Here is a 233,499-nt window from a genome sequence, read left to right as displayed (position 1 = left end):
CATGAGCATTTCTTGTGTTAAGCCCTTCCTGTACTTCTTTCCATAATAAGGGTTTAGTCTCCATGCTTTCAAGTATTGAGAGCAGCGCAGGGAAAGGAGAAAAGTTACCTTATGTTTGCATCACCTTCAGTGTTAAAGAAATATTCCATGTATTGAAATTTCATTTTGTAAAGTCACTTTGAGTCTCCTCTGCCCCCACCTCCTTTTTTTTTTAAAAAAAAAGTCAGGGTAGTGGCATCCTTTGAATTTCCTGCTTCAGATACTGAAGTGTTGTGGTTTGTTTCTGTCTCCATCTATCCACACTGCAAAAAATTAATTTCAGTTCTACCTTTCTAGATAGTTTCCTTCAGAATCTGCCCACTGCTTTTACTAGTTTTTCAGTGAATCTGAATCTTGAAACAGCAGAGACGCATTTTCAGAACCTCCTAGAGGTTTGTTTTTAAATGAGAATCAACTGCATTTGCTTACCAGTTTAATGGGTCATGTAGGCATGTATCCATTAACATACCCATGCTGTGTACCTTGTATCTAAACCAGAGTAAGCTACTGCAGTTTTATCTGGTGCACATCTTCCCATACGGTGTAATTATTCTCAAATAGGAAAGAACAGAGCAGAAAATAGTAGCAAGGCAAGGAATGTGGATGATTATATTATAGAAATGTGAAATTCAACCAGGGCCATTTCACCTCTCTCCTTTCTACAAACTTCACTTGCTTTCTCATGTGTGAATATTTTCTTCATCCTCCCGCCTTTTTCAGCCAGTGTCTCATCTAAAACTTCCTCTGAGGTTAAGTATTTAGAGAATCGTTGGATCCACCGCTTCAAAAATGTAAGAAGGCAGATGAAGCAACTATGAAAGCTGTAAGGTTCTGCAAGAGAAGTTATAGATTCAATTTTACAACGCCACTACCAAATAATTTGTTTTCAAAACAAAAGTTGCATGGTTTACTTCTAATGATTAAAAATCTGCATCATAATGGAGATTATGTAGTCCAGGTGATAATCAGGGTTCACACATCTTGTTCTTTCAAATGCAAGTGTACAAGTAGCATGAACTACAGGAGACACTGCTGATATGTCCTTCGGGTTTATTATTTTGTGAAAAAGCAGCAGCATCCTTACATCTCACATCATCCAGAAAAGAGAGACAAGACCGTCAGATTCCTAGCTAAGTAGCATTTATGATGCTTAACTTTGTAATAGCTGTAGGGCTTGAAACAGTGCCTTGCAGAAATTTCTACAGGGAATTCTGTAACTGTGTCACCACTGAAGGTGGACTCAAAGCGAGAAGACCTTAGAACACTGTATCTTTTCCTCCAAGCCACTCCAACACACATAACTGAAGGAATTGCTGAGAACTTGGCAGAGATCAGATTCAAACACGGTTCAGAGATCTCTTGGGAAAATGGCATTCGCTGGGGGTGGGAGAGAAACCCTTGAAATCAAGAGGGGGGGAGAGATCTATGCTCATGTTCATAAATCAACTTTTCCACTGGACTGATGCTTAAATACACAGCACATTGCGACGAGAGTTTAGATTGCGCGTGTCCTTGCAAATACCATTGTAAAAAAATAGCAGAGGTGGGAGGAAACTCCTCTCTCTGATCTCTCTGAATAGGCTGGGTCAGCTCAGAATGTACGGCAAGCAGCATCTCATGAGGCTGGGAAACCAGAAAGGGCAGAGCTGCAGAGTCAGAGGTCTGGAGAAGACGGATAGGAATAATACGATCCATTTTCCTACAAAGAGAGATCGAGAGACAGAGATGACATGGCACAGTGAATACACATGTAAAACACAAATCAAATCTTCCTAAATCTTGCTGAATGAAAAATCTGTCCCAGAATTGGGCAATCTTCCCTTCCTTTCAAGGAACATTTTCTCCAAGGGAATCTGTGGAAGTGGACATGTCAGCCATGTGCAGGGCCACCACTCTGACTCTGAAGGTAGCCACCATCCCAAATGTTTCTCTCAAGGATCTTTAACCGCCCCCCCCCCACACCCCGCAAAAACTTCACTAACTCACACAGAGGGAAAGCTTTTGAAAGAGTGGATCTACAGTCGTACCTTGGTTGTCGAACGCCTTGGTACTTGGGACGTTTTGGCTCCCGAATGCCGCAAACCTGGGAGTGTTCCAGTTCGTGAATATTTTTTGGAAGCCGAATGTCTGGCGCGGCTTCCGATTGGCTGCAGGAAGCTCCTGCAGCCAATCCGAAGCCGTGCCTTGGTTTTCGAATTGTTCTGAGAGTCGAATCAAGAGAAGTCCCACTGCCCTTCTGAGAAAAAACCACCCACCCATTATATATAAGTGTCTGGTGATTTCTCTTTCAGTGTATCTGAAGAAGTGTGCATGCACACGAAAGCTGATACCCAGAACAAAACTTAGTTGGTCTCTAAGGTGCTACTGGACATTTTTTATTTTTTTTGTAATTTTTTGTATTCTCATACAGTCATTCTCATGTTTGTAACAAAGGTAGTAATCTAAACGTTGAAAAAAGTAACATAAGAATTGACCTACTGAACAATACAGTGTAATCTGCTGGGGGCTGGCTTATAAATCTTTCCCACACAAACTTTATGGTAGACTTGCAAAAAATCATGAGATTGTGAGTAAGGAAGCCCACAAACTTAGTTTAGGCAAACTTGGAAGGAAAGAACTAGGCGATGGAACAAGTTAAAGAGTGGGGGAAGATTTTCTCTTGGCATACAACTTTAAGGAGTCTATTGCACAAACCAGAAGCTAGGATTTTAGAGGACATGTGCCTTATAACAGAAGCCATGATAAGCTGCTTCATGGCTATTGGGTGCTTTTCTCCTCCTCAGCCCCCAGTGTACTGCAGATCATGCTCTCTTCAACAATCTTTTGAAAGTGAGGACTTAACTCAAGATGATTTAAGTACCACATATGTCAAACATTTCATGATAAGCATTCCTCTTTGTTCCATATACCAGCTGCTGCCTGTGGGCTTCTCAGAACTGCACAACACCTAAACCAATATTCACTTCAGTTTTACTAAGGTAGTGTAGCTAAAGCTCTTTCCGTTAGAGAAAATGCTTCAAGCCTTTCACAGATTTAGTTAGTTTCCAAGCTTTTTCTTGTTTCCAAAGCAATCCCCTCAGATTTCTTTTAAATCAGGCGGAAGGAAAGCTCCCCCCACCCCCACCCCCACCCCCCGGTTTGCTGTATGCAGCTGCTTCCATACAGACTAGAAACAGAAGCAAACACTCAGTAGTGCCTGAAGCCACCTACCCTAGTATCATATTCAAGAACAAACGGGGGAAAGTCAATTTGTTCAGGTGGAATGGCTGCGAACAACTGTTGGAGGCTTTCCACGTGGTGGATTTTGTCCTTTAGTCCTGAGACGGTAAAGGTTGTGAAAAACCACGTTGAAACCTAATAGACAAGAATGGGAAATAAATGTTACCAGAAAAACTGTCAATAACTGCCCAGAGTCTCAATCTTAACAATCTAGCAATTCCTTCACCATTTCAGCAGACAAAGGTAAAAGTGTGTGCACAATTCAGATTGCTAGTTTAGCAATGTTAATATAGCATTCTGTAAGACTACTGTTGTTGTTGTTGTTAGTAATTACTCACCCTTCACCCTAGGGGCAGGTATCTAAATGGCTTGGGTGAAAAGCTTGAAAGAGCTAACCAATCCAAATGACAGTGGTCCTGATTCCTATCTTGCTACGTAATTAGTCAGCTCATGTTATAGAAGAAGCATGCAAAGGACTTGTACAAACTGATTATGCCCCATATTTTGGGATCCCACACATTCACTACAACCGAACCCACTACAATGTACAATTTCCCCGTTGAGTAGGGCATACTTCACCTTTGAGCGAAACGTTGGATGGACAAAGTACAGGGCCTTCAGATTTTTTTTGTACCTAGGTTAACAACAAGAGCAGTAAACGTCTCAAGTTTTAAATGAACATTTGCAGAAATCAAACAAGTTCTTAGCAATCTGCTCCATGTAAAAAAGGGCACTTGTTTCAACCCGCAACTTATTAATGTATGTGCAGCACTGACCTGAATTGTTTCTGTGGGAAAGCTCTACAGAGACAATGAGTAGTCTCATGACAGCTGACATGCTTTTTTCATAAAGCCAAGGAAGCTTATTCTAGCAGCCCAAAGGTGCTGTGTCACACGAGTGACTGGGCATATTATGAAACTAAGCCTCCCGTACTCATTGAACACACTGTGTCTCCATGCCCACTCCCTTTTAAAATAGTTTCTTTGTGATGCTTTTTGATCCAAAAGGGAAGTAAGGAGAAAGGCTTTGGGGCCTTTCCGAGTTATACTTACTTGGCATCGACAATGTCAGAGAGTTTTTTTAGGAAATCGGAATCTAGGTGATTGTAGATATTAGTGAGCGTGTGGAAATACACAATGACATATTCCTTCATTACAATGTGGTCCATTACATGAATGAAGTACAAGAGTGCCTGGAGAAAGAGAAAAGTCACAAATGTCAGATTTCAGCAGAGGACTGCAGCACCTATCCTTGCATGAGTAATACGGCTAAAAGCAGAGCAAACTTTAGGGGGAGCGAGGAAAAAGTTCTTTCAAACTTTTTGAATATGCAGCACTTACATATGAGAACAGATTCTCTCAAGAAAGAAAAAAGTGAACGCTTCACAATAAATTCTTCCCCAACAAAAGATGCCATTCCTTTCTCACCCAAAACAAATCCTGAGTTATCATGAACAAAGTGGTAGGCTTGAACCAGAAGCTTCAATTTCCCCTTATTTATTTTATTTATTTATTGAGTTTATATACTGGCCTATACCTGGAGGTCTCAGAAACATCAAAATATACAAAACAAAAACAAAAACATTAACCCAATAACCCCCCTCCCCCAAAAAGAGCCACATTTTAAAAGGGTATAGGATGTTGATCAGGTCAACCAAAGGTCTGGTTAAAAATGGAACGTTTTGCCTGGCGCCTAAAGGTGTATAATGAAGGTGCCAGGCAAACTTCCCTGGGGAGAGCATTCCACAGATGGGGAGCCACTGCAGAGAAGGCCTGTTCTCGTGTTGCCACCCTCTGAACCTCTAGAGGAGGAGGCACATGAAGAAGGGCCTCAGAAGGTGATCTCAAGGTCCGGGTAGGTTCATATGGAAAGAGGCGGTCCTTGAGGTATTGCAGTCGTGAGCTGTTTAAGGCTTTATATGTCAAAACCAGCACTTTGAATTGGGTCCAGAAACTAACTGGTAGCCAGTGCAGTCGGACCAGGATCGGTGTAAGATGCTCAAACCGTCTTGCTCCAGTGAGCAAACTGGCTGCTCAACTCTCACTAGCTGAAGTTTCCGAACCGCCTTCAGAGGCAGCCCTGCATATAACGCAGCCTTAACCATGAAGTCTACTGGCCGGTCACTACCTGTGGAGAAATGCTTTGTATATGCCTGTTTACGTCTGCAAAAAGATCTGTCAACATACTAATGACAGCCAGTTCTATTACCCTTTCCCATCTAACTTAGGTGAAGTAATGGAAATGCTGGTGGAATTGTACTCCCAGTTAAAGACCAGGTCCAGAGCTGCTCTTAGCCTGGCCTTATCGGATATGTTAATGTGTTTTGAATTGAAATGAATTGTCATGTGCTCTGGAAATCCTCTTAGGGATGAAGAGCAGGATATAAATGTACAAAAGAATAAATAAATCTGTATCCAAAGAGAAATTTACTATTTAATCACCAATAATTTTTATGTTTGTTAGGATCTCACCTTCTCCATGTCTATTAGAGTTACAGGAATATTCCTTCCAACCACTGCCATTACTGTACGACCACAGTTATCAACACCTACAAATAGAATGAAAATCAGAAACTTTTAAAGGTTTCTTTAACTTTAAAGTCCCCCACTTCTGTGAGCAGAAATATAGCTCAGCCTAAAATCTGGTAGTTCAGAAACACATGGTTTTAGCAATGAGGGAGCAATACTATTAAATTAATTATTAGCTTTCACTTCATAGGGCACTGTTTCAAGGGCCACAGTTGTCTGGGACTGTATAGGTCATGGGTAGGCAAACTAAGGCCCAGGAGCTGGATCCGGCCCAATCGCCTTCTAAATCCGGCTTGCAGATGGTCCGGGAATCAACATGTTTTTACATGAGTAGAATGTGTCCTTTTATTTAAAATGCATCTCTGGGTTATTTGTGGGGCCTGCCTGGTGTTTTTACATGAATAGAATGTGTGCTTTTATTTAAAATGCATCTCTGGGCTATTTGTGGGGCATAGGAATTCATTTTTCTTTCTTTCAAAATATAGTCCAGTCCCCCACAAGGTCTGAGGGACAGTGGACTGGCCCCCTGCTGAAAAAGTTTGCTAACCCCTGGTATAGGTCATGCTCCTTGTTTTAAGCCCTTTTCAGGTCTATGGCCATCCTCTACTGAAGGACTTATGAGTTTCTTGTATGACTTTTTGCCAATCTTTGACTAAGTCAATTTATTTATGTGTACAAAATTAAAAATAATTTTCAAAGGCTGGATTCTCCTGTACAGTGTAGCATTAAGACATGGAGACTTCCTTTTATCACAGTATATCTTCATTGCAATATATTCAACAAGGAAGAGTTAAGGGGCAATTAGAATTTGCAACCTTGAACTCACCAGTTTGGTATAAAGCTTTAAGGGACGCAATATCAGACAGGTCTTCTGCTCTTGCTCGACAAAGCCAGCGATTGTAACTGGAAGGCAACCACATAAGGTTTCAGAACTTGGACTGATCTGGTTGTCATGTTTAGCTATCAAAGACCACCTCCAGAGACATATTATTAGACAAATACAGCAAACAAACCTGTCATACTTCTCACATGATAAGTAATTTCGTTGTAAGTAATTTCGTTGTCCCCGAGAGGGGGCAATGACAATAAAGATATTATTATTATTATTATTATTATTATTATTATTATTATTATTATTATTATTATTATTATGTTATACGATGTCATAATCCAAAAGGAAAACGCAAATGGAGCAGTGTGGGATTAAGTTGGAAATAATTAAACAAAAATAAGCAGCTGAGCTGCTGTCTTTCCATTAAAAAGCACAGAAGCTATGTCTAAAGCTCCCAGCACAAGAGGAAAAATTCCCCATGTGTTTCTCAATCTGCTAAAATACACCACGCATAGTGTAACAGCTCCCAGGCATATAGAACTGAAGTTCAAAACACAATGAATCACAATAGGAACAGTCATCTGCAATAACTTCTTACTTTCTCTGATGCTGCTTTTGTAGTGCTGCCTCTGAGAGCTGCCCTTGAAGGATAAGACGCCTCTGTTTATCAACATCTCCCTCCATGCGGGCAAAAGCATGGGAACCAATAAATGAAAAGTCTGCTTCCAGGCCTTCCTCATCAGAATTATCTGCCAAAGATGTGCAAGAACAATGAAGTAACTGTCCAAAGTAGAGCCACAATACAAGTCCAGTCCAGGAAAACAATGAGACTTAATGGACAGGAGATAGAGAGAGATTATATTGCATTGCATTATGAATTCATCAGTAACTCTTTCTGCAAAGCAAGCAAGTGGATGAAGTGTGGCACTCAGAGTTCACCATATGGCAAGCATCAAGTATGTCAGCTAGGCATAATTGTTCAGAGCCAAAACAGAACACTGAACATGTGAGTGCACTTTCTTGAAGATAGGAGGCATTCTGTGAAGTCTTAGCCAAGCCTTAATTACAGAACTTGCATGTATATATTAAGAAAGCCTAGGGAAGATGGAACCTGGAGGCAGCCCAGCACTACCTTATGAAAGCTGACATTTGGATAGGACTGGAACCATCATGACCATGTGCTCCTAATCCAGAGATGGTCCATTCCCTGATCCTCCACCAAAGCAATCAGGGCAGTTTCTGCTCCAAAGCCAGATTGGGATGGATATAAATAACTTCTGCCAGGAGGTTGATGAGCCACCAACTGCGTCTGGACCAGACTTAATAATGGTATAATGGAATTTCCAGTCATGGAAATCTGATGAAGCTACTGTCATGGAAGAAGCAAGACTGCTCTTCTAAGACTTCATGGATAGCCTTTCACACACAGGTTTGTGCTGGTTTTTACTCACAAGGTTTCCAAGCTGGATAAATAGATCTCTACCACGGATGTCTATTTCACATTTCTTTTTTAAAACCCACCTTCTGGTTTTTGTGTTGTTTTTAACCATTTTTAGTTGTTTCATTATTGTTTTGTACTTGATATGCGTTTGTGTGCATGCCTAAGGTGATGTAGAAGAACAACAAGTGATGTATGTTCTGAGACTGCCCTCTTCCTCCTCTTCAGTGGTAACTGACTGGTGTCAGGCATATGGATCTTGATGGCGGAGAAGAGGTAAAGATCAACAGGAGGTCAGTCAAGCCCTGCATCTAAAGCTCCAGTCTCCCACCAAAAATCTAGCTCTATTGGCAAAAAGGAGAGGAAAACTGGATGAGGACTCTGCCCACAGCAGTGAGGAGAGGACAATTCAGGCCAAGTTGTGCCTCTGAACACTGATGAAAGGAGTCACTTTTCATTAGATGCCTTCCTCTGACAAGGAATGACTGGGTCTGCTTTTATGGGGAAATAATAAAATACTGTATTTCCAGGGGGTTTCCCCTCCACAGAAGATCTGAAAGCTTTAAGTGTGCTATACACTTACACAGATCCAGAGCCACAGAAAATTTGCTCCCAGGCATCAGAAGCCGAAACAGAGTCAAAGGGCAGGAGCTAATCCTATCTTATATCAGCTTCACAGACAATTCGCTTGACCTTGTTCTCACCCATTCAGCTACAAATGGAAAAGCAGTTATAGTTTGAATACCTATCTCTCCCCATGTCTTGAGGAAAACTACATTAGCTCTGTAGATGATGTCTATCCTAACTCTGCAGAAGGCTCTCTGGACACACTCTGCAAACTCACCCTCAGAAACACCTGGCTTTTCACTAATTCTGATCTGACGCTCTGGCACGACCGGCTCCCCTTCAGCATTGCCAATATCAACAGGAAGAAAAGGCAAGGACTTTTTCTCCTCTTCTAGAGACCTTGGGAAATACAGAGGCAGCAACTTCTGATAAGTATCCTGGAAAAAAGGGAAAGTTTGAGAATGCTTTAGATCTCTAGTTTTCAAGGCAAGTTGAAAATAGGTCACAAAGATAATTAAATGCCCCCTAGTATTCTTTTACATGGTAGATCATGATAGCACCACACTGACTGGTTAGTCAAGATCTACAGTTCTCCCACATGTGGAACAAAGTTGCAACCTCCATCGTTTTTCTTTCAACATCTGACATATGCAGAAAGGTTAGGATGTAGAGAATAAGTTTTAATACAAGTTTGAAACAATAAATCTATTCACTTATCTCCATCCTATCCTTATGCCCTAATGCTAGGGATGGGGAACCTGTGGATTTGATGTGCAGTAGAGTCCAATAGATGGATCCCTACAAGCCTTTCATCCTTTTCTTATGCAGCAACATTTTGTGGAAGGCAGGTGCCAGAATTCTGCTTCCAGAGTGCAGCAGAATACTTGCTGTGGCAAGCAAAGTAAGCTTCACCCAGCTATGAACAGCTGTGCTGTGTTCTGGAAGTGCTAAGAAGGGATCAACTTCAGCCCTTAACCCTTCCCCAAATTGCTTTGGAAGCACAGGTGTACCATAAACCTCCCACCTCCCTTTCTAGCTTCAAGCTGAAGTGCAGAGCCCAGGCTTGTGTCTCTGCTTCCAAGGAACATAGAGCACCTCACAAGCACAGAATCAAAGGAAGCTCCCACTGCCATCTCCACCTCTGAGCTGGAGAGGGGTGTGTGAGTTTGTTGGCTTGGTTCCACCCTTTTGGAGCACTGGGAATGTATCTTTAAGTGCAGAGCCAAATCAAAACCCCAGCACTTTTGTCCAGCTCCAGCACTAGAGCTGTGGCAGTGAATACGGGATTGCCCCAAACTTCATGCTGCAATTTGGAAAAGTGGCCTTGGGGGAGGAAATGGGTCCTGGCAGCCACACAGGGTAACTTTCAAGATTAGTACTTTGCACACGTAAATTGCACAGATGAGATGGAGGCTATTTAGAAGAACTGTGAAACTGCAACTTGGGAGTATGTTTGTCTCAAGGAATAAGAAGGTATTGATACCAAGCTTCTCGTGTACCTTTCAACGAGAAGTTAATCGAATCACTGGAGTGGAGAGCAGTAAATAGAGATCAAGGCACGAGGGTTTTGGGACTGGGTTAGCTCAGCAGCACAGCAATGCCTACAGACATAAACAGAGTACTTTACATACCTCTTCAAGTTCAGACACTGCAAACACCACTTTTTCAAGAGTTTCCCCGTGAACCTCTAAAAATCGCCGGACGGTTCCTGCAATTGGGGGGGGGGAGGAAGAGGGAGAAATCAACAAAACGAGAAGAAACAGACACCCATGTTGATGGAAAATATAAGACTACCCTTTTCTATGCCATTATTTAATGTTATTAATTGATCTAATTTAATTAGTTATTTTGCCCATCCTTGTTGACCACATATACTGTGGTAGTGTTTGGGTTTCCTGACAATAATAGCTTTGGGTTTGGGATTTCGTTTTCTCAGTCTCAATGAATGCCTTTCCCAGAAGAATGCTGTACATAGGAAAACAAGTACCTATAGCCCTTAGTGAAACTTGTGTGAAAGTCCTTTACAACTCCTTCATTTTACTTCACCACAAGGGCTGTTGTAAAACATTAGAATTGTTTTCTCTAATTGAAAAGACAGTTGCACTTTTCAATGTATGGACAGCCGGTTGCAACTTAGTCTTAAGGGAAGTGGAGCAGGGGATTGGAGAGGGCCTTTGCAGTCAGAATATTGCAATATAGTCCCCACTTCAGTAATTATGTTTTGAATTGGGCTGTAGGGAGTTCAACCACACATTACCATCTTTCTCAACCTATTTCAACATAGCACCACATCAAGACAGCTGTGCCGCCAACTGCAAATAAAGGCAGACTGCATTCCTAGCAACCAAAAGGGGAAGTCACCTGCCTCACTGTTTTACTAGTTCCTCAAATTTCAACTTGCATATTCTTATAGTTTCTACACTATGACAACTTAAGTCATGGGTAGGCAAACTAAGGCCCGGAGGCCGTATCTGGCCAAATCGCCTTCTAAATCTGGCCCACGGATGGTCCGGGAATCAGCGTGTTTTTACATGAGTAGAATGTGTGCTTTTATTTAAAATGCATCTCTGGGTTATTTGTGGGGCATAGGAATTCATTCATTCCCCCCCCTAAAAATATAGTCCAGTCCCCCACAAGGTCTGAGGGACAGTGGACTGGCCCCCTGCTGAAAAAGTTTGCTGACCCCTGACTTAAGTGAAAGCTTTGCAACTGAAGACCTAAGGTGGCTTAGATTAACATGTATTTCCCTATGAACCCTTTGCCACAGCCCTCTAGTCCCAATATTCAACTGCAACTAAGCCTAAATATATATGACCAAAATAATCACAAATCCTGCTCTGTTGTTCTTAGCAAAGCACAATGCATGTAGATGAAGCTGCATATCCAGCAAAGATCCTTTCAAGGCGACTTACGCAGCGCTATGTGGGTAGCATCCACTAAAGGGTAACCTCGTTTCACCGTGTTTATCACACAGAATCCGACTGAGGACATCGCTTGCTCCCTGCAGCCAGAAGGATAATGAAAAGCGTAAGCATCACAAGCAAATCAATGCAACTGATGTCATAGCAGGATCATGTCAGCTTATTCTGTGTGAATAGGCTGCATTTGTTGTAGTGGTCCAACAGTGGTCATTAAAACTACCGGAGCAACACCAAATTTGGAATCAAATAGTAAAAAGGATTCACAGAGATGGCTTAATCCATAATAGGTGCCCATGACTAACATGATTGTGGATGTTTATACTTTTGCTTCATGCTGTGGATAGATTTTGCTCTCCAAAAGCTTTTAAGAGCGGGAAGAGATTCTATTGAAATTTTCACAAAACCCCCACTGCTCCTAATAGCTGTTATAACAGCTCTTGACAAAGGAGGTTTAAGTGTTTTCTGTATCATTGGATGTTTTATATTTGCTGGTTACTTCTTAAGACATGGTTTTCAGATCACAGGCAGGAGCTATAGTGTAAACTATGCCAAAAGATGTGAAGATTGGATCACATTTTACTGTTTCAAAGAGCATAAACAGTTTAGACAAAGATGATGTAGCCCTAGAGCTCGCCTAGGTTTACAACTGAGGAGGCTGTAACGCTGAAGGTCCCATACCTCCCAACATGTAATTTTGCACACAAACCCATAGTTTTAGATGTGAGACACCTAACAAACCAATATTCTGCACAGGACAAGAAAGACAGTGCTTGTGATCTTAAACAAATTTTCAGACATCGGGCAAGACAAAAAACCACATAGAGCTGCCACCATTCACCACTATTCCACCTCACAAAGATAAAATCCACATGAAGACACCGTAGAAGTCTGCAAAACATGTCTGGGGTTATATCAGATAGGAGATGTGTTAAGCAGGTTAGCAATAGAAAAGATGGTGAAAAGGAAACAGTAGAATTTTTTAGTAAATGATGTCAGTTTGCATCCTTAATCTAATAGTCATTCTCTGAACTGATCCTCAGTTGCAATTTATTATGTTATTTATTTACAGACCACTTATAAACACCATCTCCAACTCCTCAAAAGATTCCATCAACGGTGTCTGAAAAATTTCACACTTCACTTGGGAAGACAGGCGAACTAATGTCAGTGTACTGGAAGAAGCAAAGATCACCAGTGGCGAAGTGATGATTCTTCAACATCAACTTTGTCAGACTGGTCATGTTGTGTGGATGCCCGAGTATTGTCTTCCAAAGCAACTACTCTATTCCAAACTCAAAAATGGAAAGCATAATGCTGGTGGTCAGCAAAAGAGGTTTAAAGACTCTCTCAAGGAAAATCTAAAAAAAAAAAAGTAGTATAAACACCAACAACTGGGAAACACTGGCCTGCGAGAGCTCCAGTTGGAGAACAGCCTTTACCAAAGGTGTCATGGGCTTTGAAGTCACTCAAACTCAGGACGAAAGGGAGAAATGTGCTAAGAAGAAGGCATGCTCGGAAGGCACCCTCACCATGATCCCCTCCCACCCAGAAACCTATGTCCCACTGTGGAAGGATGTGTGGATCCAGAATTGGCCTCCACAGTCACGTAGACTCACTGCTATAAGGCTGTTCATGGAAGACAATCTTACTCGGCTACGAGTGATCGCCAGAGAAGAATTTATACTTAACAAGTGCTTTTGTAATAATAGTAATAGCAACAACAACAACAATAATGATACTTTTATTATTTATAACCTGCCCATCTGGCTGGGTTGCTCCAGCTACTCTGGGTGGCTTTGAACCCATATAAAAACATAAAACCAGGCCTTCCAATGCATTCTGTTCCTTGGAATGGCATGTAGTGCTTCTCATCATCTACCCCCATTACTAAGCAACTAATATTGGAATTTGGGGAACGGAAGAATCTAAAGCACGTGGAAAATATATGTTTGGATGAGGAGAGCCAGGGGATTAGATGTTGACATGTATACTTTCACAAGCTATCCAAGATGTTACGGTATGATAGCTAAGTTTATAAAACTTATTTCTTTACACTAGATATAGGTAGGTAGCTGTGTTAGTCTGCCGTAGTCAAAACAAAATAAAAAAATTCCTTCCAGTGGCACCTTAGAGACCAACTAAGTTTGTTATTGGTATGAGCTTTTGTGTGCATGCACACTTCTTCAGATACCTTTACACTAGTTACACATTCCAAAATTTTACATGCACTGTTGCTGTGTTTGTGTATGTGTTTGTGTATGTGTGTTTCACAAGGTACTTGCCTGTCACAAGCAGACACATGCTTACTTTGCAAGTTGCAGAATGTTGCGATAGCAGCTGTACAGGGAGCTTTCTGCTGCTGTCCTGTATCGACTTTTGTATTTGGGACCCACAGTGTGAATGATGAAACGGGCAGCTAGATTGAATCCTTTTGTCAGCTTTGCTTCTCCTGTCCGGCAGCCTATAGGAAAACAAAACAAAGCAGGATGAGCTAAGTAATATTGAAGCAATTGAAATATAAGGATTTTAGGCTTAGCACAGAGATCCTCTTTTACGGATGGATTTGGGAACACACAACAGCTCTCCATATTATATCCAAGCTTCCTGCCAAACCTAGGTAAGAGTAAAAAGCAGCATGCACAGCTGTGTAGCTGGGTACAGAGAAGTCTCAGTTAGACATAGAGATAAGCCATGGTTTGTTGACAGAACAAGTCGGTACAAGCCTTGGGTTCACACAACCCTACACTGGTGCAGGTAAAGGGGGAGGCGGAAGAGGAATCTGGAAGCTTTTGCTTCCATTTTTATTTTTAACTACCTGCAACTAAGTTTTGTCGAAATCTGACAGACCAACTTTATAAGCAATGGTCTGAGGCAGACCTAGTCTGGTAAATCACAACAAGTGTTGCAATATTTTATAAAGATCTGCCGTGAATGTTTTTCATGATTTATTCATATATCACCACCTATTCATTCTTGCATCGCTAATGGTCATTTTAAAGTTGCAGATGGGTAGCCGTGTTGGTCTGCTATAGTCAAAATAAAAAAATTCCTTCCAGTAGCACCTTAAAGACCAACTAAGTTAGTTCTTGGTATGAGCTTTCGTGTGCATGCACACTTCTTCAGATACACTCATGCACACGAAAGCTCATACCAAGAACTAACTTAGTTGGTCTTTAAGGTGCTACTGGAAGGAATTTTTTTATTTTGACTATGGCAGACCAACACGGCTACCTATCTGTAACTGGAACCATGGAAGGCACCACATTGAGCCGCATGAAATGGAAGTCCATGAGTGTATCTGAAGAAGTGTGCATGCACACGAAAGCTCATACCAAGAACTAACTTAGTTGGTCTTTAAGGTGCTACTGGAAGGAATTTTTTTATTTTGGTCATTTTAAAGAAATTTATTGCCTTGCTTATTTTATGAGGAAGTTCAGCTGTGCAATTTGTAATTTGAAGAGGGGGTGGGGGAAGGGGGAGGAGGAGAGAGACATACTTTGAATTCAGAAGCTATTCTCTAAATCAGATATTGTTGTAGGGGAAGAGTTTGGTTAGCCCTGTAAAATGGTACAGTAGTACACACAATGCACACAACAGTCGTTGATGTAGTTTATTTATAATTTACTCATGTTGTGGTTTTCTGTATGTAAACTCTTGGTACAGAATTGGGCTGCAAGTTTAATTCTTCCTCAGATATGTATTTTTTGTAACCTGAAACATTTATCAGTGACCAAATTCTCTGTTCAAAAAATCATCCCTCCAAATATTTGCTTCCATTACACCCAGTTGTGTTTTTATTAAATTAATTAGAAAGCTCAGTAAGAGGGCTCAGAATTAATTTCATATTTGTTGACAGTTGGAATAATTTTATACACAGCAAAGACAGCTCCATCCATCAAAGACCGGTATAATGAAGTAAGCAAATATGCATCAGTGACAAAATTAACTTAATATATCAGATTTAAAGAACAAAGTTAGAGACAAGATACCTTTTTGGTCAGCTGGAATAAATAGGGGTGATGGGCTAATTCCTGGTACAGCATACGATTGTGCAACGTTTTGAATTGCTTGTACTCTTGGTTACTTTGTAGAGTTATGTTTATCAGCTTCTAATTTTATTGTATTGTTACTTTTTATCACCTTTGTAGCTGATAAACTGAATTGTTACTATATAAGATAAATATATGAAAAATTAAAAAAAAAATTTAAAATATGCCAAACGTTTGTTTACTCTGTCTTATACATATGTAGCATGATCATTGTGTCAGACATGTTTTAACTTTACAGCATAGTTTGTTCATGGATTTTTTTTTACTGTGAAATGAACTTTTAAAACCAAAGTGCAGTCCCCTTTTTGGTTCAAGGGGAATGTTTTGAAGTCAATTGGATTAACTTTACTATACTTACCTTTGAGCTTCTGTAGCTCAGCTCTCAGGTCAGGTCCCGCATGTGTGCAGATACTATCAGAAACTGGGTTCTTGTCCGTGAGAGACTCATTGCTGGTGTTCACTATGGCTGTGCAGTTCAGCAGTGCTACATCCCCCCTCCTGAGGAAAAATCACCACCATTCAGCAGGCGGCAGAGAAGAAAACAGAAGCACAACACACACACAGGAAGCTCCTCAGAGCTGTTACATGGTTATTGCTGCATGGCTATAAAAGAGAACATACTTCATTAAGTTTTTCCCATCAGCTTTCTCCTAATATGTATTAAGAAGGCAGTAATAGAAGAATTTATATTTACGTCTCTGGTGAGTGCTCATGTTAGTCATGGAGTGCACAGTATGTCAATTTATCACTTTTCAGGAATTGAATACAATGGAAAGACATAACCTCATTTTCAATACAGTGGAACCTCGGTTTTCGAAAGTAATCCATTCTGGAAGACCGTTCGACTTTTGAAATGTTCAAAAACCAGGGATCAATGGGCAGTCGGCAGAATCCATTGAAAAATGGATAAACGCACCTCGGAAGCCAATTACTTCTGGGTTTGCGACGTTCGGCTTCTCAATTGTTCGGCTTCTGAGATGTTCAAAAACTGAGGTTCCACTGTGCTTACAAGTTAAGAGTTATGTAACCGTACAAAGGGAAATTAGAGAAGAGTTATTTGAACATCTTGCTCATGGAATTCAAAGGTTTAATACCAACTCTACACCAGGGATGGGGAATCTGTAGCCTTCCCGATGTTGTAGGGCAGAAACTCCTATCAGGCCTAGCAAGCATGGTGAGTTGTCAGGAATGAAGGAACTGTAGTCCTAAAACACCTGGAGGGCCATAGGGTCCTCTACCTCTGCTTTGTGCTCATTATTAGTACAGACTATACAGTTAAGAAGATTCAGGGCATTATACATCTATAGAACAGCAGAAATTTATATGCAAGTGATATCCACGTGACTTCATAACTGAATATTTTTAAGAAGAGGTTTCCGCTACACTTGGTTCAGAATGCAACAGCAAGGATGTTAACAGGCGCATGTCTATGGGATCATGTTACACCTATCTTGCAATATCGCCAGTGACTGACAATCTGCTTCTGGGCACAATTCAAAGTACTGGTGATGACCTTTAAAGCCCTAAATGACTTAGACCTGGGGCTGCCTCCTCCTATACCATTCATCCCACTCCCTAAAATCAAAAGCTGGTGCCTTTCTCTGCATCCCACATATTACAAGGCAAAGGTCATGGCTACAAGAGATACAGCCTTTTTCAGGGGCTGCACCAATATTGTCATCTCCAGTGCAGATGACTTCTTCTCTGGTCATTTTTAACCAGCTTGTAAATACTGTACATTTTTGTTCTGGCAGGTTTATCCATTTATTTTTATTAAACTTCTATGTGGTCTTTAGGACAAAAATCTCATGAAGGGTGTACAATGAAGAAAATACATCAAATGAAAATGGGAAAAGTCTCATTATAAACAACCAGCAATGACTACAACCAGCAATGGATAATTGGTCCCAGTATTTGTTACCACACTTTAAACACCTAAGACCTTAGAAAAATCTCTCTCTTCAAAGCACATTTAAAATATAACAGAGGCGGGGCCTGCTTAACTTTTGGGTTGTATTCGAAAGCCAGGGGGCTACTGCAGAAAAGTCCTCTCATGCCTGCTAGCCAGATAGATTTAGCTGACAGACATCTCAACAGCACCTTGGACATATTAGGATTATGGCATATGGATATAGTGTTTTGCCTAAAGTCATTTTTACCCATTATCACTGCTGTTGTTGCTTTGAAATGGACTTTTAATGTTGTGCTATTTTATTTGTTGCGCATTTTATATATTTTTATTATTATAGCTATTTTAAATAATTGTACTGTAGTCTGATTTTAAATTCTTGTAAATAAGTACATGAGTGTTAGAAGGGTGGAACAGAAACATTCATTTACTAAATGAAACAAATATGCTGAACTTCTTACCCGTTAAAGCAAATCTACCATATTTTTCGCCCCATAGGGCGCACTGGCCCATAGGGTGCACCTAGTTTTTTGGGGGGGGATAAAGAAATAAAGAGCTGCCCAAAGCCTGGGGCGCGCTGCACAGCGCGCCCCAGGCTTCGGGATGCAGGCAGCTCTCCGCAAGCCTGGGGAGACTGGCTCCCAAGGCTTGCGGATAGCTTCCTGAAGCCTGGAGAGCGAGAGGGGTCGGTGCGCATGGACCCCTCTCGCTCTCCAGGCTTCAGCGAAAGCCTGCATTCACCCCATAGGATGCACACACATTTCCCCTTCATTTTTGGAGGGGGAAAAGTGCGTCCTATAGGGCAAAAAATACGGTAATCAGTGTTCTACAAAAGTCAGTGCTCAGGATGTTTTTTTATTAAACCACCTCACCCGTGAATATCAGCCAAAGTTTAAACCAAAAAATCATTGAGTCACATAATGCCGAAGCATTTTATGTTAAAGAATGCAATTATTTCAAAATCATGATGCGCAAGCTTACCATAATATTATTTTTTCACTGATGTCTTTCCTATATGGGAAGGGTGAGCAAGCATCAACTTGAGTCTTTTCTACTGGAACTGAAGAGTTCAACTGATCAGCCACATAAAGATCAGCCCAGCCTTGCAAACCATCAATATCCACAAAGTTGGAAGGAGCCCCCAAAGGATCCATGGAAGGGATTGGCAATTGGTTCAGTTTACTTCATAAGCACTCTACACTCCTACTTGAGTCCTGCTGGTATTCTGGACACACCACAATCAGACACTCGGGCTCTTTGTTAAAAACGGAGATGAAAGTTCCTGTGAAAAAGCACATCAGTAAATCATTGTGCTGTGTGAGCTTGGAAAAAACAGATGTGTGTGTGTGTTTTGACAAAAGATTCCTTCATAATAAAATTGTAAGAACCCGAAGGGCACTTCCTTAGAGAAACGCTCATTCAGGGATGCACAGTTTTCCTCCCACATGATGCCATTTCAGGAATACTATTTACTCCTAGACTAGTCTCCAAGAAGCCCTTTAGGTGTTGCTCTCACAGAAGCAGAAAATGTAGTCCAGAAGCAGGTTTGCTGCTTCAGATTACAGGCAAGAGCCTGTATCATGGATGCTTTTGAATTCTGGTGCTGGAGGAGACTCTTGAGAGTCCCATGGACTGCAAGAAGATCAAACCTATCCATTCTGAAGGAAATCAGCCCTGAGGGCTCACTGGAAGGACAGATCCTGAAGCTGAGGCTCCAAGACTTTGGCCACCTCATGAGAAGAGAAGACTCCCTGGAAAAGACCCTGATGTTGGGAAAGATGGAGGGCATAAGGAGAAGGGGACGACAGAGGACGAGATGGCGGGACAGTGTTCTCGAAGCTACCAGCATGAGTTTGATCGAACTGCGGGAGGGAGTGGAAGACAGGAGGGCCTGGCGTGCTCTGGTCCAGGGGGTCACAAAGAGGCAGACACAACTAAACAACAACAATGGTCAAATGGGTGGAAATCTAAACGACTAAACAACAACAATCAGGCACTGAATTGCTGCCCTTCATCTATAGATCTCAGGGCAGTTCACAACACCAAAATAATAATAATAATAATAATAATAATAATAATAATAATAATAATAATAATAATATGTTTATGTTTATATTTATGCCTCTGTTTATGTTGTGAACCGCCCTGAGACCTGCGGTATGCATAGAGCGCTATGCAGATTTATTAAATAACCAGGATGGTGGCTGAGGATGATAATGATAATGTACGATTGGATTAATAATAGATAGACTAATAGGACATGAATTTGCTGAACCAATTTTTAAAAGGGATACAAAAATGGGAGACGTGAAAATAAGTTAATTAAAGAGGGGAAATTAAGAAAGAGGGAATTTTTGTTTTCTTTTATATGTGTTTTTTTCTTTTTCTGGTGTTTAATGTCTGTATTTTTGTACTTTGTATTTTTTTCTCTTTTTTGTATTTTTCTAAACCTTTCTATTGTTAAAACCTAATAAAATATTATTAAAAAACAACAAAATAATAATAATATGTTTATATTTATGCCTCTGTTTACGTTGTGAACTGCCCCGAGACAGATTTATTAAATAACAAGGATGATCAAACCTTTCGGGAAGCTTTTAATGTTTGATGTATTATAGTATTTTAATATTTTTTTGGAAGCCGCCCAGAGTGGCTGGGGAAGCCCAGCCAGATGGGCGGGGTATAAATAATAAATTATTATTATTATTATGGTGGCTGAGGATGGGAATGGAAGCGGCGCCCGGCGGGCCCGGAAGAGCCCTCGGCGGGTTCCTGAGGTAACTGAGGCGCGTGAGGGGAGAAGAGGAAGAAGAGGAGCCGTTAGGAAGCCCAGTGGGGGAGGGGAGGGGACGCGACGCGGCGGCGCTGACTGACTGACTGACTGAGGGAAGAAGGCGGCGGCGGCGGCCGCGGGGGACACTCACGGTCTCTGCTGCTGCTGCTGCTTCCGCCGCCCGTCCCGGCCCGGCGCCGCTGGGAGCAGCCCTCCTTCCTCTCCCTCACGCGACGGGGGAACGAAACACAAGGCGCCGCCGCCGCCTCCTTCCGGTCAACGCCCCGATCCGGCCCAAGCGCCACCTCGCCGCCGCTCTTTGGCCTTGGAGGGAGGAGGGAAGGGAGGGAGGGAGGTTGACAGCGAGGAACGAGCCACGCTGAGGCGACCGGAGGGGCCACCCCGGGGTCATCTAGACCGACCCCCTGCAAACGCGCGGGGGTCTCTCTCTCTCTCTGCGAAAGGAGCCCCCCCGGGACGTTTTGTTTCCGAGCCCCTCCTGAGGGGAAGGCGGAGCGCGCCATATTCGGCGTCGGCTTCGAATTCAAAATGGGGGCGGGGTGTGAGTTTGACTCGCCTGCTCCTTCAAGGAGGACTTTATGGCTGTTTTTATTATTGGTTGTTCGCCGCCCGGAGCCCGGCCTTGGCTGGGGAGGGCGGGGTATAAATAAAAATTATTATTATTATTATTATTATTATTATTATTATTATTATTATTATTATTATTATTTGTCCTGAATTCTACCCCTCCCCCCACCACCACAGGGTTCCTCTCGGACTTGCCTAATTTGTTTTTTTTTAAATAAATATTTTATTAAATTTTCTCAGTAAAGAAGTTCAGAGAAAAAATACAAAAACAGAAGGGAAAAAAGATTCAAAAACAGAAAAATACAAAGTCAAAATACAAACATGAAACACAAAAAAGTAAAAAACACATAAAAAGGGGGAAAAAGGACAAAACTCTCTCTTTTACAACTCCTCTTTAGTTGACCTATTTCCCTGACTTCCTCACGCCTCCCTTTTTTGTATCCCTTTTTTATCGGACTTGCCTGATTTGTATCCCCCCCCCCCCCAAAAAAGCCACGGCATCCCCTCGCACAGCCCATAATGGCCCGCTGGAAGTGCAGCTTGGCCCCCACAACAGCCTGGCAGGGCACAGTCCAAATCCCGTTGCAACACAGCAGGCTGGTGGAAGACATCTGGAAAGCAGCTGGAAGCCGGTTCCCCCCCCCCAAAAAAAAATTGATTTATTGACTGATTTGGGAGAAAAGACTGTTTTGAACCCGGAAGCTGCCCACGCAGGCAACGGCGTCAGGGGGTGTCTCTACACTTTTTACAAAGTCTACTTATCTCGTCGCAGTGTTGAGCGGCTTCCTTTTCCGGTAACGCTTCGCCCCTCCCCTTCCGGTTCCCTCAGATGGTCGGTCGCTCCCGGAACTTGGAGCCCCGCGATGAGCAGCACGTGCTGCGCAGAAGCTTGCGGGAAATAAAGCCGCAGCTGACGGTGGGTCCAAACAGCGGGCGGGGAAGCGGTTAGGGCTGTTGGGTCAGAGCTCCCCAAGGAAGGGAAGAAAGAAAGAGTGTCTCTGACCCAGTGCAGAGTGCATTTCTCTCGTTTCCCGCGTAGAGGGCGTATCCGTGTGGACGGCAGAGCACGGGGGGCTTTAGTTGTCACCCTCTCCTCTTTGCGTGTTTGCTGAGAAATTCCAACTCGTGAGTAGCTACTCAAGTGTAGGGAGTCCGTAAAAAGCAGAGACATCACCTTGCCAACAAAGGTCCGTATAGTTAAAGCCATGGTTTTCCCAGTAGTGATGTATGGAAGTGAGAGCTGGACCATAAAGAAGGCTGATCGCCAAAGACCTCAGGTTAAGAACAGTTTCAGGTTAAGAACGGACCTCCAGAATGAATTAAGTTCTTAAAAAGTAGAGACATCACCTTGCCAACAAAGGTCCATATAGCTAAAGCTATGTTTTTCCCAGTAGTGATGTATGGAAGTGAGAGCTGGACCACAAAGAAGGCTGATCGCCGAAGAATGGATGCTTTTGAATTCTGGTGCTGGAGGAGACTCTTGAGAGTCCCATGGACTGCAAGAAGATCCAACCTCTCCATTCTGAAGGAAATCAGCCCTGAGTGCTCACTGGAAGGACAGATCCTGAAGCTGAGGCTCCAAGACTTTGGCCACCTCAGAAGAAGAGAAGACTCCCTGGAAAAGACCCTGATGTTGGGAAAGATGGAGGGCACAAGGAGAAGGGGACGACAGAGGACGAGATGGTGGGACAGTGTTCTTGAAGCTACAAACATGAGTTAGACCAAACTGAGAGAGGCAGTGGAAGACAGGAGTGCCTGGCGTGCTCTGGCCCAGGGGGTCACGAAGAGTTGGACACGACTAAACAACAACAACAAACCATTGGCGGCAGAGCCCTGCACAGTGGTACCTCGGGTTAAGTACTTAATTCATTCCGGAGGTCCGTACTTAACCTGAAACTGTTCTTAACCTGAAGCACCACTTTAGCTAATGGGGCCTCCTGCCGCTGTTGCGCCGCCGGAACACAATTTCTGTTCTCATCCTGAAGCAAAGTTCTTAACCTGAAGCACTATTTCTGGGTTAGCAGAGTGTATGTAACCTGAAGTGTATGTAACCTGAGGTACCACTGTACCTGAATTGGGGTCCGTGCACTGGAATACGCCTGTGGACAGCCACGCTGAATATGGATGCTGCAGGAAGAAGACCTGACAGCGAGGATGGGGCTGAAAGTGTGTCCCAGCTCCACCATCAGTACACATGTGCCCTGCATGCAAGTAGCATGTGAGCAGGGCTACTGGCTCTCCAGGTCACGTACTTTGAGTAAGGTGTTGCTAATTTATATCGTTTACCTGCCTGATTAGAATTGTAGAGTTGGGAGGGACTCCGAGGGTCATCTAGTCCAACCCCCAGCAATGCAGGGATCTTTTACCCAACGTGGGGCTCAGACTCAGGACCCTGAGATTAAGAGTCTCATGCTCTACCAACTGAGCTATTCTTTGGCAATTTCCCGGGAAAATGAAATTGTTTAGTTCCAATGGACCTAAACTGTATGTGTAGATAACATCTGCACAGATGTATCCTAAAGGCAGTGCTAAAAGCATACGTCCAAGTCATCCGTTAAAAATAGCAGGAAATGCTGCAAATACCATGGAAAGTAATGTTTCTATGCTAATTCTTAAGAGATGGAAGAAAAACAGCCATTGCCTAAGAGCCAATATTTATTTTCTGCATTTCTGCTTCAGAATTAACATTTGCCTCCTCCCCTTCTTGTCCAGACTGGATTCTTCAAAGACCTGCGAACCTCTCCATGGGGCTTACCAAGCAATATCTACGTTACACAGGCGCTGCCCTTTTTGGAGTGGTTGCCAGCCAAAAAGGCAATATTGTCTATGTGACGCTGTGGGGCGAAAAAGGTCGTTATGTAGCAGTGCCGGCCTGTGAGCATGTTTTCATCTGGGATACTCGGAAGGGAGAGAAGGTGACTTTCTTAGCATTTGAGACGGATGTGCAGTAGCCCAAGATGTCACGTTTCTTGCATTTCATGTATAATAATGTATTTTTGTTTGCTGTGGTCACAGAGTTGTGATGGTGTCGGCTGATGGCACAGTATTCCCTTTTAGCATTTCTATTGCCATTCCCTACACTGGATAGAACTCTGCTTATCCATATTGCATAGAAATACTTGAATTAAGCATAAGAGTTGATATTATAGCAGTGCCTCTTAGAGCACTTTCGGTGGTAATCTCTTTCTTGCTAGCAGTTTCTGCCCCTTTATTTATTTGTTAATACAGAATGTATTCCTTAGTGTGGAGTATATAGTCAAAATAGCAGCAACATCGATTTTTAATAAGGTATTAGCAGACTTGGAGGAACCCCCACACTTTAAATTGCTCTGAGTATATGATGGTTAACAGTAGTTAACAAATCTGTGTTATGAGTCCTAAGGCTTGCAACATATATTTAATTAAAAGATGTGCCCTTCCAGCCTTTTCTAGGTGAGCGTGGCTGTGCCACACCATATGACAATGGTCTCTTGTAATTCACCTTGCAGGTTCTCATCCTTCAGGGCCAAAAGCAGGAGGTTACTGCTCTTTGCCCATCCCCAGATGGTCTTCACTTGGCTGTTGGATATGAGGATGGATCAATCCATGTATTCAGTCTCCTGAGTGGTGAAGGAAATGTTACTTTCAATGGTCATAAGGCTGCCGTTACTGCCCTGAGGTATGATGAGCTGGGAGGAAGACTGGCTTCAGGATCAAAGGTTAGAAATTCTTTGGATAACTGGTGGGTAATAGATGTAACTAAATTGTGTCAACTGATTGATGATAATGCGGTTCAAATTTAGGTATGTGGCATGTAGTGGATGAGGTCTGGTGTGTTGGTTGAACATAACATCCCTGAATCTTCAGAACATCATTGTCATAATTGATAATTTCTGTTTCATTGTAAATTGCTTTGAGGGCCATGAAAAGGTGATACAATGAAGAAAGAAGGCCATAAAAATATCAAGTATCTAGCCTGTTAATATTTTTGTGTTTTAAAATGTGAGGACAAGGGTGAGGTAATACAGTGAGGTTAATTGTAGGTTGGTATTTGCTTGTTTTTGATACCTTGAATCCCTTGCTCAATTTGGTTTATAGTGAGCATGGCTAAGGCAGTAGTTTCCTTCTCCTTCTAGGACACAGATGTCATCATTTGGGATGTGATCAATGAGAGTGGTTTGTACCGGCTGAAGGGCCACAAAGATGCCGTTACACAGGTGGTCCTTTTGAAGGAGAAGAATATCCTGGTTTCCAGGTAAAGGTGCTCAATTAAGAATACATCAGGCAAACCTGCTAAAATATGTTCTGAAGGGATAGTTAAGAGGGGTTGTTTCTCAGATGGGAATCATAGAATTCTAGGGTCATCTAGTCCAACCCCTGCAATGAAGGAATCTCAATTAAAGCATCTATGACAGATGGCCATCCAACCTCTGCTTTAAAACCTCCAAGGAAGGAATCGTGTGCTTCATCTAAGTTAAGCTGTACATGGCCCTGTTTTCTAGTTTTCCACTTTGTAATGCAAGTTTATGCTGACCTTTGAAACTCTCAGTTCACACACTGTGACTGATATTTTGTACACATATGGCAGCCACGACAGAACAGAGATGCTTGACCCAGAGTGCTTAATATTAACCTAATCCAGTGGTACCTTGGGTTACAGATGCTTCAGGTTACAGACTCCGCTAACCCAGAAATAGTACCTCGGGTTAAGAACTTTGCTTCAGGATGAGAACAGAAATTGCACAGCAGCGCAGCAGCAGGAGTGGGAGGCCCCATTAGCTAAAGTGGTACCTCAGGTTAAGAACAGTTGCATGTTAAGAGTGGACCTCCGGAACGAATTAAGTTCTTAACCCGAGGTACCACTACCACTGAAGTTAAACAGGGTGAAACTGTTGCCATTCATTGTCTATCTTTTTTTTTTTAAAGTGGAAAAGACACCCTGGTGAAATGGTGGGACCTGGATACACAACACTGCTTCAAAACATTGGTTGGGCACCGTACTGAGGTAAATAGGATGCAGAAGTTCATATAACAAGATTATGCAGAAAAAGTCATGACTGTTGTTGTTTCCCTCTTTCTCTAGCTGTGTGTTTGATCATAGACAGGTTAGAAAACAAGTCCAGTTATGCTTTAATTCAGAAGCTAGCCTCATTGAACTTACTTTCCAAGTAACTGCGGAATTTATTCCCAGCTAAATGTGTGCTTATGAGCATATCCTTAATTCATCTGAGAGATGTATCATATGTCTTTTGGATACACTGTCCATAGGAAGAATACCACCTTTGAATTGAATTTACATAGCTCGATAAACTGGCTCTCCTTGTAGTTGATAATTTGCTTCTATTGTTAATTCATCTTTAAGGAGAAGTATTGCATTTATTATATGTGTGATAAAATCAGTGACAAATAAAAAGGCAAGTATGGCAATCTCAGGATTCAGACAGTTCTATCCTTTCCCTCCCCGTTTCATTTAAAATGTGTAGTTTGACAAGATGTATCCTAGTGGTCCAGTCTACAAATTTTGTTGTGCAAATGTTTCATTTTGTTTCTCTGACATACATTGCTGCTGCAATAGTCAGTGAACCAGAAAGTGTGTAGTAGGATGTTGGAAGGGGGTATTATTATTGGGTTGTTGTTTTTATTTTGATTATTTGTTTTGTGGTTTTGTTCTGTGAGCCGCCTTAGACCTCCGGGTATATTCAATGAATGGATGAATGAATGTTCCAACCAATTTTACAGGTGTTTGTCTTGCACAGAACTTTTGGCTTCTACCTGTGATGGTGTGTGCTGTAGGATATTTTCATTTAGCAAGGGGACAGTCTCTCTTGTGTGGCTGTCTTCCCCTTTCTCCAGTAGAAAGGGCCAATTCAAATTTTGCTTCAATAGACACCCCCCCGACTGCCAAAGTGGAAGGAGTCCTCACCCAGTTAGCTCCTGTCTACTCCAAGGCATAAGGGCATTGTGCAGCTTCATAGCTGTGCTGTTTCTGTCTCTAAAAGCCCATAGTGGTTCTTTCCACATACATACACATTGCAGAATAACCAGCTAATATTGGGGGGGGGGGGGTTAGTCATTGCCAGCAGCAAGGAGGAAGGAGACATTTAGTGGTACAGTGACCCTTCTAGGCAGGGCAACCAACCCTGATCAAAAAGAAGGTGCAGCACTGGAGGCCAGGCACAAACTCCATTATGTAGGGACCAGGAAAGGCATGGTGCTGGGGGGTTCACCATCTACAAAACATTCCTTCCCTTTTGGGGTCCAGAAGATATTCTGGGATGGTTGAATTCTGTAAGAAAGGGCAGTTCCAGAGCTTTCCAGGACCCCTTTTCTACTTCTCAAAAAGTGGCCCATTTTCATTTAGTAGCTCTAGTTACATATTTATCCTACGAATACAAGGAATCCAAATTGGTTTTGAATTGCTTATTTATTGCTGTTAATGAGGGGGCCGATCCTAATTAAAGATAATGAAGCCCTTTGGCATGTTCTCATTTAGGTGTGGGGATTAGCTATAGTTTCTGACGAAAAGCTGTTTATCACCGGTTCTGCTGACAGCGAATTGCGGGCATGGGACATCTGCTATTTCCAGGAGGTAAGAGCATAACACTTGCATTGTAACATTTGTATCTGCTTGTTTTTATGGAATTTATACGATTCCTTTATTTGTATTCCATTTCGCTGGTTGCCTCCATGAACACTTTGCAGAAGAGTGGGACGTAAATGTAAACAAATAATAATAATTTTCCTGTGCCTTGTGACATTAGTCCTTTGAATATACTGCTGCCGGTCTTGTATTAAAAGTGGCCTAGGAAGTTCTAACAATGGCCTTTTGAGGAAAAAGTCACTTCCTTGCCTTTTTCTGGACAATAAAGCTTTGTAGATGCAAAGCTGCAGGAATTATATGTGGAATCTGTGACTATAATTGAAGGGATCACTTGGGTTGTGAAGCAGTCATCTATAGTTCCTCCTACACTCCCTGTTACAATATGGGAGCAATTGGAGGTGCCTCAGAGATTACTTGGCCTCCCCATGGTTCCTCTCATTTCCTTCCTGTTGCTTCATTGGGTTAGGCCGCATGCAGTATGAAGCTAGCTATTGGATTGCACTGGCTGGCCGAAAGGTGAATCTCTGAGAAGTTAAATAATAACAGTGACTCGCTGTAATGGGTATGAGTTACTCGTGCGTAAACTGGTGCCTTTCTCGGCTAATTTGCCTTGTTAAAACTTTCTGACTGCACAGCCCCTTCTCATGGTGGCTGCCTCAGTCACTGGCAGAATCCGTCAGTGGGCGTTTCTTGAACCTCTTCCAACATAAAAGTTGTTTGACACCCAGTCTCCTCCTCCTCTCACTGCACGGGAGTCTTCTGCGCAGGGAAGGCGTGGGTAGCGGAGGACCTGGGCTCTCCTCACTGATGTCCAGTGAAGAGTCCCGGAGCCCTCTCTCCAATTCCCCCCGTCTGCCTCCCTTTATCCCTGGTGTTGCGCTGATTGGCTTCCCCCTCTACTGAGCTGTTTCTCCCCCTGCTGCTGGGTCCTTCGCCAGCATCATCTGGGAGCCTCCCCTTCGCCTCTCGCTCCGATGTCAGTTCCCTGACACTCGCTTTCTGTTTTCAGTGGGCACAGCACTGTTGGAAGTCACTGTCTGCTCAGCATGCTTTATGCCTAATTGCCCCAATGCTCAGTTTTAGTTGTTTCACTAATTCAGTTGTCAAGCACTTGCCTGTCCTTTGGCTTTCAAGTGTGAGCATATCTTCCATTCTGCACCTGTTAAAATGTTAAGGGAATGAAGAATTGGCTTGCAAGAGGGAAAATGGAAGTTAGAGAGTGAGGCCCTGTCGTTATTCTAAATGTATTTTACTAATTTTGGCACCATAAACAGGAACCAGACCCAAGTGAGCCAGAGTACAAGAGAAGCAAAGGGCTTGCAGACCACACTGGAGGATCTTCTGAAGAGGATGGGACAGAAGATCAGGATGAGATGGAGGATGAGGTAGTTTTCTGCTTGTGATCTTAGGGATACAACATTCATGAGTCTTCTTCAACATATTTAAAATCTGTTAAAACGTCCCCATCTGAAATGCATACAAAGGGTGAATGTGCTCTTAGTTATCACTGGGTACGTTTTCTGTGTTATTTGTGCACATGGGTCCGTATAAAAGAAAACTAAAAACTCCGAAGGGCAGAATGCACAATTGTGATGGACAGTCAGGTTGGATTCAAACCATATTCATTTGGTGCCCTAAGGATTTCTTACAATGTGGGTGAGGGTGTTCAGTCTCCTCTCTCCTGCTCTTCCCCAAACAAGACCACCTGCTCCCCCCCTTTTTTTAGCAGTAATCTTTGTTCCATAGAAATGCTTTCCTTTAATGCATTGGCAAGTTGATGGAGGATCTGTGTCAGAACGTTGGTTCCTCCTTGCATTAAAAAGTCATTCTGTGCATCCTCAGATTCATTGCCGAAGCCGATCTGCTTTAAAGAGCCTTGACTGTTCCTGGACCCACAATTCTGAGACAGCTGCTCTGTAACTGGCCGCTGACCCTTGGCTGCTTTTGCTGTAGTTGGAGGCAAGCAAACTATACTGTGGAAGGAGAGTCTGGGAATCCATTCTTATGGTGTACTTACCTTGGCCTGCAGTGCTAGGTTGAAGATCTCTTGATACTCTTATGTATCTGGAAGAATGTTTGACTTCCAGACCATCAGTGCTTTTAGGAGTCCTCTTGAAAGAAAGCCGTTTATGGTGTATTAGTACCAATTATTTGCAATACTGTCCTGAATTACTATTCCCTTTTGATGTACGCTTTTGGTGACGTATTTTTTGAAAAAAAATTGCACTATGGTTGTTTTCAATTCTTTTTGTTTCTTTTTAGCACATCCTGAGATGCGTGAAAGCTGGTTCTGTCATGCGGGAAGGAAGGGACCGAGTTGTTAATCTTGCTACCGACCGCACAGGGCGGATTCTCGCTTGCCATGTATGTTACTAGCTTTTGGAACTAACTGGGGGGGGGGGTGTTCCTACCTTTCTTTGAGCACTTTTCTATAGAGATTTCTGGTTCAGAGACCCCCGCAACTGACTTTTTTGTCATTTTCCAAGGGAACGGACTCTGTCCTGGAAGTGTTTTATGTCCTTAGCGAACAAGAGGTTCGCAAGAAAATTGAGAGGAAGATGAAGAAAGCAAGGAAAAAAGCCAAGTAAATTCATATTGCCAATACATTTTATTTTTCTATGCTGAGAACCAATAAAGAGCTTGATTCATGTCAGGATGGAAGTGTCCTATCCTATGCAAAGGGTTTTGAATGTAGCTTCATAATCTGATGAGTAAATCGAACACTTGCAATTAGAATAATGGTGTGTATAACGTACAAATTTACAGTTTATTTATTTTGCATGTTGCTGAGAGGCTTGGTAAAATAAAGTTCTAATCTACTGCCTTTTAAAATGCATTCTTTAATCCTTCCCCTTAAGACTTGTGTGTGGAAGGAGGCCTTGTCAGTTTTGATGGTGCAACACAGCTGCATAATACTCTGCCTGGCCCAGCTGTGTTACAAGACCTTTAATCTACTTAGCCACCTTGAGATGGAGCTTTGGGGATTTCATGGGAAATCTCAGCAATGCAGCTCTCTTCTGCCCTCTTAGCGCAGCACAAAACAAAGCAGATAACTGTTTAGTAGTACAGGATTTGGCAGAGGTGGGAAGTCTCCAATTTGCTGAAATATATTGGATAGTGGGAGTGATTGAGAAGAGCAAGTAAATTCCACCTAAGCAGTTTCAGGAGAACAAAGGGAAGAAGAGGCACTTTGGAGTTAGTTGAGGCTGAGTTTGGCTCAAGAGCTTCCAGTTGCCACTAGCATGACATTATCCTGTTTATGTGCATTTTTTGCTCTTATTTTCTGACTCTAGCTGAGGTTGAGTTTAACATTTGTCTCATTTTTCTGGTTTTTCCTAGGAAGAGGTCAGGTGTGGAAGAGGAAGAATGTGATATCATTGTGGAGTGCAGCCTACAAGACAAGATTCAGCGGCTCACTAACATCAAAGCTTCTTCTAAAATCAAGTGAGTTCGAGGCATTAAGGGTGTTGCTCATAATTTTGATGCTCTTAAAGAGAGCTAGTGTGGTGTAATGGTTAGAGTGTTGAACTATGACCTGGGAAACTAGGGTTCAAATCCCCGCCACACAAATCCCAGAGCAATTAACAGTAAAAGAGACGAGAGAGGGAAAGGAGAGAGCTTAGAGAAGCCAAGGGTTATAAAGGATAAATGTGAGCAAGTATAGTTACATGTACGTGAGCTTTTTTTTAAGCTTGTGTGTCTCTTCCGGTGTAGATTTTGAGGGATTGGGAAACAGGTGGCATGATGCAAATGTCTGGGAGAATTCTAGGTAGTAAGGCACAAAAGGTGGAGGAGCTATTTAAACAAATAAGAGAATTTTGGCCGCTGAGAGTGATAGAGCTGGATGAGGAGAGTTGTGCACCTTGTCAGGTTTCACATGTGGAAAATGGGCTGGGACAGACCTGGCAGTGGAAGGTTGGAGGTCAAGACAAGGAATTTGCACAGTGTAGAAGGGATGGGGACCAAGAAAAGGGAATTGATGAGAGGGAGGGGTGCCACTTGACCAGAACTACAAGAGAAAGGGACGTTCTGAACTTGTGTTTTTAAAGCTATACCATTGTGCTTAGCCCCCTCAACTCTTTTATCTGCTACCTGAAGTTTTCTAACAAAGATGATTATTTTATTAAACAGGTCTTTTGACTTGATACTCAGCCCAAAAGGGGAGCTGAAAGCCACTGTGATGCTCCAGAACAACATAATCGAATCTTACAGCCTGAACCCAAGAGCGCAGATACCCCAAGTTCTACAAGTGTCCAAAATAACTCTTGGTGGTCACCGCAGTGATGTCAGAACCCTGGCATTTAGCTCGGACAACATTGCCATTCTCTCTGCTGCTGCTGAATCAGTTAAGATTTGGAACAGGTATGAAATGTTTCTGACCATTGGAGGAGAAACTAGTTGCAGTAAAATGTTTACAGGAAGCATTAAACATCTTAACTTTAGATATACTGTATATTCAGATGGTTACACATTGAGTTTAGGAAGAAGCCTTTCTTTTTTGCCATTGATCTTTTGGTATCTTCTTGTAGCCACAGATGAAGCTAAAAACTTGGGGTTGTGCCAGTCACTAAACTAATTTGGCACAAGGCTTCCTTGTGGTTAAGCTTTTTGAAACAGAGGGCCATAGTCCCTTGAAGGAAAGTGATGGGGGTCTGCATATTCGGTTCTGCTCTCTTGGCATTCCTTTTCCATTCATTCTCTCTCACCCACACCACCCATTCATTCATAGTATCTCCCTTCCCCCCTGCAACATCACCCATTCGTTCACACGTATGTCAGGAATGTCATGTGTTCCCGATTTTACTGAGTCTTCCCCCGATTCTGCCTTCTCTCTATGTGTATCTTTCATGTGCCATTTCTAATCCCAGGTCTACCTTACAATGTATCCGGACCATGGCATGTGAATATGCGCTTTGTTCACTCTTCGTTCCCGGAGATCGGCAGGTCATTATAGGAACCAAGGTAAATTTCTGTACCTTCTGAACCTGAACAATCCCCCGCATGTTTCAAGTATCATCTTTAGAGGAAGTTCAGTATGTGTAACTTAGAACCATGTGGAATGTTATTCCTGGAGGCATAGCTCCTCAACAAATGGAGTCCTAAAGGGAGATGCAATTTAGTGTTTGTCCTAGGTATACAATCTGAGAGAAAAATCCTTATTGTGCACCTAATACCTGATTTTCAGTATATTGCTTTGGCTAGATAAGCCTCGGAGCAGTAGGGAAGTATACTTCTATGTGTTTTCCAAATTACTCTGAAGACATGGGAGAAAATAGGCTCAGGTGATGAAATTTATGGATTTGTTTGAAGGCCTGTGGCTGGGAATGTTTTCTCTTACATGGCCAACTTTGACCACAGCCATTATAACACCATATTTTTCAAACATGGAGTTATACCTCAGATGACTTGGAAGAAAATTGCAGAGTTATAAGGAAGAATTTATATTACCATACCTACTCAGACTGTGGATGTGTTAAACTGCTCCTGGTTGTCTTTGTCTTTAATGAGTTTTGAATTCTTCATCTATACCTTTAACCATATGAGTGTGCTAAGAGCATAGCTGTGAGTGAAAAATGAAACCCAAGAGATTTCCCTGATATTGCTGCCTTTCTCCTGCACCTGGGACTCGATAAGGAACTGTCTTTTGTTTTGGCCAGAGTGTAATGCAGGGGTCAGCAAACTTTTTCAGCAGGGGGCCGGTCCACTGTCCCTCAGACCTTGTGGGGGTTGCCGGACTATATTTTGAAAAAAGAAATGAACAAATTCCTATGCCCCACAAATAACCCAGAGAAGCATTTTAAATAAAAGGACACATTCTACTCATGTAAAAGCACGCTGATTCCTGGACTGCCCGCGGGCCGGATTTAGAAGGCGATTGGGCCGGATCCGGACCCTGTGCCTTAGTTTGTCTACCCATGGTGTAACGTCTCTATTTCTTCACCGGCATCTCCCTTGGGTGTAATTATTGAAAAATCAATAGCAGTGAAAATCGTTGCTAAGAGAGAGTTACAAATCAGCAAGTGCCCTGTTTGAATCTTGCCTCAACCATAAACTCATTAGACACACCTTTCTTTCTCAGCCTCAGCCCCCTTCAACCCCAAATCTGCTTTATGGAATAAGAATGCCCACCTGCTTTACAGGACTGCAAATTAAGCTGCTAAGCTGCTGTTGGGTCACTGCTCAAAATGGGATGCTATTCTCGACAGATGCAATTGAATCTGCCTGACCATCCCACTTTCCTTCTTTCTCACACTTGGAGGCTATAATGAGTTACCTTCTGTAGAATTTGGAATCATCTCTGTAACTAATCATCTGGCTTTATTATTGCTTTAGACAGGGAAGCTGCAGCTATTTGATCTGGCTTCCGGGATTTTATTGGAGACCATTGATGCTCATGATGGGGGTTTGTGGTCCATATGTCCTTCTTCAGACCAGGTAATTAAAGCACACTTTCTAATTTCTCACCATATGAACAGACTCAGGCCATGTGATTGTCATCTGAGGCCCCTCTTCATTTGCCCCCTGCTTTGGCGGTCCAGAGGGTAGCAACAAAATAATGGACATTTTCAGTGGTCACTCCCCACTTGTGGATTGCTCTCCTCAGGGAGGCTTGCCTGGCAACATCAATACATAGCTCTAGGTGCCAGGCGGAAACATTTCTTTTCTGCCAGGACTTTGACTCTTAGTTATCTGTGGTCTTGAGTGGGTGGGATGTTTTAATCCTTTTAAAAACAGGATTGTCTTTTAACATTTTCTTCATTTTGCTTTTATGCCAGCTGTAATGTATGTGTTTGTTTCCCTTTAAGTTACCATGGTAAAAAAGTGACCAAGAAATTTAAATAATAATAATTCATATGAATTATTTTAGTGGTACCACATTTAAGGATGCTCATTATTGTCTATTATTATTATTATATTTATATTTATATACCACCCTTTATCAAAAGATCTCAACAATTAGTGCTATCATGTATTGTGATTATGTTTTAAATATGCTTTTGTATTTTTATAGTTTTTATTTTCATTGTAAATCACTTTGATACTTTTTGTAGTGGGAAGTGATCCATAACATTTGACGAAATAAATCTGAATTTTCCTTTCCCATCAGCGTGGCTTTGTTACAGGAGGTGCGGATAAATGTGTCAAGTTCTGGGAGTTTGAACTGGTGAAGGATAAGGACAGTGTCCAAAAGAGGTGAGGGTGTTTTTTCAGGAAGCAAAGCACATCTGAACTCCACATTTTGTCCTCACTCTCTTGGGAGTGTACAGTTCCCTCAAAAATACAGCACAACATTGTCTTCCCATCTGCTGACATCTGCTTCCCACCATAAGTTTCTCTTCCCTGGGAGAATGTGGGGGAAAGGGTGGGTGTATGGCAAACTTCTGAATGGGCACTAAACACCGATGTTTGGGGTCTCCTTGCCTAAGAACTTTTTCCTTGCCTAAGAACTTGCAATGCAGATCTAACAAAGCTTTCTGAATTTGCTGTGCAATACCAGTTCCATCAGTTTTCTGCTTATACGATCCTAGGCTTTCTGTGAAGCAGACACGCATCTTGCAACTGGATGAAGATGTTCTCTGTGTACGGTACAGTCCCAACCAAAAGCTTTTGGCTGTCGCCTTACTGGACTGCACTGTGAAAATATTCTACACCGATACCCTCAAGGTAAGCAGCGCTATCTTTGGAAATTGAGGTCCAAAACTCTGGGAAGCAGTTTCCGCTTGCAGTGATGGCCTTTTGGTTCCCTCATCTTACATGTTTTCATTGAGAGATCTTGGCAAGTTCATTATTTTTCAGTATTCTGCAAATAGGGATGCAGAACTCCCCATGTGAGTGTGTAATAAAGAGGAGGGTCCAAAGTAGTGGAATGTACGCTTTGAATGTACAAGGCTCCATGGTCTAAGGCTGCCAACTTCATTTAAACGGATGTGATGTGATCAACATTGAGACTTTGGCAAGTTGCCACTCAAAAGCAGAAAATATTGGGATAGATGAACAAAGCTTTCAGCTTTTGGTTGTGAGAGGATGGTGGAAAGGGCAAGGTTCTTCCACACTTCTGCACACTTTTCATACATTGCTTTGAATTTTTTGTTTCTTTGTTGTTTACAATCAAGTGGCGTATATAAAATTTATGCCATTAAATAAAGAAACCTGTAACTAGCTGATATACATGTCTTCTTGCTTTCCAGTTCTTTTTGTCTCTCTATGGACACAAGTTGCCCGTGCTGTGCATGGATATCTCCTATGTGAGTATGCCATTTGTTGGAGATTTTGGCATTGTTCAGTGATGGAACTGCATATTGCAGTTCTTCTCCATGACAAACGCCCATTTCCCCCCCAGTTGTAAATCTTCTCTGTGCTGCTTCATGCTAGTCTCATAATTCAATACAGACTATAGAAAGGCATGAGTGGAATGAAGGCAAGACGTTGTAGCCTTGTTATGTTGAGGAGCTCTTGCTCCCCCAGTGGTTAGCTTGAAGGCAGCCCAAAGCTGTGTCCATACCTACTTTGGTGTGTAGACATGTAGAATCTGGGCAATGTAACTGTAGTTTTCAAATTCTGTTTTCAGTGAGAAAGTTGAGTAATGGGGAGAGGCTGATTCACCTTCTCTGGCAGTGTGCAGCAACATGAGATTGTCGTTCTTTTAACTTTTGGAAGTTATGTGCACTGATTGAAATAACAAAGTGCTTGTCTATTGGAACATTCCATGGGGCATAAATGGCTGCTGTAATTAAAATCAGAGGATAACACAGAGCTTCTTGGCACCTGAGTGCTGCTTGCCTAACTGCTGGTAGGGATATCCATATTAGGTGCACTGAAATAAGACACCTAAAGTTGGCTGCCTGGTTATGAGAGCTAAGAAATTAATTTGCTTCACTTTCCTTGAAGCATAACACAAGATCTTGTTCTGATCCAAAAAAGTGTGTGTTACTTGACAGGACGATAAATGGAAGCTGGGGGTAATCATGCTCTCAGATCCACAACTGAGTTCCCTTTTCTTTCCTTTTTTTGTTATAGGATGGGGCATTAATTGCAACTGGCTCTGCTGACAGGAACGTGAAGATCTGGGGCTTGGACTTTGGAGATTGCCATAAGTCTCTCTTTGCCCATGATGACAGGTGGGCAGATATCAAAGGCCACCTAGATGCCCCTGGTGTAGCATTTCTCCCCGCCCCCAAAACTAGGTTTCTCTGGTGCTTAAGTTCACAATTGTCATAGCCTCTGTGGAGTCCAACATATGGGGCTGCATTCTGCAAGCTCTAGGCTAGAATGCCGGTTAGGTTGGCCTTGCTGAATCTTCTAGTCTGGAGCCTACAGAATGCTTCTTTCCATCCCCTTAACTTTGGCATCAGACACCTCAGGGGAAGGGCAGGTCACAGGGTCTCCGCTGCACAGTTCTGTCGCCATCCATTGGTTTCCCAGTTTAGGAATATTAAACATGTTTCTATGAGTTGATCATGCTGTACGGTGTGGGTTTTCTTATTGCACTTGTGGTACTTAAGGGACCAGGGGTGCAGGGCAGGCGTTCACTGCTTGTGTCCATGTGTTTTGGGATCTGAGTTTTTGTAGGAAAGAGAAGCCGCAATATTTTAGCCCTGAGCTTTTGCTTCCCTTCAAGACATCACACAACTTGCTAGCCCTTTCTGTTCACAAAACCCATGAAAACAGTTCAAGGAAAATGCTGGTGATAGCTAGTTAAGTCATGCTTGGAACAGAACCACTGATTTCAGTGAGTCTGCTCTCAGGATGACTAACATTGAATATCATCTCACTGGAGAAATCCCTGGTGCTCCTATCATTTTAAGTTGAATGCGACATAATGTTGCATCAGTGGTGCTGATGGGGCTTCTGATGACAGCAGCAGATGCTTCTTGGCTCTCCTTGAGTGCTGCTAGTGTTTCTTTTAATGACTGCTAGTGTTTCTTTTAAAAGCACCTGGGATTCTGGAATGGAAGCCACAGACTCCAGAGGGAAGGAATAAGGACAGGAGAATGGAAGGAAGTGGCAACTGAAGTCATAGCTGCATGTATCTTTCCCCCTTTCTAAATAACCTCTGAGAAATGTAGAAATGTTTAACGAATGTTGTGTTGGAAATGGTAGTGATCTGATACGCCATATCTTTCTCTTGTTCTCTTTAGTGTGATGTTTCTTCAGTTTGTACCCAAGTCCCACCTCTTCTTTACAGCAGGGAAGGATCGCAAGATTAAGCAGTGGGATGCTGATAAGTTTGAGCATATCCAAACCCTGGAGGTAAAATAGGAGACGTGTGCATTTGCCAATCTGGAAGCAGTGGTCGCTTCTGTTGATTGCTAGACATCATGCAGAATGGTCTCTCCCCTTTCGCTCCTCACTATCTGCATCTCTGATTTGCAGGGGCATCACCAGGAAGTGTGGTGTTTGGCGCTCAGTCCCAACGGAGACTTTCTCGTCTCCTCTTCTCATGACAAATCGTTGCGTCTCTGGGAAAGGACAAGGGAGCCCATTGTTCTGGAGGAGGAGAGAGAGATGGTAAGAAATGCCATCCTGCGTAAGAGGGTACCTTTGGTATCCACTCTTAATCTTAAAAGGGATCCAGATTCCAGTTCTTGTGCATCTTTTCCTTTTAAAAATAACTAAATTTGTGTGTCCATATTTTGTGGCATTCTTTCCAAGGTTTTTTTTTAAAGTTACTTTTGACGTATAAGTACCATGGGAAGGAGATATGTACTGGGAAATGTGCTGCTTCAGGTATTCTGAATTTGAAGCAGGTGTGTTTTAGTGCTTGCTAATGCTGACAAACCGAATTATTTTCCTCTGCAGCAAAGAGAAATGGAGTATGAAGACAGTGTAGCAAAGGAGGACCAGCCCGTGGTGAGTAATACATGTTTGCACATTCAAATGTTCTTGCTCCCAAGTCAAGCAGTGGAGTTTCCTGGGAGTCTCAAGGTGTGATTCTCCATCTACAATGGAAAGCACACATTTCAGTGCATTGGGGGATGTAAAATATGTCAGCTCACATTTCTTGACTGTGTTTGTGCGTGACATTTCAAATGCATGTTTTGGGTTACCGATTAGATTGAGCTTGGAGATAACTTGAACACTTGCTCTGGTAATTAAAATAACATTCAGTTCTAGTTTGTGCCAGAATTTTCACTTAATCTGCTTTCCAGAAAACCATCATATGCATTTTGGCTTACCACGTACAAAGCGCCAGAAATGTTCTGAGCATCACTGCACACATAGTAGACAGCCCTTGCTTGCAGGCTCACAATTGTAATACAGAAGGAACGCAAGCATTGAAGTAGCTGCTTCTTCATTGAATGATGGATGGGACCAAGTTGATGTTTTTCCAGGGAGGCAGGTAGTGCAGCCTTCGGTTGGCCCCTACTAGATGGTAGAGGCCAGAATGTGCCTCCCCTAGCTTTGCAGTCCCAGGGGAGGGGAAAAGCAAGCTTCCTGCACACCCTTTGCTGGACCATGTCATGTTGCTCTCCTCCTGCTTGAGTGAGGCAGGGGAGCAGTTTCCCACTGGAAACAACAACAACAACAATTTATTATTTATACCCCGCCCATCTGGCTGGGCTTCCCCAGCCACTCTGGGCGCCTTCCAACAGAATATTAAAATACTGTGATACAACAAACATTAAAAGCTTCCCTAAACAGGGCTGCCTTCAGATGTCTTCTAAAAGTCTGGTGGTAGTTGTTCTCTTTGACATCTGGTGGGAGGGCGTTCCACAGGGAGGGCGCCACCACCGAGAAGGCCCTCTGCCTGGTTCCCTGTAACTTGGCTTCTCGCAGTGAGGGAACCGCCATGATTATTTCAGATCCCAAGAAGCAGGTATGCTGGAAAGCCAACTGCTTGAAGATTTTCTGAGGAGTGTACTCAACTAACTTTTACTCAGGTCCAAAAACTTCAGTGGGTCTACTCTGAATAATAGTTAACTAAAACCCTGTAGTTGATTCTAAGTGAGATCTTAACATTTCTAAACAAATTAAATAGATATTAGTTGTTAATCCAACAGTTCAGTTGATGGAATAGGCAAGAAAATGAATATGCATTTAACAGAATTCAGCACTGCCCAGATAGGGTCAGCTATTCTTCAGTGCAACAACATTCTGGTATTTCTGTAGTGGAAGAACATAAACAAAAGAGCAAAATGTAAACTGCTTAGGTGGTCTTTGTCAACTAAGCAGTATACAAATCTTGTAAAATAAAACGAGAGAATTGCCCTTAGCAGTAATCCTCAGCACCCACTTCAGTCTGGAAGCAACAGCAGCTCATAATTTTACCACAGCAGACCTGTTGCTGTTTTATATGCCTCGTGTCACTTGGTTCATAATTTCTTCCCATCTAATGAAACAGGGAGACGTATTGGCACTGTGTTGCTGTTGGCATCTGTCTGTCTTGAGAGACACTTTGGGGGGTGAAGTCAAACCATTGAAGAATCGCAGCATCTGCTGTGGTTGCTACAACCAGTAACTTGTAAATGCTGCCTCCCGTGTTGCTTTTGCTGCATTAACAGCACTGAAGTGCCCTCCCCGGGGCACAAGCCTGGGCAGGGGTATGGAGGTCCTGGGCTGCCCAGTGACCCCTCTCGGCCTCACTGATGTGGTCCGAAGGAAAGCAAAGCAATACGTTTTGCACCAGCTTGGCTTTGCACTGAAAATTGAGACAGGTTAACTGTTCCTGTTCTGTTACCATTCAAATTCAAACACAGACCAATGCAACTGTTCTGAGGCAAACTGGAGATAAAACTGCTTTGTCCATCATGATGTTTCAGAGGCTGTGACACCATTTTTTTTGTTTCTTTTCAGGTTCCTGGGGAGACTCAGGGAGAGGCTGGGCTAGCAGGAAAGAAGACCATTGAAACTGTCAAGGCAGTAAGTTTGACCCTCCAGGTTCCTTAATGCGGGGCACTCGTTAGGGGAAAAAGATGCCTTTCTGACTCTCTAGCTTGGAGTGTTCTGTTTAAAGCTCGGGTTACATGTTAGTGCTAGGAAGTGTCTCTTAAGGAAGCACAGCTTTTAAACTGAATTAGCCTTCAGCGACCTCTTCAGTGAGAGATGGAAATTGCCCATAACATGCAAGTCATGTCCTCTGTGACAGAGATGTGTTGCTGACCTCTGCAGAACTCCCTTTGATGATCACCACACTTATTTTTCTAGCAGTTCTACAGCTGTGGGAGAAAAGGCAGCACTTTCTCAGCTGCATTTTGCATGTCCTCTTGTTTCAATGGCACTTAAAGCCACGAGAGGTGGAGTGGGCACAGGGGAGGTTACAGCAGTCTGCTACCCCCCTTCTTCTTCAGAAGAATAATTTCATTATTTATATGCCGCCCATCTGACTGGGTTGCCCCAGCTATTCTGAGCAGCTCCCAAATATTAAAAACACAATAAAATAGCAAACATTAAAAGCTTCACTATACAGGGCTGCCTTCAGATGTCTTCTAAAAGTCAAAGAGTTGATTTCCTTGACATCTGGTGGGAGGGCATTCCATAGGACGGGCACTACTAACAAGAAGGCCCTCTGCCTGGTTCCCTGTAACCTTCACTTGTTGCAGTGAGGGAACTGCCAGAAGACCCTTGGAGTGGGATCTCAGTGTCTGGGCTGAACGATGGGGGTGGAGATGCTCCTTCATGCAGGCAGCTGTTTAGGGCTTTAAGGTCAGCACCAACACTTTGAATTGTGCTTGGAAACATACTGGGAACCAATGTTATGGCCGGTGCTACACGGTCCCAGCGGCTGCTCCCACTCAACTATCTGGCAGCTGCATTCTGGATTAGCTGTAGTTTCTGAGTCACCTTCAAAGGTGAGTGCATTGCCGTAGTTCAACCACTCTGGCGTGACAGTGCACAGGCCGGGCCTCAGCTGTCTCACCAGGTGAAAATGTGTTTGATTATTCCACCCTCTTGTGCATAATCAAATGGGTGTTCAACTTTCTACTCCGCATTATCACAGCACCTTCATTTTGTTGCGCTGCTAATGTGCCATTTTTGTGTTTGCAGGCTGAACGGATCATGGAAGCCATTGAGCTGTACAGAGAAGAGACAGCCAAGCTGGAACAGCATAAAGCCATCTGTAGAGCGGCAGGAAAAGAGGTAGGAAGGGGTTGTGGTCTGTGTTCTGTTCAGCACAGTGTGGTGCCAGTTTCTTTCTCAGAACACTTTTAAAAAATCAAAGGGAAGGAGATCAAAAAGGGTAGCACAGTTGTTTGGTGATCTCACGATGTGTAGTGTGCAATTCATTTATTCATTTTATATGTATGCTGCTTTTCCACCAAAGAAATAAATTAAAATGCTCAAAGTGGCTAAAACAGAGGAAACAGGAATACTTTTTAAACAAACACTACAAAAGGAGCTTTATAATAACATAGCAAAACAATAACATAGTACCAATTTCATAACAACAAAGCAAAACAAGGGCAAACGTAATAACATACCAAAACCCCTGCATTTCAATAAAATAAATGTAGCAGTATTACTTAAACCATTATGCCTTTCTACAGAGAGACGTGTGCCTGACTTGCAACCTGCTTTCTTTCTGCAGGTTCCTCTTCCAGTAAACCCTATTCTCCAGGCATATGGCAATATTTTGGTAAGTGAAGTGTGTGGCTGCTTTCTGGGATTTTGAGACATGTGGAATGTTAAGCTGCCTTTTCCTGGCATTCTTGTGTTCCAGATGGTATGCAATGCTATTGAGGGGAGGTGGGGAGTTGTCATGGGTTGGGGTATGAGTGTTTTGGTTAGTTTGATTTAGTCTATTATTCTGCTGCTGCCTGTTTCGATAAAAAATAATTGTCTTAAGAGTTTGAGACACTGAGATTGGTTTGTAGGCCAAACCTTTCAGCACTCTGAGTGGGATGTGGGGTGGGAGTTCTTTATAGAGCCAGAGAAATTGTTGCGAGATACAGATTTTTCCATAAGAAATTTCAGCTAGCAATGAAATCCACTCTTGCCCTTTTCTTGCAGCCTTCTGCTTACGTACTGGATGTCCTCAAGAAGGTTAAGTCAAGGTGAGTACCAGGAAGCTGCTTCAAAGTATTATGAATGGCTCATAGGTTTGACTGAAGGAGGAGCTAAGGTTGGAATAAGATAGTTACACCAAAGTTGTGTGTCCTCTGGGCTTAGGATGTATGCACATTCATGAAACATGAAAGTAGTTATTTCCTGGGAGGTTTTTAAGCAGAGGTTGGTTGGATGGCCACCTGTCATGTATGATCTAGTTGAGATTCCTGCATTGCAGGGAGTTGGATCAGATGACCCACAAGGTTCCTTACAGTTTTACGGTTCTGTGATTTTATGTGTTGACACAGCTTGCTGTGAGAAGGTATTTGAAGTTGAGTATTTGAATCTGGAATATAATATCTGCAGGTTCTGGAGATGTACAGTACACAGAGTCCTTGACTATTGGGGTCGTAAGTTCTTTAGTGCTCATAGTGCATGGTAGGTAAAGGTAAAGAGACCCCTGACCATTAGGTCCAGTCGTGGCTCATCTCGCTTTACACGGAAACGCCGTTTACCTTCCCGCTGGAGTGGTACCTATTTATCTACTTGCACTTTGACGTGCTTTCAAACTGCTAGGTTGGCAGGAGCAGGGACCGAGCAACGGGAGCTCACCCCGTCATTGCGGGGATTCGAACTGCTGACCTTCTGATCGGCAAGTCCTAGGATTTGTGGTTTAACCCAGAGCGCCACACGTAGTGAGGACCAAAGTCAGTACTCTGCCACCAGAGTGCTTTGGACTGGAGATGGCAGGCATATGTGCAGGCTTTAGGAACATAGGAATCTGCCTAGCACTTAGCCCAGCCATTGACTCAGTTAGCTCAGTACTGGCTGCGCTGACTGGCAACAGCAGTTCTTCAGGATCCAGGCAGGAATCCTAGAGTTGCCAGGGACTGAACCTGTGTGCAAAGCTCTGGTCCTTTCCCATTGGGAAACAGGCACTGTGAGGTTGGCACTTGTGAGTCTATTTAACATTGCTTACAACTTCTTTGCAAAATGATTAGCGAACTTTCTGCAGCAAGTCTTGTTATGGAATGGCGGGAAGTTTGTGTCCTGGCGGAGCTGTGGCTAGAAATTGCAAGAGTTGACATTTAAGCCTCATTCCATCCAGATGATCCCTGCTTTGCTGATCGGTCACATGAAGTTCCTTCCTGGGAAAGCAGGCAGTAACAGTGCCAAGCGACTGTTGAAAAAGCCTTGCTTTGCTTTGGTGGAAGCTGTTGCCCTGCCACCTTTGTGCTAGAGAAGGGTGGTCCAACGTGCGGTTCAAGTGCTCCCTCAAGTCCTTCTTTTTTGGCAGCCCTCGAAAACATTTGACAACCCCCCAACCCTCACACTACCTCCCCAAAGGCAGGCAAGTGAGGTGCTGGACTTTGGGAAGGAGGCATGAGGGCTCTGGCAGCATCCTGAAGTTCTCCCAACTCCTTCCCAAAGCCTCGTTGCACTTCCCCAGCTTTGGGAAGGAGGTGGGAGGACTCTAGGACACTGCCAGAGCCTCATGCCTCCTTCCCAAAGCCCAGCGCTTCCCCCTTCTGCATGACAAGGCAGTGTGCAGCCCATGGGTTCAGTGTCAAAGTACTCTTGTGGCTCACTTGGTATGAAAAGTTGAGCCCTCCTGTGTTAGAGGCACCCCACTGATAAGGGCTTGCTATTATAGCTTGATGCTAGGCCTGGGCGATGTATTGAGACATCATCTAGGATCGGTTTGAGGGTCAGATTGACATAAGTGTTTTGACCAAGCGGTATATCAAGGATGGGGCTTGCCGGCCAGCCGACACCTTATCTTCCTCCTCTGGTCAAGCAGGCGGACTGTCTCCTTCCTCCTTGTGCTGGGTGCTGGTGGCAGTTTCACCCGAGTGCCTTGCAGGGCCTGGGCCAACGTTCCTTCCTTTTCAACATCGTGATGTATCATTGTATTGAGATGTTTAGCTGGTGTTACATTGAAATGTTGAAACCTGAAATTGCCCAGCCCTACTTGACGCCTGGGGTGGGAGGATGCCTTACTCTCCTCTCTTCGTCACAGTGAATTGGAGGAATCTCTGCTGGTGCTGCCCTTTTCATATGTGCCCGACCTCCTTGAGCTCTTCAATCAACACCTCCAGTTGGGTTCAGAGGTGGAACTGCTATGCCGAGCTCTCCTGTTCCTTCTCAGGTAAACCCCACGGCTGAAAAGAGTGCAGGGAAGCTTCCTGGCTTTGAAGCTGGTCATGTCTAGCCCTGCGCCTTGAATGGTTCTGACCAAAAGGTGAATGAGCTCTATGGTACCATAGAGACTTCCTTTTATTCTTAAAGCACAGGCTTTCTCAATGCTTCCAGTGACATTAACTTTATTAATAGGCAAGTGTTGACAAACCATTGCCTCTTCAATCCCTCAGGCAGAGCTGTCTTTTAAGTGGCTTTCTCTATCACTTATTTCAAATAGTAATTTCCAGCTGGACAGCAAACTGAGTTGCCAAACAGCAGCACGTTCCTTAATTCTGTTTCAGCCCTTGTATAGGGAGAAGACATCATAGTCTCTGTTTAGGTCTGGTCTTGGCAAAACCAGACTTCAGTGTGAATTGCTCTGCTACCTCTCTGTTTTCTTCCCCCTCCCCTGCAAATTGAGGCATCATGATAGCCTTAGGAGAATGCCCAGAAAGCTTAAAGGGTCTTTCATAAGCTCTGTATTTCTCCATCAGATATGTCACTTAATCATCAAACCTGGCATCTACAACATGGTGCCTCTGAGTGCAACAGCATCTGTTAATAGCTCTCCTGGCACCCCTAAGAAGCCTTTGCGCTCCTCTCCTGCCTACTTTGCCAGGAGTTTCTCCTCTCTTTGGAAGTGGGAAGGGAGCAGATTCTGCCTGGAAAACTACAGAGTTGAGAAAGGAAATGGAAGACATGTTGCTCACTCCCACTTCCTCTTTCAAATGTCTAGTTTTGTAGGTTGAGCCTGGCGCCAGAGGTAGAAAGCAGAGTGACCAGGAGGGAAAGCGGGGGGGGGGGGGGAGGGGAGTGGTCTGACCAAAAAGAAATGGAAAGAGTGTGTGTTCTTTCTCTCTGGGTGGCTCTGTGCTTGTTTTTAACCCCTTTTCCTTTCTGGTTGTATGTTCTTGCTTTGTTTCCTCCTCTCCTGTTGGTGTCTGTTTGCTTCTCCCCCCACCCTATTTCTCTCAGTGGTCTCCTTGTTGCTTCTCCTAATCTCTTCTCTTTGGGGGAATCTGTTTTTTACCATGACCAAATACACTGAGATCCAACACTGCAACAATGAACCCCCCCCCTAATTAACATGACAATTCAATAGAAATATGACTGCCCTCCACTTTCTGTTTTACTTTACCAATGTGAAACACTTCAGATTGAAGGGTGTCATCTTGTCGATCCTTTGTAAGAGTGCACGCTCTGGGCATCTCTTAATCAACCAGGAGGCCAGAATAGAGTAGATCTTATAGATTATTCTGGAAACCAAAGCTTGGCAGTCTGACAGTGAATTTTGGGTTCCCTCCCCACTCCATCCCTAGGATACACTTTGGACGGATCACAACCAATCAGCTTCTTGTTAAGGTGATGGAGGACCTGAAGAAAACCACCATCTCCAAAGTCAGCCAAGTGAGGGTAAGTAAGTGTCCACCTATGGGAGATTTACACAGTCTATGGGTAGTGTATGTAAAGGGGGCAAATTTTGGATGCCCATCTGCTTTGCCCAAGCCATACTGCCTCTTGATCCCTCTTCCGGTGTCAGTAATGGCGTGGGACCAGCAAGTAAGTTCTGGTTATCACACGTACAGTGCCATAAACCTCTAATTATGAATCTTCGTATTTGAGATTTACATTTATTATAATAATAATTGCATCATTACAGATTAATCTTGTACCATTTTCCTATTTAGTTTCTTGGGTCTGTTCAGCTATGCTAGCAGTGATGAGCTTAATCGTGGGGTCGGAGCATATGGTTGTATTGGGGACATTGCTGCAAAAGGCCTCTGTGGCAAGCGGTCTTTGCCTTGGCTGGGACGTTTGCAAGGAATTTCCCCAGGACACCATTAGCACAACTACTGCTTCCATGGTTCACTCAGATGGAGAGAAGCAGGGAGGCTTGTGATGGTGGTGGTGAGGACCACCCTGATTGAAAGTATTTGCTGTAGGCTGGGTTTCCATCACAATCCACACCTTTCCCTCTGCCAGGAACACAGAAAAACTATCAGTGTGATTGGGATGAATAATTTTAGCAAGCACTGGTTGTGAAGGCTGTTTCAGGAGTATCTGTGTTGTGACAGTAACATGTGCATCTCTTGTAACAAAGCAGGGTTAAGCATGTGAGCTGGGAAATCCCACTTCAGCCTTGCTAGCCTATTACTTTTTCCAGATTTAGGGGCCCACCTGCAGTTGGAGGATAAAGTTGGAATATTTTATTGGGTAGTTGTGAAGATTACTGAGACACTGAAGGAAATGAACACTGTGCTATGCTGATGGTTCTATCAGAGCAAGAGTTTCGACTTCCCAGACAGAATGATCCCCTCTCCTTCCATGCACTTTTCTGGAAGTGTTCTCACTCCGAGCCAATTTTGTGGGGGGAGGAGGAGAGGGGAAGCCTCATCACACAAATGGAAGTCCTTGCAGGGACTTCAGCTGACAGGGTTCATTAGCTGAATCCTGCCCACTGTTTCTGACATAGTTTGGTATTAGAACAGTAGGGAAAGAACCACTGAAGTTGGCAAGTGATGGCAAAAGCATTCCACGTCTGCCCTCTTCCTGCTTCTTACGTAGGTCTACTTATGTTCTGTCTATAGGATGTGCTGGGATTTAATATGGCCGGCCTGCAGTTCCTAAAGAAAGAAATAGAAGCCAAAGATGAAGTGACTTTTTTTGCTGATGCTACTGACCGATTTGAGGAGAAAAAAAGGAAGAGAAAGAAGAAACAGAAGATGATTCTTGCAATGGTCTAATTGGGGCATTTTGGATTTGTTGCTCCAGGAGAATGCGGGTTTGTTGTCTTCAGCACAGAGGGGTGTGAGCCTAACCCGAGCTGCGTCAGATTGTCACTCACAAATCAAAAGGGATGGGTCAGAGAAGGATCAAAACACTGCCCCACCTTCCCAGCTTATATTTCACCCGCTGTTACCAGCTGCTTCTTTCCCTGATCTGTGGCCTTGGCACCTTTTAAACAGACCTCTCTTCCTGCCCATTAGCGTAGTGACCTCACATCACACAGTCCATTGGATCTGGGAATGAATCGTCACCAAGGCTAAATCACTCAAGTGGACCAGTATTTTTGCCGGTTTTCAACAGCATTCCTCCTCCTCCACCACCGTCAAAATTTGGTGCAGATGTGTTGAGTGCAGCCTTTCCCAAAATGTACTTGTTTAGCTAATCCCTAGAATTAAAACTTCTTTGCAGTCTACCATCTTCCTTTGCAATTTAAGCTTCATAGTTGTTTCTCAAGCAATTTAAACACCAGAGAGGAGAAAATGTTTTGATACATTATATCTGTTGGGTTCAGCTTGTTTCCTTTGAAGTTTTTCTGAACTAAAGTTCACTGAAGAGTTACAGAAGTTTAAAAGCCCTCAAATGGTGCATGTACTTATTCACTGAATGTATCCATCAAGCAATGTGGTGATGCATTTTCTGAGAAGGGATGCTTAGACCTTGTTTAGATGCTCCAATACGGCCACATTCCAAATGCAAACCAGTAGCTAAATTATTGTGTTAGCTCTTAAACCAAATTGGCTACAGGATTGAAAGGTCGAAGGAAAATAAGTAATATCCCTCCCTTCATCATTATCAATGTCATAGAATCATAGAGTTGGAATAGACCACAAGGGCCATCGAGTCCAACCCCCTGCCAAGCAGGAAACACCATCAGAGCACTCCTGACATATGGTTGTCAAGCCTCTGCTTAAAGACCTCCAAAGAAGGAGACTCCACCACACTCCTTGGCAGCAAATTCCACTGTCAAACAGCTCTTACTGTCAGGAAGTTCTTCCTAATGTTTAGGTGGAATCTTCTTTCTTGTAGTTTGGATCCATTGCTCTGTGTCCGCTTCTCTGGAGCAGCAGAAAACAACCTTTCTCCCTCCTCTATGTGACATCCTTTTATATATTTGAACATGGCTATCATATCACCCCTTAACCTCCTCTTCTCTGGGCTAAACATGCCCAGCTCCCTCATGTGTCTCAGGTGTTCAAGACATTTTGCATTGTCTGCTCTTGAATAAAGTGCAGAGGTGTGTATTAATTTGTTCACAGAAGCAAACTTATCCACTACTCACATTTGGCTCACTTTGGTTTAGTTCAGGAGTTGCCAGCCTGGGAAACAGCTTTATGGAGCTGGGGATGGGTGATTGTGTTGCATATCAAGGGGGTTTTCTGAGTGTCTATTAGATTGTGATGGTGAAGGTTATTCATGCATGGTGTGTGAGTCTGAGATGAATGGCAGAATTTAGAAACTCGAAGCTCGTTTCTACAAACTTGAAATGCAGGATAATTCCTTTCGCATGCCAGTTTCTTTACCCAAGCTAGGGCACTCAAAAACCACCACCAGAGGTTAAATAAGGAGGCACACACGTACATGGGAGTTTTTATAGAATTTCATAGTTAACCCCACTGAACTCAAGATGATTTACTTCAAAGCAGATATATAGGATTGTACTGCAAGTTACATTTAAATCTTCTACCTTTAGTTAACAGATACATGTGCCCCATCAGCCACAAAAGCATTAATGAGACATCGCTCAGTATACCCCACTAATGTCAACCTGAGAGTGAAAGCTCCTCTTCCTGCTGGAAAAGAATGGGCAGGATTCCCTTCATGGAGCATTTGGTTCTTAATTGCTCCATCCTATTGCTTCATGTCTTATCTTAAAACAGAAACTGAATCTGGTAAATAGTCTGACTGGATAGCTATTTCTCTCCAGTAAAACTGCTTGGTGGTAGCACAAATGGAGTGGAAAGCTCATTTCCCAGTTCCACTGTTAAATAAAATATTGTCAAAGTCCAAATCAGAGAACCACAATGACGAGGAACTAAACTTTATTGTTAAACGTTGATGCCTAAATATATATTAATAAGTATCGATGGGAAATTTTTATACTTCAAAAACATCAAGATGATATTGCTGCTAGATAATTTTACCATTGTAGGGCTGTTGTGATGTTATAATCACCATTCCAAGCCTGCCATGGTCTGTTTTGAAAAACGGCAACAATGCGAAGTTAAAAGATAGCCGGGCTGTGTTAAAAACTTCATTGTAGTTCTTGTTGCAGCATTGAAATTCCAGCGCAGGGTAATGTGACAGTTTCATCACTAAGGAAGAATATTCGCCCACTGAGTAACGAGTCTGAAACCAAGAAAACTGAAAATTTCAAAAACTGTCTTTTTTGTAATTATTTCACTAATCTTAAGAGCACTTGTGGATAACCTCCATGTGGCCCACTGCAGGTGGCCAAGTCACCCTCCTGCCGTTGAATTCATCCCTTTGCTGAATTTTACCTAGCGCTCGCCTCCTCACTTCAGAAACAAATCACATTTCTCTCAGCTTGCCAAACAGCTTTAGGGCAGGCCGTGAGGAGCAGGCTGAGACAGAGCCATCCCTCTCTGAATGTAAACTGCATCCCTCCCAGCCTACCAAGCAACTGGCAAGCAGAGGCAAGCGTGGATGTGACAGGGAGCAAAGGCACTCCGGGAGAGCCATGGTGTGGGCCTCCCCCCATAAATCATGTTGCAGTAGGTGAGGTCCAGCGCCGAGGGCCTTCTGGCAGTTCCCTCACTGCGAGAAGCCAAGTTACAGGGAACCAGCCAGAGGGCCTTCTCGGTGGTGGCGCCCGTCCTGTGGAACGCCCTCCCACCAGATGTCAAAGAGAACAACAACTACCAGACTTTTAGAAGACATCTGAAGGCAGCCCTGTCAGGGAAGCTTTTAATGTTTGGATATTTTGTTGGAAGCCACCCAGAGTGGCTGGGGAAACCCAGCCAGATGGGTGGGGTATAAATAAAAATTTTTTATTATTCTCTCCCTGCTGGAGTGGAGAGAGTATTGGAAAGCCCTGTGTGCATATGCCCAGGTCACTGGCATATGGCCCCTGAGCACTCACCCACTGTTGCTTGGGGGCAAAATGGTTGCTCACCCCTAATTTAGAGGGGAACACTGCAACTGATCAGTAGCAGACCAGCTAAATCTGCTTCAGGTGTCAAATGCAGCAAGAAGTGTCGACAGCAGTTCCTCCTCAACCACAAGGGTTCAGTGTAGGAGCCCTGGCAGGAAGAAAAGGGGTAATCGATTTATCTTCCACTTGTTTCCAGAATGGATGCAACCTCAGCTAAAGCCGTTCCGGTCCTCTCCTACCCCAATCTCTCAAATTATCGCTATACCAGTAATCCTTGTTGTCTTAATGGTGAGGTAGGCAGTGCCATGGAACTATTTTGGACTATGATGAGGCCGGTGGCCTCCATACAATTGGCAAGGAAGCCAGTGAGTTATAAATTTCAGGGTCTTCACTTTTGGAAGATGCACTGAGATCTGCACAGTGTGGTAGGAATTAGTTATCAGAAAGTACATACTGTTCAAACGGAGTTTCCGCGCTTAAATGCAATTAAATTACTTACGTTAACCAGGTAGCTTGTGGGGTAGTATAACTCTAAAATGAGAGGTTGGGCTTTCTGAAACCAGCTGAGTGGTAGGAGCCTTCCCTCCTTGAGGATAGTTGGGGGGTCTGCTGTCATAGATGTTGCTTGTTAAGACTGGTGAAAGGCATGTTAAGGATGGATGTTGCTTTGTGAAGCACTTATGTGTGCCCTGTTAATATATATAAAGCGCATCTCTTCAAACTGGCAGAGGACTGCTTTGGCCATTAAGTTCCGGCTGGCATTTCCACTTCTGGTGACAAAAAAAGCATTGCGAAACTAGTAAAGAACAGAGATGGGAGCAAGCTTCATTAACCACGAACCCCCAAATTTGGGATCCCTTGCAAACTTGTGCCATAGTTTTGCAGCTTCCTCCAAGCTGAGTAACTGATACATTCGTTGCAAAGCTCTGTCAAAGCTTTGAAGGCGATCCCAAATTTCAGGGTTCATAGTTAATGAAGCTATGGGAGCAGGCTGATTCAGGAGACAAGAGCTGATGTAATTCAAGTAGAGTTTAGCTCACATCTGGGATATGAAGTTGGGTTCTCTCCAAACTCTTACTCTTTCGCTGGATGATGAAGAGCAGCTTCAATGATTAGCAGCTTTCCAAGTTGCCACCCTGTTCCTCATTAGTATCTAGGAGTTTACTAAGCAAGCATATGACAGTGGCCTTCAAATATCTGAAAGGCTGCCACACAGAAGATGGAGCAGATGTGTTCTCTCTTGTTCCAGAAGGCAGGACCAGAACTAATGGGAGGGAGTGGCATGGGTGGAGATTTCTACTGTTCCTGTCATTGGTTTTCTTCTTTTCTATTGTGTCTGTAAATCACTGTGAGTCATTTCCAGGAAAACCTTACAAAGAGCATCTTTACAACATCAGAAGAACATCAGAGCATATAGGATTTCAACTACGCTCAGCCAATGTTAAGGAGAAGATTTCTGGCTGAAAGGGCAGTGGGGTCCACAGGATGGCCCTGTAAAAAGCTCTAAACATTTAGCCTTTATAGAATTTCTCTTCCCAAACATTAAAACAACATTTTGAAACAACTTGGGTTGCGTAAACATCTCCAAGGGTTGGAGTTTACCCTCAAAGTCACACATTTCCCATTGTCTCCCGAGAGAGACAGATGTCAACAATAAACATCTCTCTCCAAAAGTATTTTAAGGGACTGCAAAATCTTCAAAATAAAGTAACTTGCTCAAAGTGTGTGAGGGTGGGGAGTTCTGTGGCCGTCTGTGCAGTAAAGGCCACCAGTTTGACCTGCACAGAAAAGCAATAAAGGATATTTGCTTCCACGGGTAGGAAAAGAGTTTCCGTTTCTGTGTAAATTTCGATCCGATGGGAAACTTCACCTGCTCCCTCACTGCCTTCTACTCCAATAGCCATAGCATAAATATCGACTTCCAGCTCTGTTTGCAACCCAGAAGCTACCTATAAAAAAGGATCATTAAAATTGGGCAACGCTAAACTTCTTCATGAATGGTTTTTCTCACATCATGCAGGAGGATACCAGAAATTGTAACAGTAAAAAAAAGGATGAAGCTGAAAGTACCCCCAGATTAGTTGGACTCACATTGAGGGCTGTTTGCTTTACCAAAAAGTGAACAAGGACCAATGGATGAGGAATGGGAGAACCTCGCCCACAACGTTCAAGATGGTGCCGCCTCATAGCAAGATGCATGGATGTTACAAAACAGGATGTTACATCTCCAATAGAATCCTCTTTACCAGCCTTACTATAGAGCAAGTAGCTCCCAATGTGAGCAACAAGCTGTGTGCAGAGAATTCAAATGCACCTTTTTTTAAAAAAAGGGATGTGTGCTCTGCACTGTTTGCTGTAGAAGAATGGGCAGTAGCACACCGGAAGCCCCTATGGATAAATTATTCTGAGGACTGTCCTTCGATCAGACAATTGGAATGTCTTTTGGCTTAGCGGCCTTTTTAAAACCAAATGATGTTTCTCATTGCCGCTGGGGTGGGTGGTGGTGGTTAAGAATCAGAAAATAAAATTCCCTTTTTCTTTCTTTTTAACAGAGAAGGAAAATAAAGAGCTGCAGATTTAGAAGAGCGGGGAAGTAAAGCAGGCAGGAGTTCAGAAAAATCTTAAGCAAGAGAGCTGTTGTTCTTAGGCAAGGCAGGAAAAGCAACTGGAGGGGATGACCATGTGCGCCTGCCTCGTGATAAATTGAGATTTGTCAGGATTATGAGAGCTGAAACTGAGATTCAGGTAGTGTTTCATAGCTTCGAATGCCTTTTTCAGAAAGCTGCTGCCACTGCGATATTGGAAACTCCTCCCTCCTAAGCAACTTCTTGAAACATTGAGGACCCCAGCACATGAAAAAAACACGACAAACACCCCCTGACTTACAGGCCCTGGGGTGTAGCACACTCGCAATCCAGTACGGGGCGGTGGTTGTTTCACCCGAAACCTGCCAAGAAACAAAGTGAGCTAGCTTGTTGGTTGGGACTGACGGGATCGGGAAGTAAGAGAATAGCAGAAACGTAGAATCTTTTGGTTTTTTCATGATTGCCAAGATTTCTCTGCACCCCTTTATCATTTTGTGGAAGTCTTGCCGAACATGTTGGAGCAAGGAAACAAATATGGTGCTTCAAATAAATAAATATGCCAACCTGCAGAAATTCATCCCGATGTTCTTCAAGACTACTACGGTTTTGTAGGTGCACCCCTCCTTGAGAACCCCAAATGACACCTTGGGTGGGATGAGAAGAAAGCCGGACATTTGCTGCGAAGCTGCTGTAGCAGAACATGTGTGAACTTTGCCAGAAACGGGATCTTCACCCTGCATGAATAAGAAGCATGGATTAGGGAGGCCAAACATACTCCTAATTTGAAGGCAAGCTGGCATGAGAAAAATGACCCATTATCAAGCAATCCTCCATTCACAGAACTCATACGCTTCGCCGTAGACTGGCGCTCTGTGCCCAGAACCCCTAACTCAGATGCCTAACAACCAGCGTCAGACACCGATGGGCACCTGGCAGCGCTGCCAGTGGTACTCTGCCCAGTGCCAACCTGGGCCCCTGCCTAGCACTGTTACCTCCCCAGAATCTCCACAGGGCACAGATGCTTTGCTTGCTGCTCCTGCAAGTTAATTACTTCTGTGGAAAGAATAGGGTGAGATGTTACCCAGTGGTGATGGGCAGCAGAACTGATTATAGAAGCTATGCTGGCAATTGGTTTGGGTCTCTGGGTGATGGCCACCATCTTGGATTTTCCCAATATATAATGCCTGATGTTGCGTATTGCCTCTTGGGGAACCCAGTATTTATTTAGTCAACAAAACATGTAAACTGCTCAACTGTAATAATCCTCTAAGAGGTTTGCAAGAAATATGGTGGCCTTCACACATGGAACAGAGCCAAGGCCATCTCTGCTCCCACCAGCTCTGCTGCCAGCAGCCCCTGGGGCCAGCCCTTGTCCCTAACATTATATTCCAAGCAATATGGCAGTTTTTGTTGGGTAGAAATAACGCAAGTTGAATGTTTAAGCGGATCTACAATGGCTGACCTAGAGCTGATGGCCTGCCGTGTGGAAATGCATGGAACCGTTCACAAGGCTGATTCGTCATCACATACAGATGCAAAGGAAAAAGTCCAATTGTATTGGCTTCAGCACGGGGGAACTCGTGCAAAATCAGCCCTTCAGTTTGGGGGTGAGTGGGGACCTAGAGGCTGCAGCAAATTCCCATCAACCACTCACACAGAGTGACCATCTATGAAGACAGGATGCACCTTACACGGAGCCAGGCAATTATCCTTCCAGCCTAGAGTTGTCAATAGCTTTCTGACATCTCTTGCAGAGAGAAGTCTTTCCCAACCCGATTACCCAAGTTCTTTTAATTGGAGATAGAGATAGCAGAGATCAAAACACGTGAGCTGCCATTGAACTGTGCGGCCTCCCTCTGCTTCTGATTGGCTCTGGTATTTCTCAATGGCCAATGCAAGGCTGGAGGCAGACCGTCATTTTTTAAGGTGCTAAGTGTAGCGCAATAAAGCCACTTTCATTTTGTCCTACTGTTGTCTTAGGCTAAATGGATTGTGCAGGTTTCTAAGCACTATTACATCAGTATAACAGCAAATGGTGCATCTTAAGAAAAAAAGTGTTTTAAGAAAGAAGTTATACTTCTACCGCTTGTATTCATGGTTAGGATAGAAATGGTGGAATAGTGGAAGATCAACTTTCTTACCTTTCGCCTGGGAACAGAGTGTGTCTTGTCTCTCTGTATGGACACAGGCAATTTCACCTTCTCTTTCCTTGGGGATCCTGCTGCATCCACCAGAAGAGACTGGAGTTTTGGCTCAAAGACAATCTCCAATCTACTCTCAGACATTTCTGTTGAAAACGAAGAGAGTTCCAAGGCTGACTGCAGACTCTGCACGAGTCCAGTTCTACAGTTCTTGCGCAATTAACTGAGAGCTATTCGTTTTTCTTTTCTGAAATGGATGCGCGGCATGCATCCAAATATCTGCTCAAATCCCAACGACCCTTTCTGGGAGGTGTCCCCCACCTTACGTGGTTTGTTTCGGGGCCAAACTAGATGTGGTATATCAGCAGACCCATTTGTTTAAACCAAGGTGTGGGCTGACCATGAATCAAGAAAGACACAATCACAAACAAAGGAAAGGATAGGTAAAAGGTAAAGGGACCCCTGACCATTAGGGCCAGTCGTGACCGACTCTGGGGTTGCGGCGCTCATCTCGCTTTATTGGCCGAGGGAGCCGGCGTACAGCTTCTGGGTCATGTGGCCAGCAGGACTAAGCCGCTTCTGGCGAACCAGAGCAGCGCACAGAAACGCCGTTTACCTTCCCGCCAGAGTGGTACCTATTTATCTACTTGCACTTCGTGCTTTCAAACTGCTAGGTTGGCAGGAGCAGGGACCGAGCAACAGGAGCTCACCTCGTCGCGGGGATTTGAACCACCGACCTTCTGATTGGCAAGTCCTAGGCTCTGTGGTTTAACCCACAGCGCCACCCACGTCCCTTAAAAGGATAGGTACATGGGGCCAAATTTGTAGAACAAAAGGGGAACATGGATTAGGGGAACCTATGGCTCTTGTATAGGAAACTGCTTACTTTCCTATAGCCTCTTGTTCGAGGTACATTTCTGCAAGCCAGTCTTACTTTTGGTACCTAAGGACAAAGTGTCTAAGACTCCAAGGGGATAAACTCAGGGAAGGTAAGACGTGGATGGGAGCGACAGTGTATCATCCCACCATCCCTACACTCCTTAAACCAAACTTCCATCTCTTTTCCATGTGATTGGAACAGACATAGGTTTAAGCATGCTGATCTGCTTGCAGTAATATTTACTTGGACGTTAAAAGTGGATTAGCCATCTTGGGCTGCGTGCGGCTCTTTTTATTTGTCTTAGCTCAGAGTAACTTAAATTTCACTCCCACCCTTATTATTAGCTACTTAAGGCTGTCTCACTCCCCTACATTTTCTCATATTCTTTTTCATCCCATCGTCTTTCAAAGATGAAATGTGCTTTGAAAATTCAAGAGTGTTTTATTTTTTCTGGGAACTGGAATACATTTTTTAAAAAACCACACCTAAGCAAATCAATAAAACATAAAAAGAAAACCCTTGATCCAAAAGTAGTAGCAGTCCTAATTGCAGAAGGCATGACTGTTTTTGGGTTTTTTTTGGAAGAAATATCCCTGAAACAACATGCTACAAGTAAGAATACTTGGCATTTATATAGCTCTCTTCCAGTGCAATCCTATGCTGCAGTTATGTCCTTTCTTAAGAGCAAAGCTGCTAGCCTGTAAACATTGGCTCCACAAATCGGCTTCTTCAAGTTTCTCCTTTGATACTTTTTCTGAACTATCCATTCTATGATATCAACAAGCTTTTGTAATTTAAGGACTGTGGGCAAACAGCAATACATTTAGACTTAAAGGTTATATTCATAAAAGGTAAACTAACTGTAGGTACCAAAATTGGGCATCTATCACCCTCTGAAGCGTTGTACACAGTTTTGTGCTTCAAGGCCTAGTTTCAGAAATTTGTGCAGTTTTAATCTCAGAAATATAGAACACTTCAGAAGGTCTCAGAAAACTTTCAGAGACAGATTCTTGGTAGCAGTTCCCTCTGTATGGAATGCCCTCCTTGAATGTAGGCAGCCCTGTATTGGGAAGGTTTTAATGTTTGAGGGGCAGAGTACAAATAATAAAATTACGATTATAATTATTCTGGAGGAATTTAAAGATGTCCCTACTCAACCAGGTATTTCATAGCTCAAATCCACTATTATTGGCACCCTTGAAATTAACTGTGAGATGATTGTTTGAAATGTTTGTTTGTTTGTTTTGACGGCCCTGGGTTCCTTTGGGAAGAGTGAGTTGGAAATAAATTAAGTAAATGAGATTTGTTTCTATTAGTAAATGGAGTACATATTATGAAGGCACGTCAAGTCTCCAGTGCTTTACCATCCAAAGGAAACTAGCACTAAGTGCTGTCTCTAGTTTTCTACAGCAGCTCAACTTTGGCTCCTCCCTAAGGTAAAGGTAAAGGGACCCCTGACCGTTAGGTCCAGTCACGGACGACTCTGGGGTTGCAGTGCTCATCTCGCTTTATTGGCCAAGGGAACTGGCATACAGCTTCCAGGTCATGTGGCCAGCAGGACTAAGCCACTTCTGGCGAACCAGAGCAGCGCACGAAAACACCGTTTACCTTCCCACCGGAGTGGTATCTATTTATCTACTTGCACTTTGACGTGCTTTTGAACTGCTAGGTTCAAAGCCCACAGCGCCACCCGCGTCCCTTTGGCTCCTCCCTAGGGGTAGTCAAATATCATGAAGGTCTGCTCATCTATCACTGTGTCAGCATGCAAGCCTGCCAGTTCTCAACTGCTGACAAAACCTTTATTTGTTGCCACGTCTAATTTATGACTTCCTTTTCCAAGTGACCTGCTGAAATACTTTACCTGTTGTGGAGAACTCTGGGTAAACCTCAGCACAGATTACAGAATAACCTGATGAATTAGTGAGTGTAGGGCCCGAAGTCTTGCTTCTGCCTGACAGCTCCAGCATTCCTAGAGAAATATAATAGCGACATTGACAAGCTAATAGTTACACTGACAAACTAACAATATTACAAACTTAGGACAATCCCCCCCCCCGGGGGGGTTGAGGTGTTTGGGAGCCGAAACGTCTGAGTTCCAGGGCGTTTGGGATCCAAGATATGACTGTAATTCAGTTTTACTAGCAAATCAGAGGTTAGACTAATCCCTTAGAAGAGCGTTCGCATGACACACCTACATACTGCAGCCGACACACTAACGTGTTACGGCACACGCGTGGGACAACTCTGATCTAGTACAACCGCCTGCAATGCAGGAATATGCAGCAATGCAAGAATGTGAAGCTGCCCCATATGGGAATCGAACCTGCAACCTTGGTGTTATCAGTACCACGCTGGAACCAACTGAGCTATCCAGGCCAAATGTGTGAAGCTGTCCTGGAAGGGGCGGGTGGGGGAAGGAACTGGCCTCTTTATGTGATGCTTCTTATGTGCCCTGTTGTGCTCTATAGTGGTACACAAGGAGCATGAGAAAATGCTGTGCAACTTGCAGACACTGCCACCATGTCCAGCTATGGAGGACGTAAGGGCAAATGGGGACCCAGCACTCACAAATTCAAGAGAGGGTCATTTAGTGTTGCAGCGTTACCTTGATTGCTTTCACCCGATTCTGGAATTGTATCCAGCAAGGGTCCCTTCTTTCCTTTCTTTGAGAATGGAGGGAGCTTTTTCGAAAGACTTTCAACATCAGGAAGCTTTAAAGAAAAAACAGAGGAGGAAATTAACTTTCTAACAAAAACAGTCAAAACACGAGTAACAAATTTATGTCCACCAGTGCCGTACACACAATTCCGTAAGTCTGAGCAGTGAGAAGGGCAAAGTTATTAGGAGCAGGTTATCAGTAGCCCAGCCCAGTGTAAATGAGGTGTTTGTATTAGCCCAACTCTGCTAAACTTTCACATCCCAATTACCTTCTTCAGAAATTCCATGCCAAATTCTGAACTGAAATAGGGGGGGATGACTTTGTTCCTTATCTTCATAAGACACTCCTTTCCATCCTCAATTTCCTGCCTAATTGGAAGGAAAAGAAGAAATCCACAACACTATGACGCTTTTACTGTTTTATATTTATGACTGTTTTATAACCAGGTATTATGGATTGCCCATAGTTAAGTCTAGAACGTTAAAAAGTGAAAAACTGGGCAAATTTGCCCCACTGGGACAGGAGAAAAACCACCCCTCCTTTCTTTCTTTGTCGAGGGGACTTCACCTCCAGGGTGAAGTCAAACGGCTGCATTAGCAGCACCAAAGTGACCTCCCCGGGGTGCAAACCTAGGCAGTGTGCCTGGAGGTTCTGGGCTGCCCAGACAAGAAGACCCCACTCTTGGCCTCACTCATGTGGTCCAAAGGAAAGCAGAGCAATACTGTATTGGCCCAAATATAAGCTGCACCTGAATATACTGTATTTTTTGCTCCATTACATGCAGTTTTTTCCTCCTTAAAATGTAAGGGGATATGTGAGTACATCTTATGGAGCGAATGGCACTGCGCAGAGAGGTAGAGCTGCGCAGCGCCCCTTCAGCGAAGCGAGAGGAGGAACGGAGCCCCTTCTGTTCCTCCTCCCTCTTCGCTGAAGGTGCGCTGCGCAGTTCTCCCTCTCTGCGCAGCACCTGTCCTGCGAAGCCGGAGGAGGAACAGAAGGGACTCCTTCTGTTCCTTCTCCAGCTTCAATGAAGGGGCGCTGCACAGTTCTCCCTCTCAGAGAGGGAGAACTGCGCAGCGCCCCTTCAGCGATGCGCCTGTCCTGGCTTCTGCCTTAGCCCTGCGCAGCCTCTTTGGGCAGGGGGAGCCTTCATCCCGCTGCCCTGAAGAGGCTTGGCGCCGTTATCCCAGAAGCCAGAACAGCCACACGGTATCCCAGAAGCCAGATCCCTCTTGCTGTTCTGGCTTCTGGGATTCAGAATAATTTTTTCTTGTTTTCCTCCTCCCAAAACTAGGTGTGCCTTATGGTCTGGTGCATCTTTTGGAGCGAAAAATACGGTAAGCCACAGCTTTAAAATAGAAGGAGGAAAAAGAAAAAAATACCTGAATATAAGCCACTCCCTTCCTCACTGCTCCTGGCTGCATAATGGGGGAGAGACACTGCATTGCCAGCAGCCTTTCCCCTTCCTTGCTTGCTTTCTTCCTTCCTGTCCTTCGGGGAGAACTACGCTCTTGGTGCTGTTTGCCCCGCGCTCCTGGCTGCATACCGTAAGGTCATGAATATAAGCCACACTTTTAACTTTTCATGGTCAGAATTTGGGGGGGGGGGGAGTGTGGCTTATATTCAGGCCAATACGGTACATTTGGGACCAGTGTGGCTGCAGGAGTTGCCGGAAGGAGGCATACAAGGTTCCATCCAACCACCTTAGGGACTTGTCGGATTTGCGTAGGGTTTATTCATTAGCCCTCTCTTCTCCCAAGGCAGCAGGAGTTTCCAAAATCTACAGACTCAACCACATTCTTTCTCCCCCTGCACCCCACCCCAGCTTCCACTTAGGAACTTCTGAATCCTGCCCTTAAACTAGCAGCACTGTTACCTGGTCTGCGCAAGTTTGACCTGCCAGAAAGATACATCCTGTGCCTCTTCCTGGCTGTACGAGAAGAAAGGAAGAAGTTCACCAAATATTATTCTTGAAATATAACACTGACATCTTATGCAAAGAAATAACACAATATATGAAATCTTTCAACAACTTTACCTTCACTTGTAAAGATTCCTGCAGCTGGCAACTGGCCTGTAATAATGCCTGTGAGTAAAGAATTCACTCCCAATAGCCTCAGGAGCACTTTTTTACTTTAACGTAAAACACACATCATCAGAGCCTGTGATTTAGGGCCTAGCTAGGGAAGACGACGGAATCTGCGACAACAATTATGTTAGCATAATTGTCTAGCGGTCCAGATCAGGCTAATTACAACAACACACACCTTACAGGTAATGAGTAAGTCATGGCTGTGCAATTATGACAACATCTTATTATACTGAACTCTTACCGGAACCTCTGCCAATATTCTTCTGTTTTCTTTGCAAGCGACTCCTTTGATGGATGGTGTGAGTGTGAAGCCACTGCCTGCTCATATATTTCAGCAATATGAGCTGTAAAGCCACAAGAGAAAGCGATGTAGCAACATGTCTCAATCTGTTCTGACATCCACATACCTGTGTTGTCTTCTGTTCTGCTGCTATCACCTGATTTTATACAGGTCTTTCTTCTGCTTGATTGTCCACCAATGCAGAAATATACTATATATGCATTTTTATGTATATCATAGAGCACAATTTATGTACATGCATATTTCAGCCGTCAATAGATACTTGCGAATTAATTACTTCCCCTGTGTTTTTGTTTTCAAAGTTAAGAAATTTCCACAGGGGTAACTATTAATCTTTTGCAGCAAGAACACCAAAGAGCTTTGTGGCACGAGAACTTATTTTTCTGATTGTGAGCTGCAGAACCACTTTTTTATGAGGAGAATTGTAAATGAGAGACCTTTAAAATGGTGGCACCTCTCCACGCATGGTCTATAAGAAGGAGGGAGGAAAGGGTTGGTGGAAGAGAAGCTTTACATCCACCAACCATTTTCACTGGCAATTCTCCTCCCCAGAAGTTCTTTAACAGATATTACTTAAGCACCAGCAACAGGATTTCCCTACTGGTCCCAAAATGTAATTATAAAAATAGAAAGCTAACACAGAATATTTCTGGCAGATGCAGAGAAATATTGCACACAAGACTCACTAGTGATTTTAAAAGAGCAAAGCACGTTTTCTCACTCTTACCTCTGCTGCCTAGATCTTCTGAAGGTTCTTCAAGGTTAGGGAAAGACTGCAATGAAGAAACATAGCTTGAGTTGTGTAGTTCTAAATACGTATTTCAGCCACACCAAATATTTAACAAACAGCTATTATGGGGCTTACAGCCACCAAAGGCATTGGCGATACAGTGGTGTGTGTCATTCCTGCTGTCAATATGTGTGTCTGGAAGAAGATGACTATTTTGAGAGACCGGGATAGAAATATGAGGAAGATTTCCACTGCAGCACATTGCTCCTCTGCAGTCTAAAAATTAAACAGCAGACAGACCCATTATATGGATACGTATAATTACCGCTTCTGTACTTTTTACTTTTTTCTGACCTGCAAGCAAGGTTTAGACTTATTACAAGTTATTGTAAGTTTAAATTAAGTCTGCTGCAACTGGATTTCTTATGGACTGTGCCAATCCTGAATGTACTGGATGTGTGACCATTATGCAAATTTGCCTTCAGTAGCAGTAAAGCTCTGCTGGATGGAATACAATTGCCTCTGGTCTATTTTTTTGGGAATCCTGCAACATTTATGTTGTCACTCTGCTAACCAGACATTGGAATCTGCTCTGGATCAATATTGCGTAGAATCTCAATGACAGTGGCACCAAGCCAGCTGGATCTAATAGAGACATTTAGCCTAGCTGCTGGTGTTGCAGAAAAGATGTTTGTATCATACTCTGCCCTCCTTCTACCCTGTCCATTTCTGTTCCTTAGCTATCTCTCTACAACAGTTACCGCATTTTTCCGTGTATAACACACCCCTGTGTATAACACACCCCTTATTTTGGGGGATTCAAATTTAAGAAAATGTGGGTGGGGGTTTCCAGAGTTGTTGACCTAAAAAAACCTCACCCGACAGACCAACGATGGCAATCATACATGTCACCAAAGCCACCAATTGTCTGCCCGCTCACCGCCATTCGCCAGCACAACAGCTGCAACAGCAGCCAATCGGCAGCAGCCCTTGCTTCAGCCACAAATCAACTGCCCTTCTGCAGATAACAATCTCCTGCTCATGGCAGCAACCGCTCCCCTGCCCCACCTATTAACTGCCCATGTATAAGACAACCCCACTTTTTTTACATTAAAGGTAAAGGGACCCCTGACCATTAGGTCCAGTCGTGACCGACTCTGGGGTTGCGGCACTCATCTTGCTTTATTGGCCGAGGGAGCCGGCGTATAGCTTCTGGGTCATGTGGCCAGCATGACTAAGCTGCTTCTGGTGAACCAGAGCAGCGCACGGAAATGCCGTTTACCTTCCCACCAGAGTGGTACCTATTTATCTACTTGCACTTTGACGTGCTTTTGAACTGCTAGGTTGGCAGGAGCAGGGACCGAGCAATGGGAGCTCACCCCATCGCAGGGATTCAAACCGCCGACCTTCTGATCAGCAAGTCCTAGGCTCTGTGGTTTAACCCACAGCGCCACCCATTTCCCTTTTTTACATTATTTTCTAATAAAACAATCTTGTGTTATACACTGAAAAGTGTGGATGCCTTTGCAGTGCACAGCTGCTGTTAATGTCTCCCATCATCTTCATTTCCCTTTCCTTTTGTTGGCTGCAAGAGTGAGGGCATGGAAAGGAATCTCTGGCACCTGTCATCAAACACCTACTCTTCCACTCCATCCCCACAAAGAAATACCTATGCACCTTTGCAGCTTAGTTTTTAAAGCTCTTTTCTTCAACTCCTCTGCTCTGCAACCATGCTTTTTAAATTTTTATTTCTCCAACCAGCAATCAGATGTTACCATGAATTTATGCCTTGAGTTCGGCAAGCATCACTTCCTACTTTGGAGCCATTTCCTGGTGAGGGAGCAGGGAATGAAAAGCTGTTTTTGCTAAGGCACACTTAGATAGTGTCACCTGTTACTTGCAATGGCTGTCAGGAACAGAATCTCATTTTGACCGCTCCGCCATTTACTCAACACCCACTCTTTTGTTTCTGTATTTTATTTCTGTGCCTTACTATCAAAGAAAAGAGTTCAAAGAAGTTCCATTTAAGTTTCTGATTCCAGCTGCAGCTGTGAACAGAGTGGAACTGGGCAGAGAAAAGGTTCCTGTTACGAGACAATGAAGTGAATGAAGTGCAAACCCAGAGTTTTCTGGTTCAGAAGTAATGGTTGACAATGGGTCGCTACAAAGGGGAAGAAATAGGAGAATGTAAGGGAAGGAGAAAACAGACCCCAAGGTTTGGGGAAATGCAGAACTGAGCCACTGTTGTAATGAAGGCAGTGTCACTCTCCCTTATAAAGGGAATTTAAGGGAACCTGAATTTAAGGGAACAACGAAACATGCAGTCCTTACCATAACTAGCTTGAGAAGGTCAGCAGCGTTTTCCTTCTCTTCTTCCATTCGTGGATCTTTAATAGACATCTCTTCCATTTCTTCTTCTTCCTTCATGATTTTTTCAATGTACTCCTTAAAACCAGGGCAGTGGAGAAGAAACGGGAAAAATAAACTTTCTATAAAAAATGTTCATTAGAGTAAGCTGTGGTGAAAGTGAAAACTAACAGTTGGTTCTGTGTATGCATTTTAAAGCTTTTGTCAAATTACAATCTTTTTTTCCCTTTTCTTTTTGTAGAATCAGACCTATGTGAGCCAAACGGTGGGTTTTGAGAGTCGCTTCAAGTGTGGCGGTGTTTTGAGAGAACAGGGTACCTTTAATTTCCGGTTCCTTCACACTTCTATATTGTCTGCCCCTTCTACATTGATATGGAAAGATTTTGCATCCCCCAGGGGTGGGAGACAGAAAAAATCTATTTTGTAAGTTATAGAGATACAGATAAACAGAATGAGGTGCTTCTGCTGCCTGCGTACTCCACACTATTTCTGTTCAAAGCTGTTCTGAGACAGTTACTGGTATGGAACACACATAACAATCCATTCACACAAAGTCATTTGAGTATGATTCTTTTCAGTTTGGTGTTGCCCGGCACACAAGAAACTTCAAAAATCTGAAATAAATTAAAGTGAAAAAGCACGTTTGATGTGACTAAGATGCTTCTGGAACTGGTTCAAAGCTATCTGACTGCGGAGCTCCCTACATATATCAAAATGCTTCTCTCCTTTCGTAAGAGATTTTGGCAGGTTCAGTGGTAAACCTGTAGAAGGTTCCAGGTTCAGTCCCCAGCATCACTCGTTAGATCAGAAACCTGATGGCAGCAAGTGATTGAAAAGACCCCAAAGAGCCACTGAGAATCAGTTCAAAGAGAACTGGACTAGATGGGCAACAACTCTAGCCTGGTATAATAAGGCAACTTACAATATGACAACTTTGCACTGGGCCAGAGGAGCCTTCAAACTGCAGTACATTATGATGAAATAAATTGGCGTTTGTTTGATACACTAAACATTTCATGATGGAAAATAGAAGGAAAAGCAAAATGGACAAAAAGATGGGCAAAATGGGGGTGAGGGTGGACAAAAAGAATCACATTCCCACCCACATATTTATTAGTCTATTACAGTCATCATCATCATCACAACTTGTAACACTAGTGACATATTTAAATGGCTGAATCTTCACACTGGCCCATATGCCAGGAAGTTCTTCCACACTTTGATCCTTGGAAGGTGTGAAATGACCAGTTTCACAAATGCTTCTATATATGGCTGACCTGTGCGCTGAACCAACGAACTGAAAGTGACAGCCTTCTCAGTGTTGATCCTTTGGTGTTTTTTTTTGATACACCAAACATTTCATGAAGGAAAATAGAAGGAAAAGCAAAATTCTGATTGCCTACTCAGAGTGACCACTGGGTCGTTGGGGGAAAGGAACATAAAGGGCTTTGTTTTCCATATGAACCTTGATTAAACGAGAGGTCTTCCTGAGCTCTGGTGCAGTACTGTAGCCTTAGTTCTTTTTTCTTCTTCTGGATCATTCATCAAGCCGGCCTCCTGGTTTGCCATCTGATCCTGCCTGGATTTTCAGTCCTGACTCCTGACTTGTTCTTTAATTCTGCTTTCTGATTTGCCTTCTAATCTTGACTTGCTCATTGGTTCTAACCCATTAAGTAGAACTTCTGGGAATTTCTTGGACATCATTTAAAGAAGGAAGGGTGAGTCCTTTAATTCAAGCTTCTCTGAGCATTCAGGGTTTTTTAAGATGTACTATTGAAAGCTTGACAGATCGGCTGCGGGTTTGCTTCACTAGATCTTCACAGGGTTTGCCTTACCTTCACAGAAAGCTGCAATTTCTGCCTGAACTCATCAGTGACTGGCGAATACTGGATCAACCGGCGGATTTGGAGTACGTTTGGACATTTCTGAATAGGTGGAGGAGAACCTGCTAACTGCTTGAATTCTATGCACAGGCCTTTCCAAGCATTCATTCCAAATGGAGGGCCTGGAGTCTTTCTCTGAATCCAAATGACAAAGAGAAAATCGAGATTTTACTTGTCAGGCATTTTAGTGGGACTTTCTTCTAGGCAATGTCTTCTGGATCAACCTATCAGAAAATCTGCTTTCAGCCAGTTGCATCAGAAAGCTTGCTATCATATAACACCTGTCCTGAAAGATCTACGTTGGCTCCCAGTACGTTTCCAACCACTAAGCAAAGTGTTGGTGCTGACCTTTAAAGCCCTAAATGGCCTCAGTCCAGTATTCCTGAAGGAGCATCTCCACCCCCATCGTTCTGTCCGGACACTGAGGTCCAGCTCCGAGGGCCTTCTGGAGGTTCCCTCACTGCGAGAAGCCAAGTTACAGGGAACCAGGCAGAGGGCCTTCTTGGTAGTGGCGCCCACCCTGTGGAATGCCATCCCATCAGATACTCTGTTTAATATTCTGTTGGAAGCTGCCCAGGGTGGCTGGGGAAATCCAGCCACATGGGTGGGGTATAAATTATTTTTCTTCTTCATTAATTTCATCATCATCATCATCATCATATGAACTATGTATTAGGGTAATAAACATAAAAGCCTGAATGATTATTGCTTTTGAACCTTGGATTATGTTGCTATTTATAATCATATGCCTCTCCTCATATGAAGCAGCCCAGACTCTGTGGTCATCATCTGAGGCCTCCCACAAGGAGTCTGGAGGATGGCAACACGAGAACAGGCCTTTTCTGTGGTGCATCAATGACAGGAGGAGAAACAGTACAGTGGTACCTCTGGTTACGAACTTAATTCGTTCTGGAAGTATGTTCTTAACCTGAAACTGTTCTTAATCTGAAGCACCACTTTAGCTAATGGGGCCTCCAGCTGCTGCCACGCCACCGGAGCACGATTTCTGTTCTCATCCTGAAGCAAAGTTCTTAACCCGAGGTACTATTTCTGGGTTAGCGGAGTCTGTAACCTGAAGTGTATGTAACCCAAGGTACCACTGTAACTATCTAAGCTTCTATGTTCTTTATCAACACAACAAAGCATTGCACTATTTTGGCAATATGCTACCTATCTCTTCAGTAACTAAATGTAACTAACCTGAATTTGGAATGGCTAATTTCCTCCTGGAATGTTTTATGTCAAGTTGCACATTTTTTTAAAAAAGCTCTGCGACACAGAGCCTGAACAAGGTCTTCCACCACGCGGTTTCTTTTCTCATCCCAAGATAAAGTTCTTAACCTGAGGTACTACTTCTGGGTTAGCAGAGTCTGTAACCCAAAGTGTTTGTAACCCGAGGTACCACTGTACGTGGAGCCAGTCCAGGAACTCCTGCCCTCAATAAATCACCGTGAATTCTTCAGATGAACATTTTTTTTTTAAATTGGCCTGCCAGATCAGTGCTGTCATATCACAATCAAGTACTGAAAGAAGCAATTCTGAACGCTGCATACCTCAACTGGAGGGAAATCTTCCCAGGCCCTTGACTGGAGATTATAAGGGATAGTGGACGAATCTCTCTTCATCACCCATCGAGACGCTTCACTCAAAGGGCGAAGCACGGTAATGCTTAGGATTCCTGGTTTGAAAGACAAATAGGAAAACCAGAGAAAATCACTAGTCATTCTATCTCTGAAAAGATTCAGGTAGGTAGTCACTTTATTTTGTTTTTAGATATTTGTAAGCTGTCCAGAGTAGCTGGGGAAACCCAGCCAGATTGGCGGGGTATAAATAATAAAATTATTATTATTATTACAACAATGATGTAAGTCTAGACAAAAACCCCGCAAGATAGCAAGAAATGGCTCTGATGAAAAGTTTTGCTTTGCCACATTCACAATAAGAAATAGATGATACACATGGGGAAAGTAGACTTTCCCAGGAACAGAATGCTGTTCTTTGAATGTCTGAAATTGTGTGGTAGGATGTGCCCCCCCCCTCCAAATAGCCAAGTGATTGTGGGGAAATTGTTAAGTATAGTAATTTAATTCACTGGAATTGTAAATGCTTGTATACGTTACTATGTGGTTAAATTTGATTGGTTGGTAACTGAATTCTAAAGAGTTCTGCAGTAGTTTTCATGTCATTGGCTAATACTGGTCACATGGGAGGTACTTAGCGAAAAGTGAGGTTACAGGGAACCAGGTTGAGGGACTTCTCGGTAGTGGCGCCCACCCTGTGGAATGCCCTCCCATCAGATGTCAAGGAAATAAACAACTATCTGGGCTTTTAGAAGACATCTGAAAGCAATCCTGTTAAGGGAAGTTTTTTTATGCTTGATGTTTTATCATGTTTTTAATATTCAGTTGGGACTGCCCAGAGTGGCTGGGGAAACCCAGCCAGATAGGCAGGGTATAAATATTAATTTTATCATCATCATCGTCGTCGTCATCAAAACAAGACTGATCTGAATGGAGGATTGTGCTCCTACCTGGGCATTCTTGTATTGGCTCTTGTATAACTGCTGTAACTGGATCACCATACACATCGGTCAGGTATCCCTCTGCATCCCTGGTACGGAGGAGTTCAGTCCCTGAGCCGTCAGCATACACAATGAAGAATCTAAATCATCAATCCCACACATCTGGTCAGTTCAAGTTCAAGCAAAGTACATAACGAACAAAACCAGAACAGTAGAAGAATGAATGAAAAGTCAAAACTGGGCTACTATAAATTTCCCTCCAAATCATTGACTCAGTCACTTCATATGCATTGCTTTTAAAAAAAACCTTGGATCATTGCAATGTAGAACAACGAAGGAGGGGCAGATATGGCACAACAAATGTGGTGAGAAATAAAAGAGAACCAAGGAAACATCAAGCAATAGTTAAAATCGTTGGCTCAGGTTGCATATATGTGTAAATAGGCCATTTATCCAAAAGACCCCCCAAAAAGCACTGGTTAAAATATGGCATCTGGCCCTATAAACGACATAATGGGCAACATTTACTGATTTCCTACCTGGGTGCATGTTCCCCATATACGATTGGCAATTTAATGTCTGTGATCTCTGATTCCTTTCCATCAGCATCGATATTAGCAATGAATTCAGAGGTGCTGCCATCAGCCATGACCTGCAATAAAAAGCAAAGTCACTTGGCCATAACTATAGTTCTGGGCACTCACATCTTTGGCATTATGTATACAGAGGTTATTTCCACCTGAATCTGTAGGGAGGAATTACCTATTCCATTGTATTCAAGTCTCGTCTCTTCCTTAGAAGCCTCACTTGATACAATCATCTATTTAAATTTAAAGGGATGGGATCATTTAATGAAAAGAAGACTAAGTTGAAGGGCATTGACGGCGTTTTTCAAACACTTCCGTAATGCTTTAAACCCCCCCCCCATCACCCCTTGGGTGATATTTTGGGATGGTCTTCAAATGGGAGCAAAAGTGTTCAACTGAGACCAGTTGCACAAAACCAATGTAGAGAGAGAAGGGGAGAAAGAAAGGAAGAAAGGAAGAAAGGAAGAAAGGAAGAAAGAAAGAAAGAAAGAAAGAAAGAGGCGGGGGACATCTGCTGAACATATGTTTTCATGAACATTTTGCTCAACTCTGCTTTAAAGCCTCTAATTGCTTCATCTGAAGTGGTGACATCATTCTCATCTTTCTCTTGCTTTCACCAGATAATCTGGCATGGCTTATTAAAAGGTAAAGGGACCCCTGACCACTAGGTCCAGTCGTGGCCGGCTCTGGGGTTGCGGCACTCATCTCACTATATTGGCCGAGGGAGCCGGTGTACAGCTTCCAGGTCATGTGGCCAGCATGACTTAGCTGCTTCTGGCAAACCAGAGCAGCGCACGGAAATGCCATTTACCTTCCCGCCAGAGTGGTACCTATTTATCTACTTGCACTTTGACGTGCTTTCGAACTGCTGGGTGGGCAGGAGCTGGGACCGAGCAACAGGAGCTCACCCCGTCACGGGGATTTGAACTGCCGACCTTCTGATCAGCAAGTCCTAGGCTCTGTGGTTTAACCCACAGCGCCACTGGCATGGCTTATACAGGAGCCCTAAAAAAGAAGTATAAAATGCAAACAGAGAGGGAGCAGAGCTGGCCTCGCGGTGCATTCCCAGGAGACCTTCTCCTTCCCCAAATGTCCCTAGCTAGCTGTGGTATAATGTGTGTGTCTACACACTTCTGCCTGATCAGCCTGTTTCCGGAGTTGTGTGTTCCATTACACGTGGCACCAAAACCAACATGATTCAAGCATCTCCCCACGAGGACTCCCCTCTTGTTCTAATGCCACCCTTCTCACATAACCACTTCACTGTGGCTCCTTGCCATAGGCCAAGCCAGTGTTATGGCCAACGCTGGCTTTTGATAACAGAGATGAAGGCATCAAATCTCAGCTCAACCACGAAGCCTCCTGTGTAAACCTAAGACTAGTCACAGGCAGAATAACAGGAATTATTGTGAGGATAACACTGGGAAAGGTGGGACAAGATTATCACGAATGCTTTCCTAGAACAAAGGGATAGAAGGAACACAAATGTAAGAAATTAAAAACATACAAATTATCTTTACTCGTGCATATAATCCCACATATCTAGAAGAAATACATAAATACTGTACATAAACCACGGAAAGTCGCAAAATCTAAAGTGCTTGTTTTCTCAAGATCTTGGGAGCCTCATAGGTGGGAGATCAGTGGAAACCCGTTGGAACAGGTTAAAAACTTTAAATACCTAGGTCATGGGTAGGCAAACTAATGCCCAGGGGCCGGATCTGGCCCAATCGCCTTCTCAATCCGGCCCGCGGATGATCTGAGAATCAGCATGTTTTTACATGAGTAGAATGTGTGCTTTTATTTAAAATGCATCTCTGGGTTATTTGTGGGGCACAGGAATTCGTTCATCCCCTGCAAAAAATATAGTCCAGCCCCCTACAAGGTCTAAGGGACAGTGGACCGGCTCCCTGCCGAAAAAGTTTGCTGACCCCTGACCTAGGTGTCCACTTCCAATACAACACTTCCTGGAAATACCATTGTAAGCTTGCACTTAACGGAGAGGATACTCTAGCTCTGGCTATCACCCGTTTCTTCTTTAACAGAGGGAATCTGTTCATGCCAGCTGCTCAACAATTGTAGTAATGACGTTATGGAGAATGTGGCAAGATTTTTGAGTGACGCCATAAAATGACATCACCGTAGGTCCTAAGAGCCATCTTCGTACCTCATGAAGTCTGGACAGTTTTATCCTAAAGTATCTCCAACTATGTTTCGTTAACTGTGTTGTGTTCCAATCCATGTGTACGATGCACTTTTTAAAATGCCAATAAAGCAGATTGGTTTAAAAAACAACAACACACAAACATAAACCATAGTTGGCACTGACCAGTATTTCTGGCTTTGAACAAAGTGCAAAGTGTAATTAGTTGAAAAGAGAAGAAAGCGCTTCCAATGTTCAACTTCTCAGAGTCATGTCAGAGGAGGAGCTGGAAGCACACTAGCTGAAGGCTCTTTAAATTTATCTTAATAAATTAAAAGCCAAATGATTGACTATATATATTTCAAATAATTACAACCCAATTTAAAAGCAAACCTCGTAAAACAAATCCACACAATGAACTGCAGAACAAACTGTAGTATTTTACCTTAAAAATGTTTCCTGCCTGGTCTGTCACCTCACAGGCAATACTGGAGTTGTGTTTCATAACGTATTTCCCTGCCGGCTGATCCTCAAAATTGGATACAAGATCACTTCCACTTTTTTCAAATGCCTCTGGAGAGTAAACTGCACAACAGTTTTCATTGACGAAGAGGCAGCCTTTGTTCATGGGCAGTATCTACCACGATAATAAAGGGGGAGATTCAGCCACCCATAAATTTACTAATCAATGTAAGTGCCATGGAAATGCAGGATGAATTAGTTTGAAAATGGATTGCAGTCCATCCCTTTATGCTTAACTACTTTTCATGTTGGAGAAGGAACTGGCAATCCACTCCAGTATTTTGCCAAGAAAACTCCATGGACATAAAAAAGGAGAAGAAAGTGGGAGTTTCCAAGGCATGCTCTGGTTCATGGGGTCATGGAGAGTCGAACACGATTAAGACGACTAAACAACAACAACAACTTTTCATGTACCTCTTCCTGCTTGCCATTTGTTAACATTTTCACTCTCGGGAATAACAGTTCACAAATGTGTGTTCTAATAATAGAGCTGTTTTAGAATACTCGCGTTCATCAATTTCATATAAAACTTAGCATAACTGGAAATCTGGAGCTTGGGAAATAATGGGGCACAAAATGGACATTGTAACTCAAGGAGTTAGACTGGTGGTTCTCAAAGGGTGTGCCACAATGGTGTGGCAAGAGAGGATGGCAAGTGCGGCACGAAGATTCAAGGACAAACATTGAAACATTTCAGTATAGTATAGTACAGTATAGTATAGAAATAATTTTTATTCGCAGAATATGGATAGATATCTTTTCAGAATGAGAGCAAGAGCATCAAGGGATTCTGAAGACAATCCTAGTTGTGATCCAGAATCACCGGTCGATCAAAAAGGAGAAAGGCTCAGCTGCAAGAGTTGCCAGGAAGAGGCGCACAAGGCAGCATCCAACCACCTTAGGGATGCCACTCCCGATTTGTGTAAGGTTTACACCTTAGCCCTTTCCTCTCCTGAAGAAGTTCCACAAGGCAGCAGGTAAGTGGTGATGTAGAAATTTAATAAAAATAAAAAATAATAATAATAATAGGATACATTTTTAATTGTAGACTCACTTGGTATGTTCCTTCAGGGTTTGACATAATCGAAGTTCCATCAGCAAAGATGGCACAACACGTACTGTCCTCACAATTTGTTATGATCGTTGCAAAGTCTGGATTTTCTACACGCATGCATTTTACTTTCCTTGTGGTGGTTTGGGGCTCGGTGTCTAGGAATGAAACCAGGCCAACAAACTTCAGAAGAGCATTTATACTGTGAACTGTGACAAAGCCTAAGATGAGTGGCAGAACAATGTTATTTCTCACAAGGATGGCTTCAAAACTCTTGTCATTTACGATTAAACGTGCCGTCGTATCCTTGGAGCTCAGATTTATAACACTTTCTGCCAGTTGAATACTTTCTGACAAATACACTTCAATAAATTTGGTTTCTATACACAGCAGTAGCTGTTTCAACCATCTCGTTCTGCTCATTCTGCCCTGATATGTTGGCACCTTTCAGGATTTTGGACGTAGCTCACTGCATGATGAATCTCTCCCTGCTTTAAGAGAATACCAGAATTCAATGCATTGGGCAGGACGAAAGAATAAATTAAATTCTGTTCAAGATTCAAAAGTATTATCTGATGCAATACCAGCAATCAGCAACACCTGACTGAGAGCAACTGCTTATTTAACCACCATTCTTGGTGCAAAAGGTCTGTATGTTGGTAAGAAATCATCTAAATGCCTCCATCTTGCTATATCAAGGATGAGGTTCTTCAGGCTTCCCTAGGTAAGATGGAAGATTCTGCTTGTGGCAAATATAACTTTGTTCTCTGATCATCACAATAACTGTCACAAGTGAGCAGATTGAGGACAGCCGCCACCATCAGCAGCTATACTGCAACTCTCAATCTGTTTAATCTTTGAGAACAAAAACACAGGACACCTTTCTTGTCTCTGGTCCATCACCAGGATTCAGAAGATGAATAAGTAAAATCAGCTGAATGCAATTATTCAAAATAGCTTTTACAATTGATGTAAATGAATTTCTCCTTGTGGAAATGATAAAGTACTGTCATATGTTAAAGCCAACTGAAAACACAGGAATTTAAACGGTCCCACCTTTGTTTTTTTGCAACGAGAAAGGATTATACGAGAACCATGCACATACCTGTTTCTTCACTGTCAGCGCACTCAACCATTTCAACACACTCTTGGAAGAAAGTGGTTATTTTGGTGCCATCAGCATGATCTACTATTATGGAACCATCGCTTTTCTCCACCACAGCGACCATATCTTCCCTTATGGTCATTACCTGGAGAAATAGAAGATTTGTTGTTGGCATCCATCTTTCCCAAGAGGCAACTGAGGGTGCCACTGGGGTGAAGACAAATTCTACACCAGCAGCACTGAAGTGACCTCCCTGGGACATAAGCCTGGCCAGGGTGCATGGAGGTCCTGGTCTGCCCAGGCAATAAGGACCCCCTCTTGGCCTCACTGATGTGGTCCAGAGCAATACGTTTGGCTCTAGCTTGGTTGCAGGAATTGCCGGAAGGAGGCATATCAGGCACCATCCAACCATCATAGGGTCTCCACTCTGGATATGTATAGGGTTTACTCCAGGGGTCAGCAAACTTTTTCAGCAGGGGACCAGACTATTTTTTTTGGGGGGGGGGAATGAACGAATTCCTATGTCCCACAAATAACCCAGAGAAGCATTTTAAATAAAAAGGCAACATTCTACTCATGTAAAAACACGCTGATTCCCGGACGTTCTGCAGGCTGGATTTAGAAGGAGATTGGGCTGGGTTTACTCCATGGGTAGGCAAACTAAGGCCCGGGGGCCGGATCCGGCCCAATCACTTTCTAAATCCGGCCCATGGACGGTCCGGGAATCAGCATGTTTTTACATGAGCAGAATGTGTCCTTTTATTTAAAATACATCTCTGGGTTATTTGTGGGGCATAGGAATTCGTTCATTCCCCACTCCCCCCCAAAAAATATAGTTCGGCCCCCCACAAGGTCTGAGGGACAGTAAACTGGCCCCCTGCTGAAAACGTTTGCTGACCCCTGGTTTAGCCTTAGACTTTCCTTCTCCTGAAGATATCTCGCAAGGCAGCAGAGGTTTAGAATCAGAGTTTTCCTTCTCCTAGATGGGCTCCCTTCCCAGGTTGACGAGCCCCATCTGCCCCCCACTTCCCTCTGCAGCAGGGGCAGAAACTGCCTTCTTGACCATTGGAGCCACTATTAGCCTCATCTGCTCAATCTGCAAGAGCCTGTCTTCGCATACAGGGGAAGTTCTTAAGTCACCGAGGGTTTGAGACGCATCGGTTGCCCTCGCCAGGTTTAGCGGGCCAGTCAAAATCATTTCCAGGGTGTGGCCGCTATCACATGCTGACAGCTTCTAGGAGCCACAGGTGAGAGCTGAGTGCAGAGTGGGGACCAAAGGAGGACAAACTACCCAAGAAAGAATGCAACAGGTCTCCCACCAGAGGTACTACACTTCCCCTAAACCCTATACGTGCCAATAGAAAAATACTGGAGTTTTATCGGTGGATTGATCCTGAACATGAAATCAGAACATTTTACAGTCGTACCTTGGTTTTCAAACAGCTTAGTTCTAGAACCTTTTGGCTCCCGAACGCCACAAACGTGGAAATGAGTGTTCCGCTTTGCAAACTATTCTTTGGAAGCCGAACGTCCGACGGGGCTTCCAATTGGCTGCAGGAGCTTCCCGCAGCCAGTCAGAAACCGCGCTTTGGTTTCCAAACGTTTTGGAAGTCGAACGGACTTCCGGAACGGATTCCGTTCGACTTCCGAGGAATGACTGCATTACATATTTGGGAGGTGCATGCTTGCTCCTCACACCCTTTTATTAAAAGAACGTAGTATTTTTGCATGCTTTACTATGAAAGAACTATAGAGAAACAAAGGTAGCATGTGATCACTGCGCCACTTGGAGGTATGAGAATGCCATGGGAGATTACAAACACAGTATTACCGTTCCGGTAACTGGGTCGGTGGCCTGGTAGGCCAGCAGTGGCTTCAGGTCCAGCCTCTCTGAGCCCTTGGTGCCTATTTGAACGCCTAATGGAGTAGTGGTGATCCAGGTGCCTGCCAGGGCATCTGGGGATTGTTCCATATCCAATAGGTGATCCTGAGCAGCGACTTCAGCTGCTTCAACTTTTAGTGCAGGAGCACCCTTCGTACCTTTTCCTAGAGAAGAAGAAGAAAAATGAGGATCACTTAAATGCACTAACAGCACTATATCATCATCATCACTTCTGCCACCACCACAACCTTCTATGGGGTTATTTTTCCATTCACCTCTCCCCTGACGGGAAAAAATCCTACACAGAATGACAGGCAGGAATCCCGAAGTCTGGAAGACGACTTATTTCTCCCCATTAGCAGTAGGAATTCACTATGGGTTCGATTTTCAGATACCTGCATATCTTCGAAATTTGTCTGTACCAACATATTGGTGTCTTTCCTCCGAAGCCAGATTAAATGTATTCCCCTCAGAAGTGCTGGATGGCAGACTGAGAGGCATCCCTTATCAAAATAGGATGTGTGCATGCTCTCAGGATGTCGACGGTACGAGGCATATTTCATTGCATTGTGGACAATATGATCAAGATAGGGAACTATTGATTAAACCACTATTGGCAAATTGGCCAGGTAATCTGAAGCCTACTGTACCAAATAACTTCTGAACAACAAGTCCAATAATATCACAGTGGCCGTGGCAAAGTTTCTTTCAGTAGTTATACGAATCAAATATCAGCATACCCATGACTAAACAATTAACGCTTTGGTCTTCCTTCCCTGAGGGGGTTGTCTGTACAAATCTGTATTTTATTCTGAATCCATTTTATGGGTCATTGGACCACAATAAAGATGATGATGATGATGATGATTATTATTTCTTCCTTGCTGCTCTTGGGCTGACCTTGTCTGAGGACAGAACTGGTCCTCTCTATATCACAGCTAGTCCCAAGAACAGAGAGATGAATGCTGAGGCTGCTCCTAAGGAACATGCTCACGATGATCTTTCTCAGTCAGCTGCTGACTCAACATTTTTAACTTGAGGTTTCAAGAGACCCTACTGGCAAGAGATAGGCTTGCAAGGGGTCTTAAGGCATGGGCTTTCCCTGTCCTTCCACTTGCCAAAGATTAAAGCTCAGCCTTTCAATATGATCTGTTGTTACAAGTGTATGTCTATATTAAATATATGCCCACTCTACATTAAAATCCAAACCACCCTCCTAAGAGGAACAGAAATAGTTTCCTTAGAAGAAAAAAGCATGCATTGTCTAAACACATGTACTTTCATTTTTTATTGGTTTTTCACAATTTTATATATTTTAACTTTAACCATTTCAAACATTAAAATAAAAGGTTCTTTTCAACCTTCAGACCTCCTTCCCTCCCTCCATGGGTTCCATATTTAAGATTAAATTTACTGCATCTTTTACCATTGTCCATCTGTTGTATGTCCATAGTTACCTTAGTTAATTGCATATTACAAGTGTCATTACATCCCTGCCAGTGATTTTAACTGTTTACAGTGGTCTTTTAAATAAATTAAACATTTACTCCAATCTTTTAAAAAATACTTGATCTTCCTGGTTTTGGATACATGTTTATACTTTAATTTACCACTCCGTATCCCCAATACCTAAATGAAAGAGTGGTTTATTGTACAGAAAAGTAAGACAGAGAATATAGAGCTATACTTTACCCTCATGATATATGAATGTCCTTGGATAAATGCGAGCAGCAATTAATTCATTCACACACTCTTATACAGCAAAGAGTCTCTATTTACCTAAAGGCCTACAGAATGAGTGCAACATTTGTCTCATAAAGGTAAAGGTACCCCTGACCATCAGGTCCAGTCATGACCGACTCTGGGGTTGTGGGGCTCATCTCGCTCTATGGGCCGAGGGAGCCGGCGTACAGCTTCCAGGTCATGTGGCCAGCATGACTAAGCCGCTTCTGGCGAACCAGAGCAGCGCATGGAAACGCCGTTTACCTTCCTGCCGGAGGGGCACCTATTTATCTACTTGCACTTTGACGTGTTTTCGAACTGCTAGGTTGGCAGGAGCAGGAACTGAGCAACGGGAGCTCACCCCGTCATTGCGGGGATTCGAACCGCCAACCTTCTGATCGGCAAGTCCTAGGCTCTGTTGGTTTAACCCACAGCGCCACCTGCGTCCCTTCGAGTGCAACATTTGTCTCATAAAGATAAAGGGACCCCTGACCATTTGGTCCAGTCGTGACCAACTCTGGGGTTGCGGCGCTCATCTCGCTTTACTGGCCAAGGGAGCCGGCGTCTCATAGACAATTGTGATTGCCATCTTGATATCAGACCAAATGGTAAAGTATGTGGGAACATAAAACATGAATCAGGCAATAAAAGTTTCAGATTACTCAGCCCCCTGACCACCTACTAGATTTCTTGGTGCTTGTATCAGGAGGGGGTGTGGCCTCTGTATGTGGTGTACTTGCAGGAGGTGGAGGTGGTAAGACAGGACCAGAATCAGGGCTTCTGATCACTGTGCCATCAGCAAACAGTATCTAGGGGGGAAAAAAACCAGTCTTAAAATCCTTACAGTCAATGACATTTACACTCAGCAAATAGAACTATCAGGGCAATCCGAAGTAAGCCTCAATGAACTCAGTGGGACTTAAAGGTGGGACTTAAAGGTAAAGATAAAGGGACCCCTGCCCGTTAGGTCCAGTCGTGACTGACTCTGGGGTTGCGGTGCTCATCTCAATTTACTGGCCGAGGGAGCCGGCATACAGCTTCCGGGTCATGTGGCCACCGGAGCGGTACCTGTTTATCTACTTGCACTTTGACGTGCTTTCGAACTGCTAGGTTGGCAGGAGCAGGGACCGAGCAACGGGCGCTCACCCCATCGCAGGGATTCGAACCACCAACCTTCTGATCGGCAAGTCCTAGCCTCTGTGTGTGGTTTAACCCACAGCGCCACCCGCATCCCCAATGGGACTTACTCACAGGTAATAGGATTACAGCCTAAAATGCTCAAATATGGGTGGCATAAATGAGGAACTAGCTCAGGAAGATTTTTTGGGGGGGTGGGGAAACACTGATATAGAGAAATACAATAGCAACAGACCCCTGGCTGAAATTAACTCTTAACAGGGGCTATATTTTGAATTAAGAAATGACCTAAAGGCTAGGAACATTTGCTAAGCGCCCTGACTCACTGGTACCCACACGAGCAAAGAGAGAAAGAACTCAGAATGTTGCAGCTGAGGAGGTTTTCTTATTTACCATCACCAGCCAGACTTTTGGGCACGCAAAACTGCAGGAGGTATAAGTTGCATTTGTGGAATACTGATTCATAACTAATGCTTTTTGTGGGCTGACAAAGTGAAGAGTAACTCTACTTGGCATTTTGGGAATATGTTATAGTTAAATAAAAGTCTAAGCAGGAATTGAAATATGTACAGCTGATGGGAAATGAAGAAGGGGGATTTTGTGCTGCGGTAACCATCACTTCAGGAAATAAATAATAAAACTGAATCTGAGTCAAGGCCAAATGAATTTTGTTAGCATACCTGAGTGGATCCATCCAACATGTACTTTATGACAGTTCCTTGTCTCGTAGTAACTCTAGACACTTCCTGATCTATTGGGTTCTTCACCGCTTTTTGCAGCTGTGAGTGCTTCACCCTTTGGGGATAACTCTGCCTAATAAATATCTCAAAAATAGATTCCCTGGCTTTGTTTGCAGGGTCCTCCTCTGTTTCAGCCTCAGCCTTGCCTTCATTGGCCTCATCCTTTAAGGTATCATCCCCCACAGATCCATCGAGGGGCTTGACTTCGTCTGCCTTGTCTTCGTTTCCTTTGGTCTTGCTTGCTATGGCTTCATGGGCATTCACTTGCTCTTCTTTGGCTTCTGGTGTCTTCATTTCATCCCTTTTGCCCTCGTCCAATTTAGCTTCGTCTACTTTGCTTCCTTCATCTTCACTCTTGGCCTTGTTTCCCATTTCTTCACCTTTCACGGATCAAAACATGATGCCCCTTAGCAGGTAATAATTATTAGCAACTGCAAACTATGGAGCTAACTAATATATGCCAAAATATCAGGGTGGCAAATGAATGACTTCAAGATAGATATTGTCCAGATGTTACGCCCAATTTATGTTGAGAGCCATTCTATATGGATGACAGAAGTTCTACTTATTTAAACATGGAACCACAAAAACCATGTAGAAAAGTGAGGGGAATCTAAGATTAATAGCAAAAATGGACATATGGGGGACAGTGCAAAAACCCTCTCTGTAGTTGCAGATCACATCATCCCAACCCCAGCCATAAGAAGTCTACTCACTGGTGGAAGAGAGTTCTGCGCTCCTTATCTACGCACCTCTTTCAAAAATCAGACACTTGTCACCTCTGTCTACATGATCAGGGCATTTTGTGTTTAAATGCACACAACTGCTGCACAGTCATATTTATTTTGGCACTAAAAGTATCAGTACATTAGTCAAAACTGCATTTAAAATGTGTTTATTAGGAGAATTTTGCACTAAAACGGTGATGGATTGAAAACAACAACCTGCCAATGGCTACAAAATGTGGATAATTTAATTTAAAAATGGGAAAATGAGAAACTGGGGGCAACAAAACTTGACAGATCTTTCCATTCCTACCTATCGTACAAAGGTAAGGGTCATACCCATTGCTCCACCCACTTCCCCCTGGCCCCACCCACCCCTGGCTTACAGCCCTAAAAGATTGTTCAGGCTGAAAACAGAGCACTCTCTTCATACCTATATGTCATACCATTCAGCAGTCCCACCAACCTCATGTCATTATTGTTACCACATCTGCTTCTACCCCCACCTCCACCCTTGCTTCTCATGCAGTTGCAGCAGATGTTGGAGAGCAATACACAGCAAGTATCTGCAACACTTCCCTTCCAACCAGCTCCATCATGGCATTATATGGCAGCAGACATCAGCCCTCAGTTCCCACCCATCTCCACCTGGATTCAGAATGCCTTCAAAATGAATACTTTCGCAAAAGCACGTTGTGCTCACGTAACAATGATCAGCACTAACCTGTGAATTTTTGGCCAAGAAAGGTTAGTACCAATCCATTGGGACAGGACACATTCAAACTATTGAAAACACGGATATCTGGAATAGGTGGCGTTTGGATCAACTCGTCTACATCTACCTAGAGAATGAGAGAGACACAGAAAATAGCATTTCTAAAACTATTTTTAAAAGGTAAAGGACCCCTGGACGGTTAAGCCCAGTCAAAGGCAACTATGGGGTTGCAGCACTCAACTTGCTTTCAGGCCGAGGGAGCCAGTGTTTGTCCACAGACAGCTTTCTGGGTCATGTGGCCAGCATGACTAAACCACTTCTGGCGCAACGGGACACCATGACGGAAACCAGAGAGCACGGAAACACCATTAACCTTCCTGCCACAGCAGTACCTATTTATCTACTTGCACGGGCATGCTTTCAAACTGCTAGGTTGGCAGGAGCTGGGACAGAGCAACAGGAGCTCACTCTGTTGTGGGGATTCGAACCGCCAACCTTCCAATTGGCAAGCCCAAGAGGCTCAGTGGTTTACACCACAGCACCACCCGCATCCTCCGTGTGCCAGTAGCGGTTTAGTCATGCTGGCCACATGACCCGGAAAGCTGTCTGTGGACAAACACCGGCTCCCTTGGACTGAAAATGAGATAAGCGCCACAACCCCACAGTCGCCAGTGGCGTAGCGTGGGGAGTGCGGGGGGGGGGCGGCCGCACCGGGCGCAACATCTGGGGGTTAGGATTAGGGGGCGCAAATCCACGGGTTAGGGGGCGCAAATTACTTGCCTTGCCCCGGGTGCTGACAACCCACGCTACGCCACTGATAGTCACCTTTGAATGGACTTAACCATCCAGGGGTCCTTTACCTTACCTTTACCACTCAGTGTACTAGGGCAATGATATACATTCCCTCAGGGCTCAGGAACCATACTTAGTAGGAAATACAGCAACACCTTTTTCTCATCTTGCTTTGAAGAGTCATCTGGAGAGCCAGTCACTGTGAGACGGGAGCTCATTTTGGCAGATGGTAAGTTTTTGCCTGATTTTTCTTTAGAAGGCTTAGTCTTTCCTGTAGTTGTAGTTGTAGTAGCAGGAGTAGAAACAGGCGAGGTAACCAAAGCGGAAGTGGGCACATTTACGGAAGGGATGGTCAAAATGGTCGCTAAATTGGGATCACTTTCTTCTGCAGGGGAACAAAATGGTTTATATGAACTAGAAGAATATCACAGACATGTAAATTTCTCATGTATTTAGGCAAACTTGGGGAAAATATTATTTTTCAAAATGTTTGTTTAAAGACAAAAGAAGAAAGTTGAAGTACAACTGGGTACCTAAGGCCACATGGAGATGATGTGCTCTTGTTCTGCGTCACTGGTTACAATCTGAGTTTATGGGTTAGGCCTTGGGCCAAGCTCTAAGACAGGCCACAGCTGAGGACTCAATTCTAGGTTCTAAGTGCCAGAGACACAAGGTTTTGACCCATAAAGCCTTAAATACCTCAAGGACCACCGCTCCCCATAGGAACTGACCCAGACCCTGTGATCAACGGCTGAGGCCCCTGTTTGTGTGCCTCTTCCATAAGAGGTCCAGAGGGCAGCAGCATGAGAATTAAACAGATATGACAAAGATGTTAGAAAATGATTTGATAAATCTTCATTTTGCTTGTTTTACCTTCTGCTTTTCCTGATGCTCCATAGCAGCTAAAGGAGAGATGGATTTCATTTTCTAAGGTTGCAGAAAATGATCCAAACTTGCTCACAGCTTTTGATTGATTCAATGGTTTGTCTAAAGAAGAAGTGAAAGAAGACAACACCAGTTTTTAATATTAAAATGAGTTGCTTTCTCTCTTTAGGCGTAGCTAAGCCTTTTTGACTCTACGGTCACATTAATCCTTGGCCAACTCCCTAGGAGAAGTCCTCTCCTCACGGAGGGGAGGTGTTGTGATCGGGAACTGTTCCCGCACGTAGCAGGGGGCGTTTCGGCCCCTGCTTGACATCACCGCTGCCGCACCACGCTCCCCCCCCCAGTCAGTCCACCTATCAGTGGGAAGCCCGGGGGCGTGGTTTAGTCGCTCAAATGCGGTCGCGGCAGCTCCTTCCCTCATTGCGCTGCCGGATTTTCATCGGGTCACCCACCCACCCTTCCCTCTAGTCATCCTTTTATGCTTGACCTTGCTATGGACCTATGGTTGGTCGCCCTGGTTGCCTAGGGGGCCTGGTAGGAGTTTTTCCAAATTGGCAAATTGGCACCGGCCACTTGGTTTTTCGCCTACCTCGTAACAATTTGTCACAACTTTCCCGGTATTGGCGGTTAGGCATTGGAACGTGTTGTTGGTGTATGGAAGGGCAGGGTGTGGCCATCGCATACCCCTTCACTTATGAGTATTCCATTAAAGGAATCTGGCGGTCGTGGATCCTGTCCGATGCTCTGCTGGGGCTGGTGGCCATGGCACGGCCCCCGGTGACATCAGGGGAGAGCTTACACTTGTATTTGCATCAGCAGGCTCCCCCTACTGGTGGTTAACCCCCCTTCAGACTCATCCCTCACTGAGTGGGTGGAGTCAATGTTGCTGTTATTCCAATGCCTAAGCCAATACCTCTCACATGCTGTAATCAATAAAGTTGTGGCCTTTTCTTGCCCATTAACCTAAAATACTACGTCCATGTGTCTTTCTTATTCCCAAGCTAAGGTGGAGGGTCCTCGAATCACAAGCAAACATTGGTTATTTCTTAGAGCTTTGGTCTTTCTAATTTTCTAGGGAAACTTTAGTGATATAACACTCATCATACTTTTCACATCATTTTATTTATACACCACTGATGCTAAGACACTGACCTGGCTCTGGTTCACCTGGGGAGTCACCTCTTTCTTTATTAGTTTCTTTCTCTTGTTCGCATTTCTGGGGGTCTACGATATGAATGAAGAAACAGTGGTTGTCCTTTATTACCTTCACTTTGACCAAAGTTGCCCCTAGGAGAAAAGGAAAGAAAAATAGTAAACAGAATTAAAATGGTCGGCGAAGACTTGCGTTTCTGGTACCAGAGAATGAATAAGGCCAAAATGAAATAAAACAGATTGCTAGAGTATTTGCTGAACTGGTTTGCACTGGTTCCCAAGGTTAGATAGAGCTGTTTCCACATTAACTTCTCTAATTACATTTAAAATGTTAAAATGTGACTGCAAAATATTCATTCTCCAATTTTACAAAAGTAAAATGTAAGCAGCATTTAAAACATAACTTTCAATCAAATGTTTTCCTTGAGGCATAGGAAATATATCCTTAGAACCAGGATTCTAATCAACTTAGTCCAGAGTTTTATTTTAGAATATGGTGCTCCTCATTATCAGTGAATGCTAAAGCATATCACATACATTATCCTCTAAGTTTTGTTGTTGTTGTTTAGTCGTGTCTGACTCTTCGTGACCCCCTGGACCAGAGCACACCACTGGCTCCTGTAGTTTGGTCAAACTCATGCTGGTAGCTTCGAGAACACTGTCCCACCATCTCATCCTCTGTCGTCCCCTTCTCCTTGTGTCCTCCATCTTTCCCAACATCAGGGTCTTTTCCAGGGAGACTTCTCTTCTCATGAGGTGGCCAAAGTATTGGAGCCTCAGCTTCAGGATCTGTCCTTCCAGTGAGCACTCAGGGCTGATTTCCTTCAGAATGGAGAGGTTTGATCATCTTGCAGTCCATGGGACCCTCAAGAGTCTCCTCCAGCACCAGAATTCAAAAGCATCAATTCTTCAGTGATCAGCCTTCTTTATGGTCCAGCTCTCACTTCCATACATCACTACTGGGAAAACCATAGCTTTAACTATATGGACCTTTGTTGGCAAGGTGATGTCTCTATTTTTAAAGATGCTGTCTAAGTTTGTCATTGCTTTTCTCCCAAGAAGCAGGCGTCTTTTAATTCCGTGGCTGCTGTCACCATCTGCAGTGATCATGGGGCCCAAGAAAGTAAAATCTTTCACTGCCTCCATTTCTTCCCCTTCTGTTTGCCAGGAGGTGATGGGACCAGTGGCCATGATCTTCATTTTTTTGATGTTGAGCTTATTATGTTTATATTCCTCCTTTCTTCCAACAAACTCCAGGAGGCATACATTGCTTTCCTTCTCCCCATGTTATCCTCACAACCACCCTGTAAGGTAAAGTTAGACTAGGAGACAGCAGCTGTCTGGTGCTCACCCAGTGAGTTGCATGGCTGAGTGAGATTTGAACCCTGGTCTCCCATCTCTAACACTCTAACAAATGCTGGGGTGGTGGGGGTGGCAGGGGCGGAGGAAGGGGGTGTGGTGGGAGCAGGCCGCCCTGGGTGTCACCACTGTGGGGGATGATAAAATGCTGGGCGCCCAAGTGAGCCCAAGACATATGTCTCTCCTATGCCGCAACAGCTGCGAGAATATTGCTAGCAAAGAATTGGAAGAAACAAGATTTACCAACTATCGAAGAATGGCAGATGAAGATGATGGACTATATGGAACTTGCCGAACTGACCGGGAGACTCCGAGACCAGAGAGAAGAGATGGTGGAAGAAGATTGGAAGAAGTTTAAGGAATATTTGAAAAAAATATGTTAATATTTAAATCTTAGAATAGCTTTGGAAGTGGATATAGGTGGTAGGGTTAGAAGTAGAAGAGAGTGTATTTTATAAGTGATAAAATGTAAAGTTTTTATGGTTAAAGTAAGTGGGGGGGGGGAGATGGCTAGAAATTATGATATATGTAAACTGCTAAAGATGAAGTAAAATGAAAATCAGATAGGTGGGACTTGGGGAAGCCCACAATGTTTAGGAAAATAAGGATATGACAAGAATTTCTTTGTATTGTTTGTCTTTTCTGTTTGTGTTTTTTATTTGTGTTATAAAATGAATTAAAAAAAGGGGGGAGGACATACGTCTCTCCTGGGAGTGACGCGGTGGCTTGGGTGTGGCAGGCTCCACACTGCCCCAAACCGTCTGCCCACCGCCTCGCCCTCAGCTATAGGGCGGCTGAGTGGGAGAAGGCAGACAGACTCCTCAGAGGCCCTGTGGAGCGTCCTGCCCCGGCTGGCCCCGCCCCTGGGCGCAGGGCACATGCGCCGCCCCAGGCGCCCGATCAGCTTGCTCCGCCACTGGTTGGTAGCTGAGGGAAGATGGCTCACCAATGGCTACTCAGTGAGTTCTTGACAGAGGCAAAATTCAAATCAGGAGCTCCTGATTCATAGCTTAGTCTGTTAACCGCAAAACTACACTATTATTACTTCAACAGTGAAACATCTATCAATACTGATTCTAAATGCATGTTTAGAAACCCATAGAAATGCCAAGTGCAAAAGAATCACCTTTTTCAAACGTTATCCTTTCTGCCTGGATTTGTCCTCCGTCAGTAGGGAACAGATATCGGGTAGTCCCTGCAACTTGAATGGGATTCTCAGCCATATTGTATCCAAGAAACTAGGACAGAACAGTTGCAGGAAAAGGTATAATTAGACAGAAGTTTTCAGCCAAGGAAAACTGGAATACTCTATCAGCAAGACGACTCCACCACTGTTTTGTGACTCATGAAGTGTGTGGTTTTTTCCTGCATCAATTTATTTCTTTATAATTGAAATTGGTTTGGGAAAGAAGGCGTTATTGGGTCATTAAAAAGATGCAAAGTATGTCAGAACTGGGGTTGATGCGTATATCACTAAAAGAAGCACCCCATGCACACTGAGGAATGGTAAAATTTGCTTCAGGCACAATTTGCCTCTGCAGAAAAGCTCAAGCTTGAGACAAGATATACAGGCACCCTATGAAAAAAGGCAATATCTTCCTAATAGGAGTAACACACCTCATATTCTTTCACGGGTGGCTGCGGAGGGGTAATTTGTTTACTTTGCCCGGCCAGCTTTGCCTGATCTTCAGTGTCTGGTGATTTAGCCGACTCTGGTGATCTGGACGGCGATTTTTTTTCTTTGTTCGTTTTCTTTTTGGATGCCTTTCCTTCATCGGAGGCTGCTTGCTCCTTGCTCTGGCCTTTTTTCTTGCCAGGTTTCTCCTTCTTCTCGGCTTTTTTTAATTCTTTCAACCGCTCTTCCTCTAACAGCCGCTCCTGCTCTTCCTTCCAAGCCTGTCCAAACAATTAAGACTTCAGGGCCTAAATTAACATGATGGTCTTCACTTTGCAGTGCATGGAAAACTTTTCGTTTCAACCTTTTTTTGAGTCAGTATTGGATTACTTTTAGTTTAACCCACCTTCCCTCCTCTTTAAAAACGTCAACATTTTAAGTGATTTTAATATATTATTTAAAGCCCTGTAATTATCTGTTTCCAAAACTTTTCAATACAAACTGAAAGTGTGTGTGTGTACAGCTTATATAAAAAATAAATAAAAAATCATTACTATTATCACTCTGCAGCTTCTGTTGTTGCCATAAGTATGCCATAAGTATGTGCCATAAGTAGCTGTTTTACTACAAAGGAATTTCAGAAATAGACTGGAAAGAGAAGCTGCTGAATTGCAACTCATTACCAAACTTAAAACCATGGAAAGACCTGGGCTGAACAAAGACATTGGATTCTTATCTCATTATACATGACGTAAGCCATTTCTCACCTTCTCACCCCTTGCCTTTTCCTGTAAGACCTATTACAGTCGTTAAGAGTCGTCAACAGGCTCATCTCAGCTATCTGCCAATCTCCCATTCCCACCACCCTTCTGAGTAATACCCCTCCCCACCTTCTCACTATATAGAAGGATCTGGCAACTTCTGTTTCAGTGTATCTGAAGAAGTGTGCATGCACACGAAAGCTCATACCAAGAACTAACTTAGTTGGTCTTTAAGGTGCTACTGGAAGGAATTTTTTTTAATGTTTTATTTATTTAAGCATTTATTTAATTTGTATACTGCCCTTCATCCGAAGATCTCGGGGCATTTCACAGCAAAAATATACAAGATAAAAACACAACATGCATAATAAAAACAGGAACAAAAACAAAACACCCTCAGGTGTATAAAAACACTTGGAACATATGAAATTATTTTGGGATTAGACTTTTCCTTTTCCTTTCTTATTGTTACCTTGAGAGAGTCATCTCTGACAAAAATGTTTTTTTCTTTCTCAACTGCAGGTTCTGGAGAAACGTCGACTTTACTTTTGGTAGGAGCTTTGAGAATTGAGATAAAGATAAAGCATCTTCAAAAGTATTGCAACAGCAACCACCAACTACCAAGAAAGATTCGTTAAAAGAGCGATAGAACGAATGCAACGCCAAAGCTTAAAAAGTAGAGCTCAAATTCCCATATTTGGCACAAGCAATCTGGCTATTACTCTATCTCTTTCCATCATCTCATATGCTCCCTTATACTCTGAAAAAAATCATTTAAAGGAACGTCAATTTTAACTTGGCAACATTTATTTGTAAGCTACATTAAAGCATGGGGATCACGGGCCAAATTTTCTTGAGCTCTAAAAGAAAAATGTCTTCTTCTTAATAATGAGCTCGTGTGTAAACCCTGGTAGGAGTCAATAAAGGGAGACCCCCAAGATGCAGAAATAACAGCAAGAAACGTATCGGTCACATGCTATGGGCAAAAGACACGTCATATTACCATCCACCGCATACTGCAATTACACATTCACAAATCACACAGCAACCCCTCTCTCATACTCCAATCTCACTAGCTATGAGGTTTGAAAAAAGGACTTTAGCCATTTTAGAACCAAATTTGGAGGGGATGGGTGAGTTTCTTGGAGAGTGGAGCTGGGGAAGGAATGGTTAACCCTCCCCCACCAGTTACAATATCCAAGTCAACCATTGTCTCCAAACAATTAGGCTTGGAGAAAACCCTTCTATTGCAAGCAAACAAAGGTTTATTCCCAAGCCTAATTGCAGCAAGAGGGGTTATCCTTTCCCATCCCTGAGCTGTGGCCCTTCTGAAAATGATCCTCCCTTGCTGCAGGTAGGCTTGAACAAAGCCTTCTATGGCACCCAAAACAAGGCGTTTGGGTGGGCAATTCCCTAACACAGGTAAATGGAGCTGGCTTATATAATTTGCTGCAAGGGATTGCAAGTTGTTTTCTGAATACGAACATGGCTAAGGCTGCAGTCTTATTACACATGCTTACCTGGCCCACTGAACTTACCTCTGAGTAGGCATATGTAGTCAACTTACTTTTGGACTTCTTCAGCGCAGCACCCTTTTTGCCAGTAGGTGGGGACTTGACTTCGACAGGTGCTTTTTCTGCTAACTCTTTAGCTAACCTAAGTGCTTCCAGTTCTTTTGCCATTTTTTCTTCCTGATATTTTACTTCTTCTCTTACTATCCATTCATCTATGGAAGCAGCCACCAATTCCAGGTAATTCCTGGGAAAAAGAATTTCTACTATTATCGATAAGAAAACACAGTGATCAAGAATCTTTGCCTTCTCATATGAAAGAATTAAAACCCTTAAATAGTTTATATTGCATTTTATGTTTAAAAATATTTCTGCATTATTAAAAAATGCGGATTATTAAAAAAAACAAGTACGCAAATCAGATCTGCACAACAGCTGATGAAATGGTTCACCTCTGGAAACTGCTGGCTGCTATGGGGTGACAGAAAGGGAACTTGCATGCTTGACTTTTTGGCGTTTCAGTCAGCACTGTGCAAGTGTGCAACTGCTTACTAGCTAGATGTGTGCTGTATGTAAACATGAGATGCTAGCCTAGGCAATGGCAGCTGGTCAGCCATGCATCTGCACAGGGCAGACTGAGCTATCCTCTTCCTTCCTCACTTGTCCACCATTGCTTTCGGTTAAGGACATTAATTCTCACTCTTAAGAGCACAAAGCCCCAAATGTTGCAACCTTTCCACATCAGGGAGTTGCATCTGTTCCTTGATCATTTGGGTTGCCCCATACTGAATGTTTTCCAACTCTGCAATATCCCTTTTTGAGGTGCGGGGACACGGGTGGCGCTGTGGGTTAAACCACTGAGCCTAGGACTTGCTGATCAGAAGGTCGGCGGTTTGAATCCCCGTGATGGGGTGAGCTCCCGTTACTCGGTCCCAGCTCCTGCCTACCTAGCAGTTCAAAAGCACGTCAAAGTGCAAGTAGATAAATAGGTACTGCTCCAGCGGGAAGGTAAACGGCGTTTCCGTGCGCTGCTCTGGTTCGCCAGAAGCAGCTTAGTCCTGCTGGCCACATGACCCAGAAGCTGTACGTTGGCTCCCTCGGCCAATAAAGCAAGATGAGCGCCGCAACCCCAGAGTCGGTCACGACTGGACCTAATGGTCAGGGGTCCCTTTACCTTTTAAGCAGAACAATACTGTGATCCAAGAGTAGTCACACCATATAATGACTTTATGTCATTGGCAACTTTATTTTCAATCCCTTTCCTCATGTTCCTTAATGTAGAATTTGCCCTTTTCACAGCTGCCACCCACTGGGTCAACATATTCATCAAACTCTGCACTATGCTTCATTCCAGGTCCCTCACCACCTATTCCATATATTTAAAATGAAGTGTTTGGGTTGGGGTTTTTTGCAGCAATGTGCACCCATTTACACTTGCTTGCACTTGCCATTCTCATCACGAATCACCATCATCTCCTTTTCATGCTGTATTCCATACCTATGGCTTCTGGGCTATTTGGAGGCATTGCCTGAAGAACCTCTCACCTGAATCCAACGTCAGAATGCAACGCAACATTCCAGGACTCTTCAAACTGGCAGCGTTGGTTCATAGGATTATGAAGGACTATCAGCAAGGAGTTATCTTGAGTGTGATAATAGGAATCAATGCATTTGTAATTCTGGATGGCATTGTGAAGAACCTGAGAACGAAGGGAAAGCATAACTCAACTGTAATGGGTATGAGTTACTCGTGCGTAAACTGGTGCCTTTCTCGGCTAATTTGCCTTGTTAAAACTTTCTGACTGCACAGCCCCTTCTCATGGTGGCTGCCTCAGTCACTGGCAGAATCCGTCAGTGGGCGTTTCTTGAACCTCTTCCAACATAAAAGTTGTTTGACATCCAGTCTCCACCTCCTCTCGCTGCGCGGGAGTCTTCTGCGCAGGGAAGGCGTGGGTAGCGGAGGACCTGGGCTCTCCTCACTGATGTCCAGTGAAGAGTCCTGGAGCCCTCTCTCCACTTCCCCCATCTGCCTCCCTTTATCCCTGGTGTTGCGCTGATTGGCTTCCCCCTCGACTGAGCTGTTTCTCCCCCTGCTGCTGGGTCCTTCGCCAGCATCATCTGGGAGCCTCCCCTTCACCTCTCGCTCCGATGTCAGTTCCCTGACATCAACTTTTGTAAATGACTGGCAATGGGGAAAGGGGCATTCGGGGGAACAGTTTTAACATAAAAAACATATTTATAGCATATTTAACATACTTTTTTTGTAACTAATACTAGACATTGATTGCCCAGATGGTGACCACCATCAGGAGAGGGACAGGGAAAGTGCAATCTTGTTGCTTTTGCTTGTAGCAGCTTTCAATGCCATTGAGCAATTTATCCTCCTGCACATTTTCCATGGCTTGGTGGCACGGTGTTGCTGTGGCTATTATTGATTTCATTTATTGAATTTGTTAGTTGTTTTATCTTGCCCAGGGCGACCTGGAGGTTCCATTCCTACCTACAGGGTTCAGTTCAGAAAATACTGTTGGAAGATTACATGTCTACCCACTAGCAGTTGTGCCACAGAGCACTATTCTTATTTCCAATGTTGTTTAATATCTCTATAAAGGCATTGGAACTGGCATTAGGAGATTTAGGGTCCAGTGTCATTAACATGCTGATGACACCAGCTCTATCTTAGTTAATATACAGGCTCCGTGACAGGTTGATTGTACCATGTGTACGCAAATACATTTTATTTCAGAAGAGCTATGATGGAAGAGTAACTCCCCCTCTGCCCATAAAAAGGTGCCCAGCAAGTTCTTCATATGTAAATAAGAGAAGGAACATCTCTTTTACTAAGTCCTGTGTGACCTATTTTTTGTATCAAGGGAAAGGACACTCATAGAAGTGAAGGTGGGCACAGTAAATGACACCTCCACTCTTCCCAACAAGCAATACCTGTGATGATATCCAAGATAAAACAGAATACAAAGACAGTTTGCCCTGCTTTGGTGACAGGCGTGCAATTAAGATTTAAAAGGGTGGCTAAATGCAAATGGTTAAGAAACGTCACTCTTCAGCTTTGCATCTGAAGCAGGGATATAGAAATGAAATGCTCACTACCCTTTTCTGTCCCCCCCCCCTCTACATCATGAAGAAATAAAAAAATTCCTTCCAGTAGCACCTTAAAGACCAACTAAGTTAGTTCTTGGTATGAGCTTTCGTGTGCATGCACACTTCTTCAGATACACACATGCACACGAAAGCTCATACCAAGAACTAACTTAGTTGGTCTTTAAGGTGCTACTGGAAGGAATTTTTTTTATTTTGACTATGGCAGACCAACACGGCTACCTATCTGTATCATGAAGAAAAAGCAACTAAAAATACCTGGAAGAGAAGGTGCGGTTGAAAATGTTCTGCAAAACTCCAGTCTTTCAAACACCGCTGCTGGGTCTCCTGTATGGCAACTAATTCTATTTCTGCATCTGTATTTGAATGTATCTGAAGAAACACCAAGAGGTATAAAACAATCACATATAACGAAGGCCACAGAGCAGGGGTTTAAGCAGTGGTTGGATGGCCATCTGTCATGCATGATCCAGTTGAGGTTCCTGCATTGCTAGGAGTTGGACTAGATAATCCTCAGGGCTCCTGTCCAACTCTACAGTTCTATGATTTTAACCTTTTTTTTGGGGGGGGGCTTGGGAGTCACAAAACTAATTTTTAATTTGGTAAATGGGAAGACTTGGACAGATACTTCTAGATAAGCATCAACACCCATCCTGACACAAACTATCACATAGATTCACTCTCAAATACTGTATTTTTAGCTCTATAAGACTCACTTTTTGCCTCCTAAAAAGTAAGGGGAAATGTGTGTGCGTCTTATGGAGTGAATGCAGGCTGCGCAGCTATCCCAGAAGCCAGAACAGCAAGAGGGATCGCTGCTTTCACTGTGCAGCGATTCCTCTTGCTGTTCTGGCTTCTGAGATTCAAAATATTTTTTTTCTTGTTTTCCTCCTCCAAAACTAGGTGCGTCTTGTGGTCTGGTGCGTCTTATAGAGCGAAAAATACAGTAATCTATCTGAGTAAGTTTGGCATGGATCTGTTCAGATAAAGGAGAAATCTGCCACTAAGAATGGAAGCGGGAATGGAATGTGTCACCTGCCTCTCCTTTCAATAAAAAACTCAATACAGAAGTAAAAAAGTGGGAGGGATGGGGGACGGACACCAATATGTGAGACCAGAAAGAACTAACAGAATTAATTTGTTCCCCAAAATGCGTACTAATAGGATTTATTACAGCTCAATCTATTTTGGAACACAGGTTTTTTCTTCAAGAGCAATCTTGAACTTTCAAATTATATAAAGCAATGGAAACAGCTTCAACAAATACTAGCTGACCGCAACCCCAGAGTTGTTCACGACTAGACTTAGTTAAGGGGTCAGGGGTCCTTTACCTGTAAGTCTAGAGAACTGCCCATACTGAAAGGAGACAGAATCGCAGGCAACACAGAATGATAATGGGTAAGAATTTTTAACTGGTTATGATTTTAGAGTACAACAACGTGGCATTAGAAGTTCCTATTCTACTTTTATTAGTGTACATATAATCTTTAAGAGGAAAGATTTTGAATCACCAAAGAGCATCCATCTGTTATATATACATTTGAAGTTAAAAACGCACCGAAAATTCTCAGCTACCATAATTCACATGTACAGGCTCCACTTTCATATCATACTGTAAAGCACATTTCAACCACAGTATTTCTTACCTTATTTTCAAGAGAAGCGTTGAGATCACTCCTACATTCAGCAACCCGATCTGAAAAATAAAGCTAAATAGATGGATGGATGGATGGATAAGAGATGCATACACTAACACACCCACAGACATATTTTATCTTTTCATCTGGTTGTTTGGCTGTTCCTGTTCTTAAATGCTGGTGGCACAATCTCCATCCTGCTCTACCCTGATAAACGGTCTCTACGTTTTTCAGAGCACCGGCTTGCCTCTTTCTCACAACATTCCTCTCTCTTAATAAGAATGTCTGTTTATTATAAGGATTTTCCATGAAAATCCTTGCGTCAGCAAGTCCATGAACCAGGAGCGAGGATGTGCTTCTTTATGGTGCAATCCCATTCAAAAGAAATCAATGGACTTTACTCCCAGTATATAGAATTGTAGCCTTAATTCTTTTTCTCCTTAATCTGAAATGGACAATCTTTGTGTCTTCGTGTTTCACATACACACATACTCTTTAACAACGAATGAGACTGGGAGCGGCTGCCAAGACCACATAACACCGGTCTTGAAAGACCTACATTGGCTCCCAGTACGTTTCCGAGCACAATTCAAAGTGTTGGTGCTGACCTTTAAAGCCCTAAACGGCCTCGGTCCAGTATATCTGAAGGAGCGTCTCCACCCCCATCGTTCTACCCGGACACTGAGGTCCAGCTCCGAGGGCCTTCTGGTGGTTCCCTCCCTGCGAGAAGCCAAGTTACAGGGAACCAGGCAGAGGGCCTTCTCGGTGGTGGCACCCGCCCTGTGGAACGCCCTCCCACCAGATGTCAAAGAGAACAACAACTATCAGACTTTTAGAAGACATCTGAAGGCAGCCCTGTTTAGGGAAGCTTTTAATGTTTGATGTATCACAGTATTTTAATATTCTTTTGGAAGCCGCCCAGAGTGGCTGGGGAAACCCAGCCAGATGGGCGGGGTATAAATAATAAATTATTATTATTATTATTATTATTATTATTATTATTATTATTATTAGAAGCGATGGTGCACCTCTGGCCAATGTGATTGGCAGAGCCTGTGTGATGCCACAGCCAATTGGCTCATGTAGCATTCCCCCTGTTTAGCTCTGACACCTAAGCTGTGCTGTGTGCAAGGATTGCACCTAGCTTTTTCCGGTAGGAAGACTGGACCCGGGACCACCTGTTTATGAGCTCTGCTGCACTACACGGCTTGCATTCTTATTGCAGCTTTTTTGCATAGCTAAGTTTGTGGACTGGCAGCTACACTCTACTGATGGGAGCGCATAGGAGCCCGGCTATGCAATAGTCTAGCATAAACTAGCTGCTGGTTCTGCCTGTTGGGATATGAGTGCTCAGCAGCTGCAAACTAGCAGCTCATTGTTTACATCATGTGATTCATCTGATGTTTCTGAGCGTGAGACAGGATGTTCAACGCTCTTCTCAGGGTTGTGTTCTCAGTGTAACTTGAGACCTTCCTGTTGTTGCTGTAAAGGGGGAGTCAGTGAGTTGTACGGAGGTTTCTGAGAGAGCAGACATGTTTTGTACAGTGTACAGTCCGGGAATAAAGTAGAATGAGTCAGACTACTTCCAGACTGTTTTCTTTCTCCTGCTGACATGCAAGGGGGAAGGGAGTGTGCATCTCTCAGGAGGGAGGTGTCGCTTATTTCAGATCTTCCTGGACCGACCGAAGACCAGCCAGGGCAGATCACTGGCAACAGGCCCCAGTGCCTGGGAAGAGGAGTCAGCCTTTCCCGAGGGGGCCGTTTCCCAACACTGCCAGCCCGCTGGATTGCCTTGTGATTCTTTAAGGAACCTAACTGACTTTCAGGGATAAGCTTTGCTTAGCTGTTGGTATTCTCTGTAGATAGTTTGCTAATATGGGTGTATTTTGGCAGACTGATCACCGATGAGAAAAATAAGTGCTTTGTTTTAACACCAAAGTGAAGACAGAGGGAAAGGGAAAGAGGCTCTTTCCAAATAAAGCATACCTGAATTGTAAAGTCCTGATGGTCTCTTAATACCGTTGTCAAATGAAAAAGAGAAAAATTGTCGACTACAAAAAGCACTGTCAGTGCAAAGCCCTATGAACAGGAGGTGCAAATCAGAAAAATTCCGAAGTCAGAATGGGAGTTCCCTAATCTCCAGTTTAAGTTTCAACATTCAAAGTGGCAGCACAGAAACAATGTGGGAAAAGCAGACTGGGCTCCTGTGGACTCTGGCAGTGGCACGTGGTCTGTGAATAGTGCAGTTGCTCATCTGCAGCATGGCCTGAGGGCAAGTGGACTGTGGAGAGGGACTGACCTCTGAAAAATGTTGAGTATGGACCATGACTTCACTGTGAAGGAGAATGAGGGCATGTCGAATAACTTTGAATCTTTTCGGCTCTGAAGGAATATCGTAAATAGACTAAAAATGGTAAGAGCAAAAGAGAATACTGTGACCTATACAGTACTAGAAGACTCGGGATTCTGACAGCATCAGGACAATTCCCTAGGTATGTTTACTTGGAAGAACCTTCAACAGTGCTTATTCCTTAGTACTTGTGTTTAGGATTGTAGCCATCTCCAAACATATACAACATTAACAAGCTCAGTATAAATTCCTTTAACAGCTGTTGTTGGCATCTGTCTATTTTGGGAGACAAGGGAGGAGTACACCTTTGGGAGTAAAGTCAAACCACTGGAGAGTAACGGTGCCTGCTGTGCCTATAGAGACCAATATGGGAGAGACATGTTTCATTGCAGGTGGGTCAGATGAAGGCACTAGTAGAGGTGCTCCATGGTGTTTTCTCTCTGTGTGTTCTTAAGTACTATACCTGCATTCTTTAGTACTGTACAGTGGTACCTCGGGTTAAGTACTTAATTCGTTCTGGAGGTCCATTCTTAACCTGAAACTGTTCTTAACCTGAAGCTCCACTTTAGCTAATGGGGCCTCCTGCTGCTGCTGCGCCGCCAGAGCACGATTTCTGTTCTCATCCTGAAGCAAAGTTCTTAACCCGAGGTATTATTTCTGGGTTAGCGGAGTCTGTAACCTGAAGCGTCTGTAAGCTGAAGCATATGTAATCTGAGGTACCACTGTAATCTGCTTTATGACCTCAGCATTCTCCCATCCTACTCTGTGGCAAATATAGATCAGGCCCTAGCAGTCAAACTTTTTCTTCCTGATTCTAACTGCCTTGCCTTTAAATCCTCTTCTGACTCTGCCTCTTAGCCCTCATCATCCCTGCTTAGCTAGGATACTTCCATCTCTTTCATCCTTTGGCTAACAACACTTGGCTTTCTCCTATCTCTAGCTCTTCTTTTAGGTTTTTCAAAAGAACCACTTTCTCTGTGATCTGTGCAAAATGTGTCTGCAGAGCCGTCTTGGAGATGCCACACGTCACCATTGCAGAGCAGAAGTCTGAGAACAGGGGCTTCAGCAATTTTGCTTTGGGTGTGGACCAAGGCAAACAATGGCCATACTGGAAAATGTATCTCTTTGCCGAGATGACTTACAAAGCATTCTCTAAAATCCCATTTTGAACTTGTGCCTTTACTGCCCTTTGTTTCAGCAGCAAATGTACCGTATTATTCGCCCTCTAGGACGCACTTTTTCCCCTCAAAAAATGAAGGGAAAATGTGTGTGCATCCTATGGGGCGAATGCAGGCTTTCGCTGAAGCCTGGAGAGCGAGGGGGGTCGGTGCGCACCGACCCCTCTCACTCTCCAGGCTTCAGGAGAGCCCCACCGCCAGCCCCACAAGCTCGGGGGACAGTGGGGAGGTGCAGCACGTCTCCCGACGTGGTTTGGAGGCTGACGGCGGAGAGACGCGTGTTTCTCCCCGCCGCCAGCCCCACAAGCTGGGGGACAGCGGGGAAGCACAAGGCCCCATCCCACTGTCTCCCGATGTGGTTTCGAGGCTGGCGGGGGGGGGGGGAGCGTGCTTCTCCCTGCTGCCAGCCCCGCAAGCTCAGGGGATAGCGGGGAGGCGCAGCGCGCCATCCCGCTGTCTCCCGATGTGGTTTGGAGGCTGACGGCGGGGAGAAGCGTGCTTCTCCCCACCGCCAGCCCCGCAAGCTTGGGGGACAGTGCACAGGCGCAGCACGCCCAGGCTTAGATTCGCGCAGCTCTCTGCAAGCCATGGGAGCCCGGCACTGGGCTCCCACGCTTGCGGAGAGCTGCATGTTCTGGGGGCTGGGGTCAGGGGAAGTTTGGGCTTCCCCAGCCCTGAGCCTGGGGGGGAAATATTTTTTTCCTTTATTTCCCCCCCCCCACCAAAAAAATTAGGTGCGTCCTATGGGCCAGTGCGTCCTATAGGGCGAAAAATACGGTATATACATCTTTCAGTAAGAGGTCTAGCAATAACACGCACCGTTTTGACACATGGTTGTGAATTTTTCTTGATTTTACTGTTTTATCTTTCATAAACAGCTTTGAGGTGTGTTTTTTAAACAATCAAGTGATATATAAATTTCATTTACCGTATTTTTCGCCCTATAGGATGCACTTTCCCCCCTCCAAAAATGAAGGGGAAATGTGTGTGCGTCCTATGGGGCGAATGCAGGCTTTTGCTGAAGCCTGGAGAGAGGAGTCGGTGCGCACCGACCCCTCTCACTCTCCAGGCTTCAGGAAGCTCTGCACAACCCTCGGGAGACCGGTGCCACTTTGCGCCTGCCTCCTGATGGCTGCGCAGAGCTGCCTGCATTCCGAAGCCTGGGGAGACCGGCGTGACTTACCGCTGGCCTCCCTAGGCTTGCGGATAGCAGGCTGTTCTCGGGGCTGGGATTGGGGGAAGCTCGGGCTTCCCCCGCGCCTGGGGGGGAAATAATTTTTTTTCTTTATTCCCCCCCCCCTAAAAAAACTAGGTGCGTCCTATGGGGCGGTGCGCCCTATGGGGCGAAAAATACGGTAATAAATAAAAAAAATTATGATAACCTCTGTACCTGATTTGTTCAGATAGTCTTCCTGTGATATTTTTAGGTCCATCAATTCTTGTCTCAGTTCTCTGGCAAACTCAGCAGGATTATCCCATGGGATGTAAGAAATCTCATCACCACCACCAAGCATTCTGCCACAGCCTTCTAGCTGTCCAGAGTCATCTACCTTTGTCAGCCTCAGACTTTCAAATGTAAACACTTTAAAAGCTCGCTCTATTTCAGCCCAGTTCATGTGTTCTGCAGAAAGATCAAGGCACAGAAAGTAAACTCAGCGATGTCAGCAAAGTGTGTCCCATGATGAGATATTTTTCCTACGGGCACTGGTCACTTTTCATTGATATACAGGAATCCCTCCCACTTGCGCATGATCAACTCATGCGCATCCATGTATATGTGCGGTGCCAGGAAATAGTAACTTAATTCATACCAGGAAATGGAGGGAGAGAGCTGGTGTCAGAAATGGAGGGAGAGAGCTGGTGTCAGAGGCTGGATTGAGGAGGAATTGTGGGAGCTCCCCCTCCCTTTCTGAACCTTCCCAAGGGCAGGAGGACAGTATTGATTTAGAACAGTGGTTTGCAGAGGGGCATAGACCAGAGGGGGAAAGCTGGGAAATACTGGGTGAGGAACAGCTAGAAGAGGAAATGCCAGGAGAGGGACAGCTGGCAGATTCAGTGTCCTTGCAAAGAATCCCTAACCCCTCTTCGCCTAAGACTAGATGGGCTTTGAGAGTGCTAGAACAGAAAGTGTAGCGGCAACAAACTCAGATTACCAGATGTAGGAGTGACATAGATTAATGGGGATGGAGGGGGTTAACCTTAACTGGGAGCAACGCTATTTCTAGAGAGATATGCATTCCTTTCTCTGTCGCTGTGATTATTAAAGAAACTAACTGGTAAGAATGTTCCTTTTGTTTGATCTGCTTCTTTACTGCCACCAGGGGAGGGATGCGGTCCCCCAAAGCCTGACAGCTGGAGAGTCCTCGTGGCTCGTGAGGAGACCCATTCCGGAGCTCGAAGAGGACTTCAGTAAGGGCAAGGAAGGGACTGGAGGCACAGCAGGGCTTTGTTGAGGCTGCTCAGCCTCCCTGCTTAACACCTGAAATGTGGGGTAGCACAGCAGCAGCAGAGAGCTGGGCGATACCTGGTTTTCAACATTGTGATAGATCAGCAGCTGAATATCGTGATGTACTGATATATCACGATGTCTGGAATTGCCCAACCCTATCACTCCTGCTCACCTCTCAGCTGATCAAGGCAATTTGAACTGGCAATACATCATGGCTTCCTGGCTGCCGCCAGCACAGCTCAGGCAGGCAGGCAGGAATGAGGTGTCGGCAGTGGCTGGGGAGCCGCAATGTACTGCCAGCTCAAAAAGTCTGAAACTGGTATCGCGGTTTGAAGGCCATACCAGTTTCAGACAATTAATCGCAATATCGCCCAGCTCTACAGCTGCAGCCACTTTTCCACACATTGTCCAGGCAGCCCCAGAGCTTCAGTTCCAGTTGTGGATCTCTTTTAGTACAGTATTTTTGATCTGGGTTGCAGAGAGAGTGGCAGAGCGGGCATTTAAAGGGTGTTTAGAGGGTGCTCCCCACTTATGTGATTTCCACTTATGCACGTGGGGCACTGGAATGTAACCCCTGAATAAGTGGGGAGTCGCTTGTACTGTACTATACTACCTATACTACCTATTTTTTAAAATACAATGTATGGCTTATAGCGCAGACTTACGAATTGGGGAAAGGGTTCAGGAACAGGATGAGCAGTGACTTGCACTGCAACAGGTGAAGCATAATCCCTTCGTGCCTTGCAACCGGAGCAGAATTAAAGACGATTCTACCCTACTTACCAGGAAACCTCTCTTATTACCATTTACAGTTCACACTTGTACCAAGCCTCTTCAGGCCAAGGGAGGCCTATAATACATTAAACAAGGTGTGAAGGGACTCAAACCTTTACCTGGTCCTATAAAAATACCTTATAACAACCTTTTTGGATTTGGGGGTAAACTGTTTACAGTAAAGGAAGCATGTTACCGCTAGTGCAATAGTGCATGAGCTCATGGATTCTGGCAAGGCGTCTGGTATTGGTTCCAGGTGGTGGAAGAGGGAATTTAAGAAGATCCATCAAAGGCAGTTTGCACATCATTTCATCTTCAACCTTGGCTGGGTCTAAACCACCCTGCATCTGAAGAGAAAAAAGAAACAAATATTAACCGATGTTAATGCCCTATATATCCTACATAAAAATATTCTTGAACTTGAAAATTTAACTGAAAACTGGCACTTAGATTCAGCTTGGAGACCGAGATCCACCTCTGAGGGCTTTCTGGCAGTCCCCTCACTATGATAAGTGAAATTACAGAGAACCAGTCAAAGGGTCTTCTCAGTAGTTGCACCCACCCTGTGAAACAGCCTCCCATCAGATGTCAAGGAAATAAACTATCTGACTTTTGGAAGACATCTGAAGACATCCCTGTATAGGGAAGTTTTTAATATTTGATGTCCTACTGTGTGGAATCCACCCAGAGTGGCTGGGGGAACCCAGTCAGATGGGCAGGGTATAAATATATTATTGGTGGTGCTGTGGTCTAAACCACTGAGCCTCTTGGGTTTGGCAATTGGGAGGTCAGTGGTTCAAATCCGCACAACACTCCTGTTGCTCTGTCCCAGCTCCTGCCAACCTAGCAGTTCTAAAGCACACCAGTGCAAACAGATAAATAGGTACTGCTGTGAAGGGAAGGTAAATGGAATTCCGTGAGCTCTGGTTTCTGTCACGGTGTTCCATTGTGCCAGAAGCGGTTTAGTCATGCTGGCCATATGGCCTGCGGACAAACGTCAGCTCCCTCAGCCTGAAGCGAGATGAGTGCCGCAACCCCATAGTTGCCTTTGACTGGACTTAACCGTCTGGGGTCCTTTACCTTTTTTTACCTATTATTATTATTATTATTATTATTATTATTATTATTATTATTATTATTATTATTCAATGAGTGTGAAGTTAGTTCCAGCCTCTGAAGTCCTTTGGGTCTTAGCAAATTTATAGGAAAATGTTCCTGCTTGCTATTTCCCCCTCATTGTTCAAAGTGTTATTATTTACGCATTTAATGCTACTGATGTAAGAAAGAAAGAAAGAAAGAAAGAAAGAAAGAAAGAAAGAAAGAAAGAAAGAAAAGAAAGACTAAACTGCACCACATTCTACCTTTAGGAAGTACAATCTCTGGGACAGGGTATCATGGTAGTTCAGTATAAGAGGCCATTTCTGATCCGTGGTCTTTTCTTTATTTTCAGGATAAAAGGAGTTGTAAAGATTCTGTTAATGAAAGTAAAAAACACAAATTTAAAATATCTATATTTCTAAACAACAAAATAGTAATACTTGGCGATACAAACCTTTTTCTCACTCTCAGGAAGGGCAAGAGAAGGCAGGATCGAAACCATGTGACTTGCAATGGTATGATCCAGCCCATCTTCACGAGGCTCTGGAACCACCAAGCTTGGTGGGGTAAGATTCTGTTCTGATGCAACAACCTAGCAAAAGAAAACATAAATAGGATAACTCCATGGCTGTCATGGATAGCCTGAGCATCAGGATACTCAGAATACCAGCAGAATCCCAAATCTGTCCATTAGCAGAAACAAGGAATATTGGGACCCACCCAGTTTAGGATGGAGTCACTATAAATAATAATAACAACAATAATAACAACAATTTATTATTTCTACCCCACCCATCTGGCTGGGTTTCCTCAGTCACTCTGGGTGGCTTTCAACAGAACATTAAAAACAGAATAAAACTTCAAACATTAAAAGCTTCACTTTTAAACAGGGCTGCCTTCAGATGTCTTCAACAACTATGAAAACTGTTCACTGAGAACTGGGACGGTTATAACTGAGAAAGATCCAGTCCTGTTACTAGTAAAGCAGTTCTCTCCCCATAAGGTCACTTTCCCATGCATAACGTGTGAAGGACTTTTAGCTGCACACAAAACCTTTTTTTAAAAAATGACAACTATTCTTGAATATACAGTGGTACCTCTACATGCGAACGGGATCCGTTCCGGAGTCTCGTTCGCATCTAGAGGTAAACGTAACTAGTGACAGCATGTCTGCGCCCGCGCGTGTCGCTTTTCGCCGCTTCTGCGCATGATGTCATTTTTAGCATCTGCGCATGCGCAAGCGGCGAAACCCGGAAGTAACGCATTCCGTTACTTCCGGGTTGCCGTGGAGTGCAACTTGAACGTGCTCAACTCGAAGCATATTCAACCCGAGGTATGACTGTACTGAAGACTGTGCTTACCTGTTGCAACATGCAATCCAGTATCAAGGCAACAGAAACAATCTCATCAGGGACTGGGTTCAGGAGGTCATTATAATACCTCATGTCTACATCTGTAATCAAAAAGTAATGTTGTCCTTCCTTCGTATATAATATTTGTACCAGTCTGTCATCACACTGAAATTTGTGTGGTCACCAGCAGATGGTGCTAGCATCGCAAAGTGTCATATGAACTACAGTGTATTGACAATCTAGTGTGGGGTTTTCCCGAGAACCAAAGAAGCTTGAGACCAGCAGACCCAGCTCTGAGCAGTATGCAGGCAAGTCCCTGGCCTAGTTTGACCCCAATGACCCTCCGTCCTCATCTCTGCTCAAAGATGGGCCGGCTGGGCTTGGGTTTTCACAGCCTACCAGAACACCTTAAACTCTTGTATTTGGGCATGGGCTTCCTGGGCTGTGGCAGAAGGAGGAAGCATCAGCGACAGTGTTGCTTCATCCTTAGTAGTCGCTGCCATGTCCTCACAGTGGCTGTGGCCTGGAAAAGTCCCCAGAGGAGGCTGGCAGCTCCAGAGTCCATTGCTTGTGGTGTAGTGGTTAAGAGCGGTAGTCTCGTAATCTGGGGAACTGGGTTCGCGTCTCCGCTCCTCCACTTGCAGCTGCTGGGTGACCTTGGGCTAGTCACACTTCTCTGAAGCCTCTCAGCCCCACTCACCTCACAGAGTGTTTGTTGTGGGGGAGGGAGGGAAAGGAGAATGTCAGCCGCTTTGAGACTCCTTAAAGGGAGTGAAATCCAAACTCTTCTTCTTCAGCAGGAGGAAAATTCAGGAATTCCCCCCAAGCTATAGCAGAGATTGGCATAACTGCTTATGGCATCAGCAACAGCACATATGCAGGTGAGGAAGGAGGAGACTGCTTGGGGTTGGAGAGCAGAGATGAGAAGGGGGCAACGCAGAGCTACAAAATCACCATGTGGATGTTCCATGTGCAAGGGGAAACTTGGAAGGGAGGTGGTTTGAAAAAGGAGGGTGACGGCGAAAAGGGGAGGTGCAAATGGGGTTGGAAAATAGTGGTGGCTTTAGAAATGGGGAGGTTAAAAGGAAGATTAGTAATTGCATTGGGTAGGGAGATCTAACCGGTTAAATGGGAGTCTATGCGCAAGGAGGAGCTGCAAAAAAGGGAAGGAGTGGTAGCTTCAGAATTGATGGGGAAGGTAAAAAGTAGCTGCAATGTATGGGAGCAGGAAGATTCAGGTTAGGTGCAAGATGGGTATAAGAAATGGACCTGTAGTTGATGGGAAGAAGGGATATACAACGGCTGATCCTCCATATTTGAGAATATAAAATCTACCCTGAAATAAACAGCAAGTTTTTGACATTCAGTATGCCTTGATGCAGTGAAAAGGGTTAAGAATTGCTTCAAAAGGCATCTCATGACAGAAGTTGGAATTTTCAGGTTCTGGGTGGCAGCCTGAATCAAAACTCATCACCCCACTGCTACCTGCAGAAGGTTTACACATATTTTGCCCTATATCTCCAGCATGTTGAAAAGGAATCACTCTTTTCAATGACAAAGTTTAGGAATAACTTGAAGACACTTCACACATACCTGTTGTTAAAACTGGTGCCGCGGGCTCTTCCGCTGCCTGCTTTCTCCTTGAAGGTGTAGGTGGAGCAGCGGGTGGGACCTTGTGAAACAAAAACATTTATGACAATACAGCCGTCTTATATTCAAATCTTCAACCCAGTTATTGCAGTACTTGAATGAAGTACTTAAACAGGCTGTCAATTTTGCTGCTGGACACTCTTTGTGAATAATGTGATGCAAGGAACTACTGCAGGTTTGAGTCACATAGAGTGCTGGAGGAATCTTGTGATCACCTGGAGGAGAATTTCTGAATTAATGTAGAATTTAGGCTGTCCTTTCCATGACTTAGATGAACCCCCCCCCCTTTCCGATACAATTCACACAACCAGTTTAACCATTTACAAGGCAACCTATAGGCCAAAAGGCATGTCAAAATTAAAATGTCCTTGCCAGCCGACGCGAGGCCATCTGAAATGGGACTAGCTGGCATGCCCTTGGCAAGGAATTCCAGCACCTGACAGCAGCCAAGAAAGCCCTCTCTCGAGTCTCCACCAAATGTACTTCAGGACAGAAAGATGGATATCTCCTGCGGATCTTAAAATCCAGATTTGTATGGGTGAATAACTGCCCACACAGTCACATTGGGATTTGTAGATCATAACCAGTATATTTATTTATGCTTTTGGGAAAAGGACAGGTAGCCAGCTCTGGTCTGGCTTTTGCTTTTTCAACCGGCTAAACCTTATGAGTAGTCAAAGTCATATGGAGAGCCTGTTGTAGTAGACCTGGGCTTTAAACTGTAAAAAGAAGGGTTATTTTCTATGTCCTCAGACTATGTCATAAAGGTAAAGGGACCCCTGACCATTAGGTCCAGTTGTGACCGACTCTGGGGTTGCGGCGCTCATCTCGCTTTATTGGCCGAGGGAGCCGGCGTACAGCTTCCGGGTCATGTGGCCAGCATGACTAAGCCGCTTCTGGCGAACCAGAGCAGCGCACGGAAATGCCATTTACTTGCCCACTGGAGCGGTACCTATTTATCTACTGCACTTTGACGTGCTTTCAAACTGCTAGGTAGTCATACATTACTACAAAATACCTGCCCCACCCAAAAGTCCACCATCTCACCTGATCTTTGGGAGGTTCACTACCTCGAAATGCAGTGAAATATTGCTGAACTGAAGTCTCCTGCTTCCTAAGCCTGTGCAATGTCATAAATGTAGGTTGCTCCGAAGACAAATGGCTATGGCTTCCTGTGTTGTCTATTTCGGTCCCTCCTTATCCATGCCCGACAAAGGGATCCTTTCACCCCCTCCCCCATGCATCTTGAACCCTTGTTCCAGGGAGTCCTTGGGTGGGAGAGGGTGTCTGGCCTCTTCTCACTTCTTCTGTGTTTTGAAGTCAAAAAGCGCTTACATGTGCAGTAGATACATGAGTCTGTGTGTACAGGTATGTGGTGGGTGAGTAAAAAAGGGGGGATTCATGCCCCTGTGGAGCAAGATTTGCTCTACAGTATCAAATGCAGCAGGCTGCTGTGGCATTATTGTGTCTGGCCGAGGTTAGATCGTACGTGGAGCTGAGAATTGTTATAGGGGAATCTCCCCATAGCTCAGACCAAATTGGCTCCTTCTGTAATGTCTCCACTGGTACATTTTGGCACGCAACCCCACAACTGGCAGGGCTCCTATGGATCCTGGCTGTGTGGCTGGTAGTAAGAACGTAAGAACCTGCTAGATAAGGCCAATGGCCCACCTTGCCCAACTTCGGGTTCTCACAGTGGCCTGTGCAAAGCTCAAAAGCAGCACCAGAAGGCAACTCTTCCCACTTGTGATGCCTAGCAACTGGCATTCGTGTACTTTGTGTACTCCTCCCTTCTTTGCCATTTGGGGGGTTTTCTTCTTCTTTACTTGTGCTTGGGTCAGATATAAGTGCCCCAAAGTAGTAGCAGGATCATGGAATTGCCCAGTGACCTGAGAAGTAATGGCTTTCCCAAGACTAATCCATCCAACCATTTTGGCTCTGGACCACACAATTCAAGAAGGACACTGACAAACTGGAGCGTGTCCAGAGGAGGGCAACCAAAATGGTCAAAGGCCTGGAAACGATGCCTTATGAGGAACGGCTAAGGGAGCTGGGCATGTTTAGCCTGGAGAAGAGGAGGTTAAGGGGTGATATGATAGCCATGTTCAAATATATAAAAGGATGTCAGATAGAGGAGGGAGAAAGGTTGTTTTCTGCTGCTCCAGAGAAGCGGACACGGAGCAATGGATCCAAACTACCAGAAAGAAGATTCCACCTAAACATTAGGAAGAACTTCCTGACAGTAAGAGCTGTTTGACAGTGGAATTTGCTGCCAAGGAGTGTGGTGGAGTCTCCTACTTTGGAGGTCTTTAAGCAGAGGCTTGACAACCATATGTCAGGAGTGCTCTGATGGTGTTTTCTGCTTGGCAGGGGGTTGGTCTCGATGGCCCTTGTGGTCTCTTCCAACTCTATAATTCTATGATTCTATGATTCTATGATTCACACTACTGACACTGAACTATCTACCAGATGATGCATATTTATGCAGAAATGTACTCCTATGCACAATTTTACATGGAAATATATCTGCTACCAAGCATGGACGTGGTCTCTGACCTCAGCCTTGCTCTTCTTTTCTACTACGGGGACATTAATAAATTTGGTGGATTTCAAGTAGTGCTGATGCTGTCTTCTCCAGTCCAGGCAGTCATACATCAAACATGCCACAACTTCAAAGAGCTCCGTTCCAAATTCAAGCTACACAAAAGAAAAGAAGGAAATATAAAGACTGGCTTTATAACATGCAGAACAAATAGGAACTCAGCCAACTTCTAAGCAATGAATTATACATGTTATTGAATAACACAACAAGCGTGATTCAGTTTGAATGCATTTTAATATTAATATTATCCCACCTCAAAAAAAAGCCCAGCTTTCCATTATGGGAGGGTTCCTATTTGTTCTTCCACTTACCAGCACATGGCAGTAAATCCATACCGCCAAAGACCAGAATTCCAAGCCAAATGACAACTACAGTAAATGCTTTATCTTTCCATCATCCATTTAAGAGAATGTGGTATACAAGACATATTGTTTTGCAAATGAAGCTTCTGTTTAACCATGCCCAATGATCAGAGATGAACAATGTGGGAGTTACTTCCCTGTGATGCAATTTTGAGTTTGGATTTGATATCCCGCTTTATCACTACCCTGAGGAGTCTCAAAGCGGCTAACATTCTCCTTTCCCTTCCTCCCCCACAACAAACACTCTGTGAGGTGAGTGGGGCTGAGAGACTTCAGAGAAGTGTGACTGGCCAAAGGTCACCCAGCAGCTGCAGGTGGAGGAGCAGGGAATCAAACCCGGTTCACCAGATTACGAGTCCACCGCTCTTAACCACTACACCACACTGGCAATCACACACCCCTATGGAATATGTTGGAATTAACCAACCACATGGCATGCCTAACTGCACTGACGGTTGACAAGGCACATCGGAGATTGGAATGCAAGCCAGGAGTAGCAGACCTCAGAAAAACTATTTCTCTTAGTCAACCAACTGCCACCCAACTGGACACATCTCCAGTTACAATGCTGCATCACCCAAGGGGATATAGACCATCACAAAGAAACAAAGGTTTACCAAATTTCTATCTCCCCCCCCCCTTACTGTATTTTGATTACTACACTAGTCTCCAGGACAGGTATGGGAAACCATTTTGGTGTCAAGTGCCACAGACGGGCCAAATTTGACAAGTGGGTGTAGTCACCCACCTGTCATGATGACACCATACAAACTGACAGCTGGGTTGTCCCAACTATCTGTCAAAATCCCTTGTATAGTTTTGCAAATCTCGCCATGCTTCCCCTTTAAACATTCCATCTTGGAGGCTTATAAGTGGAGTGTGGGAAGACTTGTAAGGCTCTTTAAGCAACTGAATGAGTGAGCTTCTTTCTCCTCTTCCCCACCCTCTGCTGCCTGTTTGGGATGGGTAGGAGGACACAGGAGCCTTTAAACATCTGAGCAGGCAGCAGGACTGAAGGATTAGAGAAAGGAGTCTGTGCAATGCAGACGTCTTTCTACTCGTTGCCACCCGCTCAGATTTTAAACAGAGGAGCACTCTCCCTTCCAGACGGCTCTTGCTTGAACCTCTGCTTTTCAGAGGCTCCAGCACGAGTGCTGGGCTGCTTGAACCAATGAATGATGCATTAAACCCTGTCCTCCCACCAATCAGCTGACAGCACCAGATATATCATTTGATGGGTGTGTGGGTTGGCACTTTTGGGAAAAATGGCTTTGTGGGCCAAAGTGGACTCTCTGGAAGGCCAAGATTCACTATGGGCTGGAGATTCCCCATCTCTGCTCTAGAAAGCCTCAAACTGAACCTTAAGGGTATACTGATCTATAACAATACCTTGGTGAGGGACTATGCTAAACCTCAGGGTTCAGACTAACAGCTATTCCCGCTCCAGAATGAGAAACAAATGTCACACCATGCACTATTGCCCACTTACCCAACACAAATGCTTCTTGTAAGACAACGGGCACAAGAGAATTCCTCCCATATGGCCCGTACTATCCCCAAATCTGATCCAAAGTGTTGGAGAAGGCCTTAGATCCTATTTAGGGGGTGCATGGGCAAGGAGAGCGGGGAAATGATCAATGGCGCAAGGAGAAATCCATGCACTAATGGAATGTTAACCTTAGTGCGACATCAAATATAACCCAATACGCCTAGCCTTTAGTTCAGGGCGAACTCATAGGAACTCAGTTCTGGCACCTCTCAGGTGGACACCATTGCCATTCTAAGAAAATGAGGGTGAATTCTGGCACCACATTTCTAGAAAAATAGCACTGCTACTAACCAACATGTCAGTGTTACTCCAGTCAGCAGGAAAGGAAGACTCATTGACTAGGTGATGGAGTCGAGCTATCTGAAAAAGATTTGATCCTGGTTTCCCACTATTCAGAATTGGTTCCAAATATTTCCAGAAGGTTTTCAGGTCCTTGGCAGCTTTCTGCTTCTTCTTCTTTTCAGCTTCGACAACTAGGGTTGCATGAGCATGGAATTATTTTAGCAGGCAAGTACGCCCATAGCAAATCTTAAACATACTTTGGGCAAAAAGGATTAAGCAACCGTCAGCTCTTTTGCAAAGCCTATTTAATAATCTAAGCTTTGGTCAGATAACATGATACATAGGAATGGATGAATCTGTCAACTTTGGTTTCTTTCGGCTTTGTCGTATTTCCAAGTTCAGTTCTCTACCTTTCCATGACAGCTTTTTTTTGTTAAGTCCTCATGAAAACTGATCAGAATTTTAGTGAGAATTTCTCCTAATTGTGATGGCCTGCTTGGAAGCAGAGGAATGGCAGGAGGAACCAGTTGGGGAAAAGCTCAGAGCCCAGGGAGCGGTGGTGGGACAACAATGAGTGGTCAGAGGGAGATGAGGAAGAGGAGGTGTTGAAAGCTGAAGAGGTAACAGGGCTTAGTGAGCTGGGAGTCTGTGGGAAAGACAAGTCCAGAGGCAGAGGAAGAAGTTGAACCAGGCAAGTGGGAGGAAAGAGGTCAAGAAGCAGAGATGAATCAAGCTGGTGAAGTGTCATGGGTATCTCCCCCTCCTGCTGTGACAAGCTCCCTTCTCCCCAACTCCCAGAAACAGAAGAAGCATGAAACAGGAGGAGCAAAGACAGGCACAGTCTCCGATTGCTGAGGGGGGGGGGAGCCCTGGAGAGGAGGAGACATAGATGGTTGTGGGGAGACAGGGAGTTTTAGTCTTGGCAACTGATTTCATGGAGTAAGACTTACAGGGAATAAGCTGCTGTGCTCATTAGGCCTGACACCCAGTCAGGACTATGCTAATAAAGAGTTAACACCAACTGGGAGCCGTTGGAAATGGCCAGCTCATGTACACATTTTGTAAAGCAATTTCCCCTAATGTAATGTACTTCTTCCTCCTTTCCTGTTTGGTCTATTCTTTTGAATAGGATTTACTCAATTTCTACATTCCTGTCATGAGCTTCATATTAAGAGCTCAAATTTATCTTGCTTGTTTCCCATACCCTGGGCTTTAGTACAGAAGCTGAAACCACAAGTCATTCCCTCCAGCTATTTCCGTAAATGAAGCTATTATTCCCAGTACTAGGTATTCCTGTCATCTGTAATATTGTTTCCCTCCCCCATAGGATTTAGTTTAAAGCTTTCCTGGGCAGGTTTACAAAACTCTTAGCAAATGTGTATTGTTCTATTGTGTCTTTGTATATTTGTTGGAAGCTTCTCAGAATGTCTGAGGCAACCCAGGCAAAAAGACAGGGTACACAAAATTATTATTATTATTATTATTATTATTATTATTATTATTATTATTATGCTAGTATGCACTTGCTAGCTATAAGTGAGTTTGGGGTGGGAGGAAGACGTATCAGTTTGACTCCCCAATGTTTTTCTGCAAGGACTGTGCCCTGTGCCATGATCACCATTACTTATTACTCTTCTGATTCATCCAGAAATGGACTTAACTCAGGAATAAGATACAGATTTTAAAGTCTATTGAAATATCAACAGTATATCTTGGGTTTGGGGTTTTTTCTTCTAACAGCTAATTAAAGCGCTCAAAGTATGCGACAACAAAAATGCCCATCTAAAACAAGAATAAGAATGGTGGATCTTCAGTTTCATATCACATACAACTGCTCATCATCAGCTCACCTTCTGCTTCAAGAAATGGTTCTTCCTGCAGAGCAACTCCTTCCAGGTAGCTCTGGAGTGGCTCATAATTGTCAGAAGAAATCTTAATGACGCTTGCAACATTGATCCCAAGATCGGATAGCACAGGCAGAAGTTGAGGGTAGGGAAAACCACTAATTATGAAATAATACTGAGCACCGTCATCTGGTTCATCATCTGTTCAAAACATCATACAAAGCTCATTGGTTTTATTAAAGCATAATATTGAGAAAGCATCCAAATTGGCAGTTTACATATATATGGTAGATGGCTTGCATATAAGCTATTTTCCATAAATACATCTATTACAAATCCTGCTTTTCAAATGCATGTAACCTTTGAAGACTTACAGTTTGGACTGTATCATATGCAATTTATAAGGGGAATGGGTGTAACTCAGGAGGGGGAAGGGAGGCAGGGAGAAACCCTTTTGAAATAAGGTTATTAGTGTGCAACTATTTAACTAACATTTAGTGTTTGGAGAGAGTTGATAACTGTATGTCCTGCCCAAGTAGTATCATTCCCTTTGTTGTCTTCAGAAAGGCATTTCCAAGGAATTTTTTTCCTGCCAATGCTGGAATGTGCTGCCATGGAATGGATGAAAGAGGCAGTAAAGGGATCCCTTATTTTATTTCTGAGGTGTTTCCCAGCAAGCATTGCCAAAGCTATAACCGACAGGTGACATTTAAAGGGTTATACCATATTGAGATTCACTGAGCAAGCAATGGAAGGCAACATGGGGGTGGGGGAGCATCCCATCTCCTTTCATGTGAGCAGGAAATGGGAACAATTATCCAAGGAAAACCCTGCTCTTCCTATGCCTGCTTACTCAGAACCTGAAATGCTTCTGGATACACATCATCTTCTATTACTAAGTACAAGAATTGTTTCTGAATGAGAAGAAGGTTCTTTGCCTGTGTGCACAAGGCAGTCACAAAGAGAAATGAAAGACCTTTTCTACTATTTACAGGCAAATTTTGCAAGCTGTGAGCCTAAACATGCTTTGCTGAATGCTAAGTTCCTCTTGAAACTAGCAGGGCAAATTTCTAAAAATATGTGAAATCTAAAAGCAAAGATCAAAAGGATTTGCTTAATCGTCATTTACTGTCTTCATATATTCTATGTTTGCTGGCTTCCTGTAATTTAATTTATTACATTCTACTATCATGTCTCATATGCTTGGGCTCCTGAGAATGCCAGGATTAGCCACAGCTTCCTCTTAGTGTGAATCAGTCTGAAGTCCTGAATCTGTAGTTCTTTTGACATGAAGCATATTTGTATTTTACACACCGATGTATTTGTCAAGATCATCTTCTTCTCCACGTCGTTTAAGTTTGGTGTCTTTCTTAATGGTAGCTGCTGACGCACTCGGTGACTCGGGTCCCTTCTTCTTCCCTTTGCCTTTGGCACTGGGAGGTTTCTCCTTTTTGCCGCCTTTCCCTTTCCCTTTCCCCTTCTCATCTTTCTCCTTGTCCTTGTCCTCGGTTGTCTACCAAATTAGATAAACTACATGCACATCTTATGAAAAACAACAGGGGGAAATATTACATTGGCGTAATACAATCATTTGTACTCCTATCTGAGGCAGCTGGCTCCAAATCTAGTAAGTGTCCTGAAAACGAAAAATGAGTCCCTTTCCACCCCCTTGCTCCTTCCTACTGAAGCATCCCTGCATGGTGCAGGAACATAGCTGTCAACTTACAGATTTGAAAATAAGGGACCAGCAGCCTCGAAAATAAGGGACCAGCAGCCAAAATAAGGGATTTTCCAAGCACAGGTATGTTCAACTTCTGAGCCCCTCCGAGCCAAAGGCAGAAAGCCCAGCCAGCAGCCAAACGAAGCCTCAAGCGGTGGTTCCCACAGCGCAGCAACCCGGCAAAGGGGATGCAGCAAGGAAAACCACCGTCACCTCTCCGCTGGGAAGCGCTGAGCAAAGGCGAGTCCCCAGGCAACGCAGCCGATTTGATTGGCACAAGGCATGCAAGCTCCACCCCCCAGTCGTTCTTAGACTCCTTATTGGGTGAGCAACGCAGCCAAGCAACACAGTTGGAGCCTCCCTCCTCCCTGGCCGGCATGGAGGGAGGGAGAGGAGCTGCTTCCTTTGAAACCCGGGAAATTTAAGGGACATCATCAATAAGGGACAGCAGTGGGACACGGCGCTGGGATAAGAGACTTTCCTGCCAAATAAGGGACAGTTGACAGCTATGTGCAGGAAGGAGAGTTTACTGCACAACACACTTCTCCCTCACCCTAATGCCCTCCAGGATACTCGCTATAACCTGCTGGAGCCCAAGCAGGCAACTTCCTTCTTTTCCCTATGATATTTTAGTTTCCTTCTCACAACTCAACGAATACTTTGACGTTCCACACACCCTGACAACTCAGATTCTTCTCAGACCATTTAAAATACCCCCCATTTTAACTGGCAATGCTTCCAAACGAATAGTCATCCAAACACTCAAGTTTGCTACTAGTCAGAGTGGCTACATTTTTATTCTGCCCTTCCTCAAGGGAAGTATCTCTGCTTCCACTTTATGGCTTATATCTAATCAGGGAAGGCAGGCACTCTGGCACTGGAAGAGGCAAATAGTTATAAGATAGCAATGTTATTATATTACTCAAGTCAGCCCATCAGTCCATCCAGCCCACTACTGCCTACCCAGGCTGGAAGCTGCTCTTCCATTCTCAAAGGTCTTTCTAAACCATGGGTGAAAACTCATGTGAAAACACCAGGCAGGCCCCACAAATAACCCAGAGATGCATTTTAAATAAAAGGACACATTCTACTCATGTAAAAACACGCTGATTCCCAGACTGTCTGCGGGCCGGATTGAGAAGGCGATTGGGCCAGATCCGGCCCCCGGGCCTTAGTTTGCCTACCCATGGCCTAAGCCAAGGTCTCCCTACATCTGAATCTTTAATAAATTTCTGGCCAATTTTAATCCCATAACATGTTGTCATGAGTCATTATTCCACCAGGGAGTCGCCGGGGGTTGGGGGCAGGGGTCTCTGCCTGTCCACGCAACGCTAAACTGCATTTAAGCTAGCAGGAAAATCCACTGGCAAAGTAACCTCCTCGCCCCTTGCTTCAGGGTTTGTTGTGACCAGGGCAGGATTGTACCCTGGGCTGGCATGATGTTGGGCCATTTCTCTGGGCTTGCTTGAGGAATGTGTGTGTGTGTGTGCATGCGCACTTTAGATCTGGCAGATGCATGCCTGAACATAATACACCTAGTTTCATTCCGCTGTACTGGGCAATTTCTGGCATCTTAAGTGTTGCCTTGCCAATGGCACTCCTTTTCTGTCAAAATCACTTAATACCACCTCCCAAGGCCCTTCAGCCTCCCAGGAAAGTTAGGACCGCTGCCTAAACAGTAACAACAGCAAGAACAACTAAAATTAAACTCAGTTTAAATAAATGCAGAGTACTAATGAATACCACAGATAAGCAAAGTTAGAAAAATATAACCCATCTCTGAATGCAACAAAAAATAATACAGATTGCTATTTCAACAAATTGCTTATGTTTCAAGTGGTATTTTGTTTCGCATTTGACTAAAAGTACAATTTGTTATGTTTCAGCTCTGAAGTCCATTGAATTCAATAGGACTTACTCCCAGGTGATCCTAAAATACCTTCTTTTCAGCAGCCCTTCTCTGCAGGTCCTTCTGTTTAATGCAGAGCATCTGATATTTAATTAACTTTCCAATCAGAGTTACGGGAAGTGCTTCTCCATTACTGAGAATGATTTTTGCCACCTCTAACACCTGCAAAGAGAAAGCGAATGATTACTGCTTCAGTACGAAATTCAGTATATGTGGTGTCCTGGAACAGGAGACATAAGCATACTGGTTAAAGATAGGGAATGAGGAATAGGGATGTACCAGTCTGGTTTGCAAGTCTGGCCTGTCTTCAAAGGTAAGGAAAATCAGCTATAGAGCCTGTTCCAATCCCTCTGGAAAGGCTGTAATTCACCAATAGCAACCTGGGCAAAACAGGTTGGCAAATTTTGGTGAGTGTAGCAAACAGAAGTGTGAACCTGCCATATTTGACCTGGTGCAAAATTACACCATGGATGTGGATGTAATGGAAGCACAGATGCTTAGAACATGGGACAACGATATGCCCATGATGCAGTCCCATTCCAGTACAACAAGCACTATTGGTTTAGCATTCAAGCGGTGTTCATAGATTCCACCATACCTTCAGGTTCAGATTTCAGGTATGATATGGTGCTGCTATAACATAGCTATTTTTAAGTACAATTTGTTCAGATGGTAAACCAACAATGGGAACCTTGCTATTATTTGTACCTGCAAACACAAATGGAAACTAACCAATGGCAGTTTCAGAAATACTTTCGGGTACTAGAGTTTCCATCCGGGTACAATTTCCCCCTTTCTTGTTCATACTGATTCTGCTGGTGTGTAGCCTAATTGGGGTGGAATAAGGTTATTGAATTTTCTTTGGGTGATGACAGCAGTAAGAACATATGGCTACGTTGTCCAGATGTGTGGCATTGACAAGCTGTTTTATGACTATGTTTTTTACAGCTTGTTTCCACCAAATTTCATATAACTTACTAACATCTGGGATCTTTTCCTTACATTCACATAACCACTTAAAAACAACAACATGACACAAAAACTCATCAATAGTTTTTAGAAGAAAGAGAGGTGTTGCATGATAGTGACTCTTCAAACGTTCTTCCAAGGTTGAAAGTGTTTCTAAGGAAGACTTTATATAAAACATTTCTCTAATTTTCTTTTTAAGCATACTGGATCTATTTATAGCTTTTGAATGAATGAGGTGTTACTCCACAGTTCTGACATCCTCTCATACCCTCACACCTCTGGAGAAATTGCACTCTACTGCATATGGTGTCGATTTTGCTTTCACAGGTATGGACGACTGTTTTTTCTGCATGTCGATATGTTGTCTGAAGTTGGCAGGCTTCATGTTGAGAATGCAGTCAAAGGGCTTCACTCTCGACAAATGCAAGGGCAGAGAAAGATGCTATGTAGTTCCCAGCCTGCAGCTGCTAGGGTTCATATGGTGAATGAGGGAGAGTCACTTTCGCTTTGTACCATCAACTGCAGGCTGCACTGGAACTGTGTAAAGGATTAATAGTTTTGGAGGACTTAAACAAGTCAGAAAAGTTGGAAACCTTCTAAATGATATCCTAAATGCAGCAAGTTTTCACCAAAGGGTATCAACCCTTTGGTGGGCATTACTTTGGGTATAAGAAAGCAAGGGGAAAGAGCCAGGTCTCACTCTCCTGAGCATGGAGAGTGTAATTAAAGTGATAATTACAGGTGCATCTTTCCATGGTTAACTGAAACATGAGCACAACTCCTAACATATTTATATCTACTCTACAGTGGTGCCTCGCAAGTCGAAATTAATCCGTTCCGCGAGTCTCTTCGTCTAGCGGTTTTTTCGCCTTGCGAAGCAACGCTACTAGCGGCTTAGCGCTATTAGCGGTTTAGCGGCTATTAAAGGCTTAGCGGCTTAGCGGCTAAAAGGCTATTAGCGGCTTAGCGGCTTAGAAAAAGGGGGGAAGCGAAAAAAATGCAAGACTCGCAAGACGTTTTCGTCTTGCGAAGCAAGCCCATAGGGAAATTCGTCTTGCGAAGCGCATCAAAAAACGGAAAACCCTTTCGTCTAGCGGGTTTTTCGTCTTGCGAGGCATTCGTCTTGCGGGGCACCACTGTAATTGACTTCTGGAGGGCTGGGTGCGAGCGTGGTTCCTGTTAACTAAATTTATTTTTATTATTATAAAGTAACACTGTTTATTATTCTTAGGACAATGCTGGATTAGCCTGCACTAGGACCAGAGGGCCAATGATTCAGGAAGGAGATGCAGATACCACTATGCGCTATAGCAGTGTAGAGAAGGAACATCAGGTATTAATAATACTAGTGGCTTGTCTGTAGTCTTAAACCTGAAGATGCTTTGAAGGAACACCAGGTTGGTTAATGGGATCCAGGAAAAGCATGCCAACCTTGCTCATGTGACTGAGACCTGGTGGCCTTCTACAGTCCACTGCACCTAGAGGAGTGCCAAACAAAGAGAAAGAAAAAAATGTACCAGAAATTCTAAACAATTATTTGTTTATGCCCTGGAAGCTCAAATCTTGCATGATGACTTTATAGAGTCCAAATCTATACAAGTCCAGTTGTGCGTTGTGTGCCTTGAAGCTGTCTGTCTTGCTTTGGACTCCAAAATAAGTGCAGATGTGTGAAATGACGTATGAAGTAGCACTTAGCTGCTCACCATATAACATCCTGACACATCATTGCTTACCCTTAGTATGTTGACTAGAAATGGTATAGTGTACACTATTCTACATCCAGCGTCTCATAAAAAAATGTTTCAAGGTTTTCTTCGGTACCAGCTGCAAAGCAAACAGCCCCAACCATGAAAGCATTCTCTTCCAAAGAGACAAGAGATAGAAAAGTAACCAAAGCAATGGTAATTAAAAATGCTTTCACTCACCTCAGTATACAAAGGCGGTTCTTTTTCTTTTTCCTTTTCCTTTTCTTTTTCTTTGCCCTTTGGTTTGCTTACTTCTCCACTTGCCATGATCTGTAAAACATATATAATGTAATGAACAAAGACAAGAGAATTAATTTTCTGAATTTATTTTATGCTCCCCTAGGTTTGTAATAGGGACACGGGTGGCGCTGTGGTCTAAACCACTGAGCCTCTGGGCTTGCCGATCAGAAGGTCGGCAGTTCAAATCCCTGCGACGGCGTGAGCTCCTGTTGCTCGGTCCCAGCTCCTGCCAACCTAGCAGTTCAAAAGCACGACAAAGTGCAAGTAGATAAATAGGTACCTCTCTGGTGGGAAGGTAAACGGCATTTCTGTGCACTGCTCTGGTTTCTCCAGAAGCGGCTTAGTCATGCTGGTCACATGACCCGGAAAAACTGTCTGCGGACAAACGTCGGCTCCCTCGGCCAGTAAAACAAGATGAACGCTGCAACCCCAGAGTTGTTCGTGACTGGACTTAACTGTCAGGGGTCCTTTACCTTTAGGTTTAGGTTTATAATACTCACGACATCCTCAGAGTGAGATGTGTTGCTTAATGTAGACTACTTTAGCTGAGTCTGAAGACTTGGGGAAAGGTAAAATTTACCTTTTTTAAAATTCTGACTAGCAAGCTCCTATGCCATATCACAATCTGGTTTTGAAACTCAAAAATGGCTTATCATGTGCATGCCCAATGATCCTTTGCGCAAACAGAACTGGTTTTGCTACTCCTTAAATCCCTAGCCTAATCTTCTAAGGAGAGTACATGTATTGAACTCTAAGTTAAGTATATTGAACTCTACATGGCTTATAAACATGCTGCATGTTGGACATTTAAAACTATCCTGACCAAAGTCTTACACTACTGCTAATAAAGCTCTTGTAAGGTATAGTGTCAAGACTCAACAGGCTTCTTGCTCCCAGGTTTCCACTCAGATATCTGACAAAGCAAAGGGGGTAAAACAGCTTTCAATTTCCTTCCTCCAATCCAGTTTCAAGGGATGCAAATGAGCCCCAGGGTGATTCCTCTCAATCCAGCTACATCTAGTCTTTATATTCTGCCTCCCTGTCAATGCCCACGTCCTTCTCCTCCAGCTTATTCTGAGACTCATATCCCAGGAGACCAGGAAGCACATTTCCATCCCGTGGCAATGGGATGACCATTATTTGACATCACTATTGGTCATAGGTAGAGATGCATTCTCGTTTCAGTTTTAACCCCAGCATCCACACCCCACCTCTCACCATTATAAATACCAAATACCTGCGCTAATGTTCCTTCCCAAGTCACCACGCTAAAGAGCCTCCGCATTGGCACCTGCACAGCAAGAGACAGGGCCTTTGTGTGGAGTTCATCCTCGGTTTGTTCCCCAACAACCATTGCGATACTGGGAATCCAATTTTCCTATCCCAAAAACAAACAAACAAATTTTACATTCAAGAAGTATAGACAACTACTCTCTTACCACCAGATGGCAATATTATACTGCAAAATAATTTTCTTAATGTATTTGACACTAGCAAAATTCAGTGACAATTCTCTGTATGATTTAGACATACATGCTTGCATTGGTTGTGAAAATAATATGAAGCAAAGTTTCAAATTTATAATTTCTTACACACTTAGAAATGTATGGCAGATCAAAACACACTTCAGAACAAATGGAATTTTATATTAATAGCTGCAAAGGCAATGACAAGCTACGCTTTTGAAATGATTGCTCAAATATGACCTTATATTTTCCATCAGGATATATACGGTAAGCTGTTAAATGCTAATGGTTTCCAAACAGAGCTGTCATATTTGCCAATTCTTACTATCCTTTGTCTGCACTTCAAATACACCTAATTATTTAACTCCTATTTTTGAGGTCCACCCAAAATACTGAAACCGGCCACAGCAAAATTCAAACCTAAAGCCATTATGCTAGATTTCCAAATAAAAAAGAGGGCCTCAGTGATGTAAGACAAGAGCTTGACAGTGTGGAAAGTAATCAGGATTGTCCTTGAGTTGCTATCTGTAAATGGCCCTTCTTTCAATTAATACCCATCTCCAGTGTTAGCCAATAAATACACTTTGTTAGTCTTGCTTATTAAAGGGCTGCTTGAAAGGTTGGCAGGACCATTATGAAATTAATGGGTAATGACCTTAATAATAATGTATCAATAATGTATCAAGCCATCGTACATTTCACAGTTGTCAATAATAAAGTCCAGCAGCATTTGGGGTGCCAAATGTGACCTTCAGCAACTCTGCCACATTCCACACAAATTACTGAACTGTCTTCAAGGCTAAGATACTAATGATCCTTTTAATAAGAAATTGACTGAGCAGTGGCTGATACGGTATCACTACATCAGCCTCTGTCAGCATCTCCTTTAAATTAGCTGCACAGCTGTCCTCTGGATTTACAGGGGCTTGAGGGAAGAGCAGAACGTGGCATTTATTTTATTTAGGATTTTTCATTTATATATATATATAAAAGCACAATAAAGCAATTAAGCAGAAATCAATGTAATATTAGTTGCAACTGAATTATGTCCCAATAATTTCCGTTGGATATGAAACTATCAGGCACTGTAGATAACCCTAAGAAGGGCAGTAAAGCTGTGAAACTAGTGACTTGCTTAACTATGCTGACTAGTCACTTTAAAGCATTAGGCTCATCTAAGCTCTGGTTATCCCAGTAGTGATGTATGGAAGTGAGAGCTGGACCATAAAGAAGGCTGATCGTCGAAGAATGGATGCTTTTGAATTCTGGTGCTGGAGGAGACTCTGGAGAGTCCCATGGACTGCAAGAAGATCCAACCTCTCCATTCTGAAGGAAATCAGCCCTGAGTGCTCACTGGAAGGACAGATCCTGAAGCTGAGGCTCCAAGACTTTGGCCACCTCATGAGAAGAGAAGACTCCCTGGAAAAGACCCTGATGTTGGGAAAGATGGAGGGCGCAAGGAGAAGGGGACGGCAGAGGACGAGATGGTGGGACAGTGTTCTCAAAGCTACTAACTTGACCAAACTGGGGGAGGCAGTGGAAGACAGGAGTGCCTGGCGTGCTCTGGTCCAGGGGGTCACAAAGAGGTGGACACAACTAAACAACAACAAAAGTCTACTGTTTGCAGGTGGGCTTAGAAATGCCTATTGCCACAAAGGACCAGTCTGCTCATGAATTTGTGGCTGAAACAAAATCTGATCTGAGGATCTCACGGCTTATTTTTTTATTCAGTGTATTTAAAATACATGAACCCACCCCCGCCAAATGAAGAATCCAGGGAACTATAGTTTGCTAAGGGTGCTGAGAATTGTAGCTCTGTAAGGGAAAATACAATTCCCAGGGTTATTTAGGTGAAGTGATGTGCTTTAAATGTTTGGTGTGCTCTTGTTAGTCTCAGACCAAAATGATGCATTAGCTCCTTGCTCAAGGCTGAGTATTGAAACCTGTCCAAGGATCAAAGAAACTTCAAGGGCTAAGCAGCCAGTGTGGTATAGTGGTTAGTGTGTTGGACTAGGACCTGGGAGACCCGGATTTGACTCTCCACTTGGCCAGGAAGCTCACTGGGCAACCTGGGGGTCAGTCAAGGCCTCTCAGACTAACCTACACCTCACCGGGTTGTTGTGCAGGTGGAATTAGGAAGCAAGAGAACCAGGTAGGCCACCTGGGGGAGGGGGGAAGGTGAAATATAAATGCAAATAATAACATAAATGAAATAATCCTTTATTGTACACCACCTTGAGCTCCTTGGAGAAAATGAGGGGTGTAAATGTGCTAAATTCCACTTTAAATTCCACCAAGGATAAGCGTAGGGCTCGCCTGGGCTACAACACATCACATGCCCTTCCTTCAGTGTAAAACGCACTAAACAAAGAGGGAGACTCTGAAGCAAAACTAGGATCTCTAGCACAGGTGAGCTCAAGTGAAGCTTGTGCATGTGTGTGTATGTGTGTACATATATATTTGTGTACATGTGTGTGTATCTGTGTATATATGTGTGCATATATGTTTGTGTGTGTGTATGTGTGTGTGCACATATATGTCTATGTGTGTACAGGTGTGTGTATGTGTATATATGCAATGCTTTTTTCTGGGGGCGACGCAGGGGTACGCCTACCCCTAAGCATTTTGTGAATCTTTGTACTTTTGTCCATTTAATGTTATTTATTTTCCCCAATTTGAACTATAAAACGGTGGTTTTCTTGAGTCAAAATGAGAGTACTCCTAAACAATTTTTAAAGAAAAAAAGCACTATATGTGTGTGCAAATATGTGTGTATATGTTTGTGTCTGTGTACATATGTGTGTACGTTTGTTTATGTGTGCATATATGTGTGTGTACGCGTATATGTCTGTATATATGTTTATGTATACATATGTGTGTGCACATATATATGAATGTGTGTGTGTGTATGTGTGTCTCCCTGCCCCACCCCAACCAACACACCTCCTCTGTGTATCTGTGTGTACATTTGTGTGTGTGTATGTGTGCATATATTTGTGTGTACATGTATATGTATGTTTGTGTTTACATATGTGTGTGCATGAATATATTATGAATGTGTGGGTGGGTGTACCCACCACACCCCAACCAACACACCTCATCTGTGTATCTGTGTGTACCTTTGTATGTATATATGTGTGTGTGCATATATGTGTGTGTACACATATATGTGTGTATATATGTGTTTACATATGTGTGTGCACATATATATGAATGTGTGTGTGTGTACACGTGTGTCTCCCCGCCCCACCCCAACCAACGCACCTCCTCTGTGTATCTGTGTGTACGTTTGTGTATGTTTGTGTGTATGTGTGTGTGTGCATATATATGGGTGTGTGTACACGTATATGTGTGTCTATACGTTTGTGTGTACATATATGCGTGTACACATATATATGAACGTGTGTGTGTGTGTACACGTGTGTCTCCCCGGCCTCCCCCCCCCCCCAAACGCACCTCCTCTAACCGGGCGGACACCAGCCCAGCCTCCCAGTTCTTGGAGCCGGTCCCGGTGGGCGCCGAGGCCGCGCTGCCGCTCTTGGGCCGCTTGGGCGCCATGGCCACTTTCCCCGGAGGGAGAGGAAGAGGCCGAGCGGTCGCCTTGGCAACCAGAAGCGGGCCGGCCCTGCGCGCATGCGCCCAAAGAGCCGCCGCCGCCGCCGCCGTCGCCATGGCAACCCCAGCGCCTCCTGGCCTGCGGGCGAGGCCTGGCAGTTACAATTATAATTATTAATCCAATGGGCGTTAATTCACGGCCCCACGTATTTATTTGGCGCCACTGACGAAAATCCGGATTAATCCGTGTTTCTCAGCATCCTTTTCCCCTACCTCGGCTCGCAGTTTTTCTTTGAAATGGGCATAACCTTTTGCTCACGTTTGGATCTTGGGAAACCTGCCTTGGGGGGGAAATCCATCCTGTGCTTCCGTGGTCGTGCGCTTTTACTAAATGATAATAAAAATACCCGTCAAAATGTTGCGCTTCAGTGTTTGCGTGTGTCCTCACAGTCTTAACAGTGCATAGGACTGCAATCCTGATGATTCTTCAAAAATGTGTGTTACACTATGTATTGCAACTCTCTCTGTGCGTGTAAAATAATGGATCAATAATAATGATAATAATAATAATAATAATAATAATAATAATAATAATAATAATAATAATAATAATAATAATAATTTATTATTTATACCCCATCCATCTGGCTGGGTTTCCCCAGCAACTCTGGGCGGCTTCCAACAAAACACTAAAATACAATAACCTATTAAACATTAAAAGCTTCCCTAAACAGGGCTGCCTTTAGATGTCTTCTAGAAGTTTGGTAGTTATTTTTCTCTGCCTGCATTTTTGCGCTCTTCTTGGGCATGGCTCTGGACTCTCCTTAGGGACATGGCTTTGGGGCTGTCACATTGAACTCCTGCACATAAAATGCACCACTAAGCTTAACGCATGATCCTATTACACTGAGACAACTCAAGATATGATATTGAAAAAATATAGAGGGGGAAAGTGTATCATCAGGCACTTCGAAGGTTGGGCAGGCATATTAAAGGCAGCCTCAAAAGGGAAAATGTATATAAATCACATAACCTGACATTACAATACATAATATTATTTGAAAGCATAGCGCATCCACTCCATGTCCACCTCTGAGGATAATGGCAAAGATGTACCTGGTCTTTGTCCTTCACCTGGAGTTTGTACCAAAGGTGCAATCTCTTCAGCCACTGCAGGCTAATAAGTGCAAGATCAGAGGCTTCTCACTAGATGCCCAGCATTTCAAGGGTGCTCTCACCTTTCCCACCAGTGTAGAGCAAAGTTTCTTTAGGGTATTTATTTTATTTTATTTTATTTTATTTTATTTTATTTTATTTTATTTTGTACAGTCCTTTCAACAGAAGACTTTACATCCAAAATAAACCAGAATACAAGCAAAAACATGACTCCTATATTTTCATTTGTACCAAATTCTTCCCAAATTCCCTTGTTTTTCTATTCTTTAATGTTAGTCTTCTTCTTTTAACTCCTTGTTCTTAGCCTCTTAAATCACCTATGTATCCTTAACAATTTTCCAAGTATTGACCCGTGCCTCCCTCCCCCCGACCCATTGCTTCCCTTCACCCATGTGCGATCTTCTCTACATAATATTGTTTCTTGTTGTGTTAATTAAAGTTCTATTTATTGTTTTGTGTGTGATATCATCTTGTATCCTTGCGCACTTTAGCTATTGCATATTAAATTTGAGCTCCAATCCCAGTTCTTTCCCTATATTCCTTTACACACTCCCACTCTTGGTAAATTTCTTGATTAGAACAGCCTCTAATTGTTGCCGTTAATTTTGCCATCTCAGAAAATTCACAAATTTTAGCTCTCCATTCTGATAGTTCTGGTATTTTTTTCTGTTTTCCGTTTTTTTGCCACTAGTAATCTAGCCGCTGCTGCTGTGTATAGGAATACATTCCTTTTGTCCTTGGGAATGTCACTGGATTTTAAGCCCAGCAAATATGCTTCTGGCTTTTGAAGATTGAACTCTTAAATATATTTTTAAGCACTTCATGTACCACTATCCAAAATTGCTTAACCACCTTGCACCCCCACCACATATGATACATTGTTCCTACCTCTGATTAGCATTTCCAACAGAGATTTGAGAATTTTTCATAAATCTTTGCTAATTTTACTGGGGTAAGATACCAACGGTACCACATCTTCATTAAATTTTCTTTTATCAGATAGCAAGCTGTAAAATTTATATCAATTTTCCATAGCCTGTGGAGAGCAAAGTTTCATAGCTTCTTCAGTATTTTACAGATTAGGCTCTGGAGAAGTATGTGACTCCTTGCACAACCCAGGTATTTAATGTTGTTCTTAATCATCATTATAATTATATGCTATCTGCAGGTTTAGACACTGCAATGTTAAATTATCTGTCTGCCCCATTCGTGTAGAATGTGGTGGGGGTGGTTGATTTTTATATCAAAAAGGGACACTTGGGTGAAGGGAGCTGAACTCTTGATCCTCCCCATAGTCAATCACTCAGACATACACACACCTGCCCAGCCTGCCTTGTATTGGACGCAGGCTGGGGGAAAATGCTGGCTGGTCATGGAGAGCAAAGGTGAATATGTTACACACACACCCCCCAATCCCTTTTATACATGAACAGAGCAGAAACTTGATTAAATAGATGTGACTGTCACCACTCCATCAAGTTCAGCCTATATACTTCGCACTAGTTCAACGTACAGGAAACTTTGGCTTGACCTCAGTGTAGTACTTTCATTAACGGACCAGAAAAAAAAGGAAGTAGAAAGAAAAAGAAGGCTTTCCTTCTATATTATGGACCAAAGTCTACCATCGTTGGTTTTTTCTTTCTTTTTGGGGGGTTATGCTTGAAGTGTTTCTCCAAGACACTAGTCCAAAATCAATAGCAGGTTGGTTAGGTCTGAATTTGAAAGCTGCAGTTCCACACAGAAGGAAGCTGGGAAGATTTGCCTTATAATGTCTCTAACAAATTACAAATCCAAATGGGATTTACGTGAAACCAGTATTCTGGAGCTCTTGGCATGTCTTGGAAGAAGAGTGAGCAAACTGAACTCGCACAATAGTGTTGGAGCATGACCTCAGCCTGGACGCATACTGTGCAGTGACTTGGAGGTCTGCACAGGTGTGGGCAAGCTACGCTCACTCTCTGGCCGAAATCACATTCCAAATATTACCATATGTTCCCACACGGAGACGAAAGAAGAGAGAGGATTGCTGCTTGGGAGAGAGCAGGAGAGCTGCCAAGATAAAGAATTCATTACAGGGGAGTCATGTTGTGATCTTACACTGGAGACAAGTGAAATATTTTGTGTGATTTAACATTCTGTGAAAATATCCCAAAACACATGCTTCCCCCCACCTCTACCCCTAGCTCTATTATACCCATCTGGCTGCTCAGAGCCAGGAATCTTTATTTAAATTTCAAGCAAGCCTTGAAATGTTGCTCTTTGCTGAATTATTGATTCAGTCCAAAATTTCGGCTGGGAGGATACTGCCCTTCCCTGTTCATTCAAGTGCCTGAGCTAGTAGCAACCAAACGCTTTTAGTCAAGTACAAATGGGGAGGAGAGATAAACTGTGTGCAAAAAGAAAGACGAAAAGAAAGGAAGAAGGGAAAGGAAAGGAAAGGAAGAAGGGAAGGTCACCTAAATAGTTGGATGAACCAGTCCTTTAAAAAAGCTGGAGGATGGAAAATTTGACCAGAAAAGGTAGTAGATTTAAAAGATGGTTGGGAAATTTCAATTGCTACAAAATACAGCCACCTGGCTACTGGTTGGATTTGGGCAACTGGAGCATATGGCACCTATATTGCTCTAGCAATATAATTGCCACCCCCAGGCCCCAATTTAAAGTCCAGGTGATGTCCTTTAAAGTCTTGAGCAGGTTGGCACCAGACTACCTAAAGAGCTGCCTGCACCTGTATCAACTGGCCTGTACCTTAAGATCTGCTCTGAAGGCTTTACAGCAACAGTTAGGTTGGCTGGCATGTAGAGCAGGGCCTTCTTGTCAGTGGCCCCACAGTTATGGAAATCAAACTAACATCCGATCAGGAAGGCCCCTCCCTCAGTACATTTATACAGGCCTTGAATATAAACTTTCATGTCATGGTCTCTAGTGGCTAACCATAAACTGCGCTATAGAAATGATTTTGTGTGCCTGGTTTTTGTATGTAACATATGCTAGGCTATTTTTTATTTGTATGCTGGTTTTTGTGAAGTAGATGTTCAAAATTACATTTTATTGATGATGGGTAATATCCAATTAAGGCATATTCGGAGTAGAGCCAGCCACTGAAATCAATGGACTTTGAGTGAAGGCATAGTCTGAAATACATCAGTGTACTGGGATCTTAAGTCTTCTCAGCCAGTGTCTCTGGAAAATAGGATTGTGCATGTCATTTTTAACTTTTTGAAATAGGCTTACAGATTTAGTGTCTACATTGATGTACCAACACACTGAACACCCTTTATTCAGTGTCTATTGGTATATCTTATTATTCAGTGTCTATTTAATAAGTGTTATCAATAGCTGCCAGGGAATTATATTTGAGTTGCATATTTTATGTATGTATAGTATGCATATTACTCAAAAGAGGTTTACACTCTCTATGAAATTTAATGTCAAGGCACAACTAAGAATATTTGACTTGACATTAATTGACAGTTGTTATTTGACAGTGTTTGCCATACGACACGCAGGAGCAAATTGGCATTTGACTGCTTTTGACAGATGATGTGTAGTAGCAATTGGCAATATTTGATAGCTGACATGTGAGAGCAGTCAGCAAGTTTCTGGCAGCTGCCATGCAATAGCAGCACTCAGTAAACAAATATCAGCTTTTGAACCAGGCTTCCTTTCAGCCAAGCAAACCTCTGCTTTAAAAGAAGGCTAAAACTGAGCAAGCTACATTTGGAAATTGCATTTTGATAACTTGTGGAATTTCAGCATTTTCTAAATCCCATAGCTGATGCAGACCTCCATTTGAACCCTGTTCTTTGTAAGCAGCTTTCCCCACGTTAACCGGATTTGTTTCATGTTAAGATGGCAATTTCAGCAGCAGCAGCAAAGCTTATTTCCTTTTCCTTAAAAGCCAGGCAGTGATGCTAGAGTTGATGCGCCAGAAGAGTGTGCTGCAAGCCTCTGCTTGGGAGTTGCTTTCATGCACGTCATTCTGGAGCCCCAGGAAAGCCTTTTTTCTGTCCTGTTGTTGTTGTTGTTGTTTAGTCATTTAGCTGTGTCCGCCTCTTCGTGACCCCCTGGACCAGAGCACGCCAGGCCCTCCTCTCTTCCACTGCCTCCCGCAGTTTGGTCAAACTCATGCTTCGAGAACACTGTCCAACCATCTCGTCCTCTGTCGTCCCCTTCTCCTTGTGCCCTCCATCTTTCCCAACATCAGGGTCTTTTCCAGGGAGTCTTCTCTTCTCACGAGGTGGTCAAAGTCTTGGAGCCTCAGCTTCAGGATCTGTCCTTCCAGTGAGCACTCAGGGCTGATTTCCTTCGGGATGGAGAGGTTTGATCTTCTTGCAGTCCATGGGACTCTCAAGAGTCTCCTCCAGCACCAGAATTCAAAAGCATCCATTCTTTGGCGATCAGCCTTCTTTATGGTCCAGCTCTCACTTAGTTTTGTTAAAATAAAGACATAATCCCAAGTTTGTTATAATGGCAGGAAAAGCTTGCTAGCTTTAAGTTTAACGTAACACTGTATCTATTGTCTGTGAACTGGTTATGTTTTTCCGTTTGATTGAAATGTTACAACCCAGTCCTTGGGAAGAATTTAGCATGCCTGAGCCCATTGGGTCAGTGCTATGGATAGCTCAGCTGGTTAGAGTGTGGTGCTGATAATTGCTGAGGTTAGAGGTTTGATTCCTGTATGGGACAGCTGCATATTTCTGTGTTGCAGGGGATTGGACCCTCAAGGTCCCTTCCAACTCTACAATTCTATGAGTCTATGAAAATACATGCTATTAAATTCTAAACTTTGATGACTCTTGGAGAACACAGCTGTGCCAGTCTACTCATAAGTAAGTGAGCTCAGTGGGGCTTACTTCCAAGTGTGTATAGGCTTGTGCTTGTTTGGCCAAAACTACAACTACAAACATTCAGATGTCAAGGAGATAAGTAACTGCAATCTTTAGAAAATATCTGAAGGCAATCCTGTATAGGGAAGTTTTAAAATATTTTATTATGTTTTTATATATGCTGGAAGCCACACAGCGTGGCTGGGGCAACCCAGTCAGATAAGCAGGGTATAAATAATAAAATTATTATTAAGGAAGGAAACATCCCTATTTTCATCAGAGAAATGTTGGAGGGTATGGATTTCCTTGTATGTATAATCTGAGCAATGGCACACTGCGACTCTCAGCCAAAACTTCAAATGTAGTTTCCCCCTGTACACGTGTAATAATTGACACATTTGGGTGAGGACACGCAATAACAGCTGGCTATCTGGAGCAGACAGAATAGAGATTTGCCATTGTGCTCCACCTCTATCCTTACTCGGGCCACATTCAAGCATGCTAAAAACATTTAAATCTGCTGTGCTGCAGCTGTCCCAGGGTTCCTGGCAGCACTCTTGAACTTCTGTGCATTGGAGAAGGTGGCATATGATTGCCTAAGGAGATGGTGGGAGGTTGAACTATCAAATTCCAGATTTCAACAATAAAAGCCCTACATTTCCTGAGAACTATTTTTTATAGTTCCTTCAGATGCCCCAAACCTGTTATATTTTCTTAGCTTGCTAGCATGGACCCCATCTGAGAGCTGTTTCCACAACTAGGCAACCCAGTTAGAGCAGGAATTCCTCACGTAGTGGGGAGCAGATACAGGAAGAACACCTGCCTGTGAATTGTTTATGACTATGAATCAGAAAGAAGGCGACAAGGCAGATGGCCTGGCATTGCTGGTGTTTCTAATTGTCATTTGAGAAGGAGGACTTAGTCCGCGGTGCCAAAAGCTCAGTGGTGGAGGAGGAGGATAAACAGCGTGATGAAAGTGGAAGGGCTATTAACGATCACACCACAACATGTTTTCAGCTAAGCTGAGCTGTTGGGTCATACCGTTGAAATGATCACACAATAAGTTGAAGATATTTATTTATTTATTTATTTATTTATTTTAAAAACACTCTATTTTTTTTAAAGTAATATTTATTAAAGTTTCAAAAGGTATAAAAAACAAAACAAAAAGACAAAGAAAAACACAAAAAATTTCCACCTTTAAAATCTCATTTTCAATAACTTCTTTTCGCGACTTCCCCTCACCTCCCCTTCTTGTATTCCAAATCCAATTATTTGTTCAACAAGTTTTTATCCCTAATGTCTTAACCTTAATTTGTTAATGTCTTTATTTGTATTAGATTTTAACCCTTGATTCATTATTATATTTAGTTCAATTTATAAATCAACTTTTAGTTTATATACCTTAATCATATGTAAAAACACTCTAAATTAGTATGTTGTTTTGATTTTCTAGTAGTATTATAACAAAACTGGATTCATTCATTTATTCATTCATTTAGCATGCTGCCCATCATCCACAGATCTCAGGGCTGGTCACAACATAAAAATACAAGATAAAAGCACAAAATACACAATAAAAACAACAACAAAAGAGATCACAGATCAATAAACCTCCTCTCACAAACACATTTAAAAGGCTATAGGATGATAATCAGCCGAAGGCCTGGTTGAAGAGAAAGGTTTTTGCCTGGTACCTAAAGGCACCTGGGGGAACAGCATCCCAGATATCAGCCACCTGGAGACTCTTCTGCCCGTAGTCGCAGCCACAGTTCTCCCCACTCCAGCCCAGGAGTAAAGGGACATCATGGTGGGAGGGGAGATAGCTATTCCAGACAGCTGGCACTATCTGTGAAAAGAGAAGAGAAGCAACCTCAGACCATCTCAGCATGGAATTTAGCAGGTCTGAAGATTCTGATCCACATATTGTTCTGGTTGTTGAAGATCAGATGAGTTCACTTCAGAAGCTGAGCCCCCTGAATTCTTCTCTCACCCCTAAGGCTTGGGGTTGGATGTGCTTGATGAAGACTGAAGTAAGAAGAGAACTGTCACACATTTGTGGGCGACCACAATTTCTTGCTTCTCCTTTTCAAGAGCCATTTGTACAAAACACATTTGTAGAGCAGACGTACCGTATTTTTCGCTCTATAAGACGCACCAGACCACAAGACGCACCTAGATTTTGGAGGAGGAAAACAAGAAAAAAAATATTCTGAATCTCAGAAGCCAGAACAGCAAGAGGGATCGCTGCGCAGTGAAAGCAGCAATCCCTCTTGCTGTTCTGGCTTCTGGGATAGCTGCGCAGGCTGCATTCGCTCCATAAGACGCACACACATTTCCCCTTACTTTTTAGGAGGGAAAAAGTGAGTCTTATAGAGCAAAAAATATGGTACATTATTCATCTTGTTGACAATCCCTCCTATTTGAACCCGACAATAGTTGACACCAGTGGTTTACCTACAAACTGCTAGCAAATGCAGTCACAAATCCTGAATAGGGATGGAAGAATCTGTCGATTTCAGTTTCTCTCAAGTTCTCTTTCCCCCCAAATCTTAAATTCAGTTCTCCATATTTCCACACTAGTGTGCAATTTTTTTTAATTATAAAAAGTCCTCATGAAAATTAACCAGCATTTAAATCAAATTTCTGCTAATATACACACGTGAATGCAATGGTGTCCAACTTACACATTTTTACAAAGCAGTTTTGCCTAATATACACATTATTCGCTAGGATACTCATTTTCATGCACACTTTACCATAGCGTACTCATGTTTGTACACGTTCATTGGCTGGGAAATTGTGAATTTCGAAGGATGGCTATGTTTCAGTTCTTATATTGTTTGGGGAAGGGCAAATTAGGGAGGTTATGTCTAAATGGAAACAGAATCAAATTTCTCGCTGCAAATAACAAGGAACATTCCTATATGCAATATCTTCTGGAGGGAGAGAGGAAAACAAAACTGTTAAAATGGCTGCATCTCCTCTATGTTACTCCTCCCGCAATTTCTCTTGCAGACAGTTGCCTCTCCTCCTCTCTCTCTCTCTCTCTCTCTCTCTCTCTCTCTCTCTCTCTCTGAAGCTCTGAGCAGCTGTTGTCCATCTGGCTGCCCTTGGTTCCTTGTCAGCTGTTTGATGTCACCTATCAATCTTCCATTTTTGCTGCAAATCTCTGATGATCAAGTTTCACATTTCTAGGCCCCTGGTTATAAAGCTGCCTTCATTGGCATTATCAGTAATTATAACCAAAAAATCTTAGGAAACTCCTCGTTGCATAAACAGACACTCAATTCCCATCTGTTGCTTTAGGACATTCATATTTGGACAAACCACCCCAGATTTTTTGATGAGCTGTTCCACCACATATACCCTAAACTTAAGTCAGCTGCCTTTCTGAAAAGAAAACTTTAAATAGCTTAAATAGCTCTCTTGTTGTTAACCCTTATGTTGCATTGACTTCTTTGCGATTTCAGTGCTCCTCAACATCTCCTTAACCTTCTATGAACTGAACTGAAGTCAAGATGACAGGCACCTTCTGTTCTTTTATCATGTGCTGTAGCCAGAGCCCCCAATGCTCCCATACTCCAGCACAGGGAATCACCAATTGCAACCCGGATATGAAATGTCTGATAGCTCAGTTGGCTGCAGCATGATGCTGATAATGCCAAGGTTGCAGGTTCGATCCCTGTTAGGGACAGCTGCATAGCCCTGCACTGCAATCGATTGGATTAAATGATCCTCAGGGTCCCTTCCAACTCTATGATTCCATGAGTGTAGCAGAGCCACTCTGATCCTGTAAAATCCACAAAAGATATATGAGTGATACTTAAGAATTTAACATGGGTGCCAACCCCCAAACCCGGGGCAGACCTATAGGATGACTTAAAGGTAAATATAAAGGCTGGCAGCCAGGTAGTCCAGTTCCTGTCAACTGTCCAGTTTTAAGCTACAGTGGTACCTCGGGTTACATACGCTTCAGGTTACATATGCTTCAGGTTACACACTCCGCTAACCCAGAAATAGTGCTTCAGATTAAGAACTTTGCTTCAGGATAAGAACAGAAATCGGGTTCCAGCGGTGCGGCAGCAGCAGGAGGCCCCATTAGCTAAAGCGGTGCTTCAGGTTAACAACAGTTTCAGGTTAAGAATGGACCTCCGGAACGAATTAAGTACTTAACCCGAGGTACCACTGTACTCCAAATATTTAACCCTTATCACTCACCTTAAGATTCCGGTTTTCTAAACAATCACCTTAAGACATCAATACACTATCGAGACTTGCACAACAGCCTGGATTGGAGTGGAGTCAGGGAAGGCTGCACTGGCAAATAGGCAGTTGAAAATATGTTGTTTATTCATTTAGTCATGTCCGCCTCTTCATGACCCCCTGGACCAGAGCACGCCAGGCCCTCCTGTCTTCCACTGCCTCCCGCAGTTTGGTCAAACTCATGCTGGTAGCTTCAAGAACACTGTCCCACCATCTCGTCCTCTGTCGTCCCCTTCTCCTTGTGCCCTCCATCTTTCCCAACATCAGGGTCTTTTCCAGGGAGTCTTCTCTTCTCATGAGGTGGCCAAAGTCTTGGAGCCTCAGCATCAGGATCTGTCCTTCCAGTGAGCACTCAGGGCTGATTTCCTTCAGAATGGATAGGTTTGATCTTCTTGCAGTCCATGGGACTCTCAAGAGTCTCCTCCAGACCAGAATTCAAAAGTATCAGTTGAATACACACACACACACACACACACACACACACACACACACACACACACAAATAAAGCTGTATTCAATGGACGAAAGGATATATGATTTTTTACATGACTGAGAATCGCAGAGCCACGGACGGAGAACTTTAAAGCATTAAGATCGGGATGTGGAAAATATGAAAACAAGGAGAGGAGGCAGGACTGAAGATTTGGAGATATGCTTCAGAGGTCCAGACTATGGGGAGCCTGGAAAAATTAATAATTACAATTTGGTCTTTTTTATTTTAGTTTTTTGTTTTTAAGTGGATTAGGATGTGGACATGTTGATTGGCTGTTTTTATTGGAAAATCAGATAAAATTATTAAAATAAGAGACATCAATACACTATCGCTTTCAGATATTTTTATTTAGCTGTTGGAAGTAGATGGATTCAGGTGGAAAGGAGGCATCACCGCATGGCTATTGTGTCAGAGAAACAGGGGCAGTTCCTCAACTGGCTGCACTTCTACTGGGGACCATTTTCCAAGGTGAAACTACCTGTGCCATCAACCAACAAAGCTGAGTTATTGCTAGGCCGACAGAACCCAACTTAAGCAGAGACTCTCCTCCACAAATGGGAAGGGTTTAAACTTCAGAAAGAAATAGAAAATGGGGTGGGCCCTGTGAAGAATACCTTGTCCTCTGGTTTCTGGCCTCTCACCTTGAGATTTCACTCTTTCCATTGAAGACACTGAGAAGGAAGTTCAGGTCAAATCAAGATCTGGCAATCCAATCTCTGCATAGCTGTCAACTTTTCCCTTTTCTTGCAAGGAATCCTATTCGGTATAAGGGAATTTCCCTTAAAAAAAGGGAAACGTTGACAGCTATAAATCTCTGGGAGGCAGCACCCTCACCCAAGTACAGTGGTACCTCGGGTTAAGTACTTAATTCATTCTGGAGGTCCGTTCTTAACCCAAAACTGTTCTTAACCTGAAGCACCACTTTAGCTAATGGGGCCTCCTGCTGCCGCCGCACCGCCGGAGCACGATTTCTGTTCTTATCCTGAAACAAAGTTCTTAACCTGAAGCACTATTTCTGGGTTAGCGGAGTCTGTAACCAGAAGCGTATGTAACCTGAAGCGTATGTAACCCGAGGTACCACTGTACAATTCTTTGAGAAAAGTCACTGAAGTTTAATTGGGCTGGATACACACACATATCTATACAGTGTAGATATACGTTCATAGCTCACAGTCTTTCCTGTCCATCTTCAAGTGTGCATTTTTGACGGTCAGTAGTGCTGTTAAATATATACAGTGTAACTCGGGTTACAGATGCTTCAGGTTACAGATGCTTCAGGTTACAGACTCCACTAACCCAGAAATAGTAGCTCAGGTTAAGTACTTTGCTTCAGGATGAGAACAGAAATTGCGCCACAGCGGTGCAGCGGCAGGCCTCATTAGCTAAAGTGGTGCTTCAGGTTAAGAACAGTTTCAGGTTAAGAACAGACTTCCAGAACGAATTAAGTTCTTAACCCGAGGTATCACTGTATAGGCCATTTCCCCCACTCTGTCCAAGAAGCCCCAGGGTGTTTAGCACAGACATTTGCCCTGGTCTTGACAATGAGGCAGAGGAATAGCAGCCGACTACCTCCTATGGGAAGCGAGAGAGTTTTCTTCGTTCACTGTGACACTATGGGCTAATAGAAGGAAAATATTGATGTTTTATTAAATTACTCCTCTATTTCAGATCACATAACATGTCTAAGATCTAAACAATGATCCTGCTCTGGAGGAATGCCTGTCTGAGACTGATGAGATAAACGTTGTGTGGGAAGATCTCTCAAGGTTTGCTAAATTACTTCCCTTATTTAATTAGAAATTAATTGAAAACACTCCTCGTTCAACAGCTCTATACTTAAAACTTGATTTGTTGATAATAGCCTCGTTCCCCTTGCGATATTCCCTACAGATTTGACCGTAATTATGTCCCTGATTTTACATTTTCAGGTCCTCTTGAAAGAAAACTTAGAATTGGAGATAATTGATTAATAGGCATATAAGGCAATGTGTGAAGCCACATCCCAGGCAAATCTCTGACGGAGACACATCGCTTGTAAATTGCACAGTGATAATTTATGAGCTGAATGGGGTAGGAAATGGATATCTTTTTGTCAATAGAATGATGGTTGGCCAGAAACCCAATTAATGCAGAAAGAGATAATTTAAGTGGCTGGTAATTTAGAAATAAGGAAAAATTAGCATTGTGTTCCTGTACTGAACATAATTAGATGCTCACAGCTACCTTTCAACCAAATGGCTCCCACATGCACTGTATCAATATTACTACCTTGATATAAAAGTAGACTTGGCACATGTCTTTAAATGCTTGGATTTCATTCATTTTATACATAGATGAACCACAACCAGGCTTCCTTTCATTGCTAGCATGTGGAATGTTGAAGTATGTTTTAATCGGTTTTTAGTTTGTTGCTGTTTTTTTGCTTTTGAAGGTTAAAGAGTTGTTTCTGCTGATATTTCATTGTTTTATTCTCTTGTAAACTTTGAGGGATTTTAAAAAATACAACCCAATGTTGTATGAATTTTATGAAATAAAATAAGTATGGTCTATGAATAGGCCGCCATGCAGAACTCTTCCTTGGATGAAGTTTATTCATGAGAAAATGGTGAACATGATGCTTTTCATATTTCGTGAGCAGGGATGTCAAGTGATGTGCTAGACTGGTGACTGGGAGCGGCTGCCGAGACCATATAACCCCAGTCCTGAAAGATCTACATTGGCTCCCAGTACGTTTCTGAGCACAATTCAAAGTGTTGGCGCTGACCTTTAAAGCCCTAAACGGCCTCGGTCCAGTATAGAAGGAGCGTCTCCACCCCCATCGTTCAGCCTGGACACTGAGGTCCAGCTCCGAGGGTCTTCTGGCGGTTCCCTCTCTGCGAGAAGTGAGGTTACAGGGAACCAGGCAGAGATGCGGGCATTGTGGTGAAACACCGCCCCCCCCCCAATAATTGGATGCATAATTTCTTCTCCTCTTGGAGGTGTTTGGTGAAGGGACCCCCCAATTTCTCTGTCCACAAATAGGCTGGGGACCTTTGCACAACAACACCATATGGAGGTGACCTGGAAACTACAACTAATCCAGAATGTGGCAGCTAGTCTGGTGACTGGGAGCGGCTGTTGAGACCACATAACACCGGTCTTGAAAGACCTACATTGGCTCCCAGTACGTTTCCGAGCACAATTCAAAGTGTTGGTGACCCTAAACGGCTTCAGTCCAGTATATCTGAAGGAGCGTCTCCACCCCCATTGTTCTACCTGGACACTGAGGTCCAGTGCTGAGGGCCTTCTGGCGGTTCTGTCACTGCGAGAAGCCAAGTTACAGGGAAAAGGCAGAGGGCCTTTTCGGTAGTGGCGCCCTCCCTGTGGAATGCCCTCCCACCAGATGTCAGAGAACAACAACTACCAGACTTTTAGAAGACAACTGAAGGCAGCCCTGTTTAGGGAAGCTTTTAATGTTTGATGTATGACAGTATTTTAATATTTTGTTGGAAGCCGCCCAGAGTGGCTGGGGAAGCCCAGCCAGATGGGATGAGTATAAATATATTATTATTATTATTATTATTATTATTATTATTATTATTATTATTATTATTATTAACCTTGTTTCCGAAGGACCTGGACAGTACAGGTTTTGTATTCACATTTCCAAGGAATCTTTTTAAGACAGCAGAAGGTTTTATTTTTCTGGCCTCCCGCCTTCCCTCCCTCCAATCACAAAGGGAGATGGCAACAGATGAAAGTGAAAAGAGACAAAAGCCATAAATTCACCAGGGAAGAGAGAGAGGGAAACTTCCACAAACGACTGACAAGATTAATATGCAGTTGATGGGAAGCACTTTCACACCAGGGTGCCAACAAATAAACACAATTCAAAAATATCATCCCTGCTCTGGTGCGGGATTTCCCGAGACAGAGAGCGACTTGCCCATTTGCACTATGAGGTTCGCATGTCCCGAATTCCTAAAATGGAACCTGATAGGGGGAGATGTGCATGTGTGTGCATGTGGAAGACAGAGAGAGGGAGTGAAAAGTAGGTCACGGTGCAAGGTTAGAGTTTTCAGCATTAAAACAGGGAATGGGGAGCAAAGCTGGCGAACTTCGTGGATTATGCATGGAAACCTGAAGATGGGGGGTGTTCAGGATTGCCTTGAAGCTTGCCAGCTGCTGCGAGTGCTAAGCTAGCTGCTCTTTCATTGGAAAGTCAAGAGCCTGCCACTTCCTGCCTGCCTGCTGTGTGGCTGTGATTGTTCAAGGGAGCCTTTCAGCAACGCTGGTTCTCAGGCCCCATTGTTCTTCACAAGATAATTGAAATATACTCGGAGTCGAGTGTGGATTTCATGCTCTTTATTCAGCCCATAGTAGTGAGGAATGAAAGTTCCCCCCATATATCTGCTTTATATACATTATTCACACCATGGGCCGCACGTGATTGGCTAATTCCGGGATTCTCCCGTGGGCCAATCAGGTTGCGGATTCACTTCCACCTGGAGCTGGATTGGGTGGCTCCTGCGGACCAATCATACTGCTGCATTGTTCTAGGACCAATCAGACTGCTGCATTCTGAATCCTATTGTTCTAGGACCAATCAGACTGCTGGATTTTGGATCCTATTTTTCTAGGACCAATCAGACTGCTGCCTTCTGGATCCTATTGTTCTAGGACCAATCAGACTGCTGCATTTTGGATCCTATTGTTCTAGGACCAATCAGACTGCTGCCTTCTGGATCCTATTGTTCTAGGACCAATCAGACTGCTGCATTCTGGATCCTATTGTTCTAGGACCAATCAGACTGCTGCCTTTTGGATCCTATTCAACTCAGTACATAACAATAATGTAGCTCTCCTGGCTATCTCTCTCTCTACAACAGGCACCCCCAAACTCGGCCCTCCAGCTGTTCTGGGACTACAACTCCTGTCATCCCTAGCTAACAGGACCAGTGGTCAGGGATGATGGGAATTGTAGTCCGAAAACAGCTGGAGGGCCGAGTTTGGGGATGCCTGCTCTATAAGCTTCGGCTACTCTTTTGTGCTCCTCTGGGAGTAAACCCAGTTTCTTTGGATGCCTCCCATTTTCTTTCCCGTTGGATGGTTTATGGTCTTTTTTATATATATAATTCTTATTTATTTTCCATTTAATATTATACATTCACATCATCATTATTCACTTTACCACCCTGGCTCTTTACAGCCTTCCGACTTCCTTCCCTCCCACCACATGTCTTTCAAAATTAACATTTATATCATTGCAATTTATACATTTTCCAATTCTAATTACACTCATTACAGACCGACTCAGAATTTAAATAAATATAGAAAGATATAAAATTTCTCATTACAAGTTTTCAGACAACCCAGCTAATGATGTTAATTGCTTACAATAATCTTTCAGATATCGTATAAATTTACTCCAATTTTTTCGGAATACTTTATCGTGCTGGTTTCGGATTTCTCTTGTCAGCTTCCTCAGTTCTGCAAAGTCCATCATCTTCATCTGCCACTCTTCTTTCATCGGTACTTCTTGTAGTTTACATTTTGGGGGCTAAAAGAATTATTGCCACAGTTGTTGCATACATGAATAGTCTTTTATCTTCCCTTTTATTTGCGCCTTCAGTTTCTTACTTTTAAGGAACTCTCGCACATACTGAGTTCCTTTTTCCTCACCAAAGGCCCATCTAGTACAGTGGTACTTCAGGTTAAGTACTTAATTCGTTCCAGAGGTCCGTACTTAACCTGAAACTGTTCTTAACCTGAAGCACCACTTTAGCTAATGGGGCCTCCTGCTGCTACCGTGCCGCCGGAGCACGATTTCTGTTCTCATCCTGAAGCAAAGTTCTTAACCTGAAGCACTATTTCTGGGTTAGTGGAGTCTGTAACCTGAAGCGTATGTAACTTGAAGCGTATGTAACCTGAGGTACCACTGTACAGCATCGTGTTCACTTTCTCACTCCCCACCACCTTCTCCCCCTGCCATGCATGTGAGAACCCCCAGAACATCATGTGGGGCGGAAAGGGGAGTTTGTTCTGTTGGCCAAGCAGATATGTTTGCACTGATGGAATGATTGCTCAGTGCGATGGGACATTATTGCAGTCAAACCAACAGTCCATGTTTTGCCAGATAGGCACATGAAGGGGTTGAAGCTCACGGAGCTTTCCTGTAAAATTTGATGGAGAGAACTCTGTGAGATCACTTCCTTTGTCTGTCTTGGCAGGAAATTGTAACACTTCCTTCCTGCCTGGGCAACCTCCGTTTTCTTCATCATGCCACCGAACTGGACCACATGTGCATGTCTGAGGTCTGCAGCTCAGACCCCATTTTTAAGCTCTGTACCTTTAGACAGCATCTTAAAAAAACAGAGACATCACCTTGCCAACAAATAGTTAAAGCTATTGTTTTCCAAGCAGTGATGTATGGAAGTGAGAGCTGGACCATAAAGAAGGCTGATCGCCAAAGAATGGATGCTTTTGAATTATGGTGTTGGAGGAGACTCTTGAGAGTCCCACGGACTGCAAGAAGATCAAACCTCTCCATTCTGAAAGAAATCAGCCCTGAGTGCTCACTGGAAGGACAGATTGTGAAGCTGAGGCTCCAAGACTTTGGCCACCTCATGAGAAGAGACGACTCTCTGGGAAAGACCCTGATGTTGGGAAAGATGGAGGGCACAAGGAGAAGGGGACAACAGAGGATGAGATGGTTGGACAGTGTTCTCGAAGCTACCAGCATGAGTTTGAACAAATTGCGGGAGGCAATGGAAGACAGGAGGGCCTGGCTGCTCTGGTCCAGGGGGTCACGAAGAGGCGGACACAACTAAACGACTAAACAACAACAACAACAACAACAACACCTTTGTAACTAAGATAGTAGTTTTCAAGCTGCCTACATTTTGCTACTGTAAACTTCAAGACATTGATTACATAAGTAAATATTTTTATTTCTTCATAAAACAATGTGCGTGAGAGTATTGTTTTTAAGGGAAAGAAAAGGGGTAATACCAGAAAAATTCAGTCTGCCTAAAAACACCCTTGGTAATTATTGTAGAAGGTTAAACAAACCTTGTCTTAGCTTCCAAATTTATTTATTTTTTTATAAAAATTTTTATTGCGTTTCTTTCCATAGGTTAACAGATTTGTTTACATAGCAACATGCAAGAAACATTTTTTTATATATAAAGAAAAGTAAAGAAAAAGAAGAAAAAGTTAAGAAACTTTCATAACGTCCTTCAACAGTTCACTTTTGGACCTCCTCACATCCTCTCGTCATTGCATTCCTTATTCTAACCAGTTCAGCAATTTGTTATCTTGTTTCCCATCTTATTATACCTTTAAATTTATTATGTTACCGATTTCAGGAGTTTGTAATTTAGTTTTAACACTCTTAATAAACATAATATTTTGTTTCTGATTTGTCTCGTTTTTTTCCATCAATACTTACTTTATCATTTACTTAAAAAAATTGCAGAAGCATAACGTTTCTTAATCGTGCGCAATCTTAACATTCAAACAACTTATAATATTTTTGCAAATAGTCCTTAAATTTTTTCCAGTCCTCCTCCATTGTTTCTTCGCTCAGATCTCGAATTCTGCCAGTCATTTCTGCCAACTCCATGTAGTCCATCAACTGCGTCTGCCAGTCCTCCAATGTGGGTAAATCTGGTGTCTTCCAGAACTTTGCGATAAGAATCCTAGCTGCTGTGGTTGCATACATAAACAAGGTTCTGTCCTTCTTTGGCACCTTCCGGTCCACCATGCCCAGAAGAAAGGCCTCTGGTTTCTTAGCAAAGGTATATCTGAATACCTTTTTCAGCTCATTATGTATCATTTCCCAAAAGGCCTTTACTTTCGGGCAGGTCCACCAGAGGTGAAAGAATGTCCCTTCTGCCTCCTTGCATTTCCAACACTTATTATCAGAAAGATGATATATTTTAGCCAGTTTGACTGGGGTCATGTACCACCGGTATACCATTTTCATAATGTTCTCTTTCAAGGCACTACATGCCGTGAATTTCATACCGGTGTTCCATAACCTTTCCCAGTCCTCAGACATAATGTTGTGTCCTACATCCTGTGCCCATTTTATCATAGCAGATTTAACTGTCTCATCCTGTGTGTTCCATTTAAGCAGCAAGTCATACATCCTCGAAAGTACCTTAGTCTTTGGTTCTAGTAACTCCGTCTCCAGTTTCGATTTCTCCAACTGGAAACCCACTTTTTTATCCATATCAATTACGCTTACAAAGTTTTTGCAACTGTTTCCGCAGTTTGACACAGTCTCCCTCTCCGGCAGCCCGACGATCTGGCTCTTTAAAATTATAACCAAAGAAAAAAGGAGGTAGGAGAGAATCCCCGTCACTCCTTCTTTAAATCAGTGTCCCTTTCCACCTTCAATTCAGCAGGAAAAAGAGCAGGTTTAATAGCACGAAAAAGTTAAAACTTCCCACAGTCCCGTTTCAAGCGCTTTCCGCTTTTTAAAGCTTTGCTTTGATCTTTCAGCAATGTCGGAAGACGGACTTCCCTTTTCTCGTCTCCCGTTTTCAGCCAAATTTAACAGATTCTTTGCCAATTTTGAACCCTTTACTCACGGGTATGTTACTTGCAGTTTGATGTTGGTTTTAGGAAGAAGGATCAGCGCTCATCTGCAACGGCCGCGCGGCTTCACTTCCGCGGAAAGAGCGATGAACTCACAGCACCGCTACCCCTCCTTCACTCCGGGTCTCCTTACGGGGTCCCTTCTGTGTTTTCGGAGCAGCTTCTGGTGCCCGCCGAGTCCCACGGCCACGGGCTCACTCTACCCGTGGTTTATCTTGATGGGTCGTCGCTATGCCGCAGCGAGCGACCCTTTTCCGCGGAGCCCCTCTTCAGAGCTCGAAGAGGACCGCCATTACAGTTTCGCGCCGCCCCCGGAAGTCCTTAGCTTCCAAATTTAAACTGCAAAGTATGGATAATACCTAAACAATATATCATCTCCTAGTGTCTAAATCCATTGCTATAAATGCTATGGTGAATTCCACCCAAAGTGGAATATATAAAGGCATACAATAATGAGTATTTTGTGTGGAGAGGAGATAAGTTCACAAATAATCCAAGATTTCATGCAGTACAGTGGTACCTCGGGTTAAGTACTTAATTCGTTCTGGAGGTCCGTACTTAACCTGAAACTGTTCTTAACCTGAAGCACCACTTTAGCTAATGGGGGCTCCCGCTGCCGCCGTACCACCGGAGCACAATTTCTGTTCTCATCCTGCAGCAAAGTTCTTAACCTGAAACACTATTTCTGGGTTAGTGGAGTCTGTAACCTGAAGTATATGTAACCCGAGGTACCGCTGTATTTAAGAAAATCGCAGATGCAGAAACTGACTGGAACAGACCAACGAATGACCCCATGCAAACACTGACATGAACTGACCCATCCGCCTCCAGCTGTGAGGTGCCTTGAGAAAGTTTGCCCTGATAAATGGCACATGAGTGCTGAAATAAATAAACGATGGATATGAGTCACCCAGCATAAACCTCAATGAAATGAGCAGGAACTTCGCAAGGTTGCTCTTCATTTCAATGGGGTTTAGATGGGAGCATATCCTGGTGAATTCTGCTCTGTGGCTGCCACCCATCATAACTCCACAAATCCACTACTGGAGAGGGCCAACCTAGTAAAATAAATACAGCTATAGTAAAGAGTGGGTTCCACTCCAGAGTTTTGTGGGAAATAGGCAAGAGTGTTCGCCAAAAGTTCTTTTTACACTGTAGTGGCTGCCAGCATCAAAAAGTAATAAAGAAAAGCGAAAGCACCAAGTTAAATTCTACCTTGAATATCTATATCAAGGAGTAAGATCAGTCATAGAAAAGGGAGCGAGGTCAGATTGCTCAGTGCATCTGACAAGTTTATTGCAAGCTGATCTGTAACATTGCTAACGTGGGTTTTCAGTGTGCAGAACTTAATACTTGCTGCTCAGCTTCCACTTTCCTGACCTGGTGGTCTGATTACAGTGGTACCTCGGGTTACATACGCTTCAGGTTACAGACTCCACTAACCCAGAAATAGTGCTTCAGGTTAAGAACTTTGCTTCAGGATGAGAACAGAAATCGTGCTCCGGCGGCGCAGCGGCGGCAGGAGGCCCCATTAGCTAAAGTGGTGCTTCAGGTTAAGAACAGTTTCAGATTAAGTACGGACCTCTGGAACGAATTAAGTACTTAACCCGAGGTACCAATGTACTTGCTCTCATCTTCTTTCCCCTTGTATTATTTGCAATTGCATTTATGTCGCTTGCAATATACTGAGGTGAGCGCAAAGAAGAGAAATGCAAACACTTTTGCTCAGGTACTCTTGATTCTTCTGCATCATAGGTGGCAATCTAGTATATTTGCATCAACATATTATATGGTTGTAACATCTTACTCCATGTCCCCCTTCCCTCGTTTAACTTCCCTTTTTTATATTTGTTTGTATTACATTTTTTGGTTGCTTTTAAACGTCAGTTAATAAAAATCAATTACAGTGATACCTTGGTTCTCAAACGCCTTGGTACTCAAACAACTTGGAACTCAAACACTGCAAACCCGGAAGTTTGCGAACTTTTTTCGGAAGCTGAAGATGCTCCGTTTTGAGTGTTACACTTCCGATTTGAGTTCCACACTTCCATTTTGAGTGTAACGCTGAGGTCAGTCTGTTTTTGCTATTTTGCATTTTTGTTTTTGTGGCTCTTTTTTGTGACTGTGTGGAACCCAGTCCAGGTACTGATTGATTGATTGATTGATTGATTGTGTGACAGCAGTACATTGTTTGTTGTTTTCATTTTATGGATCAATGAGTAAAATTCATGTTAAATTGCTGTTTTAGGGGTTGTTTTTTAAAAGTCTGGAATGGATTAATCCATTTTGCATTACTTTCTATGGGAAAGCGTGCCTTGGTTTTGGAACGCTTTGGTTTTTGGAACGGACTTCCAGAACGGATTAAGTTTGAGAACCAAGGCCCCACTGTATTCATCTAAATCGCATCAATATTTTCTAAAACCGTGATTTAACAATCACATATATATTTCAGTAAAATGCTCAACATCTGCAGTCCTTAACACACTTACTATGGAATAAGGCCCGCTGAATAAAGTGAGCTCTGATAAAAACTAATAATAATAATAATAATAATAATAATAATAATAATAATAATAATATTTCACTGTACATAGTTGTGATGGCCTGGGATTCGGACTCGGAGGCTGAACCTGAGGGATCCCAGCCTGCACAGGATTCCCTGCCTCCAGAACCAGCTGACCCGGGGCTGGGGCCTGAGCCTGAAGGGTCCTCACCTGTGCCGGATCCTCAGGTGCAGGCACCAGCTGAGCCTGCTCTGACTCCTGAGGTGATGGAGGACCCATTGCCTGCAGGTGCTCCACTCTCAGCTCCGTCAGGGGAAGGTGAGGTTGCCTCTGGGTCCGGCAACCCTCCAGCCTCTTCTGAGCTGCAGAGGCTCAGGGCAGAGAGGCGGAGGGAACTAAGTTCTCGCAGGAGGAGTGCTCGCCTCCAGGCCAGGAGAGGCGAGTCACCAGAGGATCGGGGCCGCCCTATGCCTCGGGGCAGATAAAAGCCAGCCAGCCCCAGTCCCAAGTTGCAGGAGCAATGTTGTTGGTAGCCTGTTCCTGCCTGAACCCTGTCCTGCTCTTCTGCCAGAGTTCCTGTCCTCACCCGACTCCCTGCCTTGGACCCAGCTACAGCTTTGACGGACAGCCTCCATACTGCACCTTCGACCTTGGACTGGACTCGGACCTCTCCTCTTGGTTAGTCCACGGGACCATGCTAACGAACCATGCCAGCTCGTCAGAGCTAACTTGATAGGTCATGAGTGGGGACAAAAGCCAGTAATTGCCCACCAAGGAAACCATCAGAGGGGCATGGGGCCCTTTCTTTGCTGGGTGCCAGTGGGCAGAGACAAAGGCCAAGTTTAGGGTTCCAACTTTGAATGGCACAGGCTGTGGGGAGGTCCTTGGAGTCATTCAGGAGCAAGAAGGAGACGGAGGGGCAGACCTCCATGTGAGCTGGGGGTGAGAGGCTGGAACTAAGAGACACAGAGGATGGGTTTCTGCTGCCTTAAGGGGGAAACCTGTGATGGCCTGGGAATCTGATTCAGAGGATGAACCGGAGGAATCCCAGTCTGCACAGGAGTCTCCGCCTCCAGGGCCGGCTGAGCCGGGGCAGGGCCTTGATTCTGAGGCGCCTGCACCTGTGCCGGATCCTCAGGAGCAGGCACCAGGTGAATCCACTCAGGCTCCGGAGGTGGTTGAGGACTCAGTGCCTATAGGTGAGTCTCCCCCTGGGCCCAGTAACCCTCCAGCCTCTCCTGAACTGCAGAGGCTCAGGGCAGAGAGGCGAAGGGAACTGGTTTCTCCCAGGAGGAGTGCTCGCCTTAAGGCCAGGAGAGGCAGGTCTCCTGGGGGCCGGGGCTGCCCCTGGCCTCAGAGAAGATAAAGGCCAGTCAGCCCGGTCCCAGGATTTCTAGAGTTTTCTGGTTGGTTTTCCCTTATCAGATAATCTAAGCTCTAATTTTGTGCGTTTTCTTTCCTTCCTTGCAAAACAAGTTGACGGGATGGAACAGCCCATGTCTCCCAATTGACCTTCAGGGTCAAGGGCATTGCACTCATCTTGGGCTGGCAGTAATAGTCGTGTTGACAGATCTGTTTCACCAGCTGTACAGCAAGCTATGTGGGACTAGGCTGGGAGTTAACTCTTCTTTAGCTAGCTGATTACGTTGCCAAATGTTTTATTTGTCCATGAAGCAGATGATGGCCTTTTCAGTTTGCAAAATAGCAGATACCTCCAGAGTGACTTATCATGTATCAAATAAAGAGATGCATAGATCGTTAATATTCACATTCTTTTCTCCACATAGTTTCTACTCTGCAGATTTGTTCCTTCTGTCCATGCGATTTTTAAAAATATAATTCTTTAAATAACACCCCATATCCTTCTGATTCTCAGGCAATGTAACCTCCAGCTTAAGAGATATTCCTTTCCCCCCTACATTTCTGATTTGCCTCCACCCCCAGGAAACGGAGAACTTCTCCTTTAAAGCAAGGTTGTCAATCCCGTTCCAAAGCCCAATACTGATATGCCAGTAGGAATGAGTGAACACGTCAATTTTTGTTTCTCTAAGTTTCCCATTGGTCCAATCTTAAGTTTGGTTTTCTACGTTTCCACATCACTATGCATATTTTTATATGCAAATTTCCTTAATATACACATTTTCCCAGACTAATTCCCCCTAATATAATGCATTTTTTAAAGTAATTTTTGCTAATATATGCATTTATACACACACCTTATCCTAGTACATGCATTTTTGCATATATTGCTTGACTGAATAACTGCATCACAAAATTCGGATAAGTGTAAGTTTCAAAGTTAAGTTTCAGTTAGTATATTGTTCCAAATGAGATAAGTTCCTAAATGTCAGACTTTCTTTAGCTATAAAAATGTGTACTACTTCTATCTCATTTTTCCAAAAGAGAATTTCCTGCTAGCTCTGCCATTACTTACATTAACAGTGAGAGGGGCAGTGCTATACTTAGCCAGCTTCGGAGGCTATAATTGGGGTGCGCATATGCACAACTCAAAGTGGAGAGCAGTAGCAGAAGCCTTTCCCCTCCATGAATGTGTTGCAAGAGCTGAAACACTTACTAAGGCACCTTAAAGATCCAGGAGATGTGGCTGCAGTGGCAAGAAGCATCTTAAGGGCTACAGAGAAACAATCCAATGCCTACTGAAGGGATATAAAACTCTGATGGCAATCATGTGGTGGGCATGGGAAAAGATGAAAAAGTTTTGGGATCTAATATATAATGAACTGAAGAAACTTTTTAAGTACTGTATACATTCCCTAAAAAAACAGAGGCTTTTTCATTAGGGATAATAGGGCAGGAGGTGAAAAAGGAGGATCGTTAACTATTTCAATATGCCACGGCTGCAGCTAGGATTCTTGTGGCTCAAAAGTGGAAATCACAGGAGATCCCAACGGTAATGGAGTGGCAGACCAAAGTTTTTGAGTATACAGAATTGGCTAAAATGACTTATAAAATTCAAGAGCAAAAAGGGACAAAGTTTGAAGAAGAGTGGAGTAAATTTGTTGCATACATAAGAATTAACTGTAGAAGTTTAAAAACTGTAGCAGGGTTAACATAAATCCTGTGATGTGTATAGAGGGTAAATAAGAATCTGCAAGAGAAGATATAAATTAAGAAAACCAAAGCAGGGAAGGAAGGAAGTCTGGGCGTGAACTTACGCAGTGTAAATAAGATGACACAAAATGTTGATTGTAAAAGATTAAGTTTTATTTATGTTTGTGAAAAATCAATAAAAAGCATTTGAAAAAAACAACAACAAGCTGATGGCAATCCACTAGCTCAGAGGTTTTCAGCCTTTTTGAGCCCATGGTTCCCTTGACTGACTACCTTCTTTCTGTGGCACCCCTGTGGGACTCAGGAGCCCAGTTATGTCACCCCTTGCCTGCAGAGCTGGCAGCCTCTCACCCTTTTACAAACAGGTGTTCCCACAGCCTCCTCGCCCCTCTCCTTGGGAGTCCTCTGGGCAGCTACTGCTGCCGCCCCTCGTCTGTGAGCTGCCCCCTCTTCCCCAAAGAAAGGCACCTCCTCACGCTGCCCCACAGGGGCCTGGAACTTGTGTGTCTGTTCCCAAGAGCAAGGGCTGGCGGACTGGCTGGCTGGGCTCCCTCACCCGCTTGCTTGCTTACTCCAAGGCTACCTCAGCTCCTGGCAATCCAGCACCCCCTGGCCAGCCCCAGAGGCACCATTCACCTGCAGAGCTGGAAGCCAGGGCTGCTGCAACAAACATCTGTGCAAGCCTTTGGGAGGCAGAGACACAAGAGGGCATCAGAGGAGGGAGGGAAGGAAAGGGGGACAGAGGCCAGTGCTGCCCGCAGCACCCCTGAACATCATTTAAGGCACCCCAGGGTGCCACGGCACACTGGTTGAAAACCACCGCACTAGCTTCAGGATGCTCACTGGAAGGACGGATCCTGAAGCTGAGGCTCCAATACTTTGGCCACCTCACGAGAAGAGAAGACTCCCTGGAAAAGACCCTGGTGTTGGGAAAGATGGAGGGCACAAGGAGAAGGGGACGACAGAGGATGAGATGGTTGGACAATGTTCTTGAAGCTACCAGCATGAGTTTGACCAAACTGCGGGAGGCAGTGGAAGACAGGAGTGCCTGGCATGCTCTGGTCCAGGGGGCCACGAAGAGGCGGACACGACTAAACAACTAAACAACAGCAGCTTCAGGATCTGACAAGCCCTCCAACTAGTGGGAAATATGATCTTCTGTTCTGAACATCTAAAAAACCCAAATGAAAGCATTGACTGATCAACTGAGTGCTTATTAAGAAAACGAGCAACACTAGATCCCAGGTCTTCTTTCTGTTTAACTGGAATGTGAGGCACCTTACGATGATGCCTCCTGAAGGTTTAGTCCTAGGTTGGCTGATTGTACAGTTATTGAAGTTAACTTGAGCTACACATTACTCGCCTACTGTTCTCCACATGCATCAGAGAAACAACAACACATTTTGTGGCACCTTAAAGATTAACAAATTCACGGTAGTGTCAATTTTCACGGCTCCAGATCCCACCTGGTCAGAAGCATGAAGTGAGGAACTTAGTAGCTGCATCAGTTGCAAGAATTCAGGCCCATGAAAGAATATGCTACAATGGATTTGCTATTATTGAAGGATTCCTAAAAACTCCTGGTTGTTTCTGCCAATGCGGCTACCAAACTGGAATGTAATTAGATATTTAAAAAGGTAAAGGGGCCCCTGACCATTAGGTCCAGTCGTGACCGACTCTGGGGTTGCTGTGCTCATCTCGCTTTATTGGCCAAGGGAGCTGGCATACAGCTTCCGGGTCATGTGGCCAGCATGACTAAGCCGCTTCTGGTGAACCAGAGCAGCGCACGGAAACACCATTTACCTTCCCGCCGGAGTGGTACCTATTTATCTACTTGCACTTTGACGTGCTTTCAAACTGCTAGGTTGACAGGAGCAGGGACCGAGCAATGGGAGCTCATGCTGTCACGGGGATTTGAACCGCCGACCTTCTGATCGTCAAGTCCTAGGCTCTGTGGTTTAACCCACAGCGCCAACCGTGTCCCTAATTAGATATTTACATAAATAATAATAATTATTTGATCAAGTTGTCTGATGTATAACATAATTTTGTGTTTTTACCGTATTTTAAAATGCATGCTCTGCTCACAGCATTCTAGATGGGGTAATGGAAGGAAAAAAGAGAAGGTAGCAATCACACAGATTTATTTTAAATCAAAAGATCAGTCTAACTTAGCTAGTTACACATTACCTGCTGGAGCAAAGGTTTGGGTTTCAGAATATGCACAGAGTTCCTTGCAGAAAATAGGTTTTGAGGAGAGGATATTTGGGCCCTTGATATAGAGGTTTCCAAGGAGACCAGGAATGAGAGTGAAACCTTTCTTAAAGCTGTCCTTTTATTGGAGATGGACTGTTGTCTTGACCCAGTCATGAAATCTGCTCCATTTCTGATAGGTCTGTGGTCTCTGTGGCCAGTGAGAAAATTGGTTAGCTCAACCACCATCTAATGACTCTCAACTCATATTACAACAAAGCTCACCAGTTTTGACCAGTTAGGCTGTGTAAATATTAAAAAAGGATTAACTGGGGGTATACAGGAAAAAAATCACTGCTTCAGAATTCACTATTCAGGATTCTGTTCAGATTTACTATTCAGGACTCACTGCAAGGGTGAGAAGTCTCCAGTGCTCTAGAGGACGCTATTCAACTACAAGAGAATGTAGGGATGTATCATAATCACCAAAAAAAATTTGTTAACCTATTATCTGCCCTTTAACCATTAAACAATTCACTAAATAAAGTTAAATATATTTGCCTACTACTAATATCTCAGTGTAGATGCCACATTGAGATAAACAGAAAAGAATAATATTTTATTTTTCCCTTCCCTGATAGAACCAAAAGGTAAGCTAGCATCCCCCTAACTCTGAGCCCTACCAATTAAAATTTGTCCTACCCATTCAAATCCCCCCACAATAATTTGATTAATTAACCATAATTAAATTTCCAAAGCATGGCATTCTAATTAATTGTGGAGACAAAGCAAGTACACAAATTTTAAATTATATCTTCATATTTATCCAAGTTATGTGTTTGTTGCATTGCATTTAATCCATATGTACAGTTCTTCATTTCTGAAATGATATTCTGGGGCTATTCTACATGTCTAGCATGGATGCATTTATGGTTAAGTACCAGGTAGTGTGAAACTGCCTACGAGAGACACTGATTCATCCAAGAAATTCACAGGAATCACCTTTATGGTGTCAGCCTGAAATCCTGCTTCTATCCTGGCCTTTCCACTTCTGCTTTCCAATGAAACTGAGCCTTGATTATCACCTCAGGATGTCATATGAGCTTCAGATGGCTATAAAAGGTTGTGAGCAAGTAAACTGCGTCTCACTCTAGTCTCGCATACCTTACCTCACTCAACATTTGGCATCAGACGTTGCCTTCCAGTGCCACAATGTCTTGCCTAGCGCAGCAGTTCTATTAAACTGATTTAAAAGCTGTCAAATACAGGGCCTGTGCTTTTTAAATAAAGGTACTCTGTGGGTGGTGCTGTGGGTTAACCCCCAGAGCCTAGGACTTGCCGATCAGAAGGTGAGCTCCCGTTGCTCGGTCCCAGCTCCTGCCAACCTAGCAGTTCAAAAGCATGCCAAAAAGTGCAAGTAGATAAATAGGTACCGCTCCAGCAGGAAGGTAAAGGGTGTTTCCATGCACTGCTCTGGTTTTGGTGTTCCATTGCACCAGAAGCGGCTTAGTCATGCTGGCCACATGACCTGGAAAAACTGCCTGCGGACAAACATTGGCTCCCTCGGCCAGTAAAGCGAGATGAGCGCTGCAACCCCAGACTGGACTTAACTGTCAGGGGTCCTTTACCTTTACCTTTTTTACTATTTCCTAGAGTGAGGCTGAAGCTGAGTAGTGCAGCAGCCTTCAGCGGTGATGCTCAGCAAATATTTCTCCTGTTCGAATGGGATGGTTTAATAGCAGTGTTCTTTTCACCTTTGGTCTGGATATTGATGCTGTAATAACTGTGCACATTTTATATTTTGCTTTATGGTGGGATGTTACCGGATGCTTAGCCATAAATATGATTGTATTTGCATGGTAAGGATGGAAGCCTGCTTGAGTGATCACACATCCCGTTTTAGCCATTAGCAGTACAATGAGACTCCGACACAGAAACCGCGACTCTGACTGGCAACACTACATCTTCATTCCTCTCTCTTGCAAAAAATGTAGTCATCGCTGCATAATTCACCAGAAGCTGACATAGCTGTTTTGTTGGGGGTCTGTCTTGGGAGACAATGGAGAAGTGCACCTTTGGGGGTGAAGTCAAAACATTGGTCAAACAGAATATTTTAGGATGTGCTGAAACAGGGACCCTCTTTTTCAAGAAACCTTGTGTGGCCTTAGGGACGCGGGTGGCGCTGTGGTCTAAACCATTGAGCCTCTTGGGCTTGCCAATCAGAAGGTCAGCAGTTTGAAACCCCATGACGGGGTGAGCCCCCGTTACTTGGTCCCAGCTCCTGCCCACCTAGCAGTTCGAAGCACATCAAAGTGCAAGTAGATAAATAGGTACTGCTCTGGTGGGAAGGTAAACAGTGTTTCTGTGCGCTGCTCTGGTTTGCCAGAAGCGGCTTAGTCCTGCTGGCCACATGACCCGGAAGCTGTACGCCAGCTCCCTCGGCCAGTAAAGTGAGATGAGTGCCGCAACCCCAGAGTTGGCCACAACTGGACCTAATGGTCAGGGGTCCCTTTACCTTTAAGCAGCTTTTAATCAATGTTTTCCACAATGTCACACAAATCCTCTTCTGCTTGGGGCATCGTGGGTGAAGGGCATTCTGTTTGCTCTTATTCCCCCTCAGTGACTTCATCACATTGCAAATCTGAATGGCTACATCGTGCTATGTTGTCATCAAGTTCTCTGCCTCATCCCTGGCCGCTGTGTACATGATCCCATGCGACTAATTCGGGAAGGAAGGAAAAGCAGTAGTCAGGAAAGAGAAGGCACTGAAGCTGCCCAAGTCTGGGAAAGCAATGATGCCAAGCAGGATCAAAACAAATTATTATTCATACAATTTAAAGTGTTCTGGGGGAAAATGTTACTCCATCAAAACTTAAAATTACTATGCAATAATCAAAAGTGGAAAATATTTCATGTAGCTCCAGAAAAAAAAGAGTTTATGAGTTTGTGTGCCTAAACCTCTGCAAACTAGAGCGACACAGCATAATTGCTGGCCTTTTGCTAAAATCACCCTACTCTAAACTCACAGTTGAATTTCGCTAGTGACCCTCTGAAGGGTCTTCAGTATCCATCTCCTGTGTGTGTTTTCCACCTCCAGTTCTGTGATTCTTCTGCTATTCTCACTATGAACAGAAAATCTGCTTGGTGCTGTAAGTCTTACTAAAACTGTCTCCACCTCAGTTTACTTGAGGCATCATTTTACCAGTTTGGATATCTGAAGAAGGAGGCTACTTTTAAACCACCAATGCCATCTGGAAATAGCTTTTCTGTTCCAAATAGCCGTGTCATTTGATTTATTACCCTGCCCAGCGCCCAATATAGAGCGGCACAGGTCATGACGGCTTAACTGTGGCAAACGCTCTCCAGCATTCAGGCCACCACCTAGCAGAGGGTGACAAGTTTAGCTCTGAGTGAGGATCATCTCCTCTTGCTTTGACATGTCCCTCACACTTCTGAGGTGCATCGTGGAGATCTAATTACAGGCCAACCGAAAGCAGGGACACGCAGCAACTTAATTGAGGGCGAAATGAATTAATTAGCGAAGCATCCGAGGATTCTCTCAGTGAGCGCACACAGGCCTCCGCAAGGTATCAGTTTCTTCTCCTTCCCCAAGTGCCACTCCATACATGCTTAAGTTGTGCAGGCAAGAGCCATCTGAAGGGAGTGATGAATCAGGGGGCCAGGACTTGTCTTCCTAATGCTGGGGGTTTCGGATCATTCCGAAGCCGTCTAATTTCCTTGCAATGTCTGCGAACTGCAGCATGGGTATTTTCAGCCTTCAAGAATACCAGTATCAGAAACAGAAATGGAGAAACAGCAGAGAGAGGTTCAAAATCAGGAGGGTTATTTCCTTTGCAGCTGTTTCTCTAGAATTAAATCTGTGGCCATGCTGTCAAATGTTAATCAGTGGTTTGTTCTTCCAAAATGTCACAGTCCCACACAACACAATGGACAGCTTATATTATTCACCTCCACTGCAACTTCAAATGACAGTTTGCAGCAAGTCTTATGTATAAACTCTTATAAACAGCACAAATACTCTTCTTATATCAACTTTTACCTCCAGTTACACACAAATGCCTGTCTTGCACTTTTCATTTCTCCTTTAGAATTATTCTCTTCTGCAAAATGAGCACCTCGACAAACAAGCAGTTATTCACCCACACCTAAAATCTTGTTCTTGCCAAAATAGCATTCTTCTGGAAGTTGCAATACAGTTGTGTAGACATGTAACAGGTCAGGGTCTGACAGAATTTGAAGTTGCTGGAACATGTAGGTTGAAATATTTGAATGTGTATTCAAATGTGTGCAACCTGGGCAAGTTGCAGGGTTTTATTCAATAGTTTATCATTTTGGCCATTCAAGGTCTGCAGAGGAAAAATAAAATCTCAGGAAGAGGAGCCAGAATAAAAGGCCAGAGGAATCCCCAGTCTCTGTCCGCCATTTTATTTTTTTACATTACCCTCTGTTCTTCCAGTCTCCCTCTCCCTGCCCCTCTCTCTGAGTGTGTAATGAGTAATCATATCAAATGCATTTTGAAAACACCTGGGTAAAACATCAAAAGATTTGCAGTAGAGATAGAAAGAGAAACTTGGGGTCTCTTCTTTCAGAAATACAAACCAATTAGCAATTCTCCAATGATTCAAGGTCCCTGTTAAATTTCAATACAGTTTTATTTCAAGGTCATTGCACTATGTTATAGTGTTTCTATTTTCCAATGAATTTTTATTTTATACATTGTACACAGTGCTGGATTTACGTATAAGCTAAACAAGCTACAGCTTAGGGCCCCACTCTCTTGGGGCCCCCAAAAAAATTTAAAGGAAAGAACCAACTGGATGTACATTTCCAAAATAAAAGATAAAAAACAAATAAAACGAAACCTACATATAGCAACAATGTTTTGTGTTGTGTAGGCTCCTATTTGTTATGTGCAAATGGCTTTAGATACCTATTAGGTCCATAAATTACCATATAGCATATATTCAACACAAAAAACAGTGACAATTTGTTGTTGACAAAGGACAGCTGGACATACAAAGGGCCCCATTACCTCCAGTAGTTTAGGACCTCATCAAACCTAAATCCAGCCCTGATTGTACAGGTATTTTTTATGTAAGGTAAGCCATTTGGAGACATATAGTGAAAAGTGGGGTATAGAACCACAGATAAACAAACAAATAAATATTTCTTCCTCGCCTCTGGTTGATACCTTTCCTAATCTGCGGTAGGCATTCTTGCTCAGCTTCTATTATTGTGGTTTTTAGTGATTTCAAACCTACCTCAAAGTTTCTTGACTCCTCTCCTTCAACTTCCTTTTAACTAATCCAGTTAATTCCCCCCTCCACCCCGAAATTTCCTCCTTTGATATCAAATGTCCCTCTGTTGGACCTTCTTGGCAATTTGCCCATGTCTATGCTGAGGCCGATAATGCTGTGTGTTTGCAATATGGGACTTTCCGCATTTAGATGTAGATAGAAGCATGCTTAATATATACCGTATTTTTCGCTCTATAAGACGCACCAGACCATAAGACGCACCTAGTTTTTGGAGGAGGAAAACAAGAAAAAAAATATTCTGAATCGCAGAAGCCAGAACAGCAAGAGGGATCGCTGCGCAGTGAAAGCAGCAATCCCTCTTGCTGTTCTGGCTTCTGGGATAGCTGCGCAGCCTGCATTCGCTCCATAAGACGCACACGCATTTCCCCTTACTTTTTAGGAGTGAAAAGGTGAGTCTTAGAGAGCAAAAAATACGGTACTTTTGGGGCCTGCTTTTACCATCCACGTTGATTCTGTTGAGAAAGAATGTTGGCACCTGTCTCTCTCAGAAGACCATGGAAGTACGTCAAACCGTTGGAGAGTTACAGCGCCTGCTGTGGCTGTAGAGATTGATATGGGAGAGACATGTTTGTAAAAATAGTAATTAATGCAAAATAATTGTTGTTGTTGTTGTTGCTGCTGTTGCTGTTCTCCTCCTCCTGTTTTTCCGCTCATGGAGTGGCTCAAATCAGAAAGAAGATACAAGATAGTTTAAAACAAAAATTGATATCAGCCAAAATATCCTTTTATTTTCATTTCATTTCACTTTTAATTTGCATGCTACCTTTGCATGCTTAATTTGTATGCTTTCTATATTACTATACACAAGGCAGTGTACAAGCTGAAGAAACAACAAAATAGACAGCAAAGATCACACACCTAACAGCAATCTGATCTAATACAAAAAGTCACAATAAAAGGATAACTTTAAAATAAACAACTTATAGCAAATAAAGCAATTTTCAACAATCCATTAGAATGTAACAGTAAACAGTAAAAATAAGTATCAGCAAATAATAATTAAACAGTTTACACTTAACAATTACAATGAAGAATTACTGGATTATCATCAATAAAAATAACGGCAAGTCACAGTTCCTTCTGGAACGGGAAACTCTGCTGTATTAGGAGGCAAGGAGGTAGGTAGACCGCCTAGGATGGGTACTTGAGGTTCACTGGAGAATGGTGCTATTTAATTTGTGTCCTTTTCATTGCTCTCTCACAGTTCCTCCACGCTCTTTGAGACCTGCTGGCTCTTGTGTATGCCTGTTCAGTTGTACGGTTAGGGCTTTGTAATGAAATACAAAGAGGTTCCTTCAGGAACGTCCACAACAGTTGCCTGCCACAGAACCATCATTCTTGCTGCAATCCAGGATAGCTGAATACACAAGAAGGGAACTTTCCCTCCCTCGTTTAAAACCTCTAATTTGCCCCTCTCGTTTCCCCACCTGCAGTCACTCTCTTCTGATAGCAAACAGCCTGCCAGAAGAGGCTTGTCTTATCAGATCAGATTTTGCTGGATGCCCCAAGAGACCAAAGTAACCTCTGCCCCATGTTGATGGATTGAATAAAGCCACTAATCGTTAAGTGAAAGTTATACTAGACATTGCTCAGTGGTTTGTGTGTGCAAAGGGGAGGGTGACAAGTAAAAGTAGTTTTCCAATGGCAAGGCTCGGAAGATTTTGCAACAAACAGCTGGCTATGAGACCCAACTGCTGATAGAATACATTAATTACTGTCGTCAAGGTTTTAGACACACTTGTGAATTGCTGGTAATACCAGCACGCTGGATTATCAGGGAAAAAAACCACCTTTCAAAACAGTGAGAAATGAAAATGAGTAATAATGATCTTAAATGAGATACGAGCTTGGAATTTCCTGCTGAAGGAGTTCTGTGAAGTTTTGCATTCCCAGTTGCCTTTTTGGCTACATTTCTGTCCACTTATCCTGATCATGCTGAACCAAAGGCTGTGATGAGCGCACAGAAAAGGCATGAAAAATGGACTTGGGCTCCTTTCCTACTGAAACCAAAGTTATCCCTGAACCATATAGTTACTATTGATTAAGACTTGGCTTTAAACAGAGCCTCCTGAGTTAAAATTGGTATGGTGGCCATAGCTGTCAACTTTCCCCTTTTCTTGCAAGGAATCCTATTCGGAATAAGGGAATTTCCCTTAAAAAAAGGGAAACGTTGACAGCTATGATGTTGGCTAGAGACATCGTTGCCTATGGTGGACACTTTTGTGGTTCCCCAAACCCAGTAAAACCTCCTTGATCAATAGTAGGATAAAATAAATATGTACATTGCCTCCGAATAATTTCCCCTTCTTGCCATTTTCAGCTCTTGCAAAAATAATTGTCCGCCCAGCCCTGGAATACTTGAGGGAGTAAGACAGCTGTCTTGCATCTAGCTGACTCCAGTGGATGAAACTAATTCATGGTTTAATGTACCAGGTACTCACTTTCATATGAGGTGGTCTTTTTGGGTCCAAACCCCACGCTTTCGGGATCGTCTGTTTTCTCAATTCCCACATTCTAATTACTGAGCTGCTGTCCCTAGTTACTGTCAGGGAAAGAGAAAAATGCAATTGAGTGTATCTGAGCGGCTGGGAAAGGGTGGGGGGCAGGACGGTATGTCAAACTTTCACATGAGATAAATGGGAGCTAATTTGTACAACTGGAAAGGCAAAGGTAGCATCAGAAAACAGAGGCCAACAGGTGACCAGATGTGTTGAAATGTATGGAAAGACATTTCTTCTAGGGGTTGTCGCTGCTTAGTGCTGCCCTACTGCCAAACACAGAGTCCTTGGAGAATGAACCAGACAGTTGACAGGTCAAGAACCCTGAGGAGCAAGCAGGTTCTCCTGGAAGCATCCCCTGGAGGGGCCTTCTGGTGGAGCGGTCAGAGGAGGAGGTGAAGCCATGTCCTTAGTCCTCAAAATTACCAGTACCAAAAGGCTGAGACAAAACACGTGCCTGTTGTTGCGCAGCTCAATGAGTAAGGGATCTGCTTGTGAGTAAGCAATCTTTGGAACCCCTTCACTACCAGCAGCTGTGATTAGCATTTGGTCTAAGAGGCCATAGGTTTCCCCTTTAAGCTTTCCAGTTGCTGGAAACAAGAGAGGTCTCTGGCTCCTTGTTCTTTGGAGTTTGGTTCCTTGCTCTTGAGTCTACCCCACCCCCTTGCTTGAACTCCCTGTGATATTGACCTTGGACTGTTACCTGACTTCATTTCTGGATTTGTTTTGGATTCAGACTGATGGACCTGTGCTTGACCTTGGCTTGTTGACTATGCTGCACCTTGATACCTGCCCACACGGGTAAGTGTTTTGGTAAAAGGCTTTTACCTCTTGGGATGAGCCCCCAGTCCCTGGGGGCACCCCCTAGAGCACAATGGGTGAGAAAAGCTGCCTCTGCCAAAATCCTCTCTTCTGCACAACTGTTTAAGCTGCAGGATCCTTGTCCTACTTGGGGTGGATCTTCACACTGGAAAACCCCGCTATAAATAAGTCAGAAATTTAATCGTTATAACAAGGGATGGGGGGAAGACTATGGAAAATCACATAAAATTTGTTTTGCTCTCCAACACCATTTGGTGTTGCATGTTTATAACGCATTCAAAACGTTTTTGACTAATGTAGCTGAGTCCCTGGGGTCTGTTGGACAAGTGGCTTACTAAGTCATAATTGTGGATATCCAGGCATTGCGCACTGGTTGCCTTCTTGAACATTGGTAATGTGAGACTATCTGCTAAATAGACAATAGGTATCTTCCCCCTCATTTCAGCATACCTTGATTTAGTAAACATTTTTGCTAGCAGAGCTGTTTAACGTGTCATCCTTTGCCCAGAAATTACCGAAAGGATTCATTAATGCCTTCTAAGGCTTCTCCTTCTACCTCCCAACCAGACAACAAGACACAGGGCAAAGGGAGGAAACCGAAAGGAGAGAGAAATGCGAGGATTCATGTGATTTAAAACAAGATTGTCTCAGTGTGGTTGCATTGATGGACTTGAAAGAGGAAGTTACCCAGGTTGATTGAACTGAGGACAGATACGGACTTCGAAATGGGACAGTAAAATTCAGGAAACTATGCAGGTAGAAAAGGAACTACAAGATCAGTTGCACAATTTGAAGAACCACCAGTGCAGGGGTGATGAACTTGTATGGATTTAGTGCAAAAGCGGAAGGGTTAAATATATTGATATCCTATATTTGCTTATTCCCATTGGGGAGTAAGTGGCACTGAACTCAAGGCAATTGACTTCTGAATAGACATGCAGATTGTTAATCGATTTCCTGTATTCCTGCCTGAGGAAAATAAATTTCTTGACCCTTAATGGAACACCTGCAGCAATGGAAAGAGGCCACAGGGTGGCACCGCCTCCCAGTCTCAGACGGAAGACACCTAATGCCACTATAGGTGGCACTATAGGACTGATGACATGTACGGTATATGGAGCAGGGAAATTCTAAAGCAGGAAGACAACCATATGATTGCAAATTGGGATCAGATAAAGCCCTCCACAAATGTCACACTCAGAGGTCTTGTTACTAGAAGGGGGAAACTCTATTACAAGCAACCATTCCCCTTCATGTTGATTGGTTTTAGATTATTGAAATCCTGGCTATGGGTAGATGAATATACCTGCCTTTGATCCATTTTATTTTTCCATTTGTTTGGCCAGGATTCTGTTCCATTCAATTCTTTAAAAAATTTTTTTAAAAAAATCTGCCAAAATATCTATCTTTCTTGGGAATTGTTCCCTGAATGCTACCATATACTGTCAAAGCAGTCATTATTTCCAGATGCTTTTTAATATTTATTGTAAGCCACCCAGACAATGCACTTGAAGGATAGGATAGATGAACGGATTGATTCACTTTGCAGGCAATCATATGTATGATTGACACTATTCCATTTCCCTCTTTTTAAGTACAGTGGTACCTCTGGTTAAGAACTTAATTCGTTCCGGAGGTCCATTCTTAACCTGAAACTCTTCTTAACCTGAAGCACCACTTTAGCTAATGGGGCCTCCCGCTGCTGCTGTGCGATTTGTGTTCTCATCCTGAAGTAAAGTTCTTAACCTGAGGAACTACTTCCAGGTTTGCTGAGTCTGTAACCCGAGGTACCACTGTATCACACAGGACGTCCTTCTTTGTGTGAAAAGTGCAATTACTTGCTGCACACTGAAATAAGTAATTAATTGCCTCCCCAAGGGCCCCCCTCCTCAGGGGAAGGACCAGGGCCCCGGAAGGAGCGCAAGTGAAGGCTCTGTACCGGTCGGGAAAAGACAGAGACCACACCAGGATTGGAAAAAAGCAAAGCCTGATCTTTATTGAAAGAACAGAAAAAATAACACAAAAAAACTGTTGCAACAGGGTCCCCGCTCACGCAATGACACGGAGTCAGAGACCCTGAACAAAGGGACTGCCTTGATTCTTATACCTTTTGATTTTCATTCAGATCAATAGCAAGGAGGTGGGGGGAAGCGATATGAGGGGTGTGAAGAGTGGATTAACATAAGGTAAACAGGATGTTGAAAGAGTTTCTGGAGGTGTCAATTTGCTGAAGGGCTCAGGTGGTAGGTGTCGATCTTCAGGTGGTATGTGACAATCTTCGTGTTATTTAATTTTGGATCTGCTTAAAATGGCTTTTCCTTTATCTACAGGAAAACCTCCGCAACTGTTGATAATCAGCATGCAGGTGTGAGGCTGGATGTTTGAGAAGATGTTCAGGAAATGACTTAAATGTTAATGTGAAATCCTATTCTGCATTGCTATCAATTCGGGTGATAGCCTGATGTTTGCATACTTTTTGGAAAATAGGATTGCTTTATTTCGAGCTCATATCTGTGTGTATTCATGGTATGGTTTGCAGACCCAGTAAGAGGCAGTGTGGTGGATTGAGTTTTGGCAGCCTTTTGGATACAATATTGAGTCAAGTATATACATTTTGAAATATTTAGATTGTTACATTATTTTAAAACTACATTTTGGATACATTCAGAAAAGTACAGCAAACTACATTTTGGATACATTCAATACTTTTTAAAAGGATAGCTTCATGGAGAAAGAGGTACACAGGAATGGCAACAGGCACGTTACGTTAAGATGATGCATTAAAAAGGCACACATTATATTACATTCAATGATACGTGAAGAGACACAGTAAGATGGCATCTTCCCAACAATGCGTTCTTTAAGGCACAGTTTATTATTATTGTGGGACTTTGGGTAGGATGATATCGTTAGGATCATTTTACCTTTATTCCCCTCTCTGACCCTGACTCTCTTATGACAACACAAAGCACGTTTACCCCACTTTTCAGACCCAAAGACTCCCAGAGCAACTTGCAGATCAAGAAGAACAAGATAGTCCTTGCCTTCAGGCTTGCAAAAATAAGGGGGGGGGCGGACATATTCAGGACTTGCTTCTTAGCATTACAGTTCCTATAATATCCAGCTGAAATAGAAGCTGTTGGAAAAGGAGTAACCAACTGCAGCTGGTCTCTCAGCAGAGTTGATGAAGTGGCCCTGATTCCTTTCTCTGGAGTCAAAATGAGCAGTTATCTCAGCCAAGCTGATGGGACGGCCATGCCTCTGCTCTGCAGCCTGATGGTGTCCTTTTCATCTCCCAGTGTAGTATCACCATGATCCATAGCCCTGCCAACACCCCCAACCTGTGTATACTATCTGGGTTTCCCCATTTCAAGTTTCCTGGTGGTTGGTTTTTCTCTTTTCTTTTTGGTCTTTTCTCCCATATAGTAACACCCAGCCTTTTAGCACGCCAGCTTTTCCTTATTATCACTCTACATCTCCTCAGAGAAAAGTTACTCTGCAAACTATGATGTGAAAAGTAGTGTTTCTTTTAAGGAAACCATTTTATAAATCGTGGCCAGAGTTTACATTGCTGCAAAGTTGGCAGCTTCCTGGACCACCTTCTATTCTTGATTGCCCTCGTAAACTGTGGATATAGTAGTCTTCAAGACTAAAATTGGAATAGCTTCAGGGGGAAAATGTTGGAAAATGGTTCTGTTTTTTATGCATTTACATGAAACACATTTTATGATTATGTGTTTTTTTTTGTTACATATGCCCTATATTCATACATTTTAATTGTTGTTGTTTAGTCGTGTCTGACTCTTCCTGACCCCATGGACCAGAGCACGCCAGGCACTCCTGTCGTCCACTGCCTCCCGCCGTTTGGTCAGACTCATGCTGGTAGCTTCGAGAACACTGTCCCACCATCTCATCCTCTGTCGTCCCCTTATCCTTGTGCCCTCCATCTTTCCCAACATCAGGGTCTTTTCCAGGGAGTCTTCTCATGAGGTGGCCAAAGTCTTGGAGCCTCAGCTTCAGGATCTGTCCTTCCAAGTGAGCACACAGGGCTGATTTCCTTCAGAATGGAGAGGTTTGATCTTCTTGCAGCCCATGGGACTCTCCAGAGTCTCCTCCAGCACCAGAATTCAAAAGCATCCGTTCTTTGTCAATCAGCCTTCTTTATGGTCCAGTTCTCACTTCCATACGTCACTACTGGGAAAACCATATATACAGGCCTTTGTTGGCAAGGTGATGTCTCCGCTTTTAAAGGTACATTTTAATAAAAGCCCACAAATATCACTTTGCATTTGAAAGCCTATACAGTACTGCTTTTCCTGAATTGGCCTGCTGGTGGAGATGACAATGAGGGGTATGGCAGATTAAAATTCCTACATTTTATGAGTAAGTCTTATCTGCATGTTGCTGTAGGCAAGGAAGGACTCTAAAACAGGGGTCAGCAAACTTTTTCAGCAGGGGGCCGGTCCACTGTCCCTCAGACCTGTGGTTCTAAGCCTGTGTCTGTCATCATTAATGGATGTGGGGGGGACTGACTATATTTTCGGGGGGGGGGAAATGAATGAATTCCTATGCCCCACAAATAACCCAGAGATGCATTTTAAATAAAAACACACATTCTACTCATGTAAAAACACGCTGATTCCTGGACCGTCCACGGCCAGATTTAGAAGGCAATTGGGCCGGATCCAGCCCCCGGGCCTTAGTTTGCCTACCCATGCTCTAAAATAAATCTGTACATCTACTATGCATAGTCTGGATCCACATTCTTATTCTGAAGATTCACAAGCACACAAGAGTAGAGATAGATGCACGAACCTAGCCCCATTCCGTGTTGGTTTTGTGTGTTCACAAAACCAGTTATGCAACGTCCCATTTCTGGGCAGATCTTCTGGGAATTCACGGGGACATCCAGGGACGTGGGTGGTGCTGTGGGTTAAACCACAGAGCCTCTTGGGCTTGCCGATCAGAAGGTCGGCAGTTCGAATCCCCTCGACGAGGTGAGCTCCCATTGCTCGGTCCCTGCTCCTGCCCACCTAGCAGTTCAAAAGCACGTCAAAGTGCAAGTAGATAAATAGGTACCACTCTGGCGGGAAGGTAAATGGCGTTTCCGTGCGCTGCTCTGGTTCACCAGAAGCGGCTTAGTCATGCTGGCCACATGACCCAGAAGCTGTACGCCGGCTCCCTCGGCCAATAAAGCGAGATGACTACTGCAACCCCAGAGTCAGCCACGACTGGACCTAATGGTCAGGGGTCCCTTTACCTTTATGGGGACAGCCATCTTTCTCTTCCATGCAATGTGCTTGGTAGCCTTACAAGGATGTTATATGGAAAAACAGATGGCTGCTCCTATATAGGTATGTGGAGACAATAGGTACGTGGGGACAATAATCTTCCTGTAAGCTTTTTAAAACAGTTTTGTTTTTTTTGTTGTTTTTACCATACGGCCATGGAGGAGCTATTAGCTGCTCTAAGAAGCTGTAAAAGGTTAAAGAAAGCAACAGCCCTTGGGATCACCCCATAAGCACGGTGTGGACCCAGGCGCAGATAGGTTTGCCAGTTATGAAGCTTGACCCATAGGTCTACATTCCTATAGGCACATGAGTCTGAAGAAGGCGAAATGGGTAGCTTGGTTTCAAAACATGGAGCAAAATCTCCCTATCCCTATTCAAGGAGCATATTCTTACCAATAGTTAATGGGTCACTTAATGAACATAGTCCAAATAACACGAAGGTGACAGGGCAGTCTCTAAAAAAAGATGTTTTCTTTTTACAGGAAATACAGTAAAATCCTATTGGGAAAAGGTCTTGCAGACAGCCAAGCACACACAGCAATTTGGCTCTCCAGGCACTTAGCAGAGTCACAGCACAGCCATCCCTCTGGCTAACTATATTCTGTTTATTCTGGAGAAGAGGAAAATGGACTCCATGGGGCACTTCCTAAAAGGTAAATACAGGAAAGAAGCATTACATTAGGTTCACTGTATGCCCCAAATACCCAGGAGGCCTCTTTTCTCTCTCTTTTGGACAAAGAATTCCCAATTATGTTGAGTTTTTCAGAAGGATACTGAGGCCTCGCTGGAGACTTCAATATAGACATAAATAAATATAGACACACATACAAGGACTAAAATTCGGAGATAGTTGGTGGGGAGGAAAGGCATTCCTTGATTTTTTTATTCCTTGATCTGTTACCATCTCATTAGCAACATGTAACCAGGATAATGCAAAACTATGGGATGTGGGTGGCGTTGTGGGTTAAACCACAGAGCCCAGGACTTGCCGATCAGAAGGTCGGCGGTTTGAATCCCCATGACAGGTTGAGTTCCCGTTGCTCTGTCCCAGCTCCTGCCAACCTAGCAGCTCGAAAGCACGCCAGTGCAAGTAGATGAATAGGTACCACTCCGCCGGGAAGGTAAACGGCGTTTCCGTGTGCTCTGGTTTCCGTCACGGTGTTCCATTGCACCAGAAGCGGTTTAGTCATGCTGGCCACATGATCCGGAAAGTTGTCTGTGAACAAACGCCGGCTCCCTATACCAATAAACATTTTTTAAGAAAGCGGCAAGATTCAACGCAGGTGCACAAAGCATGGGGTTTTTTTGTTTTTGTTTTAAAAAGAAAAATCCAGACTCCTTGCGCTCTGCTCCGCTCCCCCTTTCTTCCTGCTCAGGCAGCCCTGTCCTCAGCCTGCCCCTCAGAGTCGGTACATCACGCAGAGCAGGGCCTTGGTGGTGGCAGCCTCTGCTCCTCCTCGTTTGCTCTCCAGCAGCCGCTAGGAGCTGCCCAAGGGAGGAGGCCTGCAGCAGCACCTCTCAACAACCGTGGATATGGAGCTATTCACTAAGGGCTTCTTCCGCAGCCTCTCTGCTCCTTGTGTTCCCGATTAGGTATTGAGATGGGAGGTCTGGAGGGTGGGGAACGAGACGCCCCATAGTGTATCAGTGGGGCTGCTTGGTGTGGGAACAGAATCACTTGTGCTTTGCCTTCACTCTGCTTTCGATGGAGGAAAACATGTCTTGAGCTCATTAGTTTTCAGATAATGGGAAGGTATAATTCTGACAGCCTCCTAGTTGTTTTAATGAGCTTTTAGTTTCCTCTCTCTGCCTCTTGCTCCCCCTCTCCACTCTATTTCCCCCATTTTTAATGAGATACCAATTTCCTCTCTACTGCTTTGCAGATGCCTTTCCAATAAAATGGACAGCTTTGAATTTTTATGTTGGAACAAACGCCGAGCTGTTCTTTATTTTTCATCTGCAATACACTCACTGCACCTCCATGTGCTAAATGGCTGTTAATTGCTAAAAAAATTAACAAGGTGTTTAACGCTAGGGCATTTTCTGGCTAGGTGGGGAGACTCGTGTTTTTCGCACTTGTCCAAAGTCCAGCATTTTCTGGATCCTCAACAACAACAAAAAGGAAAGGCGTGTGTGTGTGTGTTTTTCGCAAGCGTATCTCCTCTTCCCTTTCCTTCACTGTGCCAAAAAGAAATGCTGCCCTTTCCTTTCATAAAGTTGACTGTGTAGTCCAGTGTATTTTTAATTGCAGAAATACTGCTGCTCTTGTTTGTGATTGATTTGTGGGCGCTGGAGGGGGAAAGAGAGGAAGCTTTCTCAGAAGTCGGCGGAGTGCAGTCTGCCCCTCCTTCGAGACATGGGAGATGGACCCTTGGTGACTCTGAGATATAAAACTGTTTACTGAGGAAAAGTTATTTTTATTTCACTTAAAGAGTGCATTAAAAACCTGCAGTGAAATAAGATGGTTGAAGTGGTTAAAAAAGGCACCCTTTCAGCATATTTATAGTAATTCTATTCTCAAAGTATCTGGTTTTGACCTGCAGTTTCAGGGTTTCAGCCGCCTCCTCAGGACCAGGGTTTGGGGAGAAGCAAAATATCTACTTTCTGCTTTACGTGGGAGGGTTTTTAAAAAAATAATTTGCTCGTGCTCACTTCTTCCCCTCTGCAGACCAACTTGTTATTGTAAAGACTTCGTTGCACACTTTCCTTTAAGAAGCCAACGAACCTCCAGAGAACAGAATTCTGTGAGGGAAAAGCATGTATATAGATTGGAAACATGGGAACTATGGCTTAGAGAATTGTAATAAGGGGTGTCCTGCAAGCATTCCTAAGGCTAAAATATTAACTTTGGAATACAAATATTTTTCACAACGGAAGGTTTTAGCAGGGCCCATCCACCTGATGTTAAATGTCTCCTCAGACAGAGAGCAAAACAAGTCTGGAGAACCTGGGACCTTCCAGTGGCGTGCAATTTGTGGGCTAGGGCAGGCATAGGCAAACTCGGCCCTCCAGATGTTCTGGGACTACAACTCCCATGATCCCTAGCTAACAGGACCAGTGGTCAGGGATGATGGGAGTTGTAGTCCCAAAAACAGCTGGAGGGCCTAGTTTGCCTATGCCTGGCCTAGGAGGACTAGGCTAGTCCCCTAAATGTTCCCTGGCACCTCCTTCCCAAAGCCTGGGAAGCTTCTGCCCGACTTAGGGAGGTGTGATGGCCCTAACTGTTCCCTTACGAAAAATTTCACCGCTGAACTACAGCTCCTGCCATTCCTGGCCATTGGCTCTACTGACAGGGGCTGACAGGGGCCTGGAGTCCAACAGCATGTTGAAGGCCACAGGTTCTCCCAGCCCTTGAGTAAAATGAGAGAGCTGGACCATCAAGAAGGCTGATCGCCGAAGAATTGATTCATTTGGATTATGGTGCTGGAGGAGACACTTGAGAGTCCCATGGACTGCAAGAAGATCCAACCTCTCCATTCTGAAGGAAATCAGCCCTGAGTGCTCACTGGAAGGACAGGTCATGAAGCTGAGGCTCCAAGACTTTGGCCACCTCATGAGAAGAGAAGACTCCCTGGAAAAGACCCTGATGTTGGGAAAGATGGAGGGCACAAGGAGAAGGGGACGACAGAGGACGAGATGGTTGGATAGTGTTCTCGAAGCTACCAGCATGAGTTTGACCAAACTGCGGGAGGCAGTGGAAGACAGGAGGGCCTGGTGTGCTCTGGTCCAGGGGGTTGTGAAGAGGCGGACACAACTGAACGACTAAACAACAACAATAATGACTGAATTGTGCAGGCCAAATGCCAATAAGAGTCAGCTCTGAGTGTAGCTCAGCGTCTGTGTGGGAAGCTCATCTGAGCCTTAGCAAAAGGCCTCAAGGACTGAAAAAATCGCCATAGCTTTGGTGTCAGCCCATAGTTGGCTAATCTGTGTAGGTGCTTGATAACTGACTTCCTTGTTCCAGCTCTGCTGCCCCCATTTCTCCCATATGAGGGAGGTAGGACCTGATGGGATTTGTCAACTATGGCAATTCATTGTTTACTTATATTGCCCTTTAAGTTTTTCAGCCCAAATCATGCTGAAATGTATATTATGGCATATTAAGTTGAATCGATACGCTATAGTTTTACGATTATATACATCTCCTGAAGTGCAAATTGTTAGGTGCTGATTGAGAAATAGTATACATTTTAAAATAATAGTCGTAAGTAGAGTAATAAGTAATAGCTACAGTTTACCTAAACCTTATAGGCAGTGTTCTCAACAAGTGAAATTTAAACACATATATGGCATTTCTGAATTTTAACACCTCTGTGCGTATGTAAATATTCATAACATGATTTTGTATCAGCTCATTCTGCTGCTAAACAAGTTCCAGATGTCCTGCATAATAATTATCACACAGACTCCGAGCGTTGCTCGGTTCTGTTTTGAGTATTCATCAACCCGCTATTCTGGAAGACTGCCTGGTGCATGTTAAAAGTGCTCTGTTACTGACCCATGTTCAGGAGGCAGTAAATAAACCGCAGTGGACAAGGCTCTCGGTCCCATTATGTGCAGAATAATTGTACACCAAGGAGGTTGCATTGGTTTATAGTCGAGCAGATTTACTTGTATTTCTGCTGCTGTTTAGAACTCAGAAAACATTAGCAGCTTCAGGGAGGTATGTTGCTTTCCTTACTTCTCCCATTCTTCTTGTTGGTTAATTTTTGTAATGCACTCAACTATAAACTTAGCCACTCTGTCTAACTTTTCACATTCTGCTTTACTTCTCTAAGACTGTTTCCCTTTTTTTGCCAACAAGGACCGAGTTGAACTGCCTCCCTTAAACGTTAACACTATTTCCATGCAATGCAAAAGTTGGGAGTGACATTTTGCTTATTTGGAGCAGGGCACACACAAAAAGGACGCAGGTGGCGCTGTGGGTTAAACCACTGAGCCTAGGACTTGCCGAGCAGAAGGTCGACAGTTTGAATCCCCGCGACGGGGTGAGCTCCCGTTGCTCAGTCCCTGCTCCTGCCAACCTAGCAGTTCGAAAGCACATCAAAGTGCAAGTAGATAAATAGGTACCACTCCAGGGGGAAGGTAAACGGTGTTTCCGTGCGCTGCTCTGGTTCGCCAGAAGCAGCTTAGTCATGCTGGCCACATGACCCAGAAGCTGTACGCCGGCTCCCTCGGCCAGTAAAGCGAGATGAGCGCCGCAACCCCAGAGTCATCCGTGACTGGACCTAGTGGTCAGGGGTCCCTTTACCTTTACCTTTTACACACAAAAAAGAGGGAAACCAGTACTGAAGTCCTAATCAATGGTTCTTCATCAACCTGAAGTGACAAGGGGTTGTGTGGCAAGTGAATCTGAAAATGATCCTTGTCTTTTTCTCTCTCACTGTAGGGTAAGGATGGGGGGACATGCGGCCCTCTAGATGTTGGCGGACTGCGGTCCCCATCATCCTGGACTATTGGCCATGCTGGCTGGCTGGAAGTTAGAGTCTGAAGGACCAAGAGTTCCCCATGCTTGCTGTAGTAGTAATAATAATAATAATAATAATAATAATAATAATAATAATAATAATAAATTGTCCAGTAGCACCTTAGAGACCAACTAAGTTTGTTCTGGGTATAAGCTTTTGTGTGCATGCACACTTCTTCAGATACCCATGCCTGCACATGAAAGCTTATACCCAGAACAAACTTAGTTGGTCTCTAAGGTGCTACTGGACATTTTTTTAATTTATTTTGACTGTGTCAGACCAACACGGCTACCTACCTGAATGTAGTAGTAATAATAATAGTAATAGTAATAGTAATAGTAATAGTAATAGTAATAGTAATAATTTATTATTTATACCCCGCCCATCTGGCCGGGTTTCCCCAGCCACTCTGGGTGGCTCCCAACAGAATATTAAAAACACGATAAAACATCAAACATTAAAAATTTCCCAAACAGGGCTGCCTTCAGATGTCTTCTAAAAGTCTGGTAGTTGTTGTTCTCTTTGACATCTGTTGGGAGGGCGTTCCACAGGGAAGGCGCCACTACCAAGAAGGCCCTCTGCCTGGTTCCCTGTAACTTCGCTTCTCACAGTGAGGGAACTGCCAGAAGGCCCTTGGCACTGGACCTCAGTGTCCGGGCTGAACGATGGGGGTGGAGACGCTCCTTCAGATATAGAGGACCGAGGCCATTTAGGGCTTTAAAGGTCAGCGTCAACACTTTGAATTGTGCTCAGAAACGTACTGGGAGCCAATGTAGGTCAGGACTGGTGTTATATGGTCTTGGCGGCCACTCCCAGTCACCAGTCTAGCTGGATTAGCTGTAGTTTCCAGGTCATCTTCAAAGGTAGCTCCACGTAGATCACCTTGCAGTAGTCCAAGCGGGAGATAACCAGAGCATGCACCACTCTGGAAAGACAGTCTGGGAAGGTAGGGTCTCAGCTTGCATACCAGATGGAGCTGGTAGACAGCTGCCCTGGACACAGAACTGACCTGCGCCTCCATGGATAGCTGTGAGTCCAGAATGACTCCCAGGCTGCGCACCTGGTCCTTCAGGAGCACAGTTACCCATTCAGGACCAGGAGAAGGAAAAAGTGGTAGTGACCAGCTGCTCAAACGTAGGGAAGCACCATTGCTGGCCACTGCTTCCAGTAGCCCCAAACCCACAATGACAGCACTGAAACAGGTGAGCTGGAGAGGCCAGTTTCATTAAATTTCCCCACCCTGCATTCCCCTTCCCCCATTTTAAGAGCTGCAGCTCTGCCTTAATTTCAGCCTTTGGGTTTCAAAGATTTTAAAACAATTCATCCTTCCATCTTCTGGTTTGAAGCGAGACATTCAGAAATACTATGGGTGGAATTTAAAGATTATGTGCAGCTGATATGCTGATGAATGTGAACCAAAACTTCTTCCCATGACCTCCTGTCCCAAAACACTTTCATAATGTTCATCTAAAACTAGTGCTTGTTTCATGCATCTTTGACAGAAATCTCATCCTGTCTGGTATTTCACAAAGGGCGTGCCCAAGGGTAATATAGGCTGGTCGTCTGCAATGATAGGATGTGTAACTTAAAATTGTCGTTCCTCTTGGTTTAAGAGAGTTTTCACAACTTGTTCCACTCCAGAAATCATGAAGCCCACTGCTTGGTTCTCACTTGAGATGCTTGTTTCTTGCTCTCATTTGGAACTCCAATAAATCCCCAGTTTAAATTTTACCTCAGTCATTGCTGAGGTGCCATTATGGTTCCATTTCATCTTTTTCTCTGTAAGTCAAGGCTAATCATGCCCTGTACCTTCACCTTCTTCTGATATCTCACTTGCTCTGCTCCAAAACCCTTCGTCATCTTGTCAGAGATGTTTTGGGGGCAGATGAAAGGGGGGGGGCTTGGTTTTTTCGATTGCTCACACATTAAGCTTCATTTAGAGGTGGCAGCTCACAATGGCGTAGCGTGGGGGGTGCAGGGAGGGCCGGCCGCACCGGGCGCAACATCTGGGGATTAGGGTTAGGGGGCGCAAATCCACGGGTTAGGGGGCGCAAATTACTTGCCTTGCCCCGGGTGCTGACAACCCACGCTATGCCACTGGCAGCTCAGAGGACCTTGGGCAAAGTAGCTAAACCCGGCCTTGATGCAAGAAGGAATAGCAACAGAAGGAACTTCAGAATCATTCCTAAAAACAGATAATGTGCAAAAGGAGCACACCAAATCACAATGGCAGCCTTATACATAACCACAATGCTTTGCCTATGATAACTAATAGTGCTATACTGAAAAAAATATTCTGTTTTTTCCTGACTATTCTCCATCAGTTCCTCAAAATCAAATTGCATTCAAAAATTATCAAAGATAAGAGAAAATATCAGTGAAATTCTCATGAGTGAGGTGCAGTCCTTTCATTCGTTCATGCACCATACAGATCATCTCTCAGTGGCCTAATTTCTGCAGGCTTCTGGAAAAAACCCTTGTCCTTTACTGGGCTTTCTTGTAAGCAGAGGAAATAGGGGCAAGTAATCTACCATGCTCCAGGTAGGTGTGAATAGTGTTTTTTGTTTAAAGTAAAATATCCGCCCCCCCCCACAAAAAAATGGTGTAGGATTCTCCACACCTCACAAAAGATAAAAGGAAGAACTTCACTGACCAGTGAAAGGAAGTGCCCAATTTCATCCCATTGAAATCAATACAACTTTAAAATGTTTAACTTTAGCTGGGATGTGCCTACACTATATTAATCCATTTTGCTTATTTATTAAAACCATTTTTAGACCACGTTTAGGTTTGAAAAAAGATTACAAATGCTGCAATGCTTTGTAGCTGAAATATACTCGGAGTCGAGAGTGGATTTCATGCTCTTTATTCAGCTCATAGTGGTGAGGAGGAATGGAAGTTCCCCCACAATATCTGCTTTATATACATTATTTACACAATGGGCTGCACGTGATTGGCTAATTCCTGGATTCTCCTGTAGGCCAATCAGGCTGTGGATTCACTTCCACCTGGAGCTGGATTGGGTGGCTCCTGCAGACCAATCATACTGCTGCATTGTTCTAGGACCAATCAGACTGCTGCATTTTGGATCCTATTGTTCTCAGTACATAACAGTAGCTGAACTGAAGAGAGTCTGGCTTATCATAGTCACCTTCCCAGAACACACCCCACCCACTGCATGGGGGTCTACACCCGGCACCCACAGATTGGGGACAAAACTCTCCCCCCCCTCCCCAGCTAAGTTCGGTGTGAGGAAGGAGTGCAGTTCAGCGCCGAAGTGGTGCCAATTGAAACTGATGAAATGGAGAAATGGAGCCGGGAGTCATCAGCATATTGATGGCACCTTATTCCAAATCCCCAGACGACCTCATCTCAACGATCACATGTAGATGTTGAAGAAGGAAGGAGTGCCAACTATTTTTAGTAACAGGGATTTTTAGCATTCTTTTTACAGTTCCATAGCATATGGAAGACATTGCCTCTTGTTATCCATCATAAATCGACAATATGGATACGGTTTCTCCATTTTGGTGTATTTCCCCAGAATAAGGGTAATTACGTAAGCTTTCTTTATGGATTTAATTGTAACATCATCACCATCATCATATTACTATTACTATTATTATTTTAGTATGGACTTTTTAAAGCATCCTGGCCTCACATTTATCTGTCGTTGTTGTTTTTGTCCTTCTGTTTTATGTAGCACATTGTTTTGTAGTTTTTGAATGTACCATTGTTATTTACTACTTGGAACACTTATGAACATTGTTGTTCATTTTTTTGCCATGTTTCTTGGAGTCTTCACATTCCGCACCGCCAGGGGAGGAAAAACCTGTTTGTTTATTTCATCTATTACGGTAATTCACACCAGCGCACTCCCTCCCTGTCCCAGAATGGAAATATATGTGTGCTTATTGTGTGCGCTGCGTTGATTGATGCATAGGTCCAGCTTAGAGTGTTATTCCTGGCGTGTGACTGGTTGTACACATGATATATCGTAAGTCTGTGTACAGCATGGTGTATGTACTCGGAGAGCAAATCCCGGAATTCCCCGCAGGAGGCCCCTTGTGGCCTTTGACTCTGAGGCCTGCTGCCAAACATTAGCTACAATACGAGTGCTTGTTTTTGACAACAGCATGCAGGTTCTATTACACTAGTGGCTATTTTCGTTTTGAAGTTATGACAGAAATGCTTTTGCACCCTGTGTGGGTATGGAAGAAGCCAGGTAGCAGAATGACTCCTACGCTGAGATAGTGGCGCACATTTAGATGCTTGCAGGGCCCTTTGAACTGAATTGCATGTTACCTCTGAAGGAAAATACACAGGATCGAACCGATTCTCATGTCAGGTTTTCTTCTCCTAAGGAGAAGTGATTTTGGAAGTATTCCTTTAGAGGTCTGCATTGGGTAAACATTACATCAGAACTGAAAATCCACATTGCTTTTCCAGGAAGGATTTGTGAGCAGGATATTAGATTCCTGCTGGCTCCTGCTCATGTTTTCTATTTATATTCGTCCAGAGGAATAATTTTTTTAAAGTTCTCCCATGGAGTAAAATGTTACGTCTGAATTGGCCCTGATTGTGGGTAAATCCACCATTCACTCAGTGGCTGGAAGTGGAATTATAGAGTGTCATTTATTCCAGGCATCTTTCAGGGAGACTTGCCACCCGACAAGAACCACAGAGTTCAAGGAGCAGAACGGCTACATCTGGGCAAGGTAACCACATCTCTTGGATGTTTTTGGACCTCAGTCAAGTTTTGAACACCCCCCTCCCCTTTAAGCCGGGACCCAAAGCAACAGCAGTAGCGACCGTGTTCCAACCTTCTGTCTTCGATGATAGATGAGTCTAGCTCTGAAAACACAGAGAGATACTAGACTCAGCATAACACAGATGTTGCCATGGAGGCAGATTTGGCTTTAATGGGAATGTGCAAGTTGGATCGCAGAGAGGTATCCAGTGCCTGCTTCACTGAGAAGCAAAATATTACCAGCTGACAGCACACACACAAAAATATTCTGTTACCGGTTATAGATGGAACTGGGTAAGATTGGCAGGGGCGATTATTGTTCCAAGGGTAATGCTGCAATGAGGTGAAAAAACTTCCAGCTGAAATAATGATCTCTGCATTACACACACACACACACACACACCAGTCCAAAAATATAAGAGGTAATGCCTAGTGTAAAGAAAAGATAGAAGACCTTGTATATAGTCTATTGAAGACGATCTGGCAGTCATTACAAGCAACACCCTCCTCTCATTCTCAAGATCCCTTCCCAGCTTTCTCTGCCTGTCTCTGGGGCAGCTTTTAAAAATTCTCAGCAGGAGAGTCCACCTTTATATACGGCTTCCTTTTATGTGATGAAGCACAAAGTGCAGCTAGGCTCTTATACAGTATAATTTACCGTATTTTTCGCCCTATAAGACGCACCGGCCCATAGGACGCACCTAGTTTTCAGGGGGGGAAATCAAGGAAAAAAATATGATTCCCCCCCCGCAGCTCTGGGAGCAGCGGACAGGCTGCACGCAGCCTGTGCGCTACTCCAAGACCTTCTCCCTGCTTTTGCGGGAGGTGGCGGAATTCCCCCACCTCCCGCAAAAGCCCACAGGAGCCCCACTTGACTCCTGCGGGCTTTTCGACTAGGAGGGAGAAGGGACTGAAAGGGCCAGTCAGTCCCTTCTCCCTGCTTGGGGAAAAGCCCCCAAGAGCCGCTTGCTCTTTAAAGGGTGCCCGGCTCCTGCAGGCTTTTCTAGGAGGTGGGGGAATTCCCCCCCTCGTAGAAAAGCCAGCAGAAGCCGCGGAGCCCCTTTAAAGAGCGCACGGCTTTTGCCTGCTTTTGCGGGAGGTGGGGGAATTTCCCCATCTCCCGCAAAAGCCCAAAGGAGGGTTGGAGAGCAGCGGCAAGGCGTCGCGCGCCTTCCTGCTGCCCCCCATCCTCTGGGGCTGACGATGGGGGAAGCGCTGCTTTCCCCACCGCCAGCCTCAAACCCGGGTTGGAGAGCAGCGGCAAGGCGTCGCGCGCCTTCCTGCTGCCCCCCATCCTCTGGGGCTGGCGATGGGGGAAGCGCTGCTTTCCCCACCGCCAGCCTCAAACCCGGGTTGGAGAGCAGCGGCAAGGCGTCGCGCGCCTTCCTGCTGCCCCCCATCCTCTGGGGCTGGCGATGGGGGAAGTGCTGCTTTCCCCACCGCCAGCCTCAAACCCGGGTTGGAGAGCAGCGGCAAGGCGTCGCGCGCCTTCCTGCTGCCCCCCATCCTCTGGGGCTGGCGATGGGGGAAGCGCTGCTTTCCCCACCGCCAGCCTCAAACCTGGGTTGGAGAGCAGCGGCAAGGCGTCGCGCGCCTTCCTGCTGCCCCCCATCCTCTGGGGCTGGCGATGGGGGAAGCGCTGCTTTCCCCACCGCCAGCCTCAAACCTGGGTTGGAGAGCAGCGGCAAGGCGTCGCGCGCCTTCCTGCTGCCCCCCATCCTCTGGGGCTGGCGATGGGGGAAGCGCTGCTTTCCCCACCGCCAGCCTCAAACCCGGGTTGGAGAGTAGCAGCAAGGCGTTGCGCGCCTTCCTGCTGCCCCCCATCCTCTGGGGCTGGCGATGGGGGAAGCGCTGCTTTCCCCACCGCCAGCCTCAAACCCGGGTTGGAGAGTAGCAGCAAGGCGTTGCGCGCCTTCCTGCTGCCCCCCATCCTCTGGGGCTGGCGATGGGGGAAGCGCTGCTTTCCCCACCGCCAGCCTCAAACCCGGGTTGGAGAGTAGCAGCAAGGCGTCGCGCGCCTTCCTGCTGCCCCCCATCCTCTGGGGCTGGCGATGGGGGAAGCGCTGCTTTCCTCCACCGCCAGCCTCAAACAGCAGACTCTCCTGGCTTCAGCGGAAGCAACGCGAAGCCTCCGGAGCGCAGGCTTCGGAGGCTTCGTGTTGCTATCGCTGAAGCCAAGGAGTCTGCATTCGCCCCATAAGACGCACCCACATTTCCCCTTCATTTTTGGAGGGGAAAAAGTGCGTCTTATAGGGCGAAAAATACGGTATATCCTGCACCTTTTCGTTTACACACAGGACCTTCCGGACAGCTTGTCTCTTTAATACAGAGGGATTCCAAGGTCTCAGGAAATGGGCAGCTTGCTTACATTTTCATTGTATAGCTGGTATTTTACATTAAAAAACAACAACAATGTTGATTGTTTTCTATGTTTGCTATGTTGTAATCCACCTTGGAGTCTTGAGGACAAAGGATGAATTGCAAGTTTTTAAAACAAAGGAATAAAATAATAACAGTTAAAGAAACAACAATAATATTTACCTTGCATGTTTGTTTGCATACTGGCTTTCAGCCAAATGACTCCCAGGGAAATTCACAGTAAAATACGGTTACAATTAAATCCATGTAATAAAAATGAGTGTAGCACAGCAAAACAAATCCATCGTAATAAAATGAGCCACAAAGAAGCAGTTAAAAATGGGCTGAGATGCAGAACTCAGGTAGCCTGGGAGGACAAATTTATGCTGGAGAATTTCGCAATAATTAAACTTGGTCCCAAGCTCTGCAACAGCTTGCTTGTTAGCTTGTTATGCAAGAAAGTTGGTTTCCATATGAGCACTAGGTGGAATCTACACACATATAATAATCGTTCTGAAACTGCTTTTTTTAAAGCGTTTTTTAAAAATACATTGAATTTTCCACAAGGCTCACTGTCGCCATCTAGTGTCACGTACATTGCACTTAAAACATACTTAAAGCGTTTTATTTGCAGCTATATAGCTGAGTCCCTAGTGATCTTCAGTTATGGTCTGTATATTAGGAATAACGTAATTTGAATGGTTAATGTGCATAAAAACCAGCCATGGCGCACATCTACCAGGCCTCACAGAGAATGTGCACATAACCTCAATCTTAATAACAGCCTGTTACCTGCCCAGTGGAAAACATAATACCATAGGTGTGGCCTGCCACAAGTGGAACCAGTCTATTTTTGAGATAGCACCATTGTTGTCATGGTGGCCATGAAACCCTAAGCCAATCCAGACAAGGCAAGCAAAGGTAAAGGTAAAGGTAAAGGTAAAAGTACCCCTGCCCGTACGGGCCAGTTGTGTCCGACTCTAGGGTTGTGCGCCCATCTCACTTAAGAGGCCGGGGGCCAGCACCGTCCGAAGACACTTCCGGGTCACGTGGCCAGCGTGACGAAGCTGCAGCTGGCGAGCCAGCACCAGCGCAGCACACCGAAACGCCGTTTACCTTCCCGCTATAAAGCGGTACCTATTTATCTACTTGCACTTAGTCCTAGGCACTGAGGTTTTACCCACAGCGCCACCCGTGTCCCAAGCAAAGGTTTCCTCAAAAGCCCTAGCTTGGGGGCCATCAGACCAAGTCTGAGACCAGTTCTGACATCAGGTAAACAATTAAAACAAAAGCAGATAACCAGCAGCGAAAGCTTAAACCACAGATAATTCAACTTCAGAAGGCATTTTTATCAAATATGCATCAGGCGTCATCTTTAAGTTGATGCCTGAAGTATATCAATAAGTAATCAGATGGGTCTCATGGAGCAGTGAGTTCCACAGTCCAGATGCTGCAGATGAGAAGGCTGTGCTGATGAAGGGACATTAACAGAGCCTGGCAGACTAAATGGCTTTGAGTATATGTAATTTTTTTCCCTGCCACAAGCACTGCCAGGTTTGAGAGGACCCTGGTTAAGAGAGCCTCTTTGCTGCCCTGACCACTCCCCCCACCAACCCTTGCTCCCCCTTGCTGAATGCCCACACTCTCCTCTGGTCTAGGATCACTGGCCAGGCCCGTTGCTAATTTGAAGGTGGAACTGGGGAAGTGGGAAGGGAACATAATTACGCAGCATAGTTCCATTTCCCCTTCCTAAATGGCAGCCAGCCAACCTGGGCTAACTGCTGCTGCGGAGGCATCCGTAAAACCATTGGCTTGCAGCAGCACAGCTAGATTGAAAATGCATTTTCCCCTTTGCACTTCAAAATCCAGGCAGTGGTTTTGCCAAGAGATTTGCCAGCAACCCAGGTGGCCACCCTACGCTCGATCCAGAACTGCAGGGAGTGGAGAATCAGGTGGCATCATTTGGCCTCTTAAAAGCTTTGGTACAGCATCTCAACCCTGGTATCAAACCCAGCGGTAGTTCGATAGCCAGCTCATCCTCACCCTGACCCTCATCCTCTGAGCCTGACATCATGAAAATGGGTATGTGCAAATGGGTGGCAAGGTTGATTTGGAGTTGGATTAACTCAGACAACATTATGAGCCTTTGACACGTTTTCCCAGGTCCATCCCCCCCCCCCCGGTGTAGCTTAAAAAGGTAGAGGGACCCCTGACCATTAGGTCCAGTTGTGGCCGACTCTGGCATCCCTCATAATCTGTATTACCCACAACAGTTTGGTCAGGGTGAATGAAACGCACCTCGAGAAACTTCCATCTGCAAAGCTGTGTGCAAGAGGCACGATCTCAAGAGGGTGGCCGTGTCATCTAATGGGTCCCACCTGTCCTTCAGTCAGCACAAACGTTAATGACTTTTCATATTCTTTCGCTAATATCATTCACACCTCTGCACCTAATGCCAGGGCTTCTGTCGCCAATTAGCTGAGATTAGGCAGGGGGAATAGCCTTGCACATACTGTACATGACAGGAGTCTATTCCTAGAGCTGTAGATCCCGTCTAAACTGAGCAATGCTGAACTCAGGGTGGAAACAAAAAGCAGCTCATGAGAGCCGGCTCTAGCATGCTCAGTAGGGGGGCAGGAATTATCTCTCTGGGGCTAAGGATATGCCGTGGTGCTGATAGTTCTAAAGAGCATGCTGACAACAGGAGACTTTCAAACCCACCCAAGCCATTTCTGCACCACGGTCCCTGCAGGCGAGCACTTCTTGCCTGCTAGTTTTTCGGTTAGATTCCTTGTCTGTGGCATGAGCAACAATGGGAACCATATGAGAAAGAACAAGGCCCATTCGAGCAAATCACAGTCACTTGAGGAGATTGGAAGGACAGTCCTTAACTCCAGCCGTGATCTCACCGGGAGGAAACTTGGCAAGAAGGAAGTGGCTGGCCGGCCGGTTGCCTGTTTAGACAAGCCAAATACAAGCTAAAGCAATAGCAGTTCCAACAGGGCAGGTGGTGTTGGGGTGGTTCCTGGATGACCAAGATACTGCCCAGACTAAGCTGCTGATAGCAGGAGGGAAGGACTTGGGGGGCTCCATTGCTGGGGGAATCAGGAGGTGGTCTGCAGGGAGAAAAGTGGCTGGGGTGGGTGGGATGGACAGCAGATGTGGCTGGCTCAGAAGACAAGGAAAGGGAGACTCCCCAGATGGAGATGGTGTCCCTAACCAGCTGATGTGCTGATGTGGGGAATGAGAGAAAGACAGGAGAAGGAGAAACTCCTTTTATATCTTGATTGCCCAGGACTGGTTGGCTTCTCATGCCTGTATCCTTTATTACACTTACAGTGGTACCTCGGGTTAAGAACTTAATTTGTTCTGGAGGTCTGTTCTTAACCTGAAACTGTTCTTAACCTGAAGCACCACTTTAGCTAATGGGGCCTCCTGCTGCTGCTGCCGCGATGCCGGAGCGTGATTTCTGTTCTCATCCTGAAGCAAAGTTCTTAACCCCAGGTGATATTTCTGGGTTAGCAGAGTTTGTAACCTGAAGCGTATGTAACCTGAAGCGTATGTAACCCAAGGAACCAGTGTATTTATATATGCATGTGTGTATAGTGTTAGAATTCCTGCTCCATGATTGCAGTCATGGGATTTTTGTCTTTCACATGACATTATATGGTTTGACTCCACAGAGTGGGGAGTGACGGAGACAGGATGTTTGTGTTACTGTGTTCCGTGAAGTGGGACTATTGTCCTTTGTTCTTTTTCTCTGCTGTCTGATGCTAGAGAGAGAGGGAGCCATGTTGCAGTGCTCCGTTTGTGTTAATATGTAAATAAAGTAGATTAGCCAAAATGCTGAGTTGCTAAGGTCTGTTACACAAGCTGTGAAGATTCTGTGGATCCCTAAGTGTGCCTGTGTCTGTTGGCATCAGTCGCTGTGATGTTTGGGCTGAAGAAAGCTTTTGAAGCTCCCAAACGATCAACCAGGAGGGATGGAACATGCCAGTCGGGCATGTGTCTCTGCCAGAGTGTAAGCTGAACTCCTGACATATAGATATGGCTATTTTATGCACAGTCAATACCACTCTTGCAGCAGAAAACAGCCAGCACAACTATGTAGATGAATACCTCTCCCCCCCCCAGTTTGATTTTTTAAAAACCCTACCTAAAATTGCTGCAAAAAGGACCTTTTCAATCCTGATGAAACCTTTTGGAAAACAGGTCTTCTGTATTTCAGCTCCAAATCAGTTGCCACATCCTGAGCAAATCTACGGATGCATGCATAACCTAAAGTAGGGGTGGGTGAGCTTCCCAACCCTAGCGCCTAACCAAATTAGAAATAAACTAAGCTACATCAGGATGCAGGTGGCACTGTGGGTTAAACCACAGAGCCTAGGACTTGCCAATCAGAAGGTCAGTGGGTCAAATCCCCGTGACGGGGTGAGCTCCCGCTGCTCGGTCCCAGCTCCTGCCAACCTAGCAGTTCGAAAGCACGTCAAAGTGCAAGTAGATAAATAGGTACCACTCCGGCGGGAAGGTAAACGGCATTTCCATGTGCTGCTCTGCTTTACCAGAAGCGGCTTAGTCATGCTGGCCACATGACCCGGAAGCTGTACGCTGGCTCCCTTGGCCAATAAAGCGAGATGAGTGCCGCAACCCCAGAGTCGGTCACGACTGGACCTAATGGTCAGGGGTCCCTTTACCTTTACTAATGCAGATTAACCATTGTCGGGGTGTAGCAATTCAGTGCAGGCTTTGCCCTTTGTTCTCTGGGTAGCCACTGAATCACATGAAGAGGGGGAATGCTTTAAGTCTGAAGGACACAGGAGGCTCAGTAGCTTATCTCATGATATGTCGGTCAAGTCAATGAGCTTTAAAGGCAAGAGTGGCATAGGGGTTTGAGTGGCGTAGTGGTTTATGGACTTGGACCTGGGAGAACAGGGTTCAAATCCCCACTTGGCTGTGAAGTTCACTGGGTGACTTGGGGCCAGGTTTGTTGAGAGGATAAAATTGAGCAGGGAGAATGTACACCACTTTGAACTCCTTGGAGGAAAGATGGAGGGGTGGAAATGTAATAATAAAAACATAAATGCCCACCAAGCGGTGTGAATGTGTAGAAATTTGGCAACAACTGAGTAGGCAGTGAAGTGCTGGTTGCTGGTCACCATGTTAATTCTTGACCTCCTTCTTCCAGACCAGTAAAGCATCACAGTTGTGGTTGCAATTCACAGTGTAAGATTGATTAATTTCCAGGTATGGAAATAGGTCTGTGATGAGTTAGTATTCTGAATGTGGTCGCACCATAGATTTGCATAATGGCGTTATGATATCAGCCGTTTCATTTTCCATTCCTGATTATTCCTAGCATGGAATTTGAATATCCATTGACCCCCAAAATCACTGTCAGATCAGACTCCGTGAGTGTATATGTGAAATTAATATTATTATTTTTGTCCTGATGTGCATCACTTTACACTTGTTTACACTGAACTGCATTTCCTATTTTATAGCACATTTACTCAGTTTGGAGAGGTCCTCTTCAAACTATTCACAATCTGTTGACACACCTCTAACTCTAGTGTCACAAGTCCAGTCCCCGGCTTTATCACACAGTAAGCGTAGTTAATTAAAAAGGATGGTTTATTGTCAAAACAAATAGCTCCAGCCAGCTCTAACACAGCCTCCAGCCTCATCAATCATGATGACCCTCCTGAAGACCCCTTCCAGGTTTTGCAGAAGATATTGAACTTGCGTAACTAACGCCTCTTGTTTTGCTTCCTGTCTAACAGCCCTCCCTTTAGCCGACTCTTAGGAGGGATTGGACCAGCTCCAATCTCTTCCTGTTCTGGCAGACTACTTCCTTCTCTGCACCTGTTGGAACTTCCTGAGAGCTTTGGCTGGGTTCCTGCCCGCTCTCAGTCATTTCCTTATCAGCTGGCATTCCAAGGGGCAGGTGAGTTGGCACTAGCCAATGTTCATCCTGCATGACAGTTAACTCTCTCTGTTTCTGGCTGCTTTCTCCTGTTGGCTGTAAACCTTCACTGGGAGCTGTCTCATTCATAACATCTAGATAATTTATGAACAAGTTAAAAAGCACAGGTCCTGATACCAACCCTTGGGGGATTCCACATCTCTCCTTTGGGAGAACTTCTCCCTTTCTTTTTAATTTTTACTTCAGGGGGAGCCTTATAAGTCTCCATAGGACTTTTGATGGCTTCATCCCTCTGCTGAGACAACTTCCCTCTGTGTAGCTGCAGTAGGGGAGAGCTGCAGCCAGCTGAGCCCATTGGGAGCTATCCATAATTCTGGCTTCTGCTTAAGGAGGTGTGACCTGACTCAGCTGGCCCAAAAGAGACCTGACTTGACCGTGCCCACTTCCCTTACAAGCGTCAAGTCCTACAGAAGAGGACAGAATATTCGAGGAAACAAGCCAAAATGTCCATGCTTATATCCCTGACTTCTTAGCACATTTCATACCCAAGTATGAAATTTCATACCCAAGTATGAAATGGCCCTTCCAAAGTTGGCATGCCTCCAGAAGGCTTTGTTGCTATGGTCCCTGACCCAAGGAGAATGAGGTACGCTCAGGAAGAACGTTCAGTGCCTTCTCCTGAGGGCATGGTTTTACCATCCTCCTCAGACTCAGAAGATGTATCTCAAACACCACTTTTACCTCCTCAACCTCTGAGAATCTAGCAGATACAAAATCAGACGAGGTTCCTTGTCAGCCTACATAAAGCCAGCCTTCAGGTGACTTCAGCTCTCTGCTGAGATAACACTCCTGTGGAGCTGTAACAGGAAGGAGATCTCCAGCCAGCAGGGCCCACTGGGAGCTGTCCATGGTCTGGATTTCACTGCTAAGTTCTGTGCCTGAAAATGGGGTTCTCTATCATAGAAAAGATAATGCTTTCTCAATGTGACACCACAGCATTGTGTTTGTGCATGAGATGATGGTACATGGTATGTTCATATTTTGCACTTGGGAAGTCCCAGATGCAATTGGTCCCTTCCAGTAGAAGGGTGAGAAGGAACTTTGCATGAGATCATAGAGAGCCAGCAGTGCACTTTGTGGTTTTAATAACCCTTGGACATGGGCACAAATGCACAGCTGACATCTTTATTTCCCTCCACACAAATTTCTGCATCTCCTGCACTTTGGACAGACACAAGTGTCCATGGCTCTCAAAAAATTCTGCCAAACTCCACATGATATTTCATCACAACAGATTTCCTTTAATTTGTTCATTCTTATATATATTATAATATTTTTTTATTTTTTCATATTGAAAGTTACATTTGTTACTCAACAGTTATATTCCAATTCAACGAAACTGGTGACTTTCCACTCACCCAACATTGATGTTTATAACACAAATTACATACAGTTGCATTTTAAGGTTCTGTTTTATCTAATTTCATCATCTTTAAAATGTTTCTTAATATATTCTGCTATTTTCTTACACTGCAAACTCCACCATGGTCTTCACATATGGGAAATAACTTTTAAAACAGACTAGGAAGGGTTTTCAGTCTTCTTTAAAGGATTCTAAATTTGTGTCTCTTATCAGTGCCACCAGTTTTGCCATCTCTGTTCCAAGATTTTCATCAACCGTTATTCCTTTGAAGGTGTTCTCTCCTTTTTCCATTGAGGATGCTGAGCCATGGTTAAATGCCATGAAGGCTGAACTTGATTCCTTAGAGAGGAACAAGACATAGGAACTAGTTCCAGGCCTGCCCAGGCCACAAAAGGTTTACCAAGTTCAGTTATTGCAAAAGTTTTTCAGTGTTCATTTTATGCATTTTTTAAAATCACCATGGTATTTAACAATATTATCTTATGTCCTTTAGAGGAGAAATTGTGAATTTTATAATTTTAAATACCCATCATCATCCCTGGCTTCACTCAATTTTGCTTATAACCCTCTTCCATTTCCTTCTAGTTGTGAAGGTGGGGGGTGGGGAGGGGCCTCACAAGTGGAGTAGCCGAGGGCCTCTCTTCATCTAAATCTGGCGTTCAGTGATTCAGCTCAGAGAGTGGCCGCATCTGGCTGTGCGCTGATGTCCATCGACCCCACCTTCGTCACCAGTGTTAAGTTGTCGGTGAACATATCAGACGACACAGCGATTCTTCAAACAGCTCTTGTTTATTCACAGGCCAGAACAGAACTGAACTGAAGGGTTCAGCCAGCCTGCTTATATAGAGCTCCACTAGAACGCAACAGTAACCACTTTCTGTAACTATCCAATCACTGAACATCACTTTCGATCCCTTATTTGCATATGTGGACCTGAACTATCTACAGTATCCCCCTGCTGGCCCAGGGTGAGAACTTCAGTACATAACAGTTGTCATGGCGGGGACTTTGCTTGAGTCCCCAGTTGAATGATGAGATGGAAACGGACATTGACTGGATCACTCCGTCAGCGGCTGGGTGCTTAGAGACAGGTTATGTCAGGGGTGGGATAGGTGATCATGGCATCAAGAAAGCAGACTCGTGGGGCAAATTAGAACTCCTGCGGGGTGTAATTAGACCTGTGGGCCAGAACTTCCCCACCCCTGCCTTAGCCAGCGTGCCTCTGTGTTGCACGGTGAAGTTTGCATGAACTGACAACCTGAACGCTTAATGATGTTTGCAGACACCGAGCACTGACAACTCTCAGGAGAAAACAAATAACCGAACAATTCTAAGACAAAGATTTGACATTCGCACTTCCTATGCCCAACCACTCCGTCGGTCTCGAAGGCTAGGGACAAGTAGCAGAGATAATGAACTTCTGTTTAAGCCCTTTTCAAATGAATGGGAGTTTAACAAGAACATGTCTCTGTCACATGTTTGGCGCTAATTGTCTCTTCCCAGAAAATTCAATACCTGCATTCATGCTGCCAGGCTCTGGGGATTCCAGAGCAGCACACTGTCCCCATTGAAAGGAAATGAAAAATCGGCTGATGCTGACCAGACCCCTTCAACAACTCCAGGCATTTAAGTGCTGTATCCTGCAGAGTGAGTAATGGCTTTTCCCTCTTCTACATCTAAGAGCAATAAAAAGAAAGAAAGAAAGTTGTGCTCTGTGACCACGCTAAGCTGCAAAAGCATCTTGCCGATTGGGGCCGTTAAGGGATTTGTATTCTGAAATGACTCTTCAGTATGGTGATAATCTGTGCACCTAGCGCTGCCAGAACATCTTGGGTGGGTGGTGTTCAGTGCCTCTGGGTGCAGCAGCTCTGTAACCAGGAACCTGAACCTATCTTGTCGTCCTCAATTAATGTGCTTCGTGGAATGGATTCAATAACAAATTGACGTGGTTGGCAGATTTGTCTATTGCTAGAGGTGTCCTGTTCACAGCATCACAAAACCACCCAATGCCCCCACGCTGCTAAATGAAGCAAATTCCACTGCAAACGTTACTCAAGGCCACCTGGGTAGAAATATAAGCATCTGGGGGTCCAGGTGGTGGCCAAAGAAGGAGCCTAGACAATGGGGGGGGGGTGTAAGCAAAGTTCAAAAGTTATGACTGACTGATAGCAGTGGCTTGTTTCTTAGTATAGCAAAAGCAACCAAGGGTTTTTCGTCTTCTTCACATGCCTGTTTGATCTGAATGTCTGTTCCGTTTATGAGGTGTTTTCCAGATGATTAACTATGCCAATGCTTGAAGTGTGTAGTGGGAGGCTTCTACCATTCTATCAAGAATAGAGATGTTTACCTTATTTTGCTTCCAAAGTGGAACCAGTGCATTAGGAGCCTTCTGCCGCTGAAACACCAACAAAAGTCATCAGGCATGCTGCCAGCTTTAAAACATATTTTAAAAGTTTTAAACAAAGAAAAAAATACCCCCCCCCCTTTTCCAAAATTGTTTTGGCACTTCTGCACCTTTTTGTTTCGTTGGGAAACTTTTGACACACACCCTGCCCAAACTGAGCAAAGCCCCTGGAATTAAATGACAGGAGACCAGTCCTCATATTTTAACGATGTACATCCACTTCATACAAAACCTGAATCCAAAAGGAGGGCTGCCTTAGAGTGATTCAGGCTTTGTTTAAGCTGAAGCAAGACTTCACAAAAGAAGCTCTTGATGCCTCAGGTCTGCCTTGGAGATTTGGTGGGTGAAAACAGAATCAGGCAGCCTCAGACTGCTTTTCAAAAATGGTTACGTTTGCTCTCCAAGGTCTCCAAAGATGGAAAATGTCAGGCATGGACATTCCGAGCACAATTCAAAATGTTGGTGCTGACCTTTAAAGCCCTAAACGGCCTCGGTCCAGTATATCTGAAGAGCGTCTCCAGCCCCATTGTTCACTGAAGCCCAGCGCCGAGGACCTTCTGGCAGTTCCCTCACTGCGAGAAGTGAGGTTACAGGGAACCAGGCAGAGGGCCTTCTCAGTAGTGGCGCCTGTCCTGTGGAACACCCTCCCATCATATGTCAAGGAAAGAAACAACTATCTGACTTTTAGAAGCCATCTGAAGGCAGCCCTGTTTAGGGAATTTTTTAATGTTTGATATTTTATGATGATGATGATGATGATGAAGGGAGCCACCCAGAGTGGCTGGGGAAACCCAGCCAAATAGGCGGGGTATAAATAATATATTTATTAATATTATTAAGAGGAGGATTGTCATTTTGTAACTAACAGCTCTAGCTTTTTACAGGGGTCCTTTTTATACTTCCAAATCACACAGATTTTCAGAAGGATGAAGATAGCTGGTGTTAATTGAGTACAAAACAAAGTACTCAGTTTTTCATCCATTATAGTTTCCTAATCCCTCATCTGAAATTGTGCAGGCTGCTTACACAGGGGCACCTCCACAACATTTGCCCTAAAAAATTGGATGAAACTTTCACACAAGACTCCCCTTGCATAACACCCCACAACACTTATCTTTATGAAAAAAGATCAACCACGCCTGCAAATTTCATTCAGTTCTGCAAAGGGACACATACTCCTAAACATTTTGTGAATCTTTGTACTTTTGTCCGTTTACTGTATTGATTTTTCGCAATCTGAATTATAAAATGGTGATTCTCTTGAGTCAAAATGAGAGTACCCCTAAACATTTTTTTTAAAGAAAGAAAGCATTGTATGTAGGCATCTGCCTGTTCATTTTTGTGTATGTGCTTTAAAAAAATGAATCCACCAACACTGAAGCTGTAAAGTGGGGTGAGGACCCATGACCCTTTAGAAATTATCAGCCTCAGCTAGGATATCCAGTGGTCAGAAATGATGGGAGTTGTATTCCAATAACAGTACCCCTACAGTACAGAAACTTCTGTGCATATTTGTGTGATATTTGGTAGGCTTACAAGGAGCTACTAAGCCTGTGAATTCCATGCAAAAGTTAAAAAGTTAAAGTCACTTGTTCATTTCCTCATGCTAGTCAGAGGGGAGACATGTGAAGCCTCTGATTTCCAAAGCATGCCTCAGATTTGGGCCTAAGACCCCCTTTCTGAAACACGGAATCAAAATCTGAACCAAATCTTGCCTTTGTGCTCTTTGGGGGTTTCATAGAACTGCCTAGGCTAGCCTCTTGCAAACTCAGTCACCAAAGAAAGCTTTAGGCATTTTAAGGTAAAGGGTAAAGGGACCCCTGACCATTAAGTCAAGTCGTGACCGACTCTGGGGTTGTGGCGCTCATCTCGCTTTATTGGCCGAGGGAGACGGCGTACAGCTGGTCATGTGGCCAGCATGACTAAGCCGCTTCTGGCGAACCAGAGTAGCTCATGGAAATGCCGTTTACCTTCCTGCTGGAGCAGTACCTATTTACCTACTTGCACTGGTGTGCTTTCGAACTGCTAGGTTGGCAGGAGCAGGGACCGAGCAACGGGAGCTCACCCCGTCGCGGGGATTTGAACTGCCAGCCTTCTGATCGGCAAGTCCTAGGCTCTGTGGTTTAACCCACAGCGCCACCTGCATTTTACAACTGAATAAAAGCCATAGCTGGATGATATGCTCTAGTAACAAGTTCATGCCTGACCCTATTATCCTTCGTGTTTGCTCTCCTTTAGCTGAAAGCCCCAGCTCTTTTCATATGCAAATGCTGAAAAGGAATCCGAAATGATATATTTCCGCTTCTGCGTATAGCTGGATTGAATGTTATCACTGTCCCTTTATGTTTGCAAAGTGCAAAAACAGCTTGGTCAGATAAGGCATCAGTGGACGGAGGCATCCTCCCTCATTTGAAGGGGACCATTTTGTGGTCATTCAAGAATTTAGGGCTTAGATGGAGTCCTTGGGCACCTGGCACTTAAAACGTAATTCAATTTAAAGTAATAAAAAGTGAATTTAAGCATATCAGATGTATATTTAGGTTTTTGCTGTTTCATATTGACTTACAATGGCCCCCCAGTGTATCCTTAGGCTCCCTCACCATAAAATTTCTGGTTACAGGTCTGATTTTTATTTGCAGGCATGTAAGCTTCTCCAAAAGCTAGGATTTTTAAGGAAGCAGCTTAGCTCCTTTCCGAGCAGGTCTACAGAAGCGCACAAACGGACAGCGGTTTTTCAACATCTCAAACACTTAGCATAATTTTAACAGCAAGCTGGGCCCCCCCCCTTTTAAGTTTTTAACTATACATGTCTAGTTCCTACTGTTCCCTGACTTCCGAGTGATCAGAGGAAAGGGAGAGTGGGCGTCTTGTACCTTTAACAGTTTTGTAGAAGAGGGAATTATGGGGTGGCAAAAAGCAGGACAGCTACTTTTGGGGGGTGGGCAAATAGGAAAAATACTTTGTGTTTTTAAAAGTTTTGTACTCTGCCCCTGAAGGGTTTTCTCTCTCTCTCTCTCTCTACAGGTAACGGTGCCCATTCTGTGAAACGCCCTCCCATCAGATGTCAAACAGATCAATAGCTTTTAGAATATATCTGAAGGCAATTCTGTTCAGGGACATTTTTAATGGCTGATGTTTTATTGTGTTTTTTAATACAAGGTGTGACCGGAAAGTTCGCTGAACGGTCACAGAAATCGGGCAGCGAGAAATATTCAAGCATACATACCTTACAGCAAGGGTCGGCAAGGTTTACCTCGCCTGGGCCAGTTCACTCCCATGGAGATCGTTCCGTGGGCCGGATCGCGTCCACGCAGATGTGATCTCCGGCACCTGCACAGATACAATTTCTGGTGCTGCGGATGCGAGTCCCCGCTCTGCACTGCGCCGGTTTAGCACAGCGCATGGGGACTCGCCAAGCGGGAGGCTTGGTTTGGGGGCGGCTCGTGGGCCGTTTAAGCAACCCCCGTGGGCCACTTCTGGCCCATAGGCTGCAGGTAGCCTATGTATTACAGGCCTTCAAAGTAGGCACCTTTGGATAAAATGCACCATTGACAACGTTCATAGAACTGTTCACACACACACACCACTGGTGGCAGCCCAATACATTTTGGCACCTGAGGCATACCACAAAATGGCGCCGCCCTGCACCAGGGAAGAAAGGGTGAGTGAAGCTCTACATCACCTTCCAGTTTTGGATATTGGCAAACAATATCCAAAGCTTTGAACCTTTGGGCATCTTCTATTTCCTTTTACTGGGCATTCAGTTCTGAGGTAGAGGAGATATCTGACCGGGAGGCCTAGACAAATAGGCTAAGTAATGGAATCAAGCGACAAGTTTTGCACTGGCAGATACCCATCGCTATAGTTATGTCTTGCTTTTGCCTGCATAAATGGAGAGGAAAGGGAGATGGTAGCTCTCTCGACCACAATCGTGAAAGCTGAAGCGCATGCTCTCTTTTTATCACGCTTGGTCCTCACTTGTTGCATGACACAGTGCACACCGCACTGTGGCGTGTTTGACATGAGGCACCCTTGGGGTATGAGGAGGCCCCAGAGCGCACGGTGCTTTTGCAGCTTCAACTTTCTCTTTTGACCGTTTGAATTAGTGGTTGTTATTAGCATAAAATCACCAGTTAAAACACTCTCATTTCATTTTTTCCCCTTTAAACAGCAAAGCTAATTGCTCCTAAGTGCCCGGGCTGAGTTGAAGTGAAATGAAATGGCACCCTTGTGTCGAAACCTGCCCCCCCACCCCCGGCCATCCCAACCTCCAGTGTTTCTCACCGGCACACACATAATGACCTTTAAAATAAGCCGTTACAATTCTGACATGGTACCAAGCTGACACCTTGGGCTGGGATTTAATTTTGACTTATGGCAGCATTAGAAAAACATATGATGTGGCCGTTTGTTTGTAGAAAGAAGGGGGGAAATCATAAAACCCTCTTTTTTATGAGCTGTTGCTTGATTCGTTCCTGCAGCCCCAAGTAGCAAGCTTCTAAATCAATGCACACAGCTGTTCTTGGTTCTTGGGTCTCAGCAGGTGTACTGCCCAATGTGCCTGCCATCTACCCCCACACACATAACAAATAATAATGTCTTGCACACAACAGCCATCAATCACCGATGGCTAGGCCCGCCGAGGCCACTGTTCTTGTAGGGAGATTTCCACCCCACCCCCTTCCTTTACAGTAGAAATACACTCTGCCCATGGACTATTAGTCACACTTTCTGGACTCCTTTAATTGAATAACCTTTGGCTTTTGTGGCAAGAAGGGGGGGGGAAGTATATGAACCCCACACACCACAGTGTTTATTTGCGTCAAAAAACAATAGGTGTACTGTGGCTGGCGAAATCAATTAGTCTTCCTCTTGCAGTAAGGGCCCACATCTGGTGTGATTTAAGTCAATGTAAGGGAAGGGCCGCCGAGGCTTCGAGTTCTCATTTCAGCAGGTGACAGGGAAGGCATAAAAAGCTAATATATACTACAAGTGTGGAGGCAGGGCTATAAATACTGGTGGGTTTACTTAGGAGGTAGGAAACAAAGCGGACCAAGGACGCAGAGTAAATACTTTCCCGGTCTGGGCTGTCACTTGGAATGAGCAGAGACGGCAGGAGGTTCGGCTGGAAGGGGAAGAGCCTGGTGGAAGAGTGACGGCCGAGAGAAAGACTCCTTTGCATGCCCGGGTCACCGAAACATGGGGTGGGGTGGGGAACAGAATTGCTTGAGGATATTTTGAGGAAACCAGATCTGGAACTTGCACTCTCTGCTTCCTCTAAGAGGTTAATGGCAGGAAGGGGTTGCGGGGATTTCTGCAAGGAAAGCTCACACCGCAAAGAGCCAGTTCAGCCCTAGGGTCCCACCAAAAGAGTAGTGCAGGAGACAGCTCCATGACTTGGTTTTTTTATATACCGTATTTTTCGCTCTATAAGACGCACCAGACCACAAGACGCACCTAGTTTTTGGAGGAGGAAAACAAGAAGAAAAAATATTCTGAATCTCAGAAGCCAGAACAGCAAGAGGGATCGCTGTACAGTGAAAGCAGCAATCCCTCTTGCTGTTCTGGCTTCTGGGATAGCTGCGCAGCCTGCATTCGCCCCATAAGACACACACACATTTCCCCTTACTTTTCAGGAGGGAAAAAGTGAGTCTTATAGAGCTAAAAATACGGTTTATAGAGCACACCCTGCCTGCTGGAGCATGGATGGATTCTGCAAGTGAATGAGGTGATAATGAGGCTTTCAAGAGTCCTTAGTTAGCGGCTGATTAGCTTAGATGAAGTCAGAGAATAGGGTAGTGAGAGACTGTTCAGTTCTTTCCTTTGATGGGGTTTCCACTTCATGCTAGCAGTTATAATAGTAACACATCTTTGCAAGATGGTCTGCATTTCACATATGTTGTTCAAGCTCAATGCCTTGTTTTTCAACTTTAACCTGTGCAGTGAGAAATAGGCAGCGCTTGGTTTAATGGCATAACTGTGCATTGAATTGCAGCCGTGCTGTATGGCTGATCATCGCCGTGAACTTTTCCCCCAGCTAAATTCCAACATGCTAATAACCACTACTCCACCCGTTGCCAGCTCACTGTTATATGACTGTCAGCTGATTCTAATTAATTTTGTGTTATGCTGTATACTGCTGCTACGTGGTGGGTGTGTATCAGCACAGCTGCCAGCATTCTTGACTCTCCTTGGGGATGTGGCCATGGCCTCCTGAACTTCAAAGTCTTCCACTACACCAGGACCTTTGGGTTGGATCCAGAGATGTCCTTCCAGGTGCAAAAGGTGTCTTCCATTCATGGGAAAGCTGTTAACCCCCATGCTAAAATGCTTCCAGGGGGAATAGTGAAGGTACATCCTAAGATGTTTCAAGAAGAACCATGAGAAGTCCTCTCAGATTTTCTGTTTGAATGTAGAACTTGGTTTCTAGTTAAGATCATCTACAGAAGCTGCCTTCTGTGCCCCTGCAACATTTGAATTGTGTGTTGATTGGGACATGGGAAAAGCGTCTTCTCTGCACTGCAGTTACATCTAGATCAGGGGTCAGCAAAAAATTTTAGCCATGGGCAGGTCCACTGTCCCTCAGACCTTGTGGTGGGCCGTAGAAGCGGCATCGGGGGTTGGAAGAAGAGGCAAGGGGGTCAAGTAGTCCTCCTCCCCACCTCCCAGCCCCACCCCCACCCCAGCCCCAACGCTTACCTACCCAGGGGCTACTTGTCGGATTCTCAGGCCGCAGTCAGAGGTAACTGGCGATTCTCCAGGCATTCGGCTTGAGATCCTTGTTGACCTCCCCGTCTGCGTCTCCCGGCAGGATACAGGCGAGGTCACTATCGGCGATCCCACTCAGCGTGAGAGGGACACACCTCTCCTCCGTCCTCCCTGCTTCCCTCAGGGAGGGGAAAAGAGACGGACAGAAATCTATTTACATGTCTTTATTTCTGTCATTGCAGCAGTACAGAGAAACACGTCTGCACTCTCCAGTCTCCAACAGTAGAGTGAGAGACTCCACCCCTGTACTTCCAGTACAGGTCAGATGACACTCTGAGCTAACAGTGCAGTGAATAGACTGCCCCTTTTTTGCCATGGTACAGTCCCAAACATCAACATCCTGTTTTACACTCCAGACATCTGCAGCTCGCTCTCGCATTGCTGCTTTTTCCTGACACTACTGCCACCACCACCACCGCTGCTGCTTCTCATGGGTAGGCAAAGCAAGGCCGTCCACTCTACTCTCTGGCCCACAGGACCACCAGGGCAGCGGCGGGGGCGGGAAGATGAGAGGCGCAAAAGGGCTGGCTCCGGAGAGGGGCTGCTTAAAATGGTGCTCAGCCAGCCCAGCCCCCTTCCTCCTCTAGGCAGGAGGTGTTTTTACATTCTACTCATGTGAAAACACCAGGCAGGCCCCACATATAACCTAACCCAGAGATGCATTTTAAATAAAAGGACACATTCCACTCATGTAAAAACACGCTGATTCCCGGACTGTCCGCGGGCCATATTTAGAAGGCGATTGGGCCAGATCCGGCCCCCGGGCCTTAGTTTGCCTACCCATGTGTGACTCAGTGTTACCTCCACTACCTCCTCCACCTTAGTAGCAAAGTCCTTTTGTTTCAGTTAGCTCTATAATAGGCCAGGTAGGTCCGTAACTTTCCATTAGTTCACTCAAATCACTCATCACCCCAAATAATAATAATAATAATAATAATAATAATAATAATAATAATAATAATAATAATATCTTTATTGTCATTGCCCCCTCTCGGGGACAACGAAACCTCATCAATTTTCAGTGGTCTCTTTTTTATGATGACTTATTATTATTATTATTATTAAATAATATTTATTATTTTCAGTAGATAAACATAGTAAAAAAAGAGAAAGATTAATAATAATAAAAACAAAGAATAAAAGAAAAAGAGAAAAAAGAAAAAAGATACATACAGCATATTATCACTTAATTAAAATTAAGTACCATCCATCTTCATAAACATAGTATTTGACTTCCTCGAATCTCTTCCATCCGAATTTCTTAGTAATTATATGTAGCAGTTTCCAATATCAGTGTTTCAAAAGACCATATCACAGTCCTAATCATATTACATAACTTTCCTTATCGTACATTTTCTTATTTATAAATTTAATTCGTTTAATCCTAAGCCTAGTTGTTTCTTTCAAGTGGTTACATATCATTAATATTACAATATTTATTCAAATAGTCTTTAAATTTCTTCCAGTCTTCTTGATGTTCCTCTTCTTTCTGGTCACGGATTCTCCCGGTGAGATCAGCCAGCTCCATAAACTCCATCATCCTCATGGACTTATTATTATTATTGAGGGGCTTTTCCTTCTTTCTCAATTAGTAAACCTCTGTTGGTAAATCTTGGTGAGGATCAACAAAATGCAACGAGGAGAACAGCTCACTAAGGGCAACAATTTGCGCATGTGAATAACTCAACAGAAGTATTCACCGTGTACCCCAAACAGCAAAGGACCTTAGCTTCAGCAAGGTCTCCCACACAGCTGAGAGCCATTTAAGTAAATAGACTTTGGAGTGCTTTAAATCACAAAAGGAAAGGCAGAGAGCCAGCAGGCGTAGCATGTTCTGTTTGAGGTCAGCAAAAGATAAGTTATGAAGGGGAAACCATTAAAAAAAAATTAAATGTAAACTTAAAACAAAATTAAAACAAAAACAAACCACAGAGCCTATGTGAAAAGCTACCGTTCACGGCACCATCTTGAATCACTGCTTGACTGAAGGTTTTAGTCTGCTATTTTAACTTTGTTACAGTTGTAGGCAAGTTGATTTCCAACAGGGTTTCCTTGTACATATAGAGAAGTCTTGTTTGTATGGGCATTCTCTTGCCAATGAAGAATTGACCAAGCTGAAATGAATTGGGAAGACTCAGCACATAGCTCTTCCTGTGAAAGGTCCACGGAAATAAACTGTAGGTGAGAAAAACAATGATATTCTTGTTCCCATTTATTTCCATGGGCCATGTGCAGGGAAATGACCAGCTAGATTGCAATAATAGTCTGTTAACACAATTTAAAACCATCGTTTTGATCCAATGTGTCCTAGGCACAATGCAAACCACTATGTCCAGTTATGGCTGCCACATTTTAAGAAGACCATGTTCAACTGAGGACAACCATGGTGGAGAGCGGCCTGAAAACCAAGTCCAATGAGGAACAGTTGAAAGTTCTTAGTTTGGTTAACCTGGAAAAGAGAATATTAAGAGAAGGCAGGATAGGGGCCTACAGATACCTGAAAGCTGTCATATAGCAGTTCATTAGGGCTTTAGAGAAACTGTTTCAACCATAAAACCATGGATTTGACATAGCAATTTGAAAGGGAAATAGTTTTGTGAAATTGTTCCCCGCAACTTTCTTTCAACAAAGCATTTCACTGATTTACAGGTATCAGCATGCTTACTTGAGAGTAAGAACTCAATGGTGATGGCTTCTTAATAGACAAATACAGGACTGCACTGTTCACGTCTGGTTTTCCCCTCCCTCCCAAAAAAAGACAGCAGAATATGCTTTTTAAACCTTTGCATCTGCTTTCAGATAAAGCATCCTTGGGCTCTTGCCAGTCTCTTTTATGTGTGTTTTTTTTTAAAGAAAGAAAACCAAATGTGGAAAAAGTTTTCCCTTGTATTTCCAGTTTATAGGGTTGCTGAGAATGGCACACTGTGATTTTATATTTTTAACAAGACCCCTACAATGTTTGAAGGAGTATTTAATACTGCACCTCTCAAATAAAATGAGTGCCCAGAGGAATGATCTACCAGCTCTGTGAAAGTGTGTGGTATTTTCTGTTTATGTCCAACTGCTCTACTGTCCATTATAATGGTGGCCCCTCGTGACAGGCCAAAGGGCAGCTGTTTTCAGTGGTGGCACCTGAAGTGTAGGTGGGTTCAGGCATGACTCAAGACCGAAATTCAGCTCAGAAAGGGTTTATTGGAACACCAAGAACAAGAATGACAAATGGGTCAGTATATATACCTTAAGCTGGCCCTGTGATAGGTCGCCTTAATGCTGCACTTAGCGAATCACAACACTGGCCCTATCTCAGCAGGGATTGGCTGCCTGTCAGCTACTAACAATGTCATTGGAGGGTTTTAGAATCTTCTCTGTTTTTTTTTTATGTTATGCAGATCAAGCTCCTGAACTCCATTGCATACATACAGCCTGGCTTTGGTCTACAATGCCTGCATACATAACGGCAGCCATTTTGAATTTCCCAAATTTCAGAAAGGACTTCCCAACAGGACGTCTTGGGGGGAAACAGAATTGCGTCCAGTTCAATTCCCTTCCTTGGATTAAAAAAATTAATAAATCACCTCATCACTGAAACAGAGCTGAAATAAAATGGTTAATGATGAAGTGGGTGGAACAGCTGAGAAATGATCCCTGTCAATTCGGCACAGCCCTTTGTGCAAAGACTCCAGGCCCACCAGCAATTCCTTGAATGATTGTGTGATCACCTGACATCGCATGACCATTCGATGAAGTGTTTCCAAGCTTGAAATCTGTGTACAAAGAGCCCTGTGCCACTTCGAGCAAATGCTGGGCTTTTAAAACCTCCCCTTTAATCTAACTAGATCTCTGTTGCACACATCAGGTCAGCCTTCCCTTCCTGGACCAGATTATACACACTCCTTCCTCCTGGATGACTTGGCGTTTATCAGCAACACCTTGGGATTTGGGGGGATGGCAGAAAGGTGGCCAGAGTGACCAGGCTAGAGGATGGAATTGCCTTCCCCACACCTCAAGTACTTCCCCCTCACTGCTATAATACCCTTTGCTCATTACTACATCTGTGGAGGCCCCTCACAACTCCCTTTAGACACCCCAACTCCCCTTTAATGCAGGCTGGACTTTAAAAACAAAAACTGAGTTAAAATCCTAATTTGCTCCACGTTGCTCTGACTGCTGTACATCACTCACTCGGCTGGGCCCATTGGAAGCTCTGGGTTCCCTTCCCTCCCTTAAGATATGCCTGTGCTCTCCCCAAAGCCTGTGCCCTACATTCTTCCATCCTGGCCCCTGGGAAACAAAGGATGTCAACCTTCATGGAAACCCATGTTGTTTCCCTCCAATTGTCCCCATTTTCCAGGGACAGTCCCGGATTTACAGAAGCCACCCCGGTTTCTGATTTGATCCTGGAATGTTCTGCTTTTCCTTAGGACAACCCTATTTTTATAGAAGAAATGTTGGGGGGTATGGAATAGGACGTCCCTATTTCCATTGGAGAAATGTTGGAGGGAATGTCTTTACCTCAGTTCTCAAATGGCTCCATTTTTGAACTTTTTGGCTCCCGAACACCAAAAACATGGAAGCAAATGTTTCAGTTTTCGAACGTTTTTCAGAACCCAAATGTCCGATGCGGCTTCCGCTTGAGTGCAAGAAGCTCTTGCAACCAATCGGAAGCTGCGCCTCGGTTGTCGAACGTTTCAGAAGTCGAATGGTTTTCCAGAATAGAATATGTGACTGTATTTTCATTGGAGAAATGTTGGAGGGTATACAGTCAAACCTTGTTCTGCGTCCACCTCTGCTTGCGTCCGCTTCAGCGAACGTCCATGGCAAACCCAGAAGTACTGGAACAGGTTACTTCTGGTTTCACCATTCACGCATGCGCAGAAGCGCTAAATCGCACCGTGTGCGTGCGCAGACGCAGCACTCCAGAATGGATCCCATCCACAAAACGGGGTTTGACCGTATTATGAGTGAAGAGGATTTGATGGACCTTTATTTTTAAAAAAAGAAAAAGGAGAAGGAGGGAAGGAAGGAAGGAGGGAACCTTCAATCACCTCACTGAGTCTTGGCTAAGATAAGCCAATCCTATACCCACCCGCTGTAGGAAATTTCTAAGAAATTTATCTCTTTGCGCCCCACCCTGAATTGTCAAAATGGTTCAGCTCAGCTCCAATTCAGACAGGAACTTCTTCCAGAGGCTTCCAAAGGCGGCCGGGGGGGGGGGGGGGCGGCAGAGCAGCTGGAAACACTCACTTTGAACTTGTTCAAAGCCAACCCCACGAGGTGGATCCTGGAATCTTGTTAGACCCAGCTGAATTGATAATCTTTGAACAAATTGTATAAATGAAACATCCCCCTCTTAACGTTTTTATGGGTTGGCATCCCTCGGAAACAGCCTTCTGGAGGCAAAATTTAACATCCAAGTAGGCCCTGTGGTCAGTTCCTGAACCTTGAGCCCACTGACATTTGTGGGCTTCCACACACACATGTAGCTGAGTGGCAAATTAAATTCTTAAGCGTTACTTGGAGATAAGTCTTCTTGCTTTCAGTGGAGCTTACATCCGTGTAAGCACAGCTTAGGGCTTCACAGCTTTAGGAAAGCCGAGCGCCGCCATAAAAGCAGCAATAATTCAGAACAGTGTTTTGAAAAACCCGTTCCAAACAGTTGGCTGCCAGTTGCCCTCTGACACAGACACATAAAAGGAAGTAGCGAGTCCGGTACCAGCAGGGATCACTGGAAGAAATGCACCCCTCATAAATCAACTCGGCGCTGTTACAGAGCTGGAGTACAATGAAGTGCATGTTTTTGAGGGTTGCAGAGGAAGGGATTCCTTTGGCAAACGTGTCCGTCAAGAAAAGGAACGTCATGGTGGGGTTGGGGAGGGCACAGAACTGGGAGAGGCAGAGCAAGGACCTCACTGTCTAGATAGCCTTTTGACTGAACAAAAGAAGTGTTTTTATTCGCTTTGGCTATTATCCTGCCATTAACTCTCAGCCCCTTCACACATACAGTCAAAGAAGATTCCACCTAAACATTAGGAAGAACTTCCTGACAGTAAGAGCTGTTCGACAGTGGAATTTGCTGCCAAGGAGTGTGGTGGAGTCTCCTTCTTTGGAGGTCTTTAAGCAGAGGCTTGACAACCATATGTCAGGAGTGCTCTGATGGTGTTTCCTGCTTGGCAGGGGGTTGGACTCGATGGCCCTTGTGGTCTCTTCCAACTCTATGATTCTATGATTCTATATCTCGGGTTGCGAACGCTGCGGGTTGCGTGTTTTCAGGTTATGGACGTGCCGAACCTGGAAGTACTGGAACGGGTTACTTCTGGGTTTCGGCGCTCGCGCATGCGCAGACACACTAAATCGCACTTTGCACATTCGCAGAAGTGCCAAATTGCGTCACGTGCTTGCGCAGACGCGGCACTGAGGGTTGCAAACGTGCCTCCCGCACGGATCATGTTCGCAACCCGAGGTTCCACTGTATTCAGAGATGATCTTGCCACTCGGGAGTCCTGAGAGATGGAAGGGCTATCTCAGCTGAAAACATTTCCTCGTTCTCAAAGGATGCCCTTGGCTCGTCTGAAATGGTTTTAATTTCCTCAAAATTGCTATGTCACCCGAGCGAGGATCTGAACTTGTCTCAAATATTGCTTTGCTGTGTTGAAACGAGGGTGGGGAATGGATGTGAGAGAGCTGGGATATAATGTTTGCCAGCATGGATTTAGCTTGATCTTCTGCAGCCTGCATTGCGGAGCATAATTCACCAACCACGCTATAAACCACTGTAACAACACAGGGACAGGAGTTAGGAACATTATTGGGGGGGGGGATGCAGACAAGCAGCTGTGCTGGCCTGTTAGAGAAATCCCAGACGGCAGCAACATCACAATACTTTTATTACGACCAGCTACAAGGCAAACCTTGCATGTGCAAAATGCTTTATTCTAGTCACCACCAGGCCAGGCCAGGGTTATGGACACCTAGATCTGAATCAAGACTGGGAGGGTGTGTTCTTTCTAAGCAAGGGTCCCTAGGGTCAGTTGCTGGAAATGGAGGAGGAGGAGGAGGAGGAGGAGGAGGAGGAGGAGGAGGAGAAGAAGAAGAAGAAGAAGAAGAAGAAGAAGAAGAAGAAGAAGAAGAAGAAGAAGAGGAGGAGGAGGAGGAGGAGGAGGAGGAGGAGGAGGAGGAGGGAGGAGGAGGAGGAGTTTGGACTTGATATCCCGCCTTTCACTCCCCTTCAGGAGTCTCAAAGCGGCTGACATTCTCCTTTCCCTTCCTCCCCCACAACAAACACTCTGTGAGGTGAGTGGGGCTGAGAGACTTCAGAGAAGTGTGACTGGCCCAAGGTCACCCAGCAGCTGCAGGTGGAGGAGCAGGGAAGCGAACCCGGTTCCCCAGATTGGGGGAATACCGCTCTTAACCACTACACCACATTGGGTTGGCCACATGCCCTGTTTTGCACAGGCTCTCCTCTATTTGAAGGGGTTTTCCTAAGTGTTCTTTATTTTATCCTACAAGACACCTCTCAAGTGGTCTGCACTCTGCAACTTTCTGAAGTGTCCATACAGAAACTGGTTTGTGGAATGATTTGTTTTAAGATTAAGGCAGAGGAAGAAGTTCTCTTAAAAACAAAAACAGGATGCACACCTACTTCAAGTGCCTCCTTGGCTTCCCGGGCTTTAATTCGGTGTTTTTCAAACTTGGGTCTCCAGCTGTTTTTGGACTACAACTCCCATCATCCATAGCTAGCAGGGATAATAGGAATCATAGTCCAAAAACAGGTAAGGACCCAAGTTTGGGAAACCCTGCTAATTAAAAACCAGTGGAAGACCTCATGGGACTTTTTCAGATCAGGAAACACAGCTTGGCAGGGAACCGTAGAATGGTGGATAGATGAATATCAAAAATAAAAGTGCACACGTCACCCTCTGTTAAAAGGTAAAGGTAAAGGGACCCCTGACCGTTAGGTCCAGTCGTGACCGACTCTGGGGTTGTGGCACTCATCTCGCTTTATTGGCCGAGGGAGCCGGCGTATAGCTTCTGGGTCATGTGGCCAGCAGGACTAAGCCGCTTCTGGCGAACCAGAGCAGCGCACGGAAACGCCGTTTACCTTCCCGCCGGAGCGGTACCTATTTATCTACTTGCACTTTGATGTGCTTTGAACTGCTAGGTTGGCAGGAGCAGGAACTGAGCAACGGGAGCTCACCCTGTTGCAGGGATTCGAACTGCCACCCGCTTCCCTCACCCTCTGTTACCTCCCAGCAATAAGGTAAGCTGAATATTGCATCCAGCAAAACTATAAAGGGATTCTAAGCTGCCTTGAGGAGGAGGCAGAAAAACAGAAGCCTCTTTCGTGAGGAATGAAAACTTTTGATAAACTGGAGGGCAAGTTTCATCACATTAGTTTCTTTGACACACTCTCTTGCTCTTCAGGAGAGCATATTCAGAGTGGGGGAGGTCAGAAAAGGGCCCCCACTACAGCCCAGTATCCCAAGACCTATCAAGATTTTGCTCTGTCCCTGAACAGAAGTTGCACCATTTAATCATAAATTATACCATATAACATATCAGCAAACGGGCAGGGCTCAGAATAAACAGTTGACCCAAGCTTCTGCATCTGTTTGCAAGTCTCCTGTCATCAGGTTACCTATATAAACATTTTATCAGGCCCACACAGATCGACCTAACACAATCCAGACTCCAAGTATGTCAGAACCACAAAGCAAGAGCTATATGTTCATAATTCAAACAGGTGGCGCTAAGCGATCCAGGGAGAGGATGCAAAAGTCACGCAAAAGTCACCCACCTAGAGGGCCAAACCCCAAACTGGAGGGCAGGGAAAATTTATACTTCCCATGCAGTCTCTAAATCAAGAGGAGATGCAGTAAGCCTCAAGCTAAGAGTGCAGCCTGAATGATCAAAATGTGATAGAAATATGCAGTGCTTTTTTCTGGGGGTACACTGGGGTACACATATCCCTAAACTTTTTGTGAATCTACGTTTGGCCTCATTGAGGTGCAGTATTTCAATATGAGTAGGAAAAGGAGAATACCCCTAGAAGAATTTTACATGTCATTTTCACTAATATATGCTTTCTCTGCACATTTCCCCTTGAAATATGACTCCCCCCCCCAATGTATTGTTTCAGTGGAAAACTACATTGCATAATTCAGGAAAGTGTCAATTTCAAAGGATAGCTGTGTTTCGGTTCACATGCTGTTTTGGAAAGGACAAAATACATAGGTTGCTGTTGTTTAGTCGTGTCTGCCTCTTCGTGACCCCATGGACCAGAGCACGCCAGGCACTCCTGTCTTCCACTGCCTCCCGCAGTTTGGTCAAACTCATGCTGGTACCTTCGAGAAGACTGTCCCACCATCTCACCCTCTGTCGTCCCCTTCTCCTTGAGCCCTCCATCTTTCCCAACATCAGGGTCTTTTCCAGGGAGTCTTCTCTTCTCATGAGGTGGCCAAAGTCTTGGGACCTCAGTTTCAGGATCTGTCCTTCCAGTGAGCACTCAGGGCTGATTTCCTTCAGAATGGAGAGGTTTGATCTTCTTGCAGTCCATGGGACTCTCAAGAGTCTCCTCCAGCACCAGAATTCAAAAGCATCAATTCTTTGGCGATCAGCCTTCTTTATGATCCAGCTCTCACTTCCGTACATCACTACTGGGAAAACCATAGCTTTAACTAGTTTTCCATTAAAATGCAAACAAACTGAATTTATCCTCCATCCCTAGCAGCCACCTCCCAATTCTTAAAAATAAAACACCTATCACGAGGCTACAAAATTGAATGAAAAAGTTCCAGAGGGAGAGTTGAAGCTCAATTCTCTCCCTTCAGACCGTATTTTCTATCTATGTCAGCCTTCCCAACCTATGCATGACCCACCAGGTGGCAGTATGGTACTGGATATGCCTTGTGCCCACTTTACAGAGAGGTAAAATGAGTATGATCAACTGGAGCAGCGGTTCCCAAATATTGTTTGCTGGGACATGCTGCCAGAATAGAAATTTGCTGGCACCACACCAAATGTTTCAACTGCTAAGGAATACATCAGAAAACAAAAAGAAACAGATCCCAGCAGTGCTTAATTTATAACATAGAACACAACTACTTTATAATAAGATAATGGGACATCCAGAAACAATAAAACAATGGAATTATACATAAATTATTCTCAAAATATAATTATATACAGCAACTAGGATTGTCTTCAGTATCACTTGCTGCTCTTTTTCTCATTTTGAAAAGATATCTATCCAAATACTACTACTACTAATACTAATTTTATTATTTATACCCTGCCCATATGACTGGCTTGCCCCAGCCACTCTGAACAGCTTCCCATGCATATAGAAACATAATAAAACACCAGACATGAAAAACTTCCCAATACAGGGCTGCCTTCAGATGTCTTCTAAAAGTTGTGTAGTTCTTTATCTCCTTGACATCTGGTGGGAGGGTGCCACCACTGAGAAGGCCCTCTGCCTGGTTCCCTTCTTGCAGTGAGGGAACTCCCAGAAGGCCATCGGAGCTGGACCTCAGTGTCCAGGCTGAACGATGGGGATGGAGACTCTCCTTCAGGTATATACAGTAATTCTGCAAGTAAAAAAAAGAATTATTATGCTATGCTATGCTGGAACGTTTAATTGTTTCTTTGATTGTCCTTGAATCTTCCTGCAACACTTGCCACCCTCTCTTGCCACACTAGTGTGGTGTCCCACCCATTTTGAGAGCCACTGAGCCAGAGGGCTCAATGCACAGCTTTCCATACAGGACTGGACTGACACCAACTTGAACTCAGTTCTCCTGTATCTATCTTCTGCCTTATACAGGTGTCTAGCCCCTAGAGCATTAAATCTTGCTTGGGATTGCATCTGCAAGATCACCGTTGGTTTAACACACACTTTGTGCCGATGTACACAGTTGTACGCATATACAGCTGCACACAAAGTAGACAACTGACGCAGCTGCATATTGCCCATTGTCTGGGCACAACTGTGTGTTAAGGAAACTGTACGGGGGTACAAAACACATTGAAATACTTTCTGCTGTGTTGGGATGGCAGTTCAAAAAGCCGCAGGGCCAATCTTCTGCAAAAAAAAAAAAAAAAAAAAGTTGCAGCCATATTGTTATTTTTTACATTATTAATGAATTTATTATCATGTTTTTTATTCTTCTTTATAGGAATAAGCACATAATTTAAAACACCAGAGCCTGGTGGCCCCACGGGATGGATAGATAGATGGATAGATAGATAGATAGATAGATAGATAGATGATAGATAGATAGATAGATAGATAGAGAAAACTCAGGATGAAATCTCCCCTTCTCAGCCACACACACACTCGGTGGCCTAGGGTAAAATAATTACCTCTCAATCTCAGCTTCTCCATATCAGAAACTGGTCTTACAGGTTACTGTACAAGAAAATAAGATAAGTATGATGAAGCACTCCAAACTTTTGTTATAAGAATTCTAAGGTCTCAAATATAAAATAAATGTTCATAAATTTACAAGGCAAACACATACATAAGTATATAAACTAGATGTCTGAAGTAGTACAGGAGAGCAATCCTGAAGCCATTTTGACTCTCCCAATGACCTCAAATATTCCTTTGCAGTAAGGGAGGAAAATGGGGAAAGGCTTCCCATTGTCCTTTTGCTTACAAATCCTGTCTTAAGGGTGCATTTGCATATGAATAGGGTGAGCCTGTGACCTGGATTCAGGTATTAAAGTATTAACCATCACAAAAGAACGGCCAAGCTGCCCAGGTAAGGCAATCAGTGACCAATATCAGGTATCCTGGCAGACAGGATTTCTGCTGTAGACCACCTCCATCTGTGATGTATGTATGATGTTTTGGGGAGTGGTCTTGGGCTACAGGATGGGCAATTTCAAAAGTCTATATAAGGGCTTGTGCACCACTGTTCTGGGTTCTCCTCCCTCCCGGCGTGTGGTGAGTGGGAACCCTGTTGCAACAGTTTAATAAAGATCAGGCTTACTAGCGCTTTGCTTCTCAATATTCTCTGGTTGGCCTCTGTTATTTTCTCCTGCCGATAGGGAACCCACTTAAGGACTCTTTACGGGCTCTTGGAGACCCCATAAGGGAAAAGGAGCAGTTTTTTCTTATAACGCTTTTTTTAAATTAAAAAAACCCCAAACAAACCTTGCAGAAATTATTAGTAATAATAATTTAACAGCCTTTTGCTTCATTGCTCCTAAATGGTTTGTAGTAATCCAAGTTGGAAGTCTCAGCAAGACCAGGCTACCTGTAATTCACTTAACAAGCCGGTCCAGAGGCTTTTATTTGTTCTTGGAGGAAGCGGTTGGACGCATGGACAGGAGCCGCTTTCCTGTTACTAGGTCTCAACCAACAATTCTCTGCGTGGGTCAAAAATTGGCTGTACCAAATCAAGCCAAACCAGATTTTCATGCAGAAAACTTTAAATATATTTTGCTTATCTAGTCTTATGACCCAGAAAATTGTAAGAAACACCAGAATTACAGACTCCTAGTGTCTGTAGTTTCATAAATGAAACGCTCTCAAACAATGATAATCGGAAGGACAGACTGGATTGTTCAACGTGTACTTGGCCAGGAATTCCCTGCATTGTGTCAGTTTTAATTTATCCAGATAGTCTTCTGACAAAGGTGTATTTTTTTCTTTTTTTCCAAGCTGTGAAAGGTGTAGATTGGTGCTCTTAGGCTCTCTTTCTCCATGTGAGAGAGGTACAAATAATAAATGCAACCCATGGAGGCAGGTTTTATGTTTTGTGACGTAAATTGCAGAGGCTTTCCTATGAGATGATATATCTGACAATGTTTTTTAAAGACCCACCTCCCGGTTCTTCAGGCCATTTTCACAAAATATATCTCAATGAGTCAATTCACGATGAGCTAGAAAAACACACAATGGCGTAAAACCAATCAGCCTTACTTGAGAAGCCAGTTAATTGTTATTTCCTGCCCTGTAAGCCCTCAGTTCAAACTCCTTTTTTGTGGGTTTTGTCCATAAAATATTGGCTGTGGGCTTTTGTTATACAAGGGCAACTAATTTTTACAGCAGGCCTATAAACATTAATTAACGCACTACATCCTGCTAGGAAAAACCAGCAGATGTAAAGCCTAGTTTGGAGCTGGGTTGATGTAAGTAACATTATTATTATTCTTTCCAAAAATTACTGTGGCTTTGTTTTGATCTGGGTTCTTCTGTAATCACACTTTGAGCATCCTACTTGAGTTCCATGCCTAACTTCATGCTAATTCCCATTCTTAAATGTGGAAGAAACTGTTGGGTATGTAAGGAATAAAGTGTACTGTGGGTCTGTCCAATGTGTCACAAGACAGCAAATGGACAGTCCCATGAGAAGAAGCATTCAGGTTAATTGCAACAGAAGAAGAGGAATGATATAACAGTCTAGGCTGGGGATGGGAAGGGATGGAATGTTAAAGTTAAAAGTTTAATGTGCATAACACGTAATGTTTCATGCTTTGCAGTTAAAACTTCTTTACATAAGTTTGTATATGCAAAGTAGAGAAATTTTCATTAAGTGAGAGGTTCCACTCTAGGTGAAAGCAGAAGTCTGGTGTTTTTTCCATCTTAGGCTACCTGATGACACATCTCTGGAAACATGAGCAGGTCCTTTGCCAGCAGAAAGTTTATTATTATTATTATTAGTATTAGTATTATTATTTCTTATTTGTACCCCGCCCATCTGGCTGGCTTTCCCTGTGGACAGCTTCCAACAAAGATTAAAAATACATTAAAATGTCACACATTAAAAACTTCCCTGAACAGGGCTGCCTTCAGATGTCTTCTAAATGTTAGGTAGTTGTTTATCTCTTTGACATCTGATGGGAGGGCATTCCACAGGGTGGGTGCCACTACGAAGAAGGCCCTCTGCCTGGTTCCCTGTAGCTTTGCTTCTCGCACTGAGGGAACCGCCAGAAGGCCCTCGGAGCTGGACCTCAGCGTCCGGGCAGATACTTGACAAGCTCAATATCTCTGTGTTGTGGGAAGCCAGCAGAGAGATTGCCAGCTCAGTGTGTTGGGAGAAGGAGCTTACAGCATAATTGAATCTCCCTCTCTCCCTCCCTCCCTCCCTCCCTCTCTCTCTCTCTCTCTCTCTCTCTCGGATCACTGTATTAAAGGACTTAAAGGAATGAACTGCGCTACCTGATACTTGAGGGCAATGTATTGCATTGTGTTTTGTTATATGTAATTAGTTTTAAAACTGTTTTGCAGTGAAACTTTGAAACTCATTCTTGGGCACCGGCAAGTGCCGCTACGCCACTGGGCAACACTGCTCACCTCCAAACAGCTGAGTCACACTGCTGCGTACTGGGAGGAGAGATGGATTGGCTCCACCAACACATTTGCAGCACACCAGTCTCTCTGCTGCCTCATCCTCTCCTTCCTGGTAAGCAGTAGTGACTCAGCAGTCAAGGGGTCAAGTGGGAACCACCACCACCCACACTATGCTTCCTGCTACTGAATATTTTGTCTGCTTTTGTAATAGAAGAAGAAGAAGAAGAGTTTGGATTTGATATCCCGCCTTTCACTCCCCTTCAGGAGTCTCAAAGCGGCTAACAATCTCCTTTCCCTTCCTCCCCCACAACAAACACTCTGTGAGGTGAGTGGGGCTGAGAGACTTCAGAGAAGTGTGACTGGCCCAAGGTCACCCAGCAGCTGCAGGTGGAGGAGCGGAGACGCGAACCCGGTTCCCCAGATTACGAGACTACCGCTCTTAACCACTACACCTCGCTGGCTCTTAAAATATAGACACTTAAAATATCTACAAATTATGAAAATAGTACCACACAGATACTATTTACAAACCATATTTTTAAATTACACCCCCCCCATTAGACACTTGCAGGTGGTTGAGGATGAACAAGCTGTCGTTTAATTCAGACAAGAAGAGGTACTGTGGGTGAGGAAGTCACTTGTTCTGGCCAGAGGTGTTCCATCAGTTCTGGATGGGATTGTACTCCTACTGAAATACCAAATTTGAAAGTTTGGGATCCTCCTGGTTCCTTTGGGGTGATGGCAGATATGATAGTTGTGGCTAAGGTCCTTGCGTTAGTCATGCCCTGATTAAATACAGCCTGGACTACTGAAATGCACTCTACGTGGGGCTGCCTTTAGAACGTGGCTTGGAAGCTTCAATTGGTGCAGAACACAGCAACCTAGAAACAGTAGTATCTTGGTTGTCAAACGCCTTGGTACTCGTTCGTTTTGGCTCCCAAACGCCGCAAACCCGGAAGTGAGTATTCCAGTTTGCGAACGTTTTTTGGAAGCCTAACGTCCAACACAGGTTCTGCGGCTTCCAATTGAGTGCGGGAAGCTCCTGCAGCCAATCGGAAGCTGAGCCTTGGTTTTCGAACATTTTCGGAAGTCGAACGGACTTCTGGAACAGATTCCATTCGAGAACCAAGGTACGCTGTACTGGTGGCTGCTATATGTTTGGACTTCATGACTCCAATTCTGCAAAAAGGGAACACTGGTTGCTCATTTGATTCAGGTCCCAATTCAAAATATTTCCCAACTTACTTAAAGAGGCACCACTACACCCAACTGACGTAAGATTAGCTCTGCAAGCTCTGCAGGACTGTCCTCCAGGAAATGTGGTTGCTTGGTTGGTGGGCACAAGAGAGTGAACATTTTCAGTGGTGGTCCCAAGGTTAGGTCTCTCAGGATATATGTTTGGCCCCCTCCATCCTCTATTTCAGCTAGACTCCTTTTAATTAAGTGGGATAAAAGATTATTATTCTTTTGCTCTTGTGGCTCAGTTTAAATTTTATGCTGAGTTGCTGGCTAAATGCAATGCCCTTTTACTGATTTTGCTTCTTGTTCTTGTTATCTGTTTTTCATTTTGTTGATTATGGCTTTCATTCATTTTTATCATCACTTTTTGGATATCACCTTGGGAAAATTCTAGTGTTTCGGTGGGTTGTTGGTTTTTGTGTGTGTGTGTTTTTTGCAAGGTGACTTGTATATCTATGAAATAAAAAATAAAAAGGCATCTGGTTAGCCACAGAGGGAGAGGGGGGGGGGAAGGGCAAAGCCCGGGTCAGTCTTTAAAATGGATGGATTTTGAGCAGCCGGAAAATAAACACATGAAATAAGTCCCTGAAAGGGCTCTTTTCAGCTGAAATGCATTGGGGCAATGTAACAAACTGTCATTCTTTCCAGCATCTCTGAGAAACATTTTTCCCTTTGGATGTTTTCTGGGTTTTTGTGTGTTTCCACCATGGCTATAAAATGCTGCCATACCAGATAGGCATTGGGTCTGCCCCATCTGGGCTCGTCCTACACTCTCCTGAATATGAATTTACCTGACGTGACCCTGCTTACTGAGACATTTCCTGACATAACCTTACCTAAGTCTACTTCTACTTCCCTTGCAGGCCCCAGCAGAACAGGGTATCTAAAAAGGTTGTGATGGATGCTTCCAACTGGTCCTCCCTGACAACTGAAGAGTACATATAGTTTCCTTTACAACTTTCCTAAGCCCAGGGAAAAAGGCACTAGACTCTATTAAAGTTTCCTTTTTTACAGTGTTTGTTATCTTGGAATGTAGACCATGCGCTGGAGCATGTAATTACAACACCATGTCCTGTGTTAAAAAGAACTCAGACACTAAATTGTCCATGTCAGCACCCGAATTTGACCATGAAATATAGTGTGGAGGGACCAAGAACGCAGTCTGTGAGAAGGTGACAGCTAAATGAGCATTGAGGTGCACTGGGCAATTGCAGTCTGCTTAATCCATTGGGCTGGTCCCATTGTGGCCATTTAATATTATTACCTGCCTTTTGTCCTTGAAATTTGCTTCCACCTCATGTTCCATGTGATACACTTGAGGAGTAAAGGTCAAGGCTAGGGAAAAGTGCAATAAAACATGACTTATTTTTCATGGGTGATCAGAGTCCTATTAAGTTGCAAAGAAGTCTGGAGGAATGTCAATTTTCTGGATCATTTTTCCTGCAAACATTGAATGAAGGATAGCTCTGCTGATTACAATGGTTAGAGACAAATGGCTGCGGAATAGCTGCAATATAATTTAAAAACCATGAATTTGAAGATGACATTGGTTTATTCTGGATGGAAAATCCCAAGTAGGCCATGATGAGATCCAAACAGATCTGTGTGGCCAGGCAACAGATGAAATCCACTAGATACAGGTCCTACGGTAAGTATCCCAAACCTTCCTTACATCACACGCCGCCTAATTTACTTTCCATTGGTGGGTAGGGGCCCTATTGATTTCATGTAGAAAATCTTGTGTGAGTCAATGGGTGTGGGTGTGTTAAGGAACATGACATTTAACTATGTACTTGATAAATAAGCTAGACTGCACCCATATTGCATATCCTCCAACAGTCCCCTGGTGAAAATTGGGACACATGTGTTTTAGGGCCACACTCTTGCGGGAGTCAGCTGACTCACACAATAGGTAAAGGTAAAGGGGCCCCTGACCATTAGGTCCAGTCGTGACCGACTCTGGGGTTGCGGCGCTCATCTCACTTTACTGGCCGAGGGAGCCGGTGTACAGCTTCTGGGTCATGTGGCCAGCATGACTAAGCCGCTTCTGGCGAACCAGAGCAGCGCACGGAAACGCCATTCACCTTCCCGCCAGAGCGGTACCTATTTATCTACTTGCACTTTGATGTGCTTTGGAACTGCTATGTTGGCAGGAGCTGGGACTGAGCAACGGGAGCTCGCCCTGTCGCGGGGATTTGAACTGCTGACCTGGTTGTATCCAAACAACAATGTTGTTTTGTTCTGTTTAATAAAATGTTTGCTTCCTGGGGTTAATAGGCAGAGAAGTTTTCCGCTCTTTTTTATTATCTGGTGTAAATTGGTTTATTCCAAACATAAACCTTTTTCTATATCCTCCCTCCATGCTCCAAACGTTTAAAATTGTGCCCAGGTTCATGCGCCCCGTAAAACACACCTGAAACAAGGGGCTGCCTTATGCCCTAAGCCCTGTCCTCACAAGAGCAAATCACAGTGCTCAAGAACTGCATCTAGAACACAAGGAACACCGGGCACCTGTGGAATGAGATGACATCCAAAGAAGCAGTTGAGAAGAGCAGCCCCTTGTTTTTTCTGTTCAGATCAGCAGGGGTTGGCAACGAAGAATGGCCAAGCAGAGGTTGCAGCACTCCATCCACACAGAGATGAAAAGACAGGGGGGAAATTCAAAGGAACCAAAATTGCAACACCAAATCTCCCCTACAAGGTTCCCCCACCTGCCGAACATTTACGTCATGGGCAGCAGAATCGGGAGCAAGCCGGATCTAGAAAAACCCAATCCTCCTTCCAGTCCACTGGCTGCACAAGCACCGCAAAGACCACAAAGAATACCCAGTAGGGCCTATGTGCCGATTGTGACATCAGAAGAAATATTGGAGGTAGAAGGGGGGGGGGAATAGATATCCTCTTTGAAATGGCCAAAATGGAAATGAAAAAGGAGATGAGAAAAGCTTCCGAAAAAAGCACCAGCCCCTCTGCCAGAGAAGAAGACAAAAAGGAAAGTGGACTCCCCATTTTGGGAAAGACTCTCACAACCCAAGAAGATATTTCTCCCCGAGGAAGAAAGAGTAAAAAATACTACAACAAAGAAGAGCAACCAAGAACTCACCACCATTGAACCCCTTCCCTCCTCCTACCACGTGCCCTAACTGTCTCTCCATTACCAACTGCCTGCCAACTGCCTCTCCAACTGCTTTTCCCAACCAGCCAACGCAGTAAAACCAACCAACTACCCACCCACCAACAACTCCCAACAACAACTAACTCAAACCTCGGGCTAAGCCCTTTTATACACAGGTAGGCTCTGCCTCCGGCTTTCCTATTGGTCTATATTTTTAACCCTATCTCTCCCCCCTGTTCAAACATTTTCTAAATGAACGGGCAAATGCCACAAAGACCAACCAAGAACTCACCACCATTGAACCCCTTCCCTCCTCCCACCACCAAATTGGTTTATTCCAAACATAAATTGGTTTATTCCAAACATAAACCTTTTTCTATATCCTCCCTCCATGCTCCAAAAGTTTAAAATTGTGCCCAGGTTCATGCGCCCCCTAAAACACACCTGAAACGAGGGGCTGCCTTATGCCCTATGCCCTAAGCCCTGTCCTCACAAGAGCAAATCGCAGTGCTCAAGAACTGCATCTAGAACACCAGGAACACCGGGCACCTGTGGAATGAGATGACATCAGATGACATCCAAAGAGGCAGTAGAGAAGAGCAGCTCTTTTTTCTGTTGAAATCAGCAAGGGTTGGCAACGCAGAAGGTTGTAGCACTCCCTCTACACAGAGATGAAAAGATGGGAGGAAATTCAAAGGAACAACAATTACAATACCAAATCATCCTTTCTTTCCTGCCCCCCATTCCATGATAATTCCCCCCCCCCCGGCTGACAACCTCTACCTGAAGTCCATGTTTCTTTCACTTTGGTGAAGAATTGTTCATCTGTAATGCCCTATATGCCTGTTATCTTTGTCCATGGAGTTTTCTTGGCAGGGATACTGGAGTGGCTTGCCGGTTCCTGCTCCAGGTGGATCACGTTTGGTCAAAACTCTCCACTATGACCTGTCCATCTTGGGTGGCCCTGCCCGGCATAGCTCATAGCTTCTCTGAGTTATTCAAGCCCCTTCGCCACGGCAAGGCAGTGATCCATGAAGGGGATTAAAAAGCAGAGACATCACCTTACCAACAAAGGTCCGTATAGTTAAAGCCATGGTTTTCCCAGTAGTGATGTATGGAAGTGAGAGCTGGACCATAAAGAAGGCTGATCGCCAAAGAATGGATGCTTTTGAATTCTGGTGCTGGAGGAGACTCTTGAGAGTCCCATGGACTGCAAGAAGATCAAACTTCTCCATTCTGAAGGAAATCAGCCCTGAGTGCTCACTGGAAGGACAGATCCTGAAGCTGAGGCTCCAAGACTTTGGCCACCTCATGAGAAGAGAAGACTCCCTGAAAAAAACCCTGATGTTGGGAAAGATGGAGGGCACAAGGAGAAGGGGACGACAGAGGACGAGATGGTGGGACAGTGTTTTCGAAGCTACCAGCATGAGCTTGACCAAACTGCAGGAGGCAGTGGAAGACAGGAGGGCCTGGCGTGCTCTGGTCCAGGGGGTCATGAAGAGTCAGACACGACTAAACGACTAAACAACAACAACAACGCCCTATAAATGTTTTGGTTTGAGATTTTGAAAAATGATTTTAAAAGATTTTTGAGTGTTCAGAATTTTACAGCAGATTTTCAATTGGTATTTGTTTTCTGTATTGTTTAAACCAGATCAAACTGTAAGTCTGTAGGCAGAGATTTGAAGTATTTATTGCTACAATTTACGTCCAAATAGAAGCTTTTGTGTTCCACGTATGTACCAATGAATCGGTTTTTTTAAACATAATGTCCAGATGAAAGCCTTTTGTGTTCCACGTATGTCTTAGCGAATACAAGTGTCACACGTAACAACTTTAAGGAGCAGTACTTGCAAAAGATGAACTTTTCTTTAGGATGTTCCACATCTGCCTTTGCAAAATAGGATTGTTGTATGCAGCTGCTGTATGCAGGTATCAGACGAAGGATACAACTTCTGCTTTCTTCAAAACCCTACAGAACAGTTGGGGAGTAAGTTGTAAGACGCTTTGAAAGTCAGTCGCACTGTCTTCAGCAAAATTAATTTCCAAATAAGAATTCTTGAGCTTTCACCCAGAATCAGAATCAATCATTTCTTCAGCAGAAAGTGTGGCTGGATCAAGGTCTCTGCTCCTTGCCCGCCCCCCCATTCTCACCCTGGGTGCTTTGATTCTTCTGCACTTCCACCTGGTCCCAGTGATTTACTGCAACTGAGTTTTTCTGCTCTTCCCACAACTACCCCACCGAGACGCCTCTCTTTGGTCAAGGTCATGCTCTCATCCCCTGTAAATAGGCTTTCGGAATAGGAATTGTGCAATCAGTTGCAATAACGACATGGAAAACATAATTTAGCATCATTAAACTATGGTGGGGTGTGTTTTTTGCTGATTCTGTAACTTCTGGAATCGCTCTCTTTCCCTTTGGTAGCCTCGAAACTATTCACACATGTGCCATGCTTGTTTTTCATAATTATCTGATGAAAGCTATTTAGCCAGGGAGTGTTTTGAATCCCATTGCGCTTCCCTTTTGGTTACTGGGTCCATTTTGTGTGAAGGGACTTCAGATATTACTTTCACACATGGCTCTCCAGCCTGATTTTAAGCTTGCCCAATATTTTAACCTCAATTTCTCATATTGTAGGAGCGACTTGGGCGACTTCCGCCTCCCCTCCCCAAAAGATGAAGTGACAGCAGAGCACAGTAAGATGAGAGGCACCTTGGTACATACAGAGAGTGCCTTTAGTAACATCATGGTTTGGAATGAGTATTGTCTTGTAATCAGTCTGAGTAGTGCTAAAGTACCGAGATAAATTTAACAATATTTGGAATTCATTTTTATAAACATTGTATCAGGTTAAATGTAGGTTAACTACAATAACAATCCTTTAATGTTTGTAAGCTGGTTTTTGTTTTGTATTGTATATGGGTGTTATTTATTTATTTTCTGAGGTCCAGCTCTGAGGGCCTTCTGGCGGTTCCCTCACTGCGAGAAGCAAAGTTACAGGGAACCAGGCAGAGGGCCTTCTTGGTAGTGGCACCCGCCCTGTGGAACGCTCTCCCAGCAGATGTCAAAGAGAAAAATAACTACCAAACTTTTAGAAGACATCTGAAGGCAGCCCTGTTTAGGGAAGCTTTTAATTTTAATAGGTTATTGTATTTTAGTGTTTTGTTGGAAGCCGCCCAGAGTGGCTGGGGAAACCCAGCCAGATGGGCCGGGTATAAATAAATTATTATTATTATTATTTTCTCCACCCCCCTTTTTAGGTCTTTTTTTACCCTCTGCGCTCTCTCTCTCTCTTTCTAGCTTCCTTCATACATCTGGGCACTTATTTATTTTTGAAATATTATTTATTGCAAGATAAAAGGTTATATACACACACCATCAAGTTTTTGTCTTTCAATAAAGATTTTTTTTAAAAAGTATCCAGATATATGAAGGAAGCTATCTTGGTGGCTCAGTCTGGCTCGCTTGTAAAACAACCTGTCTGCATTGTGAACTTGGCTGAACATAACATCCCCATCACAAGTTTAAGATATTTAGCCTGCTTCAGTTTCTGCACTGTTTTTCTACGTGGTGATGGTAGGGTCTGACTAGGTTATCAGGCCTCCTCTATCTTGGAGACTTCTTCCAAACTTATGAAGCTGCTTTGCAACTGATTCTGAACATTGTTCCACCTAGTCTAGCATTGCCCACACTGGTGATGGTGAGTTTCAAAGGTCTAAGGCAGTGGTTTCGCCACCACCTCTATCACTCACTTGCACCTGGGACCATTTGCAGGCCAGATATGCGCTGTTAGCTTCCACTGGGGAGACCTATGCAAGTGCTAGGTTTATTAGGTAGGAAATCCTTACCTGCTGCTTGGTGATGTACACAGCTGATGACCATCTTCTGGAGAACCAAGCATTGATAGGTAGCTGGATACGAGAAAGATGAGACATTGTCCATGGAGTTTGTATATGCTGGGAATTTCTCTGTATTATGCTGGGAATTTCTCCGTATTATGAGATGGTGGAATGTACAAACCAGATCGTTACGCTGCTATTTGTCCCACTTCCAAGCAGGTGAAGCCATGAGAGCGAAGCAAGGGAAGGTGAAGTGGAAAATTGACTTCTCTTTCAGTGACATATTCATTTGTTCCAAATATTTGTATTCTGACTAAGCCTCAAGAAATAGGAATACACTGGGTCCTACTTCTAAGCGAGCATGCTTAGAATCAGGCTGCATGTCATTAAGGCAGATCACAAAGGGGGGAAGAAGAAGAAGAGGAGGAGAAAAAGGAGGAGGAGGAGGAGGAGGAGTAGTTTGGATTTGATATCCCGCTTTATCACTACCCTAGGGAGTCTCAAAGCAGCTAACATTCTCCTTTCCCTTCCTCCCCCACAACAAACAGAAGTTAGAAGGAAGGAAGGAAGGAAGGAAGGAAGGAAGGAAGGAAGGAAGGAAGGAAGGAAGGAAGGAAATAAGGAGGGAGGATGGGAGGAAAGAAAGAAAGAAAGAAAGAAAGAAAGAAAGAAAGAAAGAGAATTTAAAAGCTAGTGAAAACTGTAAAGCTATCAAAATTTTAAAAAGATGAAAAAATCATGCCTCTTTTTCCCTGGTAGTGAAGCAGGTGGGTGTGGTAGATGTGTGGAGAGGGTTGTCACTTCAGGGGTTAACACTCTTCATACGCACAGATAGACTTTGGGAGGGATAAATAGAGAAGAAGAAGAAGAGTTTGGATTTGATATCCTGCTTTATCACTACCCTAAGGAGTCTCAAAGCGGCTAACATTCTCCTTTCCCTTCCTCCCCCACAACAAACACTCTGTGGGGTGAGTGGGGCTGAGAGACTTCAGAGAAGTGTGACTGGCCAAAGGTCACCCAGCAGCTGCAGGTGGAGGAGCAGGGAAGCAAACCCGGTTCACCAGATTACAAGTCTACCGCTCTTAACCACTACACCACACTGGCTCCTGGAGGGACTCAAAAAGCCACAGTTCGTGTGCAAGCTTTGTTGGCGCACGTTTCTCACTTGGAGCTTTCTGTGGTGCTGTAACCTGTGTTGCTTGACCTTAGGAGTACCTGCTACAGATGGATCTATACAGGATTCTGAAATCACCCCTAAAATCCTTACATAAAATCCAGCAGGATCCTTAAAGAAAATCCGTGATCAGGGTAAAGAATGAAGGGAACATCAAAATTAAGTGGTATTGGGACCATTATTCACAAGTGATGCTCACAGCCACATAGGTACATTCCCCCTTTAAGTCTTTTCAACTCTTTGAGGGAAGCCTTCCTTTCCAGCAAGTAAAACTAAACTGCTGCTGGCTTGAACATGGGGAGCATTCATGTCTAGAAGATCAATGCAAACAATGTAACACCAGCATGCTCACTCTAGGTCTAGGGTATTATTGAATCCCCATTAATAATTTGGAAGTATCACATGTAAAAGAATGTAGCTGCTAGTATCTTGTTTACCAATGACTAGAGATGGCTGAGCTACCTCATTCGTAACTCATGTGCACTTGAAGATAATCCTAGATACTCTGACAAATCAGGAAAATCTCATATTATATTTGTGAGCCAGGCAAAAAGCTTGAACCCCACCCCATCCCTACCAGCCCTTGTGGTCCCGCAAAATAGCTTCCTTCCTGCAACAAACCCCAAAATACGTCTCCTCTTTCTCTCTATTTACCTTTCAAGTAGGGATGTAACAACAGTGGTTGCATGTAGGGAGGGACACATCACCCTGGCACACCAGATAGCAGCATGCTGCGATGCAAAAGCCCAGAGGCCTATGGGAGATGTAGTTCTCTGGAGGAAAGCTGCAGGTTATGACTCTGTCTTTCCAAAAGCATTTCTTTCTAGTTTAGGGACTTAGTTGATTCAACCCTAATTAGAGATGCCCATTAATCTAATGCTGGAGAACTTTGTTGCTGAACACATGGCCCCATTATTTCTTTAAAAAGAAAAACATGGACGCCCTGTTCCAGATGTGTGCTATGCACAAAACACGTCTGATGTGAATGGACAGCTGGAAATCACTGGCTGAGTTATGGCTTGTAGGTAATGCAGCAGAGGAAAGATTACTGGAACCATTTTAAATAGAGTATAAAAGACTGTGATAGCCGCAGAGACAATAACACTGGGGAAATATACAAAGAAAATCACCTACAGCTCTGAGGGTTGTGTCTTTAGCAATATGGAAAACATGGATTGCCGTGATGAGTCTGAAGGGGTCAGTGCAGAATTTTTTAATTTGGACATGGGATAGAAAGAAGTATTTTCTTGTTCTCTCTGAGCACTGGAATGTGGACTTACCAAATGAAACTGATGCTTTACATACAGGACAGATGGAGGACAAGTTATTATGGATACAATGCATAACCAACTTACTGAATTCATTGGCACAGGTGTGGTGATGGCAGCAGGCCTCAGATAGCTTTATAGGGGAGGTTGACAAAGGGGTCAGTACAGCCTCTAAATCAGAAAGCTACCGTTTCAATCTGAGACTGTTTCATTCCTTTATGTGGTGCACCAAGATTTCACACACTGGCATACGTAGCATAGTTGTTGTGGGCAGCACAGTTAAACGGCATCAGGGCAGGACTTTGGGACAGATGTTGATAGGCCCAGGAAGCAGAAGGAGCAGGAGGGCTCCCCAAATTAGCACGGCTGGCTTGCTACATCTTGAAGCAAGTCAAGTAGCATACATTCCCCTCTAAGGAGAGAGGGGCTGTGGTAGGGATCATTAAATTTCAAATTCCCTAACTGTATTGCTGCCTAGAAAAGAAGAGAAAGTTGTGGGTTGTTTGGAATGAGGTGAAAGCACCAGAGCGCTTGTCATTTAAATGACCTCTGCACCAAAAAAAGGGGAAAGGGGAAAAAAAAAGATTTTGAATTAGATCCTGGCCTGCAGGTAACCAAGAACTGAAATAAATCTGGTCTCCAAAATTACTCTCTACAAATTTTTATCAAATGTTTGCTGACCAGTATCTGGATACTTGATTCCTGTACTGGACAACATAAGGCAATTTTTTTGAATTATGGTGCTGGAGGAGTCCCATGAACTGCGAGAAGATCCAACCTCTCCATTCTGAAGGAAATCAGCCCTGAGTGCTCACTGGAAGGACAGATCCTGAAGCTGAGGCTCCAAGACTTTGGCCACCTCATGAGAAGAGAAGACTCCCTGGAAAGGACCCTGATGCTGGGGAAGATGGAGGGCACAAGGAGAAGGGGACGACGGAGGACGAGATGCTGGGACAGTGTTCTTGAAGCTACCAGCATGAGTTTGACCAAACTGCAATGGAAGACAGGAGTGCCTGATGTGCTCTGGTCCAGAGGGTCACGAAGAGTCGGACTAAATGACTAAATGACTAAACAACAACAACAAGGTAATTTATTTTAATAGGTGATACTGACAGTATTTTTAAGCTGTAGGTGATTCTGTTAAAGTATTTTTGATGTCCAGTACAGTATATGATGCACAATGGTGTTTAGTATTTGAGTGTCTTTGATCTTGATTTACGGTGGCTTTTACTCTGTGACAATTTTGTATCTTACTTACAGTGATGCTAATGGGCCTACACACAGTAAGGTTTGGAGTCATGGAGCATATCACAGATATACCAGTAAGTCAAATGGGTGAAAAAGAATTTCCTTTCCATATAGAACTTGATCATGTCATGGAATTGGATTCTATTATGACTCTTCTCCCTGACACACCAGTTTTCTATGTTCAAGGAACATTTTGTAAAGAATACTGTTCTGTGTGAGCCCTCCAACATTTATCCAATGAAAATAGGAACTTCCTATTCCATAATAATAATTTCATTATTTATACCCTGCCCATCTGACTGGTTGCCCCAGCCACTCTGGGCGGCTTCCAACATATATAAAAACACACAAAAAATTAAGCATTTAAAAACTTCCTTATATGGGGCTGCCTTCAGATGGCTTGGGGGGTCAGATAACTCCATACCAGGTTTACCAATGAACTGAGCAATACACCACAGAAACAAAATGGAGAAGGAAGGCAAGAGATTTAGGGGAGAAGGCAAAAGCAAGACAACATGGTGGAAATGTCTTCCTTTCCCCTTTGATTAAAATATCATTCAATCTGCCTGCCACACTGCCATTTAATTTTAGTGGTTGCACCCTTGGGTGCTGCTAGTATTTGCCTGGTTCCTCATTTGTTTCTCAAACGGCATATGTATACGATGACATCTGTTCCAGCATGTTGCAAGATGCTGGTAAGAGCAATTGAAGGAGAGTCCGTTTGAAGGAGAATCTGTTCCAAATTAGAAAAATCTTCTCCTAAGAGGTTCCTAGGGGAGGTGAAAGGAAGGATCGCAGATGGGCTCTCCGTTTGCCGGGCCTAATGTAGATAATGAATGAAAAACCTGTACGGTTGTGTGCACAGAAAGAAAAACACTTAAGTCTCCTGATGAAAAGCCAGATGAAAAAAGAAGAAAATGTTATAATTCAAGAGAATATAAAAGGAGGCAGCAGGGTCATCTTTCCCCCGGAACGAGACAGGTTACTATATTACTTTCTTGAAATCGCAGTAGGTATTATGGATTGGCTAGTCAACCGGGGGGGGGGGGGAATGAGCCTGTATTCTTACTGTAGATTTGGGTTGACCATAATGCCTTGTAGGTTTTCATTCTTGCATCTGCAGAATAAACATGGATCCAAAAAATGCTCTTTTGAATAACTTCCTTGAATCCAATCCTAAAAGTGCAGGTGTACAGGTAAAGAGCTGCCAGTTCATTATCTTTTTTTTTTAAAAAAAACCACCTTTTCTATTTGATTAAAGGAGAAGCTTGTGGGATAGCCAGCCTCATTTATCCAGCATACTTAAGTCATTAGATTTAATTAATGCATGAAAAGGTTAAGACCATAAAGTAAGCTGTACTGCCAGGCTTGGCTCACCTTGGGAGGAACTGGGTAATCAAACGTTTGTTCCACTTCCAGTCTACCTGAGAAGCTCAATGTATGACGCGGTCTGAAGCTCAGACTGCATGGTTCTTACAAGTGGCACTTGAGTTCTGACCTATACCAATAGTTTAGGAACTTTCACCACTGCAATAACTAAGCCAAGTTTCACTGTCTGTCTTCTGAAGCACGTGAACCTGACCTTTGATGAGTTTGTAAGTAAACCAATTTTAACTTACCTAACATGTGGTCTTTTCCTATGCTGGGGGAAGAGGGAAGTTTGGGAACTCACAAAGGCATATTTTAAAGATATTGCAGTCTATATTTCTATGCTTTACTTTGCTGCATATTTTGTGATTTTAAATCTCTGCTGGTGATCTCTCACCAAATAATACTTGCCGCAAACTTCGATCTTTGCCTCCATGAATTCTCTTTTTGTATCTATTTTATTTGTCACTGAACCAACAAAGCCTTGAATGATTATCTCCCTGGCCTGTTTGTGAGGACTAACTCCACAGGTGTACTAAAAACATATTGTTTTCATTATTTTCTGTTGTAAATAAGCACAAGCTTCTGAAATTTGAAATAGCTGTTCTTAGCAAACATTCGTGCCTTTGATGCTAACAATTCATAAACGTCTTATAGCCCATTGTGAAAGAGTGAAAATCAAGGTTATGTAAAAGCGGAGTGGGCAGCCAACAGATGTTGCTGGACTACAGCTTCCACCATCTCTCATCATTGGTCATGCTTGCTGGGGCTGATGGGAGTTGGAGTCCAACAACAACTGCTGGGCCTGATGGAAAAGTTTGCTTGTTTGCCTGCAGTGGGAAGAGTTTGTTTATTCTGGAGATATTGTGCTAAATAGAGCATCATTGGAAACTTATGGCTAAAGGGTGAAATAAAAAGATAACTTAAAGTGATCTTTAAAAAACCAAAATAAAAAAATTCCTTCCAGTAGCACCTTAAAGACCAACTAAGTTAGTTCTTGGTATGAGCTTTCGTGTGCATGCACACTTCTTCAGATACACTGAAACAGAAGTTGCCAGATTCTGTTTCAGTGTATCTGAAGAAGTGTGCATGCACACGAAAGCTCATACCAAGAACTAACTTAGTTGGTCTTTAAGGTGCTACTGGAAGGAATTTTTTTATTTTGACTATGGCAGACCAACACGGCTACCTATCTACTACTTTAAAAAACCACTATCCTAAATTTCTCTTTATTCTTTTAAAGCAATCACTACGCTCACAACCATAGGCTATTTTCCCTTCTTTTTCTTTGACTACTTAACGGCAAAGAACAAAAATAGCCCTAGAGGAACAGAAACACTGTTGTGTGCACACTATGGGTAACTGGCTGACCAGGCTGTAACTCAGGTCGAATTTCCGATTTCCCCAACTCAATCACATTGACTTCAACCAGAAAGTTATGCATGTTATTCTCAACGCCTCTCTCCCCAAATTCTTGACCATGATTGCATTGTAATGTGCTCTTTTGTGTTTGTCATGTTCTGATACAAGATTAAAAAATATGTTTTAATTCCTGGTGTTCATACTATTTGTTGCTGTTGTTAACTTGACCTTTGCATAGCCCAATATGTATGTTAAGATGCTCTCTGCATGGAGGAAAAGTGGCCAGGCCCTCACATCCTCTCCACGAGTGCAGGGGGATTGTCTAGTGCTATGCACCACCCCCAAAAAAACCCCCATCTAGAAATGCAGTTGCCTCGCCCAACAAGGAAGGCTGATCACAGGGCTGCATAGAAGAACAGCAGGATGGAACTTAGTATGGAAATAATCAGTTGGTAAATTGATCGCTAGCATAGCCTAGAGATGTGAAGATGACCCTGTTTTCAACGGGAGTTGTGCAGGCGTACTTAAAGGTAAAGGGACCCCTGACCATTAGGTCCAGTCGTAGCCGACTCCGGGGTTGTGGCGCTCATCTCGCTTTACTGGCCGAGGGAGCCGGCGTACAGCTTCCGGGTCATGTGGCCAGCATGACTAAGCCGCTTCTGGCGAACCAGAACAGCGCACGGAAATGGTGTTTTCCTTCCCGCCGGAGTGGTACCTATTTATCTACTTGCACTTTGACATGCTTTCGAACTGCTAGGTTGGCAGGAGCAGCGACCGAGCAATGGGAGCTCACCCTGTCGCGGGGATTCAAACCGCCGACCTTCCGATCGGCAAGTCCTAGGCTCTGTGGTTTAACCCACAGCGCCACCCGCATCCCATGCAGACGTACTTACTTTTGAATAAAAATGTGTGAGGTCAGGTGAGAAGAAACCAGATCTCTATGCCTGAAGTACAGAAATATACCTACTGGTAATTTTATTTCACAATAAAGCAAAACTTGAGACATTAGGTTGGCCTTAAGTTTTCCATATAGCTTCTGGGGAAAGGAGATTGAGCCAATGGACACTGACTTCCACGTTTTAAGAAAAAGGTATTTTGAATCCAGCATGAAGCTTTTAGCTTTTTTATATCCCCTTAGTACTTTTCAAAGGTTAATGGACTCCATTTTGGTAGGTTTGCTGTGTGCCACATGTTCAGTTATCAGGATGATGTGATTGTTCCTAAGGAGGCCTTCCCAAGAGCACTTAGATTCCCTAAATATTTTCAGCTGGGTGCAGCGATATAGTTTAAAACTTAAACCATCTAAACATTGTATGCTAAGGTCCCAGGTGCAGCAGTTGAGCCATATACTATCTGTGAATGAGAGTTCCTTGATCTTGCCGAAGTAGATTCTATAGTCACTTAGTATAGAAACAAAGGCAAGGCAACAGTGGAAGCTTCCTTCTCATTCCTCAATTGAGAGTAAGCTCTCTTCAGCTCAGAGGAACACACTTCTGAGCAAGCAGGCATTAACTCAGGCAGTAGGAATAGTAAGAGGGCCTTGAAGTGTTTAAATAGGAATACTGTATTTTTTGCTCTATAAGACTCACTTTTTCCCTCCCCAAAAGTAAGGGGAAATGCGTGTGCGTCTTATGGAGCGAATGCAGGCTGCGCAGCTATCCCAGAAGCCAGAACAGCAAGAGGGATTGCTGCTTTCTCTGTACAGCAATCCCTCTTGCTGTTCTGGCTTCTGAGATTCAGAATATTATTTTTTCTTGTTTTCCTCCTCCAAAAACTAGGTGCGTCTTACGGTCTGGTGCGTCTTATAGAGCGAAAAATACGGTAATTGTAATAATATCCTGCCCTTCTTCCCAGGGCAGCAAACTCACCAAAAACAACAACACTGGAAACATATTCTGAAAAATAAATAGAAATTATCTGGGTTTCTCAAGCATTCTTTGCAAATCCTTAAAAAAAAAAAATCTCATGGGATTTTGCAAGTACTAGAAGAATACTGACAAAACCCAGGCGGGAGAGAACATGCAGGCAAAATAAAGCCTAACTTTGTTAAGAGGGGGACCCGGGGCAAACAGCAAATTCCTTGTTCGTATCAAGATACAGTTGTGCCTCGCAAGACAAAAAGAATTCATTCCGCGAGTCTTTTCGTCTTGCGATGTTTTTCGTCTTGCGAAGCACGGTCCGTCGCAACTGCGCCTCTTCAAGCGGCTTTAAAAAAAAAGTGCAAGACGTTTTCGTCTTGCAAAGCAAGCCCATAGGGAAATTCGTCTAGCAAAGCAACGCAAAACCGAAAAACCCTTTCGTCTAGCGAGTTTTTCGTCCTGCGAGGCACTCGTCTTGCGGGGCAGCACTGTATTATGCACCTGAACATGCCTGTGAGTCTTCCCTGCAAAGCAAAAAAATAATGTCTTTGCCGGGAGTATTTGGAGAGAGGCTAAAGGTATTGCCCCACACCTGTTGCCTGTCAAGTTACTTCGTTGATGCTCTCTATACTTGACACGATGGCAGGCTGCATCTTAACTGAAGTGGTGCAAAGACAGATGAATCCCAGTGTGCTTCAGAGAGCCATCACACTCACCTTCATTTCTGCACACTATCATGCTGCAAATCTGTTCACCTAAGTGTCTCTAAAGTGTTTGACTTGCCATCCCATCAGCATGTCACCTGAAAGCACCTTCTAGATAGTTGGTAACGCTGTAAGCCTTAGGCAAACATGGACCATGAAGTCTTCCTGTACGAGCACCATTGAACTGAGAAGGAGAAGGGCAGCACACTAGTTTATGTCTAGGATTGTAATCTGATTTGATGGACTCTTCACCTGTACTGTTTCACTTCAGTTCTCACTCCACTATTTTTAGCTATTCCTGGTCTAGTTCTTTAGCTTTTTGAAGATAATGGTTTGCGACAATTCCAGAGCCAGCTGAAGACTCAGTGAGATGGTAATCGCCCATTGAAACATGCATCTTGTTTCAGGGTTGCTGTCATAGAATCAGAGAATTGTAGAGTTGAAAGGGACCCTAAGCAACATCTAGTGCAGTGGTTCTCAACCTGTGGGTCCCCAGATGTTGTTGGACTACAACTCCCATCATCCTTGAGCTCTGGCCTTGCTAGCTAGGGATGATGGGAGTTGTAGTTCAACAACATCTGGGGACCCACAGGTTGAAAAACGCTGATCTAGTGAAACCCTCTGCAATGCAGGAATCTCAGCTAAAGCATCCATGACAGATGGCCATCCAACCTCTACTTAAAAACCTCCAATGAAGGAGAGTCCACAACCTCCTGAGGGAGACAGTTCCACTGTCAGGAGTTCTTTCTGATGTTTAGTCAGAATCTCCCTTCTTGTAACTCAAAGCCATTGGTTCGAGTCCTACCCTCCAGAGCAGGAGAAAACAAGCTTGTTCCCTCCTCCATGTAACAGCCATTGGGGTATTTGAAGATGGCTAGCCAATCTCCACTCAATCTCCATTTCTCCAGGCTAAACATACCCAGCTCCTTCAACCACTCCTCATAAGGCTTGGTTTCCAGACCCTTGATCATCTTGGTTGTCCTCTTCTGCACGTGTTCCAGCTTGTCAATATCCTTCTTAAACTGTGGTGCCCAGAACAGGACACAGTATTCTAGGTGTGGACTGACCAAAGCAGAATAAAGTGTTACTATTACTTTTACTTCCCTTGATCTCGACACTATACTTCTGTTGATGCAGCCTAGAAGAGCATTAGCTTTTTTTTGGCTAAAAGCGCCTCTGTTTTCTCCCATGGGGAAAACAGCATCCTGAGGGAGATTTCATAGGAAGTGATTCAGAAACGAAACAAAACAAATAATACAAAGCAACAGGCCCTCATGGAGTGTAATGCTGGGAACTCTGTCTATACTTGGGTTGTATATATGTGTAAATAAACCATATATCATAAGGACACCACAGTCTCTGCTGTGCCACATTGTCCAAAAGGAAACACAGGGCCTGGTAAACGTTCCTGGTACCCGTGGAATCTCGCATTGCTTGGAGATTGGTGAGTATTGTATTGTATTGATATTTATTACGGCCATTGGCCCGTCACACGACAGTTTCCCATACCAACATAATGTACTTAAACCTCCAAATTTAAAACCGCCAAAACTTACAAAAAACAGACAAGAACCAAAGCAAAACAAAAACAAAAAAACCAACATCATACATTACAATAAATTTGCAACATAAACATCACCCTCTGCTCATAAATTAATAAGAGACATCAATGGTGATATCACCTAATTACATCCTAAAACATAGATCATGGTTTAAAAGGGTTATCCGAGCCGCACAGGAGTCCATTTTTCTTCTTTAGGGATAGGACGCTGATCAAGAATCTGGCAACCGTGAGTGATCTTAGGGGGTCTTCATCATTTAATAGATATCTCAGTTTGGCTTCATTCGTAAGGAGATTGGTGAGTTGTGTAACAATATAGAAAAAGGTTTTTGGTGGGAGAGAGTTCGTCCCAGAAGTTGACTTGATTTTGAGGAGGAACCGATGGGAAATGAGTGGTGGTGATTATGATGATGGAAATAACATTAATTTTATAGGGGTGCCTGTTATTTTTCTCCAAACCTCTCAAATAAAGCACTTAGGCCACTTTCACTCCATACGTTCAAAGCAGAATGATTCGACTTTAAACAGTCATGGATTCTCCCAAAGAATTATGGGAGCTGTGATTTGTTAAGGGTGCTGAGAGTTGTTAGGAGTCTCCTGCTCCCCTCCTGTTGGTTTTTCCCAGGTGAAAGGCGGCGGGTTCTCTCATTGGTTCATTACCTCCTGCACCCTCTCAGCTTTTGGATGGTGCTTCTTCTACCCACACCAGCAAAGCATTTCAAGGGAAATAGTTCAAGAGACAGAGAGATGTGAGACATTAGAGAAGAAAAGGACAGTGAGGCAGTAAAGGACCTCATTTTAGTAGCATGCACTGTGGAGAACAGGATTGTTCATACAATGCAGAATAAATGTTTGCAGGATATGGACTTAGAAAAAGCCAGAAAAGTCATTGGCACAGCAAGAGGGCTACTTTTCCAAGCTGCTGCTGAACTTGCTAAAATCTCCTTTAATTGATGCCTTGCTAACAAATAGGTCTGTGGGGTAGCTCCCCCACCCTTTACATGCCATATATACTGCTGATACTCAGAAGGGCTGACCCTTTGAAATATTTCCCATGGTGAAAGCATAATGTTTTAAAAGGCGACTTCCAATCCCTTCCCAATGTGAGATGGAGATGCTCTTCTTGCGCTTCCTGTACAGTTTATTCATCGGGGTGCTTTCAAGGCTACGCTATTATATGTTTCATTATGTGTCAATGTACTGGAATGCTAATTCTTGGCAGTCCCCCGCCCTCCAAATGAAGGATCAGTACCTTGATGTACTTCACAGTCTGCATGTCATTTGGCTTCTGTACAACCCAGGCTAGTTCTTGACAGTTCATCTGCAGGCTATACTCCTGAACAGTGAGGAATAAAAAATAATGATGATGAACAAAATGAGCCAAGGCTGGTCAGGGGTGCTAAGATAAACAGAAAGGGCTTCTCCAGCTATGTTTGGAGCTAGAACAAAGAAAGGACGAAAGGCTAAATCCATATTTTTAGGACCCATCCTATTCATATAACTGTAATTTGTTTTAAACTGGTTTCAATACTGAATTTTTTAATTGTTGTAACCTACCCTGTAATCTTGGAGGGACGCAGGTGGCGCTGTGGTCTGAACCACAGCGCCTAGGGTTTGCCGATTGGAAGGTCGGCTGTTCGAATCCCTGCAACGGGGTGAGCTCCCGTTGCTCGGTCCCTGCTCCTGCTAACCTAGCAGTTCGAAAGCACGTCAAAGTGCAAGTAGATAAATAGGTACCTCTGCAGCGGGAAGGTAAACGGCGTTTCCGTGCGCTGCTCTGGTTCGCCAGAAGTGGCTTAGTCATTCTGGCCACATGACCCGGAAGCTGTACGCCGGCTCCCTCGGCCAGTAAAGCGAGATGAGCATCGCAACCCCAGAGTTGGCCATGACTGGACTTAATGGTTTACCTTTTACCTTTTACCCTGGAATCTTATGGTGAGGAAGAAATTGAATTAAACAACAGCATATAAACCAGGGGTCAGCAACCTAAGGCCCATGGGCTGGAAGCAGCCTGTGGAGGTCGTTTGACTGGCCCACGAGCCACCCCCGAACCAAGCCGCCCTCTTGCGTGCTGCGCTAAACTGGCACAGCGTGGCGTGGGGACTCGCTCCCGCGGTGGTGAAAATCGCGTCTGCACAGACGCAGATGCCAAAAATCACAGGCGGGCGCACTCACGCGTGCACGCAATCCGGCCCACAGAGGGATCTCTGCGGGACCGATCCATCCCAGGCAAGATAAACCTTGCTGACCCCTGAAATAGACAGATTATCTCATGATAGATATGCATTTCTTGTTGGCATAGTGGAATTGGAGGTGTTTCCAAACTGCACAGAGACGCGGGTGGCACTGTGGTCTAAACCACTGAGCCTCTTGGGCTTGCCGATCAGAAGGTCGGCGGTTCGAATCCCCGTGACGGGGTGAGCTCCCGTTGCTCGGTCCCTGGTCCTGCCAACCTAGCAGTTCAAAAGCACGTCGGAGTGCAAGTAGATAAATAGGTACTGCTCCGGCGAGAAGGTAAACGGCGTTTCCGTGCGCTGCTCTGGTTCGCCAGAAGCGGCTTAGTCATGCTGGCCACATGACCCGGAAGCTGTACGCCGGCTCCCTTGGCCAGTAAAGCGAGATGAGCGCCACAACCCCAGAGTCGGTCACGACTGGACCTAATGGTCAGGGGTCCCTTTCCCTTTCCCTTTATCAAACTGCACAGACCAATGTAGTTACTTTAGCTTTTAATCACTTTCCTTTCCCTTGCTAATTGGTAAGCCCAGGCAGGCACCAGAAAAAGCCAGGCTTTGGTTCTAATAATTTTCTTCAGCTTTTTCAACTGCCTGGTTGTGGTATTATTGTGTGGACAGCATGGATAAAGCCACAGTGAGTGTAACAATGCCGTTGGTTGTTGCAGATCCTGCCTTTCAGATCCTGCATGGAGCAGCGGGTTGGGCAAGGTCACCAACCTGGTGTCCTCCCAGTCTTTTGAGGTCTAACTCCCACCAGCCTCATCTTAAAGTCTTGCTGCCACATCAAGCAGTCGATTGGTTGTGCTGTCAGCAAGGAGTCCCTTCCTTCTTGTAAATCTGGAAGCAAGTCTGATGCTGAGCCAGTTCTGATTCTGCCCAATCTCCTGTAAAACCAGCCTATTCGACAGACTGCTTGCCCACCCCACACATTGAAAGGAAGGTGCAGGGGGGGGCATCTTCCTTGTTGTAACAATGTCTTAGCCATGTCTTCCAATCTCTGGTCTACCTGCTTGACCCAGTTGATCCTGTGCCTTGTAATCTGATCAGTGGCGTAGCGTGGGTTGTCAGCACCCGGGGCAAGGCAAGTAATTTGCACCCCCTAACCCGTGGATTTGCGACCCCTAACCCTAACCCCCAGATGTTGCGCCCGGTGCGGCCGGCCCCCCCTGCACCCCCCACGCTAAGCCACTGAATCTGATGTCCGAATTAAAGCCTTTGGCAGAAACTTTGTTAAGAGTTCCCATTCTTCACTCCACCATGAGAGTCAGACACCAGAGAGGCTGAGCACAGGGCCTGCAAAGCGCTTTCTCAACACCCGACAGCCAGTCGGATGTTGGGCACTTGTCAAAGTCACTTGTGCAGCGTTTCCCAAGTGGGCAGGACAACCACCTGTCAGTCTTCTGACACCATAATGACATCAGGTGAGTGACAGATGGGCTGTTTAGCCCACCATTAAAAGCTGACTTGAGGGGCTGTGGGGCAGATAAGGATTTGGCCCAACAGCCCAAAAAAGGTTATTCATGCTCCTGCTTTTCACTTACATTGAACTGCATTTGTCATTTGACGGCCCATTCACTATCTACCTCATACGACTCCCACAACCAATAAGAACTATAACGGAGGACAGTGGAATTTTACACGACAGGAGATTCATAGCTTGTGCAAAAGAATTGTTTCTAGCACTTGCGATCTGGAGGCGATGAGAACCCTTGACGTATTGTTATGAAGCTCAAACCTTCCACTTTCAGTAGACTGAAAATATCTTTTTTAAAATTGGAAAGACAAGTCTCGTAATCCACTGTGACACATACACCTTGAGTTTATTTTATTGGAGGGATTTTATAAGGGCTATTATCTCCTGGTTAACATAATCCCTATACTTCCCTCAGGGCAATCAGAACCCAGAGGCACAGAACGGTGAGTTTACAATCCTGCGCAGCTGGCAGTACTGGGTTACGTGACCACAAATGCAAGTTTATACTGGAGGTTTTTAAAGCAGAACCTTTTTTTACAGCTCCTGAGATGTGATCTGCTGTATTATCTGAGCAGCTCTGTGTGGTTTTGGGTCTTGGAATCAAGAAGCAGGCCTAAATTTTGGCTAATTTGATTCAAGGTTTCAGTAACCTCCGTAAACGGAGGGAGTCTGCCTCCCCGCTGCGTTTGATCTCCATCCTCGCCTGATAAATTATTAGGAACAATATCTACTTTTTTTCTGCTACAGTCATGTTTTCAGTCCAAGTATTTTAGCACCTGAACTCAAGTGAGGATAATAAATGTCAGGAAAATATTTATAGCTGGGTATATGGAGAGTTTCCAGTTCCCTCTACTGCAATAATGTGCATCCATCTGCTAACGGCATTAGAACGGCCTTTGAAAAAAACAAATAGGGTCCAAAACTAGAAGATTGTGGTATACCTAGCTAACTGTTGCATCTATTTAATATAAAAGTGATAATTAAATTAGCTGTAAATTGCCTACCAAAGAGTCCTTACAAAGTGTTTTCGGACCTCAGTGTGCATAGGAGTTCAAGCTGATCACACCTCAAGGATTAAACTCTTTAAACTGTTCCCTCCGGAATGATCCCTGGATTCAACAGGGTTAGTCCAACGGTAAGTGTTTTAAAGGATTGCAAGCAACCTAGGGATGTGCAATCCTGCACTCCAGTTACACCAGGGGCAGTGGCTTTAAGGATAAGGCCAAAGTGGACGCATCTTCAGAGATGCCTCTAACAGCTAAACAACTTTGCACGTTCTCTAGTGCAAAGCCACTTCCGACCTTGGGAGGAGGTGGTGTTGCGGGCTTCACGCCTCCAACACTCACGCAGAGGCTGGCTCCCAGCCCCGCACGATCAGGGGAATCCTCTGCCGCGTCATCCCCCTGGCCAGCCAATCGGCTGGCTCAGGGGGTGTGGCTTGCCGCATTTAAGGCAAGCGCGGCAGAGGAGCGTCCTCTTTTGCCTCATCCTTCAAATTCCATTCTAGCAACAACTTATACATTTTGGATAAAATTTTAAAATCATTATTTATTATTTCTGTCTGAAATTTTGAATCCTTGTCTGCGTATCCGCATTCTTTAATGTCTTTCCTAAACATTTCATTTATTTGAAAATAATGCAACCAATCATATACATGTTCTTTAACCTGTTCATATGGTTTCATTTTCCATTTTCCTCCTTCTTTGAATAACAATTGGCCATATGTGATCCAATTACCTCTCATACTGATTTTCTTTACACTCATAACTTCTAATGGAGATAACCAGTGTGGTACTCTAGGTTCTAATAGGTTTTTATACCTATCCCAAACTTCAATTAAAGGACCTCGGAAGATGTGGTTCTCAAAACCTTTATGGATTTTCTTCTTCTCACACCATAAGTACGCATGCCATCCAAATCTGTTATCAAACCGCTCTAAGTCTAACAATTCCTTGTTTTCTAATTTTATCCATTCTTTCAACCAGCAAAGGCATGATGCCTCATAGTATAATTTCAAGTCGGGCAGGGCAAAGCCTCCTCTTTCTCTCCCATCTGTTAATAACTTAAATTGAATTCTCAGCTTTATGCCCTGCCATATATATCTTGAAATCGCTCTTTGCCATTCTTTAAAAATCCTGTTCCACTTAATTATGGGGATAGCCTGAAATAAGAATAACATCTTTGGAAGCACATTCATCTTAATTGTAGATATTCTGCCCCAAAAGGACAGTTTCATTCTTCCCCACACCTCCAGGTCCTTTCTTATTCCATTCCATACCGGTTCATAGTTGTTCTTAAATAAGTCTATGTTTTTAGAGGTTAACCATATTCCTAAATATTTCACCTTTCTAACCACCTCTATCTCTGTTTGCTGTTGCATTATTTCTATTACACTTTGGTCCATGTTCTTCGCGATCATTTTCGTTTTCTTCTTGTTTAGTCTAAAACCTGCCACTCCTCCAAACTGTTCAATTTCCTCCAATACTTCTTTTGCAGTACTTATTGGATCTTCTATCGTTATTGCCAAATCATCTGCAAACGCTTTGATTTTGTATTAATTTGTATTCATTCATTCCACTTCCGGTGGAGCGCGATCTCGCCGCAAGTGGGGATTTTACCGCAAGGAGAATCCCGGGCTATTTCGGAGGAATAGGGGTGCTATAGGGCGCAGTAGCCCCCTAAAATACCTCTGCTGGGTGTCCAGAAGGTCAGGTTCCCGGCGGTACCAGAAGCGGTTCGCCTAGCCGTCAGGTAGCTACAAAAGAAGCGAGGAGAACGGCGGAGCGGACCAGCGGGTCGAGGGAAGCCATTATCTACCTCCGAATAGCGAAGCCCCGAACTTGCAGAGGAAGCGCTTCGCTCTCAAATCAAAGAAATCCGGCTCCAAACCAATTACAAACTGAAGTCTGGGAACAACAAGGAGGTCCCGGAGAGAAAGAAATTTTGCGGAGTTCAGCTGTCAGCCGGAATCAGCTTAGACGCAGCGCTGCACGCAGAGCGGAAAAAGGAAAGTGAGTTGCCCTAGCGGCTATTGTTTCTTCTCCCCCACTAACTCTTCTAAAAAGTAACTTTTTTAAGAAGATACGTTATATTAAGGACAATACTAAAGTAAAAGGGGAAACAGAAAAGTAACTTTTTGTTTAAAATTGAAGTCTTTGGTGTAACGGAGGAGGCAAATACTTTCACTTTTAAAGAACAAAGGACAGTGAAACGAAAGGGAAGCCTTCGACTCCATTGAGAACTTTCAAGCAGAGTTAACAGCCAGAGGATGTATTAATCCCCAGGGCTTTTCTCAAGCAACTGGAAACTGTACCTGCATGCAGCCTGTTGCTGCTCCACCCATTTCAGCCCTCTTCTGATTCTGGGAGGCAGCAGCGGAGGGGAGTTTGTCACAGCAGTAGGGGGAGACACCCCTGATTCTCCATCAGCCTGTCTCTGCCTCTTGGCCTCCATCCTCCTAATCTTCTGCTTCAGCTTCTGCCTCTGATTCTGGATTTCTCTCTGCCACACACTCTTCCAGCTCACTAAGCCCTGTTACCTCCTTAGCTTCTGCAACTTCCTCTTCCCAGTCCTCTCCCTCTGACCCCTTGTCATTGTCCCACCACCACTCCCCGGGGCTTTGAGTCTTCTTCTCTTGCTGGTTCTGCAGCTGGTGCTTCCCACCATCCCTCTGCA

At 44.0% G+C, this 233,499-nt stretch overlaps 3 protein-coding genes across 6 annotated transcripts; 1 reads left to right on the top strand and 2 right to left on the bottom strand.

Annotated features, from left to right (window-relative positions):
- Positions 1 to 1,072: 1,072 nt before the first annotated feature.
- On the bottom strand, positions 1,073 to 20,533 carry GDAP2 (ganglioside induced differentiation associated protein 2). Of its 3 annotated transcripts, none has more exons than XM_081176649.1 (14): positions 20,427 to 20,533; positions 18,484 to 18,784; positions 15,952 to 16,091; positions 13,852 to 14,005; positions 11,536 to 11,624; positions 10,255 to 10,331; positions 8,901 to 9,060; positions 7,217 to 7,367; positions 6,613 to 6,689; positions 5,730 to 5,806; positions 4,311 to 4,450; positions 3,838 to 3,892; positions 3,246 to 3,393; positions 1,073 to 1,738 (listed from the first exon to the last, which is right to left on the bottom strand). In XM_081176649.1, the coding sequence occupies exons 2-14, from the start codon at positions 18,654 to 18,656 to the stop codon at positions 1,626 to 1,628; spliced, it is 1,554 nt and encodes a 517-aa protein (XP_081032775.1). In that variant the 5' UTR covers positions 18,657 to 18,784; positions 20,427 to 20,533; the 3' UTR covers positions 1,073 to 1,625. The 3 variants fall into 3 exon arrangements, with proteins under 3 accessions (XP_081032775.1, XP_081032773.1, XP_081032774.1); XM_081176647.1 differs by having other exon boundaries at positions 3,250 to 3,393; XM_081176648.1 differs by having other exon boundaries at positions 3,250 to 3,393; positions 20,421 to 20,524.
- A 1,013-nt stretch (positions 20,534 to 21,546) lies between these two features.
- On the top strand, positions 21,547 to 47,488 carry WDR3 (WD repeat domain 3). Its single transcript, XM_081176270.1, has 27 exons — positions 21,547 to 21,779; positions 23,576 to 23,778; positions 24,352 to 24,561; positions 24,979 to 25,097; positions 25,769 to 25,847; positions 27,336 to 27,431; positions 28,718 to 28,828; positions 29,706 to 29,807; positions 29,930 to 30,027; positions 30,783 to 30,887; positions 31,575 to 31,805; positions 32,312 to 32,405; positions 33,777 to 33,878; positions 34,552 to 34,637; positions 34,973 to 35,108; positions 35,633 to 35,689; positions 36,462 to 36,562; positions 37,583 to 37,694; positions 37,818 to 37,952; positions 38,244 to 38,294; positions 40,239 to 40,304; positions 41,430 to 41,522; positions 41,971 to 42,018; positions 42,393 to 42,436; positions 44,449 to 44,577; positions 45,929 to 46,022; positions 47,198 to 47,488. Exons 2-27 carry the CDS (start codon positions 23,608 to 23,610, stop codon positions 47,351 to 47,353), a joined length of 2,826 nt encoding a protein of 941 aa, XP_081032396.1. The 5' UTR covers positions 21,547 to 21,779; positions 23,576 to 23,607; the 3' UTR covers positions 47,354 to 47,488.
- A 1,930-nt stretch (positions 47,489 to 49,418) lies between these two features.
- On the bottom strand, positions 49,419 to 122,968 carry SPAG17 (sperm associated antigen 17). 2 transcript variants are annotated; one of them, XM_081175996.1, is made up of 49 exons: positions 122,821 to 122,968; positions 119,136 to 119,276; positions 117,839 to 117,928; positions 114,975 to 115,106; positions 112,630 to 112,828; positions 111,322 to 111,516; positions 109,481 to 109,662; positions 107,233 to 107,373; positions 104,620 to 104,698; positions 103,036 to 103,127; positions 102,129 to 102,266; positions 101,938 to 102,048; positions 100,773 to 100,923; positions 98,744 to 98,974; positions 95,812 to 95,904; positions 93,835 to 93,884; positions 92,447 to 92,560; positions 90,617 to 90,771; positions 89,128 to 89,318; positions 88,033 to 88,118; positions 86,802 to 87,080; positions 86,311 to 86,422; positions 83,820 to 83,960; positions 82,662 to 82,775; positions 81,944 to 82,173; positions 81,006 to 81,123; positions 79,497 to 79,936; positions 78,362 to 78,488; positions 75,907 to 76,121; positions 74,076 to 74,220; positions 72,974 to 73,128; positions 71,843 to 72,034; positions 69,207 to 69,319; positions 68,677 to 68,807; positions 67,700 to 67,824; positions 66,099 to 66,281; positions 64,228 to 64,341; positions 61,894 to 61,939; positions 61,107 to 61,209; positions 60,650 to 60,703; positions 59,042 to 59,141; positions 58,720 to 58,825; positions 57,976 to 58,083; positions 55,235 to 55,380; positions 53,658 to 53,827; positions 53,395 to 53,455; positions 52,313 to 52,457; positions 51,008 to 51,145; positions 49,419 to 49,742 (listed from the first exon to the last, which is right to left on the bottom strand). In XM_081175996.1, the coding sequence occupies exons 1-48, from the start codon at positions 122,920 to 122,922 to the stop codon at positions 51,009 to 51,011; spliced, it is 6,783 nt and encodes a 2,260-aa protein (XP_081032122.1). In that variant the 5' UTR covers positions 122,923 to 122,968; the 3' UTR covers positions 49,419 to 49,742; position 51,008. The 2 variants fall into 2 exon arrangements, with proteins under 2 accessions (XP_081032122.1, XP_081032123.1); XM_081175997.1 differs by lacking the exon at positions 95,812 to 95,904.
- Positions 122,969 to 233,499: the final 110,531 nt, after the last annotated feature.

The sequence above is a fragment of the Podarcis bocagei genome (assembly GCF_964188305.1).
Source record: "Podarcis bocagei genome assembly, chromosome: 17".
NCBI classification, from domain to species: Eukaryota; Metazoa; Chordata; class Lepidosauria; order Squamata; family Lacertidae; genus Podarcis; species Podarcis bocagei.
This window is presented reverse-complemented; position numbering and strand designations above follow the sequence as displayed.

Excerpts from the sequence above, each read along its gene's own strand:
- GDAP2 (XM_081176649.1), bottom strand. The coding sequence starts at position 18,656 with ATGGATCCTTTGGGGGCTCCTTCCAACTTTGTGGATATTGATGGTTTG. Across the intron at positions 14,006-15,951 it reads TGAGCTACAGAAGCTCAAAG|GCTGCCGGACAGGAGAAGCA; the intron begins GTAAGTATAGTA and ends GTTTTCCTATAG. Across the intron at positions 3,394-3,837 it reads ATCCAACGTTTCGCTCAAAG|GTTTCAACGTGGTTTTTCAC; the intron begins GTGAAGTATGCC and ends CTTGTCTATTAG.
- SPAG17 (XM_081175996.1), bottom strand. The coding sequence starts at position 122,922 with ATGGCGCCCAAGCGGCCCAAGAGCGGCAGCGCGGCCTCGGCGCCCACC. Across the intron at positions 98,975-100,772 it reads CATGCACTATTGCACTAGCG|AACACATGAACTGGGCTGAA; the intron begins GTAACATGCTTC and ends ATCTTTCTGCAG. Across the intron at positions 73,129-74,075 it reads CGCTGACAGTGAAGAAACAG|ACACCGAGCCCCAAACCACC; the intron begins GTATGTGCATGG and ends TTTCATTCCTAG.
- WDR3 (XM_081176270.1), top strand. The coding sequence starts at position 23,608 with ATGGGGCTTACCAAGCAATATCTACGTTACACAGGCGCTGCCCTTTTT. Across the intron at positions 24,562-24,978 it reads GACTGGCTTCAGGATCAAAG|GACACAGATGTCATCATTTG; the intron begins GTTAGAAATTCT and ends TTCTCCTTCTAG. Across the intron at positions 31,806-32,311 it reads TCAGTTAAGATTTGGAACAG|GTCTACCTTACAATGTATCC; the intron begins GTATGAAATGTT and ends TTCTAATCCCAG.